At 41.3% G+C, this 288,358-nt stretch overlaps 1 protein-coding gene across 2 annotated transcripts; it reads left to right on the top strand.

The window, feature by feature from the left end:
* Positions 1-103,785: 103,785 nt before the first annotated feature.
* On the top strand, positions 103,786-239,721 carry CDH11 (cadherin 11). Of its 2 annotated transcripts, XM_069497878.1 has the most exons (13): positions 103,786-103,969; positions 158,244-158,367; positions 193,976-194,375; positions 197,571-197,865; positions 200,757-200,876; positions 202,245-202,412; positions 205,856-206,043; positions 212,384-212,637; positions 219,719-219,855; positions 220,740-220,873; positions 221,111-221,228; positions 233,242-233,493; positions 235,739-239,721. In XM_069497878.1, the coding sequence occupies exons 3-13, from the start codon at positions 194,148-194,150 to the stop codon at positions 236,233-236,235; spliced, it is 2,391 nt and encodes a 796-aa protein (XP_069353979.1). In that variant the 5' UTR covers positions 103,786-103,969; positions 158,244-158,367; positions 193,976-194,147; the 3' UTR covers positions 236,236-239,721. The 2 variants fall into 2 exon arrangements, with proteins under 2 accessions (XP_069353979.1, XP_069353980.1); XM_069497879.1 differs by lacking the exon at positions 193,976-194,375.
* The last annotated feature ends 48,637 nt before the right edge of the window (positions 239,722-288,358 follow it).

The raw sequence follows: 288,358 nt of genomic DNA, 5'->3' as shown, positions 1-288,358 counted from the left end.
TAAACTTTATCATAAAGCAATGAAAAGGAAGGGGATATTTTGCAAATCTTGTCAGTACAGTGTCTACGCCAGCAAGAACTTCTAAACAGAAGTGTTGTGATTTCAAGGCAAAAGATTCATGATGTTGGTGTAACGGGAGATGGGAGAGATTCTTCTGGTAATCCCAAGTCAAACAACATGGACTATAATTGGCATCTGAAGTTTTTAGTTCTGTTTTTTTTTTTTCCCTTGGAGCTCTCTGCTCTGGCTTGATGCTGTCATTTTCCCCAAGAGAGAATGCAGCTGTCACTGCGTGTCTGGGGGGTAGATATCCATCATCCGGAACGTATCACAAACTATTAATAATGCATCACTGCAAATCTACCTTGTCTCAATAAACACCCCATCTCAGAGCGCAGATAAAAGGCCCAACAGGCAGATGTTGAAATTTATTATCCCCACGTTTCCCATTTCCCATTCCTCCAAGGACGGTGCCCAGTATCTGAGTTCTCCTGTGGGTAGCGGAGGAAGAGGAAACTAACATTTACTGAGCAGCTTCTCTGTGTCAGTTGCTTATGTGTAATCATATCAATAGCCCTGAGAAACAGGTTTTATCAACCCCATTTTTCAGATGAGAAAACTGAGGCTTAGAGAGGAGAAGTGACTTGCCTAAGAATACTCAGTACCAGAGACAAGATAAACCCTTCCCAGGGCATCTTCCTCCAGAGATCTTTCTCTCTCCTCTGTAGCACGTAACCATCAAATGATTAGAGACTTGGCATTATCTTTCCTACTGTACCTACCATGGCCCTGTATACAGTGGGTGCTCAAGCAAGCTCAGCCAAATTGAATTTTTGAAAGGTGAACATGCAAAGAAAAGTCCTGCAGGGCTGTTCTCTGGAAATAGATTTGTACCCGTGAGCAGGAATATAAGCCCATGGAGCACAGAGCAATGTCTCCAAGAGCTGGTTGATTCCTAAGGCTGTTTCACTATTTTTTTTCTTGATTCTTTGTCTTATGCATAGTGTCTGTGATCAAGTTGATAAAAAGCCCTTTTCTAGCCCCGATTACACAATGTAGCCAGCTGTATGCAAAACAAGTGTCTGTTTTGATCTATACGTCTCCCCCGCTTGGCCGAGGATGGGGTCTTACATACATGCAGGCCCTTGCCTTGTATTTCAGCCTTGCATGTAAGTGATGGGAAGAGCAAACAAGCAGACCAACAGCTTTATCCCTCTGTGACCCTGCTCTTCCCCACCTACCACGTTATTATCTTCTCTTCAAGAGCAGAGAGTAGAGAGCTGTTTGACATGCAATGTGTCAAGATTCCTCAGCGGACGGGTCACACTATGCTAAAGAGTAATGAGCATCTATCTATTAGTGCTCTCTTTAGAATGAAGGACCAGCCCAGCCTGCCACACCCGTGCAGCTGATGTAGGAGGAGGACTCAGCATCCACCCTGAAAGCCCAACAATTAGAGATTCAGAGAAGAGAGATTAGGAACACAACCATAGCTCCAATGACGTTTCCTAAGAAGTTCTAAACTGGAAGTTATGGAGTAAGGCCTGAGCTAAAAATACAATGGATACTATATTTTCTCCCTAATTGCTGCTTCAATGTGTGTACTGCTCCTTAGATCCACAAATCCAGAATGGAAGAGGTGATTTGGGCACCAAAATCCCACCCAAATTCTCTAGCTTCTCTGACTAGAGAAGTATTATCTTCTCAATCTCACTAGATTGTATTCCCCGTGAAGGCAAGGAAATGCCAACCTTGGTATCAGAGCCGTGTTGATGATTCAAATAGAGTGTGCTGGTAATTTCCATTCTCAGATCATCCTGATGAGGTCACCTTTTAATGCCCATTATACAAATGAGGACAGCAAGGCCTGCAAAGAATTCAGGTAACTTCCCTGAATTAAACAGCCGGTCAAGGGCAAAGTTGGGATTTAACAATGGCCTAGAGAAAAATGCATTTCTTGGCATTGAGCTTTAGCTGTGGCTGTTGAGGAGAAAGCAGCATATATCCTTAGCCCTCAAGGAAATAAAAACTGAAACTCAAATTCCCCAGGTACGGAGGTGCCCTTGAAGGAAATCACTCATCTATTTCCCTTTGAAGCAGCTTTCAGAGATAGCCCAAATGTTGTGCAAGGGAGTTCTCATAAAAATAGGCATTGCTCACCAGGGTCCATTTCTACAGCGGCAGGAGGATGAAAAATCCCAAGTAGTCATAAGAAAAACGAACAATTTTACTGACAAATTAAAGGTTTGGGAGGCAGCAGGAGAAACTGGTCAGCTGCAACTTCAGAGAAAGCCGCACTGAACATTTCAAAGCCTCCACTTCAATTATGAAGGGAGAAGCTGAGGTCTGGGAAGTGGTCCCCGATGCCTGTGCGCCTGGCATTAAATACGCCCTCTTGTACTCAGCAGGGCTTGAGGCCTTTTAAGAGAGACTGAATAGCAGGAGATGAAGGCGTGAAAAAGAGAGAGCAAGAGAGTGAAGGAGAGAGGGAGTGGAGGGTGGGGAGGAGAGAGAGAGAGAGAGAGAGAGGGAGAGAGAAAGTCTGAAAGTCTGATCTGCCAGAGAGAAGTCAGGCCCTGTTCACCAAATTGCAGAGCATAATAACGGGGTTTTAGAGATTGCAACGTGGGCCGGGCGTGTGGCTCACGCCTGTAATCCTAGCACTCTGGGAGGCTGAGGCAGGCGGATTGTTTGAGCTCAGGAGTTCGAGACCAGCCTGAGCAAGAGCGAGACCTCACCTCGAATAAAAATAGAAATTATATGGACAGCTAAAAATATATGTAGAAAAATTAGCCAGGATCGCTTGAGCCCAGGAGTTTGAGGTTGCTGTGAGCTAGGCTGACGCCATGGCACTCTAGCCTGGGCAACAGAGCGAGACACTGACTCAAAAAATTAAAAAATTAAAAATTAGAGATTGCAAAGTGTAAACTAGAGTTGGGGACTAACTGGCCCCAGCTCCTCTGTTTGGCAGTAAAGGCTGGCTTTGTCTGAATACATAAATGAGTAATAAAGTTTGATGAAGCACCTTTATATACTAAAAGTATAATATATATTATAACATATATAATCATCCCAGTTCACATTCTATTGTCCACATTTTATAGAAAAAAAATAGAAGCTCAGAAGGCGTCAGCAAGGTGCTCCGAAGTTTATCAGCGGTAGAGCTGTTGCCGTCTTCTCCTATGTCCTATGAACTCTTCAGGAGCCCTCGAGATGTATTTTCCTCCAGGAAGTCCTCCTATTGCCTCAGGTCAGGGGTAAGTGTCACCATCTCTGCGTTTCTTCCCCATCCTAGGCCTTGCCACTTGTATCGTAAGGTACCATTTACATCCCTCTCTTTCTCACTAGACCTCGAGCTCCCTAAGCCAGGCACCTTGCCAGTTCTGTTTGTGGTTTCGCCCAAGCCCCCAGCATAGTTCAATGCCAGCATGCAAGTGAGGTCTCAAACATGCTTGAATTTTCTTTTCCGTCCTTCAGGACAGTGAACGCCAATCAGATTTCCTTTCTCACACAGATTCCAAGCTCTAGATCTTTATCTCCTTCCTATCCCTCCACACCATCCTTCCTTTCTGATTCCCCATAAAACTCTGCTGTCAGCTCCCGGTCGAGAGGAAAATTACTCAACACATGACATCACTCCAAGGCATAAGTAATAGAAAAGAGTACCATTCATTTTTCATCCCAGAGATGTCTGTAGTTTCAATAACAGAATGTCATCTATTGAGATGCAAATGATAACAGCAGTGATGATAATAATAGCTGATATTCACTAAGAATTTATGATGCCCCCTCCTTGTGCAAGGGTTTCCTCATTTAATTCTCACAACAATCATGAAATGCATGAAATATCATCATGCCTGTTTTACAAATGAGGGAACTAAGGCTCATAGATGCCAAGTCCTCACCCAAGAACATATAGTGATAATTTGAACGTAGTTCTGTCTAATTTCAAAAGCAATAAAGTTTTTTCACATTGGCTGCCTTTCCAAAAAAAAAAGAGTAAATATAAGGAACAATGAACAATACAAATGGTCATATATTGAGCATCTACTATGTGCAGCTACTATTATCCTATACTCCATGTATGTTAAGTCATTTTTTGAGTTAATGCATCCAGGAATAAGGTTAGTACTGTTTTGTGGATTGATATAAAAGGTCTTATGGAGATAAATTGATTTAGAGAGGTTGCAACGAGCAGCTGGACCAAATGACCTCTTGAGTTTCATTCCACGATTCACAGACACCATTCCAAAGATATATGAGGGCCCATGACGAACCCACAAGGAAAATATACAGGTCTTTAAGCACCATTTTATCACACAGTGAAGGCAGAGACTCCTCCATCTTTGCCTAAGGGTCGTCCCCATAGAACTCCGTGGTGTGACAAATCAGGCATGTGGCCCCTCCCATAGGAAGGTCCTGTCCCCAGTGGCGGATGGGCCACGGTCTCAACACAATCTCTTCGGCTTCAGGGTTGAATGGCAATTATTTAAAATTGGCTCAGGTCTGCATACTCCACTGGATTCGTTTTTATCCCACTTTAAGTCTTTCCCTTGGGACAGCTTAAACAGCTCCATCTTTTTAATGACAAACTATCCATCGATAAGACTGGAAATGAAATCAAGCTTTTGCTTAGCAACCAGTCTTTTTATTTATTTTCCAAGTTCACGAGTTTATATGCATGCTGCTCTTAATGGACAGTGCATAAAAATGCCTCTTTTTATTTTCTTTTCACTTACATTGTTGCTGATAATGGCTATTATCAAGCCATTAGAAGGAAGAAAGTACCGCTTTTGCCTTCCAAGATGCGCTGCTCTTGTATATGTGTGCTCTGTGCAGATTGGCCAATATCAATATGTTAAACTTTCTTTTCTCCTTCTTCCTCTGATACAGATGGCTTTATGTCAGCCACATAATTTTCTCACTGATGCATGAAATTATGTATATATTTATGTATATATGCACACACACATATATACCTACAAACACATATATAAATACTGACACCATATATGCATATACATAGACACACACCCATACATATACACACACAGAAATCTCCTTTTTCAATCAGAATGGAAAGTCTATGGCAAGAATATGAACTGAGTTCTTCTCTACATCAAATTCTGGAGCATCACCATGTAAATCTATAACACCATGGTCTGTATTAAACAAAAGAATTGATGGACTCAGTCCACCATAGCCCGTTTAAGTTTCATAGACAACTGAAATCATTTTTAGATTGTGTCTGAGAGGCACAAGCCATATGGATAAAAACTAAGGAACGTCATTCTTTTTTTTTTTTTTTTTTTTTGTTGAGACAGAGTCTCACTTTGTTGCCCAGGCTAGAGTGAGTGCCGTGGCGTCAGCTTAGCTCACAGCAACCTCAAACTCCTGGGCTTAAGCGATCCTACTGCCTCAGCCTCCCGAGTAGCTGAGACCACAGGCATGCGCCACTATGCCCGGCTAATTTTTTCTGTATAGATTTTTAGTTGTCCATATAATGTCTTTCTATTTTTAGTAGAGACGGGGTCTCGCTCTTGCTCAGGCTGGTCTCGAACTCCTGACCTCGAGCGATCCACCCGCCTCGGCCTCCCAGAGTGCTAGGATTACAGGCGTGAGCCACCGCGCCCGGCCGAACGTCATTCTTTATTCCGATGTTCCCAAATGTCTATTTAATATACACAGGCAAAATTGTCGAATTTGGGAACTGACTTAAAAAAAAAATCTGTTGATTTTTGAGAGTGGTGTTTGTAGAGTGTCAGGATGATCAGACTCTTGCATGGGAGGGAGAGAAGTGGGGGTTCAGTTTTGTTTACCTGAGCATTTAAGGTGCGATGAGCAAAGTGAAGGTAACCAGCATGTGCTGAGTATCACCACGTTCTTGGTCTTTCAATAAATACTATTTGACATTGTCATCTAGGAGGAAGGTCATGCTTTAAAATCCACATTACTTCTACAACGTATTATCTTCATTTTATTGTTGATCAGGCTGGAACAAAGAGTGATTGTCAACAACCAGGAAAGGTCAGGTTGACAAAAACACAGTGAAGGAAGGCCCAGATACTCAATACTTACAGAAATGTTAAGCTCAGTTCTATGACTGATATCAAGGCCTGGAGTGACAGGATGTATTAAAGCAATAGTTCTCTGCTCGGGTGATTTTGCTCCCCACCCCAGAGGACATTAGTAATTTCTGGAGGCATTTTTAGTTAGCATGTGTTTTGGAATGAAACATAAAGTAGAGGAACTAGCTGCAAACCCTGACCCTATGACCTATAACTTGTGCATCTTGGGGGAGTGACTCAGTTTCTTCACACACGGTTTAAGAAAATGCTAGCACAAACCTCATCAGGTTGTTGTGAGGGTTAGATGAGATAATGCATATAAAGAGTTAATGAGACACAGGATACAGAGTAAATGTTCAACCACTTAGTTGTTATTTTTATTTTAATTGCTGGTTGGCAAAACCACCGGGCAGGCCTGGTCCATAGACTCCTTTGTCAGTTGGGAGATTACACTTCATCCTTTGGGGCCTCATGCATGATTGGACAATTCCTTGGGCAAATTGTCATTCTAATCAGTGTACATCAGTTCCTGAAAGGAAGAATTAAGTGATTATAGAAGCCTGAAGAATGTTTGAAGGTTATTGATGATAGTCATGGAAGTGATACAGTTATTCTTCATCATTGTCATTAACAGCACCATGACCAGCACAATCATTATTCTTATAGTTCATCACCACCAACACCACTATGACCATCATCCGCCACCATTATCACCACCATCAACATCACCACCATCACCATTATCACCACTACCACCACCATCATCACCATCACCATTATCACCAACACCACCATCATCAGCATCACCATCATCAGTATCACCACCACCACCATCATCACCACCACCACCACCACCACCACTGTCATTATCGCTATGCACTAGGGACTGATTTTATATTAAATATTTCATTTAGTTCTCACTGAATGAAGCAGGTAGTTGTTATTAATTGATGTTCTTTCCTTCATGGTTCAGTAAATTCAGGCTCAAATGGGATCACACTTGGCAGGACATTGTGCAATACACAACCCTTGTTGACATTTTGGCCAATCTTTCAGGCCTGATGCAGATGTTCTATTTTTCACTAAGCCACGCTAAATCCTTATTATTGGTGCATCTCTTGTGACAGCATATTATAAGTTGCCTTGTGCCTGTTGGTATAAGTTAATTGTATATCACATCTAGCCAAGAAATGAGAAGGTAACAGAGACTCTATTATTTTTCAGCACCCAGTCAGCACTTAATATATTAAATAGTTGCAGTATTGGTAGCATTGGGATAAGTTTTACAATATTGTCTATCTTTTCCTGGATCCAAATTAAAGCAGTAAAATATACATTTATCTATCTAATAAGGTTGTAATTGAAACACTCCCAGCTTGAAAAACACAAGATAAGGAGAAAAAATTGTGTTTAACTCCAAGGCTGACCAAATTAGATGTTTTCTCTAAAAAAAAAAAAAAAAAAAAAAACTTTTCAGTAGAGATAGAACTTTTGATTTAGCCTTTGTAAGAGCCTTGGGACCAGGGCCAGGCCACTCTGGCCTATACCTCAATATGAGCTATAAATTCCTTGCAAGGTTAGAGCTCTCACAAGGTTATTGTTAATTCACTTGTTTACCAGGCAGTCAGTGAGCTCTCCAACATCAAAGACTTCTACTCATTTGTATCTCTGATTCCCTGTCCTAGCACAAAGCCTAGCATATGATGGTTGCTTTATAAAATTTTTGTATGAATGAATACATTTGTTTTCTTTGTTTATCAATTTTCTCAGTTTTAAAATATGAGGAGTTATGCCAAGTAAGTCCCAGGGAACACTAGTTCTCACATGGTAACAGGTTATGGGAATCTACTGATACTAGGTCTGGTTCAAAGTAGTGATGGCTGAGGTGGTTTTTGTTCCTTTGAAGTTTTACAGAAGATAAAGTCTTAATCAGGTTGACAGAGCCATTAATTTGGCATTATCTCTGCAAGTGGAATGCAAGCCTACTGGTTAGGAAAGAATTCAGAGGATGCTCCACTTCGCTTTTCTCTTTTCTTCAATTCCAAGGTTACGGATCTAGATTAACTGCACTAATCGTCACTTCAGTGACCCCACCTACATTGCATGACTCAGCAGAAGAGGAGGATAGGAAGGAGGAGGAAGAGAAGGAGATAAGCTTCTGTGAGCATCAGCTCTGAGTGTGAAAGAGGGCAAGACAAAGCAGGGGGCGACTGGAATGTGAGACATCCTCGCCCTCTACCCAAGACACAGAAGACAAGGAGGAGAATTATGTCTCCACCAAGCTCCAGAGAGTACCTAATTCAATTGGCCACTCAAGCTACTCCCGGATGTGGGCCTCTCAACATTAGGTCATCACTGGGTCCATGGAGGAAAGGCTCAGGCACAGACAACTGGATGTAAGACTGGTGGAGAAAGAAATCTTGCAGCATCCAAAAGGCCATAGATCTGAACAGAGATCTGAACTACCAGCACATCTTTTCTCCACACTAGGTGCATTCAAAGGACACTCAGGAGAATTGTGTAGAACAAAATTAGGGCAATACTCTTTGGAGGGAATTTCTCTACTGCTTTATAAGCAAAACCAGAGGACTGAATTTTCTTTTTTTTTTTTTTGTTTATGCAGAGAGGCCAAGGTAGATGGTCTTGGAGATTTATAGAATATTCAGATATGTTCCTTGATTACTTCAATGCCTCATAACTGGCCTTCCACCATTCTTATCTCCTTCCAACCCATTCTCCTCACATCTAGCAAAGGGGGCTACAGAAATTCAAGATTGATTATATTGCTCTTCAGCTAAAATATTTCAGTGCCTTTACAATGCTTTTAAAGTAAGTAACAAAATAGCAATTCTTTTAACAAGGCCCTGAGCAACCTGGCCACTGCCCATGTCTACGTGCCCCCATGTAGCTCTCTCTCCATCTCTGTGTACCACTACATCAGCCTCTCTTTAGTTTCTTGGAAATTCTATGAAACCCTTTCCCTTCCTCTACCTACTCTTGACATAAATCTCATCTGTCCTTTAGGTATCAGATATGCCTTCACATCCCCAGGAACGCTTGCTCTGAAGAAGCAGCTTAAGTCAAGGCTCTATCATATATTCTCAAAGCACCCTGCACTTTTCCTTCATATCACTGAAATTTAAATTAGTGAATATATATACATATATATAGATAGATAGCTTTTAACATATATTTGTGTCAAAAACTTGCAACTATCACATTGCCTGCAACATGGTAAGTACTCTATAAACATTTGAATGAATGTTGTGAAATGTTATTTCAAAAATAAATTGGGAATTAGGGTAAACAGTAAGGCTAGCTCAAGAATTACCATGTTAATGGCCCAAATTAGTCAACTAGGAAAAATATCTTGATCTATATTTTTATATGTGTGTACATGTGTGTACATGCATACATATACCCTTCTGATTCTGTCTTGGTGGTCTAGTATGATATAGCCAAAGCCATCATGAAAATGGTATCAATTCCAACCTGAATATATGAGAAAGAGCCTGATATTCGAAGGTAAGAGACAGGGATTTAGATTCTGCTCCAAAGTGACCAGTCGTGTTGTGTAAGTTTATTATCTCATCTTGCTAAGTTCACCTTTTTTCATTTATAATTGATGATGCATCCATTCACTCAACAGCTTTAAGAAGCCCTACTGTGTACAAAGCTTACCTAGATATTTAGTAAAAATAAAAGGCAAGAGCTCCATTTCAGCAATTGGAAGCCTTCCAGTTTAACGGGAGACAAGCATATAAATAAATCTTTACAGTAATAAGGTAAATGCCATTTTCAAGGCTTGGACAAAGACTACAGGAGCATAAGAAGGAAAGAACTTTAGGATGCTGCTTAGAGGTGTCAAGGATAGCTCTCCTGAGAAGATTGCTTTGAGAATTGAGTTAAGCAATGAACTCACCTACCCCATAACAGTAATGGGCACCAGCCCTGGGGCCCAAAAGTACTTAGTAGAAATCCTATTCCACCAGCTCACTCACTGAGAGCCAGATTTCTGCCTAACCCTTCTAGGATCATTTTCCTCATCCACAAAATAGAAGTAATAACCTCTCCTTTGCCATTTCAGGGTGAAATTTAGAGATAACATATGCAAAGAGGTTCTTACCAGAAAAGTCAACTCATAGCAGTGCTTAGAAAATGGTAGCTGAACATATAATTCTTGCTAAAATTCTTACTATTTCTGAGTGATCTCATGGGGTGTGAATTTGGGCTTACAGATGTTTCTAGGTTAAAAACCTCAACAACCTACCAATTTTGACTCATTGTTTGAGGTTCATCTCAGATATCTGCCTCTTTAAGATGTGTTCTCTGAGCGCTCGGGTCAGATTTGGCCCTGTCAATGCACTGATGATTTGTAGCCATGACATCAAATGAGGAAGACTCACAAGGGCACATGCATCTCTGTCTCTTGTGGTCTGTCCAAATCTGTCCCCACAGGGAAGGTTCTTTCCCTGCCAATGGATAAATATGGCAAGTACCAGAAACTTCCTTGTCTGTCTTAGCCCCTGAGAACAGTCTTCAGGTCAATTCACAAGAAACAATCTCTCTCTTCAGCAAGTATGATATCCAGTCCCATGGAGTAGTCAGACTTCAGTTGCCTTTTTTGTTGATTGAGATTTCTCTTCCTCCCCCCAGGTGAGCCCCAGTACAAACACAAAAACTGCGGTTTCAGGAGGAGAGCCTGTGGCCAGGTTCCTCTCTTTCTTCTCCCTTAGTGGCTTAGCCGGTGGCTTAGGCAGTGGCTTAGGCAGTGGCTCTGCCTCCTTTTCCCTTAATCTGCTAACTGAGGTTTCTCAGCCTATCAGAGTGGGCTTATGAGAAGGGGCACTGGGAAGTTGCTATGTGACGAGTGGTCTTGAAGTGGCATAGGTGATGTCCTACTTAAAATTGACTTCCTCCAGGAGCATTTTTTTTCTTTTTTGGTTCTCCAAAGACCCCCCAGCCTCCTTTGCTGGGGCTCTCTCAGCACTCTTCTCTTGCCAGGAGGAAAGCATCTCTATTTTTGTTGGACAACTTGCTCTTCAGGCCCAAGGTACCCGGATTCTCTGCTGGGATCTAATCAACTCTCCAGGTAGCTCCACTGGGAAACAATCTAAGTATATTCCATGTTAGCTCTTTCTTGCTCTTGGCGGTAGCGGTGGAGGGTGGGGGAGTAGGACAGCTTTTCTAAACCATGGTAAGCACTCACGCAGCATTTACAAGGTCAACTTTATTTGTATAGGCCACCTGACACACAGTTCTCAACTTTGCTCCACTAGTAAAGCTTCTAGCAAGCATTTCTGTTGTTGTTGTTGTTGTTGAGGCAGGTGTCAGACACTGGACTGCTATGCCACTGCAATTTCAAGTAACATACATTAAATTTTCAGAGTAGTCCTCCCCTTGTGGAGGTTTGAGGAAGGAAATACCCTCCGCCCCTTCTTGTGGTGGAGAGTTGGGGAGGCTCAGAGTATAATAACAGCTCTCTCTAAAATCCATCTCTTTTAATTTCCCATTGCTTTTGATATGATGAAGTCACTTAATAACTCTCACCTTATTTTCCAACTCTAGAAAGTCTCTTGCATTGAAGCCTCAGCTAAAGCTTCCATTCACCATTGCATTGTACCATGATTCTTGGTTATTAGGAATTGCTACACGGAAAAAGGGATCTATTACAAAGAATCATGGCATATGAATTTGTTCTTGGTAAACAGCTTCCTTATTTCTCAAATTGGACAGTACACAGTGATTTAACTTCTTTGGAGGAAAATAATATTGAAAGATAAAGAAATAAACCCACAAGATTGGATTTGAAATGAATAAGACTATGCAAAGCAGTTTGAAAAATACTCCTAGAAATTTGTTAAATATACTTTGCAAAGTGTCGTAATTATTCTGTAACTCTTAGACCCTAATCGGCCAAGGGTATGATAGTCAATCATGTTCTGCACAATCAAAGTGATATAGATATCTGGCTGATGGACCAGACACACTCTTTAATCCTCTTAATAAGTAAGGCATCAACACCAAAGCAACATAAATTTAAAAGCATCTCAATAACGTTGTATGGAAGGGATTGTAATTGGAAGATAAATGTCTAGTTAAATTCTTAAAATGGTAATATAGCATTGATACCACTTCTCTTTAGCTCTCTATCTTAAATATGGGCTTTCACACATGCAACTCTACTGATTAGTGCATTAGCATATTCCTCAAGCATGAACAATGAGGGTTTCAGGGCCGTGGCATTCATTCTTGGGAACAGAATTCTAGTCGTCTTCGTTTTTTTCTCTCTAAACTGGCCACTATTATTTCTGTATCCCTGGTGCCTGTAACAAAGTATATACATAATAAAAAGTTATTGAATAATGAATAAATTAAAGAATGAATGAGTGAATCGATCTCTGTGCTGGGCACAGAGTGATGTTTGTCTTCATCAGTTGAGGCTGCTGTAGTAGAATACAATAAACTTGGTAGCTTAAACAACAAGTGTTTCTCTCTCACAGTTCTGGAGGTTGGACGCTGAGATCAGGGTACCAGCATGGTCAGGGTCTTGGTGAGGATCATCCCCTTGGTTTGCAGACAGCTGGCTTCTCCTTATGTCTTCACATGCTGGGTAGAGAGCTCTGGTCTAGTTGTCCCCTGATATGGGCACTGATCCCATTAGGGGGTCTCCACCTTTGTGACCTCATCTAAACCTAATTACCTCCCAAAGTCCCCACCTCCAAATCCCATCACATTGGGAAGGGACACAAACATTCAATCCAGAGCACCTACAGACACTACGTAGTATTGATACGTAGTATGGATATGTACACCATAATTTATTCATAATTCATACCGATAAACTCTGGGTACATGTTGGGGTTATTGCTCTTACTGTTTTAGTCATCTTAGAACTAAAAATGATGCTGCAATAAGTATCTTTTTTATTAACAGCATAGAACACTTACCAAGTCCAAGAATAAGGCTATGTTAAGAGTTCTTGAGGTAGCTTACAAGCAGGGGTTGATTCCTCTTTTAATAAGAACCACATCTTAGCAGTCGTTCCCTCAAGTGAGGAAAATAATAGTACTTAACTCACATGCTTTATAACTGCTGGAAGGCCAATGTGCTTGTGTGTGTGCACATATGTGTATTTGAGTGTGTGTGTGCACTCACACACAGTGAAAATGCACAGCGTTAGCAGCCGTGACGATGATGTTGACCGTGACTCAAGTCACAAGTCACACAGCAGGGCTCCCACCTCTCCACGGCTCTTCACCTCGTACTTGATAGGAAAGATAGACATTCGCAGTGAGTAAGCGCCTGTTCTGCACAGACTCTCACACGTCACCAGCGTGACTCCTCACTTGTACCTTGCAAGGGAGAGCTCTGGAAGGAAATGGAGCTCAAGATGAAGTGACTACTCCAAGAGTATACATCCAGGACCTATTGAGCATCCTGAGAATTCAGACACGGATTTCCAAAGCACTCCCCTCCTTTGACCATGGCATACCCCCATTTTGAGAGACCCCCCTAATAATAAACGTTTAATGTCCAAGTTGCATGTATGAACCTGAAGTATATGCAATATAAATACATTTTCTACTCTTTTGGTGACAAGTCTGACATAATTCGTTCTGCATGGTGGTTCCCAAACCTCCTCTTCCTGTGTCAGAGATGTTTCTTCTTAGCGCCTTGCATTTTTGGCTTGCAGAGACGTCAGTGGCTTCATCCTCACTTTTTGCACTTCATGTTTCCCTTGTAGAGAGGCAGGGAGGGGGCCCGCGGCCTGCTGTGCTTGGCCATGGTTTATGGGGAGAGAATTTAAGCCGAGAGGCGCCAGGCACTGCTTCAATTACACTTTGCTTGTTCCAAAGGGTTTAATCATGACCTCTCCCTCAATAGATTCTTTCAGAAAGGCCAGGGGGAGAATAGGCAATTGGAAACCCTGGTAGTAATCAGGGTCCCAGACCTCCAACTCCACTGAGCAACATGGCTGGGACGTAAGACTCATTAAGGGGAAAAAGAAAACTAAAAGCGAGTAGCCCTTCCTGAAGGAATTCCTGTGTGTTGAGGGAGGGGTAGGGATGCACAGAAATCATAAACAATGAGTGGAAAGAGTAGGTGAAAATAATTAGTTTGTGGTTTTAATTAAGAGGTCTTTGAGGCCAGATGTTCATTGAAAAAGAATGAAGACCCCTCCTGAGAGGTGTAATGAAACGTAGACCCCCCACAGCTGGGGAAGGGACGCAGTATAGCCTTATGGGCCTTTAGCCTGAAGCTTCCTGTGGTGGGGAAAAGGAAGCGGAGGGAGGATGTGTGTTTTTGGTGGCGCCCATCCCCTGCCCCCCAGGCCCAGGCATTTGCATTTTCTCCTGAGCAGCCTGTGCAGCAGAGCGAGCCTGCTTCTGATTAACATAAGGACAGCCACGGGAACCCACTCCCTGCCTGGGCTGAGCTGTCTCAGGAACCTGGGCCTCTGAGCACTGTCTGGGACTCATTGTCCTGCGGAAAGAGTGGGTAGAGGGATCCCATGAGTCTCCCCTGGCACCTCTAGCCAGCAGGCGCCTGTGCCCATTCCTGCCCCAAGTAGGGTGTAACTCCTGGCTGGCTGCCACCGTGAAAACAGCAGGTGGTCCACAAGTTTAGTTTTGCCAACCTCCTCACTCCCCAGACATCTCCCTGGCCTATAATTTGTTGACTACAGACCAGATCACTCACTGACCATGAGCTACCAGCTATTAAGTGCCAAACTCCCGAATGATAAAACACGAGGATGGACATTTGCCCAGAGGAATGAATGAAGAAAATAATAGCTATCGCCATAGTCGCCAGTATCCATGGGCGCTTTCTAAGCAGTTTCCATGGAAAATCCCACTGAAGTCCCAGGAGAACACTATGTGGTAGGTCTATCCAATCTCATTTTCCAGAGAAGAAAACTGAAGCTCAGATAGTTTATGGAACTTGCCCAAACTCACACGACTGATGAATGGCAGAGCCAGGATTTGATCCCAGGGAGAACGTGTGCAGGGATGACGGCCATGTTGGAATCACAACCCATGCACACTTACGAGCAAAACGTAAATGTGAAAGCTACCCTGTGCAAACACTGAATCCATCTAGAGAGCTCCCTGGCAGCCTTACTGACAGGTACCCTCTCAGGTCATGCTTGAGTAACCCCAAAGGAAAAGAGATCATGCCCAGCATGGTGTCTGGCTCCATTGTCACATGTTTGTGACTGTGTGGACCCTCTTATTTGCAATGTGCTCAACATGTGGACCTTCTTATTTGTAATGTGTTCTGCATGGCCTCCTTGCAGTTTTCGTCTCTGGTCCTCAGATTGAGTTTTGGAGCCTCAGAGAAGGAAGTACTGGAAGTACTAAGAAGGTAATATGCAAAATACAAAAATGGGCCATATGTCGGAATGATGGAACCACGAACAATTGAGTGTTATCTATTTTCAGAGGTTCTCAAACTCAGTCAAAGTTTCCTTTATAATTTTTAACAAAAGAGATACCTTCAGGTTTTAGCATCTGAAAAGAGGGGGTTTTGCACCTCATCTTTCTTCAGCTATTTATTTCCCAGTCAAAACATTTTTAAGTTCTGCCATGGCCTCTTCTGAGATATCATGTCCTTCTCTGGATTTCATTCCACTTATCAACTTCTTTTGAAGATGTGGAACTCAGAATAAAAACAATAACCAACCCATGAGCTCACAAGGGTTATCGCTTTTATTTATTTTTCTACCTGCTTTGCACTAACCCCAGAGCACATGGGGGAATGTATTTCCCCCACCCAACGCCTTCATCGTGTGATTCCAGTGGGTCCTATCTGTAGATAAATAATAACTTGTGGAAACAGTCAGCAGCCTTTGTTTTAACAATCACCCCAGGAAGCCTGTGCTGCCGCCATATCTGGCTTTCTTGGGGTTACACCCACTGGGCCCCATGGACCTCATGACATATTTCCCTTAAATCATCTTCCTACTTCTAAGTCTCTCCATGGATTCTGTGACTTCTATTTCCTCCCAGGATTTGGTATTGGCCGTTGCTTCTATACCAGCTACTATCCCAGGACTGCCTGAGATACTTTTTACTCAAATTTCCAGGTTCCTCATTCAATAAGTTTTTTTACAACACTCTGGAAGTAATTTTAACATTTCTAAGATCAAATTTGCCACGTTTGGTTATAAAAAGTGCCAGCTGACACGTTCTAGAGTTGGTATTTTAATGGTGGCCTAAAACACCTATAAGAAAATAAATTACCAATCTGAACAGGACTTGTTGGCCAAAGTAGGGCCCGTGATGGTGACAGGAATGACCTAGGCCACTGATAGATTAGCGTTTGTTGATTGACTGTGGTCCAGGAGGGAGAACATGCATTTGGATGGTGAAAGATGATCAGATGGTTTATTTCTTTAAGACCCAAGCCCTAGGAGGATTTGCCACGGTGCCTGCTAAGAAGCCAGCATGTAAATTGTACTCAGTGGGTCAGCAACTCAGGAAGTCAACACAGGATTTTGATTGCCTCAAAGCACCTTGCGATGTTCCACACCTTTTCCTCTTTGCATCTGATCACCTGTAGCCACCGAAGCAGAGGGAGCCAGGCTGAGACACGGGCAAAATTATTTCACTGGGATTTGTTTTCACTGAAGACAGCCAAATCTCACAATGCCTTGCCCAGAAGACTCTTGAAGGGCTGTTTCTCTGTTCCTGAAAACTAAAGCTGGAAGAGACTAGAAAACTTCTAGAGACTAGCATCAGGAGCTCATTCAAGGGCAGTAGCACAGTGTAAGGTCATGGATCCTAAACGTCAGTGTGCATCCAGACCAGCTGCAGGGCTTCTTAAAGCACAGATCTCTGGGTACTTAGTAAGTCTATGGCAAGCCCTGGGAATTTGCATTTGTAACAAATTCCCAGGTGAGGCTGCTACAGCCAATCCAAGGACCATACTGAGAATTGCTGATGTAAAGGGAGGAAAAGGTTCAGAGTCACAGTCTCACAGGCCCAGGTATCCCTTTGACACTTGTAATCGTGTGGCCTTGGCCAAGTCACTTCACCCCTTTGTGCTATATAGGGTATTATTGTTGTTGTTGCTGCTGTTTATAAAATGTTGTAATAGCCCCTAGGTCAAAATGTTGTTCCAAAGAATATGTAAAATGATATATGTCAAAGTATAGTTGTACATGTAGTGGAGCTTCAACCAGCATCAGATCCCTTCACTGTCTTTGTATCCTTCTGCACCTGCACAGGTGGGGCTCAAGGAAATGATGCTATCATTTGCTTGTGCAACTTCCCTCGACTTTTTAACTTAGCAGAGCTTCTCAACACAACCTTCATCTTGGGCAGGAAAAAAGCCCACATTGTCCACCACAGCAAAGAACACCCAAAGCCACTAGCCAGGCCAGTTGGAGACAGGATGTCCCTGTTGTCTCGACATCTGGCCTCTCCAGTGCAAGCCTGTAATTTTCTGTGGTTCTCTCTTGGCCTCCTTCGATGTGGGAGGGTGGCGTGGATAACGAGCCCCATCTGCAAGGCAGCTGGGTTCTGGAGGCTCCCTTCCTCCGTGCCTTTGAAGAGTCCATCTATGGTCTGCCTTGAGGTCTCCCATCGTGGCCGGCAACTCTGTTTCCTATTAGCAGAGGGGACAGCATCAAAATGTTAAAAGAAGGAAGCAAATTAATATCCTATTCTGGGATGTGCTGAAATATACCAGTATGGAGGATGTTGCAACAGAAGAGAGTGTCTTAGACTCAGATATTGCCGAGGTTACATCGAAAATGGTACTCGTGTCTCTCCCATCACTGCAAAGCAGGTTGGTGTGGTGGGTGAAAAACCAGTGATCTAGAGTCAACAGGGTGGGGTTTGAATTCAAGCTCTTCCATGCGTAGGTCACAGTGCCCCTGGGCATACAGCAGAGAGAGAAGTTACAGAAAGGTCTACGGAGGAGCTTCAGCAATAACTCTGCCCTAAATTACCTTGACATTATTTTTAAAAGCAGAAAGTTATAATTAAGAAAATTTTAGCTTACTTTAAGACGTTAAAACCAACTGACCATTCTAGAAATATGGGCTTGAACATTTCAATAATGAAGCACACAAGTTAGTTTCCTTTTCTAATCTTCATATTCATCGGTAAAGTGACTGTCTCAAAAATCCCAAATGGGGCTCACCTGAAATACTTTCTGAATCTGCATCTATTCCAGCATCTATTTCCATCTGAATGGTTCTGGGTGAATTTTGTGTGAACTCAGTGACATTTGGCTTCATTCTACACCTTCGACATTCACTGAATGGGACAGAAACATAAAGGATGTTGACCTTTTGGATTGTTATTGAGCAGTGTGTCCTGCCACTTACCAGTTCTGTGCATCTGGCCATGTTTTTCACCTTTTTGAGCCTCAGTTTCCTTATATGTAAAATGGGGGTAAAAGTTACCTTTTAAAGCTGTGGTGAGGATTGCTTAGGGAAACATATTTCTGGAGCGGAGAAGATGTTCAACACTTGCTATCTGCCAATGCTTTTCCTGGTTAAACCAACCTCTTCCTTGAATATAATTTTCCCCTACAAGTACTAAATATAAGTGAGCTCTTTCAAAGAACTAGAGTCTAATCTTGTGGGGTTTTTAAAAATTTATTTTGCTCATGATTATTTTAACTTAGAGAAGGTTATTATGCCACTGCTCTATTGAAGAAGTGGTCACAGCAGTGCTGTGCTGTAAAAATGGTTGACAACTGGCTTTGGGAGTTGGAGAGGCTGTGATCGGTCACCTTTGCAGAATTCCATAGTGGAAATGCTCACACCATGGATGATTTCACGCTACCAAGGAGACATCAGTGATCACAGAGTTGGGAAGAAATGAACACACTTGGATTTCCCAAGCTGGTAAGAGCTGACTTCAGTACCCTAAGGATGGTCACAGGATGGGAAATTGACCATTTCAAGATAGTTACTGGGGAACAAAAGAAAAAGGGAAAGGCAGAAAGAGAGCACAAATTAACAGACAAAAAAAGACATAAAAGAAAGAATGAAGGGAAAATGAAAAGGAAAAGAAGAGAAACAAACAAAGACCTTAGATATCAACCCTTCCAAGTCTTCCATTTTGCAGACAGGGAAACTGAGGATCAAAGAGGAGAAATAAGCTTTCTATGCTCACCCCTCAAATCAATGGTGGACTTGGAACACCAACCCAAGGGCTTAATATGTGTGATTAGAGATCAAGCATTCTAGAGGGAACCTAGAATTAGCGAGTGAAACTGAGCAAATAACACAACAGTTTAAACCGAATAAAACAATGCCCCACAGTTAAATCTACAATGCAGTAATGACTTCTCTGGGCAAATCCCATCACTCAGCCACTTCAAACTCAACTAGGCAAAAAGATTTGAAGACTGGCCTTGAAAAACAGCCTGTGTGGGTGGAGAATGGGCAAAATAATCTGGCCTCAGAAGCATCCCAGCCCCCAATGTCTGTAATTCTGTGATTGAAGGGCCTGCCATTTGGCACTTAGCTGACAGACAGGAGCTAGCAGTACTAACCTGCAGCTACAAGCAATTAACATGCACAATCTTGCGAGAATTACTGAGAAATTTGGCGGAATTGCTCTGTGATTTCTCCCTCTAGCATTTGTTTTGCAAAGGGAATAATTTCTGTTGTGTTTCAGGTTTTATTCCTTGTGATGTCAACATGCATTTAGAGCAGATGGTCCAACCATCTTAGGAAATTCAGAGCTGCAGATCCTTCTTGTCCAAATTGAAAAGCTCAGCATCCCAGTTAATGACACCAGACTCCTGTCTGTCACAATGGAGTGTCATTACTTTGCAAGTGAGAGAAGAAGGTAGTTTTAGGGCTCTCCCAGAGTCAGACTCCCCAGTTAGGCTCAACCTTCCCAGAATTCACACCTCCGTCACTTACCAGCTTACTAATCTTTTACACCTCTTCTAACTTCTCCATTCCACTTCCCCATTTGTGAAATAATGACATTGAATGAATCACATCAGAGTTTAAAATATGGGTTCCAGAGCAAGAGCAAGAACATGAAAGTTTGACTCCTGGCTCTGCCACGGGATTGCACAGTAACCTTATGTAACGGACTTAGCATCTTGAATTCTCAGCTTCTCATCTGGGGAAAAACACAGGGTAAAGACACTATGAAAGAGGTTTTTGTGAAGATTAAGCACCGTGGTATGTGTTGAGTAGTTAGCATGGTGCCTGGCCCAGAGTGAACACTTAATAAATGTTGGATTTAAAGTCTGATCAATATTTTTAATGCCAAAGCTAATAATTTCTGACTGCATTATGTACATGAGAACACTGATTCTCTGAAAGCAGTGGCTTGTCCACAGACACATCGCTAGGATTCAAACTCAGTCTCTGTATGACTCCGAAAGCTGTATTCTTTGTGATAACATATGTTTTGCAAGAGGTCTCTCATAAGAAATGGGGAGTATGTATTCTTAATAATTATTAAAATTGCTGTTTTTTTCCCCATATCTTTATGACTGGGAATCTTTGAACCAGATGGCAAGTCGAGTAGCTGAGCAAAAAGAACCTTGCAAGTTCTGGGACAAGTTGCTTAAACATTCTTTAGGCGGTAGAATCAGAGGGAGCTGGGGACCAGTTTTATTACTATTATTTCTGTCTTTCTCAAAGGGAAAAGGCAATGGACACGGATTGGGAGAACAATCAACCTTTCAGTCTTTACGTGACCAGGATCATGCTATGGACAACTGCAGAGAATGGCAGCAAGCATGTTGTGAAATCACACCATACTAGGTCTTCCACGGTCCGTGTTCACTCGAGAACGGGTCTAAGCCATTGCTTGACAGGAGAGAAAAAAATTTTCTGGTGAGGATCATTTCCTAGTTTGACAATTTTTTTTTTTTTTTTTTAGTGTTACTTGATCCACTTTGAAGCCTCCTGGGAAATCTATGCTACATTTGACTTCTCTCCACGTCGGCCTGTTAGCTATTAGATGGCTAATTCGCTTCACAAGATATGGTGATAGGAGAGGCACTCGGCTCGTATTAGGAGTAGAATTTCACCACTCAGTGGTCAGATCTTTTATGATTAAGACAGAAGAGCAATCTAAACACAGCAGCCAATGAAAATGCTCTCCAATCACCTGTGATCACTGCTCTTGGGTTTCTAATGCATGTGGTCTCACTTAGACCGGATCAAGCTGCTTGAATTTATCCTAAAAATAATAAGGTGCTTTACTTTGGAAGTTGAGAATATAGGAAGTCTCTCTCTCTCCCCATCTCTCTCCCCCCGACCCCTCTCTGTATGTGTTTCCCTTTTCTCCCCCATTTTTCCTACATATTCTTTATGGAGCCAGATAAAGAAATAAAATTAAGGCAGACCATGAAAATAGGCATATTTGAAGACTAAAACACTGTTTCCTAAGGAAGTTCAGTGAAACACCCCAGCTTTGGGGTCAGAAATCCCGGATTCTAAATTCCTCATTTGCTATTTATTGGCCACACAACTTTCAACTAGTTAATAAAACGTCCGAAGCTGTTGAGTCCTTATGTGTCAAATGAAGATATTTAAAAGAGAGTTTTTGCAAGAAACAACTAGAAAAATGAATGAATCTCAGCACAGACATGATGGGAAATGTCAGAGAATTACTGAGGAAATATTAGGAAATAGATTGCCTTCTCTATTCTTCAGTTAAATAGAATGAAATGGCACCAGGACAAGGTGAAACTTAACTAAAAAAAGTGCATTTTCTGATAATGAGATCTCTGGGCACTGAACGACGTGCATTTTAGGACATTTCATGCCTTTGTTTAAGAATCAGAATTAGGAAGGGTGGGGGTAAACCTAAGCTCTGTGGTAATAAAATATTCCTGCAGAGTCTGAAAGAGGAGAGGACTTCCATGTATGTGTCTCTGTGTGTGTGTGTGTGTGTGAGTATAGGGGTGTGTGTGTGTGTGTGTGAGTATAGGTATGTGTGTGTGCACTTGAGTCTCCAAAGGAGAAAGTACTTAGAAAGATGACACTGTACTCCACTCTTGCCCGAAAACAGAGACTGCCTGTGAAGAGAGAAAAAGGAAATCACACACACAAAAGAAATAAATCCTACTGTTTTGAAATTACACAATTCTTATGAGACCTTAGATGAATTATCTAACTTGAGTTGTCCTTGGGTACCCATTTCATAAAGTAAGAATCTTTCTGTGTCTTTCCCAAGTGTCCAACCATCGACCTCAGCTGTCCAGAAGTAAGGTGAGAAAACATGTACAGAAACCATCATGTGTCTTGACTAATTTTCAAAGCAAAGTTCACAAAGTCCCTGTTGGAGAATCCAAGGAGGCAAAATAGAATGTTATCTACCTCTCACTCTTGTCTTTATCCGACTCCTCCGAGCTTTGTGTGCAGATCATCTGTGGCGAGGAAGAATAAAGTGGCTGAGACTTTGTTAGGATAAACAATGAGAATTAATTGCAAGGAGCCATGTCCCTTAGAAAGAGAAAGGTGAGTTTGTCTTGTAGCTACTCTCGTCTGACATTTCTGAAAGACTTACACCGTAAGGATGAGTCACAGTCCCGGGATACAGGCAGGGGTGTAGAATAAGACCCTGAGTTATAATGACAAGAGAGAAGAGGGAGAAAAAACACAGGAAAAGAGGAGTTTGGGATATTTATCTGAGGTGGGTGATCTCGAACCCATATGCACATTGGAAGAGAGGAGCTTTTAAAAAATATCCATTCCCAGGCCACACTTCAGACCAGTGAAATCCGAATTGTGGGAGAAGGGTCACAACTGGGTAGCTTGAAAGAGTACACACACACCCCTTACCATGGCTCGAATTTGCAGCTAGTTTGGAACCCACTGCTCTGTGGGTTCCCAGTTTTGGCAGCCCTAAAGCCACAGACAGGCCTAAAGAAAAAAAAAATCCCTAAGATAAATGAAATAGGCAATGGCCATTGTTTGCCTGCCCCTCTCTCCACAGGGCCTTTGCACATTCTGTTCCTTTCACTTGGATCATCAGTCCTCATGTCCAACCACCTTCCACATTTAATTAACCCCTCCCCATGCTACGTCTCATCTCAGTGTCTCTTTCCCCATGGAGGCCACCAAATCAGGTCCCCACTTGTTTCCTTATTTCATAGCCCTCTCTTCAGCCTGCAATTTATGATCAGGAGAGCATAAATTTGACTAAAGTTTGTCTTGCCCAATAGACTGGAAACGTCCCGAAACAGAGACCATAAAAACTGTGATTTTCTCTGTCCATAACCAGGACAAACTCAGGGACTGGCACAGAGGGAACATGCAACAGACATTGATTGGATGAATGAATGGACAAATGAACCAATGAGTGGAGGCAAGGATCCACCTGTACTCCAGGCCAAAACACAAAACCTAAGCAAATCCAGTGTTGTTCTTTCTCTCTAGCCTTCAGGCTTTTGTGTTTGCTGCTTTGCTTAGTATTTCAACTTTAAATGATCATTCCTGTAGGTCTGCATTTAAAAATCCTTCTCATCCCCCAAAGCCTCATTCTGAAACCTCATCCTGCATCATGCACTCTCAAATCCTCCTTCAGGAAGTGAATTTCCCTTCTATAAACAACTTGGAATCTTAATTGGAATGTGCTACTCTGTGTTGCCTTGGGAACTTATTATCAGTTTCAAGAGATTATTGGCAACTCGAAGGTGGTACCCACCTAATTCATTTCTACCCTTTTTCCTACAGTGCCCAGTAAAGTGCCTGCCAGATAGAAGGTATCCTGTAATTATTTGTTGTAAAGCCTGTCTGAATAAATGAGTATATATCACGGGCAAGTAAGCAACTGACTTCTAGATTCATTTTTCAAATATAAGCAAAGGGATAGTCACATAGATTTTTAAACTCATACGTATTCCAAGGATTTAGTCTAGGGAAAAATTACTAATCAGCCGCCTTTTCTCTTTCACTTTGTAAACCACACTCTAATATTTTCTTTTTACTGGGAGAGAAAAGGAAGATATAACAGTGGCTCTGCATGAGTTTAGGTAATTATATTTTTCACATTGTTTGGCAGTGAAGATTGACAACTACTGATTATCTAAGGTCCTGGGTGTTTTTCAAAGTCATTCACGACACAAACATAATAATTAGATATAATTGCAAAACCGGCTGATACGGTCCCAGCACACCCTTGAGTTTGTGGGTCTCAGTTTCCCCATGGATAAAATAAACGGGGTGGAATAGATTAGTATTTCTCAGTGTTTATTCCTCCAATATACACATCATAGCTCATAGAGGGTTCATGTATTCATATGATAAATATTTAATGAGCACCTACTATAGTAAGTCAAATGCATCTTCTTCTATACAGGAGATAGGCATTTGTCAATAATCTTATAAATGCATCGACTATTTCTATGCCTGGGTGATAAAGGTATTTTTGACAAAGTATAGTATGACAATGTGAGCTAGTCAGGAATAACTATAACAGTGGAAAAGTCTCTTCCTTGAATATGGGTAAGTATTAATCACGGTTCTCCAGAGAAGCAGAACTGATAGGATATGTGAGAGAGAGATTTATTTTAAGGAATTGCCTCACGCAATTGTAGAGGCTGGTGAGTCTGGAGGCTGGAGACCCAGGGAAGTGCTGATGTTGCAGCTCAAGTCCAAAGGTAGTCTAGGGACAGAATTCCCTCTTCCTCGGGAAACCTCAATCTTTTCTCTAAGGGCTTCTACTTATTGGATGAGGCCCAGCCACATTAGGGTAATGTGCTTTGCTCAAAGGTCTGCCGATTTAAATGTTAATCTCTATAAAATATTTTGCAGCGACACCAAGACCGGTATTTAACCAATTATCTGGGTACCATGGCCTCGCCAAGTTGACACATAAAATTAATGATCACAGGGCACATAGGGAGGACAAAAGGAGGCCAGGGATGTGCAGGGAGCTCATGTGCTCATCTGGATAGTTTATGGGATTTAGAACCTATGTGCCTTGATGAAGGGCTGTCAGATGGGTGGGAGACCCTGGGCTCTGAGGACATCATCTTTGGTCCCGAACCAGCCTTGCCTGAATCTACATTCTGTAGATCTGCACCTGGGCTCCCAGCTCACTGAGCCAATGGGTTTATGTTTCAGTTTGGATGGTTTGGTTTGGGATTTCTGTCACTCACCATCAAAAAAACCCTAAGTAGTCTAGGATACATGAAAGCAATAAAGTTAAGACACATTGAATGTCAGCATTTTAATTTTATGTCTGGGGTTACACAGGCCCAGAGAGGGACATTGGCTTGGCCAAAGCTAACTTAGAGAAGGAACCAAGAAACAGTCTCTTCTTTCCAGTATTATCAAATGCCTGATTCCCCTTGCATTGCAAAAGAAGGCCGATAGTTGCACAAGAAGTATTTTCTAATTATTTCTGTGTTACCTAATGCAAAGTGATCACTGTGGAAGACTCTCTACATCCAGAAAATATATCATATGATTACAATGATTGGAGATGCCATAGTTTAAATTTTTCCAGTATCCCTTTTGTACTCGGAAAGTTTTCCTAAAAAAATAAAATAAATAAATAAAATGTCTTTCAACGGCTCAGAGCCCAATTCAGAGTGGCTACTTTTGTGCCCTGTATTTTGAATTGAAGAAAAAATTTTTAAAGGAAAATCTAATAGTTTCCTTATGCCTTTGGCAAGGGCCAGTCATTTTTAGGTAGTCGGCTTGGTTATAAACAGAGTCAGTCCCCGGGGAACTCCAGTTCTATCTTGAGGACACCCTTCAACATGGTTCTTTTGGAACAGCTTCCAGCACATAATTCAAGCCTCACGAATTTCTCAGTTTCTGGCACCATGACTTAGTGCTGACTGTGAGAACTTTAATTTTCAGCGTAATCTGAAAAACCTCATTAGTTACATAACTCAGAACGACTTATGGGAAGATGTTCCAAGGTCAGGGAACTTGACTGCACTTATCAACCAAGTGCAGCCTGTGTTGTCACAAGCTGATAGAATTTCAGTCGGAAGGGCTGAGAGATCTCGATAATACAGCCTCCTCGTTTTTCAGAGGTGGAAGCTGGGGCTCTAAAATAATAAAGTAAGTTCCTTAAGGACACACGGTGAGTCACTGGTGGAGCCCGAGTGATGTTGTCTTTCTAACCGTCTTTTCGGGGAACTAGCTGGCTCCCGTTTCTCACTCCTCCTTTGTGAATCTGGTAAAGAGACAATCTCCTTCGGGTTCTGAAGACACACAGTTCAGGGTCACAACCTCTTGGGTTAGTGGTTTAAGAGTATGATGACCTCTTACCACCGCCCTTTCAAATAAGATTTAGCTGTTAACGACTATAACCGTTTTTCAATTTTTTTTGTTCCTAAGTCGGTGTGAGCACTATTTGAGAGAGCCCCGGCAACCTACCAAGATTCTCATTACCCAGTCCCTAGGGGCAGACGTTTGCCACCTACACAGCTGGTCTGCTGTGATTCATCAGACTGGTGTACAGTAGAACCAGGGCTTGGAGCCAGTGCTCACCTACACGAAAGAGGCTTTTTTGGGGACATTCTCTGCTGTTGCTCCTGGCTAAAATTCTCCGTTCCTGCTTGCTGTTGCCTTAAACTCCAGGGCTGCAAATTCTACTCATATGTCTCGAATGCTGTAGCCGAGGTTCTTCCTTTATTTGCCTAGTTATGTCTGAGATTTGTTAAAAACATACATACCATGAGAGGAGTTGCAGGTGATAATTTGAACGTGCAAATTCTATTTATTTAACACTAAAGTAACTTTGCCTGGAGATGTCATGGGGTGGGGGGAGGAACTGATTCCCAAACCACTGGGGCTCCAGTCACCCTGAGTTTGAGGTGAATGGATACCGGGGTGTCTGGACCTGATAAAAGATAAAAACGTTAGCCTCTCTGAATTTTCATTTCTCCATCTACAAAGAAGATTTTAGGTAGGTTTTCATTCAGGTTCAAATAATTGATTTCTAGAGCTAGAAAGAACATTAAACTCTACTAATCCTAAAAGTGTCAGTTTCATCAGTCTAACTCCAGAGTAGCTGGGAGAGACTATGTTCTGAGAGCTGGGAGTGGAAGTTATTCAGCAAATAGGTGATGACTAATTCACTCCTGGGGGCCCATAGCAGAGACAAGGCACTGGGGATCAGGGTCACATCTCAGCTGAGGAAGGCTCAGAGACGGTGAGGGTGTCAATCAAGGGAGGGAGGCTTCCTGGTCTAATCACCACCCTCTCAACATTGGCCTCCAGCCTCCTCAGCAAAAGTCAGCCTTTTCCCAGATCTTATCGCTGGGGTTGGGCTCATTTCTCCCACATCTCTTCAGATATAGCGATGTTGAGTGGTTCTACACAAGGCTTGTCCTGGCAGAGGAAGTCTCTCCCCTACAATTGTGGAAGAGAAAGGGGATATAAGGGATATAGATTCAAAGAACTAGGATGTCCCAGGTGAGAAGATTGCGCACATCAATTCCATACCAGGAGGGAGCAGCCTTCAGCGTGTCCACGTGGGCTGTGGATGTTGTTTCTGTGGTAGCCACAGCGTAACAGGTGTAGACGAGTCTCTAAGTTCCCAACACCTACAGCATCCTACAGACAGATGCCAGAAAATCAAAAACTGGAAGCTGCATAACTCCTCAAGAGATGTGATCAAGCAGAACCAGAGAAAAGAAAATCAGCATCACTGACTTGAAGGGAACCATTTGAGAGGGCAGGAGGGATGGCGTGGGCGTTAGCATGCTGTTGGTGAGCTACGGCTGTCGGGGGGCAAGTTTGTCTCATTCTCCAAAACTTGCCATTTGCTCAACTCCAAGCCACATTCATGGCCACTTGGCCACTGTCTGATTCACTCTCACTCCCGAGGAAACTTCAGCCCTCCTCCTCTGCATGCCTGCCGCTGCCCTCCTGCCCAGCCAGCACTCCCAGGTCTTGAGGGTTTGATTGCTCTGTGATTAAGGAGGTTTGTTGGGGCAGACACACTGAGTAAAGGGTGGGGAGGAAGCAATAAATATTTAATGAGAATTTTGCTGCTGGCCTTCCTCTTAGAGGGGAAAATGGAAATCAAAAGTCTTCATTGGAACCCCTGTTGTTGGAGGACAAAGAAATGTTCTCTCACTGCTGTGAAAATGAGCCGCTGGCACCTCAGCAAGAGGCAGCTGGGAGAGGGGGAGTCTTTAATGAATCACAGAGCAAAAAGCCCTTTCCTGGAAGGAACTATCCCAGCGCTTTCTCTAATAACACTCCCAGGCCTCCGCCTGATGGATGTGGAGTTATGGGCTCGGCGTGGAGGCTCTTGGGTTATAAGGTTGAGATTTATGTGGCATCCCCTACCCATGCCCTCCACCCTGCTCTGCATGCAGAACCGTCAAGCTGGGTCCTATAGCTCCCTGGGCCACGGGAAGAGGCTGGTTGGGACTTCAAATAATAGCACAGTGATGGACTGGAGAACAAATCTTTCTCAGAAGCAGCTTCAGAAATTTTAGGGAGCTGGATCTGTGGCTTTGAAAAGTTAATATACCTCTCCGTAATTTTGATTTCCAAACCTTGCAAAATAGAGTTCATAATAATAGTACCTACGACATGGGATTGTTTTTGAGAATGCTCTCCTGTTTGAAACCTGATTTGCCTCCATCAAGGTTTTGTCTGGCTTCCTTTTCCCTGTTTCAAAAGGTCTCCTTGGGTTCCATGTCCACGTTCTCGCACCCATCCTGATTCTTCAAGATTCCCCCACCCAGGGAATCCCTTGTTATTGCCTTGTCACTCACATCAGGGGAAATAACCGACTGCTCTGGGCAGACATAGCCTTCTGGGCCCCTACTCAGTTCCTCTGTGCTGTGTCTCCACTGATTCCCAACATCTCCTCTCTGAAGGGACCTCCTTTGCTCTCCCGCCATGTCCAAAAGTTGATGGGATAGGAGAAGGTGGATTATATTGATGTGTGTTGAGTGTCTTCACGGGTCCCATCTCTTCCTCCTCCTTATAGACATCTCTGTGCACATATTGTAGTAGCAGGTTTTGGACTGCGAACTATTTGAGGACGGGGGCATTGACAGATTCATCATTGTGTCTCCAGCACCAAGGACAGTGCCAGTCACATATAAGGGTCCTGGTTCCCTATTATTCCCTGGGCCCACCAGTGTCATGGGGAGAGGCGGCTGACCTGATGGCCTATTAAGAGAGCCTGAGATGATTAAAAATCCCGACCTCCTCTTTTGTTGTCTGACTATTCACAGGTGCCCTTCAACATTCAGAGCTCCAGTGAGAGGTTCTCCACTGGTGATGTCCCTTCCCTGATAAGGACAACACCCTGCAGGATTAGAACTTTGCTGTAAATAAATAAATTAATGAGCAAGTGAATCAACCTCAAATGTCATGCACACATCCAATGCTAAAATAGCCCTCTCAGCTTCAGGGGTACTCCTGAGGTCATCATTTGGTGGGGACTAACAGATTGAGGGTCTCATGAACAGACGGGAGATTTTGGGGGAACAGATGCAAGGCCAGGAAGGTCAGAATTAAGAGGTTCATAATCTCTTGTCTGCTGGTGGCATTCCGGGGTGGCTGCAATTACACTCCCTTGCCAGAGATGGTGCGAGGCAATAGGGTGCACATGTGAGTTTCCCTCTCCTTTCCCCTAACTCTCCTTTCTGCTTCTCTAAAGGGACAGCTGGACCTTGTCCAGGTGAGCCAGGAGCATGTATTGCACTTACTTGTCTTTCCACTACAACAGCTGGCTGATTGCTCTGGTTTAAAGGGGGTTTTGATGACCCTGTTAATTGATGCACAAAACAACCCTTCAAAAGGTAAACTGATCCCACCGTCCCCCGAGGCAGCAGGAAACCTTAGTCTTTGCAGCCTGCCTTCTGTTGCTTTTTCTATACCTGAGGTAATAATGCTTCCCCAGTAAACACCAGCAGGGAAACAGTTAAGCGTTGTGTGGCGTATTTCACTCCAGGAGGGCAGTTCAGAGTGTGATTGAACATTCCATCATCATTTGCCATCTTCAAATTGCCCATAAGAAACCCCAACATCTAGATGCAGTGTTAGCAACAAAGAGGCCTGGTTACTTTGCATTGTAGGCAGTGGGCAGAAATATTTGAGCAAAGACATTAGGATAAATGCGATGATCAGAGAGATGAGCGAAAGAGATATTTTTCCACAGATTGCTTTTGTTGGTGATTTTTCTTTTTAATGTAGAAAGGCCATATTTTGTGGAAGGGCAGGGTAGGGAGAGCAAAAAGTCAAGAAATGTGGTTTTGAATCCCAATTTCCTTCGATGAGTATAGCATTCACCCTAGCACCTTCCTGTATGTATGTGACAATATGCAATACATACAGATACTTGAGAAGTGATTTTTTCCCTACCTGGGAAGCTGGACTCAAATCTTACTTTTAGGGGAGGAAAACATTTCCAATGTTTTTGTTTGTTAGTTTTTTAGACACATGCATGTTTCAGTGCTATTGGTTTTATAGCCTTTAGCTCATTTTGTCTTAGCAAATAATCCCCCAAATAAATATTATAGTGCTCACTTTATAAATAGAGACAATGAGGCTCAGAAACTGAAATTGCTCACATTGGGTCATAGGGCCAGTGCTTTTCAGCGGTGGGCTTTTCTGGACCCAGCTGATTTAAGTCAAGGGCTTGGTGAGGCAGAATAAGAGAGTGGCCAAAGGTTTAGAATGTCTGACCAGGTTGAATCTTGCTGCTACCACATACCAGCTCATTGATGTTAGGCAATTTACACAACCTCTCTCTCATCTGTAAAAGCAAGGTGATGAAAGTACCTTCCCCACAGAGTTTTGCAATTATAAAATGAGGTAATACATGCAGTGCTCCAAGCAAATGGCCTAGCACAGAGTAAATGCTTCATAGCTGGTAGGGACTGTTGTTCCTGTCTTGCTATCATGCTATCATGACGTCTGGAGCCTCAGTTCCTGGAAGAACCCCCTTCTCTGCGGGTCTTGTATTGGAAACTTTAATGCAAGAGATGCCCACACTTAGGTGGAACATGGTAAATACTCATGGCCTTCTGCACTGGGCAATGTGTGAGAGAGGGACGGGACAAGGACACCTCCCAGGTTGCTGGCTGGATCAAGCTGTCAGCTGGTTTGTCATAACCAACGTGGCATAAACAGCTGGAAGAGGGAGCAATAATGACATGTCTACAGGGACCTCTTCTCTAGAAAGGCATATAGGCATAGAGCCAAGAACCATCATTTTGTCAAGATATTAATCAATAACTCTCTCCCTAACAGAACTTATATTTTATTATAAATGGAGAACAATTAGAATCTGGCATCCAGCAACAGCAGAAATTGCTCTCAGAATTAGACACCCATGGCTCGAGGAGTTTGCTTCTTGACACTCTGTTCCTGGAGCCTATAGACTCATGGTTCTTATTTAATATGAACCAAAATTCACCCTAAAATTCTTAGGTGCCAGTTTGCAAAAGCCCCCATGCAATTAAATTAGATTTGCTTTTGCCCTGCAAATTAAAGTCAGAACAAGGTCAGGGTGTGAATCAGGCCCAATCAGGGCAGTCTTCTAATGAAAGCAGCAGCTAACGGTGTCCCTGCCTCCTTTGTGTAGTGGGGAACATGAATCAAGGTCTCTCTTTTTTTTTTTTTTTTGCAGTTTGAAACTTAAAAGTGATGCTGAAGTCTGAGCAGACCAAAGGAATAAAGAGGGAAGCAAGGGGCCATGTTTTCATTCATGAGTTTCTCAAGTGAGAGTTTGAATATAAGCCCCTCTTTCGGCCATTGTTCTAGAAAGGCACATGATTTGCATCCTTAGGGCAACGTGCTGGACTTTGAAATTCTTTGTTTTCCTTGAGCAGCAAAAAATATTACAAAAATCAGCACGCCGAGGACCCCCGAGCTTACAAAGCAACGTGATTGTGCTGAAGGATGGCAGGCTACCAGGCAAGGGGCATGGGCTGCATGCCAAGCATGACAACAGGTACTGGGCTCAGAGATGCATTTATTAATATTCAGCATCTATTTATGGAGCCTCTACCAAATGCCACACATTGTTACCAGTACTGGGGACACAGGTCCCTGCTGTTGTGGAACTTACATTCTTTGGGGGGCGGGGAACACACTATTGACTGACTAAAATGCAGCTCTTCTCTTCCTTGAGCTCAAAGCTTAAGAGATGTTTGTGATCTCAGGCAAGAGCAACAAGAGACAGCAATCATCTTAACCGAGGACTCAGGCTTTGGAATTACATAGCCATGGTTTCAGTGTTTGAATTTTTGACGTGCTACTTATGTGCTAAGTGGGCAATTTACTTCAATTCTCTGCATCTCAGAGCATTTATCTGTGAAATGGGTGCGCTAACAGTCATCACAAAAGACCATCAGGAGATGCACGTGAGAAGACCTAGGGAACAAGGTAACACACTATATGTGCTACATATTATGTATTGCATAAATTAGAGATGTCATTGTTATTAATACCATGGCCTCTAGCAAGCTACTTAACCTTTCTTAACCTCAGTCTCCTTATCTGTGAAATGGGGACAATAATACTTCCTACAGAAATGTAGGAAATATTAAATTTGACACTTTCTGTAAAGCACCTAGCACAGGACTAGAATCCAATAAATGATAAATATTATTGTGAACAAAACTCAAAATGCTATGAGCTAAATGTTCCAAAGTCAGTGTGTTATTTGCCCCTCTAGGGACTGTACAAAGTTTAGGAGGGGATTTTTTAAAGTCTTTACACTGGCAAGTTCTTTTGAAAATCATCTCCTAGAGTGTTGTTCAAGACATATTTTGATGAGGACATAAACAATTCACAGACCAAAAAACTGCATTTCCCCTTGCGGTAAGTGTTATCCCAAAAGTCTAATGGGAAAAGCATTGCTACAGACATTCGGAACACGTCCACTCAGAGAGTAGAGAGTTATAATAAAAAAAAACACCATCTGAGGTAGAAAATGACTGGGGTTTTCTTTTAGAGGCTAGAAAGGGCTATTTTTTGACATATATACCTGTTTCTCAGAAAAGCAATATCAAGTAACTCCCACTTTCATTTCCAAGAAAGCAAAAGAGGCCCTTTTAGCAGATAACATTTATGAGTTGGAGATTTTTCATTAAAGGAATCTTGTTACTGCAAACCCATACGGACCACTCCCAGGCAGCCAGAACCAGCTGGGGGTCCCGGCGGCCGCCCACCAGGAGGACATGTCAGCACTGGTTTCTCCAGTTGCTGCGGGGTAATCCTAATCGGAGTCTCTCTTGGTGTGTAGCTCTCTCTCTCTGTGTCTGCCTGTATCTCCCTGGGTCTGCCTGCTTCTCTTTGTCTTTTATATTTTTCTCTCTTTCAATCATTGTCCATTTCTTCCTTCTCTCTCTCTCACCCCTCTTTGCTTCTTTGTTTCTGCCCAGTCTTTTGTCTCAGTCTCTGCATTTCTGACTGTAATTTTGTTTCTCTGTTGCTGACTCTGCGTCTCTGTCTGTCTGTCTCTCTCTCTCTCTTTCTCTGGGATGTTGTCTTTTTTTTTCCTCCTGTTATCTTTCCCCCACTCTTTTTTCTGCCTCTGTCTTTTTCTCTACATTTTTCTCTCTGACTCTCAGTCTTTCTTTTTCTCTTTAACTGAATGTTGCAGGGATTTTTCGCCCCCGTGATCTGTTTTCTTTCTCTCCGGCTCTGCCTCTCTTGTCTATCTGTCTGTCTCTCAATGTCTGGCTCACTCTCTCTGCCTTCCTCTTTCTGTCTTGCTATTTTTGTCTCTGTTTCAGATTCTTTTTTTTTTTTTTCCCCAGTTTTCAATCTTTTTCTCTTTCCTCCTCTTTCCCTTGCTCACTGTATTTTTTATCGTTTCTTTCTCCCTCTCTCTCTTTCCTTCCCTTCCTACATCCTGACCTGGTGGCCCTCTCCGCAGGGAGCAGGCTGTAAATTTGAAAGGACTCCACAACAGCATTGGGTGTTTGGTTTGTGGTGCCTTCGTGAAATCACGGACCCATAATTCATTCTAGCAGCAACTTTCTTATTGAGTCAGCGATGCACTCAGCACCCGGATGTCTGGAACACAGCCACCACCCCCTCCCCGCCACCACCCCCTTCCAAAGTGCCCAGCCCAGCAGCCTGGGGGGTGGGGGGTGGGGCAGTGGTTCTGCCACTCTGCCTTTGTCCACCTGTGTGACATTTTCCCAGGCAATGGACACTGGTGGCAAAGATGATGGGATTTGACTTTAGAAGGACTGGCTTGGAACCCTTTCTCCTTCCCCTCGGAGTCCCAGCTTGATTGGCTGGAAAATAAGTTCCAGTTTTAAGCCCTCATTTATTGAGCAGACCCTACACGTGAGGAGAGGTGCTAGGGAGCCTTATATTTCCCACGTGGGTCCATCCTCTGCCCGGGCCTGCCCACCAGCTAGCCTCCTCCAGCACTTTCCTTGGCAGGCTCTGCTTTCTTCTTCAGTGCTCAGTTTTAGTATTGCCTCTCATGCAGGGAGATCTTAACAGAATTGATTGCTTTCCCCTTTAATCTCAATCACAACAATCTGTTTATTATTGCTTTAGTGCTTTGCCAATTTATAATTATATATTTATGCATCTGTTTACTTACTTAGGGCTCAACTGCCTGGCTAGACTTTAGGCCTCATGTAGGAAGAAACCATGTCTGTTTCATTTTCCATCATATACCCAGTGCCTGGGGTAGTGATGTGGAAACTGAGGCACAGAGAGATCAACTGATCCACTTGGAAAACGGTAGCACTGGAATTTGGACACACATCAATCTGTCCCAAATATTCAAACTGTCTTCTCACCTTCTTGCCTGATATTTGCCACCTAGGATCTGTATCAGGAACAAAGGAGACATGTATGCCAAAGGCTTGGCAACTTTGAAGCTTTAGGAAAATGTTATTCTCTGTAAATCCAGTAGGTTAGGCCAGTCTACCTTTCAACATCTATCATTCTTTGAAATAGGCAAGAGTTTCTTTGAATCTCCAGCAAAAGTTTACAGAGAGGGCTGATTCTTATCTCTATGGAGGTTGAAGAAGTCCAATTAAATATGTTTGACCCTAGAGACTGATGAGTGTTAAGACCCTGCCATGGCGTTATGGAGCTATAGATGCTCACCATGCTCTGTCCCCTTTGGTGAGCTCAGAGAGGGCTTGAAGTCTCTGAAACTGCTGAAGGATTTCCTGTGGCCCAGGTGAGCTTGTTACATGCCAGGCCCTACTGTAGCCAGGTGACAGGGGACTCCAGGCCCCTTGGAATGCAGCATCCACACCCCCATTTCCATGATGTGGTGCTGGACATTATCCCAGAAAATTCCTTCTGCTTCCATCCTCAACAGATTATAACTATTTGATTCTGGAAGTTTAAGCCACATACTAACTGCCCTCCATGTTTTAACCCAATTCTCTCTGACATCTGATAAGCCACCAGTGCCTGTCTGACTTTATTTCATTTTCTGAATGCCTCAAGAGATTACCCCACCTCTGCATTTCAGTTACTGGGGCTAGGAGTTTCTGATCAAGTGTATTGTCTGGTTAATGAAAGAAAACTTCAAGGCCTCTCATTTTAAACTTTGTCATAAACAAAACTAATAACTACTGTATCCCTAATGCATGATACATTATAATATTAATAGTAATGTATTACATGTATTTATATTAGATATATTAGGTATAATATGGTATTTAGGTATAAATAGGATATATATAAATACTATGGCACTTTATATATCTGGAAATCGAGGCTTAGATAAAAGTGAATTGTTCAAGGTCACGTAGGTTGGGGCAAATGGAACCTGATTCAAACCTGGACAGCCTGACTTCTGAGATGATCCTTTCCGAGGCCTTCTATGAGGCTTCTTTCCCTCCTGTCCCTGCTGCCTTGTAGGAATAATGTACAAATAGACTTGGAGGAACTCTAACAGGGCTTTCAGTCTCTGATTCAGGTAAGAAGAACTCTGAAGATTTGGATTCAAGTCTGGGCCTGGCTACTATTGGAATGTGAGATTTTGAAGAAGGTTGGTTTCCCTACGTTTACCTTTGAACATATAATTTCACAGCTATCATATATTAGAAAAGTCCCTATTTAATCCTTACAATAGTCCTGTGAAATAGGGCTTATTATTCTTATTTTATAATTCAAATTAAATAAAAATAATCAGGTGACAGTTATCAGAGTAAGGACACCTCCCTCTCAGCACTGCTATTTCCACTAATGAGACAGTTTATGGGGGTGTGTTTTACACGTGGAATGGGCAGTGCAGATGTTGCTGTTATTCAAACCCTGTAATCAAAAGAGTGGATGTCTGTGACCTTGATGTGGCCTTTTGGTGCGTGAATTAGAATTTAACCACCATGGCATTCTTTGAGGCATCACGATGCTGAGACTTGCAGTCCCTATACGTGAAAAGTAAAAAAGAAAAAAAAGAAGAAAAACGATGCTGAGACACAAGTTGGACCAGTGTGTTCCAGCCCCGGGCATGTGGATATGCATAGGCATAGGCTGTAGAAAATTCATGCTAAGGGACAGGGCGTAGGCTCTCCTCACCTGGTCTATGAGCCAGTTGTCATCTTCAACAATGAGGCAGAGACAGTGGTGGGTCTGAGCTGGGACCCCTGTCCCCACCTACCTAGCTCCAGCTTGGGCAGGGATCAGAGCGGCAGCCTCTGAAGCTCTCCAGAAACCTCCAGGCTCTCACTTATGCACGAGAAACCCATCAGCCTTCCCAGTGTGTTTTTTCCTAGCAGATTTTCCAGCCTGGCTATTGGTTTTCTGTCACTTCTTTCAAGCCTGATTAACACCGTATAAAATTGAAGAGTTTTCAGCTGTTCTTCAAAGAGGAGGAATCAGTTTTCTTTGCTCTCATTCTGAAATAAGCAATTGCATTACCTTCATATGAATGGAGGTTGGGGCTGCAAGGAAGTAAGATCAATACACAGAGGGAAGGCAGGAGCTGAAACAGCGATAAATGCGGCACACGGCTCAGGCTAAGTCCTAGAATCAAGGGAAGGGCAGAGGGGCCAATGATTGGTTTCTCTGCCTGCTTGTAGGAGGCAAAGTGGGAACACATGTCCTAGTGCATGGGGAGTGTAATAATGTAATAGCTATCACCTGTTGAGCATTTGCCACGTGCTGTGCTGTGTCTGACATGATTACCTCTTTCAAGCCTCACAAAAACCTAATGTGATGGGCACCATCATTGTCCCACTTCACAGATGGTGGAAACTGAGGCTCAGAGAGGTCCACAAGTTGCCTGAGGCAGCACGACTGGTGAGTGATGGAGCTGTATTAAATCCCAGACAAGCTGCAGCCAGAGCTCTGCCCCTCATCAACACACTCTAATGCATCCAGGTTCAAAGCCAGAAGAGCTTCCTAATTGGGCCTATTAGCTCAGCCTATCATTCTGAGAGATGGATGGAGGGAATCTCAGAGACTCAATAAAAGTGGCTTCCTTTGGGGCCAAGAGGCAGTCTCTCTCGCTGATGGAAGTCTAAATTCAGAAGTTCCCGCAGGGGTTAGCATGGAGTAAGGGAAGCAGTGTAGAAAGACAGAGGACTCAATTTGAATCCCAGCTCCATTCACTGCCTTGGGACTGCGAGCCAGTAACTTGATCTCTCAGAGACCAAATTTCCTGACCCGTGAAATGAGGATGGTGATGCCTATCTTTCAGCAAATGCCTGGCCCATGATAAGTGATTAATATCTGTTGGCTCCTTTCTCTCTTTCTGGGGGTGGGGGGGGGGGGCGGATAGGTCTCCTGGGGTCTCTGAACACGTGTATGAGTCTATCCTTCACTTTGCACTTTTTGAAAAGTTTGGCAGAAGTCGTCACTCATGCAAATACCTGTGAGAGAACACACTCAAAGTCGAGGTTCTTTGCTTTGGATTGGAATTGTGTATCCATGGTTATGTCCTACTGAAAAGCAACTCTACCCGACAGACAGAAAAACTTATGATTAAATATTTTGGTGGGAAAATGCATTCCTTTTGCAAGAAAAATTTTCCAACATCAAATTTGTAGGGCACATTCTAGAAAAAAAAAATCCTGGTGAAAAGTTTTGTGAACTACGGCGTGGGCTTGCCACCTTCTCATTCGTGCAGGATTAATTCCCTTTGGCTCTTCCCAATTCTCCCAGGGTTCCCATCTCCTCCTGCCACGCTACCCTTCTGCAGAGCACCCAGGTTAGACATGTGGTAGCTGCATTACCTCCTGCTTAAACCGGTTTAGCCATCCTGCCCCCTTGGAGCAAATGATTAAGAAAACCAACCTGTGAAGTAAATGATGGGCAACCTTAAAATTTCTGTGATTTCAACATTGATAAATTGACCAGTTTGTCTAAAATGATCAAAATGGTGGAATGAGAACACATTAAATAAGATCTATCTGGATTCCTCTTTTGTGAAGGTTGGCAAGGTGGTGTTGACACTCAGTCCTAAAACACTCGAGCTTTACCCTACACCTGAGTTGTTCATCACTCTACATCTACAGAGGCGATTCTCGCCGTGGATGGCACAGTAGAATCACCTGGGTAGCTCTGAAAACTCCTAAGCCCCCCACCAGATCGTATAAATCACACTTTCTAAGGGAGGGACTCAGGAATCAGATTTTTTGTTTGTTTGTTGACTCCCCAGGTGATACCAGTGTGCAGCCAAAGTTGAGAAATTCTGCGTGATGGAGAAAAGACTAGAATAATTCAGAGGAGGATTGTGTGTCCTAAACCGTAAACCCTACCCCTCATTTGTTCCCATGGTTCTGATAACACCAGTTCCCCTAAGAACCTAATCGAATGTTCTTGTGGCTTCATCTCTGAGGTTCTGGGTGTTTCAGGCTATAAGCTGGCTGACCAGTGATGCATGTGCTCACTCACAGCACTTCAACAGCTTCTCTTGGCATATTTGAGCTTAAAAGCTGAAAGATAAAGACCTCACATTAAGCTGAGGGGTCTTGCTCTCTCTCCTCCAATCTCCCCGGGCTGATAAATAATGGATAATGAAGAACAGTGCTATTACGTGCATAAAGCACTTGGCACTTGCCTCCAACACAGCACTTTCCATCCAACCTGAGGTCCAGTTAGCATAAAATCTGTTTGGTGGTAAGGCCAGATCCTTTTGGAGAGCTCATCAATGCTGCCAAGTTATTCAATAAAAAAAGGAAAAAAAAAATTCAACTCTAGAATCAATCTCAGTGTTAGTTTCCAAAAGGCTAAAGGGCTGAGTTAGCATGGGTGGAGTTTCTGTCTCTTCCTTTGCGCATGACATCCCTACATCTGCCTATTTCTGATGGGCACAGCAACAAAGCTCCTCAGAGGACCCCTTCTAATACCGAGCTTTAGAAATCTTTTATTGTGTTTTTCTCTTTATAACATTTATCACAGTCATCAAAACCCGTGTTGTATTTATTTAGTGTATTGAATTGTTCTCTGTATCCTCTGCTAGAGTTTAAACTTCACAAAGGAGACACCTTGTCCGTTCTGCATCCTTTGTGCCCAAAATAGTACTTGGCACCTAGAAGGTGCTCCGTAAATATTGGTCCGATGGATGCTGAAGGTGCACCTGTTTTACCAGACTTTCAAGGCATATTTTTGCTGTATTAGGTGTACACTCTTTATAGCTTTGGGGGAAATCCAGGTCTTTTCAAAGGGGAAAAGGTGGCATGGAGGCTGGAGGCAGTGTTTCCTCTTCATTGGAAATGCAAATTGAGGACCAGTCTGACTCTCACTGAGTACATGTCAGTAGCCTTGGAGAAGTTGCATCCTCAGCTGTGTGGACAAAAGGGGGACTCCATTGTGACCCTTCTGAGCATATCGACGTCTCAGTGAGACAATGTGTCAGAGGAGACAGACCCACCAGTGGGCATTCTCTATGTGGTGGCATAGACTAATGTAGGAGAGCTGGGAGCTCAAAATCAAAAAAGCTTCAAGTGCAGTGTAGACTTTTAGATCAATTGCTTAACCTCTGCAGGTCCAAGTTTCCTGATTTTTAAAAAATCCATGTAAGTAGACACTTTATTAGGATCCTTATAAACACAGTGTTTTACGAAGTATGTTTCACAGAAAACTAATATCTCCAAATGCCTTGTGGATGAAAGATTTTATTCTGAAATAAATTGAGAAACACTGCATACCCTATGTTCCTTGATGTAGTCAAGATTCAACAACAAATATTTATTGGGCACCTATTATGTGCCATATACTGGATATACCAGTAAACAGAATAAGCATAAATACCTTCCCTCATGAAGCTTACTACTACTGGGGCAAGACAGACAATAAACAAATAAAATCATATTCAGTGTTCAGGATGATGGTAAACGCTATGGAGAAAAACATAGCAAGGATAGGGATTGGAGAGGATGGGAGTGCAGAAAAGGGGACGTCTCTTTCTCTCATCATTTCTATAGAATCTTAAGGCTCTGATTAACTTGCATGATTAATATGTCCACCCATTGGACCAATCGCTGTTAAAGAAATTATACAGACTCTGTGATTGTCCAGGCATGGTCAAGTGCTCACTCTGAGGATCAGGAGACAGGATTGGCTTCTCGAAGGAGAAGAAAGACAAAATGTACAATGAAGATAACGTCACCTGCTACCACAGGGCACTGGATCCTTCCTGGAAGGCCAATCTTTTTGTTTTGCTTTGTTTTGTTTTGTTTTGATAAATTAAGAATTCTAAGAAATCCTATAGTGAATAAATGTATATACCTTTGCTTGTACCAGTAGTTCCCTAATGCATTTGACTACAAATTTTTGTTTGTGAGCAGGGCACACTTCGGTAAACACCTTGCTATAAACTTATATTATTCCATTAATGCTCCACCTATAGTTAATTGAGTCTCATTGTTAATAAATCTAGAGTCTGGGTGAATTCTTAAATTTTTAAAGGACTTTCTGAACTTGAAGAAATTCATCTTTCTCCCCCTTTTCCCCTTTAATTAAAAGTATGTCTTGGCACAAGTGTCTCTCCTCAAATGTAATGAGAAGTTGGAAGAAATTAGCTTCTTAAGCAGAGTGGCTTCCATGGTTTACCAAAGGATCTTCAAAGGATAAAGGCATGAATCAGACGCTGGAGGACATAGTTCCGATGCAAGAAGAAACCTTCCAAACCACCAGTTGTCCCAGTCAAATTAGTCTAGCTTAATGAGAAACTTTCATGATGTTTTATAGAAATGTTTGCAAAATCACAACCCTGTAAAATGTCATGTCGTATTCCTTGTGACTTTGGAAAATGTCATGGAATAAAGCTATACTGGCAGGGTTCTTAATGCTTCCAATAAAAACTTCTCCTGGAGAGGGAAGCAGATATTCACAATGGCTGTGGAGCCACAGGTCACAAAACATAAAACAGCTGGTTGAATGACAGAAGCAGAGAACCCCAAACTATTCACAGCAGCTGTCAGTGTTCCTGGGTAGAGTCCAGAGCTGACCTCATTACTAAGACACTGTTTTACCTTAGCAAGTTATTTCACCCTCTGGGGAATCTGGATTCCCTCTCTGTGGATGCTGGGATAATAGTCATGAACTCCTGAGGTTTGGGATAAAAGGTCAGTGATTTTGACAACTAAGAGACTTCACAGCATTTTTTCTTTTCCAGATAAGTTTTTTTTTTTTTTTTAAAGACTCTGGTATTCTTTTATTTTAAAATTCAATGCATAACCATTTAAAAATGGTCAAACATTATGAAGAAAATAATACTCATAATTCCTCAGCTTGGAAATAATCACTACTAAACTTTTGGTGAAGTGTTGTTAACTTATATGTGGTTCTTTTATTGTTTCTGTTTATGTAAATATGAACATGATTGGGCAGTGTGTATTGGGTGTTGGTAAATATGCAGTTCTCTATACTGATTTATCTTAGCTTTATATAACATTGCAAACATTTCCCCATATCATCAGAAATCTTCATATGTAAAATTGTAATGACTACATAATATTCCATCCATCAAATGCACTATAATTTATTAATCATTCTACTATATTTTGAGATATATGTTACACCCGCATTCCCATGTCTTTGTTGCTATAAATACAACCGATGAAAAAATTTGCACACAGGGTGTTGAAAAAGGCAACTGGTAGTACTCATCTATTAATAGTTTCAAAGCCCTTTCAGAAAGGATGATAGTCTAATGAAAGAGGGGGCAGGAGTAATCAATCCCAAAACAATGGGCTCCTTCACACCTTTGATATGTTTTTCCAACAATGCTAAGAATACAGTATACACTGAATGCTAATGGAGATATTATGTTATTTATCACTACGTAATCATTCCTGTGTGTATAGATGTGTGTATACTCCCACACACGTATTCTCTTTTAAATCTTATTTCTCCTCAATAAACTTCTAATAAGACTTCAGTAATAGCCCAAGTGCAGTTCATTTATCTACCACACAAGTCCTGCCAGTGACCTGTGCTTGCTTCAAAGATCAAGGCAAGCCACGTTGACATCCCTAAACAAGTGTACCAGGGGATCTCCTAGGAAAGGTGCCCTGTGACAAAACTTGCACACAGGAAATCACTGGGTTGGTTTTTCAAGCAGGCAGAACCTGTTCAGTTAGCTATTTGGTTCTCTGGCATGTCCCATATCTTTCCCAGAAGCAATGGCCTTTCCAGCCTCTGCATTTTTCAGTCAGTAACACATAGCTCCTCACGCTATTCCACATCATTCACCTGGTGCTTTCAAAGATTGTCATTGCAGAAAAGGTGGCCCCAACCTTAGAAGAAATGGATCAGGATCACTTACCCACCGTCCATTTTCCAATTTTAGCTAGAGCAAAATCTGTTCATTATCTTGGAAGAACAATTTCCAGATTTTTTTTTTAAGCAAGGATCCTTTTATCTCCCCCAACCCCCAGTGGGGGTGCTTTTGATGGGTGGCTGAACATTTTAGTGTGCACTAAAATCTAATTGTATTCTCTGCTCTTGGGGTAACATAAGCTCCATTTCCTTGCGCTGAGGCTGGAAGGCGTCAGAGTGGCGACCTGGCCCATTTCCCATTGATCCTGTCCTCTTCGATGGGATGGCGTGGGGATGGAGAATTGACCTGTGCAAACCTCTGGCTCTGTGCCCTCAGAAGTCAGGGTGTCGGTTTTCAGACTCTGACAGACACTGTGGCCAAGGCCAAGGGTGCTCCGTCAAATCTATCCATTTCAATTAAAGGCTAGAGAGTTGGGATGTGAAATAATCAATTTTGCAGGCTAAACTCAATCATCCTGTCGACACTTTATCTTTGCTCCGGATATACTTGTGCAGGATATGTTTAATACAACTCTCGTGGCATTATTCACCGATGACACTTCTGGTTAGAGACTGATCAAAGCTACTTTGTAAAAGTTATCAAGCTAAGGGAAAGTGGCAAAAGTCATACATAAATACGAGGCGCTGGCTTGTGCTGCCCACTGGACCAGCAGCCCAGCCCCTCCGTCCCTCGAGCTCTGCAGGAGAGCTAAAGCAATGGCTAAAAAAGGAAATAAAAAGTGGCATTGCCAATAAGCAAACAAAGGAGATCATTTGAATCTTTGAAAAAATACTCAGATAACACACTGTGTTCTCCTTGTTCCTGTGCGTATTACTATATGTTGTCTCTGACTATTTCTACTCCAGAATATCTGGCAAACTCCTACTCATCTTTCCAGCATCAGCTCAGCTAAGGCCTTCTCTGGGGAGCCTCCTATGATGCTCACAGTCATGCATATTTTTAGGGAAATAATTATGCTATGTTCCTCTTATTGTTTTCCTGGCTGACTCCTCACTAGACTTTAAGTTCTTGAGAACAGAGGCAATACATTTTTATCTGTCTTCAGCAAATAGTATAACCCTGTCCCATAGTTGGCCCTCAGTGAACATTTATTGAATGAATGAAAAGTCTATATTCAATGATTTTATTAAGTCTAATTTCCCTTTGGGTTTTGTCATCCAAAACATATTGACTTAGCTAGCACCTGGTGACCTCCTTGATTCTAAAATAATCATTGGGAGACTAATAACCCAGGTTAAATAATAACTGAGGTTATTACTCCTGAGATCATGAGGTCCAAATATTTCAATAGTAAAATAATAAGTTTAACTCTAAGAAGAATTCAAGGTATTATCTTGTTTCAGGAAAAACCCAGGATATCTTTGAGAATGTCTACTGTTAGTGTGATCTCTGAAATTCCTTTCTGTCAAAATTCTTCAAGTTTCTACTCAAATGTCCTTTCTGAGAAAGTTTTTTTCTAGTATTCCCAAATAGAAATAACATTTTACCTCTTTTGAACTCCTCTGACCCTTTGCATATCCAACTGGACATTAGGTACATTGTTTTTGGATATGAACTAATTATTTGTGCTTCTAATTTGTCTTCCTAGACTATAAGCTGCTCTAATTTTACTTACCTATTCATCCCTGTTCATATTGTGAAATTTAATATAAGTTCACTCACTCTCTTAGAAAATGAATAAAAAATTTAGAATACAATATGTACAGTTTTTAAAAATTTTGTCACAGCTATATGGAACATTTGGGAGCTACTGAGCTAAGATTTCTCAAAGGGAGAAACTGAGGCTTAGACAACAGCAACACAATGTCTTCGCAAAATATTTTGTAATGAAACATCTATAATTCCATATCTATATTATGAAGTTCTATAAGGATATTTTTTAACTGACACTTTTCAATAAGAGGCCAAAATTCTGTTTTTACTTTTTGCTTTGTTTTCTTCTTGAGACATATATTTTTTTAAAAAATCTTATAGAAAGCCATACCTTTTTCAATCCACAAATCGTTCTGTTAATTCATTTACTCATTCATTTTTTTCAATATGTATTTATTGCAGGCTACTATGTATTAATACAAGGTGTGTTGTATTAATACATAGGATGAAGATACAATACAAAGGATGAAGACACAAAGATGAATAAAAATCACAATTCCTTCTCTAAATGAACTCCCAGTGATAGAAAAGACAGATATAAACAAAAGATTAAGTAGCACATAACAACTAAAATACAGAGGCATGCAAAGAAAAGGGACACCTACCCAGAAAAACTGTTGCAGGGGAAGAAAGAGCATATCCTGGATGACATGCTACCTACAATGAAACCTGCTGTAGGAGACCAAGACCAAGATACGCATAGGCAGGAAACAGAGCATAGAGTGTATGGTGGCTATTAGCACAATAGGAGAGGATCAAGAGATGGATCTGTCAAGGCAGGTAGATGACTAATGAAGAACCTTTTGTGCATATTAACAAAATTCAGCTTTATTCTGAAGACAGTAGAGAATCACTGAAGTGTTTTAAGTGAATGACATACGTGTATTTGCGTTAAAGAAAATCAGAGGGTTGTATAGAGGATGTGTTGGAGAAAGTGAGATTCCAATGAGAAAGCCAATCAACTTGTACTGGGATTCATTCTCTTTACCTAGAGAACGAGAGCAGAGGAATAGATGGTTCTCAATGCTAATAATCCATGATTTTCTAAATAAGATTTTTTTTCTTTGACGCCATCCGAGGGATCTCAGGTACAGTACTTTTCATCTCAGAGCCTCTAAATGTCATCGTCTCTAAAATGAGGAATTTGGGCAAGGCGGTCTCTGAGGTCTCCTTTCACGTAAACTATCCATGGTCCTAACACTGTTTTATTTCTCTCAGGTAATAAGAAAAATGTCAGAGTGTGGAAAACAACATTCAATAATTTCACAATTAAAAAAAAAATACAGGAATATTGCACTCAGATGTCTACTCATTTCCAGCAATTAGAAAAGTAATTATATGACAAGGTTTTAAAAAGTCTTTCCAAACTCAATGGCTCAGCAAAAATTATTAATTGAAACTAAAAATAAACGTGTAACCCTCTTTGTGTTCCCCTTTCTCTCTTACACTGGTGTGATGTCCCCAGTGAGCCCCTCTCCATTTTAGCAAGTGAGAAAATATGCAATGGTCCTTCTGTTATTGATTCTTTATTAGAATCATGAGTCTCGTTGGAACAGCCGACTCTGTGGGTGCCTGAGGGCTCCCGCTGCCCACTGGGTAATTAAGCCGGGGATTATGAAAGTTAGAATTGCTTACTCCTGCCCTGGAGCTCCTGGAAAGACCCCCACAGCTGATCCAGTGTTGTGGTTACCATGTTTTCCTAAATGCAAATGATATATACATCACTCACCAATAGGACAGAATACATACATTGACATTTTCAGAAGTCTAGGCTCTGGAGCAAGGTTACTTCTGTTTGAATCCAACTCCACCTCTTAAGAGGGGCATGATGTTGGTATAACCTGCAGACATATAAAATTCAGTCCATTATTTTGAAAAATAGAAATAATAATAATAATGATAATGCCTACAAAATTTGGTGACTAGAAAATAAGATACTTAACCTTCCTATTAATGCTGCGACCCATGCCATCTGCAATTTGGTCCCTTTCACTTTGCTCAACTGTTTCTTTTTACTATGGTACTTATCACATTCTAACATACTGTGCAATGCACTTATTTATTATTTTTATTTATTTTTCCACACCCCCACAAAGAATATGAGATTCACAAGGGTTTGTTTGCTTTGTCCAACAATTAATCCCAAATACCCAGAACATTCCCCAGTATTTATTTACTCAAATAGTTACTCAATAAATCAATTCACTGTGAATTTGAAATTGGCTATTAGCATCCAATGAATGTTAGATTAAATCATTGTCATTGACATCAACATGATCATGAAATTTCATGTAATTTGGTGGTTTTGTCGTTATCAATATAATTGTCTTATGGACTTTCCCCTCCCAAGATTGATAGCATTCAAGGTTACATTTGTAAGAGTTGATGAAATCAGATTTTGGTTTAACTTCTACTGGACACAGCCTGGTTGATTGCCTGCCGTGCCAGGCACTCTGCCACATGCTGTGGAAACAAAGAAATGGAAATCTACGTCCCAGTCTTAGAAGTTCACACAAAGTAGTGATTACTATCTTGCAATTAATGAGCCGAATCTGAAGCCCCTAATGAATTTATTTCTTATCTAATTATATCACCTGTGTTTCTCGCATACACAGATAAATGGTGGTTTCTTCTCTTTGTTCCCCCACCCCCAACTCAAGAACTTCCAGGAGACCATGACCTGGGACCACAGGGGACTCTTTCAGCAGGGAAGGGCCTTGCCCAAGAAATTCTGACTCAATAGATCCAAGGTGAAGCCCAGAGATGTGCATTTTAACAAGCATCCCGGGTGATTCTGTCTCAGGGGATTGCAGCTTACACGTGGAGAAACACTGATTTACAAGGTGCATTTCACCTGTGGAAGAGATACGTGAGCATGTGTTGGCTCTCACAACAGGGATTCTGTCTACAGTACTAGAAATCATGAGCGGTGTTTGCCAAGGGACAGCAAGGCTGAAAGACCGGCCATTGCTGTCAACAGAATGGAAGGAAAGGACTGAGAAAAAAAAAAATAGAGGAGAACACAGGAGGATGTGGCTCAAGAAAGGTAAAAAAAAAAAAATCCAAACGGACACTACAGTGGTCTAGATGCCAGAGTGGAAATACTTGTGTTTATTCACTTGGGTCTTTTCCTTCTGACTCCAGCCCTGGCATTTTCTACCATCCTTCAAGTGTAAGGAAATCTAGAGTTCTGCCCTTCACCTCCCCACCTCCTGCACCACCTCATTCATTCCAACAGTTTCAATACCCACCTTAAAATTCCTCCTGGGTCTCTCTGCTCCCCTTATTTTTCCTGTTGTATATGCCCATCCGTCTGGTAGAGAGAGGGATTCTCAGCACACAGAACCATCATCCTAAACCAACTAGACTGCTGCGAACACCAGCTTTGGATGAGGCCACCTCTCTGCAGAGAACCCTGACAACTCCACTCACCAGCACCTCCCTGCCCTCCCTCTGTCCAGCCCACCACAGGCCATCACAGGTTTCTTGCCATTCCTTCCCTTGTGCACAAACTTAAAACTTCAGCTGGCAAGTGCCATTCAGAACCATGGGGCCTTTCCTCGAGAGAGAAAGTGAAAGGAGGGATGTTTCCACCCGTAATGATAAGTCTTGAGCCAGATGTGAATGTGGCAGCCGTGCAACAAATCAATCACTTTCCAGAATTTTCTGTGACGTCACTGCAGTTGGCAATTCTCATTTGCTGCTCACCATGATTCTGCGACATAGGTGATTTCTATGGAGGCAGGCTTGTCAACGGGGACCTTTTAGGGAAATTGGTACAAACTACACTGGGCTTTTACCTTTGTGAGGCAAGGTCACAGGTTAATCAAAGTCAAGATTCGTGTGTGCTCACTGGTACGTCCCACCACTGACAAAGTATCCGGCAGCCTCTTCCTAAATGTACGATAACACCGTAACACAGCACTCGCCAGGAGACAAGCGACAGCAAGTACAGACTTTTAGGGAGGAGAGGAAGAATAAGAAAAAATAAATCTATTGTGTTTCCCTGTAATCTTTACAGGGGAAAATAAAATCACTATTACTCCATATTATTTCTCAAGTCATAGGACCTACGTCGTCAAGTAGTAACTATGTCAAGTCATAAGTACATACCTACGTCACGTCGTAACTACATCATCAAAATAGCTTTCTCATCCCCTCTCCTCCACCACTCCATTGCCCTACACTCTGTTCACACTTCACCTTCTGCTCATTCCACAACCATTGCCTTTGAGCTTGGTTTTCTGCCCCAGCCACTGAGGCTCCACCGCCGCCACCGTGATTCAGACTGCACTAGGACAATGTTGCGCTCATGCTTTTGAAAAGAGCACCCGGTACCTACGGCATTTAAAGACAAGTCCTATAATATGCAAACATTTGAAAAAAGATTTCCTTTGCAGCCTTGGCAGATGAGGAAGGGTGACTTGGTGCCTTGCTTTACTGAAGAAGACAAAGAGGAGAGGGTCTGCCATTGCAAAGTGCTGAGGTTGGCTACAAAGACTCTATCAGTGGACCTTTTGTAGCTGACAAACAATGTTATCTGGAGCCATTTTTGCTACTGTAATCCTGCCCCAGGCTCTGCAGGAGGCTGCAGTAGAAGCCCCACGCTAGAGCTCCAGCTAACAGCACTATTTGGCCTGAGGAAAAGCTTCCCAGCCAAGTTTAAACCCCTGGAGACTACGGGTGTATAATTTAAGCACTAATATAAGCTAAGAGGGAAAGCAACAATACTAGTGCTCCCATAATGGAAAGATCATTATTTTTAGTTTGTATAGAAAGCAGAGCTGGCGTCCTTTGAAAAGAACTCACCATTGTTATATTTAAGCTGTTGGGATACAGCCTTTGACTCAGAGGCAATTGTCGTATGCTCAGAATTACCCCATGACAAGTCACAGGCTTAATGATTTTGAAAGTAGCGATATACAAACAAAGAAAGGTGAGGGGCCAGAGCTGAGAAGTGTTCTATGACCCATTATTGCTTTTGCCTGCTAAAGAATTTGTAACCATACTCAGAGCTAATGGGAGAATGACACTACCATTTTTTCCCCTCTTTTTATCTTTCTTTCTTTCTTTATGTTTATAAATATTTACCTGTCTTTTCTTAGGCAGGATAACAGACAGGTTAACTATTTGGTCACATAGACTTCATTTAAAATACTAGGTCTCCTACTTACTGACTGTGGCCATGGTTAAGTTACTAAACACTTTCGGTTTCTAGTTATTTATCTAATAGATGTAAAATGGAGATAATGACAGCATCTGTCTCCAAGGGACAATACATAATGTTTCATTCATTCTACGCATATTTCTTGGCAGCTACTCTGTGTCTGGCAACATGTTGGGGGCCAGGGACACAGCAGAGAGTAACAGAGACATGAGATCCTTGCCCTGTTAGCACCATGCGGTCTAGGGAACCAGATGAGATAATGCATGTGTGCAGCTGAGTATGGTGCCAGACAGAATTGTAGATACTTAATAAACGTTAGCTTTTATCCAATGGTAACATCCTACTGTCAAGACCACTGGGCTTGGGGATTAGGTCAGCCAGGGTTCAGCCCACTTCTACCACATGTGAATGATCTGGCTGGGGTAAGATATGGTATGCGACTTCTTTGAGTCTGGTTCCTCGCCTGTAAATTGGAGCCAGTAATACCGCCTACTTCCTAGGGTTGGGGTAAGGATAAAATGAAATAATGCATAGTTCCTGGCATTCGGGAGAAGCTTGTGAATCAGAAACCCCTCAGATTGAAATGTTGACAAATTGGTGAGAGCAGGAGAACTTAAAAAACTGTCTGAGTCTGAAAGCCAATGAAAACAGCTGGCCAATCTGGCCTCAGTCCCATTTGATTATCCTTAATTAGCATCTGCTCTATTCCAGGTATTGCACGGGGCTGGGCAGGGGGCCTGTGAGGGAGGCAGAAGTGGAAAGCACAGTTCCCAACTTGGGGGGCAGGCAGTCTCCTAAGGAAGACAGAATGGTACGGCCCGGGAGAGCCCAGTGAGTGCAATAGGCAGATCAAAGGGAAGAGCCCTGGAGCCGAACAGGGGAGGGGATGGCATCCACAGGGAATCTACCAGAAGCCAGGCGCTGGGCCAGGGTGCATTAAACATCATCTCATTTGATCCTCCCAACAATCCTGGGAAGGAGATGCCATTATGCTCCATTTTATAGGTGAGGAAACTACAATTTAGAGGTTCTAATTCACTTGAGCAAGATCATATAATCAGCAAAAGACAAGGCAATATTTGTATCACCAGGTCTTATTGATTCTAATGTTCTTTTTCTTACTATGCTGTAATACTTCTCACTAGTCATGTATAGATCACAGTTTTCCTCAGGGGGCAAAAAAGTAAGTCAAGGAAGGTGTATATAAGTCAATAAATTGATTCACAGTGTCATCCAAGTGCAATGCACTAATATTGTCAAAGGTCCAAAGGAAACACTGGATTTATCCAGACCGAGTCATTTGTCAAGGAAAATGAGATCTGTTTCAGGTCTAGCGTTTAAGTTATTTTTATCTGTTGATTTTTGCCTGAGCCCTTTATAGGACATAATTTACTGTGACCATATGCAGTAGAATTCTAAAGGGCAGGAGCACACACCTGGACTTAGAGTAGGAACCCAGGGCATGATCTTGAAATCACGATGGTGGATAGCGAACACAGTAAATGGTCACATCATCTAGAACTGCCCATGAATTGCTACATAATTGAGTCAGTTGGTAGATATTAAAAAGAAAATGGATTCAGAGAGAGATGCAAGGTAACTAAGTAAGGTGTGGTCAAAGGTCAAGGTCCTGAAATTGGAAGCATGGCTGTTCTTTGAGAGGCCAACTCCAAAATTCATGAGATTAGTCATCTGGAGCAGTTTTCTTGATAGACCAGATTTATCCCTTTTCGGAGGCATTGTGTTAGTCCGTTTTGCATTGCTATGACAAAATACCTGAGATTGGGTAATTTATTTATATATTTTTTCAATTTTTTAAAAAATATATGTATTTTCTCTTGTTATTCAAAATGACTGAAGTCATCACAATGACAGTAAATAGTATGTATGAAGGGACCATAATTTACTCACCACATTTAAAATCTTTCTAAAGCTTCTCTAATTATAAAACAAATTCCTCATAGGAGAGTATTTCTTAAGAACTCAATGTAGGGTATTTTTTTTTACACTTATATATTTTCAAAGATGAGTATCAGTGATGTGATTGTTTGAAGGTCAGAGAGTAAGAAACAGTAGTATATGTTAAACACAACGCTTCTCACATTTTCACATAGGTAAAACCGACCTGTGGGTTTTTTTAGCTAAAATATCAGCTTCAGTTTGGTGGGTCTGGGGTGGCACTTGAGACTGCATTTCCAACACACTCTCAGGTGATGCTGATTCTACAGGCACCAGGGACCCTACTTTGCATAGCCAGGCTGTAAGGAGCTGGGTGCAGGGAATCAGGTGAGCTGGACTAATTGTCTGCTTTACCATTTCTATCTCTTGTGTGACTTTCAAAAATCGCATGCCAGCCGAGAAACACACGCCCTACTTGTTCTACTTTCAACCTTTGGCTGTTGTGAATTAACTCATGAATACAGAAGTTTTCTGCGAACTATGAAACATTTAGTCTAAGTACCTCTGCTCGCTCTGTCTCCCTTTTTCTCCCTTTCTCTCCCTGGAAAGTTCACTGCGGTAAAGCCTCCCACATTGCACGTTGCACCTTTTTCAAAAATGTCTCCATCACAAAAATGGCAACATTAGCCACTAAGACACGCAAGAAATGGCTGCAAGACCATTAAGGTTCTTACAGTCCTTGTTGCCAGGAGTCAGACCGTTTAATCCTCATTAGGACCCGTATCATTAACGGAAGGAGTTAGGAGACCTACTGGCAATAAAACCTGAGCCTTGTTTTCAAGGAAATTGACATTCTCAGCAGAGCTGGGCAGGGGATAGGTCGTTAGGAATGGTGGGATCATCATTAAGCAAGAGCAAGTCAATCACACTGAAGACGGCAGGCGAAACTTGTGTTTTCCCAGAAACCAGCAGCTCGCTCCCATCAGGGGTGCACGACAGTGTTCTCACCAAAATAAACAGGCATGTTGGCGTTTGCATTTCTGTCCCTGGGATGTGATCATCAAGTTGTCAAGTAATATGAGGCCCAAGAGTCACAGAATCTGCTCAGAGAGATCCAGCATAACCTCGCAGTAAGAAAAATACACTTTATTTCATTTATTTAATTGACAGGAAATTCATCAAGTAAAACTATATTATCTTGTTATAAAGGTTTTTCCAGCCCTGGTAAGTGGATGGATAGATGGACATATGGATGGATGAATGGGTTAAGAAGTGAAATACAACTATTATGTATCAATAAAAAAAAGAAGTGTAATAAGTAAATGAATTAAGGTATGGATGAATAAGGATCTGATAGATCCAATCACTTGGGATTTGGTGAATAATGTGACTACATTTTTAACATGCTAGAAACTCTATTAAACCTGAGCTTTTAACTAGTACATGGAGAATGATAAAGTTAAAGAAAAATAGGCAGATCAAATTTATCCACATATGGATTTTGAAATTGGAAAAGGAGGGAGAAAAATGGCAAAGACTAAATTGAAAAATCGATATTGGACATCAGCACCGTGTTTAAGATTTTGGCTTCAAAGCAGATCAGGAATGTTCTGTGAAAGCGTGAAACCGTGTGCTTTACAGCTAGCCTGGACTAGACACCTGAACCTCAGACAAGCTGCCCAGGGCCTCGTGTATTAGCCAGGGTTACATCTATGACCATTTTAATATTCAATTCTGGTCTCCTTGATCTCTAAGCTTAAATCTTTTCGCCTCCAAATTTGTGACCGAAAGCCCCAGTGGAGGCACAAAGATAAACCTAGCAGGAAGAACATGGGCTGAGCGCAGATCACTGTAACCTGGGTTTACATTCCGTCTCTGTAGACCTTGAGCATATTATGTAAACTAGCCAGCTACACACTCTTGAGCAAATTATGTAAAACCTCTGACCACCATTTCCTCAACTGGAAATGTTACACGTGTTTTTAAAAAATTAGGGATAAATAAAATACTGTATGTAAAGTACCCAGCTCATGGAGCGTAATAAATGCTACATTTCTGTTGTCTTTCATCACTCAAGATTTTAATCAGCTATTCTTTGAAGAAACCAAAGCTCGACATACTGCTACAAGGTGATGTAACAGGAATTTTTATTTGTGAAGCAAAGTAGATTTGAGGCCAGGCCAATCCTGGCTACTGGCCTTTGTTCTTGTTCCCTCGTATGCCTTGGGAAAGACCCAGTGGATGCTTTTGGAAAAACTAAAATAGGAAAAAAATAAATAAATAAAAATAAAAGAAAAGAAATACAGTAGTTCCCCAGAGTCTGGTGGATGACGGAGTCTAAAAGAGCCAGGCTGCCTAATGCTCCCCGCTGGGGGGCGGCGGGGCAGGCACCTGGGGCACACCTCAGAAGCCTTTGTTCACAGGCAGCTGAGTCCTGCACCTGAGGGCGCTCGAGATCACCTTGTAATTCAGGTATTAACCTGGCTTGCTGAGCTGCCAGAGCCTGTCTCCAGTGGTTTGTGCAAAGAGTTTTAAGTTTGCCAGCTCATTTTTCACTTGCAGTATCTAACTCTGGAAATGGCAACTGGTCTTGGGCTGCCCCCAACTCTGATGAGCACACAGAACATTTTTTTAAAACAGAATCTTCCATTTTTTAATATTGCTCAGAGCACCATAGTCCAACAGCAGTCGCTGGGCATCGGGAGACCTAGTTTTGACCTGACTCTGCCCCTCAAAGGGCACTTGAGAGAGAACAGTGTGTGCAAAGGTACAGAGGCAACCAGAGATCTGGGGTGTGGAGGAAGCACTCAGAAACTCTGCCCAGCTAGAGCATCTGGAGGATAAGGGGAGGGGCTGGGGAATGAGGTCAGGAAAGGATGTTGGGAACAACAAGGAAGGGCCCTTGTTGTTCCAGAGTTGTTCTTTTTTTCCCCTAAGGCACAAGAAATCAGCACATGAGTGGTGGACATGGAGTTGCTGGCACAATCAGATTGTGTTTGTGACATCACTTCACTCTAGCAGGCTTTGGGAAGGATGGAGAGAAGATACTGTAGACAGGAGTAAACAAAACACCGGGGAGGAATCTGTTATGGTAATCCAGATTTTTAAATTTTACATATATATATATATATATATATATATTTCCTTATGTGAACATCTAAATCACCCTAACCATGCATGTGCATACACATGTGTGTGCACACACAACATACACGTAGTTTAAACAGAAATCAGAACAAGGATGGAGATTAGTCATTTAACTGAGAAGTCGGTCCTACGGAAAAATTGACTGGCTGGGAGAAGAAATGGGAGCAGAGCGGGTCTTTAAGTTGCTGACTTACATGTCTAGGTGACTGAGGAAATGATCATAACAGGTGCTTTAAACAAATGCCTTTCCCTCCAGGATCCTGCTTTTACCATTTGTAAGATTAGAATAATGGAAGACAACTTTACTGGGGTAGAGGGAGAATGTTTAATTTCTGGCACAACCACAATCATGGCCAAGGTGGCCTTCTGGTCACCAAGGAATGGCTACGTTTTTGGAAGAAAGGTGATGATTTGAGTCTGCAGCATGGAGCTTTCTGTACAAATATTTTAAAACCAAGGTTAATGCTTCAGGGCACGTTGCATCTTTGAATACTAGAATGAGGACTTATTCTAAATGAAATAATTCCATAGCCTGGCTTCTCAGTGTGCCTGGCCTATTTAATGGAAAATTTAACCAAAGACACCATTTCCAAAAATGTTGAGTTCTCTGCAGCATGCATCCATGAGCCAGTCCCATGTCCTTAGGCAATTTACATAAATTTTCTCAGTCTTCAGTTCCTTAGATCTAAAATGGGGTTATTAATGCTGATCTATTCAGACTTTAGAGAGGATAGAGTGAAAGAGACTGAGTAAAATTACAATCGACAGAGCATAGAGCGTGACATATAGAAGGACTCACTTGAAGTTATTTCTTCCATTCTTCTGTTTAGAGGATGGGTTCTCACGTGATGGACTGTCTGATGATTTGGTGTCAAATAGGCCTGGGGTCTGTCTTGTGAATCTTGGTAATTTCTGTTCCCTAAGCCTCAATTTTCTCATCTGTAAAATGGAGCTAGGGGTAGCTACTTTACATGATTGATGAAGTAGAGGCAATAATCTGTTTTCATTTGCCCTTGTTCAATATATAGTCACAAATTCTACCAGCTTTTACGCAATGAGCTTTCATATAAAGCAAGGCATGATTATGAGAGATTTGCTCAGACAACCCTAATCAACCCAGGAAAGGAAGAACTGGGATAGTCTCTTTTTAACTAAGATAACTGGTGATGAATACCTGGGAGAGATGGCATCTTTATCTCTAAAGAATTGGGAAGAAACCAAGTCTGTTTTCTTTTTTGCATAATTTATAATAGAATAAGATCACATCAATTTGATTAACAGCAAATGATATATTTGAGCATTGATTAAATACTATGCTGCAGACACAGTACTAGGTTTTGAAAGAAATAGAGGAAGAAAGAAGAAGAAAATACAATCTCTCACCTGATGCTTTCCAGGGTAAGCAACACCCAGGTAAATAAGAGTAGGACGTTAAATCGGTCATTCAAGTAATAGTAAGCATATTGGTGCCAGTGCTCGAGAACCTACGTCTTGGCTTTCTTCCTTTTCCTTAGGTAGCCAATACCTGCCTTTGCAAGGAGTGAATTCCTCAGTTAGGAATATACCCAACAACTTTGGCTGTTTGAATGAGAACAAAATCACAAAGCTAACAGAAGACTGTTCTCCAAGAGAGGCTCACACAGGGACACAAAAAGACCTTGAACATCTATAAAACATGGGCCCCCATTGAGGGAGGCAGAATGCATTTTCTATTTCTAAACAAACTTTAATATTTTTCATCTGGAGTTATTTCTATACTGTCAGCAGAAAAAAAAATCTTTGCATGTGGTTGTGTATTTATGAGTGAGTTTTATCTCTAAACAGATTTGTAACTAAAAACAGAAATATCTTTTTATGGGAGACAGCTGGTTGGGAGATTAAAGATACACATGGAAAGAGAGGGGCTCAAATTAACAAACATTCCTAGACATAGAATGTCTGCGCGTATTAGGAATTTTCTGACTTGTGACCTACAAAACATCTAATTCCCACCAGTTTCCCAGCATAGGTTTCAGCCTATTTGGCATGTAGAAGAAAATATATCTTGGAAAGCCTACTGCAGAGCTATAACTCTTTCAAATTTCAAAGAATCATAGATAACTATAAATACTATATGAGCAAAAAATTCCTAAATATGTAGTTCCATTTATGGGATTCAGAAAAAAAAAATTAACTAGTCAAATTAGGCCAATTGTAGGCTCACTTTCTCCCTCTTGGAATACAAAAAGACGTGTGCCTGAAACTTGGATGTGATCTCCAAATTTCAAGCATCTGCCACATGTTTGTGCTGAGAGCGTGCTGTAGTTGCAGTAAAACTATTTTTGGGTTTATTTTCCAAAGGGCACTAGCAAACATGAGTTTATAAACCTTTTTATTGAGGCTGGGTGTAACCCTTTGAATCTGGTAAACCAATTCCCAAATTGGATTTAAGACACCAACCATCAAAACATCTTCAGTTATATTCTTTCTACTTTAGGAATAGATTTTTAAATAAATGGCCAGAGCTTAGGTTGACTTCATCTGAGGCTGTGGTCACTGCCATGGGAACCTTGATGGGAAAGGGTTTGAGGGTTTGAGGGCAAACACTGTCATGTGGTGAGCTCCATGTCCCAACCCAAGTCATGTGTGCTTTAAGTTGATTTAATTCCTGGAATAATCTGGACAAGACCAAGGCATAGAGTTGGGTGTACTCAATGATTTTGGTGGTAAAACCAAAGTTGCAATCATCAGGATCAGCTGATCCTGAAGATATTTGGCAAAGGTCATTTCACACACTTTTCCTCCTAGTCTAGCTGGGTATTTCTCAAAATTCCATTATTAAAATTGACTTATATTTTAAAAACTTTTTGTAAAAGAAATTTATGCCTTTCTTATAAATGGAAAACCATATCAGTTGCCACAAGTAAAAGGTTGTGTAAACATAAATGCATCCAATGAAAAAACAATGCAAGAAAGTGTTGCTTCCTGAAGACTCTAAGAATCATGTCTACTCTTTTGTGGTTATTGTTTAAAGGGAGGTTAGAAGGTTTTAGATAGGTGTTAAACACAAATTATCAATAAATTGAGTGGACTCATTACTGAAAAGTTTCACTTTTATATCATCTAATATTTAATATTATGTGTTCATACAATCGTGAGCATTCATCTTTAATACCGTCAGTGGTTTCCATTCTATGCTTTGAGAAATCCTTGTCTAGTGGACAGCTGCTGTTATTACACTGAAGCTGTAGCACTTGAAAAGTCCTAGCTCTTTAAGAGCTTATCAGTCATTAGCACCTAGGAGTGGATGCAGCCTGGCTTCCTTTCTGATGTTATTATTGTCCCTCAACTCTGCCTGTTTCATCATTCTCATTCTAGGACTCAGGCACAGGGTGAAGCCTCCACTCTCTTACATCTCCACACTCTTCCATACATTGCTTCTACAATCTAGAAAATTCTCCTCCTCTAACCAGTCCTCCTTCCCACAAACACATCTTGGTCCACTTAGACAACTCCCATTCACCCACCCAGTCTCAAAGACTATTTAGAGGACAACTTGATGATAGGCATTGAACATGCTACTCTTTGAAGAAATTATTGATCAAAAATATTTTCTTAAAGGTATAAAGATTCAAGTACAAGGGTGGTTATTTTACCCTTGTTTGAAACAGTAAATATGGAAATAGTAATATTAAACCTAAATATGGGATTGACTAAATAACTATGCTTTACCCATAAAACATAATATAGTAAAGTGGTTAAGAGCAACGACATCATCTATATACTTATATGGGAAAATAGCCACCTTGTCTATATAATATATTGTGTGTTCTTTACTTGGATTGATTAATCCATTTATTGAATCTTCACAAGATCACTAAGGAGTAGTGGTATTACCCCATATTACAGGTGAGGAATTTAGGACATAGGGAAGTAAGGTTAATGGACCAGAGTCACCCCCTTAGTGATAGGGTCAAGATTGAAATCTAGGAATTCTGATGCTTTAGATAGTTCTTTTAAATTGTAGACTGTATTGTAGGTCTTGAAAAACATACTTCAAATTGTTGACGCTGTTTACCTTGGAAGGAAGTAGCGAGTCCTATAAACTTCTGTGTCCCTAATAGGGTGCATGGTGCTTGATTCCCTGATGACTTCTCCACATTTCCTAGTTGTTGCCATTATGTACTAATTAGGGAGTGGAGACATGAAACAGACATTTCTATTTACAATCTGGGTCTCATACCAGGATCCTAGCATTGCTCTGTGAACATCAAGGTCAGAGCTAATGACTTCTCAAAAGGACTCACCCCTGCAGGACTGGATTTTCACAGCCTCATCCCTCCTGATCTCTTTCTGGGTTACTGTCTCCCAGCCATGACTCCTCACCATTTGCCACCTTCTTGAATTGTACAGTCCGGCAGTTCTCATACCTAGCTCATCTCAGTTCAGTTTGACTTTTGGCTCTTCTAAGATTTAGGAGTCCCTCCTAAGGTTTACTGAATATTAAAGCTCAACTTACCCTTCCTTTTGTGGTGGGGGGATTTTTAATTCCAGGGCAATGCTAAACCTGTGCTATTGCCCCCACGTTAGGATGGTTAGGACTGAAAGTGATTATATCCTGTGGCTTTAATCTTTGGATCTCATCTGTCTTTTCAAGGTGAAGCACAGAATATATTCTGGGGAGCTGTTGATGAAATCACCAAGGCAGTGGTTGGCTTATTTTTAAGTACAGAATAATAACTATTGGCAATTATTCCAATAATCTCTTTTTGAAAATGAAAGCTCTGGGCGACATGACAAGTATCTTGAAGTACCACCTTCCTACTGACAACGACATAATTATTGTTATCATTGTTATTATTCCACAGAGGTTTATTTGCAAACTTTAAATAGCAAGTATTTTTTTCATCTGGTTTGCTGCCAGAATACCAGGTGTCCCTCCCTATGTCTTGGTTAACAATGACTATAAACATCGGCTGGAAATTAAGTCTGCCTTGCTGTGACCATTTCTGTGATACAAAGTGGCAAAAGATGACTGAACATCACGGGGCTGAACTGTGTCACAGGGTGGGCATTGCTGCTGTTGCGGTAGCAGCTGTCGTTTATTATTCCCATTTATGGAGGGTCTGATAGGGGCCAGGTGCTATTAAGCTCTTCACATTCAGAACCTCTCATCTTCTCAAGAAAACACCAGGGTAAACATTATGACCCCATTTCAGAGATGAGGGTAGTGGGGACCTGAGAGGTCATGTGTTTGACCAAGGTCATCAGTAAATGGTGGAACTATAGTTAAGATATGTACTTCACTGACTTAAAACCCCAACACATTGTTTAATCCAGGACTAACCACTGACCCGTTCTTGGTGACTTCCCACCTTTGGAAGGAATTCTTTCAGACCCGAAATGGTAAGGACATTCAGCATTGCACAAACTCGAAGGCTGAGGAATGCTCCCGCTCATTTCTGGGCTGGGGCTGCCATGCTGAGGTGGGGACATACGGCTATGTCCTAACCACAGCTATGCATTTTGGAAGCTCTGAAACCTCTGCAACTCTGCTGTCTCAGCACACAGCTGTGGGATGACTTCCAGAGAACCAGAGAAGATGTTTATTTTCGCTGACCTTTTCTCTCCCACGCTTTAGTTTTATTTTTTTTTTATGGGTCTAAGTGTGAACAATCATCATCCACATGAAATCTTCCAGCTGCTTCTGGAGCTCTCTGGACACCAAGAGAAATGGAAGCCATTGTCCACCCTGCCCTGCTGGAAGTGCTCACTGAGGGAAGCGCCCTGGGGACAGGGGCAGGGCTGAGAGGGAGCAGAGGGCAGGGAACATCCAAGCCAAAGATGTCTCTTGAACCTCAGTGGCTGAGGGAGCTGGCTGTCAGGATGACCGGCAAACATGCAAAGTCCTCCTGGCCTTACCCCTGTTTGTAACTTCCTGTGAGTCTATGATTGTTTCATAATAAAAAGTAAAAAAATAAAAATTCTCTTGAGCATAATGCCCCTACAAACGATTCCCATTTTCTTTCTTCCATGAAGGAGAGCCTACCCTTGCCTCCCATGCTTCCCTCAGTTATTAATTCTATCACTTATAATCTCATTTTCCTCCTACCCAATTCATTCCAATTATTTTCCTGGTCTCTGATGCTTTGGCCTCTTCTCAGTCTTCTAAACGGATTTCATTATGTGGTTAATATTTACCAAACTCTGTCCTGAAGAACTCTAATTTGATAAAAAATGTCTGAGTAAGAAAATGGGTAGCAATTTCTAAAACATTGATTTAAGCAACTTGCTTAACTGCTGAATTTCTGAGAGCCTTTAATAACGTGATTTACTCTGTGAATCTCTAAGAATCTGCTGGAGCTTGAAGCAATTCCCAAAATTTCTTTCCACCTAAGCCTTTCCTTTAAGGAGCTAATTCGTGGGACTGGTATTTTATAAAAGACCAAAATTTTGGAAATTTTTCTATGGCACATATAGTCCCCCACACCCCTAATACACCCCTACACACTTACACATCATTCTATTAGTGCATTCTTTCTCTGAACTCTGTGTTTCTTCAGGATTCATGTTATCTGTTCTATTAATATCTCCCTAGAGGCTCATTGTATCTCTTCCTTGCAACCTCCCATTCCATTTCCCAAACTATAATCCTTATTGTTTCACAAGATTCAGACTTCAGGACTCACATCTTTTTATTCTGCCAGCTCCCTCTTAGGGTCCATTTTCACTGATCTCTATGAGGCATCTCCCAAATCTGTCTCATCAGGCAGACGTTGCCCCTCTAATTCACACTCATGTATCCAATCAATAATTGGACATCTCCAGTTGGGTATTTTACAAGTAACTCAAAACTAGCTTGTCTAACGTTGAATTGTAACTTCCTCAATTCTTTTTCCCAGTTTCCTCATTCTAGGAAAACCAACCTGCATCAACCCATTCATCTAAGTAAGATTATCAAGGGGTCACTACGAACCCCTACCTCCCCTGTCTCCAAATCATAATATTAGAAGTAGCATTTATGGAGTATCAGTACCTTCCACATGAGTTAAATCTTATATGCCCATACTGTTAAGGAAAATAATGGCAGAATATATTTTCTACCTCATCAGTGGTTTCCTATGGACCTTAGTTTCTTTGTCAGTAAATTAAAGCAATGGATGAATTTATAGGGTTTGACCACCCTTGTTTCAATAAACTGATTCTTTGAGCCTCCTGCACATGGATCAGTTCAGAGTGAAGCTTTTTTGCTGCCAGTGTTGGTTTCACCAGACTGGCCTCAGAGAACTACAGATCACTTCCCACATGGGCAGGATGTGACTATGGCGTCTTAGTAGATCACTGCATCTCTCTGAGCTTCCCTTGGATAGCTTCCCTATTTGTCCATTTTTCTTGTATATTTGGTTTTGTGAGATGGGGATTAATGCTGCAGAAATGTTCTTACAGAGTACTCTTGGAATCATCCAAATTCCACCTATCCTTCATGATCCAAAATAACTCCCTTAGACTACTCTGTCTTCAATAATCTCCCTTGTTCTCTGAACTAATTTAATGCTCACTGTTTGAATAATAGAGATCAATGTAAGAAAAATTTACTGATCACATATTCATATTTTGTACCAGGGACTGTGTTATGTCTTCAAGATTACAAAATTAAATAAAAGGTCAAAGCTCAGTTTCTCCCTCAAGAAGTTTGTTTTTCATACTTACATAGTTCGTAGCAGTATAATATGATAATCATTACCATAGAAGTTGCAAGACATGTTGATAGAAGAAGGCATACAGTGAATGCTCAATAAATACTTTCTGAAGAAATGAATAAATGAATAATCCAATGCAAACCACTCAGAAAAGATAGATGAAGTTATGATGCAGGAAGACCAGGTAGATAATGTCGCCCAAAATGAGATCCTGTACCAGGAGCAGCAGTAGCAGAGAAGTCAAAGAGTTAACTGCATAGTCAGGAGAATAATGTCCTACTTAGGGACACACAGCCCCTTTTACAAATCTGTCATCAGAGCATGTTGGTTCAATCAATGATGACAAGGTTTATACCATGTCATGTCCATAATAATAAATCCACAAATTTAAAGACAGTATTATTTTTTGCTTTTTATTTATTTGTCTATTTGCTTGTTTGTTTTACCATTTTAAGGCTTTATCTTGAATACTAACATTTCTCCTTTTTTTCCAGTTTATGGCAAAGATATTTATAGTTTGATTTAAATAATGACATATTTTTCATAGTAATCTTTTCACATTTTAGAATACTCAGTTGTTTTCTCCAAACATTTTTATCCCAACATTTGGGAATAAATTTGTAGTCAATTTTCAAACATTTCAAACAGTCAGATGTCGAACGTATATTAAAGCAGAATTTTAGCAGTCTATCAGTGAAATAAAACAGGCTTAAATCTGAGTTGTCAGTTTGTCAGTTTTGGTTCAGGATTGAACAACTGAGGAAGTGCAGGCTTTCTCCTAATCTCAGTGCTATATATTAAGTGTCTAGTTTTTTGCCAATTTGTTTAATACATGTAGTTTTGAACTTGAAATTTAAAATATTATGTCTCTTACCCACCTCCCCTTCTACACATGCATACTCTCTTTAGGCTTGAGCTATAAAAGATAATTCCTTTTGCTCCAAACACATCTTTTTTTTCTTTCTTTTTGCTTTTGTTCATGGGCTCCTCCAGTGACAAATGCTTTTTGTAACATTTCTCTCACTATTGCTTAATTCCCGACTTCTACCATAAGAATTAGCCACTGCCTTCTCGGTCTAGCATACATCATATTAATATTTGTCATTATTATGTTTAGCACAAGGGATTATTTGATAAACATCTATTGAATTAAAGAAATGCATAGATTACAAGAGAAAATACAAAATATGAAAAGAAATGCTTTTGTAAAAACTCAATGAATGGACAATTTGGATTTTTGCATTTCATTATACACACATTTCTGCATGAAAGAAAAATATTGTAAATAAATAATCAACTCTAGTTAGGAATGTGCATACTGAAGTAGTTATGGTATGTGTACAGGTAGCTGCAATTGACTTTGAAATGTGTTAAAAAATGGATTGATGGATGGATAGAGGGATAGATAAATGGATAAATAGGTGATTTTAGAAATGAGCGTAGTAAAATATTCATGGTAGAAGGTAGGTGGGAAGTATGTGGGTGTTCACTGTAAAATGCTTTTGACTTTGCTGTATATTTGAAAAATTTTATAATAAAATCTTTGGGAGAAAAAATTTAGGGGAAAATAAAGACGAAACACAGAATGTATAAATGTAAACAAAGGAATCAGTATGATTTCTACTGACTCTGATATTCAGCATTAACTCAATTTTTTATTAACTTATTTTTAGGCACCTCCTACAGTTCATATAACAATGTGGTGAACTCTTCATATGCACCCTTACCCGAATATCTATGCATCAGCCTGAGATATTAGCACTACTCATAAGTTGAGAGATTAATGATGGTTTATGTGTGTTTTTTGGGTACAGGCAGGGATTTTTTATGCAAACACTAACCCAAGATTTGTAGCAGGATCACAGGGAGCTCTGGCCTGAAGCCATTACATCATTCATACACAATATTTTATTTATTTGGATTTCAAGGAAATAAATTAAGGGTACATGTGAGGGGTGATCAAGAAAGTTTAGAAATCACATCTGCCCCTTCTTCGGACTGTAGAGTTTAGAGCAGACTCATAAATATAGGGCTGGAACTTAGATGGTTAGATCTAAGGGAGGTAGAGAATGCACGGCAGTAATGGGGACCCGGAATTAAGGCCAGAGTCAGCTGTCCCCTTGGGAACAGCACCTACTCCACAAAGCCATTCATTTGACTTTTGACTTGCTACAAACTCTCCGTACCTTAATTGCCTCATCTGTGAAAGGGGACAATAATCCCTGCCTGGAATAGTCGTTAGGGACTTCCAGCTAAAAATGAATGATGGAACACAAGAGTTTGTCTCACATCCCTCCCAATAATTCATTAAAATGACAGTAAGAGACTAAAAGAGCAAAAAGCCTAAAAAGGCAAGGAGAACGAGGGAGGAAATCAAAGTAGCAAAGTGATGGAAACACATACTTGGAAGACAAGAAACAGATGAAAGAGTGAAAACCGACTTCCTAGAATAGAGCTAGATGGGGGGACCAGAAAAAGTGGGCCACTTTATGTCTGAGAATTTGAGAAAGGCCCAAAAATTGGGCACTTCAGTTTTCTCAGAAGGCAGAATGAAATGCAAGATTGAACTCAAGAGAGTTTTTAAAATGACTTATAAGGTTGCTCTAATCTTTGGATCACCTCTCCCACTCGGTGGGATCAGGTAACCACAACTTGCCAACTTAGGTAGAAGATTTCAGTGAGCTTAATACCCAGAAAGTGAACCAGAAACTCCAGCCTCTGGCCACCAGGCACAGCTGAGAGCGTAAATGGGGCATGATGCTAGAAAGAGAGAGATGAAGTGAACCTCTACAGACTTAAGGGGGAGACTCTGCCTCAGACCCCCTTTCCTTGCTTGGCTTCTATAATTCTGGTGAGCAGTCTTAGAATTCTAGGCGATGTGAGAGTTTTTTACTAGGGAGTCTGATCTGATCAAGAGAAAGGGGAAAGGTAAATATATTAAATAGACAAATAGATGGGTGAGTGGATGGGTGGATAGAATAAGATAGGATAAGATAGGATAGGATACAATACAACAGAGAGAGACATTTGGCATCTTTTCAACAAAACAGCTATATTTTTACCTTATTACTTTTAAGATGAATCCCATAAATTGAGCTCCCCCTAATGTACATAACCTTTAATCAGCTTTCCAGTTCTCATTTCTAAGTGTGAATGACTGTCAATGAACATTAACATTGTAGGAACATCACTAACAAAAATGACAGAAGCCAAATAAATAAACACACAGAGAAAAAGTGCACTTGAAGGAAATGGGAAAAAGTCAGTGAAGAGTTTGGGTTTTTTAAAATATCATATCCTCAGGGAGACAAGAAAAGATATTGAATTAATGAAATAAGAATTAGATGGTACAAAAAAAGAACATGCATAGATGTGAAAAATAGCTTGTATTGAAAATATCATATCAGAAGTAAAATTGGAAGGATTGGGAAAGTTAAGGATTCTTCAGAGAAAAGGGAAGAAAAGATACAATTAAGAGTTTCTTATCCAGGGTTTAATATTTAATGCATAGCAGTTTCAGAAAAAAAAAGATAACAGTAAAAATGAAGTGGAAAAATTATTAAAGAAATTATTAAGAAAATTTTCCATTACTAACTGACTTGTTTCAGATCAAAAGGTACATTGAGTGTCCAGCATACTTAATGGGAAAAAATATATAAGGAACATCATCATGAAATTTTACAACATAAGAATAAAGAAATAATCCCAAAAGCTTACAGAGGGAAAAAAAGGAGGACATAAAGACTTTGGAATAATAACTCAGCACCAGTTAAGGCTTTAAGACAAGAAGGAATGCCTTCAAAGTTCTAAGGTAAAGTTACCTCCAACATAATATTCTGTATCCAGACAAACCAGCAATCAAGCGTGAGGGAGTTTTAAGAAGATGCTCTTAAACATGCAATATTAAAATATTACCTGCTATTCACTCTGCCTCAGGAAGCTTCTGGAAGTTGTACACCACCAACATGAGCAAGCAAGTCAAGAAAGATGAAGACTGGAGGTCCAGGAAATGACAGACCCCTAAGAGGAGAGAGGCAAAGGGAATATCCACAGTAACAGTGAAGAGATGTCTCAAATAGCCGTGCAGCAGACTTTGAAAGCAGCCAGTTTTTGTTGGAAAGGGTGATGGAGAAAAGTGGAAAAAATGGTCCAGACCACACTGAGAGATTTTCAGTTCCTTCAGAGATTTGGGGGATGTGTCATTAATAAAGTGGCAGGAAAGTAAACTACAAATGCCTCCCAATTATACCAGGGAACTACCACTGCCAGGTGTGGGATACTTTTCAATTAAGGAAGTATAATTTTTGTACATTGTAATAGTTATGAACACTATACACATACTTTCATCAGTAAACATAATATTAATAAATACTGACTGTTGATGTACACATAATATCATATCATTTTGTAGGAATGCGGAGAAAGAGAGAAGAGAGAGGGAGAGAGACAGTAAAGGGAAGGAGGAGAGAGAATGTGTGACAAGAGGAAGTGAATGTAAAAGAACTGAAACTTTGGTTTTAAAATGCAAATGAGCTTTGGAAGATAAATTTGTCTGTCACAGGGAGAAATGATGTGAAGATTAAATGAGAAATGGTAACATCTGGCACCCTGGGACAAGATTTTGGCTTTGTCCAAAGGTTAACATTCTGAAAGCAAGGTGGCTTAACTAGTTTTGTCCCATCTACGTGCTGGTTGGCTGCTAGGGTCCTCACATTATATATACTCACCTACAACAATATCTGGAGAGATTGCTTTATTCAGATACATGCAACCACAATAAAATGTTTAGTTAAAAATGAAAACCCATTAGTCATAAGCACTGCTATACACCAGTGTTTACCAGGTAGTAAACGATTTTAATATATTTGTTGATTCAATAAAGACTACTGAGATAGGAACTACATACAGCTTACTGTATCATTGTCTCAAGTGTAATTACGTAAAACAATGCATAAGAGACTCTGACTGTATTCCTGATGTAAACTTTTAACTCTCTATTCATCGGGGAAATATTCAACCCGACAGACAACCACTGCCATGGGGCAATTGTAGCCATTGACGTTGCTTCTGAACTTACCTTTACTTGTGCTGCACAAGCTCTGTTGATTTGCTGGTTTGTTCCTTTCTGTCCTTTCCATATTGACCTGCATTCAACTGGTGAGTCTTGCATCAGAGCCCTTGTTACTCTAGGTATAGAATCCCTCAATTGTGCTGATACCGTCATCCATGTTCACTTTATGTAACTTAGCATTGAAAAGGAAATTCATTTTCCTCCAAAATGGATGCCAGATGTTTTTATTCATTCACTCATTTTGTCAACAAGTGGGTATTGAGGACCTACTAAGTTCCCGATGTTCTCTAGTGAGCAAGACGTAGTTCCTGACCTCAGGAAGCTTGAAGTCTAGGAGAGGCAGCAGGCACTTCAACCCCCAGCCACAGGGGAGCAGACAGACGCATGCCTGCATAGAGAGAGATGCAGGGTTCTAGTGGACAGCGTAGAGAAGCCCCTCACCCAGACAGGTGGAATTTTGGGGAAGGATCCTATATTTACAGCATTTCAGGGGGCTTTTGCTTAACTTTTTGTCATCCAATCACTCTAAGGAAAATCTGATTTCCCTGAGTGCTTAAGAACAAATCTGTCTTGTTTAATGTTTTAACACACATAAGTTGAGCACCCCGTCTCACACAGATGACTGATGTTCCATGAATATTGGTTGAATAAATAAATAAATAAATGGACTGTAGAACAGCCTCACTGAATTTTTTTTTTTTTTTTTTGGTTCTTTCAAATGAGAGTGTTTGATGAGATGGTCACCACGTCCTGTTTCAGCTCAGATGCTTTCGTTATGTCACATGGATATTTTCATAAGAATGTTGTCTTCTCTGGGCTTTTCTTCAACTTGCCTTTAATTGCTTCAAAAAAAAAAAAATCAAACAATATGTCAAGTAAGGGCCTTAGAATCAAATGCGTATGGACCAAAGGTATGGCAGTGTAGACATGGGCCCTGGAGTCAGACACACATGGGTTCTAATTCTGCTGCCGGTTACTAACTACGAAGCCCAGGGGTAACTGAGACCCAGTCTCTGAGCTTCAGATTTTCTCATCTGCTAAAGAGAAACAGCAATGTGTGCCTGCCATGAAGAGGGCACTCAGTACATAGGTGTTGGATGAATGAACTCAGTAGATGACTAAATGAAATAACCTATCTATGCAGCCAGACATAGTGTGCAGGTACTCACTTCCTCCTTCACACATGTGACAATCGAACAATCATGATTCCTCCGATTTTGCAAGAAAGTGTGTGTCGTGTCAAAGTTTTAAAGAAATGAAACTGCGTTACTTTCCCTCTTTCCCACAGAATTTAAATAGGAAAGAACACGTGAAATGAGACAAGCAATTTATTAATCCACAATGGACCCATATTACATTATCTTTAAGGTCCTTTAACAAACAAAAATTAATTTCTAGACTCATAACTTGTTGGCACATTGATAGACTCCTTAATTACAGGGTCTTTGGTTTAGAAAATAATGATTGATTATTTCAGGCTGCATTTCACTTAGTTATGGATGAGACCCTGAATATTCGCACAGAGAAATTATTCCAAAGTGATTATGATGAATAAGTGTTATAGACAGAGTGTCTGAGTTATTGCAAAATCTGAGACAATGAAAATAATTTTTTAGAGTGTCTGAAAGGGTTGTTCTGGGGTAGATGACAGGCAATGGGAGAAAATGAATTGTGTTTCTGTTTGTTTATTCCACAAGTATTTATCTGATACTTTCTACATACCAGACCCTATGCTGGATGCTGGAGATACAAAGTTAGATGAGACATGATTTCGAGAAGACCACGGTATAATGGGGGAGACCAAATCTCGTACAAATAAATTCGATGTGGTGATAGAAATGACACGACAGAGTTCATGAAGGGGTCACTGATGTGCCATTTTATCTGATGTGCTATAAAAACAAACAAAAACCAACTCACAGAGGAGATGATGTGAGCTGAAGCTGGAGAGATGACAAAGGGCTTCCTGAGTGGACAAGGCGGGGAAGACGTGCTAACCGAGAGGGGCCTGACCTGGAAGGTATTGCAGAAGCAGCCCCATGCCGAGAGGCAACTTCCAGGGCCTCAGTCACGGACAAGAGGTGTCAATGAGTGAATGGCAAGGACAAGCCTAGAGGGATGGACTGTCCCCTCCAGGTTTCTAAACAAGCATGGAAAATGATCACAGTGTCTTTTTTTAATATTTTTATTGATACATAATAATTGCACATTATTATTGGGTGCACGTGATTTTTTTTTTTTTTTTTTTTTTTTTTTTTTTTTGAGGCAGAGTCTTGCTCTGTTGCCCAAGCTAGCTAGAGTGCCATGGCATCAGCCTAGCTCACAGCAACCTCCAACTCCTAGGCTCAAGCAATCCTCCTGCCTCAGCCTTCTCAGTAGCTGGGACTACAGGCATGCGCCGTCATGCCTGGCTAATTTTTTTTTCTATTTTTTTTGGTAGAGATGGGGGTCTTGCTCTTGCTCAGGCTGGTCTCGAACTCCCAGCAATCCTCTGACCTCGGCCTCCCAGAGTGCTAGGATTACGGGCGTGAGCCACCGTGCCCGGCCTACATGTGATATTATGATACCTGCATACCATGTGTAATGATCAAATCGGGGTGTTTAGCATATCCATCACCTCGAACACTTATCATTTCTTTGTGTTGGGAACATTTCAGATCTTCTCCTCTAGCTATTTTACAATACGTATGTAATACACTGCTGTTAACTATAGTCACCTTACTGTGCTATTAAACACTAGAACTTATGCCTTCTGTCTAACTATATGTTTGTATCCATTAACTAACCTCTCTTATTCCTCCCCATGTCCCCCTTCCCAGCTTCTGGTAACTGTCACTCTATGGCACAATTTAAGGAGACTATTCTGGGAACAATAAGAACATGGTTAAGACAATATGTCACGTCATTGCTTGAGAATCAAAGGCATGGCTCCATAAGGCTGTCTGGGAAACAGAAAGGACAGCTGGCAGGGAGGAGGATGCTGGGGTCCACAGTGTCAGTAGATGCAGCAGAGGCAAGAGGACCTTCAGGATTCCAACCAAGGGCGCTGCATGTGGGGTGAAGGGTGAGGTCATTCTCAGAGGTATGGAACTCAGCGGGAGAAATAAGTGTGTTGTGCTGGATAGAATGCCAATTAAATGTGATCACAGGGGCCTGAACTACAGGTGTTTTGTTTTATTTTCTTCGTTCATTAGGGATGTATTCTTAAGTAGATGTAATAAAGCATTTGACATAGAAAAGTCTTGTTTTCAGTCTTCCTCTACCCTCTTGTTATTATAACTCGAAGTGAAATCACCCAGCCTTGCCAAGGGAGCATGAGAAGAAACAGGGATCACAGTAATTTCTGTGGTCCTTGTTCCTGCTTTCGGATTCATTGCATGCTGTGAAAGGAAAGAGAGACTCCTATTTCATTCACAAGGACATTAGGAGAAGGTTTGGCCAGAGGTGAGGAAAAATATAGAAACTCAAGGCTTCTCTTAAGCTTCTCACCTATCTTCGTGTGTTTACGTACATAGGAATAAAAATTATAGGACAGTCAAATGTAACTCCAGGGTGACCTGAAGTGACTTCCATCTTCTTCCCATGGGCAATCCTTGAGAGGTGGTTCTGTTTGTATTTTGTCTGTCACTTTTGTGTTCCATCTGGATCAAATCCTTGGCAGGAAAGTTCAAGGAGGCTGCAGTGATAACAGATACGGTGTTGGTGTCACTGGATAGTCAGCTAAGGGTGTGCTATGTCAAATAAAAAGAAAACGAGGTGAAAAGAAGTGAAACTTCTATGTGTATAGATGGTGCAAATTAAGGATTGTTCCAGGTATTATAAAAAAACAAAAAATCAGAGAATGGAGTTTCATGTCTTGGACAGGCAGAAGTCTAACTCTTTTCAATTCCGACTTTCTGGTGCAACATCTCTTAGACCACATCCCTGGAGAGATGGCTTTAGGTACAGGGACCCCCAAAATTGGTTGGAACTTTGGCTCAGCCACTTGCTATCTGGATGACCTGGGAACAAATTGCTAAATTTCTCTGATTTCTATTCACTTGTATATTCATTCACTGATGAAGGCAGGGTAGCACAACTGTCATTTATTTGGCAGGGATCAAATGAGGAAGTGAAGTCGCATTTTATAGGTGAGGAAATGAAGGTACAAAAAGATGTTACAGGGGCTTCACAGCAGGACCTAGACTTGATCCCAAGTTTCCTAGGAGATGGTAAAGGGGCACTTTATTCCACTTCAGAAGGGAATGGGACTATGAACTTGATTTGGGTCCTGTGCAATCATATCAGCATTTTTCCTCTGTCCTCAGATCTATTTAGGGTTGTGGGGCTTCCAGGATAACTTGGGCAAAAATATTTGAGTAATTTATCAACCCTCCACTTTGCTTAGGCTGTTCAGCTCTGGCCTCGGGGAGTCAGACCAGGAGCCTCCCTCACCAATGAAGCGCATCAATCATTCAATCCAGCCTTGTCCGCAACCCACAGAGAAGAGCCGGTGTAGATAAAGGGGAGTTTGCTATCGTTTAGGGAACAGCCAGCACATAAATATGGTCATTCAAGATGCGTGTCTTTCAAGAAAGAAATTGTTTTGCAATAAAGAGAAGTAATGATTATCAGGGCAAGAACCATGAAATAGCAGATTGGAAATAAAATATGCTTTTATTAAGTCTCCATTTCTATGTGGCAGAAAGGGAAATAAATAACAGAATGCAGAGCTAGGAGCTCAGGAAATATTGCCAAAGGTGGAATCTAACGGCTTGACTGTGAAACAAAGACCCAGCTTTGGAGGGAGTTAAATATGTTGGTGAAATCAGAACGAATTTTCAAGTTCTCCACTGACCTGACATGCAATGCTTCTTTATTTGCTGACTTTTAAGCTCAAGATAGACTCTTTAATATTTTTTCTCTTTTTTTCCCTAATCTCTCTTGATTTTATTTTAAGAAGTACTTAGCCATTGTTAGGCTCAAATAAACCCTCGGATTCATTAGGATTCATTGAGCTTTTATAATATAGTCTTTTAAATAATACCACAATTAACATTCTTTGTGCTCTGTGTTTTTATTCTTTGGTAATCTCTCTTTTGTCTCACCTCCATGTGGTGCCATGAAGCTATCCTAGTCAATTTTATAGAATATGTATACATATATGTATATAATTTTATGGGTAGGTTGTCTAGGCTAGATTCTGTTTTTATTTTGTAGGTCACTGCAATGTCATATTCATATTGATGTCTTTAGTACATTGTGTTGTGTCCTAGAAGAAAAGTAGAAACATGTTAATTGTCCTTCTCTCCTGTCCTTAAAAGGACCCCTTTTTTAGATCTTGACAAATGTATAAATCAAGTTTTAAAGTTTTATTCAGTTTTGAGTAATAGTAAATTAAAACCTCATTCAGAGATGCTTCACTAATTTCATTGTTATCAATAAATGCAGCTACATTTCTTGGTACATTTGCATACATCTGACAAATATATATATTAATAATAAATTCCCAGCAAAAGAAATAACACGTTGTTGTGTAAAGTGGTATAATGACAAGTATATTTAAAGGATGTGTTTAATACATAATTCAAATTATCAAAATGTGGGTGTATAAATCATAGCAGAGTTTAGAAATGAACTTTTCATATTTGTCTATGCAAATTTCTAGTGAGAATCTATTTTTCTTTTGAATGTGTGGGTTTGAATAATTACTTGATAGGCACACACAGATATTAATGGTTTCTAAGCATATCATAATTAATCTGCCCTCCTAAAGGTAGTGCAAAGATATTTTTTCTTTAAATCATTTTAATTGCAGTGGTAAAGGTGCCATAGCTCATGTTTATCTAACGGAACGTCCTAACGCTGGTTTTCCTCCTGATTCAATGATTAGTTCAAGTACTGGATAGATTGGACCATTATTTTTGCTTTTGTGTGATTCAGGTGGGAGAGCTGAAGAACCTGGAAATTTTGGCTTGAGAATTAAAGATCCAGGAACATCCAAGCTGTCTTTCTTTTTCTCTGGATGCTGTAGCTTCAAATATTTATCCTGAGGGTGTCAGCATAAGGATCATCAGTGGAGAAGGAAACTGACATTGGCTCTAAGTAGATGGTATTAGCTCAGTCTAGTCACAGAGGGTTAAATCTGAATCTCTGGGTGAAAGCAATGGCCCAGCGTCAGAAAGAATGCCTGCCCAGCCCAAGTGCCCTAACACGAAGTAGACAGCCTTAGAGGTAATGAGTTTCCGGCTACTGGAAGCATTTATACAAAGACAAGGAAGCCACTTGACAGGAAAAGCAGTTTCCTCTACGACCATGAAAACTTCCTTCAATTCGGTCATTTTATGATTCTCTCCCCAGGTCAAAGGCTGCTGAGGGAGAACAAGAATTCTTGTGGATTCTAAAATCAGCAGGTCAAAATTTTTTTTTTGTCCCTTTGGTTGATTTTATTCTTCTATAAAATTAATTTAGGTTTTCAAGGTCTTAGGATCTGGAAGCTGAGGGTGCTTCTCAACATTTCCCGGCAAGAAGATGTCAACTTAATGAATCTGGTGTTGGAGGACAGAGAGTAAAAACAATTCAATTAAAATCCCACAGTAAATTGTTAGGCCTTGTTATGGGTTGAATTGGATCCCCAGAAATCCATGTGCTGCTGTCTTAAGCCCCCCTTACCTGAGAATCTGGCCTCATTTGGAAATAGAGTTGTTGCAGATAGAACTAGTTGAGATGAAGTTGTTAGGGTGGGCCTTTATCCGCTACTGCTGGTGTCCTTATAAAAATGGGGACAGAGACAGAAATGCACACAGGGGGAATACCACATTGGAGACTAGAGTTATGCTGCTACAAGCCAAGAATCTACCAGACACTAGGAAGGAGAGAGGCTTGGAAAATCTTCTTCCCTAATGTCTTCCCAGGAGCATGGCCTGGCCTGTTGAGGTTGGACTTCCCTCCTCCAAAACTGTAAGATGATACATTTCTCTTAGTCTAAGCCTCATAGTTTATGGTACTTTGTTACCACATAGGTTTTGGCAGTTTGTCTGCAAACTAAAACAAGCCTCAAATGCAGGGGTCCTGACTCCGGGTCTTTGTTCTTTGCATCTCATCCAAAAAGAGAGCAGGGAAAATGCTTATATTTAAAGGGACAGTTCTCCTTCACTGGAATATATAGAAATTAAGTTCTGAAGACAGATAGCAACTCTGTTTTGTTGTTAAAAGAAGAATTACTTGTGCCACGTACAGAGTACAAAAGCCCTAATGGTCAGACAGACAGAACTTTTAGAATATGCCCAATTCACACCAAAGTCTGCAGACTAGTCAAGAAAGTGCAGACTTCCTTTTCATCTAAAAGAGTATCCCTTTTCCACAGTTGGACATCTCTTTGAAAGCAATACAATAAATCAGAACTCTTTCAAGACACAAATAATGAAGCAAATCTTTACATGTTTTTTTTGCTCCATTATTGCAGATATTGCCAGATCCTGGCATAGTGAGTCTTCCTGTCTAGACCAATCCCTGGTCTGTGGGGTGAATAAATAAGGTGGCATCTGATACTTAGATCCCACTGGACTTTCGTTTATTTAGGTTTTGTTTGATTTGCAAAACACTTTGATGTTGTCATCAGCTAATGTCTTCTTCTCACCAATTCCAGAAAGTAGGCAAGGAAGCTAGTAGTATTTCTACTTCAAACAAAAATGGCCTCATGCATTTGAGATTAAGGGATTAAGTAAACTGCTTAAAATCACACTGGCAAGTTAATGACGGAGCTTACTCAGACCAGGATATTGGCATTTGGTGCCAAATGATTTTCATCTAGTGGATGTCTGCACATGTTTTAGTTCTCTCCTCTAATACTTCAAGATGTCTTATTTCTTTGACATGGGACTGTCAAATATTTATGGTGTCTGCTGGGGAAGAGTTAAATATTTTGGCCTCATTGCCTTCTTGGTTGAGCATGTGACCTGCATGGTGAATGAAATATGAGCTGAAATGACATGAGCACATTAAAGGGAGACTCTGTCCTTGTGTGGTCCCAAGATGCATGGCCCTTCCGGCATAAGAATGGCAACATTCCCAACAGAAGCTTCTCTCTCAGCTTGAGTTCTGGCACAAAAATAGCATAGTACAGGCCACCTCCAGTGTGTGCTGGTCATAGAAACTGGTTGAGAATAATCCTTGTTTGCTGTAAACTATTGACATTTGAGGTCTTTTCTTAGCACGACATAATGTAACCTACCTAATATAGACTTCAGAGAAGTTACCTTCTCCATCCTGCCTCTGGAGGGAAGAAAAATTTTTTATTGTTATTTAAAAATCAATATAGCAAAAATGGATATTTAATGTATTCTGTTTTGACTTTATGTAGACATTTAATTTGTGGCATGCTCTAATACATTAATACAAATAGATTAAATGCTTGCATGTGATAAAAACTAAAATTTATTGAACATCTATTATGTTTTTAAGCACTTTATACTTTGTTACCCTTAACTCTCCCATCAACCTTGAGACGTGGTGTGGAGAATTATAAAAATGTCGACAAATTCTTCCCCATCTTGCACCATGCCTTGGCAATGTAACATAGTAGGACTTTCATATGATTTAAAAAGTGAGAAATACTTTTAAAAAACACACGTTTCCTTCTTCTAAAAACGTGAAAATTAAATTTCAATGAAGAGAAGAGACTAGTTTAAGATTATTTAAGGTTTGTGAGAGAGCCCGTGCCGGAACCCAGCTACTCTCTATATTAGTGTTACCATAGTTGACTACCTCAGAAGAAAGGATTTTCTAGAGAAGTGTTGGGTTTGTGTTATTTCCTGCTCACCTCTAACAACATTTCCCTGAGGTCTCTCTGGGTTTAGAATGTTGAATTGCTTGCAGTTTTACCAAAAAAATATTAATTTTGAACCATTTTTATAATTGGTATTAGCAGGGCTTACATTGCAGACTGATTTTCTAACAGGCAGACAAGGAGCAGTTCTGCATCTTCAGGAAAATGTAGAGTGGGAATGTTAGGCAGAGTATTCGAGGGAATCCTCAGTCATCGGGTTTTGAAGACGGGTATCTGCCTTTGGAGATATTAGTATGGAAACCCACTAATGCTGGAAACCAGACCAGAGACCAAAGGGGGAAGGTAAAATCTAGTGGAGTTCTGTGAGGGCCAAGAGGGTCAGCACAGTACATTGCTGTGAAGTTCCTTCTCTGTGGGTGTGGGTCCAGAGGAGCTGTTCCAGGTGCCGACCTGGCCTGGCCACCCTGAGGTGGGCGATGCGACCTGCAGCTCTGCAGGGCGGAGGGGAGTGCCGGAGGCGGGGGTTTTATAGCAGCGTCAATGAAGAGGTCACTAAAGAAGATGGTCTCGTGAGATGGAAATGCCTCCCACAGGCTGCAAAATGAACCAGGGAGTGAGTATAAGACATGCCAGCTGTCGTCGCCATAGATCTGAGGGTGGAGAACAAGCTGCAGGCAGGGAGGGCACCCATCCTCATGTTTGGCAGAGGGAAAACAGTGCTCGTGAAAAACGTGAGGGAAGTGCAAAGAGAGCCTGAGATCAACTATCTACTCTTATATTTCTTTTTGGCATCATAGTATTGTCATGGAAATATTATAAACACCACAGAAATATGGAACAATCAGGAGAGACAAAGGTAGAGGTTTAGGAAAGAAATATAGATGGGTCTTAGGTCTAAGAATGACATGGCATGCATGTATGTTGGCATACAGGTGACCAAGAATGCTCGTGAGGGTGGGGTTGGCCAGAGGTTGGGGGAGGATGTGTACAGCTGGGTCTATGCCCCCTTAATTATTACCACTTACTTCTGTACCCCTCTCTGCTAAAATCACAGTTCTTTCTCAACAAGCCACTAGGGAAGATCTATGATGTGCTACAATAAAGAAAAAGGCATTTGCAAGAATCCTTTCTGCCCCCTATGGTCCTGGACTCTAATGAAGCTCACCCAATTCCTCAAGTAGAATCCTAATGACTGAGGCCTTTTGACTCTCTCTTTGAACATATTAAAGCTTTGCTGAAGTGTTTGAAAATTCATTATACTTTATTTGACTTCCCTTTATTGTACAAAAATAAAGAATCCCTGATGGAATACTGGAATTAGCATGTTTCGCATGTTTCGGGAATTGCACCCAGCAAGTGGAAGAGAAACCTCTTAAAGGGGGAAAAAAAAAAAAGATGCTCTCTGGAAGGCAGTTAAACATATATGCACACATTCACGTCCACATGCATGTGCAATCGTGTGTACATGTGTATTTCATTCATGACATGATTACACATTTTCAGTGAAGCCAACTCATCATCCCTTGAAAATGAGGTCTACTCATCTTTAAAATAAAGTACGAATGTGGCAAATTACATGGGGAAAAGAAAAAAACAAAAAAAAAAAACAAAAAGAAAGCAATTCAGAAGGGCAACAGAACAGAAAGTTGTAGTTAATTATGATTTATAAACTTATTAACTTGCTAAGCATTGTAACGAACCAAAGAACAAATTTAATTTTAAATCACATTAAAGTAGCAAAGTTGCCTAGATGAAAACACGAGCCAAGGAAATGTATTTAAAGCCTGAGAAATCACATTTTTTTAAGGAAATAGCCCAAATGTCACCTTTTAATTCAGCTTTATTCATTTAGCATGAATGCGAGTAGAACTAATATAGAATTATAACGACTCAACATTTCCTAGATAATTGTTATTAAGTGAAATAATGTGTGTATTTTCTTCTTCCTTTGACACAAGTTGTATATTTTTTTGCAAACACAAATGACCATGGCAGTTTATAGTTTTGAGATCTAATGTTTTTTGGTGCACCTACTATGCACAAATCATAGTCTAATAGTCTGTATTATCCTGCATGTACAATTAAGCAAAATAAACCATCATATTCTCTACTTTGAAAACAAAAAAGAAACATTAAAATTATATAAAATTTTGAATAATTTGGAAATCACCCACGTGATACAGGATGACAACATTAACTTAGATTTATTTAATTATATAATATTAGATGTAAGTTCAATTATAACTCTGAACATCCCTGGTTTTGCTCACCAACATGAAGTAAGAGGGCAATTGTAGCAGGAAATAAATCAAAATGTATTTCACCAAGTACTTCCTGCTTGCTAGTGCTTTAGCACTCATGTAGTTGTTTTGTTCCTACACCAGTCGTTCCAATTTTAACATGGATTGATGATCAGAGACAAGGGAGAATAACGGTGTGTCTCTCTATACATAAACATTTTAAAGGACTAAAACATTTACATACCCCACCCTTTTTTCAATGATGAGCACCTGGGTTATAGCCTCATCTTCTCCCTGTTGTCCTGAATTCCCCAGGCAGAGCTCATCTGTGTCCTCATCAAATCTCACTCTTTTTATATATAAAAAAATTATACATGTACTGTTGACCCTCAGACAGTGCAGGGGTTAGGGATGCCGACTCCCACACGGTTGAAAATTCATATATAATGTTTGAATCCCACAAAACTTCACTACTAATAGCTTACTGTTGCCAGAAGCCTTATTCATAACATAAAAAGTCAATTAACACAGGCCAGGCACAGTCCTAGCAGTTTGGGAGGCTGAGGTGGGAGGATTTGCTTGAGGCCAGGAGTTCAAGACCAGCCTGAGCAAGAGCAAGACCCATCTCTACAAAAAATAGAAAAAAGAGCTGAATGTGGTGGTGCAGACCTGTAGTCTCAGCTACTTGAGAGGCTGAAGCAGGGTAATCACTTGAGCCCAGGAGTTTGAGGTTGCAGTGAGCTATGATGACACCACTGCACCTGACAGAGAGGAAAACCTGTCTCAAAAAAAAAAAAAAAAAAAAAGCCAATTAACACATATTTTGTGTGTTTAATGTATTATATTGTATGCTATAATCACACAATAAAGTGAGCCAGAGTAAAGAAAATGTTATTAAGAAAACCATAAGGAAGAGAAAATATATTTGCTATTCATTAGGTGGAAGTGGATCATCTTAAAGGTGTTCACGCTCATTGTCTGCATGTTGAGTAGGCTGGGGAGGAGGAGGAGGAGGGGGTGGTCTTGCTGTCTCAGGGATGGCAGAGGCAGAAGAAAATCCACATATAAAATGGACCCTCAGAGTTCAAACCGTGTTGTTGAGGGGTCAACTGAGCACCTTGTATGTCCTGCCCCATGTAGAGTATTTTGCTATCAATCAACTGAGATAGTATTAAGCGCACTTCACTGATGGGGGAACTGAGGATTAGAGAGTTTAACAAGACTTCCTAAGCTTGTCAGGCAGAATGGGTGGAGATGGGAATGGATCTCAGGTTGTCCCACTCTGTTGGGTGCTGCTAATTCTCATGCTGTTAGTTCAATGGAACCCATTTGGTGGGTGGTCCGATGTCTGCTGTGTGGGTTGGCGGTTGATTGGTTTGTTGGTTGGTAGGTTTGCATTATTTTCCCAATAGACTAGGAGCCTCTTAAATGCAGGGATTACAATTCACTCATTTATCCTGGAAGCATGGATTGCCTACTACATATTAGGCACTGTTTAGGGTAATTGGAGTATAATAGGAAACAAAATAGAAGCTTACTTTCCGGTAGGAGGAGAAACATAGATACAAATTTACAAATAAATATATAGTGTGCCAGTGCTGTAAAATGCTACAGGTGTGGGGAGGGGAGTAACCCAGGAACAGTGAGTCTTAGTGGTTAGGAGGCAGGGTAGCGAGTTCATAAATGGTGGGGCAGAGGATGCTTCAAAAAAAAGGTGACACTAATCCCAGGAAAAGGAGCAGGAATTCCAAAGGCCACAAAGCATGAGTATATGCACTGAGTTAAAGGGGCACCAACAGGAGCCGGGTGTCTGGAGCTGGGTGAGAGCGTGCACAGTGGTAGCAGGTAAGGTCAGAAAGTAACAGAAGAAGGGAGGTTCCCATCAGACACAGCCTGAAGGTTAAGGTTTAGGTATACAGTACCTGGTATGGTTCCCACTCAATAGATTTGTATGTTTAAAAAAGAGGCTTCACCTTGACCTTAAATAGGTCACTCCTCATCTCATTGAGGTAGAATCATCAGCAGATAATGATAGTGCTGGTGATGGATTCCTTAATCTCTGCAAATTGATTTTAAGTTCCATAAGTAAATTCATAGTAGTATAAAAATATATGCTTTAATGACTTGATAAAATCATTAATTTTCAACCCAATCGATAAAATCCTAAGAAAGAGGTAACCCCAGATGAATCCTAGATGAACTGCACTCAGGACCGTGATTTTTAAAAATACCCAGCTTTTTAGGGGATAATTTAAGCTGTTATATGAGGAATTAAGCTTTACCTAATTGACATTGGCTGCTAAGGCATTCAGGGAAAAGTATATCTCGAGAGAGAGAGAGAGAGGGAGAGAGAGAGAGAAAGAAAAGAGAGAGAGAGAGAGAGAGAGAGTGAGAACGGACACAGTATGAGATGATAGATACAAAATCTAGCTGAGTCTATAGTCACGATCTGGGAGAGCTTCTGGGAAAGTTTTCTTTGATCTTCCCGAGACACAAAACAGAAATATTCCCTTAGTTCAGCCTCTAGAGAGTGCCAGCTGCATGTGCCAGGCTGTCTTATTCAAACAAGCTACCAGTTAAGGGTGGCAAAATGTGCAGCTGGTGAAACCTAGCCCATTGGGATGGTGGTGAGCCATTGAATTAACCTGCTTTGCACTTGAAATAGCAGTAGTATAGTTCAAAGCATTTCCGATGGCTTTTCTATTTCTTGTAACTGAAAGCCGACTAGGTAATACAATGTCCTAAGATAGGTGATTTCCTTTCATCCACCAAATACTTAGTCAGCCCCCTGAACCATGCTAGGGTGGTGGAGGGTACGATGGTGATTAAGTTTCTTAATCCTGCTGAGCCTTAATTTACTTATTTGTAAAATGATGCTACTAATACTGACCTCATAATCTTGCTATAGATATTAAGTTCTTATTAATTTTGGGCTTTGGAAACTTTGGGAAATCAGCTCAGGGATTACTATGGTAGATGTGGAAAAGTTCAGTGGATGCCTCTGTCCAATAAACATGGTTCCAATATAAGCTTTGATAAATGGAAGGCGAGATCTCTTTTCAGAATATTAACACTAAATGAGGATATCTAAAATGTAAATGAGTTTTAGGTTTTTACCCTGATGCAGGCTGAGCAAGACCACTGTGCTGTCATGGAAAGAACATACTTTGGAATCTGCAGTCCGGAGGGCTCTGTGATTTATTGCTGTGCGACTTGGAAAGAGAACATAATTTCTCTTAATTTGCTGAGAAAATAGAAGCTGTATCAGAAGAGAAGTTCCACCTGCGTCCATCGCCAAATACAACAAAGTCTCTGCATCTGTTTCCACAAGCACTGTCATTTTTCTGTTATGATGAGCAAGTTTACTTTGCTTCAAAGGCCAACTTTTCTGGTGTGTCCGGGGCCCTCTTTTAACCAGGTAAACATGCTACTTTGTTTCTCATATGCCCTCCCCCGCATTATAATATAAGGAGCATGAGATAGCTTGATTTTATTCACTGCCATGCCTAGAACTGTGTCTACCACCTTGTAGCTTCCCCATAAGTATCTACTGGATAAATAAACAATGAATGTCATAAGCATCTAGGGTCATACGGACTATATACAAAACTACTAACACCATGTATGAGTAGATTTCATATTCATATATATTTTCTTATTATCTTTTCCTACATACACATATACTTTTGCTCACTTTCCTGGTCCTTTGTCCTACAGAGTGGAGACCTTGGAGCATATTCCATTTTATGTTCTAATAGTTTCACTTAACATGCAAGCCAAGCCATCTTCACACGTTATTGTAAGCTATTTGTAAATGAATCTATTAACAGTGGGGTAGCCTTTCTTCAAACAGATGATTCAGACTTTCCTTACTCATTTTCCTATTATTAGCCATTTAGGCTCTTTTCGTTTTTAATTCACTTTTCTCATTAACAGCCTGATAAGTATTTATACCAAATAATTTCTTACTATTTCAAAAAATATGGGTAGGATAGGATAGAAATAAAATGGGGTCAAAGGGGGGTGGTGAGTTCTCCGAGTGAGATTTTAAAGATGGCTTATTTATTGTTTCAGAAGGGTTGAACTTACGTGTACTTCAACACTGGGTTTCTTTGGCCAGCCTTTGGCTTTGGTATGCATGCATTGCCTTGGTAAAGTCTTTGCTTGTATTATTCATGAATTTATTTTTATTAATTCTTTATGCCTAGCCATTTCTAGAAATACGTGTTTTTGACCTGTTTGTGATGTTCCAGAAATATTAATATTTTTTAAAAAAAATATTTTTCTTGATGGAGTTTTATAACCTGTGTTTTGAGGGTCAGGGAGTCTCCCCTGCCTTTTCATGCGGAAAATACATGAGATAGGGTGAGTAACATTGTCTTTCCAGCACCATTCTGCTTCTAGAAGAACATACATAACCATTGCTATCAATCTTTACATGCTGTGCTTTTTTCTGCCTAGTGAGTTAACATGGACGTCCATACTGGGCTGCACCACCGACAAAAACGGTTTGCATCACAGGTGATTTAGGTCTTGCTTTGTCCACACCTGAGTGTGGGGATCACAATGTTGTCTTGGGAAGACTGTGCATTTTGAGTTGTTAGGCATGGATTCAAACACCAGCTGCTGAGTCATCTTGAACTTAGCTTCTTCACCTATTAAAAAAAATAGAATAATATGTGTCTCACAGGGTTGTGGTCAAAACTGAATGACAACTGACAGAGGGCACTGTATAAAGTCCCTGGAAAATTGTAGCGATAGTGGTTTTCCTTCCCTTTCTTCAACCGCCAGTAGATTATAGTGCTCTTTCCTAGCTATTCCAGTTTGCTATTGCTGTGGGCCTTTCTGGAGGAAGATTATACACACCTGCCTTGTTGAACCTGAGGGGCCACGTGAGTTGTTACGGCCAATGCGATGTGGACAGAGGGGTGTGTCACTTATGAGCTGAAGATGCTTGGTTCATCAGATCTTTCTGTACTCCTGCTTATGGCAATAGAGGAAGCATGTTCCGTCAGCATGAGTCCCAGAGTGACCACGACAGAAGGCAAGATAACCTTATAGACAACCTGCAGTAGACACGTAGCACGAGAGAGCAATACACCTCCATTTTTTCCATCACTAGGACTTGGGGATTGTTTATTATCCCAGCTTAATCTAGCTTATCCTGACTGATACTGACTATCCATCCTCGCTCCCGCTGACCAGAAAGGGGCATCTCTTGTGTCCCAGTGAAAGAAAACACCTTTAAGAAATGCTTACTTAGAACCTATTATGGCCAAAGCTCTTTGTCAGTTATTAAAATTATTTATGAATGCTATCTGCCCTCAAAGAGATCAGTCATTCTGGCACATGTTGATATAAATTATCTCTGTTCCACTCACACAAGAGAAGATGTTCTGTGACTCAGAAACATGAAGGAGACATCACAAAATGTCCTTCTCCCAAAAGGGTGTGGAATGAAGACAGAAGTTTTTCATCGCATCCATATCATATTCTACATATTTCCCAAAGTGACTGGCTCGCTGCAGCCTCTGTTATTGTAGAAGGACAAAAAGCAATTCCACAGGCTATTTTAGTTTTCCTAATGGAAAAACTAGATGCTGCAGACGAAAGAGTTATTAGAAAAATAATCTTAGCTTTTCTATAAAAGCATCCAAAATGTGTTGCACATCTTGGCCAGTCCATCAGCACTGTGAAGGCATACTTTAACAGACAGCAGCTCTAATCAAAATACATCTTATATTTAAAGACCTTTTTTTCCCCCCAAGAAAGTAGCCAAAGAAGAAGAAGAACCAGAAAAAATACTTGAAGTTGAATCAAAGGGTTTCAACCTCATTTATTGAAAATGACAGCCTGTTCCAATGACAAGTAGAAGCCCTGAGGCTGGAATTCACCCAGGGTACTCCCCCAACCCACTATGCTCCCTGTTTCCTTTCCTGGCACTCTACTTCCTTGCCTCCACCCTCAGGTTCTGCTTTTGACGATATGCACCTCTGTCCCTGACCTTTGTCATTTCTCCTTTTTTTTTTTGAATTTGAATTTTAAAAAATTTTTAATTGTGCTAAAATACACATAACATAAAATTTACTATCTTAAACATTTTTATCTGTGCATACCAGTAGTATTAAGCATATTTGTATCGTTGCAAAATGGAAACTCTATACCCTTTAAACTATAACTCCCCATTTCCCATCCTCTGGTCCCTGGCACCTTATACCCTATAATCTATTAAAATTTTTAAACAAGAAATCAAGACATGATATTTCAATGCACTATTTGGGTTGCTCTCACCTTTTAGCTCTTGTGAATAAGACCGCTGTGGACATGGGTGTGATGTTCCTTTTTAATCCTCCTCTGACTTGGTGCAGAAACTCTGCCCAAGACAAAACGTGTTTACTGTTTCATCTCCAGTCACATTGGTGCAGGAAAGCGAGCAAAGCAGGAAAGCTGCAGCAAAGCGAGAACCCGAGTGAGGTGAGGAAGGGGCTCCAAAATACTCAGAAATCAAGGTGAATTAAAAAAATATATGAAAAAAAAATGCTTAATATCACCAGTCATCAAAGAAATGCAGATTAAAGCCACAATGAGATACCATTTTACCCCAATTAGAATGGCCACTACTAACAAGTAAAAAAACAATAGATGTTTGGCATGGATGTGCTGAAAAGGAAACACTTATACACTGTTGGTAGGAATGTAAATTAATGCAACTTCTATGGAAGTCAGTGTGGAGATTTCTCAAAGAACTAAAAGTAGATCTACCATTTGATCCAGAAATCTCACTACTGGGTGTCTACCCAGAGGAAAACAAAACATTATATCAAAAAGATACCAGTGCCTGTATGTTTATTGCAGCACAGTTCATAATCCGAAAGATAAGGAATCAATCTAAGTGCCTATCAACTGATGAGTGGACTAAAATGTGTGTGTGTGTGTGTGTGTGTGTGTTTATACACCATGGAATAATACTCAGCGATAAGAAAGAATGAAATAATGTCTTTTGCAGCAACTTGTATGGAACTAGAGGCCATTATCCTAAATGGAGTAATTCCGGAATGGAAAACTAAATACCACGTGTTCTCATTTATAAGTGGGAGCTAAACTATGGCTACACAAGGGAACACAGAGTGGTATAATGGACATTAGAGGGGGCAGGTGGGAGGAGGTGAGGGATGAAAAAGTACCTATGGGATGCAATGTACACTACCACTCAGGTGATGGGTACACCAAAAGCCCAGACGCCACCACTATGTAATATACATACATACACACACACACACATATATATATATATAATAGAATTCACCTTGTACCCCGTAAATCTATTAACATTTTTAAAAAAGAAATCAAGACATATTTCAATGCACTATTTTAAAGTATCAAAAATGAGTGCAAAAATCCATGACGAGCAAAATACCAAGGTTTTAAATAAAGAGAGGAACAGGGACAGTACTGTATACAGCCATATGAAAGATGAAGGCAAAAGGAAAAAAAAAAATTAGAAATACTGATCCTGTCTTCATCTAAAATTTGCTATCTTGTTCATCATGCAATTTTGCTTTTTCAAAAATTGTTTAAATATTTTTATTTATTTAAAAATATGGCATTGAAATATTATTTACACATTTTGGTGTCTCCTTAAATGGTGTGACACCTGCAACAAGTGTCCCCTCCCCTCTCCTCTCAGTCCCAGCCCCGTTAAACAAATTGGAATTTTGTGCTTATAGTTCCCATTGGCTTTATAAAATCAGATTAGACAAGAAACAGCCCCTTTATTATTATGTTTCTAAACCTAAAAATCAAGCAAACTTCCATAGCTTAAGTTCTCTCATCAATCCTGCCCACAGTTCTACCAAATCTATCATTTTTTGGAACACCCTTTTTTGTGAAAATAAATTTTTCATGGCCAAATGGGTTTTCTAGGTGATCAGCGGAACAGAGCTAAACAGATGTTACTTAAGGATGTCTAGAAATTTATGCCGGAGGTACTAATCTATACAATGACGTGCCAGTATATAGTAGGAATATCTGAGGTAGGTAGAGCCTGCAGTATTTTCATATTTGAGTAAGAAAGCACATTTTGAAGGACAATGCATCTCATCTAATTATGCCAGACCAGCATTTCATGCAAGACATTCAGGAAAATGCCTACACACTGTTGGGGAAGAGATCTCCAGAAACGCTCTTGGAGAAGATGCACACAGTTCGCAAAGAGGTAAATTGGTAATAGGCATGCTGACACAACCTAAAAAATCGTGTCACAACAGAAAGTTGAAAATAGCTCACTTGCCACTCTGGGGGAAGAAAGTTTATGTTGCAGGATTTAACATCCTCCTGTTGTTAGATAACACACAGCCTCATGGAGTACAGAGTAGGAGAGATGTGAGTTATTGTTCCCCACACTTTTATAGCTGCTTTACTTTCATTGACAGAAAAATACCATTTTGCTAATTTCATTTTAACTTTCATAAGATCATCGTTTAGAGTTGAAAGATGGGGTCAAAGCTGGCTTTACAAGAAGGTGGGGAAATGAATTGAAATTGATTGATTTGAAGGCACAGAAAAAGGCTTCTCTCTCAGCATATAATGGTGAAAGCCATTACTCTGGGTAAGGCAAGGCAGAGAGAGGAGTTTCTTTTTATTAGGTATTGGCAGATCAGCAGTCTCAAAGACATCCCATTATAAAAAGCAGGCAAAGTATATTGGTTGCTCTCCATATGCGAGACCCTGCGCTAAGCACTTATGTGGATTATCATTTTTAATACTTATGACAGCCCCATGAGGTAGAAACTATAATTACCTCCATTTTGCTCAACAGGAAATTAGGTTCAGAGAGGTTAAGTCACTTACCAAGCTCATATACCTAGTAAATGATGGAGCTTGGATCTGAAGCCAGACAATCTGACTCCAGAATGGGCTCATAACCACTGCAGCTAGAACCTTAAAACTTCTGCCTTCTAGCACACCAGCAGGCATGAGGTTGGCATCCAGCTGGCAGCAAGTTCAGGTGAGCATTCAAAGCATTCTGGCTGGGACCAACTTACGGGATGCTAACTCAAAGGAACTGAAGAGCAACTAAGAGAAGTGATGGTAGAACCATCGGATCAGCCTCAATATAATATAATAATGTTTTCATGCAAACATTACACCATGCTGGTCAAAGAGAAAACAAGGAAATGCATTACATGGTGGGGCAGAGTTGTCACAGTGGATTACTTCCTATAAAAACAGAAGGTTAAATCTCTCTGTACCATGTTGGATCCACAAACTTCTAGGAAAGGAAAGAAACATAAAGGTAAACAATTTTCCAAAACTGACTACAGCAAAGACCTTCGCTCTTCCCCAAATGCCTATGTTCTCCTTCACATTTCTCAGCCCCTTCCAAGAGGCAGGGTCACATGGTGAATTCTGTCTGACCAATGGATTTGGCAAAGATGTCAGAGCCAGTGTACAAGCCTCCAGACTTTCTCTCTTTGCCTACTACATGGACATCAATGTTTCAACGGCACAGCTGAAGCCAGAGCATCGTGGGTTGTTACTGCAATGAAAATATCTTCTCTGGAGAGTCTTCCAAGCAGTGGATTTGTGAGTAAGAATACATTTTAACCTGTTAAGTTTCTGATATTTCATGGTTAATTTGTGACTACAGCATTACATAGCCTGTCCTGATAAAAACACGGTGACTCTCAGGATCACTAGGGAACATACGAAAAAGAAATCAGATCATAGATCTACACTCCAGTTTACTAAATTAAAATTCTAGGGATAAAGCAAGAATCTCTATTCTTACAAAGATAGGATATGATTAGCAGTTCTGAAAAACACTGTTAGATGTCAGCTAGTCTCACTCAGACTTCCAATCTGCTTTCTTTCTAAACTCTACCTTTATATATATATATATATATATATATATATATATATGAAGAAGAAGAAAGTCCATAGATATTGAAGCTAAGGCTTGGGAGTCCTGATACAGTTACAAGAATTGTGGGTTTGTCTGCCAGCTTTGCTATTTACTACCGGTGTGCCTTTGGGCCAATTATTTAACTCTTCTAAATCCATTTGTTTCTTATCAAGAAATTATAGCTAAAAATAGCATCTACTTCTGAGTGACAGAAATGTTCTCTGTCTTGATGTATACATTTGCCAAAACTTATGAAATCACACAGGTAAAATATGTGTATCTCACTGAATGTAAGTTTAACTCAATAATAAAAACTAATAAAAAATAATAATAAAATAGTATCTAATTTGCAAAAGTGTTGTAAGGATTAAATCAGAAAGCTATCAGCCCCTTCCAAGAGGGTTTATTTTTATGTCTGACACAAAGGAAGTCCTTAGAAAATAGTAGATATTATTTTATATTATGTGATAAGTATTATTTATTATGTATAATTATAAGAATCTCTTCCAGAGTACACATAGTAAATTTGGGAGGCTGGGAGGAAAATTCAGAATACTTTAGATAGTGAATTGTGTTCTCAAGATGTGTTTGTTCATGTTTAAGTGCATAAATTCTCTTTTACCAAAAGTACTTCAAAAAACAAATTTCATACTTACTCTGTGATTTTCTGACAGAATGTTGTGGATTCGTATCTCAGCTTATCTGTGATTTATAATTTTACAAATGTTGCATGTGCTAACACACAATATATATTTTGTTATGCCTTTGCTGTAATTAATCAAGCAAAAAATGAGTATTAGGTTTCCTAATGACAAATTTGTGCCTGCAAAGTAAAACCTTGCCAAAAATGTTAATGTATCTATATGGTCGCCTGCATCGCAATGCACAATCCTTAATTCTAATTTCAAGCTTTAATTGCTATAGGCCATAATAATAAAGGATTTTTAAAATATATACTTTCTGTAGGTTTTCTCTTTAAGAAATGCAACACGGTATCATGATATATGATACACAGAGCATAACAGGATAAAGAAGACCAAGCATTACAAATGTGTTCAGAAGGAGAAAGATTAAGTCTCTACAAATTTCAATTCACTGGAACCAAGAAAGTGCACTTAACGATAATAGACTTTAAAAATAAGGCAAAAGATTTTGTTGCAAAAAAAAAAAATGTGTGAAATATAATACAGATTCTTCCATTGAAAGGGCCCCAGGAAATATTCTGAATGTTTATTGAGCTTCTATTTTGTGTCTTGTTCTGATATAGAAATTTTGGGGATGCAGACAATGAGAAAAGCAAGATTTCTTTCCTAAGAAATTTACATTTCATGTTGGCTATATTGTCTATAGTTGAGGTTTTAATAAGTTGCTGATCTATTGTTTCCAGAACTCAGAGCAACAACAAGAAGCTCTGAGATTAAAAACCATAAAATAAAGTAAGTGATAAATGTACAAAATCACCTAAAAGAGATAAATGACTTCTTGGCAACAGGAAGAGTTGTCTGGAGCAAAACTGCTAGTGTTAATATAAAGAAAAGTGTGGCTATCAAAAGAGAGGAGCAGGTGATGAGAGAGACAGATTTGCAATGTGTCCTAGCAAGGTCTGGGGGAAAAGAGAGGCCAGACATGCCCATGTGGACCTCTCTCCCCTTTTTCAGTCCTCATCCAATTGTGGGGATGGTACAAGGGCTATCAGACCACCTGCACCATCTGCAAGCTCTTCTGCATTTGTGAGGTTTCTCACAATCCATCATTACAACAGTTCTTTTCATGCAATCCCCAACAAACACATACACACACGCTCACACACATACTCTCAGGCTTCTCATTGTTACCAACATCACCACCTTGTTTAGTTTCTTATGAGTAGTCACTATATAAGTGGGCTTTCCCAGAACAAAAGAGTATACACATGTTGAGCATCACCCATCTCCGTTTCACCTTTGGCAACTCAAGATCCATAACTCAGCCCCTTTTTAATATCCCAGCCCCCAAACAATCCAGTGTCACAAAAGCATTTTCAACCATGACAAAAGTTACTAAAGGTGCTTAGCAGAAAAATAGAGAAGGGGTCTTACATCACATCTATAAGAAAAAAAAAATCACCATTAGACCTTCCTCCTCCTTTCCATCCAGCTACATCCTAGCCACATCTCAGCTTAGATGCCAGTGGCGCCGCCTCAAATTGTGCAATGTAACAGCCCATTTAGCTCTACCTTGACTTCAGCTCCCAATTTTTCATCCTTCAGTCCAGCAAGACACTCAGTCAAAGGAAAAAAAAATTCTCCTGGAGCTATGGTTTCCTTGAGAAGGAAATTTGGGCATCATCTTTTTCCATTGGAGTATTTTTTCAATGATCCCTATCCCTTCGGTATAGTATTTATTTCTTCAGAACACACCCAGGTCTCCTGTTAGGAGAAATTCTGGAAAGTGTTTGCCCTCATTGCCTTAGAAGTAGCTGGGACAGCGTGCATCTGTTTTGTTCAGTTTGCCTCCACTTAACATGGAGAGAACTCAAGTGTTAGGAAAATATAATCAATGGTCCAGTCAATCATCCCTTCTGGGACTCAAGACAGAATTCTTGGACTTGCAAAGCTGAAGATGTGATACTGAACTTCACCATGTTCTTCAAAGTGAAGTTACTCTATAATGGCCCTGGAGGACCTTCAGCTGGCATTTCCCTAGATACTGCCACCTGCCATGTGCATTTTTGTCTACCTACATGGGAATGGAAAGAAGGCACAGAAAAGAAAAATCCAGTATTACAAGACAGCACATGGTGCAGAATGTAATTATGTGGTGGAGGGGCTATCTTTCAAAGAAGCTTAAGACAAAACCCCAGGAACTGGAGAAGTGAGTAAAGGCTTCATAACAGTGTTAGGTCTCGAAGAAAGAAAAATGGAGATCATACACCATGTAAAGAAAAACGTCTTCCATGGAAAAATAGACACAAGCATGTTTTATATGTTTTTCACAGTTTTTTTTTTTTCCCCTGAGGCTGGCATGTTTGTCTGAATCAGCTCATCCAACTTGGATTTGTTAAATCCCTTGGGGGAAGAAACTATCTCTACCAAAATTGCTTAGAATCATTTGCTTTCAGATACATGTTTAATTTCATTATTCTTCAAGTGCTGACAACATCCCAAAATCTTCTCACCATTTTTGAGCTTCCAATTCCTTTTCAAGTTCTTCAATTTACCCTCCCTAAGTCCCTCTTGAGTTCTCTTGTTGAGAAGATGTGTATGAGTCATGCATATAAATCGACCCGTTCTCATGGGATTGTGAAGTAGTAGCTCCTACTGTGAAGAGTGCGGTGGCCTCAGGATGAAATGGGTTTGTCAGAGAAAGAATCAAACAAATGAATCTGTCGGCAATAATTGCAATCTATACAATCAATCTATAGCTAGATATACAAGAAATTGGAAATTTTTAGGAACAGAGTATCATCTTTTACCAAAATAAATCTGGCTTAAGCCTAGGATTATTTATCATTTGTATGTTGTTCCTCAGCTCTCCTCTTCCACTCCCCCTCTGTAAAACAGAGGACAGATTTCGTGGTCAGACACACATGGGTTTGAGTATCACTATCTGGCTAACCATGAGCAGGTGGCTTCGCCTCCCAGAGCCTCAGCTTCCTTGCAACTGCAGAATGAAACCGGTAAGATCAACCTCGCAGGACTGCCATGCAGGTTATATGCCATGATATAAGCAAAATGTAAAATGTCTGGCAGAGAGAATGTGACCATTCATAGTAACCGTAGTAGCAGAAGTGCTGGTAGTCATAGTAGTTTTAACATTAGTAGAAACTTTTGTCCAAGACATATGTCACTTTAACTAGACTTGTTACAATTTCCATTAAAATGTATACTTAGAAGAGATCATGGTGGTCTTGCAATATCCTCTCCTACGCAAAGCAGAAGTAACCTGTGAATTATGACAATAACTGTTAAATGTACATATGGTCTGAGTTCCCATGCCGAAAGTGAAGCAAAGGTACCCATTCTCAGGAGTGCAAGATCTAATGGCAGACACCTTTCTTGCCAGAAATCTTTCCTTAGACTGAGCAACATTCTCCCTCCCTGAAGCTCCCATCCATTAGTGTCAGTTTTGCACCCCTGGGACCAAGCCAAATGAATCTAATCACTCTTTTCCTTGTGGCAGCCCTTTGGCTCTTTGAACAAAGGGATCATCCCTACTAAATGTAAACTGTTTTGAACGATGCCTGGCATCATGTAAGCAATAAACGAATGCTAGGAATTATTGTTATTTTATCTTCACATGCATTAACACAATCAATTTGCAAAGGGCCGTGATAGGTTCTGGGGATTTATATAAAATATGGCCCCAACCTTTCAAGAAATATGAGCCTTGTGAGAAACAAATTTTGAAAATGATGGGTCAATACTATATCAGAATTAGGCACAGAGTACACAGGACATAAGGAAGGATACTAAGTCCATATTGGCAATGAAGAGAGGGAGGGGTAAGGAGTACTAGGAATATATTTCTGGAGGATAGGACCAAATGAGCATGGAATTTTTAAAGAATAAATTGGAAATAGCCAGAACAGAAGGGGAAAGCTTGTTCTAGGCTGGGGGAACAGCATATGCAAAGAGCATAATATTCCAGTACTTGGACACTTGGAGACAGGCAGAATTTGATAGATTTCCATGCTGTTGGGTTCCGGAAATAGATACATTATGAGATGTTAAATGTCTAGTTTACAGGAAGTTATCACCCCATCAAACTGGATGTTTGCCAGTTTACATTTGGGAAATACCAGGGCATACTGGAATGAAAGAGCTATGTGTAGACACCTGAACTCCACAATGTCCAAGCTGTGTGAACTTGGACATGGAGTTTCTCACCTAGCATTGTAGTTTCTCCATCAGCAAAAAGGATGCAATGATAATTATTAATACAATAATATGTGGGAAGTCACTTCCCTTAGAGTTATTAGGGTGCTCCTGCTACTATTGCTGCTGCTGTTTTTTATTTATGGCATGATATTTAAGACAGTCATTGGCCAAAGAAAGCATATATGTATTCTAGATGTTACATTGTTAACAGAAGGAAAGTCGAAGATGTTTACCATGAAAAATCAATCACTAGGTGTTCAGCATGTGGATGAGGAACAGGGTTAGGGGCTAAGGCACGGAGAGGATTGACTGCTTTGAAATCATACCTCCTTTTAAGCCATGGTCTGGCTAAATTTCTCTATTTATTCTACCAGAATCTCTTGTAACTATGCAAACTTTTAGCTTAAAAAATAGTCTCACTTCATTTTATATATCTTCCACATCCAAAACAGTTTCATCTGATGATTGATTATTTTGTAGCACATCTTCCAATGTTTGCTTCTGTGACTCATCTGACTTAAAGAAATTAGACTGTCTGGGTGCATTTTCCCCCTTCCATTGATGTAAGCAAAGCTATAGGAGCAGAGCATCTCAGACTGTAAATGCACATGGTATATTTTGCTTCTTTTGCTAAACATTTCTTAGTCAATCAAGGATTGCTTGTACTAAAGACTAAATGATGACTGTATATCCCATAGTGGAGAACTGCTAATGCAATTTGGGCCAGTTAATTGATTCTATTTTTCCTTTATAGTCTATAAAGGAAATCTCATTTGAGGAGCTGGCATGACAAATGTGATTTTTCTTCCTCTTGCTCTTCTGTCTTTTTTCCCTTCTTCCAACGCCCCCTTTGGCAATGAAGGTTAGCTGACATTTATTGAATACCTACTGTATGTGTACGCTTGAGAGGCAGCAATGAAGTATCAATAGTTATTGGCTTGTAGATGTGTCTTGCAGAATGATGGGGTGAGATTGACAGCATAGGGAATGATACACAGAGGCAAGATCAAATTATAGACAAGACTCTCTGTTGGAAGTGACAAGAATAGGGGATATTTTTCTGAAATATATCATCCCTTAGCTCAGTTCTGAGAGATGAAAGAATGGGTGGTAGGAAAGAGAACAGGAGGAAGAGAAGGAGAAAAACAATCACTGAGTATTTACTATATTTTAGGCACTGAAAATTATCACCTTTCTAACTCACAACAGGTACAGATGTTATGACCATCAACAGATGTGGAAACTAGAGGCTCCCAGGGGGAAATGATTTGCTCATAGCAGCAAGTAAGGGACATAACCAGTACTCAAACTTGGGCAGCTCAGTTTCCATGCTCTGTGCCATGGAATTCTGTTGCCTTTCCTGACAGGATCAGAAAAGAAGATGGGGACGAGTGATGGTGCACCCATGTTAGGGAAAGAGGGCAGGTGAAAATCCTCAGATGCTGTAAACAGCAACAAGTCATTGACTGATGGCCCTGAGCGGTGACATTAGGAGACCCAGCTGACCTCTGCACTGAGCTCTGTAGTAACCTGAATGCCTCTGTGTGTCTTCTGTCTGCTTCACTTGTATCTCAGGACAGGACTCTACCTGACACAGAATCAATATAAATATATCCTTTGGACATAGTTTTGAAAACCTGTCCCTGGAGTGGTCATAATCAGCAATCAGGGGCTTTCAGAGGGAAACTGACACAGAGAAGTCTTTTGGGCAAATGCCTCCTAAAACAAGAAGAAACACGAAGAAATGGCTCAGAGAAACAGAAAGGAAGTTCAAAGTTGGGGTCTAGAACCCAACTTTCCCACCTCAGGCATGAGTGCTTTCTATTTTTAACTAATTAAACATTGGGTGACACAGTCTTCCTGACCCAGGTGGCTATCTGTGGACTCAGGAAAGGAGAGCACCCTCATACCTAAAATGGTTTCATAAAGCTGCAGGATTGGGAAGCTTACCTCCCACACCCTCCCTTACTCAACCTCCAGACATTTCCAAGTCAATAAGAAGCACCTGTATCTACTAAAGTGCTTGCGTCAGGTACGTCAGAGTGATCCTTAACCTCTTTCCCTCTCTCCCCTGCCACAATCAATTCAACATAAAGTCCTGATTCCATTTCCAAAACACAACCTAGACTTGTCCCCATCTTTGCTGGGGGAAAGATGCAGCTGCAGCCCGTCACCTGGTTAAGGCCACGGTGTCCACACGTCGATTCCAGCTCTCATCCACATGCAGCCACATGGGGCCATATGCTCCTGGTGAACAAATACACTCAGATCATTCCTGCTTCGAACAACAATAACAATAAAACAATAAAACTCTATTCAATAACTGTCCATTTCATTTGGGGTACAATTTAGGATTCTTTTCTTGTTCTGTAAAGTTCTGGATCATGTCTCTGTGTACTTCCCCAAAGCTGATTAAACATCAACCCTACGGATTCTTTTTTAGGTTGTAAAACACTGTAAATCCCATCTTGCCTCAAAGTCCTTACACAATCTATTCCTTGTATATGAAATGTCCTATCCCTACACTTATCCTAACTAATGCCTCTGCATATTTTAATTCTCAGTTTTAGAAGAATAACTTTAGAGAGACCTTCACTCACTTCTCCTTACCACCTCCTCCATATAAATTAGGTTTCCAGTTATATTTCCTTATAAACTTTGAACAATGATATGTTACTAGCAAACTGCTTGTTTGACTTGGAGCAAGATGTTCAATTCTTTGAGCTTTCCCGTACTCACCTATGAAATGGATACAATAATATTCTGCAGGGTAGTTGTAAGGATTTGAATTAAAGCACTAAGTAGGCATTCAGTGAATAGCTATTGAAAATGTTATTCTTTAATTTTACCCATAGCCCAGAATAATACTCTGTATAGTGGGGAACCAATAATGGATTAAGACTCCGAACTAAGGTGACTGTCAACCACAACCCAGAGACTTGGAATATTGTTTCCAAGAAGAAAGCTCTTGGGCCACAGATGTATAGAAGACATTGGTTTTGACCTACCTTGTGTGGTAGGGAAACACTTCTATTAGTTCTCAGCCACCCAAGAGGCAAGCGAACAAGAAGAGAGAAACATATACAACCAGATAAAGCACAGAAATATTGACAGCCTATGCTAGGCAAGTTCAACTATTTTAAGCTGGGGACGCTGAGGAAGGGAAAAATTTAACATTGAGTGGCGATGATTTCTGCCTTCTCCTTCCCAGTACTGATACGTAACGGTCATGAAAATCGAAACACAGAGCTATCTTAAATCCTGTTGTCCAAATTGCAGACTATTTGCAAAGCAAGCCAGTACTGATCTTGAATACATTTCCAATGGTCTTCCTGGAGAGCAAACACATTTAAATGCGCCTATTCACAAGTTTAAAAAAGAATGTAAATGTCTGCACATATGAACATTGAAATAGCCTTCTGTGAGGTGTTTTTAATAAGCCAATCTCTTAGTCCACACAGCAAACAAACTGAAATTGGAAATCAGAAGCAGAATAGTCATTATGCATACCTGTGTATTTCATTTTAGGAAATTCATACGTCCTAGAAAAGTTGTCTGTGTACCATCATTTTGTAAATTGGATTATATTTCTAAAAGCACTAAAGGAGGTAGCTATTTTAACTGGCTTCCAAATGAAACCTTTGGTAAATCAAAGAGGCATTTTTGTAATGTGAATAATTGGCATCATTAAATTCACTTTGTAATCAAGGGACACTTGCACCATGTTTAGATTCAAGCAGATGATTCATCTGCTTTTGGTTTTGTGATTCATTCATTCAGTAGCATTATTCGTGCATTTGCTATTCATGTATTCACTCTCCAAATATTTACTGAGTGCCTACCATATGCCTGGCACTGTGTTAGTGTTCAAGATACAGGAGGGAACAAGAGATATTATGTACTTTGCCCTCCTAAAGCTTGTATCCTGGTAAGGGGGAGATGCCCAGTAAAAATAAGTAAATACAAATATGCAATACAATTTCAAGTACCTATATATATATATTTACATGTGTGTGTTATGAATAAGAATAAAGCAGTCTATGGGGACAGAAAGTGATGGTCTGAAGGGGACTGGAGTGTTAAGTGGGTGCTTCTGCTGATGCAAGAGCCAGGGACATCCTCATAACATAGGCAAAGTGAAAGAACAAGCCATGGGAAAGAATAGGGAAAGGGTGTTCTGGGCATATAGAACAGCACATGCAAAGGTCTTGAATCCAGAATACAACTGCAATTGAACAACAGCTAAAAGGTAACGAGGTTTGAGTGAGCAAGGGAGAGACTGGAAGATCAGCAAGGTAGGCAAGGGCCAGCTCCTGTTGTACCTTCTAGGCTATGGAATGAAGGTGTGCATGAGGGCCAGGAAATGCACAGCCCTCAGAATCCAGAGATTTCTGCCTGACATGGAAAGGAATGGCTTCCAAATACATCCACATGCTTATATCTTCTTCCTTATCCCCTTCGTTTCCTCTCTTACCTTCCCTGCTCCTAGTGCCCTTTCCTCCCTCTCTCCCTTCCTTCCTTTCACCTGTTGTCTTCCACTCGTCAGTGAAATTTATTGTGCACCTATTGTGTGCCATGCACTGTGCCCAGGGGTCTTACGAATGCCCTCCTCCTTGGGTGTAGAGTAAAGCTCATCTTTTTTCCTGACACACACTCCTCTAATTATATCAAGACTGAAATCTTTTGCACTAGCTTCTCCACTGAAAGGCAGGCTACTGGGACACTTTGGGATCAAACACCCACAGGTTGGAATCCCAGCTCTACTACTTATCAGCTGTATTAGACTGGGCAGTGCATATAATTTCCTTGTCCTAATTCTCTCATCTGTAAAATAAGGACAATAATACACACTTTGAGGGAATGTTTTGAGCATTGTTAGTTTTATATGTAAATGTTTCTGGAATATAAAACAGGCTGAACAAAAGGTAGTAATTATTATGTTATTATTTCTGCTTGCTTTCTTCCTTTTCAACTTGAACCTCAATGTAGAGGAAGGGTATAGTTACAATGATTTGGTCTAAGGCTGAAATCGGCTTCTGATTCTCTGTCCCCTCCAATGCTCTAGAGTACTGTATTCATGACTCTACGATATAACTTATGGGACCTGAAAACCCAACATGGCCCAGAATGGAGGGATGATGGAAATCTATTTCCATGGGAGACTGCATGAGTGCCCTCAACACTTCACCCTTGCCTGTATCCTCACTCTTGGTCATGCAACTCAGAAGTTTGTCCCGCTGAAAAATGCAGATTATATTGTCCACCCTTTAATTTTCCATATGACCTGCTTTGTCCGGTAGAACAAGGGGTAAAGGAGACAGGTTTCAGTTCTGAGCCTAGGCCTCAAGGGATTGTGTCTGCTTCTGCTTCACCTCTTATGCAGTCTCCATCATCGGGAGAACAGGTCCAAGACAATCCTAAGAGGAGAGAGAGACATTCAGGAAGCCAAGCGGAGTTGCCCCAACCTAACCCATTCTAGACCAGGCAACCCTAGCCAACTCTCAGATCTATGAGAGTACGTAAGCGCTGTCTTGAGCCATGGGGTGCTAGGATCACTCATAACGCAGTAGTATTAGGGTGATATTTGACCAGTATACTGGTTTAGTTCATTCAAAAATATTAACCGTACTTCTATGTTTGATGTGTCAGGTGCCATGCTAGGTACGGGGGTTGCATACGTAAACCAGAAGGGTATCATCCTTGCTTTTGGGGAACTTACAGTCTAGGGAAGGGTGAAAGACAAAGAAATGTTACTGATAGAGTTTAAAAGGGTATGTTTCAGAGATAGGGGCCTCCTGGAGTCAAGGCTTAGCCTGAGATGATTGGCTTGTTTGCTCCTAGTGGAAAGCGGAATGGCATTTCTGAGATGCTTTTCTTTATGGACACAGTAGTTGTATATATTTATGGGGTGCAAGGTGATTTTGCATACATGTAATGAAGGGTAGGACTTAAAAACTCCAGAATCTCAACTCTGGAAGGATCATTCCCAAAGCTCATTTTAGGTAAGCTTTCATTTACAGCTGGGGGAACTGAGGCTCAGAGAAGGGAAATGACTTTCCCAAGGTGACTCAATGAATCGGTGGCAATCTCAGTCATGGACCCAGGGCCTCTGCCCCCAAGGCTGGTATGGTTAATTCTTTACAATCCCAAACAAGCCTTACAGTGTCAGTAAATTTTGAACTGCCATAAATAATATTCTTGGCCAGAAGTTGTATAACTCATCTCATTTAAGATAAGATTAATCTCTATAATTATTGTACTTCATAATTGTAACATGACTCTTTTCTAGCTCAGGTCATTTAACATGTACTAATAATCAGATCTCCTAATTAATAATCATAATTAATAACTCTCACTTATTGAGCCTATGCTTGAAGTTTAGTGCTTTTTGCTCTAGACATGTGGGCACGTTGACCTAGGCACAGGTAATAGCCCCCATTCTACAGATTTGGAAACTGCATCTCAAGGAGATAAAGTTTTTACCCCAACATCACAGAACTAGCAAGTGGCAGAGCCAGAAATCAGACACAGATCAAAGGCCTGTGGCCCTCTCACTTTTCTCCAGGGATTCGGCTGTGGGAGTGTCCACCTGAAGTGACTGATTCAGAAACGGCAACATTTCCCCTCTGTCTGGGGAAGGCGTGGCGGGAGCCCACTGCAGTGTGATGAAGCTCACTCCCTGCTTGGATCTTGCCTCATTCTTTACACCACTTACCAAAGGATGCCTCTAGAGCAGGAAGCTTTGAGAAGTCCTGGGGAGTCTGGAGCTTCTAAGCAAAAACAAGGAACTGACTCAGCAGGGCCTGGCTACCTTTACAGTCTGAGGAGTGGTGCATCAAAGCCAGGAGAGCTTGATATCTTTGATGAGAGAACGGACAGGAAATTATCAGCCTTGTGCCTACAAGGACAAAGACAAGAAAAGGCCCATTTGTGCCTCATCTCTGTCTGGATTGGAACCGGCAGGAAGCAGAAGGGGCTGTTTAATCCTGGCTCCAGAGCTACCCTGAACCTTGGCTTCCTCCCTTGAAGAAGAAGAACAAGGTGAAGGAAAGGTGAGACAAGTTAAGATAAACACCCAGATTTCGGGCTGTCTGGCTGAACCGAATCTTTCAATTTCAGCTGTCAGTGGGTTCTTTTTATTTTTCTATTCTTTTCTCTTCCTTTTTTAATCTAAACTGTAATCACACAATACACCACCCAAGTACTTGATATGGATTTCTAAGACAGATCCTAACATAGTCATAAGAAAAAAATCCCCTCCAAAATGTGCACTTTGTACTCTTATGTGTAGGTGTGTTTAAAATGTCACGAACTGGAATGCCTAACTCTAGTTCCCAGGAATTAATCACTTAGAAGAGTGAAAGGGGGAATTAACTTGCTTTAACACTTATAAGATTCTCCAAAGCAGTCGCCAAAATAGAATTTGCTGAATAGAAGTATGGTTATCTTTCCATGAGAACTAGAACTCTTTTCTTACATCTTTTAATCTAAAAATGCTTTGCAAAGTTTCCCCTTGGGGCTTAGCTGCAGGTCACAGATACTCTGGGAAAAAGGGTGTGAAAGGAATTGTTTTTTTGTCTTTCTTGGTTATAAGTCAATAATTTTTGGTAAATTTATAGATTTGTGCAAGCACTACTGCTATCCAGTTTTAGAACATTTCCATCACCCACAAAAATTCCCTCATGGGCCATTTGTAGTCAATTCCTGTTCATACTCTTACTTAGCCCCACACATCCACTGATCTACTTTCTGTTTCTGTAAATTTGCCTTTTCTGGACATACTGTATAAATTTGCATGTGGCTTTTAGCATATGTTTTTGTAGTTCATTCATGATGTAACAAACATCAGTATTTCTCTCTTCTTTATTGCCAAACAATATTCTTTTGTATGGGTACACCAAATATTGTTTATCTTTTCACCAGTCGATGGGTATTTGGCTTGTTTCCAGGTTTTGAATATTGTGAATAATGCTGCTGTGAACATTCAGGTACATGTCTTTCTGTGGACATATGTTTTCTGTCCTCTTGAGTAGAATCCTAAGGCGTAGAATTGCTGGGTCGTGCAAAGGAATATTGACTGTTGCTAAACATTAGGTTCCATCTGATTCAGGTGTGCAATGTCAGTGGCAACCTACCAAGCGATTTTTAACTTTTTAAAAATCCGCTGATCTTGCCATTCATTAAAGGGATGGTCTATAAAAACAACTGCTGTCATCTGATATATTCTGAACAGAAAGCAGAGGCCAAATTCCATCTAATGTCAGATCACATGTGACTAGGCTCCTCTTTGGACATGCCTCCAAAAGGGAGTTAATGAAACTTTCCTGGTGGATCAAGAGATCCCGGGGCATCTTTGTATATGTGTAATTAGATTGACCCTGGCTTCGCATTCCCTTTTATGCCCACGTGGAAAGATTGAGAAAATCCAAGCAACTGTTTGTAGCCAAACAAGAGCAAAACTCCACTATTTCTGAGGGAGTGTCGGCCCCTCTTCCCTCTTCTCCTACTGAACTTCATTTGTAAGTGGAAATGGCCAGGTGAGAGCGTCCAGTCACCATCGCTATAGTGCCCCCTTGGAGTGGGGACTTTGCGGTGGCTTGGAATGTACCCAAAGTTTCAGGGCTTAGAGCAGAACGCGGTGGCAGATGAAAAGACAGGGCCAAAGAGGTGGAAAGAGGAAGAAAGGCGAAGTTCTCAAGGGACTAGGGCCTGGGACCAACAGGAGGAGGCAGGAGTGGCAGGCACGGCGACCCGCGCAGCGGTGCTCTCCATAAAAGCACTTGACATCTACGGCCTTACACCAGGCGCGTGTGTTGCGGGGGTGGGGAGTATTGGGGGCCCACAGGGCTGTGACCTTGGACACCGACAAACAGGGGGAAGCTGAGGAGTAAGAGAAAGGAGCAGCTGGTAACTTAGAGCCTTCCTTCCCCAGAGGAAGAATGAGCAGTTGAAAGGCCACCTCCACACGGAGGGTGACCCACGCGTCCTCTCTGCGCAGGACGCGGACTGGGGACAGGCACCCTGTGCCACAGGGATCCCGGAGTCGCCGAGAAGACCGAGGGCGAAAGCGCCGAGGCGGGGGGTAGGTGGCGGGGCAGCCTCTCTCGCCTCCGCCCCGCGCACGTCTTCCGGCGCAGGGTGGAAACCCGGGCAGCTGTGCGCGATCGGGGACCCGCAGGCGGGTGGCCAGGAGCGGGAGGGCGGGGTTCCGTCGCCCCCTCGCCTTTCCCGGCAGTCCAGTCCCTTCCCTGGCACTCTTGGTCCCAGGCTTTCTCTTCCGTTTTCGGCCTCTTTTTCGGTTAACTCCCGGGCCTCCGTCCTCCCCTGACGCCCTTTCCGACTCCTCTCCAGTACCCGGCTTTGCCCGCGCATCCCCCTTACCCTTCTTTTTCGCGGGCCCATCACTCCTCCTCCTCCTCCTTTTCCAGCCTCAGCCCGGTGCCCTCACCCCCGCAGGCGGTTCCTTTTTACCTTTTACGCATTTGCGCCCCCCACCTTCCCTCCGCCTTTCTTTCCGCCACCTCCCACCCGGGAAACTTGTTCTAGCCTGGGGTCCCCAAGCAGGCCCCGTCATGGCCCGCTGAGTGTGCGGGGAGCGCCCCGCCCAGTCCCTGGCGTGATTCCGAAGCCCCAGTCCCGCCGGCCCTTTCTCACTGCGACTCCGCGAGCCAGGGCAGGAAGCGGGCCCGGGGCTCCCTCCCGGTAGCGGGTCCTCGGTGAGGGCTAGAGGGGAGGACGGAGGAAGGACGCGGGCACTGCACCCCATTAGGCCCTCCCTCCCGCCGATCTGCACTCTCTATGGGGCCGTGGCGGGTCTGCAGAGAGGGGGTAGGCAACAAGTGACATTACCTGCGGGGCCACTGATACCTGGCTGGGGCAGGGCTGTGGCACCTTGTGGGGGGTGCGCTTCCAGGCCGACCCTGGAGAAGCGCTCCCCGAGCCCCGCTCTCGGAGGCATTGCGGGGCGGGGGCAGAAGAGCTGGGAGAGATCAGAGACCGGGCTCTTCCCAAGTCCGAAGTCTCCCTTCTCGCTGCTTCACACCTGGCCATAAGCAGAGTTTGCAAGGGATGAGGGGTTGGGGGGTTGGGGGACCTGGGGGCTGGGCAGGAGCCGCCAACGTGGGGAGATTTTGGGAAGGTGTAGGGGAAGAGTGAATGAGAAAGAATAGAATGGGCTCCCTAATTCTCGACTGCTTTCCCCACTTGGGCGATGCCTTCCCCCACTCACCATCCGGGCTGGCCAGGCGAGGGCCCAGCACGACTAGCTGGAGCGGATTTGGAGGAAGGAGGAAAATGGGGGCTCCCAGACCCTCTCCAGCTTTCCCCCGCCGCCCTCCCTGATTGGCTGTGCGTCCCCGGAGCCCAACTTCAGTCGCTCCAGACTCCGTCTGAGCCCCGAGGGAGTCGGAACGCCGCGACCCGGGGCGGGAGGGGCGGCGGCGAATCCAGCGGTTGGCATCTCCCGGGCCCCTGGGGGGAGGGGCGCGGACGGGGTCGGCCCCCGCAGCCTCTGCAAGGCCCTGCTCGCCGCGTCTCGCAGCCTCGGCTCCTCTCCGCCCCCCGCCCTCTCCTTCCCTCCCAGTGGCGGCCTCCCTCCTCCCCCCGCACCCGCCCGCCCGCCCGCCACCTCCCCCCGGTTTCTCATTCCTGCCACTAGCGCGCTCGGCGGCTCATTCCGCGGCCGCCGCCAGCTGAGGGGAGCGTCGCGGGCCGAGGAGCAGATGCCGCGGGGGCCGCTCGCAGCCGCCGCCGACTTGTGAATGGGATCCGGACTGGGGCCGGGGCTGACACTGCTGCGCTCGCCCTGCGCCAGGGACCGACGGCCCGGAGGTCGCGTCCTCCCGCGAGGGCCCCAGGTGAGGCGCGCCATCAGTCCCTTCCTCGCGCCGGGTCCGGGCTTCTTGGAGTGTGGGGGAAGGATTTTCTCTGGAAGAGAATGGCGGGGGGGCTTCTGTCAGACTCCAGAAGGCTTCACTAATGCAAAGCAGAAAGGGAGGGGGGAGAGGTTTGTTTAAAAATCAGGAAGGGAGAAGGGGGCCGGCTGCGGGCGCGGGCAGCGCAGGGGCAGAGGCGCCAGATGTGCGCTCCTCCGCTCTCCTCAGCTCCGGCCTCCGCTGGGGTCTGCGCCGTGGCCGCGGAGGAGGGGCTGGTACCCAGCTGGGGCAAGAGGCTGCAAAGCTGAGCTCGGGAAACGCCGGATGCCCCCGGTCATGTCTCCGGGGAAAGTCGCCCCCGGCGCGGCGCCCGCCCGCCCGCGCTGCGCCTCTTCCCGAGAGCCGCGACACGGTAGCGCTCTGTGGGTTCCTACCCCTGCCTTCCGGATCGCTCCCGGGGGCTTATCCCTTCCAGTGGGGGCTGCCCGGGAAGCTCCGGAAAACAGAAGGAAGCAAGCCCGGGGAGGCTTTTCCCCGCACTTTAATCGCGTGGGTTTGCGGCCGCCGACTGCGGTGCGCGCTCCCGCCCTCCAGTCAGAGTCTCCTCGGGAGCTCCGGCGGCCGCTCGTGAGCTGCCCCCGAGAGCGCTGGGGCAGGTCCGCGAGCGCCTCAGACTCGGGCTCGGCCCTGGCGAAGGCTGCCAGGGTCGACGTTAACTTTGCGAACCGAACCTTCCCCGAAACCCGCGCAGCCTTTCGGAGCGCGCCAAGCCTCTCCGGCTCCCGGCGCGCTCGGCCTCGCTCCCTGCGCTTTGCCCCGGAACGCGAGCCGGGCGGTGGAACGCGCGGAGAAGCCGGCCGGGTGGGCAGGGCGGCCGGAGAGGTTCCTTTGCCCCCAGTCCCCTCGCCCCAACCCGGCGGAGCTGCCGGAGGGCCCGCCTCGCGCCAGGAAGCGGAGTCCCCAGAGAAAGTGGGGTCGGGGAGGCCTGCGGGTCCGGCTTCCCGGTCCCTTTCTTGCCAAGGCCCTGCTTTCGCCGGGGGCTCCACGCGCCTCCCTCTCCCGGGTGAAAGGTTTTGTAGATGCTAGAAGAAGCCCTGTTGCTTTTGCTGGTAATGCAGCAAGAATTTCATGGGCCATCACGCTGCTATTAAGAAATCGCATCTTTTAATTATTTAATACCATCCCTGCATGACGGCGGGTCGTCCCTAAGGGTGGGAGTCGGGGGGTGGGTGGTTCCTGAAACCCTGCTGCAGGAGGGTATGGATTTGCCGAAAGTCTTCCCCTTCGTTTCCCCCTAAGGAAATCTTGTTCAGATGGCTGTGAAATCTTTCCGTGTTTGCTTCTTCTAATCGTTCCTGTCTGTTTAATAAGAGGCAGTAAGTTTTCGGTTTAATCACAGGGAAGCCACGATAATTAATCTGGCGAGAGGATGGATCGATTGCCTTATCACTTGGGCTTGCAGCAGACATGGATGGTTTTGCGGGGTGTCTGGATTTCCTGGGGATGGGGATGCAGATGTGTTCTCAGGAGCGAGGATCCTTTAGCATCGCATCAGCACGTTTGCCAGGCTGGGCTCCTCCGAGCGCTAGAGCCTAATAACGGTGGGAGGAGAGGAGAAGAGAAGGGGCTGACTTTCATTTCATTAATCCTGGAGTTATTTTTCCTACAAATATGGAGGTGCAGACATCAGAGCACAGAGGTACTTACTGCCCAACCCCAGATGCGGAGAGCCTGGTCTTCTTCCAGTAGGACAAAGGAATAAAAGTTACAAAACAAAGGGACCGAGTTGTGGCCAATACCAGGGGCACTCCGAGGCTCCAGTCACTAAAGTGCATAAAATGTAAGCACTATTTCAAGTTTTACAGTTGGCCAGTGGGCCCTGGAATTCGAACCTCTGTGCAAAACTGAAATCCTGCCTAGTACAAAGGAACGTGAGTACTTCCCAGTAGAGACCAGAGAAAGGCATTTGAGAGGCCAGGAAACTTTGCTTGAGTGGGAATTATCTTTACATCTTGCTTTTGAGACTTTGCAAATTATTCCATTAAAATGTCTTGGAGCCATGCTTTATTATTCATAATAATTATGGCTATCATTTTAGTTATTTCAGAGTCTGCATAAACTGGTCGTTTTGTTACATTGTTTGGAAAAAAGAAACCACTCTTTCCACCCCTGGGGGAGGGGAAATGAAGAAATACATTGAAAGGATTGAGATGGGATAATCTGGTGAGGCCCAGGCATGTAGGTTTATTCAAACTGCTGTTTATTGCTTACTAGAAAAATAGGCTTTTAAAATAGTTCTCATGGAAGTGGTGGACCATCTTGATAGCACTTCAGAACTTTCATTATATTCCCCATTCTTATCAGAACACCAGACAGTAAAATTACTAGAAACCTAAATTCTATTTTCAATTAAGATGCAATCTTTTGTTAATTTGAAAATTAAGAAAAAACGTTATGGCTCTATTTTTTTATGACCCAGAACTCAGTTTTCCTCTTTGCAGTGGTGGCTGTGATTGTGTATGTCTGATTGTTTATTTGGGGGTGGGGTGGGAGGGGGCAGACTTGGAGAGGCACGCCATGATTTGGGGAAATGCGGATCAATTTCATGCTCTTTTAATGCACTTGTCTTCATAATTCATGGTTTTTTCTTCTGCTTTGAATGGAATTACATGGCTATGCTTTGTAAAGATTCTGGTTTGGGGACCCTCATAGGGGAAACGCCATGACTTTGACCTCATGGCCCGATTTACAATGCCAAAGCTACACTCTCATGAGCATGGTGTGTCTTGGAACCTTGCCTGTGAATGCCGGTGACTTATGAAGTTGATAAACTTTGATCTGTTACATTCAAATCTATTTTTCCGAACTCTCTACACAAGATCTGCAAATCTGATTTTGGTCTTCCTTCATTCTCAATACATTTATGTAGGTAAATGTTCAAGGAGAATAATAATTTCATTTGAGCTTATTTTCCATACTGATTTTTTTTCACTTTGATCATAGGCATACTTAATCATTCAATAATAGTAATGAAACAGTGGTCTATACAGTTTGAAGGTAGGTAGCAAACTGGCCAATCTTTTTTCTTGAACTATGGAATTTGCAGAATGTCTATGAATTTCCAAGTTTTTTTTTTCTTAGAAAATGTGAGCACTGTGTAAATTCAATAGCCAATGATTTAAAGGATTGAAGTGTGTTTGGGATGATTTTCCTCCTTGGCAATTGGTTGCTATTTCATAAAAAGTTACCTAATTTGTCAAGAATCCACATTCTACATTTACCAAGAATGTTGGGTTGGCAACATTTCCAGTTCAGAGCTAACAGCTCTGAGTATGTTAAGATCTTTGGGCTGTAGAAATTTGTTATTTAATTGATTAAGGGAAAAACATCAACAGGTCTGTTAAAGAGAAAAAATTATAAACCTGGAGAAAGTTGGACACCTCCCTGTACATCACCTGGAGTAGAAATGAGTTATTCCATCAGGATTGCCGTGATAGCCATCCACAGCATCCTCTATAAGCAGGAAGGGCTAAAAGGAAAAAAAAAAAACACTTGAGGAGCATAATTAGACATCTTTCTGGTATAATTTTACCCTGACATTGAGAGCCTTGTGCATCTCTGGAAATGGACTCCTTCGCGGAAGATTGCACTTCTGGCCACTAGAGGGCAATGGCGGCCTTCTCCAACTTTCTGCATGGGCCCATCTGCTTTTGAGGGCGTCATGAAAAGGGGTTTTGTTAACTACCAGCCTTGTCTGCCCCTCGCGGGAGAGACCGAATTCAGTCTAGCTGTGGTTCAGGCTACTGCTCGAGCAGTTTGTCAGGATTAACATCTTTCTAGTGGGTGGATCCCGTTACCTGCAGACTTACTCTTCCCACCTTGCAGTTGACTGGGAAGTTGGGATATCTTGTGACTTGAGATTGAGCAGGAGCCTGGGTGGGGGCGGGGCTGCAAAATAAATGAGGTCAGTTCTCACTGAGACGGTGATCTGCTCTGCGAGGATTTTCTGGATTTTCTTCTGGCAGAAAGAGCATCATTTCTGATTCCGAGGGGAAGGGAATAGAACGGAGAAAACAGAGAAATATTAGTGAGACGACGGTGGTATCATGGCCTGTTCTTCCAAAGAGGTTTTGAAGATGCAAGACATTTCTAATTTGCAAAAAAGAAGAGTTTGATCTTCAGTCAACACTTTGGGCCATCGAGTTTTAATCTAACAGTAACTGTTTTTACTATTACCTTTGAACATTCTTGACATTGCTGTATAAAAAAGCTAACTTGAGCAGAGAGTAAAATTTAATTCAAGGTTGGTCCTGGAGTTTAATCATTTGATTTTTTTTTCTTTCTCAGTGATATGGAAATTACAGCTTATGATTAAATTGCATATTTCAGGCTGCACAAATTTATATTTGTTACTGTTTGATAGTGTCATTATGAAAGTTCAGAAGGAGAATGAAAAAAAAAAAAACCCTAATGCCATATTATAATTAAGAGGAAAGCTCTATTAAAAAATAAGCACTGTTTTAAGTGGATACTTTTTTTTTTTTTTTTTTTTTCACTGAGTACAACTGCCTCCCTGGTGAATCAGCAATGGAATTCTCTGCAGCTCTGAGCTGTGTTGGAATTCGGAGACAGTTGATGAAGAAGGAATCAATGCAAATGGATTGTGGGAGGGACTATTAAGTAACTCAGTGGAAAGTAAGACAAAGTGTTTTGTAAACTGATGCTCACTTACCACTGGACAGTTTATTAACTCAAAAAAAAAAAAAGACAATTTTAAATTCTAAGTGCTTGTGAATGATGCCCATTTGTTAGAACCGGAGGCAAAGGGAAAATTTCATTAGTCATCAGACAGTTGGAGAGTTCTGGGATTCTTACTGATCTCACAGTTTGGATAGCCAAAGTTTGTGCTCAGGGAGAGAATCTGATACATCAGGGTATTAAGTGAGATGGGAATGTGAAAGAGAAGAGAGGAAAAAGGGGAAGAAACCAAAGAGAGTATGAGAGAAACTAAGGACGCTATTTTTCATGAAAGCTAAATACTTGTCTCTCTGTCTGTCTCTCTCCTTTCTCTCTCCCTCCTTGTCTTTCTCTCATTCTTCATTTAGGCCATTTGTTGAATCCAGGAAGTTGGTATAAACGGCTTTCCAGGCACTAGGAAACACTGATCAAGCTCTTGTTCTATGCCTTCTGGCACCAAGTATTCCTCAAACAGTATTTGTGAATGAGCAGGGCTTTATTCTTAAATTTTCCTAGTTGCTGCAAGTGAAGAAAAGCCTTTACCTCTTCCACCACCAAGCCCCGTTATTTGCCGGAAATTCCCCTGACATGGTTCCCTGCACTGTGATGATTTTCACAAATTAAAGTTACCTCTCCACATTGAGTTTTCTTGAAGGAAACGGCTTCAGGCCCGGCTTTGGGCCTGCAAGAATAGTAGGGGAGGCTCCTCCCTGTTCTTAGTTTAAGACACACAGAGATCTCATTTCAGCCTTCATTAGGCTCCATCCATGAGAGCAAAAAGTAAGAATTCAGGGTAGCGTCCCTGCTTTCAATACTATCTTATCCTTCTCAGCAAGAGCAAGAGTGGAGGAAGCAAGGTAGGATAGCAGATCAGATTACTGCGTACCCACCCCTGCCGTGGCTCCCTGGACATGTGTTGCCCATGAACACATCCTGGAATGTTCAGGCTTCTTTCCATCACCCCTGAGGCTTGGACCCGTTATTCAAACTCGGGGGCAGCATCACTCAGCAGCAGGGCCAAGGATGAGGGTGACGGACGTGAGGCCAAGGCATGCAAGTGTAGAGGTGGATCTTCATTGAAAATTTTGATTTTTGCTCATCGTAGATTTTTTTCCCCCCACTAATCTGAAATTTTAAAATATTGCATTAAATTATTTTTCTCTCTGTTACTGAGTTTTGGGGCATCACCTTATATTTTGCACCCAAGGAGGGCGCCTCACTTGTCTCACCCTGGTGTCTGCTCAGCCAGCAGTTTCAGCTGTGACCAAGAATGAGCTATATGACCTAAGACTCAGACCTAATAGTAATGTCTGTGTCCTAGGATGTTATGAAGATAACATGAGAATTTAGTGCAAGGTCTATCTCATAATGAGCCCCTGATATATGCTGCGGGCTCTTGCCCTCTCTGAAATAGGCCTGGGATTCAGTTTTATAGACTAACGGTGACAGGTAGCAGAACCTCCTTGTAATTCTTAGGCCGGAAATCCTGCACTGAACGTTTGCTTTCGACTGAGACCTCTCCCAGTTAGTGATGGATTGTTTATTAGTTACCTGCCTTGCCCTTTTTTCAATGATTCCATGAGTTTAAGTGATCCATCCCTCCTTCCATTTCAAATATTCAAGAGGCAGTCGAGATTTTAGATTTTAGAGATAATTACTGCTTTTGAAAAGGGCCTGCCTGCTTCCTACCTTTGCATTTTTTCCCCTGTGCTCATTCCACATATGGGTTGCTGTGATAAGTTCCCCTGAAGTAATGTCTTACTGGGAAAGTTTGCTAAGCTTGCCGTGTTGAGATATTCATCACGGGTTTGCTTTCGTTCAAAAGAGACTCATTGCTATTCCAGACGAGCTCAGAAGATAATTAGTCTCTTGATAAATCGTCTTCAGTTTCAAGACCATTCCTGTTTGTTTTTCAGGTAACTGTAGTTTGGGATTTTCAGGGGTTTGAGCAGTGACGATTTTAACTCATGCTAGGACTGCAGCTGAAGAAGCCCTCGCCCTGCCTTGCCTGGGCTTCTGTCTTGCACAGGCTCAGGCAAAAGCACAGTGATTTGGTGTCCTGTTAAGAATAACAGGAGCCCTCACCCTCTCATGGCGCTTAATGGTTTTCCAACTGGTTTCACGCCCAATATCACAGCCAGTCTGGGCTTTCCAAGGCTCTGGGACCTTCCAGGTTGTCCTGCTGTTTCCCATCTGCGACCCTCTGTGTCATCTGTTCCTGCCCTGGCCTGGTGTTCCCTCCTGCCCGCACCTTGAGATGAAAGGGGAGACCTGCCTGGGTTCCCCTGGGAAAGGGAAGGAAGGGGAGAGCACGAACCTTCTGATGTCCTACTGTGTGCCGGGGGCTCCACCTGATACCTCATTTATTCTATACTTCCACCCAGGAGGAGGCCATTATGATCTCCATTTTACAAATGGGCTAATGACTCCCAAGGAGAATTCGAGATGCTTGTCTAAGCTCATGAGGCTGGGGGGAAGGAAATCTGGGTTTCCAAACCCGCTCTGACTCCAGATGCTCAGAAATTTGCCACTGCTGGATGCAGGTCTCCTGCCTGGGTCTCCTTCGCTCTGGGCACAGAGGAGCTGGTCTGACGGCCCCACCCTGTGTCCCTACCACGTCCCAGATCTCTCCATAAAAGGGGCTCCCGAGATCCTCTGATCTAACTCCCTTCTCAGCAGGCTTTTGTTTTGCCAGTAATCCTACAGCTTCTCACGTGTCCTGATGACAGCCTGCTAACTACCTCTCGGGGAACCCATGAGGCGAACAGGTGATTCATTAACTCTATTCATTAAAATGCTCCATTTTAATGAAGGAGGAACTAAAGTACCCTTTTTTGATAACTTTCTCCCATCACTTTTTCCTTTTCCTGAAAGCCCTGCAAGTATTGGAAAACTGGCATTTGATGATAAACTGCAGCATTTATTGAGCACTTAGCTGGTTTCAGGCACTGTGCTGAGAACATTCTGTATAATGGGACTTATCCACAGTGACCCTAGGAGCCAGTAGGATGATTGCTGGCATCTTACGGGGGAAAAGCAGACATTCCCAGGGCTCCACAGGTGGTAACTGGCAACACTGGGATTCAGACCCGGGTGTCAGACACCAATGCTTAGCCCCTGTGTCAGCTGCTTCTTCCACGCAGGGCTTCAGCTGGTCTGTCTGATGAGATAGCACTTTCTAGACCACTCACCATCCCCATCCCTCCATCTGTTTCCATTCCGTTTTGTCGCTGCCCCCTTTAACACGTGGCATCTTAAATCTGGTTCCTTGTTGCAGAGAGTCCAACCACATCGCTCAGTTGGATCCACTGTTTCCTTTAAGGAGGATTCAGCGTTCCATTTTACCAACTAGAAATGTCAAGAATCAGATGTATGAAGCCATTAACTGAATCTTGGGCTAGTGCAGCCATCCTTCATATAGAGGTGAGGGCCCAGGGACCCAAAGAGGAACCACGACTTGCCCGAGATCACAGATCTTAAGGGCAGTTGGAATAGAATTGAGCTTTTTTGATTCTTAACCCAATCTCTTTTGTCTACAAAGAAAAGTGATTTTTTAAAAATAAATTAATTTTTCTAGTAGACCTATGTGAGTCTGATTCCTTTTTAATTTAATTAATTTTTTTTTTTTTAATTTTCATTTTGTCACCCAGGCTAAAGTGCAGTGGTGCTGTCATAGCTCAACTGTAACTTTGACTTTAGGCTCAAATGATCCTCCTGCCTCAGCCTCCCAAGTAGCTAGGAGTACAGGTGTGTGTCACCACAGCTGGCTAATTTTTTATTTTTATATTTTTAGACATGGGGGGGGTCTCACTATGTTGCCCAGGCTGGTCTCAAATTCCTGATCTCAAGCGATGCTCCTGCCTCAGCCTCCCAAAGTACTGGAATTACAGGGTTGAGCCACCATACCCAGCCCTAATTTCTTTTTAAACATACCATTAATTTGGGTATTTATATAAGCTACACTGTGTTATGTTCTTGGGCAGTTAAATTGTGAGACCTAAATATGAGGCTTTACATGAATCTCTATTTTGGAAGTTCATGGTCAGCCCAGTGTTATTTGATATGCCGTCTGAAAATATTTTGCAAAAGATACCATTTGACCTTGATCTTCAGCTCTGTCTTATTTCAGAGTCACCTCCTGTTAACATCTCCATTCCAAGGTCCCATGGAGAACAGGGTTAAGAATGGTGTCCTTCTCTTCCTATCGTTGAGCCTTCACAAGGCCCTCTGGCAAGTTTAGGCTTGAAATTCATTTCAAACCCATTTCTTTGTCGTTTAAGTAAGGAGGTCCTGGGTTGGGGACACAGAAATGGTCAAATCCCAAGAGCCTTCCTTCAGAGAGCTGACAATGTTAACAGTACAGAAAATACTAGGTCTGTCGATGAAAAACTGGAGCTGTGTACAGTAATTGCTACAAAGGAAGTATTGAATTGGGCCACAGGAAGGACAAATCGCATCCAGTTTAGGGATCAAGGATGGTTTGGGGAAGAAATAACAGAATTCCACTCCTGCATGGTACAGAGAGACCCCAGAGGCCACCGAGACCAACAAACTCTGCCACCAGGTGCTTGAATCATTGCCACCACATCCTTGTAGTGTCACTGGTGATATGGACTTCATGCTTCCTTATGCAAATCACTGAGACATTGGGAACCTTCAAAATGCTTCCTTAGGTTGACACAAACTATCTCCCCAAAGCTTATATTCTTTGATGTAGTCTTCGATGCCATGCAGAATAGATGTCATTCTTCTTCTACATGGCAATTATTCAACACTTAAATTGTTTTCCAAGATGCCGTCCCTCTAGTCTTAACATGTCCAGATTAAACGCCCCATTCATTTTTTTTTTTCTGCAGCAGTCCTTAGAGGAAAGGACTGAAGACAGAAATCTAGGCAGCTAGACTCTAGATTATCAACTCCCTTCTACACACTTCTTTTATTGCAGCCTGAGGCTACATTACATTAGCTTTTATTGCCAGCCACATCACCCAGAGGACTTATGCTCCACAGTTTATTTGTTTATTTGTTTTTCCTTACGTGCGGCTGTTAAGTCACATTTCCCCACCTGTCCCTGTGCACACAGACGTGATAAGTCACCTTCGGTGGTGTGAGCACAGGCTCCGGAGTCCAGGCTGCCTGGCTGCAGAGCTGGGCCCTGCCACTGACCAGCTGTGGAAGTCTCTGTATCTATTTCCCCATCGCACTGAGGTTAATATCAGTAGCTGCCTTATAGGGAAGCTCTGATATTATATGACACAAACATATAAAACTGCTTTAAAAAGTGCATGAAATGGGTTTGCTGTTTTTATTATCGCTGTTACATTTCATTTTGTTAGGTTCAGTCCATTGGTCCAGTCTGTTGAAACATGTTAAAATTTAAATCTTTACTCTGTTATTCAGCATATCCATCCTCCCTCCTGGTCTCACACTATGGGTTGGTTTACTCAGTCTCCAACCTTGCTTGGTAAAATAGAACAAAGATAGAACAGATGAAGCAGGGACAGGTTTCTTGGTAAACCACACAAGATGCTTCTATGTGAGTGATTCAATACCCAGGAAGACAGCATTCTACTTGTAGCTCATTCTGAGTAGTGAATGATTGTGAGTTTGCCTGTTTGTTTGGCCGCCTGGCTTCAGAACCACCTTCCTGTGTTAAGGGAATGATCCCAACAAGATTCTCTATAGAAATAAGAGCTTTCCTTTACTCCAGAGCTAGCTAGAGAGCTGCTTCCCCGACTTTCCTGGAAGCTAGAATACCAACTCAGCACCCAGTCCCTGGTGTTTTCCATTTGGATTATCTTACGTGTGTGCGCACACGCATCCATGACCATTGACCTGGAGAATTCATTCTGGTTATTGTAGCAGTGGCTGTACGACATCAGATTTCCTGGGGTCACAGAGGTGGCAAAGTAACTTTGTAGCCACTCATGTCCAGCAGGGACAACTGTAGTGCCTTCATCACCCTCCTGGTTCCAAGGCAAGATCTGGTGTGTGGTTCTGACTGCTTGCTGAGGTTTCTAGGTTCCTGGCAGTTTTCTGAGCCTGCTTCTCTAGTCTTCCTGCAACAACTGGGCTACCCAGAGTCTGTTTCTGTTGTCAACTAAGAAACCCCAAATGGTTCATTTCCCAACATATCTTTGCAAGGCTATTATGAGGAACTATATCTACTGTGTTTCGTGTTACTCTTTAAGTTGAGTAGAATGTTGATTGTCAGATGGGTTGTGAGGCTGGAGCAGAAGGAGCTTTTATTAAACATTGATTAGTTTAATTTGGGTTGAGCAAGAATTGGGCAGGTGTCAGGACCTTGGCAGAAGCCTCGTGACATAGCTCAGTGAATGCTGTGGCACTTCCAGGGGCAGCTATGGCAGGCAGCGTAACACAGCTAGGCCTGGGGATGGCAAAGGGTCTCTTGCAAGGGACACAGCAGGTTGTGTGGGAAAGTTGTCCATGGACTTCTAGCCATGGAGCCAATGCAAATATCCCCAAAGCTAGAATACAGAGGAACTCTCAGCATTGAGGAGTGCATGAAAGAGGCCCTGTATAGGAATCGACAAGTGGCCCCAAGTCACATCTCAGCTTCTGGAAGGGACAGTCTGCACACCCTCTTGGCAGTAGGGTCTCTGTGTTGGCTCATGTATTAGGCAAACAGATGAAAGTTGTCAGTGCGTTCAGATGGGTGAGTTTGGGCAGCAGGGACACACACAGTTTTACGCAGGTGAAAACTTTCTCTGGAGTTGGTCTCATACCATCATACCATTCCAGGACAGTTTTCCTGACCCTCCTTTGAAAGGAATCTGCATCACCCTTCCTGGGAGTAAAGGGTGCAGGGGAAACACAGGGTCTCAGAGCTTCTGAGACTGGTAGCCTGTCCAGTGGGCCAGGTAGATGAACCAATATAAAAGCTTTGATTTTGTGGCTGATAGAGCTCCTTGTCCAAACTTGACCCAGTTGTCACTGAACTACACAGGACTCTTGGAGCCATGCATTTCAATTTCTATGTGAAACTCCTTGCTTGGTCACCAGGGACACAGAGCCAGACCACCAAGCAAGGATGACTAACTAAACATAGGTGAGACAGTCTGGGCATCTTAAGATGATTACCAGTAGTTGTCAACTTTCCATTGTCTACTTATTAAAGCCGCATAGTTAAAGTTTTAAAAAAAAATATTTGTTGGACAATAGCAGAAAAGCTATATTTAAGTTCCAAAGCCAAATTGAAAATCATGTTCATTTATGCAAACAGTTCCAATTCACAACGCTTTGCCATGAAATATCCCAATAGTAAAGGGAGATTGTTCTCCAGTGACCTTACTCCGTTCTATGCTTCATATACACAGATGTAGGATAAGATACAGTTTTCATTTTTATTATGATTTTTGGAACCCAAAAAGTATGTAAATGAAGCATCACTATTAGCAGTATCATCTCAGAGTAAAAATTGCAATTTAGCAGTCAGAGCTGGGCACACTCGCCTTCTGAGTAATGCATCGGTGATTCTTGTGTTTTATTCATCACCGTTCCTAGTGCAAACATCACAGAGAATCTTCAACTTCAGCAAATCTCAGGAGTGCATTTGGGAGCATTAGTCGGGAGGCTAATGCAGCCTGAGAAGCCACGTCTTTGAAGTGAAGGATGGATTGGATCATGCGGTTATCATTTCAGCTGCCCCCACCCCGTCACCCCCACTCCCGTGTGCCCTGTATCGCAAGCCAGAGAGGCAACCCGTTTTCACTTACAGAGAGGCACAGCTTGTGTCCTTTTCTTATTGGGCACGTAGCTTCTGTCTCATTTCTCACCAGTGGAGAAAGATCACCTGTCAGCAAGTTTGTGGCCAATTGCTGACAAATTTTCCCTAATAGGCTGCCCCGTGGTTCCCTCCCTCTAGGCAGATCAGCTGGTGCAGCACTGGCGTTGCTGATAAATAGCTGTGTGGCCTCGGGAAAGCCAATTAACCTCAGTTTCCTCATCTGTAAAGTGGCCTTTTGGGTCCTTTCCAGCTCTGAAATGGTCTGGCTCACAAATCTTCTTCTACAAATCACTTGGCATGGTTCTCTCTGACCACTGCCTCTCAGCTTTCTGGAGAGGGAGCCACGCAGACAAGCACACCTGGCTGTGAGTGAGCAGATTGGGTTTGCTTGAGCAGAGTACATGCCTGTGGGTGATGTTGGGTCATCATTTCAGAATACTGTGTAAGGAGCACCTTGTGTTCTGAATTTGGTACTTGGACTTTATTCCCTGGGTCCCAGGGAACTTTTGAAGGGTTTGGAGCAGGGGAGTGATGTGTTCAATGCTTTATTCAATGATTTCTGGACAACATGGAGAAGAACTGATAGAAAGAGACAGAAACTCTAAACAGAGAAACCAGCAGGGAGGGAATTACGGTGGAGATGATGAAGCCAGCACTAGGGTGGAAGCATTATTCGAATAGCTGATGTGTACTGAGCATTTCCTATGTACACAAACTGTGCTCAGCACTTTCCATAAATTATCTCAGTCCATCTTCGGTACAACCTCAATGAGGTAGAAGCTATAATTATCTCCATTTATAAAATATAGAAACCAAGACATAGGATAGTTGGGCAATTTTTCCCAGTGTTACGTGGTTAATAAGTGAATGAGCAGGGATTTGCACAAAGAAACCACATGTTCTTCACTTCCTCGTTATAGGAAGACAGACGTAAGGTACTTCCAGGAGTAGGTTCATGACGCTTACTAATTGTCCATGGATACTTGTGAAGTGCTTATTGAGTGCCCAGGACTGGGCCTTCCTTAGGTTACTCATTTCATCTTTCCAACTCCATAAACAGGAGTCTGACATTGCGGGGTATATAATGACAAAGGATTTGAATTCAGGACTTGAAGCATTCAGAAAACTTTTTCTGTGACTTTTCTACTGCATCCAAGATTGATGGATTCTTGGCATTCTCCCCTCCCAGAATTATTTAAAGATGACACAGAGTGTTATGTTTTCTGTGATGTGCTCATGAAACTTAAATATTTAAAAAGCTGTGTTAGGCTGAAAGAAGTTGTGTTTCCAAGATCCATGTTCTCTCCTGAAATTTTGGCTCCTGTCCAGCTCTGACATAGATGAAGAGAAGATGCCACCAAATGTGTCATGTCAGAAATTTATCTTGCGCCCAGGATTTAGAGTGTCTTTCTGGGGGTTGCTCAAAGAAGATGCATACATTCGGTTTTTGTCCATCAATAGGCACTGTCTACTTTCTGTCATGCAGCATCAAGAGCTTGCACATTGCATGCAAATCATGGGAGGAGAGAATCACATTCCAGCTGCTGTGCTGCATGTTAATAACTATCAAGGTTTCTAAGAGATAAAAGAATAATCTTCACTGGATTTTAGAAAGACATATAGAGGTAACGAATTTGGCACCCCAAGCTAGGACTTCAAAACAAATGGCATGGCAAACACTAACATGGCAAAATTTTGTTCTAAGAGACAAAGGCCACCAAGGTGTCTTTGTTTTGCATTTCTTTATCTGCTCTATTGTTCTTGGTGCATTTTCATCTGTAGACCACTGGATCTATCCTATTATCCATTCCTCGTTTTTTAACCCACACGCTGTGGACAAGAAGGAACTCACTTCTCTTGTTTGGACTGGTTTCCATTTTTGTAGAGTAAGAGGATTAGAATGGAAAATTGCTTCCCCACAGGAGGGATCGGGAAGAACAACCCAGCTTTGTTTAAAAAGTCCAAGAAGAGGTTCTGGTCACCCTGCTTGACCAAGAGAATACATGTATTATTCTCCTAACCCAGCTCCTGGGGTTTAAATTTTCATTTGGACAATGAAAATCAAATTGATGGTAGGCTGTTGGAAACTCAGAACTTAGTTCTCAGTTCTGGCAAGGAGCCCCCAGAACCTCTCCTCTAACTCATTTAAATGAATAGTTGTAAAAACAAAGCAAGGGAGAAAAGCTTTATGGGTAAGAATGTGAATTGATTAAATTCATGGAAATAGCATCACTCTTCAAGAATTGCCTGTCTTTGCTTAATGTCAAGAATATTGATATTATCTCTGGTATTGTGTCCCCTGTTTTTACATTTGCATGGGAAACAATTCGATTAAAATGTTTTTCTGAAGATGGTGTGCTTCTGAGAAAGTGACGTTTCTGCCTATCTGTCGGGGGAACTCCAAAGAAGAACTGAGATTGCTTTGCCTGGGTGACCAGCCCATCTCTGAGGGCCATTTGCTATGTTGAGTGACTATTCTAAAGGACCCAATTTGGGTCATCTGTTCATCCGTATGGTTGACAGTGGGCTTGAGACAGAAAAAGAAAACAAAAATCCACTTACCACATAGGTGCTCAGAATTGTTGGATGGCTAAATAAATGGATGGATGAATAAATTAATATTTAGCTTCTCTAGGCCTTCTTTTTTAATTACTGTATGTCTTCACTTGTATTGTTCACTCTCCTTGGGAGAAGGAATTCAGGGCACCCTCCAATGCAGAATTTATCATGCTACAGTTTTCTGTGTACTGTTCCCCAGTAGATCGACACACCATTCACAAGTCACAATGCCCAGTCTTACTGGATAGGTGAATGGAAGAGTAAGTGATTGAAAGTATGAATGAATGAATGAGAAAATAGATGGTTATAAGGCATTTCTGTAATTGCAGGTTCTTTGCACCATATATCAAATAGCAAAATAGCAAAGATCTGAAAATGAGCTTGGATGCCATTTTATCCTAACTTTTTAAAAACAGATTTTGGAGCTGATATTTAGAGAAATTTAAAAGACTATCCCCAAAGTCACATGGGATAATAGTTCTTGTCAGAGCCAAGAACAAGACTTCAGTGGTTTTAATTCCTAGTGAGGTGCATTTTCCATTATACAATTTCTTATCTCAACTAATATGTAACTCAATCGGAGATGCTACGGGGGATACTAAAAATGAAAAGGTAAAGATCCAATTCTCCAGCCGCTCATGGACAAATCAGAGGAATTTGATAAATGCCCACTAGCACAAGTATTATCTACCCAGAGAAGGCGGGTCCCGCTGGCCAGCTGCCTCCTTATTTTCTTGCTGTTTGAGTAGTATTTGAACATATCATGTAACTGGACTGCCAGGATTATTTTATAGCTGCATCTAAAGACGTTAACTCCAGCATGTTGGTCTGTTGTTCCCTAGTGTCCAGGGAACTTAAGGATAACAGGGAAAAGGATGTGATAATAACTGGGGACAGTTTATTTTTTATTAAACACTTCTACTTTGAAGTTCTCTGAAGATACCACATTGGCCATTTGGGTCTTTCAGCCCTGTCTCATGACCTTCCCTTCCACAGTGAATCCCTTTTATAATCTCTTTTCTCCATTGTATTGAACAAGCTGAGCCTTCTGGTAGGAAGGAAAAAAACCAGTAAGAGTTGCCCTGCTTGTGTTACCCGAATAATCCAGGCAATCCGAGGCTGGGTTAGAGTGGCTCACCTCCTCTCTTGAGCTGGTATCTGTTTAGATTGTTATTCTAGCAGCTTTGTTGCCTGAGCAAAATCACAGGGGAAACCAGTTTACAGACTCACATGCTGAATTTCTGCTTATTTTTAAAAATTTATATCTTATTTTTCTGACCAAAATTCCCCAGGAGAGCCTGGGAGGAGGGAATGTTAGAGGCTTCCCATGTGGGGTGGGGGAGAGGGTACTATTCTGTTTTTAGTTAGAGGGCTGATGACATGGGTGTGCTCCCTTAGTAAAAATTTATATAACTGTGCTTTTCTGTATGTGTTATACAGTATGCTTAAAATTTTTAGAAACATAAAAAGCAAATACTACTGCTACTGTTAATTGTACCCCTACAAATGGTGATTTTGCCCCCAGGGGACATTTGACAAAGTCTGGAGACATTAATTTTGTCACAGCTGGGAAGGGGGTGCTGCTGGCATCTAGTGGGAAGAGACCAGGGATGCTGCTGTACTTCCTACAAGGCACAGGACAGCCCTCCACAAAAAACAGCTATCTGGCCCACAGTGTCAGTAGTGCTGAGGTTGAAAAGCCCCACCCCAAAGAATGAGAATCAATCTGAAAGGTTCATTATTTATTTTATTTTATTTTATTTTTTTTGAGACAGAGTCTCACTCTGTTGCCCGGGCTAGAGTGCCGTGGCGTCAGCCTAGCTCACAGCAACCTCAAACTCCAGGGCTCAAGTGATCCTCCTGCCTCAGCCTCCCGAGTAGCTGGGACTACAGGCACATGCCACCATGCCCGGCTAATTTTTCTACATATATTTTTTGTTGTCCATATAATTTCTTTCTATTTTTAGTATAGACGGGGTCTCGCTCTTGCTCAAGCTGGTCTTGAACTCCTGAGCTCAAACGATCCAGCGGCCTTGGCCTCCCAGAATGCTAGGATTACAGGCGTGAGCCACCATGCCCGGCTTGAAAGATTCATTATTAAAGGACCATGACAACTACCATTTATAGAGAATTATAAGGTAGACCATCTCCATTTCCCATTTGAGGAAACTGAGGCTAATAGAAGCTCATTTGCTCAGCATCACCCAGTTAGGAACCCACATCCCCAGGAAGTCTAAGCTCTTATTCTTTACAACAAATACATTATCTTAGCTATTATCACTTCTGCAGCACAAAATTATGTTTTGAAAACTTACAAATATATTTTTCTCAGTAGTTGAATTTGTGTTAGTGTGTGTGTGTGTGTGTGTGTGTGTTTAAAACAACCAGATAAAGATAATAATGAGAGGAGGCTTTAAAATATATCATCCAAGTGGTCTTCTGCAATAATGCCTTTATCAAAACATCATAATAGACTACTGTGAATTACTTTTACCAAGAATTTGTCAAAAAATTTCAAACTGAATGTGTAGCATTCCAGGTATTGAACCAGTTGAAATTTGACCTTTGGATACCATTATAGAAGACAGCTATCATTCAGGAGAGTTAAAATGCATTCCTGGCTGCTGTCAGGAGATTGGATAGACTCTTCCATTTTTTTTTTTTTTTTGAGTCAGAAAACTTTCTGAAGTTTTCATTTGTAAATATTAATATAACAGAACCAGTAGGATGTATTACTATATCCCAAGAGATTTATTGCAAGGGATTTGGCTTAAGCATTTGTGGCATGTGTTATACTGCTATAACAAAATACCTTAGCCTGGGTAATTTATAAGTGGCATAAATTTATTGCTTACAGTTCTGGAGGCTGGGAAGTCCCAGATCAGGGTGCCAGCAGAATCTGTGTCTGGCGAGGGCCCATTCCTCATACACGGCACCTTCTCGCTTCATCCTCGCGTGGTTGAAAGAGAAATAACCTCACCCTGGCCTCTTATAAGGGCACTAATTGTGGTCCTAAGGGCAGAGCTCTCATGGCCTAATCACTTCCCAAAAGTCCCATCTCTTAATACCCCACATGTGGCTTATGTTTCAACATATGAATTTGGTGGTGGGAGGTGGGGAATGCATTCTGACTATAGCATGGAGGATGGCTGGGCAAGTCCAAAATCCACAGGACTTGCATGCAGGGAGGGCAGACTGGAACTCTCAGGTGGGAGCTGAAGCTGTAGTCCACAGGCAGGATTTCATCTTCATCAAGGAAGCCTCATTTCTGCTCTTACGGCCATTCAACTGGTTGAGTCAGCACCACTCAGATTATCTAGGATAATTTTCCTCACTGAAAGTAAACCAGTTGGATGCATGAATTAAATCTACAACATACCTTCACAGTGACACCTAGATTAGTGTTTGTATAATTAAGGACAATAACCTAGCCAAGTTGATGCATAAAACTGACCATCACGGGTGGGAAACTGTATTTTTTCCCCCTAATTCAGAGGTTATTTTAGATGGTTATCAAAAGCCACACAGGTAAAGTGATGTATAGCACAGTGTTTCTCTCAACAGTGTGAGTATATTCTTGGCCATACCCGGCTATCCAGCTCTCACCTGCTCTCCCGGTTTGGAGGCATCTTTGTCTACAACCACTTACTTGTGATTCTGTCTTGGAACTCACTGTGGTGTCACACTGAGAAGCAATGTCGCAGACTGGAAAGAGGTGGGAGTGTGGCAGACATGAGCTCTAACCCTGGCTCTGCTATTTAGGAGCTAAGTGAATTACTTACCTGTGCTGTAGAAAATAACTCACTGTTTCACAGCTTCTGGCAACATTTGCCTGAGAGAGATGTGTGTGGTACACGGCAATATATGTGTGTAGTTATAGTTGGGTCTTAGTGCATTTGTACTGCTATGACAAAACACCACAGACTGGGTAATTTATAAACAGGAGAAACATATTTCTTACAGTTCTGCAGGCTGGGAAGTTCAAGATCAAGGTGCCACAGGTTTGGTGTGTAGGGAGGACCTGTTTCTTATAGATGGTGCCATCTTGGTGTCTTCATATGGCAGAAGGGATGGACGTGGTAAAGAGACAAACTCCCTCTTTGGGGCTCTTTCGTAAGGACGCGAATCCTGTTGTCCTGTGGTCCTCTTTTTGTAGTCAGTGTCATCTTGTCTCCTTCAACCAGGAGGCTAAGAAGGAGTGTGTTAAAGGAACTTGGAGAGGAAGACAGGGGAATGGCTGAGACTGAGACAAAGTCCTATAAATTTCATGGAAATTTCACTGGTTAAGATTGTGGTTACTGAACTGGATTGCTACGGGCCCCTATTTGAATTAAGCTAAAAATGCATCTATATATATACCTGCATAGCTATATGTAAATATATACGTATGGGTGTGTGTGTGCACACACGTGTGTAGTTTTCTGTTTATTCTTGGGTTATTGTTAAAGCTATTGATCTCTTTATAAGACTCTTTGGAAGCAATCCTACTGGCATCAAGTATCAAGAAATGTTTTGTTTCACTTGGACACACATATATTTTGTGGTGGTGTTGTAACTATTGATGTTTCCCCAGTTGCTTTGGCTACTAGGAGACAATGTTCCGTGTCATAAATTATGGTGTGCTTTCCAGCGAAGTCCTTTGCCCCATCTTACAACCTTCCTTTTACTTTCTTCTCATCCTAATTTCTGTAAAACTTCTCTTTGTTGAAATCTTAGTGCCCTGCTGGTATTTATGAAGGCCACTTCAACTCCTCTTAAGAACAGGAAAAGCCATAAATAAATGCACCAGTAAACAGGCCTTACTGTTGGAGCTCTTTCCATGGGCAACCACTGGGAGTCCAATCACCATGCTCCTGGGGGCCTGCCCGAGACTGCAGTTAGACCCTAACAAACAGCAATTTCTTATTAAGGCAAAGTCAGTCCCAGTGTCCATCCAAGGAGCATATATTCAAAAGATACACTTCTTGCCAATTAATTTTACTTTCAGTTATTCCTCATTCAATGAGGCCTTACTATGGTTTTAAATGTGTATATTGTAGCATGTTTCAGGACATACTGAAATTATCAATTGAATTATATCCTCCAAACTATTAGCATTTTGAAGATAGGGATTTTGACAGTTTTAACTCTGTATACCTAGTACCTGGCATAGTGGCTATTACATAGTAGATTTTTTATTGACTAAATGAATGCTTGCTAACATAGCTACTTAATTTCAGTGTGTTCTGTATGTTCTGACGCACACTTTATGTATGGTGGATGAGAATCCAGAATTCCGGACTCCCAGGCCAGTGTTCTCTCCACAGCAGCCCAGTGACGGCCACCTCGGAGCCTGGAGCAAAGGAGACCAAGGACACCTCACTCCGTGCAAGGAGGAGCCTTACCCAGAGTTTGTCATTTCTAGTGAAACCTTGGGAAGTAATTTCCCACTTGGTGCCTCTGTTTACATTTTTGTGAAATAATAGAGCTGAATTTGGCAACTTCAAAGGAACTTTCCAGTTCTGAAAGGCTCCGTTGTACCAATCGCAGTGCTTTGTGGTGGAGGTAAGAACGTATCTTGCCATATATGACTGTTACAATCTATGAGAAGAGGCAGAGTGTCATGATAGGACAATCGCAGACTGAGGTATTTGTCATACAGGAAATGAACAGAGTCCTGTAATAGAATGAGAGGAAAAATGAGTTATTCTTGCTAAGGTGGCCCAGGAAGACTTCTCTGAGGAGGTGACATTATTTGACCTTCTTCTTCCTTCTTGAAAACTAAACAGTTAAAATGACATCTGAACATCCAGCTTTGTCCTTTGCAAATCCATCTCAGCAATGTCAGCAGAAGACAGAATTGATTGAGGGAAAGGTCTCCTGCCCTAAACTCTTTGTGGAATGTGTCAAGGTATCAATAAAGGAAAATAAATAGAGCAGGATCTTTGCAGTCTGAGCAAGGAACACATTTATATCCCTGGGACAAGGATGGGGCTTGATAAATAATGTTCAAGATGTGTTAGGGAATTTAGTGAAAATTTTTGAGCACTTACTATGTGCCTGACCTTAAAGTAGGGAACCGAGGCTAGGTTGTTTAATCGTCTAGAATCTTCCTTATGAAAAACCTAGTGTAGGGACGGGAGAGGCATATAGAAATAAAGAACTCTCTTCCATTGTGACAGTGGTGGTCACAAGAGATACAGGGCACTCAGGGGCAAGGGTGTGCTGAGGTATGATCAAAAGAGTTCACAGAAAACACTACGGATTAGTGTTTCAGTGAAATACAAACCATGAAAATTATTTTGATGTAATGATGTTATTTCTGCTAAGAATTTACAGCAATCATCCCACCCTTTTTGGAGGGAATTAGTACTAAATAAATAGCCAGAAATACTAAAAATGTAAATGCACAAAAATATTCATCATGACAATAAAAGGAAAAAACTGATATATCTAACAAGAAGGTGGTTGAATAAATTATGGTATATTCTTACAATGGACTATAATTAAGTCACTGGAAGTATTCACAAAGAGGCTGTAGCTACGTGGACATATGCTTAGAATAAAATGTTAAGAGGTACAAGGTGAGCCATTGAATTATCTATCCAGTCTGATTTCTACTTACTGCGTACATAGCTATGCAAACACCAGAAGATGGAACAGAACTATGGCAAAATTAGCAGCAATCGTGTAGGGATGGTATGATTAATTTTAAAATTGTATTCTTTTTCAATTTTTATTACTGCACCTTAGTACTTGAGTAGGAAACATATTTAAAATATGTCTAAACGTGGAGTGTTTAGGGGAAAAAATGGAATAGCAGTCCCTTCTAGTTTCAGTCTGTTTCTGATGAATGAGTCATGGCACCTTTGGAACAGAAGCGGAGCCTTGGACTTAAAAATAAACTTTACAGTTTGTTTTTAATCTGAAGCTTTGGGGATATTGCGATTCATTTTTTACCGTCCACATTTTTCTCTCCCAATTTAAACGAGGCAAGAATAGAAAGCATATGTGAGTTTAGAAAACCTTGTTTTATTGTATGTTTCTGTTAACAGACACCTCAGAAAGGGCTGGGGGAAACGACAGCAGAGCTATTGGAAATAGCAGGGACTTGAGCATAGTCATAGTCTAACTGAGCCTCAGAGCTCTCAGTTATAGATGAGATGGGGGTGGTTTGCTCATGGTCCCATGACTGGTTTATAGGAACATGAGGCATCTTTAAGTTACAGATGGGGAGAATAAGGCTAAAAAAGAGTTTGGCCCAAGAGCCCTTATTTTGTTGTTAGCAGTAGTGGTCAATAGTGGTAATAGTGATTAGAGACAGAATGAGGAATTCCACTCATGCTCAGTGGGAAGACACCATATGGTAATTGTAGGAGAGTAGAACCTTCAGTGTGTATTCTTTTAAAAGCAGGAACACAATGTCAGAAAGGGAGTTATAAACCCACTACTAAATCAGGTGGACTTAAGGTCTAGAGTTAAGCTTTGCTATTCAGTGGAAACTTAGAACATGTCAGTTTTCAGAATAGAAATGTTTATCTCCATATCTGAATTTTAAAATTCATTGTGCATATGTTCTGCGATTTAAAAGTAACAGCCTTTTCCATTTTTCTCATTCTATTGCAAATTGCAATCGCACCATGTCATCAAAAAGTTATTTAGTGACAACTTATGGGGAGCCAAAAAGTTTCCTGTAATTTGCATATATTTTCCACATTCAGAATGTTAGTGATTAAGTTTTTTGTGTGTTCACTTAAAATAATATATTATTATTGAAAATAAATATAATAATAAATGCAAAATGTTGGCTCTAACGGCATATGCTAAACATTTTCACAGTGCAACACAGCATATGCTTAGTTCTTCATTAGGAGATTTTAAAATAACTTGTATTTAGCAAGAATACATTATCTTTTATTCAGAATTAATTATATGCTGTTTTGTGTACCATAATTTAAAGTGCTACCCACTTCTAATATGTAATACGCAAAAGAAACTATGGTTACAATTCATTAGAATTGGCTTCTTGCCTTTGCAATTTAGTGGCAGAATGAATACATGGGCCTGCAATGCTGTTTGTTACTTGAATCAAAAGTTACATGAAGTGCTGATAACTAACAGTTACAAATCCTTTCTTTTATTTTTTTTTTAAGCACCGCATGCCTCAGGAGAGTGGGATAAGTTATAAGAGTAATTTGTGCATAATTAGTTATTTCACCATTCTTTGATCGTTCTAAGAACAAGTTTCACAGGGGCTATAGGAGTTAGAGGGTAGAAGAGCATTTAAAAATCATTTTTTATTATTCAAACGCAGGGTGCTATTAAATTTTTTGGTATGCCCAAACACCTTTTTAAAAGCAAACTGTGGCTTTTGTTAAGAGTTTGATTTTAGGCATCTATTAAATAAATGTAACTTACCCTTTTAAAAATGAAACCAGTCATCTCAAACAATGACCTGGGGATATATTAGTTGTCTGGTTAAGTGCCTGGAACTTTATCCTCTTCTATTTCAATTATTTATTTATTTATTTATTTATTAGCAATGAGAAAAACAATGCCCAGAGAAGTTAAATCCTTTCTCAGGGTAACGTAGCTTGTGCCTATGATCCCAGACTTGAAGTCTACATTTCTTGGTTTGAGTAAGGCTCCTGTTTGAGCTGCATGCTCCTGGTCACTTTTAACCTTAAACTGCTAGTGGGTTTAATGAGGGCAATAGATTTGAACCATATGTTACCTGAACCAAGCAGGATGAAAAAGACAAAAGCAGTCAAAGTGCATCAAAAGTGAAAATGAAATTCCTAAATGCAGTTTCCATTTCTTTGAACATATATGTTGACATCTTGACTTTTTCATTAAAAGCAACAGAATCTTAAAAAATAATGGTATTTATCCTGTCCTGGGTGGAATGACGTGAGCTCTCTAATACTCTGCTGGTGAAAGTATAAGTCAGTGCTATTAATAGATGGCATTTGGCAATGTTTGTCTCAAACCCAAGCATATACAGTCCCTTTGTCGTACTTGGTTTATTTCTGGTATTTAACCTTAGGAAACACTCTTGGAACACACAGAGATGGAGTATCATAAAAATATTATCATCCAGGTGATTTCTTTCTTTCTTTCTTTCTTTCTTTTTTTTTTTTTTTTTTGAGATAGTCTCACTCTCTTGCCCTGGGTAGAGTCCAGTGGCCTCATCATAGCTCACTGCAACCTCAAACTCTTGGGCTCAAGTGATCCTCCTGCCTCAGCCTCCCGGATAGCTGGAACTACAGATGTGCACCACCACACCCGGCTAAGTTTTCTATTTTTTGTAGAGATGGGGTCTAACTCTTGCTCAGGCTAGTCTCAAACTCCTGACCTCATGCAGTTCTCCTGCCTTGGCCTCCCATAGTGCTAGGATTACAGGTGTAAGCGACCATACCTGGCACAGGTGATTTCTATGAAATGCAAATTGTCCCTCAATAAAGCTGTTAGAAATCGCTCATCACATTTTAATCTATTGGAGGCAAAAGTGAAAACACATTAAATGACTACCCCTTAGAGGACATCTTTAAATAGTAACAGTTCATTCATGCAACTTAAATTTGAGAAGCCATTGGTTACATTTATGAGGGTATTTTTAATAATATGGAAAAATACTTGTATAATATTTATCACAAGACACATGATAAAAATTGATGTAGACCACAATCTTTATTTTACAAAAAAAAAAAAAGAAAGAAAGAAAGAAAGAAAGGTTAAAATTATCAGAAGATAATAAACCAGCATGGTAACAACAATAGTTATCACTGGGTGACAGGATTATCCATTCATTATTCAGTTGACTCACTTTCTTTGTGCTGCTATAAACAATACCTTAGACTGGGTAACTTAACAACTGAAAATGTATTACTCACAGTTTTGGAGGCTGAGAACTCCAAAATCAAGGCACCAGTAGATTCAGTGCCTGGTGAGGGCCTGTTCCTCACAGATGATGGTGCCTTCTGTATCCTCATGTGAAAGAGGTCAAGGGACCTCCCTGGAGACTCTTTTGTAAGGGTACTAATTCCATTCATGAGGATGGAGCCCTCGTGACTTAATCACTTCCCTAAGGTCCCACCTCTTAATACCATCGAACTAGGTGTTAGGTTCCAACATATGAATTTTGGGGACATACCAACATTCAGACTATAGCACCAGATATTCATTTAGCCAACTTTATTTAATTTATTTTACACCTCTACATTTTCAAACTATTCTTCAATGATGATTAATTACTGTTAAAAAATAAGGAAAAATGCAATAATAAAGGTCAAAGCCAGGAGTCCTGATAGAAGGACATCTTGCCTATGTTAGAGGATGACCCCACGTGGCCCACTTTCTTAGTAGATTCAACTACAGTCCTATAATAGTCCTTACCTGGTCTGGAGGACACAAATAGTATTGACAAAACGTTCACTTTCTCAGTCGGAGTAGTTGTGGATCAGCCTTGAGAATATCATGCAGAACAGGTTGTGTTACAGAAAGTTCACCTAATGCAATCGCTTTTCATCTTTACACTTATCGAGCAGTGGAGTTTTTAATTTCCACTATTGTCCTCAACTCTAATCAAAATGTTAAGAGCCAGGAATTTGCTCCCTACTGCAGCATATGGTGAATGATTTGCATAATAGTTGGGTCTTTGCAGCTTGATACCTTCCCGTGGTCAGACCCTCTGTTCCAGTCCAGGATGTGAACGAATGTGTTTCCTACCGCTTGCTAACTCGATTACGTAGTCCTCTGAATTGCACCAAACATTTCTTATACAAAGCCACTTGCATATTCCCTATGGTAGCTGACAGTTCATAATTCTTAAGGGAAGGCATGAAGAATTATACTAAATTCCCTGGATTCAGAAAGAAAAAGAAAGTGATTAAGATGTTGAAATTCCTGAGGCTCTGCTGCTGTCATTATTGGAGGAAGCAATACCTGTGTCAGTTACAATGTAATAGCTCTGATTACCCGGTACCTATATTCTGGGACATTTCCAATTCACACCTAACGCTGAAGCCTGCTCTATATCTCAAGATGCCAGGGTGTGCTGGTCTAGGGCTTTCTTTCATCTCAAATGATATCATTTTTTTTTTCTCATTTCAGATGCACTTGGAAGGTCCTAAAGTCAAATATTTGACTTAGATGTTTCCATCAAAAATGTTTTAAATGCATTTGCTCTCTTGTACTTTCTGTTGTGGAATATCTAAGAGTATCTGATTCTGTGGGATGCTCCATCTCTAGACCAAAGCCTTGCTTTCACAGTGAGGGTCCTGGGACCTATTTCTTTCCATCCTCGCTCTAGAAGTTGTCTTTGTTTTACAAGGATTGTATAAGTCTACTTCAACATTACCTGTGACCTCATTTCAAAGGAAGTTTCCGGAGCCCTAACCCAGGCTTTCTGTAGCTGGGGGTGGGCTCTGAGAAGCCACATTTGTAACAAACTTCCAGGTGATTGTGAGGCTCCCTAAAGGATGAACAGAGCTGGATTAGCTCCTTTTTGTCTCAGAAAGCTTTCACCTCTCCCATCCCATCCCATCCCACCCATTCTTTGCATCCTAACAGCTTTCTTTCCAGGTGGACACTTTCATATTCACAGAAGGTGCATAAACATTCTAATATCACAAAGCCAACAGAGATAGATGAATCTAGATATGGCTTTTAGAATGTGCTTCCCAGACCAGCCGATTCAGTATCACTGGAGGATATGGGAGGGATGCATTTTCTTGGGCCCACTCTCAGATTTTCTGAATCAGAAATACTTGGGGTGGTTTTAAAAAGCCATCTAGGGGACTCTGATGATTTATAAAGTTTGAGAACCACTGGTCTACTGTATAGTTTTGCAGCCTTCCAGTGTGAGCTGCATGTCATTGCTTATTTAAGTTGCCTACTGTACCAATTTCTATAATGGGTGAGACCGCTCTTTTCTTCAGACCACAATTTCTTTAGGAGAGTATCAGAGATTTAAAGCTCTAGAAAAGATTTTTAGAATCAATATCATAGGTAAATGACACCTTTGAAATAAGTAATGGTTCTACTAGGAAGGTAATGGTTTGGGCTCCTAAGAACAGCATCCAGATAGCACCACAAGACCCCATTGGGTTTTAAATTAGATGACAGACTCCTAAGTTAAAGCTAGATGAGTTGAATCTCGGTTTTGACATTTACCAGCTGTGTGGCTTTTAGGAAAGCTAAAGATTATCTGGGAACATTACTTTTCATACCTGAAAAAGAGTATAATGACAGCACCTTCCTTTCACATGGTGATTTTGAGCATTCTATGAGGCAATGAATGGCAAGTGTTTTGCTGAGGACCTAGTGATCGGAAAATGCCCAGAGAGTGTTGTGAGACACGTAACCACGGATACGCACCCTTTGCTCCCTCCTTTTAAATTTGGAGTAATTGCAGTGCTTAAAAGTGGTGAGTTTTAGCATTAAAACAGAACTGAGTGAATCTCCATAGCGATAAAATCTAAAGTCTTCCCATGAAAAATGAGAGGATGGAGACTGTATCTGTCTGTATCCCTGGCCTTTGGGACTAGTTTTGGCACATGCTATGCATCTGATGCACAGACATGTGGGCAATTAATCAATAGCTAAATTTTACAAAATGAATGATTTTCAGAGTCCAGCTGTATACACTCTTTGGCTAATACTCCCAACAACCCCATGAGAAAGATGCAATTACTTACCTCGTTTTACAGAGGTGGAACCTCTCTTGAACCGATTGTATGCATTGACTAAGATGGAACAGGATGGCAACTGACATCATCTGACTCAGGGATCCTGTGCCCAGTTCTTCTGCTTTTTAACCTCTACGTAGTTTTAACTGATAATCTCTAGCAATAAGCAGTCGGGTGGGGCAAGGTTAGAAATCATCTTTTAAGCACCTGTGGAAAACTCAGAAAAATAAATTGTGCATTTGGATGAATGAGTAAAACTCTTTTTTATTAATTTAGTAGCCATACACTAATTAGTTCCTAGCCATAGTGGGAAGAGAAGGCTTTTTATTCTGCTATTAATATTATTTTAAATTATGTACTTTTTAGATATAATACAGAAAACACATAAACCAATCAAATGCCATTAAATGCCAGTAGCACTCCCTCCTCAGTGGTGACAACTGAAAGTGTCCCCAGACATTCCTAAATGTCTCCTGGGATGCAAAATCTCTCCGGTTGAGAAGCTTTGCTTTAGTTTTCCTTTTGTCCTCTTAATTTTCTGCAAGTTGGATCTAGGATGAGAGTCTTCATCAGATTGAGATTCAGTTTTTGTATTTATTTTATTTACTTACTGCTAAGAATATTTCCTAGGTGTAATGGAGACATCCCTCTGGAGGCACATAATGTTGATAATCTCTTTGGTGATGTTGGCCACCTCTGATGTCTGATGCCTGGAGGCCCACTTTTTCCTGGAAGGCAGTTGAATCTGGACTTTGCATTTCACATTTGGGTTGAGGCAAGAGAGAGAGCAAAGCCTTGACTTCAGTGTGGACTTTGGGGGAAGGTGCAATGTCAGGCGTCCCATCTGGCTTCTGCGACTGGATGGCGGTGTGGTCTGGATACTCCTCACCTGTGCTCAGACACCGCTTGGCACTTGTTTCTAACCACCTGGTCCCCCTCCTATGGTGAGGGGCTCGCTAGGCTACCCAGTCTTGTGGGGAGCCCAGTACTGTGGCCAGGCCTGGGTCCCAGCCTCTTCCTCTCTGCATGGCTGCTACCTGTTAGAACCTGAGCTTCCTGTTTGGCACCCAGGCAGACTGAGCTCAGCTGAGTCCCGAACCTGACCAGATATTAGGGTGCCGCCGGCAAGAACTAAACCTGCCTTAGCCCAGGAAGCCAAACTCCTCAAAAATGTGGGTGAGCAAGGAGCTTTGTGGTTTACTCCAGGGGTTGGGCATCTCCTGTCCATAGCTTCTAGGTGGAATCTCAGGTGAGAAGGTGAGAGCCTGGTAGGTGATCTCTGCCCGAAACAGGAAGCAGCAGCCCTAGGGAAGCACTGATACGGTGCAGGGGCCCGCATCAGGCCTGGGCCCCAGAAATTTCTCCCTCCTTTGCTCCGTCTCCCCCTAGGGCGTGTGTTGTAGACTTCCCAGGACACAGCCTTGAATCCTCTGTGTACGAACTACAAATCACATCTACGTTTGCAACACAAATTGATTCCAGGACACATCAATATACTATATAGGTGTCTGAAATTGCTGAGTTTTATTTTAGAATATATTCTGAGTAAAAGTTTTTGAATGATGTGATATCTTTGTGATTTAGAGAATTAACAAAAAGAATACTCAGGTTCTCCTTGGGGTGTTTGCAGCTTTGATACTGAAAAATAACACGCTACCTTGATTGACAACCAAAGTCAGCCAGCATTTCGATAGGCCCAGTTATGCTGCTGTCCCCACCTCCCTTGTGGGGGTCATGGTTCGGCTACCATTGCACTGAATGGCTCATCTGTGGAATACCATTGAATTTTTGTACTGATACTCAGAACATGGGGTTTAATCAATCAATTTGAGTATTTAAGAGAAATATTGAATATAGAGAGGCACATATATATAGTATTATAGCCAACATATATACATTATAAATATGTGCATTTTGATATATAGAAGCAAATAGTTTGAGAGGTGGCTTTTACCAATACAATACAGTACAATACAGTTTGACAAAGATTTATTGAGTGATGATTATATTTTCATGCTCTACCATTGCATAAAATGCTGAAGATACAATAGATGAATACAGTAAGACACTTGTCTTAGCAGATGCCATGGTACATCAGGAAGCCAGGTATGAATAAATACCATAGAAGAAAAAAAAACAACAGAGAAAAGAAAGACAAAATTAAATCTAACTTTTGTACATCAAAATATCATAAGCAAAATTATGATGAAAGAGCAGATACTGGAATATGTTCAAAAAAATAATCAAAAGAGGTATTTTAATATTTGAATAAAAAGTTCTTGCAAATTGATAAGAGAAATGCTCATAACTCCCATGGAAAAGAGGGGAATGATTTAACCACACAATTCTAAGAATTGTTGGGGTGAACACACACACACACACACACACATACACACATTCCCATCAAGAATTCAACTGTTACTAATCAAAGAAAAAAATTCAAACAATGCATTTATCCCTTTTAAAAAATTGTTATGGTTATTGTGATGGGAGAGGGATTGTAATGGGCGGTTTTGTAATAATGATGGTGGGTCTGTAAATTAAAACATCTTTTCTGGAAAACAATCTGCAATATGGACAGAGGTTTAAAACCTCACCTCTGTTGACCCAGCAATTTCACTTCTAAGTATCCATTCTAGAAAAAAAGGCAGGAATGTAGACAGAGATTAATGTACAATTAAGTTTGTTGCATTGTTACTTATAATAGGAAAATTTAAAAAATTACTGGGTAGCCCAATAGTAGTGGGTTGAATGGTTGTACAGTTCATTGTACATTTTGACAGGCAATTATGCAGCCATTAGAAGCAGGGTTCCCAAAGACTGGTCAGTAGCAGTGCTCGAACATGCTCAGGGTATATATTATGTCAGGTATGCTAGAAGAAGAAAAATCTCAATTGCTTTTAAAAAATAGAAAAAACAGTGGAAGTGTTTATTTTCTCATTTACACATTTTATTTCCTAAAATTTTGACACTAAGTCTGCATTGTCTGATAATTATAAAATATATCAAAACAAAATGGCAAAATCATATTGATAATCATAATGCAATGGGAGGTGAAAATCCTACAAAGGAAAGAGAGGTTTCCGGGAGACTGATCAGTTAATTCCACTTGATGAAACAGGCAGAGAAGGCTGGAGAAAAGAGATGAATTTTAAGGACCGAGGCATAATTTGCCCAGTGGACAAGGAAAGAAGGTCATTTTAGGAGCGTCAAGAGCATGCGTTGTGCAGATGACAGAAGCGTAAACGTACCTGGCATGTTCAAGGAATAAAATTGATCTGGTGTGACCAGGGCACAGACTCTGCAGGGTGGAGAGTTCAGGAAAGGTAGAAAAGCACCAGGCTGTGAAGAACTTTTAAATTCTCGGCCATGCTAAAGAGTTGAAGCATTAAAACCTAATCACAGAGTCTGGGAGACTCACAGAGGAATGCTGATTGGGAAACACGCAAACATGTGTGTGCACAGACATGCACACACACGCACACACACACGCAAGTGCACACACACACAGCATAAGTTTCATGTCAATATTCAAAGTAAAAACATAAATATATGTACAGATATTTTTTTAGACAATGTCTTGAGAAAAAACAGGAATGTTTTCTTCATGATGAAATCCAAAGCAAACCATGGCAGGAAAAAAAAAATTAACACATTTAAAAATACTATTTCCTTTCTCATGGCCAGCTCTTTTTTTGTTCTTCAGGACTTTCTGCTTTCGATAGATCTGCCGTAGAGGCTTTTCCTGACCAACGTTCTGTAGCAGGTGGCCGTCTCCTCGGTCTACTAGTAGTCACTACTTAGATTGCAAACTCCGTGCAGAGAGGAGCCCTACTGTGTATGCTGTGTGTCCCTACTGTATATGTTGTGTTTGGTTTATAGCGTGTGCTTGTTAACAGTTGCTTCCTGAATGGATTTCACAGTGCCCCTGCACGCGAAAGGCTCTGTCACAGTTCATGAAGTTGGCTTCTCCAGCGACTCCCACCACTGCTAGTCTAGGAATCAGCACAGGCGTGTTGAGCTGGGTAATGTCACTTTTCACATCCAAGTTGGTGTTCGTTTAGAAATTGTTGTTAAGCTCGGAGACAAAAACAGCTGGATCATACATTGCCTACGGTGAGGCAGTCGGCAACCCTGGGTGCTGGTTTAGCCTCTGCCAAATTCCCCCGGTGGCATCAGCTGTGCTTCATTCCTTCGGTTTCCTCCCCCGTGAAACGGGGATCTGGAGTCCGTCCGCATCACTGTGAACCTGTCGTAAGAACCTCTGTTACGTACCTGCCTCACAATTTCCAGGGCAAACATCAGCAGAAAACATTGCCCAGTAAATGCTTGATGACTTATTGATCAGAATGTCTGTTAGATTAGAATTCATTATATTTTGAGATGGATGACACCATCCTATAAAGTTTCTGGAAAGTTCTGCAAAAAATATCAGCTTCTCCCAGTGTGGTGGGGATTTTTTCCAACTATAATTTAATGGGGGAGGCCATGGTTCTCTTTGGGGGATCTCTCTTCCTCTGTGGGGGGAATGGTATAATACAAAGTGGTGTCTTCACTGATGCTAAATTAAATGTGCCTGGTGCCACCTGGAACGCTAATGTATTCACACGTCTCAAGCAGAAGGCGGGAGGTTTTGAGCTCGATAAATACATACATGCTTATTCACTAGGAGGGATCTGTGGATGGTTTTTCTACACATGGAAATAGCACAGAGCGAGGGCAAGGAACTGTAAAGTCTTGTAGGCAGATAGTGTCAGATTTAGCTCTCCAAATTTCACTTTCAGTGGCAGGGAGATTTCTTTGACTTGTCTATATTTTCAGAATATATTTAACAAATTTTAATAGCAGAATGAACAGAGGATGCCGTAATTTGCTTTCAGGGATGATATATCTCATGGGCGTGGGGTGGGGGTTGCTAGAGCTCGTGATTATAGTCTGAGAATCGGAAGATCAACCTAACTGCTACCTTCTGCTTCGGAAACACTTACACTAAACATCTCTGTGTTTCCACATCTGTGAATGAAGTCAACGCGGGTGTTAAGCACACAGAGAACGTGCAGATGCATTTCTGGTGAACATGAATTGAAGGGAAAATATTTGAGAAGAGACCTCTTTATCTTTGACATGAAGACGTGAGATGCTGCAGAATCTTGCAGATGAGCAGAGTAGAAAACTACATGATGGTACATCTGTTTCATAGATCCCTTCAAATATTTGTGAAACTTACCATGGCTGAGTTCTGTAGCTGCGTAATAACTGAATATTTAATTTAAAAGGATTTCCTCCATTAAGTGTATTGTGTTGATTATAAAGCCCATAGAATTCTTTATAAGGTGCCTCATAGATTACTTTTTCATTGTCTTGACTACATGGAGCAAGTTAGGATATGATGGGGGCAAGATGTGAAGCAGCATTTGTTAATGTCAGTTCTCTCTTCTTTTCTCAGTTGCCATTGTGTTTTTGCATTCGAGTACCACTTTTATAATTAAACTAAGCAACACACTCGTTTACACTGTTATTCATTATTCTCCTTACATTAAAATTTCACTTTGCTGCTGCATGTACCTTACAATACAATATTTATTTTATATATATATATATATTTTTTTTTTTTTTCTGGCTCTGAAAAAGGAAGCTCCACACATACAGTGAACTTCTACATTGTGCCAGGCTCTGTGCTCTGTTAATTTCATTTTATCCAAGTGTAGGCATCAATAAAGATGCTTATACCTATTTTCTCCTACCAGAAGAAAACTGACAACTGGAGAGATCAAGTGGTTTTCAGGTGTTCAAATGCTGTAATAGCAGAGCCAGAAGTTAGACATGCCGGGATCTTTACTCTCTTGTGACCTTTGCATGGAGTGTTTGCTGAGGACGGAAATCCAAACGGATTTTTCTTTTTCTTCCTTGGAGATAACACAGTGCGGTGGAATGTGTATGGGATTTACATACAGGCACATCTGGGTTCCACTTAAGCTCCTGCTATACCCTAGATGGCTTTTGGGGAGTTCCTTGAGTCTCAGTTGCCCCTCAGAAAAATGGGATTGGCCAGAGCTCCCTTTCCCCGTGTCTGTAGGATTAGAAACACCACGCGCTCCCAGGACGGGCCAGATCAGTGCGAGCTATTCTTGTCTCTGCCTTCTTCCCCACTCCGTCTCTGTTTTTTTCAGGCTGTGAGCCATCTAAGGAGGTTATTGATGGCTGTCCCTGGTGGAGGAGCAGCTCAGGGAGCCCGAGAGAGGGAGGGGCTTCTTTCTGGTTTGACAGCATCACCCTGTGAAAGAGAAGAGCAAGCAACGACAGCCGTGCCTTTCCAGCTGAGATGCAGGAATTGGAAGAGGGGTTTGCAGGAGATAAATCAAAGAAAATTGTCTAGAATTGATACAAACGAAATTTGAGTTTAACAAGTGCTGGGATAGTGAGGCAGGATTTGTGTTCCTTTCGCTAAAACACAATTACTGCACCTCGAGGGGGCTGGCAGCGCCTTGGCAAACTCTTGAGGCACAGGTGCACTAATTTCATTCTGATGGGGCCGCGATTCCCAGCCCCTCCCAAAGGCAGAGTGCTAGGTAATCAGTCAGTGCGGCTTCTCTCTTACCAAACATCCTTTATAAAAAGAAGAGATACTGTGTATCAGATGCTGCCCATAAATCAGGTGTAAAGTACACCAGGCCCTTGATCCCATGCACCGATTTAACCTTCATAATAGCCCCCAAAAGATGACATGATCATTTCTATTTGATAGAAGGGACAAGTTGGTCAGAGAGGTTAAACAACTTCTCCCGGGTTACACAGCTATTGGGAAAGAGTTGGTGTATCCAACACCGTGTTGTCTACACTGGCTATGCAATAGCACCTTGTCTAGGGGCAGCATCCTTGGAGCATCTAGACTGTGCCCGTTTCATCAGAGGACATAAATCGTCGGAGCTGTGTTGCTTGTTTGAGATAGATTCTCCCGAAATACGCTTTTGGCTGTCCTGTGAAAGCCAGTGATTCAAAGATCCGTGCCAAAGTATCACCATAAATCCTGTTTAGACAGAGAAATCCCTAAAGGAAGAAGGGTTCTTTGGAGTGGCCCACGGCCTTGAGCAATAGTATCCAGACGAGGACAATTTGCAACAATGCGTGAGCGAGAGTCTAGAGGCCTGTTGACACGGCAGGGACACAGATGGTCCCATAAGTAGGATTTGATGAGAAGAGCCCCCCCCCCACCCCACATGGAGAGTGGGAAAAGGGCTTTAGGACATTGTTGTCTGAGAGGCCACTGCCACATGTGGCTTCCTCTAATCCTCTGCCTGAGTTTCTGTGTCTCTTTCAGAGACAAGAAAGCTTGTCTGATATTCTGTCCCCTACCATGGGGACAATTAAAGGCATGACTCACAGCCTTTGCTTTCAGGCTGGTTTCCCCCGTTTCTCTATTCTAGTCTGGCTGGCAGACCGGGCTGGCAGTGCACACCCCCAAATGGTGCAGTGAGGAGCAGATTACCAGCCACGCAGGCTTCTCCTTCTGTGGACTCAGCCTGCTAACATTTACCCGGATCTAGCCTGTGTAGGACACAGTGCCACGTGCTAGAGAGTATGAGATTTGAGGGAGGAGGAGAAACTGTGTGTGTGTATGTTTGTCTGTATGTGTGTTTAAGAATGCTGCCTTCCTTCTGAAAGAATATTCCCAAGGACATGCATTTTATTAAAAATATATTAACTATTTTCTTTCACCCAAGGATGGAAGATGATTTAAAGTTGTCCTAATAATGTTGACATTATTCTGTGCAAGAACTTAGAAAGAAAAATACTGTATTGAATGTGGGTCTTTATTAGTACTCAAACCCTTTCAATTTCTTTCTGTTAAATTATTCCTATTTATTTTTCTTCTCTCTCACCTGCCCCCTTCTCTCTGCCCCTATCTGTCTCTCTCCATGTACACACACACATACACACACACTCATTCTGCTTGGACTTGGAATTAGGAAACATCATAAACAAAGGTACACCCATGGGACCTTCTTATAAATGTTCATCTTGTTGGGTGCTTTTCTGGGACTTTGGGAAAAATAATGCTATTGTTCATGTATTGTATACACACATATAAGAATTATCTCACAGCAAAAATCCTATAAGGCGAGCACTATTGGGATCACATTGTATATACAGAAAGTAAGGTTCAGAGAATCTAAGCCACTTGCCTGAGGTCACACAGCCAGCAAGTGGTGGAGCCTTCCAGTTTCTAAATCCAAAACTCTAAAGTCTTGCTCCTTCCTGGATTCTTACTGAAGGGCAGCAGAAGACAGCGAATGAGGTGTACTGAACTGGCACTGTTTTCTGACTCTCCTCTAGGCAACTTGCTCCCTTTGGAGCCTGGGTGTTTTTGCAGTGCTAACTGATGCATGCATAGCTCTCTCCTCTGTGGCATTCCTAGCCATACTTCAACAGCTAGGCAAAGGAACGAGGGAAATAGAAAGTTAAATGAACTCCCCAAAGGGCAGCCACCAGGAGTCAATAGGGATTCGCTTTATTCTGTGTTTGATTTGGAACAAAACAAAACAACAAATGTTCCCCGCCTCTGGGTCCAAGGATTTAGCCAACGATTTTAGCAACTGTGGTTCCCATGAATAATGAAAGAGTTTCCAAGTTGTCTGAAAGCAACCAGGACATCAAAGAGACACACCAAAAGGTAGCTCAGGTGTTGGTCCCTCCAAGGCCTTGCTCCTCCCGGTACTGTCTGTGGACTAGCAGGACCCCAGCCACCACCTGGACACTTGTTAGAAACATAGGACCTCAGCCCTCTTGCCTCAACCTGCTGGAGCAGATTCTGCATTTTAATAAGGTCCCCGGGTGACTTGCACGTCACAGTGGCAGAAGCACCTGTTGAGGAAAGAGGAGGACTGACTTCTCACCCAGGGCCAGGGCTAGGATGGCTTAAATGAGTCACTGGTCCCAGGTCCAACATTTAAGAGGGTGCCAAAAAGTGCAGTAATCAACATAAGCAACATTTAATGAAATACTTAATACAATATTTTTTTTTAAAAAAAATGTCCTGGGACAACTGCAATCTTCTCCCTTCTGGATCTTTGGGGGTGAGGGCAGGAGAGGCTGGTGGAGGTCTGGGAGCTTTGGTTTCTTGTTTTCTCTAAATACTCTGAATTTGGTCTACATAGCTATATATTATTGGATTTTCATTAACTGTGGTTATACATGAGGAATGTAGCATTATAACCTGAGCATTTAAGTGCCAAGGTCAGTTCAATTGGCTAATATAGATCATACTAATGATGATGCTAATGATCAAAGTAGGTAACCTTTATTAAGGGCTTGCTGTGTGCTAAGAGCATTGCATGAGTTAACTTATTTAAATTTTTACAGGAAACCTTTTATGGGAGGTACCACTTAATCTTCATCTTCAGAGATAAGGAGCTGGAGGTATTGCAGAGATTCGGTACTTTGTCTAAAGCTACCCAGCTAGTAACTAGAGGATGTAGGATCAGGCAACTTGCCACAGAGCCTGCTCTCTGTACTACTTTGCAATCTGCAATATAATAGTGAAAAATGAATGTATGTTGTATTCAAAGTTCTAAAACAAATTTACACACCCTTTTCTTCAATGTATGAATATTAAGTTGCCATGTGTCTTTTTATTCTGAAAATCTGGCGCTTTATATTTTTATAACAAAATGCTCCTTAAAACAATAAAATGAGAGTAATAGTTGATGGCAGTTGCTTCTTAAAACATGCCCATGAAATTTGGGCTGCCATTTTGTTGTTATTTGGGCAAGGGAGGGGGGAAGGGGAGAGGATGCTGTTAGTTCAAGGGAAGACAGAGAGTTCAAGGTATTCCTACTGTGTTGGGGCCCCTGCAGCCACTGTGGGCTGGGGGCACCGTGAGCTTAGGTGGGCATGGGGTGGTCCTGCCCCTGCCCCAGTTGGCTTCTGCTCTGCCTGTTTTGCAGTGGCCACTGCGCTCGCCTCGCTCGTTTGTGTGTGTGCGGGACTCATTAGCAGTGGGTGTGTGTCTCACCACAGTGGCTTATTCACAGGGCTGCTGGCAGTGCCAGGGATCAGGGGCCGCCTCTCCGGCTGTCGAGAACAAAGCTGGGCTGAGCCCTCTCACGGTCCTGTGGCCCTTGGCATCCTCAGATGAGGCGTCCTGAGATTGAAGAGAGAAGGTGACTGTTGGAGATGGCATTGCCATGGCTGGATCCTGCCTCTCCAGGAAGACTCCAGGCTGCCACGTGCTGCACCGTGACCTTCACGATGGTGGAGTGAGTAGGCACTGGATTCAACAAGCCTGGCCTCTCCATCTGCCGGCCCGAATGCAGGTGCCAGCTACCCTGCCAGCACGAACGAGGGACGGGGATGAGGGCACAGAGAGCCCGGCTGGCTTTCGTGGACACAAGCTTTAGGTTGGCAGTGCCGTTTTACTTACGTCCTTGCCCCTGCCGTCACAGCTGCAGACTCCGTGCGCGTTCGCTATTTCTGTCCTTTCTGCTCGGGTCGCGATCTTCCTTTGATTCAAGGTTTGTTTTTATTCCAGCCTGGTCGCTGCTGCCAGGGGCACAGCTCAACGGCTTGGCCTGGACTGTGGATCCTCATGTCAGGGGTTTCTGAAAGTTTGTTCAGGTCTCTGTGTGAGAGCGATGGCGTGGACTGGATCCCACTGCCAGATTGTGGTGTCTGGGGACACGCGCTTGGGGCACTATTTCCATCTTCTGTCTTTGTCTGGCCTCCTCCTCATTAAATCTTCCTGGGTCTGTGGACTTGACTACCAATTGGTGGCTGACCTAGTTACAGAGAGCCACTACGTAACCCCTTGCTTGTCATAATAAATAGATCATCGCGGTGCGTTCATTGGGATTCAAAGTGCACTCTGTTATTTTAGAGTCGTTTTGACCTCCTTGGAGTGGGTGCATGTGCGTGTATTTATGCATTCCTGCATGTGTGCATGCATGCGTGTGTTTGCACGTATGTGTGTCTGTGTATATCGTGCAGCTGCCTAAATGAAGCTGGCGCTTTCCGTTGCTGTGCGGAGACTCTGCCTTTGGAAAGCAGTCCTACGGCTTTGTGTGCAGGAGTTAATGGGTTTGCTGGTTTTCCTAACTTGACCTCCTTTCATTTTCCGCTGGGAGCACTTTCTCTCGAGCTCAGGTTCTCACATTTTCTGCTCCTGGTGTCAGCTCTGTTTGCCTGTCTTCTGCCAAAGGGCACTGAGGAGTTACTCAAAGGACCTTTTGAACTGTTTGTTCAATGAATGAAGAGTCCAGTCGGGACAGTTACGAGGACAGCACGGACCTCTGATTGGTCCCTGCCTTGGCGTTGCTAGCTGGTGACTCATGCATTTGGCTTTTGTCTCTGCTGATCTCACAAGCTGTGGAGGAGGTTGGTTTTTTTTTTGAGTGTATCCCAGAGTCTGTGACCTTTTCATCTCCCTTTTACCTTGCATTTCGAAAAATACTCTCTGCACACAAATTGTGTTTATAAAGTAATAACCAATTCCTTTACCCATTTTTAATTAATCAGACCTAATTGCCAATCAGAGCTTCTAATCAGTATGAGTTAATCAGAGTTAACATTTACTTATTTACTGAGCCTTCAATGTATCTGACTTGCAGCAGGTGTTGGGGATAGGAACATGAACAAGATTCAGTCTTAGCAGGGATTTCCAATGCATAATAATATTCTTGCTAACTCATTTTAATTTGGGCAAAATGTATCGAGCACCCACTGTGAGTTTGGAGTGGTGCCAAGTGTCTTCTGTCTGTGCCCTCGTTTAATCTTCAGAGCCACCCTGCCAGTTTGACTTTAGAGATGCCATTTTTTTTAGATGGGGGAACTATAACTTTGAGTTGAGTCACTCGCTCAAAGTCACACATTTAATTACAAGGCAGATGCAGGATTTGAACCTAAGATTGTAAGACTCTGAACGTCCCCCATGGAGATTATAGTCACCAGCTCCCTGCATTTCTTTCTTCTCTTTCCTGCCGGATAGGTGTTGGCTTTTCAGGCCACACGGTGTGTCCTATGTTCTCCCTATGTTCTATGGCTTCTGATTTAGTGAGAGGTCTGCAAAAATCCTGGGTACAAATGAGCTTGTTGCCCCAGAGAACAATGGAGCATCTAGCTTTCTAAGACATTAAGCTTACTCACCACCTGATTGTTCATATGGGGAAACTGAGCCTGTCAGTGGTAAAAAGATTTTCCTGTAGTTACACAGCAGGACTTGGTCTCAGCAACCCTGGTCTATAGGCAGGTTGGGTCCTTGGCTCATTTATTCTGAGCTACATGGCCAATCTCGAGTTCTCCTGGGTAATTCTATCCAGGTTTGGGGTCAGAGCAGCCACTGTTAGATACAATGCAAGCTCATTAGGGGTGAGGGTCTGATCTTGTTCACCCCTGTGTCCCTCCTCCCAAGCACAGTCCCAGCTGCATAGCTGGTGGTCAGCTGGTGTGTGTTGGATGAATAAACCGGATGCAATGAAGGGCATCTCCAGGGAGAACCTTTCACATTCATGCTGTGATAGTTGGCGTGGTAGTTGCTTACCTCCTCTCTTGGATTCTCCTAAGACCAGAGAGTATTTTAGACTCAAATTGATGGTGTCAATATTTAATTTGACACTTCAATGATTCAGTCATTTCATATTGTAAACTATTTTCCTTTTTCTATTTTGGAATAAATTGGCTTGCTCTTTTGTCTCTGGCCAAAGTGATTTTTCGTGGCTGTACAAGAAAGTAGTGGACGGTGCTCAGCTATCACTACTCCGAGTTCATTTTGCATCTAGCCAGCTCAGGTATCTATGCAGCACGAGAGATACTCCATGTTGCATGGTGAGACTTCATAAGATTTACAAATTTCATTCTAGAACCGATGATACTTGGGACAATATATAAGACATGAGGAGGAAGAGAGGAAAAAATTCACTTGTAGTTCATTCATTCTGATGCATAAATTGTCCTTTTTCCTTCCCATTTTTTTCCTTCCTTCCAGTACTCTACTTAATCAGGTATATTTTTACATTATTGTCACTGAGATTTTACTTCATAATGAATCACGTTGAAATAGTCCAAAGTATTTTTCCATGTTTCTTTGCAATCACAGAATTGTAATTTTGGGTAAAGCTAGTTCTTTCATGCAGGGCGTATACTGTGTTTTACTTAAACATTGTCCTGTTACAACAAGACAATTCTGACTTTATGTGAATATAAGGAGGTGATTCTTGTCGGCAGTCTGTGAAATTTAATGGGATTATTAAAAGAATTGCAATACCTACATGGTCATTACTTCAAGTCGGTTACCCCATTTAGAGTCAGTCTGTAAATCTCTAATGCTCTGTTTCCCCAATGAAATTAGAATACTTGAAACCTACGTAGGGGAACCTGAAATTAATTATTCAATATCAGAATTCTTTTTGTTCTTTTTCTATTTTTTTAAATAATTTAAATAATCAAGATGACGTTGAAAGCAAGCGTCTTTCTTAATTGCTCTGAGCATTTTTCTCATTTCTGAAAATGGGTAGCATTTAACTGGAAGACAAAACAACACAAGCAATAAAAATTGAAAACTGACTGCTTAGGAAAGCTACCCTGGTCTTTAACATTTCTTTAGGAAAAACAACTAGAAAGGCAGAAAACTGTTCAAGTCAATCCATCTGCTCACTTTCAGGTCAAACCTGTTAGGTTTAGTCCTTTAATGAGGTTACAGGGTTTTAGGTGATGAATCTGTGGAAATGATTTGGTAATGAGCTGACTTGGAGGAGAAGGTTGAGAGAGGTTCCCTTAACTCCGTTTGCTTCGCAATTTGGCAAGGTCACTGGAGAGAGTCTTCTATAGGCCACTAAAAATAGACAGTCTTATAGATCCAATCATGTCGTCATTTCTCCTTTTTGTTTTTTGTTTTTTTTTTTTCTTTTTCTTTAGTCATGTCTTATTTTGGGAGCTCTCTTCATTCTTCTCACCCACTTGCCTCCTCAGGAATGCTGCATTTGCTCTAGATGAGACACTGCCCCCTTGGGTATTGGGGAAGAGAAGAAAGGCAGGACAATTTTAGGACCCTCACTCACCTGACTACTTTACCTTCCAGTTCCCCTTCCTTCCTTCCTCCCTCCCTCCCTCCCTCCCTTCCTATCTCTCTCTCTCTCTCTCTTTCTCTCATTTCTCTCTCTCTTATTTTCTTCCCTCCTTTTCTCCCTTGAGATCCTTTCCTCCCTCCTTCCTTCCTCTGTCACCTTAGCTTGGCTCCCAATTCTGTGTGTTTATCTCTGCAAAGAGACTAATACATAAAAATGCTTGGTATGTAACTACCCAGGAGGTGAAAAGATGAGTGAACGGATGAGTGAATGATCAGAGCTGGAGAGAAGGCAGCATTCTAGTGAGGGGACGCTGGGTCTGCCTCCCTTGAAAGCGGATTCCACTGCTGTCCCGATACCCCTCCCTTTCCACACCCCTGCACACGCCACTTCCAAATATGTAATGTGTCTACTTCATGTATGTGTTATCTCAGCGCCTCGTCATCTGATGTTGTAGACATCTGCCCACATCTAATCACGGACATCTGTTCAGAATGAGGTTCTATAAAAATTCATAGGAGTCATTTAACTCCTAGATTCATTGTTTCTATTTTTTCCTTCTTGATTCCATGAATTTTGTGCAGATTTTTGTAAATAAAATCTTTGTCCCAAACCCTAAAATGTATAGAATGGGAAAAGTAGAGCCTTTGTGAATTAAAGAGAAGAAATGGAGAAAGTGGTAGGAATCTGAGAAATGTCCCTGCACCTCTCTCCACCCCCCTCAGCCCCTGCAACAGCATTTGGGATACCCCAGGAACACTCAGTCTCTGCCAAGAGCAGTTAGTAAAATCACTGGATTAGATCACTGCTGAGTTTCCATTTGGCTCCTAAATCCTGTGATTTGTCATGTCTCTCAAACTTGAAGTCTGGGTCTCCGAGTTTCTGGTTTGCTGCAAATGTGGATGATTCTGAAGTCGGTGGTGTAGGAGCTATAAACGATGCAGATGTTAGAGTTTCTGCTCTTCACAACCTCATAGGGATGGGGATGGCAGGCCAGCGGTTGGGAAAATGATTCCCTAAAACAACAAAATGTGCGAGGTCCTAAGGCCTGAATGACTGATCATGATTATTGTAAGCAGTAGGTGTTGGCTCTCATTCTATCAAATAGTTATCGAGCATCTGCTATGTGCTGGGCACGGGCATGTTGGTTTAAAGGGGTCTTAAGAAGAAAACATGATCTACTCTGTTTTAGTAACTTTTAAAAATTTTCCATGTGTCATTTATCACTATCTAATCCTTTGATGTTTATTTTTCTGTTCACTTGTTGACTTTTTAACCCTACCACTGGCTGAAAGCTCTTAAGAATAGCCTCCCTATCTCTTTGGTACCCAGGGACTTGACCAGCACATAGTAGATGCTCAAGAAACATTTTTTGAGAGATGAATGGTTGGCGGATATGATGCCACAGTGGAGTATGTGTTTATGTGTGTGTAAAGTTGGGCAGGTGGACTCTGCAGGAGGTAATCTTTGGTGAGAGCCTAAGAAAAGGAAAAGTTTATGAACAAGAGAAGAGGGAGAGGCGTTCTGTTCAAAGGCAAAAGAAGGAATGAAGAGAGTGAAATGATATGGAAAGCTGAAGAAAAGTGATGTTTTCCTGGAAGGGGTTGCCCCAGGTGAAGCCAGAGGAGGCTTGATGATAAAGGGCCTTCCTTGGGGACGGAGTGGGTGGTGGCTAGGAGCAGAAGCTCTGGGGTCAGACTGCCTGGGTTTGAATCCCTGCAAGCTGGGCAACTGGCGTAGATTTCTCACGCTCTCCATCTTAGATTTCTCCACTTTCAAATACGGGCGATCGAAGTGATGCTTCCATTCAATGGCAGTGCATGGAACAAAGTGGGCTCGGTTATTGCTAAAGGCAGAAGAGGCCAACCCAAGCAGACCTGCAGGGCTTTGAAACCAGAGTGAGCACGTAGCGGCCGTGCGGAGGCTGGGCTGGCTGTCAGGTCCTCCTGGCAGAAAGATGCTGCTGAACCTCCTCCCCCATCTCCTTCCCTCTCCTTTGAGAGGCTCTGTGTCCTCCGTGGGCCAGTGCGGCTCTTCTAAGCTGCCCGATTGTTCTACTTCCACCACGTTTACCCTAAGGGTGTCGCTTGTTTACCTTACACAGGGTCGTCTCTGTGAGAGCCAGTGGGATAAATAATGTGCTGGCATCAGTGTCTGGAATGGCCGTGATCCAAATGAGGAACAGGTTTAACTTCCTGGGCACTGAGGTTCTGGGCCCGGTCACATGTCCCTGTTCCTTTGTGTGATGCAGCCTTTGCAACTATGACTTCTTAGCCCATGCTTTGCATATGCACCTTCGTTTCAATTATTTCATGCTGTTATTTCCCCTTATTACATTTTTTATTATATAAAACAGTATGAGATGCTTCAGTACTGTGTGTATCTTTAGAGGTGGCCTTAAATTCCCTTTGCAATAAAGCAGGCTATCGGTAAAATGCATAACATGACTCAGAGGTGCAAGGTGGAGTGTGGGCCAGTGAGTCTTCAACCTAGTTTCTCCTTCGTGAAGACCTAGTTTCCTGGAGAGTGATTAGACTCTGCTCCCTTTTCTGTCACCAGGTTGGGATTGGCATTTGTCTCTCCGTGTAAGTCTTTCTCTGTCCTTGGAAAAGAACTGCGATCCTTCCTGGGAGTCCTCTCACATACCTGCCCTGACGTGTGATATTAATGAAGATGCTGCGCAAAGACGCCGGGAAGCTGGAGGCAGGATCTGTGGCTGCCGAGTCGCTTTCCCCTGGGTGCCTCAGTTTCCCTGTGCATAAAATAACTGTGGGGTGTTGGATCAGTGTCCCCCACCCTTCAGTCATTCAAGTTTTGTCTTCATGATATCTGGGTACCACCCACACTGTTAGTTACTTAATATTTCCTTTTGACACATTCTTTCTGCTTTTCTTAAATATTTTTGAAGAAAATTATATCGCTATCATGGATGGCAAACCAGTACCTCTTGCAATAAATACGAGGCAGCCCAAAAAACAGAGCTGATTAAAGGGAAACAATATAACTGAATCACTCTGAGCCTGAGACTGCCTTCTGTTTGGTAAAAGAGAGATTTGTTAGCAATCACTGCAAAGAGCGACTTTCTCTTTGCTAAGATCAGGACTGAAAGAGGATGGAAAAGGTACTTCACTATTTCCTGATTCATTGTCATTTACTGCCAATAATAATTATAGCAATTTGTTGGGCCTCTGTTTTGTCAGGCGTTGCACTGATTTCTTTATATTGAGTCATTGTAATGCTGATAATTTTTTGACGGTGATGTTGACTAATATTTAGTGAACAGTAGATCTGTGCCAAAAGCAGTAGCCTAATTCACGCACGTTATTTCATTTGTCCTCAACACAGCTCTGTGAGGTGTCAGTATGCCTGTTTTGCAGGTAAAGAAACAGAGTCCCCAGTGACAGAGCTGAGGAGTCATAGAGGACCAGATGGGAAGCAGCCTGCTGGCATCAGAGTTCCTCACCCCAGCAGGGGCCACACCCCCTGCCTAGGTCTGTCTAAGGCCACACAGTGTGGCCTCTGTGCTTTCCCACCACTTGCTGAGTGACATGGCCACTTGGTTTGGCTCCTTGACAGGGTCTTCTGGGCTTTCTCTGAGGCAACCCCCTTGTCAGGGACTCTGAAACCTGGCTGAGCCTACACATCACCCTGAGAGCTAAAGAGTGACCCCTCCCCTGGCTCTCAAGGTCTTCTGCACGTGCCATGTCCCCTTCAAGACGGCCTTCCTCACGGTACCAAGTGGGCCCATGAAATCGCAGACTCCTGCTGAATAGTGGAGCAGCACCAGCTCTTAGCAGAGTGTTTCTCAAAGTGTGGTCAGGACATGGAGGGAGGGAGGAGGGGTGCTTTTAGCCAGGGGAACTGATTATTCCAGTTACAAAATTCTGTAATCTCAGGGTAGGAAAGAACCTCACCGTCCATTAATCTACCCTGGTACCCAATGCAAAATTCATTTACTTACTGGGTAGGGAGTGTGGCTGAAATATTCCCAGAGATGGATGATCAACTTGTGAATAGTGTGTGTGTGTGTGTGTGTGTGTGTGTACTAACACACATGCAGACACTTTCTCTATATATCGTACAGTTGCAAACATCAAAGCCAACGCACAAAGAAAATCTATATCAAAATCCAGCCTGATTTTCTTGGCTGAAGCTGTAAGATAGAGAATTAAAAAGTGAATATTGCAGAAGAAGACCTCTCCGAGCCTCTGAGCCTCTGATTTGCATATGTCTCTCCACGTATAAACCAGGCCATTTGTCTGTTATTCCCACAGTCATGATCCAAGCCCAGGCTGGTGACATGGCCCAACTCCACACAACTGTTGACAAATTTTGTTTTTGTCTTCATTCTCAGTTCTTAACAATGGAATTAGTAAAAGTAACTATTCAAAGAATTTAGAAACTGAAAAGAAAAATAAGAGGTAAATGGATCTTTGAGGATGTGTGTGTGTGTGTGTACATGTGTGTGTGCATGTGTGCATGTGCCTTGGAGGTAAACCATGGGGGAACAGCCTAGGGAAAGCTTCCTATGAGTATATTAAATTCTTGATGTTGACAAGTGACTTTTCCCAAGACCTTCAGGAATGTCAAAATTTGTGCATACCAGCGAAGAATGTTCTTCCACCAATGAAGTACAGCAAACTAAAACTGGAGCAGTTTAATGGGCTGCTTCCCCTGCCGCCCCTGAATGAGTCCAGTGTACTTAATGAGGTGTGATGAGGGTGCTGAGCGCTCGCTAGACTCCCTCCCTGGCTCTCGTCAGCCCCTCTGTGGCCAAATTCAAATTCGTGCCTGAACAAAATTACAGTCCCCGCTCACTGCAGCCCTTCCAAGGCACTTGCACATAGGTAAGACACGCTGTCAGGGACCCGCTTTTGTATTTACTAAGTCATTTGTTCCAAAGCTATTTGGGAGCATTTGGTCTAGGCCTTTGTCGACCTGATAGACGGTGAGCAAGAAAACATATAAGCTTCTTGTCCCTGTGAAGCTTATAGACAATTTTAGTTTGCACAGCTTGTATCTTCAGAATAAATGGCTGGAAAGAGGTAAAGAACAAATGACTTTTTTTTTCTTAACTTGATTTTACATTGCAAAAGGACGTTCCCTCTTAATTTTGAGAAACCTTGTTTTGTTTCTCCTGACCATAAAGGTCCCAGAGAGAGCTCTCTCCTATTCTATCATGAATCAATCATATTGATATGCACAGTGTAGTTTGCCTTCCTTACTATGAGAAGATAGTACTAGGCTGTGACTATTTCTGGCACACAGTAAAAACTCTGCACTGTGTGTGTGTGTGTGTGTGTGTCTGTGCCTATGGATCTGTGCCTCTGTGTCCCTGTGTGTGTGTCTGTGTGTATGTGTTTGCAATACTTCTCTGACTTTGTGAATGTGGGATTTTGCATACTCCAGAAGTTTGCAAATAAGTTGATTCCTTGGTTGTCTAGAAGTTGCCCAGATTTGATAAAATGTTAGAGACACTGTCTCAGGCCTTAAGTGTGTTTAGAAGTCCTTGTTATTCTTCATTACATCTGTGGCATCTTCCTTGTCATCGGTGGCTGCTCTCTCTGGATAGTTTGGTAGCGTGGCAAAGTCATGTAGTCCTTAGTCATGTTTCTTTTAAATCACTGGGCTGCTTCCCTAAAGCAGTGCCCTGTTTTATATCTGAAGAATGCAACTGAGTGTAGCCGTTAGGTAAATTACTATAGATTCAAACTACCTGTGTTCAAATCCTGGTTTTACTAGTGAGTGAGGGAAACTTTACTCAAGCCTTATTTGTACCTCAATTTCCCAGGTAAGAAATAAAGAAAATCATACTAACTGACTTATAAGATTGTTACAAGATTAAATTATACATCATAAGAAAGTACTTAGCCCAGGATCCGGCACATTGCAAACCTTCAATAAATGTTAGTGATATCATTGCCTGTTTGGATTAAGCCATGTCTATGTAACGCTCAACTCCTGGGGCTGTAGAAGTACAAAGAATTAGCATCACCTGTGTATGACTACATTCATGCCTTAAATCCCCAAAGATGATTAGATGCTTCATTTAGCATGTGAAGCGTTTAGAAAATATTGATCACACTTTTTCAAACTTAACACTTGTACAAACACAGGCATTTAATGCCAGTCAGAAAATCAGAAAATACCTGTTGGTGCCCCAGTCTTTTCTTGTTAATAGCTGATTGTTTGCAAAATGATAGCCTACTTTGCTTATTTTAACTATTATAGAAAACAAACCAAACCATGCTGCATTGCATTATCAAGGCTGAATAATTTGGGCCAAGTGAGTATATCATTACAGTTCTTGAAAACAAATTACAAATTTACACCTGTCATTTGACATCAAGTAGATAAAAAGGCAATCAATATTTTCAATCTTTTAAAATTTAAAAAATATATATAGAGAGTTTTGTGGTTGCTCTTTTGTGTGTGTGTGTGTGTGTGTGTGTGTGTGTGGTTGCTCTTTGTTGAACTACCACCATTCATCTATTTCTCCAGTAAGCCAGCCCTGCAAAGTGTTATCAGTGTACTGATGCAGGCCAGACAAAAATGATTATCAGATGTGATTTCTGTCCCTAAGTAGCTCACAGCGTCCTTGGGTGTAAAGTTGGAAGGGGCAAATAGCCATGATAACAAAGCTCTACCTGTGGGAGAAGTCAAAAAGCGATATGGTGCCCTAAGGGGATGCTAAAGCCCTCTGGGTTCACACTAGGGAGTGAGGGGAAGTTCTACCAAAGTTACACTAACTGTGAATGGGAGAGTTCAGATAAGGGAACAGTATGTGCACGGGCACAGAGGTGTACAGCCTGCAGAGCTCAGAGGACAGCAGGACTTACTGAGGCAGGAAGGAGGTAGCCAGGTGAGGCTGGGGGCAGACCAGGGAGAGATGCTCAAGCTGTATTAATGAATGTGGACATCTCCTGGCCGGACTGGAAATCATTTAAAGTTTTCATATTGTCAGATTTTTTTTGTGTAAAAATTGCCATTCTTATAGGTATTGCGTGGAGAAGGGAGTTTCTGTTCTGCCATATGCATTGCTTAGATATAAATATATCTCAGCATATTTCTCCATTCATGACAAGAAGATAAATAGGTAAAATAAAAGAAACTATAGAAGAGGTAAATGTTCTTGAGCATATGGGATTGTGTGCAGACTGGTGGCTTTGTCATTCTTTTAAAACTTTGCTAATTGACTGAATCTTTCCTAAAGCTTGGTTATATTTATTTTTGTTTGCATGCCACCTCTCCCCAGCCCTTAAAAAAGTTAAAAAGTAAAATTGCTAGCATTTTAGCGCAAAAATAAAATATACTGACTTAGAGAAAGGCTTTTCATTCTCCTTCTATACTTACTGTTCTCAGGTTGTATAATAATATAAATAGGCTCAGTGTATACACGCAACTTTTATAGTGGATGTTCTTAGATTTTTTCCCCCCTTATTCTGACTTTTTATTTCTTTTTGATTCAATAGAAAAGTCATCAGGGAAAAGTGGGAAGGGCGGGCCCTTTGGAGCGGGGAAATCTAGATGGGAATTCCCATTCTGCTCCTAATTAGCTTGGTTATCTTGGGGAAGTTCGTTAACTTCTCTGAGGTTTAATTCCCTCCTCTTTTGGGACGTAGGAATGAAATAAAACAAGCCCCCTCCTGGTGCTGTGGGGAAGATTAATTTTTAAAAACATGCAGTAGAAGTATCAAGGCAATGACACCAGTGGAATATAGTAGATGGCAAATAAAACTGGAGCTTCCAGTATTGCAAATGTTAATACGTTCCAGAGAGAAAGTGAAACTACATAGTTTGGGCAAGAAATCGGGATAAAATGTCCTGAGTAAGCAGGAGGTTTGCTCATATGCTAGATGACTGTTTGTTTATTCATTTCCCAAAGATATGACAAAGGCTGTGAATATTTATTTAGTTCTGCTCCCAATAGCCCTTCTAATAGGGAATTATTTGGGTACAACGAAAGACATTTGTAAATGTGGCTGATAAGACCCGCATTGGACAAGGAGTGTTTTGTTGGACACAAGAATTCTATTGTCCCTGGCTTCAGTTGTCAAGTGCCCGGAGAACCCAGAATTTATGGTGGCAGCACAATGGGCCTTTCAGGGCCCAGGGAGAGAGCTGTGAGATCCCGCTCCCCGGCTTTTCAAGGCCCCTAGTCTTTTTATCAGGCCTGGACAATGCCGGATTCAGCTGCTGCCTGAGCCTCCTGACCGTCCATTGGCCGTCAGGTATTGTGCAGTAATTACCATGGTGACAATGGACTCTCTCTACGCCCGTCCATCGGCGCTTTGGAAAATGGCGAAGGTTGTCACTTTGTATTAGGTGCGTCTAAAAGCACGGCTTACTCAGAAAAACTGCTAAAGCGAAATAAAGATAATCGTGGTAAGAGTTTGATTTAAAAGGCCACTGTGTCAAATCCATTTGGAGCCCAGAAACTCTTTATGGATGTTTTCTTGTAATTACAGATAGACGTCGGGCATCGTCCCCTGTACAGGCAGGGAGTTGCCAGCCTTGGGGACTTTGCAGGGAGGCCTCAGCTGCTAGCAGCTGGCAGCCCTTAACCACACAGCAGGAACAGAAGTCTAAGCCGAGCCAGTGAACTCTCAGGGATCTCTGAACTTCTTCGAGACTCAGTTTCCTCATCTGAATAAAGTATGGTGTGGAAAATGCTTATAGATGAATATTAATTATATGTTGTATGATTATATGTTAATATATGCAAACATATCAATATCAGTTCTAGGTAACTGCTTATGCATCTATCATTGGGCTTTGTGAATAGCAAATACATAACAAAAGGTGTAAAACTTTCAATTATGCACAATTGTAAAAGCACAGTGTGTATCTTTTCATAATCACAGTTATTGATTCTTGTTAGTTATAAGTGAGGTATTGTGTTTATTATCACTGTTCTTCACAATAATCCTCCAAAATTGTCATTATCATCACCATTTTGTAGTGAGGAAACTGAGGCTCAGAAAGTTCTTGCTCGTCCAAAGTCAAACTAACTTGGAAGAGGCAAAGCTTGGATTTTAACTCTTGTTCTCTCACACTGATGGCTCACTACTTCCCCCATCTTTTAAAAAGTTCACAGTCTACAAACCTACCTCACAAAATATGCTTCACCATATGGTTTTGGAACTTTGGCAGTAACAGGAAAGAAAAACACCCAGTAGCGATTATTAATTGAGTTTAATCATCCCTTTAACAATGTCAGGAACATGCGACACCCCCCAAGAAGTAGCAGCCCCCATCTGCAGGCACCCAGGGTTTAACTACATATATGTGGCCCCTTCTGCCCACAGAGCATGCACAAAAATCAGAGAGTGACATTAACAACGCGACTCAATATTTCTAGATTGCCAAAAAAGCGTATGGTCATTGCTCAACTTCTCTCCATAAAAGTTTCAAAAACCTAATATTTCACTTGTTTATACAGTGACAAAATATAAACATTTAATGATAGTTTGTTTTAATCAACTCTGTTCCAAACTATCTGAAATTGCTCATTGTGTTATTATACCAAAGAGGAGAAAATATCTGTGGTCACACACCACAGGAATAGGCGTGATTTGTCCTGGGAAGTGGGTCTCCTTGTGGGTTCTTACTGCTGATGGAAAAGGACTGGGCTTGCTAGTGATCCAGCTCAGCTATGCCACTTCCATGGGCATTTAATACCTAGCCTCAGTTTTTCCATCTGTGTTATGGAGCTGTCACTATCTCCTCGGGCCATCCATTTCGGTGGAGATCCTAAGGGAGAGAAAGTAGCAAAGGAAGGGTATGGCCCTGCGTGTATGGAGCCTTTTACACAATCAGAGCTCAGCAGAAGGGAGTTGCAACACTCACACTTGCATCCTTTCCTGACATTTCTCTTTCATCCTTGTTTATAACATTCCAGGTATCTCTTGCTGAGTAACATGCCACCCCAAAATTTAATGGCATATGACAACAATGCATTATTACCACATACAATTCTGTGGGTGGAGTGAATTCATTTAGGTGGTTTTCACTTGGAGTCTCTCCTCTCATGCAGTCAGATGGCTGGTGTCATGGGAAGGTTAGAATGGGTTGGATGTGCAAGGTGATAGGTGTTCACTCACCTGTCTGACACCTTGGCCTGGATGGCTGGAACAGCTGGAGATGGCTGGACATCTCTCCCTCCATCTGCGCATCTTCTCCACCTGTCTAGTTGGAACTTCCTCACCCAGAGTGGCGTGGAATATTTGGATTTCTGACATGGCAGTCGAATTCTCCCACAGAAAGCTTGCAGAGTGCACAAGACAGGCTATAAGATTTCTGTGTTAGTCAGCTTGTGCTGCTATAACAAAGTACCACAGACTGGGTGGCTTAAACTGCAAGCATTTATTTCTCGTGAATCTAGAGACCGGCAGACTCAGTTGTTGGTGAGAGCCTTCTTTCTGGCTTGCGGACTGCCATCTTTTCATCTTCTCACATGGCACACACACAGTCAGAGAGAGAGAGAGAGAAAGAGAGAGAGGTATCTTCTCTTCTCTTCCTCTTATAAGAATGCTAATCCCATGATGGGGACCCCCTGTGACCTCATCTAAACCTAATTACCTCCCAGAAAACCCCACCTCTAAATACTATCACTTTGTGGGGTTAGAGCTTCAACATATGAATTTTGGAGGACACAAACATTCAGCTCATAACATCCTACCCCTGAACCCCAAAATTCATGTCATTCTTACTTGCAAAATACATTGATTCTATCCAAGCATCCCCCAAAATCTTAACTTGTGCCAGCATCAGCTCTAAAGTGTAAACGCTGAAGTCTCATCTAAATACCATGTAAATCAGTATGAGTGAGACTGCAAGTACAATTCATCCTGCAGCAAAAGTCCTCTGCAGCTGTAAACCTGTGGAACCAGATGAATTATGTGCTTCTAAAATACACATGGCGGGACAAGCATAGATTAGACATTCCCATTCTAAAAGGGAGAAATTGGAAGGAAGAAAGGGATGACAGGTCCCAAGCAAGTTCAGATAGCAAAGCAAATACCAGTAGATCTTAAGGCCCAAGGATGATCCTCTTTCATTCAATGCTCTGCCTTTTGGACCCATCTGGGCAGTGGTCCCTCCCCCGTGACTCATATAATGTCACTTTTTCTGTTTCATTGGCTATGCGGGACCAGATTAGATTCACATGGAAGGAGACTACACAAAAGCATGCATATTTGAGGGTTTAGATTATTGGTGGTGCCATTTTGGGGACTGGCCATGTAGCCAGTTGCCAAGTAAGGTCCTTCCCCATCAGTTGCGTATTGTGTGAACTGCTCCATGTGGCTTTTCCTGCACAACTCCATGTGTATCTGGGAAGAACCCCAGTGATAATCTGTCCTGGACGTTTAAGGAACAGCACACAAGAGGGCAGCTTTATTATTCTCCTTCCTACAGTCACCCAAGCCAGGTCTGATACACAAATTTTAGTAGATTTGCCATTCATCTATAGCCCTACCCTGAGAGGGGTTTTCATTTGCTTGCTTGTTGCTTTGGAGAAGATCTTGTGCACTGCTTTTAGATGGAAGCAAGAGGCAAGGGAAAGTGGGTTTGGAAAGAAATGAAATCAAGTTAAGAAAGAAGCTGTTTAAACCCCTAATGCAGACTGAGTGATCCTAGAAGGTAGCAGCTCTAGAGATGAAAGACATTCAAGAACTCCTTTATACTGTTGTGTTCAGAAAGCTGTGCCAGCTGGCACCTTCCTTGGTTCAGCGCCTCAGTTTTCAAAGACAACAGCTGTTTCAACACTCTGTATTCTTCTCTTCCTTCATTCAGCAGATATACATTGAACAGATGCTCTGGGTAGGGAATGTGTTAGACATTTGGGGAGATATGGGGATGAATCAGACTAGAATCCAGGCAGAGCACAGCCCCCACACAGGAAATCTAGAGTGTGGGGTAGTGGAGGGAGGACACAGGCAACGCTCTGGTCTTTTGAAGTGGGCACGGCATCTCCTACCACCACCATCACCATCGTTACTCTTCGTCCTTGAGGCTGTCATTCCACAAGGACCCGGAACACCAGAGCAGTGTTTCTGCCTTTGAGAAGGAAGGCATTGCTTTGGACTCAGAATGTAGGTTCTATCAGAAATTGGTTCTAAAGCTTCATATTACCTCCACCCCCAATTTTGTCATCAGTGCTAGAGCACATGTATGTGGAGGACACAGCATGTTGTAAGAAGTTGGACGTAGGACTGCTTTTTATCTTTGCCATCAAAGTACTAAACTCACATATGGATATTCACACCATCCCGTGGTACCTCTAAATCCATGACAAGGTTTTTCCCCCCACTTTTCACACAATGATAATAATTGACCTTCCTCTTTGCACACTTGTACTGTTATCTTCTAAGAGAAAAGTCTGTCACATGCAACTGGGTATCCCCAGTGTCCAGTAGTGTGTATCACATCATCCATTCATGGTACCTCCAAGTTATTAATTACCTTTTCACTTTTTTTTTTTTTTGCAGAAATCCCTGTGTTTTCAGCTCAGTGGCTCTGTGACATCATTCCTGTTGTCATTTGTTGAGTGACCAATCAGATGGGTGGATTGTGTTATAGAAATTGGCAGCAAGTATCCAATGGGTGAAGAAGGTAAGATGGACAAACATTACTGGGTGATTCACATGTCACTATGGGTGTGGAGATGGGAATTATGCCTGTCAGATCCATCCCTCAAACCTGGCTTGATTTGGACCTTCACCCAAATCCAAAGTAGAGTCTGAAAGGGAAGGAAAGACCTACCTTCTAGGCTTGGGGGAATGTAATTTTTCAATGTGGATGACATTGGGTTCTCAATGTTGATACCATTGGGTTCTCTTTATTGAACACCTGCTATGTGCCAATGCAGGAAGGATAATCTTTTTGACTATAGAAGATCCAGAAGAGAAAGAAGCAACCAGAGGGGACTATAATTGTCTAGCAAGGACTCCGCTGAACAGACTGAGATGATTGCTATGTTGCCTTTTTTCATTTTATTTCTTTTGAAAAGAATTCTTAAAATAGGAACAAGGTAGTTGATATCCCACAAGGAAAAGAGATTGCTAGGAGGCTGAACCTTTTAGACTTACAACGTCAGGGCCCCAGCTCATGAGCCAGGAGGCTGGATTTCAGCTCCCAGACTCAGCTCTACCATCCACTGTGCCCTTAATTAATGAGCTCTGTTCTGGGCCGCAAGGGTGGTCGGACCTAGGGTCTCTAACAGTTCTTAGGTTTTAGGATTCTGTGGATCCATTTACCTTCTCCAATGGCTCAGTGTTAACTAGAGCTCTTTTCATAGGACATCCAAATATCCAGATAGAAACTTAAGAATTAGTTCTACCTACCAGCATGACTTTCCGCACTTTGGGAGTCTGGACCTACTTGTCCGGGTGTTTACGACTCACCTCCATGTGGATGTCCAGCAGGTACCTTAAATGCATCTGCCAAATCCAAGTTGTAATGTTGTCCTCTAAACCTTCACTTTGTCCTGGATCCCACATTTCTGCGATAGTATCAAAATTCACCAAAACCAGAACCACGGGAGGGATCCTTCACACCTTTCAATTTCTCACCTCCAGAAGCAATTTCTTCCTCTTGATTCCTGTTGAATCTACTCTCTGATTATCTCTCCAATAGATTTGTTTCTCTCTATCCCTACTGCCACCATCTAAATGTAAGCCAAACCCTCTGTCTCCAATGTTACTAAAATTGCCACCTTATAGGTCTTACCACCTCTGGGATTATTTCTCCCTTGTTAGATCCAACATGGTCCATCTTCCATATCCATCCTGGACAATGTCCCTAAGTCCATTTTTATGTTACTTTCCCACTTAATCCCCTTCAATTGTAGAGATAGGAATTCTTTAACAAGCTTCTAGGACCCTTTAAAGAGAGGGCCACTGCTTTGCTGTCCAGACGAACCTCTCAGCTACTTCCTTCCCACACCCAGCCCTCTTTACATACATCCACTTGGAGATCTGTTCATGGGGCATGAACATCATTTCCTCAAAGCTCCATAATCTCTCTCTCCTCACAGGTACTCTCATTTTATATCTTAGCTTGAACCTCACAACCTCCAAGGAGTTTTTTCTGATCCCCTAAGACTGAGCTATGGGCTACTCCTGGACAATACTTTAGCAGTCGGGGATGGCGCCATCTGCTGTGATTTCCACATTGGCGTGTAACTGTCTATTTAGTTGTCTGTCTTTCCAACTGACCCTAGAGGTTCTTGAGGGTGAGACTTATGTTGGTACCCCCATGCTCACAGTTGCAAGCACTGTATCTGACCCCACCGATGCACTCAATAAGTATTTATTAAATAAATGAATGGAGGCCTTCAGAGTATTTTTAACAGAGGATGACAAAGGTGGGCTAATGTGACCACACAGACAAAAATCATAATAATGGCAGCCAACAGGTATTGCCTGCTTACCAGGTGTTAGTTAGGCTCATAAAGTCTTTAAACGTGTCACCTCCCTCGATCCTTGCACAAAAGCCTTAAGTGGTAGGTTACTATCAATATATAAAATTTTATAAAGGAGAAATCTCAATCTTAGAGAAGACAAGTCACTTACCTATGGCCAGAGTACCATTCATTATTTTTATCCTCGGAATTTGTATCTGTGGGAAGTCTGACATCAGCTAGAGTTTGTGTCTTTTACCGCTCTCCTTTTCTGCCTTTTTCCTGAATGCATCTGCTACGTTATGACAAAAATCATTTCATGCACATAAGGCTGGAGGCTTTTTCTGCAGCCCCCACAAGCTGTTGTTAAATAGATGGTCATTCCCTTGACTATAAATCTTTGCTGATTTCCCAGGTATTTTACACTTATAGTTTAATGTGGATCTGTTTCAGGAGAAAGTTTCAACTTAGGGAGCCCCCACCTCTTTCTCTCACGCTCTGTTATGGGAATAAACCAATGAATGAAAACGCTTGTTGGGGAAGCAAAGCTGCACTTCTCTGCAGATGCGCCAATGTGACTTGGAAAGTGTATGACCCATTCCTCTAGCATTCGCATACTTTGCACTCATTTGCTCTGAACCTGGCTCAGCAGAGGAAATGCGTCTCTCCTGTGGATATGTCTGTGAATCATGATCATCTCATTTCTGCCAAGTCAAATGAGTCTCTTCATCTCGTTGGCCCTTTGAATGCTTCAATAGGATGTGTGAGTGACATTTCCTATTTTCCTAGATAATAGGGACAATTAGAATGAGGTATCAATGAAACAAAGTCAAAAGTTAAATAGAAAGTACTTGAATTTAATTTCACTTCTAGGAAATCTGTTAGATTTTTTTTTCCACCTAGACATTAGGAGTAGCCCATTTTGAAGAGTTCTGCAAAGCTCTTATCCCAACAAGAGGAAGGTAAAATACTCCAATGCTTGTGGCAACCTTCAAAGAAATAAAAACAGCAGGATACAGATGGAACCACCATTTGATCTGTCAGGATAACTTATTGTTTGACGGGGAGGAATTCTGTGCCTAGAGAAAGGGAAGGAGTTGTTCATGATCAGACTGTAAGCTTTCGGAAGAACTAAACGAAACTAACAACTTTAGCTCAAGACTCATATTCTTGATCCCCAATCAGTTCAAGATGCCGCGTTTCATGAACAGGTACCGGTGACATGCCCCAAACACAGGCAGAAAAGAAAGGGGACTTTCTCTTTCATCAAGGAGCTTACAGGCAAGTAGCTCTGTATATAGCAGTCAAAATCTGAGTGGGAAGGAAAGAAAGAGAGATTTTAACCAGTGTGGAATGCATGGGTTCACAAGACCTGCTCTCTGGCCAACTTCCAGTGAAATCCACTTGAGCTTGAGCTTCCATTCCTAGGCACCTCTCTTACCTTCTCAGAGCAGGGGAGGAATTACCTGAGTAGCCACAAGACAGGGCTTCTCAGCCTTGTGACCTTGCTGGGTTTTTAGTAGGGCACTGGGACCCAGAAATGAATGCCACTGAGAAGTGAAAGAGATTTGCCCTTTGCTTAAGAGAAGTGTACACACACTGATACCCTGCTGAGTAACAATCAGCAGGGGCTGCTGGTCACAGGCCACCCAATTATCCTTCATTTGCATAGAACTCAATCCCAGAAAGCTGCTTGGGGGTTGGGGCGGGGAGGGGGCAGCTCACCTGTGCTGGAGTAGCCACCAGGCTCTGCAACGTCTCTGACAGCCTGAAGTGTTGGCAGCCTGCTTCCTAACCCCCGTGCCTGCTGGGGCTGTCTGTGAATGCACATTTCCTATTTCGGGATGTAGGCCACCGTGGAGAAGGAGGCCAAGTATCTGTCTGTAGCTGGTGTCATTGGAATCATAAGCAGACACTCCGGTCACTTGTTGATGACACACTGCAGCTCTTCAGTGCGTACAATGGGACTGTCACCACCACAATCAATTAACGAGTACATGAAGCCCATATGTGCCAGGCAACGTGAGCATCCTGCCCCTGCCCGAAATCAATACTAAGGGAAAAACCTCAACCAAAGTTGTGGTTCTTTGATCTTGCTTTATTTAACTAGTGATGGACAAAGAACAGCGACCACTCCCGATAACAGCAATGACAGCTGAGCGTGCCCTGTGCCAGGCACCGTGCTACGTGCTTTTTATTCATTATCTTGCTTGATGTCACCAAACTTTGACTGGTCTGTGCAGGAGTCATGATTCTTTTATAGATGAGGACACTCCTAAGCACAGCACTGTAGTGCCTCTTACTAATTACTATGTCTCTTCCAATTCTTTCATACTTTGGCTTCCAGTGTTAACCAAGCTGGGGAGGGAGAGAGTTGGAGGGTGACTATTATTATACTTATTTTGCTATGGCCATGTCCTGAATCTCCACTTGAGCTTTAAAGGAGACTTAGCTGGTTCCTGGTAATGCAGCAGTAGCAGCTACATGTATGCACTAAATGAGGGGTAATAGTGGGGAAAGGGTGAAAGAACTCTGGGTATGTTCACTATCAACCATCTCTTGAGAACCATCTCTTGAGAACCAACCCCATTTAGGTCGTGGGCCAGGGACTGGGGGTACAACAGTGAACCAAATGCACGTGTACCAACACAACAATAAAACCAAAATCATGCATTCCAAGAGTCCCTCTTCTTGCAATGGAGCCAGGCTGGCAAACAAATAACCATGGGACAGAGTTACATCTCGGCAGCTCTGTGGATCTGTAGGAGCACAGAGGTCAGAAGAAATCAGGGGAAGCTTCACCGAGGAGATGACCTTTGGGTTTAGACTTGAGTATGGGTAGGAATTTACCAGGAGCAAAAGATCAGGAAGGATTTATCAGGCAAAGGGAACAGTGCAGAATTTGTTGAGTCAACGTTTGTCAGGACTTGGTGGGATGTCCCATGAAACGTTTATTTATTTTTATTTATCTTTAAGTAGGCAAGATAGTTATCTAGATAGAAATGGTTTAAAACTTCAAAGATGGAAAAAGGTCTATGGAAAATTAGTTCTCCTTCAAATCCTATCCTCCAGTCCCTCAATTTCTTTCCCTGGAAGCACTATTTTCAGTTTCCTATATGACTTCCAGAGAGCGTCTGGGCAGTTACAAACACACATGTCCCTACATGTGTTCCTCCACATTTGTATGTGTGGATGGTACCCAACGCTAAACACTGTACTGCACACTGTTCTACACCTTGATTTAAAAAGAAAATTGTATTAAATCTTCCCCCTTGTTTGTTTTTCTTGCACTCATTTGACTTAAAACTTTTTTTAAATTTTAAGACAATTTATACCTACAGAAAAGTTGCTAAAATAATACAGTGAATTCTTATGAACTCTGTATCCAGAGTCACAGAATATTTTTGTATCATTTTGCCATGTTCTGTGCAATGAGTTTTTGAATGTAATCCCTAATCAGGGTACAGCTTGGATATCAGTTACCTGGAGACCTAACCAGTTTCCTCTCTCCAGCACTGACTTAGTGAGATAACCCAGATGTATACGAAATGAAGAACATTTTTCTCTCAGTGTCAATTTCCCTGAGATGCCACAAGCAGCAAACTCACCCCTAGGTTGGAGATAGCAGAAGGGGCCCCTCTTCAAGCCACTTGATCTTTGGGAAAGGATTTTGCCCTATTTTCTCAAGTGTGTGGCTAGAGCCGCCGTCTCGGACAGGTGAGCATGTTCCCTTCGCTTGCCTCCTGGGCCCAGTGGTCCAGGGTGGTAACAGACAATCCAGCTGGAATCTAATCCCTTCGTTTCCGACAACCAGCCATTTAGATAGCATTATCTCTTCTGTTCTGCTTGTCACAGTCAAAGAGCATCTCAAAGGCTGGTGTAGGATTCCTTCCTTTGAAAGATCAAAGCGCCTGAGCGATGCTCACGTTACCTGTGCATTTCCTCTGTGCATTACATGGCAAGGGATAGTTTGTACTCAAAGTGAGGGGGACTTTGGAATACCATGACAAGCAGGAAGTAACTTAATAAGACAGTGTCGTATGATTTTGCAGCCAAGCGCTCTGGGGCTAAGAGGATTGTTTTCGGGTATTCATTCATTCACTCATCAAATAATTCCTGAAAGCCTCCTTGGTACTCTTCCGTGCTCTGGGCCAAGACACGTGCCTGGTCTTTGCAGGCTGGGTCCTTAGGATCTACGGGATGACAGACACACAGACGTATCTCAGCTGAAGAAAACAATTGGATCTGAGAGTGGTGACATAGCAGCTGCCCTCTCTGGCCCCACAAGCCTCCTAAGCTACAGAGTCACCATTTCCTCCAGAGGCTACTAATCCAAATTGCCCTGTGCCCTGTGGGGGATTCAGAGCTCAAGGTGACTTGAGAGAGCTGGGAAGAAAAGGTAACAAGCCACACTAGAATCTGCCACCAATTAATTGTGTCTGCTGAGGACCTAGAAGGTTGCAGCCAGACATCTGGCAGATGCCTCCATTTGGAAGCTTTAGAAAAATTGTGACGGGGCCAGTGAGTTCATCTTTGCAAGAGGCTCTGAATTTTAGAATCTAAGCACCATTCCAAAAGCAGTGGGGTTGCCATAGCAACAGTTCTTATAACTTTTTTTTTTTTTTTTTTAAGAAAGACGAATTTTTAAAAATTTGGTCACATACTTGCAAGGGCTAGTGAGGAGGTACCTCTCTAAATGAATGTCTAGCAAGTTTTCTGAGCTATCCTATTTCTGTCCTTAACGTACTATTTTAGACCTCTTCACACTTCCAACCACTCTGCAGAATTTTCGCTTGAAAAGTGGGCCCAGGAAGATGGTTATTCATCGCCCCTAAACTGTGTACATCTTTCTTCGGGCAAAGAAAGAAAAGGCGCCTCTGTGTGGTTTCGTCCTGCCAGGATGTGAGCTGGAGCACACGTCCCCACCGCGCCAGCCCCCACAGAATGGCAGCAAGCAGACATGCTCGCCCAGGTCCCAGCCGGGGTGGCCGGTGCTCAGGGTCACCAAGCATGTCCAGCTCCAATCTCCCTCCTCCAGTGCTTCTCCACTGAGCCGCGGCGTGATTCTTCTAAATCCAAATTGTATTAAGTTGCTTCAGTCTAAAACCCCAGCTTCAGAAGTCTGAAGTCCCTTGTGGAATAAATTGCAAAGTCCTTTGCCCGGCTTCTAAGACTGCCATGATCCAGGCCCCACACCCTTAAGCTTCCCATTCCCTCCTGCAATTGGACTCGCCATCCATAACCCACTGCTGATAGTCCCTGAGCGCAGCGTGATGTTTTCACACCTCAATTCCCTGCAACACATTTGCTTTCCTTCTCTGCTCCCGTGTGTCTGGGGAGGCACAGGACACTCTCCTTCAGGTGGGCTTCCCAGACCCCGTGAGATAGTTTGTCACTTCTCCCCTCTGTGTACAGAGCACCTTAGTTTCCTCAGTGTCTCATTATAACTTCCATGGGTCCTGGCAACTTTACTTTCATGAACCCCTTTTTTCATAAAAAAAATTAAAATTATATTTTACAACAAATTTGGGATAAAGATGAATATCATCTTTAAAAGAAATTGAAATATACCTGTGAGTCCCCTAAAAGGAAGGTGTGCCGTAGGCACTGTGCCCACTGTGCCTAATGTGACGTCAGCATGAATGTTCCTCCGTTGCCACATCACCATTTATTTATCTTCAAGTCTATAAGATCCTTGAATACAGAGTTAGGATGTTTAATATCATGCTGTCTATTGCAATGTGTGGAGTCCATATGCGTGTGTGGTGAACAGGCTTTCACGAGAACGAGACGTGGTCTCCATCTACCTGGCCCTCCCACTGCTGAGAGCTTTGGCAGACACTCCCTGTTAGGCTAATGCTTTCTGTTCCAAGTCTGTTTTCAAAAGGGACAACATCCTCCCCTCCTGCTCTCTGCACAGCTCTTTAAAGTTTGCACAGCACTTCCTTGTGCATTATCCACTTTAATCTCTTGAGGTGGGCATTATCCATGCCATTCTATGAAAGAATAAACTGAGGCTCAGAGAAGGGAAGCAGAACCTAGAAATGGAGTTGTCCCTGCCCAGGGTCACACATGGCAGAGCCAGGACTCTACTTTCCCCCCCCAAATCAATGCCAATGTTCTTTATATCAAACTACACAGCAGCCTACCCATATGAAGGCGGAGGTTGCTTTATTTCCCTTTAACTTGTTTTTGAGAGTATCAAGACCTGTAAGAATAGTAGATCCCAACATAGGAGGAATTGCTTCTAAACTGAGCACTGCAACACAATACGCAGTTCCCACTTCGCAGGACTGGGGGTCTCAGCTGCTGGGAGGGCTCTTGGAAGATGGCCTTCAGCTCAGTCCGTTAAAGGTTTGCTTTACTTGCAGCTTTGACCTCAGCCAAGGTCATGTTGTTTCTTGGGGCAGCCCACGTTGGAGGACTGATAAGTAAAGGTTTAGCCGTCTCAGATGTACTCAGAATTGTTTCAAGGGGCCATCCCTAGCCAGAGGACCATGCAGGGTGGTCTGAGGCTGTTGTTGGGCTGCACCACAGCTCACCTTATCTTGATGTCTGCTTCTACTTTCCTTTTCTTTCCTTCCTCAGGTGTTATTACCAAGGGCACCCCCCAATAAACATCCCCATACTGAACCCCATCTCAGAGTCAGCATCCCAGAGAATCTAACTGTGACAAACCCTATTGAATATTTTGCAACAGGCCTGCTTGTGTCTGTGCATGAATATGGTAGATGTGTTCATTCCTTTACTGTTTTCATTGAATGCTTATTCATTGGATGCTCAGCACGGTGCTAGGTACCAAGACGGTGTGGTGAACAAGACAGAAAAGGACCTCTGGTCACAAGGAACTTAAGTTGCTTTTATTCCAAAGGCAGATTTTAATCCTCTTTCTGCACTCCAATTATGCACCTCCCAGAGAATTCTGGGTGCCCCAGCACTTTAGATGGAGGGGCGCGAGAAGCCTCCCATTGCCTGAGCTCTGCTGATGGCTTTGCAGAGTGAACGCTGCTCCTAGAAAATTGGTAGCAGTGTCTGAATGGCCTTCAACTCATGCATCATGGGATTCCTCGAGTCCCCTTGCTAAGCATTTAGAGGAAGGCCATGAGTCAAGTTTGGGCTACAGGGAACTCTGGCTGGAGCAGAAGAACGGGGGCTGGAATGACTGTCCACAATGGGCTTGGGAGGGAGGACTGAGGGGCAGATGAGAAGTCCGGTGGGAGCAGCAAGTGTAAGACGGAGGGAAGGCAGGTCCAGATTCAACTGCAACAGGATGGAGCACGGGGTGGGGAGGAGTGAAATGGGGGTTTCCTAGCACTGCCCGTAGTCCTTATTTAAAACTACTTAATGACATCCCATCTGAATTGGAGTAACACCCAGACCCTAGCTGCACTAGTGCTCTCTTCAGTGTGGTCACTCTCCGCCTCTCCCCCTTGTCTGTCTGCTCAGTACATGGGATTGTCGCTGCCCTGAGCCGACCCAGCTCCTTACAGTCCCAGGGGCTGTGCACTTTCTGTTCTCTCGGTCTTGGAAGTCTCCTCACATGCATGACTGTTCCTCATCATTTAGGGCTTGCTCAGCTTAAATGTCCCCACTCGAGAGGCTGTTGCTGCCCTCATAACCTATAAAACCACACCCTCCAGCCACCCTGCAGTCACTGGACATTTCCTCATTCTGTCTAATCCTTCATGGCAGCTGTCACAGTCTGTGACTATCATGTCTATTGTTGATGTATACTATCTGTTTCCCCCATGTGATTGATCCCAAGGCCCCCTGAGGTTCAAGGAAAATGCCATCCATAGTAGTAGTAGCTCTGTAACTATTTCTTGAATGAGTGACTAAACCAATACATAATTATTAAATGGCTCCCTTATGGGTTGACTGGAGTACACTGGTTAGTGTGTCTGCCTGAGAAAACAGCCTGGGGCAGAGGGCCGGCACCCAGGCTCCTCCACGCTGTAGGATGAGCAGAATCGTCAGACATCTTTCTCTCTCTCTCTCTCTCTCTCTCTGAGTTCCTCCTGGACCACCACTTGGATTTGAGTGGCATCAGTTCCTGGAACACTCCACCCTGGGGAAGCCAACAGCTGCATAATGGTTTTCCTGCGTGTGCGTCTGTGCATTAAACACAGGCCTTTTGGGTCTGCTCCGGCTTGCCTGACCCATCTCCCGACAGGAAAGACCGTGCATCTATAATACTCTGGAAAATGGGGGCTGACACGTAGTTTGGTACCCAAAGTGGTTTCACTCAAGCAAACGCAAAGAATAAAAGCCATGCACTTAAATGCTTGAGTAGGTATCAATCGGAAGAATGTTCCAATAATCCATGTTTATAAAGCCTGCTAGTATGAATTTTTGAAATAGCACTTACTCCACTTTATGCTTGACAAATGGTGTTTGTAGCCATTGAGATATTTTATTTCAATTATGTGCAAGTGTTGTAGGGAAAAAGGTTTCTGACAATAGCAAGGCATGAGCCATTTTTATTGTGCTTTTATCACTATTCCCGTTGCTAAACTCGACTGGACAGTTCATTAAGATGAAAAATTAACAGCACATGCTTTGGGGAGAATAATCATGGAACATGACAGCTTGTGGAGGCATCGGCATTTAGAGACGCAGACAGATGACAAACGCACTGGTCTTTGGAAGAAGTGGCGATTGGCCAATATGTTGGTGCCCATGTGCTCATCGAGCACCTACTGTGTGTGTTGAACCCCAAGTTGAGGTGCTAGGGGAAAAAGAAAATGCAGGAAATGTGGTGATTGTTGCCCTCCAAGAACATGCCATCTATTTGGGAAGGCCAGGGTGGTTTCAGGTGTCAATGCAGGAGCCCCAGAGGGGTATCCAAGTACCCAACATTTTGGTGCTGACTGTATATTCAAGAGAAATTCAGTGCAGACTTCAGAGAAGATTTCTTAGTCCTTGAAGAACAGCAAGATGTGGATTAGTAAAATATGTTGTAAAACTAGTAGGTGCTAATGGCGATGAGGCTGCTTTTGGGGGGTGATGAAAGTGTTCTGGAATTAGTGGCAATCCCTGTACAACTTTACAAACATACTAACAAGCTCTGTACACTTTAAAAGTCTGGTCTTTATGATATGTGAATTATTGAGCTATTATTTTAAAGTACTCTACAAACTCTACACCACTAAATTGTAGTAAATATTATTACATGTTTACAGAATTGGGATCAGTTTGAATAGACACATGGGCGGGGCAGACTAACACTGATTGAGGCCTCCCTGCACGTGGTAGGGACGGAAGTGTATACTCATTCTACAGATGGGGAAACCAAGGGTCAGATCAGTTTATGCTTTGCCCAAGAAGCCACAGAGCTGGTAAATAAAGGGGCTGGGGCTTCACCTCTAGTCTTTCTGGCTCCAAAGTCAAGATTCTTCTCACTCTACCCTGTCGGTGCTCAGGAAAGGCAGATCAGATCGTAGGATGTAGTCATAACATGAATGGCAAGAATCATGACAATGATTTGTCTCTGCAGAGTATTTTAAAGTTTAGGAAGTGCTCTCACCTCTTTTCTCTAATCTGTTCTTAGAGTATCCCTGTGAGATAGGATCAGAGGTGGGGTGTGTTTTAGGAGAAAAGAGGATGGAGAGACAGGACACCAGGTCTGCTTTTCCAGGCTGCGTAAAGAATGCTTCACTCTCTTTTCCAGGACCACGCACGGTGTTTACTCTGTGCTTCCACATCCGTTTTGGGCTCTGTCTCTCCCTAGACTTTCATATGCATCCTATTTCCCCAAGGCAGAAAGAATTTCTAAATGAAACCGTAGAGATGTGGGATCCTTGGATATTTAAAAACAAGGCTTAGAATTAGATGTCCTGTCCTTTAAATGTAGAAGCAAGTGCTGTCTCTTTTGCTCCTTTGTAGAAGGAGTAGATACGCAATTCTATTGTAAATCATATGTTTAGATGAAAGCCACTTAAATCATTATCTCCCCTGCAGAGATAATGAGAGAGCTTTTGATGTCATTCTCAGCTTACTAGTGTAAATAATGGGTCAAATTCTCATCCTGCTGGACAGGATGGAAATCTGTCTCAGGATTTGTAAATACTGCTGCATTTAATTTATTTTCATGGGGACATTTTTTTTTTTTTCCCTAGCAGACAGTGGAATCCCAGTGTCCCGAGAAATAGCCTGTGGAGGAGTCAGGATGCATTAACCTAAGCAGTGAGATCAAAACAAAAGCTCTGCTTGGGATCCCCCTGCCAGAGCCCTGATAGCTGCAGTCTCTGCCGGTTTGGCTGCATTCTGGAAACCTAAAGAAAATTAGATCTTCCCAGAGTAAAAAGGAACCGGAACTTAGGAAATGGAAGTCTTTCTCAAACAGCAGACGTCTGCTTTCTCCATTTCTTTGACAGTTTTGTTAGCTTTAAAGGAATTAAAAAAATTAAATTTAAAAGGGGGAAAAAAAAAAAAGGATGAACACTTCCTGAAATATATCCGTGCTGATTTCAGAGTGCTTGCTCTCTCTGCTTATTGGAGGGCTGGGATGCGCCTGACTGGGGAGTGGGGATGACTGGGTTCTTGTCTTATATCTGCCACTTTCCGGGCAAGTGACCGCTCTGTTTCTCTCTGCTCCTTTGTCACGTGTGGTTTACAGTGGGTGATTATTATAATCATCCAATAATCAATCCCTACACCATGAGGCTTTAGGGAGGACTTAAGGAAGTGTTACTTCTAACGTACTTAGACCAATGCCTGTCACATGGAAAGGCTCTCTAAACAGAGTCAAGGTGACAGTAATGGCAGGAGTCTATACGTTTCCAAATACCCAGGTATTTCCAAATTTGGGGCTGTGTAGACAGAAGTTCACAGTAACTGATGGAATCCAGGTCACAGCTAGCATTGCACAGCAAGACCGACTTCCTACAACTTTGCCCTATGTAGGGGGCGCATTGTGTTTCTATTATTCAAATGAGAAAACAGAGGCTACAAAAGGTTGAATAATTTGCCAGATGCCACATGGCCGGCTGGTAAGTGGCACCAGGTGAAGGAAATGAAACTAACACTTCAAATCAAAATGGAGCTTCTTAGATCCCATTGTGGACCCTTTCTCTGCCTGAACTGTCCGGTTTTCTTTCTCACATGTGGTGCACATGGCAGGCCACTAATAATGTGTCACCGTCAGCCCCCTTGAACTTCTCCACTCTCTCTCTCTAACCAACAGAAAGCCCAGGCTATCATATATTTTGTTTCAGCATTTCCTTCTTTACCCAAACATCTGCCATCTTCTTTCTGCCTTTTGCTTTTCCATCTCCAATTCCTTCTTTTCTGAGTTATTTCATGCAGAGAGTCAAGTGATGGGTGTTTGCAAACAGTTTGGTACTTAAGCATCCAAGAGATCCTTCTTGCCTTCAAAGTTAGTCTCCCTTTGGGGGCCAGGTACTAATTACCTGTGATACTGCCTTGGCTGATAATATTTCTGAAACTCATTCTGGGGTCTGCTTTTTAATTTTAGACATGGCAAGAGGTCTGTCTTGGGAGAATATATGAAGCTCCCAGAGTTATCCAGAGGTTTGTCTTGGGAGAATATATGAAGTTCCCAGAATTATCCAGAGCAAGGAGAACATGTCACTTAACATGGGTTGTGGCGAGCAGTGATTTGTGACCCTAATGGGGTGAGTGGGTCTGCATTTCTTGTGTGATTCCAAAGCTGTCTCCATCAGGGTATTTAGATGCATGGGTTCTGGTGTTGGTGCAAAAACAACCTGTTTAATTGTAAATCACAGTCTCTATGAAAGAGGAACATAGCAGACCCCTTCCTATGGTATTGAATCCATTGCCTCTAAGGTCCTGAGCAGAATGAAGCCAAGTCTTTGAATCAAGCCACAATTCATATTTCTGACCTGGTGCAAGAGCCACAGAGAAATTCAGAAGGCTTGGGGAGGTGGAGAGGGGAGGAGAAAAAAAACCAAATGAACATATTTATTAAAGAGGCTGCATTAATTGTGCAGTCCGGTTTAAAGTTGAATTGTTAAAGGTAAAACCTCTGAGATCAGGTGGTCAGAGTTGCAGGAGTTGTGTGACCTTAAGTGAGTTATTTAACCTCTTGGAGCTTCAACTTCTTCATTTATAAGGTGGGACTACTGTAAGTAAAGACCTACAGGGCTGTGTGCAAGTTAACAAAAGGAAGCATGTACAGTATTCATTGTGGAGTAAAGTACCTGCTATCATCATCAACTACTGTTAATCAGCTGTGACCTTCTGGATGAAAAGCATCCAGCAGACAGAAAGCTGAATCAGGGCTGATTTGGAGGCTGTCCACTCCCACAAGGAAACCATATTTTCCCGGAGAGAAGTGTTTTCCTTCCCGAAGGCAGGATTTCCATCCTCAGCCCTAAGCTCAAATAGCAGCCTTCATCTTCACTAGTATCTCTGAATACTAAAGACTAGGCATGACTTATTTCTTCATTCTCCATCAATAAAACAAGGATAATCATAGCCCTTACCTTTGTCGGCTGATGTGTAAAATTAGCTAATGTTCGTGAAAGCCCTTTGTAAATTTCAAAGTGCTATAAAGTATGAATTATTATTATGATCGCTCTACTCCAGGTATTCCATAAACAATGAGGGAAATTAAGAAAGCGCACTACTGGCATTCAAAAAGCATTTATGCCTTTTTAAGTTTATAGCTATAAACTATCAGAAGAGGGTTTGGATAATGTAGTCCTCAATCTGATTTAAATGTTAGTAAGTGCCCATTAAGAACGACTTTCTAGCAGGAGTGTTGCTGTGGGTACCAGCAGGCAGTGGAGCACAGTGGTAGCTCTGACAGGCTGTGTGGTTCCACTGGGTTTGAATGCCGACCGCTGATGCGCGTTACCTGGTGCAAGGGACTAGGAAGCCTTCTCTTTGTAGCCTCTGGCTGCTCTGTTTGACCCATGTCTCTTTTGCCTTGGGCCTCTCATTGAAACACCAGTTAGGGTTAGATCCCTTATTGAGTTCCCAGAAGCCTTGCAAGGTCGCTGCCACTCCAGCTCCCCCGCCCCAGCTCCTGTACCTCAGGGGCCCCGCTGACTTTCAGGCCTCTGGGGTCAGTTCCAACATAACTAGGTCTCTGCAGATTCCAAGGCCTCCTCTTGGTATCTCCTGGGGCAAGATAGGGGATGCGAGAGGATGAGGAAGTGGAGTGGTGTGGAAGGTTACCTGTTAAAGCCAGTGTGAGCAGCCTGAGTTCCTGGCCATGTCCCTCAGATGGTGAGGGGCCTACCTGGATTCCAAGGACTCTACATGACCAGCCAACTCCATCTGGGCAATCCAGATACAGCCATGTCCACGCTGCTTCGAAGACTAGGCAAAGGAGTGTGCGATGGACCTCAATGTCTTTAAGTTCTAGGGGCCAGGGCTTCAGTGCTGATAATAGCAAGCAGTATTTATTGAGCACTTAACTGTATGCCATACACAGTGTCCAGCACTTCACAGAATGATCTCGTTTAATCCTCATGACAACCCAAGGAGAAATGTGCTATACTATTACCTGCAGTTTTCAAATGAAGCCACATGTTGAGGAAGAGCAGAGGTGGGCTTTGAGCCTGGAGCTCTTGGCTGCTGCAGTACCCTGCAGCTTGCAGGGGACAAATGGCCTAAGGGGAGGAAGACAAAGGAACTGACATCATGATAATGCGCTGTTCTTCAGTCTACATCCGATGTGCACTTTGCCTGTCTGTATTAGTTTCCTGGGGTTGCAATAGTACCAAAGTACCACAAATTGGTGGCTTAAACAAACAAACAAAAATATCGTCTCACAGTTCTGGAGGTCCACAGGTCTAGAAGTCCAAAATCAACATGTTGGCAGAGTAGGCTCCTTCTGAGTGCTGTGAGATAGAATCTGTTCTGTGCCTCTCTTCTAGCTTCTAGTAGCTCAGGCATTCCTTGATTTGAAGGTGGCCTTCTCCTTGTGTTGAAATTTCCTCTTTGTGTAAGGACGTCAGCCATATTGACTTAGGGCACCCCTAGTGACTTCATCTCAACTTGGCCATCTGCAAAGACTCTATTTCCAAATAAGGTCACATTCACAGGTACTCAGGGTTAAGACTTCAGCATCTTTTTGGGAGACACAATTCAACCCGTAATACCATCCATAAACCTATTTCTACGATTACTTTACCTTAGCCATGAATATATCCAAGCGTAAGTCTTTTTCTCCCCTAAGAATTCACTGGATACTTCCCATGTGCTTCCTACCATGCAACCCACTGGAGATAAGATAAGCAAAACACCTGTGATCCCCACTTTCATGGAGCTAATGACACACTCTTGGAGAATTTCGGGTCTCGAGACCCTTATCGAACTGGCGCTGAACCATTTATCATTAATTCCAAAGGGCTCATGTAAGGGGAAAAGTGAATGTAGCTTCATCGTTCTGAATAAATCTAAGGAGAGAACAACCAGCAGACAAGTATTAATATTTGATTAACTTTATTTGCATGTGCACAGCTCTGGTTCGTCCATTGTTTTGCTAAGTGGCTTGCGATTTCACGAAGTCTGAATGTGTCCCTTCCTAGTTTACTGGTGGGTGTCATCACGGGCCTTTCAGACCAAGCCTTCCAAGCCGGGTGATTTTAACCAGGGCGGATTACTTATTAGGCGGAAGAACGATTAGCCTGTGCTCTCTTTAATTAAGCCTCACTTAATAGGCAAACGTTTCCTTTAACAGGCTTGCTGTCACCTCATCAGTTATTTAAGGCAGTTCATTTCACAGCAGGGGGAGAAAAAAAAGAGAGAAAGGAAAAATTTCTCATTTGCTGAAACTTGATTGGTCTGACAAAAAGCGTGGCTGTCTGGAAGATGCCTAATTGCTGCCGTGATCCTGTGCTTATTCTCTATTTTGTCCCAGGCTTCTTATTGAAACGCTAATCAGGATTAGGTCTCACCTCTTGATGAATGATTTTGTAAAAACCTGATATTTCTCATCTCCACGAAGAATGTCTGCATGCAAGTATAATGCCACCGCAACTGAATGGGAAGATAACTAACGCCCTTAATTTTGCAAAGAGGGCTGTGATTTGGTACATACAGTACAAATCAGGGGAAATCAGAAGGAAATCAGAATGCACAGGCACCACCTCTGTTATATCATGAGCTGCCTTTCTTTGGCTGTTATTGCTGGAGTTTTGGAGAATGTTCAGCATGTGTATTTGGGCTTATTTCTTCTAGTGGGGTCAAATTTAGGTTATGCCATTTTATCTGATGTCAGAACTTGGGGGAACTGAAGTTTTCTGATTCTGTTTCATGTGTCAAGTTTGGAACAATTATCCCTACCTCCCAGGACCGTAAGGGTTGCGTATCACTCATGCTTCTAGCTCAAGGTCTCACCCTCAAAGTCTCACTGTAGATATGCAATATAATATTATTTTCCTTCCCTTAATTCCCTATCCCCTCCCCGACCCACCAACTCTCGATGGTGGGACAGAGCTATTTTTCTTTTTCCTACAACGGTCACACACCCGTGTAAATCTGAGTTGTAGTCACTCTGCTCCTTCTGAGTCCCAAGGGCTTAACACGTCCGGATGCAAACTGAATAATTGAAGCAGGCATCCATTTATTTTGACCGAGGGACAGACACCAAAATTATGGACATTTGGCTATTTCTACATGGTTGACTGACTTGTTAACTAACTTTCCATCTTTACATGCTACCGTGCAGGTATGAATCTAAGCATTTTCTTCACCTGCATTGGCCAAAGAGTAAACGTTATTATTATTGTAGTTATCCTTTATTGTTTCATTATTTGTGTGTGTGTGGGGAGCAGGGGGGGGTCCTACCATCTGCCTATGTGTTCTGCATCATCCTTTTCTTCTTCCTTGAGCAGTCTCTGTGTTTTCAGAGTCCCCCAAATCCCGTGGTTCCCTGAACACTGGGTTTAATTTCATGTTTTATATATTTGCTCCTACTGTTCCCTGTGCCTGATTGTTTTCCTTGCTTTGAACATTTGGCTCATTCATATGCTACAAGACTTAATTCAGACTTAACTGTCTTACCCACTTAGTCTTCCCTGACCAATCACCTCCTCACACCCTGGTTTATAAATCCCCCATCAAAGAACCTTTCACATTATGTTTACATTTACCTATTTTCTGGGCTACCTCCCATCCTGCCAACACCACCATTAGGCTGTCAGTGACTTGGGGACCACAAGAGCATCTTCCTCTGCTTAACGCAACACCAGGTTCCTGGCCCACGCTCATGGCATGTTTGGTTAATGCATTTCTGTTGCTTTTTGGTATGTGTGAGCAGACATTGATGAGTGCTGCATTCTGAAAAGACCTTGAAAGTTACCCAGTAATCCAGTGTGGGCACATGCTCCTCATATAAATGATCCTGACTTCAGGACTTGGGTATTAGTTGTTTTCTGAGAACTGGTATCAATGCAGAGGATGAAAGAGAACATTATTCCTAATTCCTCAATCAATTAGCACCACAGATAATCCTTTTATCCTTAGGCCCTTTACATTGTAGGTCACTTGTCAATATTGAAGGTCCTGTTCTGTCTTCTTCAGGGAAAGCAAAACTCCCTCCTTGGGTTTCTCTTAACCTTAGTTACTCTTATGGCAAAAATTCCCTAACTGTCAACATTTCCCACAATGGGATTGTCTTCTGCCCAGCGATGTGGCTTTTCTGTGGGAACTAAAATGTGAATATGATGGTTCACAGAGAAGGTAGTTGGGGGGAAAAAAAATGATTCTAGGATTTAGAATAAAAATAACATGGACTTCAAAGATTGACTTACCTGGTCCACTTCATTGTTTTAACAGATGGGTTTCCAGGAGGGTTGCTAGACAAAATGTAGGTCTTTCAGTTAAATCTGAATTTCAGATAAACAACAAATAGTTGCTTTAGTGTAAGTATATCCCCAAAACTGTATGGGACATACTTATGGTGAAAGCTGTAGCTATTTATCTGAATCTAAATTTAATCAGAGCTCCTGTACTTTTTATTTGCTAAATCTGGCTCCCCTAGTTCCCACACTAGTGAATGACTTGCCGGTTACGATATGGTAGGCTTGGTATCATAGGTATGATCGAGTTTGTAACATTATCCAGGTTTCCTGAGTCCCAAACCAGTATTCACTCCTAGGATAGAAGTTTTTCTACTTTAGTGTTAAGTGCTTTTTGCAAACTCGTGATGATTATTTCTACTCATCTTCCCTATCTTAGCAAAGCCAAGAATTGGTTTAATATAAGACACAACTCAAGAGAAATTAGCCATGTTAAGACAAGCTTTTTCAAGGGTATTTGTGACATAGTTCTTTCAATTCCACATGTGACAAGTCTAATATCAGGTAAGTTCCCACTGAACCAGGTTCTCTCTAAAAACAAACGCTGGAGGTTTTAGTTGTATAGGACATTGAAAAGGTAACAAAAGAAAATCTACTAAGGATAACTGAAGCCACACAATACAATAAAAATAAGCAAATTACTCTAAAACGATAGGTTTAAACCAATATACATTATGTCCATTGGTCTCTTATATAAATGTTCAATTCTCCATGCTTATGAAGGAACTAATTTAAAATTCTTTAGCAAAGTATAAGTAAAAGAATTGCCACTATTCTTCTGTAATCTGAACTTCTCCTCCTCATCATGCTTTTCTTGTTCTAGAATGGCTTTACTGGGGAAAAAAAATAATAAAATAAAATCACACCTTTGCATCAAGATCTTTATTACTCTTGGCAGAAAAAAGAATTTCATCTTTTCTCATCTGTCTCCTCAAAGTTCAATCTAGGTGCCAAGTTTTTGATTTGTGATTACTTGAAAAAGATTTTTCTTCTTTTCTATATGTTCAACAAAATGCCTGCATGTTTTTTTCTTATGGTCCCAGGGAATATTTCCTCTTGCTTTTTGTTTGGATACTGTTGGTGTTTTGCTCTGAGTTATCTCAAAGTGACAACTTCATCCTCTCCTCAAGTCAAAAAACTGGTACTCTGCTCACCGTACGGTAGCATCGCTTTGTGGTTCGCATGCTGTGGGATGCTTAAACTTTTCCTTCTCAGTAGGAAGTGTTTTTTTTTTTAATAATTTTTTTTCTTTTTAAAAAATTTAAAATTATTTTAATTGTGATAAGAATACTTAACATGAGAAGTACTTTAATGTATTTTGAGTGTACAATACAGTATTATTTACTGTAGGTACCATGTGGTACAGCAGATCTCTAGAACATATTCGTCTTGGTTAAGTGAAAGTGCACCTGTTGATTAGTGAATAAGGAACGTTCCACCTCCCCCTACCTCCAGGCCCTGGTAACCACCATTCCACTCTTTTGATTTTATGAATATGATTTTTAGATACCTCATCTGCATGGAATCATGCAGAATTGTCTTTTCACTCAGCATCATGTCCTCCAGGTTTGTCCATGTTGTCGCATGTTCTGCAGGAAGATCTTAGTGAGTACTGAGTACTGAGAGTAGTGCCTGTGCTGAAGGGCGATGTGCAGGCCAGTGGAATACAGACATGGGAGGTTAGGTGGCAGCAGTGCAGGGCACAGTGCATTGTGTGCACTATAGAGTGGGATTCAACAGCGTCGTGCAAAGACTCCGCCATAGGGCTCGCTGGGATATCTCAGCAGAGTAGGGCAGGGGAAGGAAGGTGAAGCATGGATGTTTGCATATGTGTGTGTGTGTGTGTGCGCGTGTGTGCATGGGGGCGTGTATAGCTAGAACAACTCTTAAGGCTGTAGACACTATTAAGATCCCAGAGTTCTTGATCGGAGTTGATCTAAAGAATTTCCATCTGTGGATGGAGCACAGCCTTCTCCAGAGATACATAGGTATAGGCAGAAGGCAGCGTCCTTTACTGTCTGCTCTGCCCAGATTGCAATAGGACTTTAAGCAGTAGGTAAAAATACCAGAGGCAGGAGTAGAGTCCAAGAAGAAAAAACTTCTATGGCTTAGACATGCGGTCCCCAACCTCCAGGCCGCGGACCAGTACTGGGTCCATGGCCTCTTAGGAACCAGGCCGCACAGCAGAAGGTGAGCGGCAGGCAAGTGAGCAAAGCTTTACCTGTATTTACAGCCATTCCCTATCGCTCACATCACCACGTGAGCCCCTCCTCTTGTCAGATCAGCAGGAACATTAGATTCTTGTAGGAGCGCAAACCCTGCTGTAAACTGTGCATGCGAGAGATCTAGATTGTGCGCTCCTTGGAGAATCGAATGCCTGATCCAAGTTGGAGCTAAGGCAGTGGTACCCCCCAGTCCCCCCACCAGTCCGTGGAAAAGTTATCTTCCATGAAACCGGTCCCTGGTGCCAAAAAGGCTGGGGACCTCTGGCTTAGGCAGAACCTCAAAGCCCTAAGCAGTCAAACTGGGCTTCTCAGTAGGCAGCAGTCATGGCGAGGGCCAGAGTACGTTTCCCAGGAAACAAGGCATCAACTTGTGATAGGGACAGCATGACCACAGGGGAGGAGTGAGAGGGAGGTTACAGTGCCTTCCTTCCATTTCTACCTTTTAAAATTCTACCCATATTCCTCTGCATCTAGGCCCTATCTCCTTACTTTGTGAAGTGGCCATGCCATCCTGAAAATATCTTGACCTCCCTCATGCTTGTATTTATCTTTCAGTTTAATGAGCTGACTTGCTCTGGAGCTGCTAGTTACTTTCTCTGTGTGCATATTCGTTCAATAAACTAACTTTGAAATGCTGAATTCCACCCCCTACTGCCTGCGAGTGCTCTGTGGGCTAGATTAGGCTGCTGGGGGTTAAATCCTAAAGACATCTTAAAATCCCTAGGCATGGAAAGCTTAGACCTTGGGGTTGCAGAGAGTCCAAGCCAATGTCATGGTTGGATTCTGAGGCAGGAACAGCCTCCGGAGCAGGAGACCAAGTTATAGCTCTGCAGTCTCGTGGGCAGCCGTCCTTGATGTACAAGGGTGCACATTTCTGCCGTGGACGTCTTACCAGTAAGGCAGCCCTTGTCTGCAGAGTTTGTGGTTTCATCTGCTTTATTGTTCACTCTTCATCTGCTCCTTGGTTGACTGGGGCAGTTGTGGTTATGGAGAACTGCTGGAGAGCATCTTCTGTCCAACCAATGGTGCCATGGATTGCAAATGTAGCCTTCTGGCAAATCCCTTTGGAAGAAAATGTAATCAGTTAATGGTAGGTAAGATCCCTGAGAGCTAAGGCAAACCCCACTCCTGGCTGCATATGCCCGGGGAGACATTACAAATGCCTTGGGGGCTCTGTAAACGGAGTAAAGTTTTATATTACTTGGTTTATGTACTTTTGTAAAAACTGCAAGGTTAGTGTCACCTCCTTTCCATTTGCTATCAAGAATGGGATTGTCCCTCCTTGGCAGTGTGGGTACTGAAGTGCCCAGGGGTGTGAGCAGTGGTCAAGCAACAGCTGCACCTCCTACCGGAAAATGATTCTGGGCCCCACCTTAATGCTCTTGGATGAAACACTGATGCATGTCACTTGCTTCTGCCACCATGGAACTCCTTCTTCCGTGAGCGACACTCCAGTTTCTTTGAGGATTAGCTCCTGAGATCTCACAGAGATCTTCCGTTGGGCTGGCTCCATTTGTTAGAAGATATTTATCATCTGGCTGCCTTCCTACAGCTCCCTGCAAGGCTTGCGTTTTATTATTCATTAGCACCTACTTTGGAGATTTCGGCAGGGAAGGATGTAGAGCAAAATTTTGTTCTAATGTGGAAAATGTTATGGGAGAGAGGTTTGAGATCATGATTCATTTATTCAGGGACTACTTGGAAGAACGGGGCTGGCTGCAGAACATCTGGGGAAGAGTGGGGGGCGGTCGCTCTAAGGAAGCCTTGAAGGAACTGGCGATGCTTAAGGGAGAGAATGTAAGAACCTTAGGGAAATGCCTACTCTTTCAAAATCCCCGTGACCTATAAACTCCTTGAGGGCAGAGAACATGTTTCACTGAATTCTTAGCACTTAGAACTACTGCAGAAATCCTTGTCTCCACAAATATTTCTTAAATGGTTGCTGTGTGGAAAAAGGGCTCGCCGAGTTCTGAGCATCTCCAGAAAGCAAAATTGGGGAGAATTACTGAGAAGTAGATCTTAGCTCCATGTTAGATAACAGGAGGGCAGGTGTTTCCAAATGGGCCATCTATAGTTCCAAATTCCACTGTGAGCACTAGGTGGGCATATAAACTAATCTGAGTACAAACAGAAGTGCTCCAAGCCCTTCTTTTCTTATCTGGACAGGGGAGGCAGTGATACTGACCTCATCAAGATGCTAGAAAAAAATAGTTGAGCAAGAATGGTTGCAAAACAGGTAGCACAATGTCTGTCATGCAGTAGGTACTCAATAAAAAGAAGCTAATTAGTAGATGATAACTCACTAACAGGCCCACCCACCCGTTGGACCTTGAAACTCTATTTCAAGCAGAGTTAAGTTACTGGAGAATGAGTGATTTGATGAGTTGGCCTCCTGGAACTCAACTGGCCAGGAGAGCTCAGGCCATCGGCCTGACAGCTTTGTTCACCCTTTTCATGATTACTCCATTCTCATCCCATATCACGGATAATTGAGAGACCCAGGAGTTTCTGCAGAGGGCTTTCTTCTGACTTCTACCCCCTTTCAACCTGTGCGTCTTGCATATGGCAGCTTTCCTTGCTGGGATCAGACATCCCACCCTCCCCACTACACACACCGTCCCGTAGCCAAAGGGCTACGGCAGAAGTCCACATCCTGGCAAACACTACAGAATCCCTTTGGCTTCTGGGACAAACAAAAATAAAGATGCCCATGCACGTGAAAGGGACCCATTTGCAGTATCTGGCTGATTTTATATCCCTACCCGAGAAAAGGAGAGAAATCCCATCTCCTCTCTGCAGTAGCAGCATAATTTCCATGTATCTACAACCCACACTACTGGAGGTTAAAAGCCAAAACTTTTAAAATCGCCCAAAGAAATTTCAGTTGCCACTGCCGCCAGCATCTCATCCTCCTCCTCCTCAGCTGTGTAGCCCACATTCTGCTTTTGCAAAGAGCTTCCCTATCCATTATCGCATTCGACCCTCAGATTAACTTGGCAGTGAGGGAGGTCAGGCATCGTTCGTTCTTTTTTCCTTAAGAGAAAACAGACTCAGAGAGGGGAAGTAAGTTGTAGGTTGTCAGTTGTCAGCAGAGCAAGCCCTTGTTCAGGCCCCACAGTTTCCTGAGCAGAAGCCTCCTCCCAATTCTGGGAGATTATGGGCATTGAAGCAGGAATTTACTAACCCGCTGCTGGACTGAGACAGGGAGTCTGTTAGTTATCAAGATATCACAAGTGGTTTTTTTTTGTTTTGTTTTGTTTTTGTTGTTTTTAATGCAGCAGAGCTGCTTTTCAGAGAAAAATTTTGTCCAATGTAGCTATCTGTTCTGTTTGCCATGGAGTGTGGAGGCCAGTCAGTTCAGCTGTCCCTACCATTGTAGCCCCTCGTCCCTTGATTTTTCAGGGTATTCTGTGGATCATGTTCATACAGCCACCCATGTGACCTAACCTTTCATTTCACAGATAGGAAAACTGAGATCTAGATTACTGGACATTACCCAACGATTTAGTGGCAGGTCTTTGAATGCCCAGCACAGTGTTCTTTGTATACCTTCATTTATTGAGCAGATAGTTTATGCTTCAGATGAGGATTTTTAGTGCCTAAGATCGACCTTGACTAATAGAACTTTTTGCAGTGATTGAAATGGCCGCTGAGCATTTGAAATGGGGTTAGTACATTGAGGAACTAAATATTTAATTTAAATTTTAAAAGCCACATGTTTCTGGTTGCTATCCTAGTGCAGAGTGTAGCTCTAAAGCAGTGGTTCTCAACTTTGGATGTACATTGGAATCACATAGGGAACTTTAAGAATACCAATTCCTGAGTTTTAATTGGTTTAGAATAAAGCCTGGACAATGGGATTTTTAAGGCTCCAGAGTTGATTCTAATGTATAGTCAAGGTCGAGAGACACTGATCTAGATTTTTAAGCTTCATGAGAGCAAACACTGTGTTGGCTGCATACTCCACTGCCTCCTGTGGGAAGGAATTCAGTGAGCAGTTAGCTATCATCCCAAATCTTAGGGAATTTGACATATCCTGGGGAAGAGAAAGACACCATCAGTGGCAAAGAACTGTTGAAAGAGCTCTTATTAAATCTGATAAAAGGACAGTGTGATCCAAAGGAAAAGAAATGGTCACTTCTACCTGGGAGAGAAAGGAAGGAGCTAGATGATCACTTTGCAGTAATGATTCTGGTAATGACTTATAAAATAAGGTATATATATTTTTTCCAGAAATGCATTTGTAGCAATAGATGTTTCTGTCAGGCAAGACAAAATTCACGTCTGTAATTCACAATAGGATTAACCTGGGATTACAGAAAATCTAATTAAGTGAGCCATATTATCCGGGACCCACAAAAGACACTTAATATTGCCTTTGAAAGTCCTGCCTGTCTGCGTGTTCGGCACGTTTCAGAAAATGCTCTGCATACATGCAAGGCACTTGACTAGTTTGCTGTATCCTGTTACGTTTCTTTTAGCCTTAACTTTAAAAAAAAATCCCATTACTTTTGATAAATGACATTAATGCACCTGAAAAGAAAGAATTAGGTTTCGAAGATTGGCTTATTTGAAACAACGAGATCGTTGTGAGGCTATTGTTGGTGTCTGCTTTCTAAAAATAAAGGGAAGAGGAGACCCTCTGTGGTATCTGTAGATATCCAGAAAAAGCCATTTAAAAATGTGGCAGAGTTTAGTCTGCGCTCAGCGTGATGGAGTGCTTTGGGGAGGTATGTTAGAATGGAGTCCCTTAGTACAGCCCACCCACACTCTGGTTAAAAAAAAAGTCAACCTTTTGATAATTGCAAGCAGCTTGACTTTCTGCATTCTTCACTCCTGTTTGGTGGCATCCGCGCACTCTGATTAAACTGGGTGGATACCGTGGACCCCAGTGGATTGGGGTTGCAAGATGGATTTCTCCGAATTCTAAAGGCTCTTGGCAGTGGTGGTTTTGAGGCATTCTGTCTTTCCTTTTGCTTTAGTAACTATTTCAAAAGCCCACATCAAGCCCTTAAGGCTGCCTTGGGGCCCTCCTCATCTCATTGTTTATACCCCACCACACAGACTGGAAAGTGGTTGTCTGCAGGACAGGACTTCAGATTCCAGGGAGAATATGCAGATTGTTAGCCCTAGTGTCTGGTTCTCCACTGGCAATCTTTAAAGAGCTCTCCCAGCCTTTACTTAGGAATATTTTTTTTTTCCTTTATAGAACCTGGGCTGGTTGTTTCCATAGAAATGGTTTCAAGGGGACAACTGTTTTTAAACCATGTTTGGGGGAGAGAGGGCAGGATAGATGCTATAAAAATGATCTTTCTCCTCTTGTTGCTTCTACCTCCCTCCTGGTTTTCCTTCTGGAAAGTGAGGAGTTTAGGTTTTGTTCACTTTATCTTTTATTGGGAATAAATTATCATCTCTGTATCTCAGTGTCCCGTTGGTCTAGGGAAAGGAAGGACTGATAGCCCAAGGTCTCCAGAGTGTCATTCAGTTCTGAGATTCTAGAATTGAACGTGCAGCAAACTCTCCAAACTTGAAACGGAAACGATAACACCTACTCTTGGAAGAACGTTGGAACCTAACTCGACTCTGAACTTTATACGTGAGCATCTCTCCACTGGCTTCAGAAAGCTTATAACATATATATAATCCTCTACATCTGTGCTGTCCCAGATGGTAACCACTAGCCACATGTGACTAGCGGACTTTTGAAATGTGGCTAGTCCAAACCAAGCTATGCCTTAAGTGTAAAATACACACCAGGTTTTAAAGACGTAGGATTAAAAAAAAAAAAGAATGTTAAAATATCTCGGGAATTTATGTACTGATTATATGTTAAAATGTTACAGTTTGGAGCATACTGGGTTAAATAAAACACATTGTTAAAATTAAGTTCACCCGTTTTTTTTTCGAACTTTTAAAAATGTGGTTTCTAGAAAATATAAAATGACACGTGTGACTCACATTGTGTTCCTACTGGACAACACTGATCTACTTTATCTCTCTCATCTATATCCGTCATTGCAATGCAATATATCTATCATTGCATTGCATTTAGCAGTCCCTATTATAAATATTGGTTTCTTATTTCCCTTTAATAGACAGTGGGGGCCCAGAGCCCTTCATGAAGCTTGTGCCTTTTCATATCAGCGCACGTTATCCCGGGCTTATAGTGTGTTATTCATGTATTCTTGTTGCATGTATGAACTCTAACAAGACCCTGACTTGTCTTCTTAATCACCTGCTGTGCACCAGATTATGTTCGATGTTACAGCAGTGAGCAGCAAAGGCCCCTGCTTTCATAGACTGTACATTTTTTTTTGAATGATCACCACATGACAGGTGCTTTGCAAACTTCTCTGGATGCGTCATCCCTTTTCATCTTGGTGCTCCCCCTGTGAGACTGGTCCTAGTGTTTTTTTCCATTTCCAGCATGGCAGCATGGAGGTTCGCAGAGGCTGAGTCCCCCATCTAATGAGTGGTAACTCTTGAGCTCTAACCGTCCAGCTCCTTCTGACTCCTGAGCCCAAGCTCTTAACCATTTTGTCAGAGCTGCCACTCTTCATCTCTGTTTCTCCTTTACGCCTCTGACAGCTCAGACCCCATGGGTCTCCTGACCAGGAATTTATAATGGATTCTCATGGTCCATCTTGTGCAGTCCTGATTCCTGATGCTGGGATTCGAGATCTGTTACACTGGCAGGGACTATACATTGCCTAGTCCCAGAAGGCACCATTCACATCATATTCTATGTCAGTAGGGCCCCCTGGAGTTACGTATGGAGCAGTCCTGCCAGCTGGGACTCAGACATTCAAAATGAGACGAAAACTTCCAACCCAGGGAGGTTACCTGGTCTCAGCACAGCACAGACTCACAGGCTCCCCCAGAAATGGAAGACCCTAAAGGCTATTTCTAGCCTCCTATTTTATAGAAGAAACTTAGTTAATCCAGAGGAAGAAGTATTTTTTTCTAAGGTTGCACAACTGTTCAATAGCAGAACAAAAGTATCTTGACCTTTGCTCTAGAGATTCTTCCTGTTGCCTCAGTCATCCTTGGAAATTCCAAGAAGACATTTTCTACATCTGAACAAGTGATCTCCACAGCTACAGTATTTCAGCCTTGACCAGAAGAAACACCTAACGTTTTCCTCTTGAGTATCATAGCTTTTACTAGGTTTGTTGTTTTGATAACAAAGGAAATAACTCAAGTTAGGTCATGTGTAGGAGGCTTATTGTCATCCAATGCATAGGGCATTGCGGGAGACCTCTTAGAAATTCAAGAATATCAGATCATGGAGGCAGTAGCTGCAGGGCAGTCCTTGGTTACCAAGATCTTTAGAGAACGGGCCCTACCTTCTGACATGTACATGGCTCAGGGACGGAGGCCATATTTGTCTCTCATTGCTTTCTAACTGGCTTGCTCAAAGCCTTGATTTCATGGAGATGTTGGCCATCAGATGTCACTCTGGGGCTACTCTAGTTTTCAGGTGCTTCATAACCTTCCTGTTTCAATCTCCCCACTAACTACAAAGATTTCTGTTTTCTTTTATTCAAGTTCCCAAAAGAATCTGATTCAGCCTCCTTGTTATTTTAAGCCAGGTTGAAACTATCAATGGTTGGTTTATGGTTTGGTTGTCATTGGACTGGATGTGGTTTAATAAGCCATGGCTCAGGGCCAGAGTGGAAGCTCCATGCATGGGAGGCTGTGGATCTGGGTGTTTCCTTGGAAGAGGCTGAAGTAGCAAGTATCTGGAGACAGGACTGACAGGTGAACAATTTATCTGCAGAGGTGTGGTTGCTGATTTCTCTGTGCTCTTGTACATAGTTCTGTTTGTGCTGAACAGATCATACCATCATTCATCTGCTCAGACAACAGTCTCACCATTGTTTGAGGACAGTGTACATATTGGAGGTACATTGACACCTATGTATCCCCAGGGTCCAACCCAGACCTGGCACTGTGAAAAGTTATTGCCATGTGAAGGAACAGTCAAATAAAGAAAGCTTGATACATATTTTCTGCTCTGAGACAAAGGGAGATTAACGTATGGGCCTTTGATACCAGAAATGACATTACATTATATTAAGCATCTGTTTATCACTGCCACTTTGCTCTAATCTTCCCTCAGGTATTTTAGCTCATGCAAAAGAAAAATGGAAAACAAAATCTCTCTCTCTTTTTACGCATTCATATAGAGCATTTATTCATAGTCAGAGATGACACTGCTGACAGTGTTATTTCCTGTATGTGTTGATGTATTTTATTCATCTTAATGATTAACATTTAAAAATATTACAGTGAGAAAAAGACTGTCTTAAGGATTGAGTAGAGCACAAATAGTAAGTTCTTCATCGTACATGTTCTATTTAATCATCTTATCATTTGAAGATGATTTAATTACTTAAAGAAATAAATAATCACTGAATGACTGCAAAGTTTAAGGTCTGGGGCCTCGAGTTGGATTCCTATAGTACTTTTGGCCATGAGACCCTAAGAATATGAAGCCTGATTGTATATCCTTAAAAAAAAATGGAATTCACATCTAACAAAGATTATTTTCAATACCAAATACAATTTTTGAGCTGAGATGATCCTTGGAGGTAGATCATGCAATCTGAAGATTATGAACAGGGATTCTCAGAGTTTGGGAGCCAGGTAAACTAGTCCAAAGCCAAAGATGGGTTCTCCTGTCACGTAAACTTGAATTTGAATTGCAGTATTGTCAATGATTTAGGGTGCACTTGGGTGAGTTACTAAATGACTCTGAGCCTCAGTTTCCTCTTTGATAAAATCTGAGTGATATTTACATACAGTTGTGGTGAAAATGTAAAAAAATGGCATTTACCAAGCCCTGAGAATACTGCCTGGGACTAGAAAAATCAAGTACCTCGCCAAGAACAGTGCCTAATTTTTTTTTTTTTTTAATTTTATGTAGCCCATGAGTGATGGAACCAGGATTTGGACCCAGGTTTGCCTAACACACAGGTGGTGAATGATTTTTTCAATTCCACAGCTGAACTTCCGTGCCCCTCGATTTCTCCAGAAGCAAAGAATCAGACCTACATTGGAGCAATTATGAAATTTCCACTCACCTTTAGAGAATGCTGTGGTCCTTGATAAGGGCCCTTCTTTGCTGCATACTTTAACATTTGAATTTGGTGTTGGAGAGTGGAAGCAACATATATAATAACCCTTGTGCAGTCTCCACTGTGTATTTTGCACCTGAGAAGAAGTGATTGCCCCAAGCAGATGCCTTGCTCCAAGTGCAGAAATCAGGGAAGAAGAATTGTGATTCAATAATTCTTGTTAATGCTTCCTCTCCCCCGTTCTCTGTGATTTCCACCGACATGGCATAATTCCTGTGATTTGATTTGAAACGAGAGACCAGCTCGATGCAGAGTGATGAGATCTGAACGGGGAATAAAATATCCTTGAATTAATTTGCATAATGGAATCTCATTGGTTACAAAGCTGTGTTTGTTAAAGGGGAAACCAGAGCCCCTGAGCTCACCAACAAGGGAACTTTGCAGATACAGAATGGGGTTTTGAGTTCTGGTGTGGGCCTTGGTAATATTCTTAATGTAATGATAACCTGTCTTCAACTGTAAATTAGCTACCTGGAAATGAAAAGAACAGGTCAGCCTGTCTGAGCCTTCTAGCTCTGTGGGGAGGAGAGAGCTGAAAAACCAAATCTGCCTGCTTTCTGCTAAGCGTTTTCGTCTTCCTTTCTCTACCCGATAACAATTTCCAGCAGGAGTCCAAATATACTTAAACACCCATATATGTCATTTTCTTTTACAGAGACAAAAGCAGGCACAGCAAGAGAGTTTTATACTCAAGGCTCGGTAGCTTATGACAGGCTATCGGCTCTCAAGATAGAGGGGTGAGCCTTCCCCTTAGAGCTGGTGGCTTTGCAAATCCATTTTCCTGTCATGTTATTACTCCTGTGACTTTCAACAACATTTATTTTTCCCTCCAAGCAATATGCTCCCATCATAAAATAAAGTCCTCCTGTATGTTTTAGTGAAACCCCAATGCTTAGGCATCCTGGCATACTCCTAAAAAGTGCTTTAATGGAAGGATTGTTCAAGAACTGCCTTGGGGACTCTTTATTAAAACCAGTTAGAACATTGATATATTTTCCTAATTATTACCAACGACAGAGTCTTCTTAGGAGGGCGGCCTCCTATTAATTTTCGTGTGAGGTTCCTACAAAGTCTCTACCACTGAATATATCAATCAGTTCTCTAGATACTACAAGAAGCATTTCTTTTAAAAAAAAAAATCTCTGAATACATCTTTTTTAACCTACACATTTAGAAATTTTGAAACCGGAGTTTAAAAATAAAAAGGAAAGATTAACTTTTGTGTAATGTGTTGTTTAAGGACCTGGTCGTACTATATGTTATTGATGGTTATTGATGGACTGAAGTAGTTACTTCTTGTTCATCTTCAGTTTGGTCATTACTATAAAATGCTTTTCCTTTCTCTTCTTGGTTTGGTTAATACTTTTTTTTTTTTTTTTTATCACAGTCTACCCTCTCTTACCCTAGTACTGCTAAAATTTAAATTATTATCATTGGAAGGCTATTGTGTGGATATGGAGAAATGTGTGTAACTTTGATCTGCAGCTGTGTCCTCAAGAAGTAGTATCAGAATTGTAGGAGATGGGGAAGCAGATTCTGGAACCAAACATTCAAGTTTCAATCCCAGCTTCTCCACTTGCTGGCTCTATAACCTTGGGCAAACTACTTAATCTGGTGTGCATCCAACTACTTACCTGTAAAATGGAAATAACAATAACACTACTCTGTAGGGTCATTGTGAAGATTTGAATTAGTGAGCTTAAAGACAGGCTATTTGAAAATACACAGAACAGAAAAAAGAAAAATAAATGAAAAAGAATGAAGCATGCCTACAATATCTAGAAAATAGCCTCAGAAGGGCAAATCTAAGAGTTAATGGCCTTAAAGAGGACGTAGAGAGAGAGAGAGAGAGAGAGAGATTGGGGTAGAAAATTTATTCAAATAAATAATAACAGAACTTTCCAAACCTAGAAAAAGATATTGATGTTCAGGTACAAGAAGGCCGTAGAACACCAAGCAGATTTAACCCAAACAAGACTACTTCAAGGCATTGAATAGTCAAGCTCCCAAAGGTCACAGATAAAGAAAAGGTCCTAAGGGAAGCAAGAAGAAAGAAAAAGAAAGTAATAACATACAAAGGAGATCCAATAGGTTTGGCAGCAGACTTCTCAGTGGAAACCTTACAGGCCAGGGGAGAATGGCATGACATATTCAAAGTACTGTAGGAAAAAAGCCTAACCCTAGAATATCCAGCAAAAATACCCTTAAAACATGAAGGAGAAATAAAACCAAGGGATTTCTTCAACACTGAGACCTTTCCTACAAGAAATGCTAAGCGGTGTTCTTCAGTCTGAAAAGAAAAGGACATTAATGAACAAAAAGAAATCATCCGAAGGTATAAAATTCACTGGTAACAGTCAAGTACACAAATACACAATACTCTACTGCTGTGATTGCAGTGTGTAAACCACTTATATCTTGAGTAGGAAGACTTAAAGGCAAAGTTATCAAAAATAATAACTACAACAACTTTTTAAGAGAGAGATAGTATAAAAAGATAAAAACAACCAAAAGTCAAAAAGCAGGGGTGTGGAATGGAGTTAAAGTATAGTTTCTTTCTTTGCTTGTCTGTTCTTTGTAAGTAAAGTTGGCATTTAAAATAATTGGTTGTAAAAATAATGAGTCATTTCTCTTAAAGGCAAGTTTGTTTTGCTATTCTTTCTAACAGAAGAAAATTAATAATCTCATCTTTATAACAAAGAGTGAAGCTTACCATTTATTGATCATGTGGAAACTCTTAAATTCATTAGTATTAAGCTTCAATTTTTTTTATAAAGGCAAAAAAAGTTGTCATCTAGTTTCAACACTTCTAGTGTCAGAAATAATTGTGCTTTACAGCAAAATGGCAGCCAGAAAAAAGAGGTGCAGAAATATCAACTTTAATTAAACTCTTTCTTCCAATACACTTCACAGTTTATATGCAAGAATAATTTATCACCGTGTGAGTAAAGGCTTAATACTTGGCATGGTGCAAGATGGGCAGGGATCTTGCCGCACCATATGCTCTTTCCTTTCTCTTTCGTCTTCTTGAGTTTCTACAGAGGCAGTGTCAAGTTTGTAGGTTGTGGTTCAAATCAGACATTCAAATTTTGTTGATGGTCTGCTTTCAGCTCAGGTGCCAGACATATAATTATGAATAAGATATAATCACTCCCATTAATCAGTTTCCAGTCTAGTTAGGAGACAGTGTATGAATCAGAAGCAATGCCCCTAATCCCTTACCAAAACCTAACCATGAATATAAAGCCAGAAGCCCCTTGTAGACAATTTCACCCAAGGGCTTCATTTTATAGACAGTGAGACAGACCCTCCAAGAAGAGAACCGATGAGGTCCAATGATAAGTTAGTGGTAGATTTCTTGATCAATTCTGGAGTCCAGAAATCTTCCCATTGCTTCATATGGCCTCATTGCAGGATCTAACCCCTCCCAGGGCCCTCTCTGTGCTCTTTCCACATAGTCAGTTTCACTTGCTAGAAGCAGCATTTGATGTATTATTAAAGTGCCCCAGTCTGAGGGTGAAGCTGTTAAATGATGACACTGCCTTTTTAATCTTTTTCTCTCTCTTCCACATAGCCTTTTACATATTCTGAAGTGTCTGTCTGCAACCAGTACTAAAGGTTTAAACTGCCTTTTCCTTGAAAAGAGACTAACATAATACCATCCCAAAGTGTTATTGAGGATAGTGGCGGACACCAGGAATTAACTGCACATCCGTGGCCTCCCCAGATACCATTTTGCCATATTACAAAGGAAACAAAAAGGCTTTGGTTGGCACAGTCAAAGCCCATCAGAAGGGAAGAGATCTGTACCAACAAATTAAGATTCCACCAATTATTTTATTTTCTAGACTGCTAAGGCCAGATGGCTATGGTATCCCAAGTAACTCTTGTTCCTCAATTCCTCTCTTGGAGAAAGCACCTTGTCACCCTCTTCTAGGCATTTCCATTGGAAAGGCAAGAACACCTTCTTTTGCTGAGTGAGACCTGTAGGCGTGGATTGTAGGAGCTCTGGGATAGAGGAAGAAACCCGATGCTCAGGCACTTTCCCACTCTGTGTTCAGCCCTATATGGGTGCAACAGCTGTGGTCATCCTCATTGTTCACATGAGACCACGGAGGCTCAGAGTGACTGATCAAGATGCCCAAGGTCACCCAGATTTTAAGATATGCAAGGGGTATTCCGATCTACGTCTATCTAATCTCCAAGTCTAGGTACCTTCCAAGATGCCACGATCTATGTTCCCTCCTTGCTGCTCCCCTCTTCCCTGCACCACTTTATACAAACCAGGTAGCAATGAATTAGGTGATGACAGGTATGCCTACAATGCTCAGTAAGCTTTCCAGGTTTGTTTAGGCCCTGGTGCTGAAACAAAATGCCATCCTCCATATGGACATGCCATCTTCCTGCAAAACATCTTTCTGAGATCCCATCAGGTTGGTGGTGGGGTGATGCTATGGTGATGGTGAGGTCATCTGGTTCTGGGAGGCAGGACTCCAACTGGGGTCTGGGTGGTGCTCCAGAGGGAGAAGATGGTTCTCCAGAAAATAATGTGGGTTCAAGGTGAGGAGAGCAAGCAAAGGAAGTTTCTTCAAGAAGACTGAAGTTCGCAGTGCCGGAAAGACTAAGTCCAATGAAGAAGAGTAGAATCTGAGGCAGGAGTTAAGGACAGGAGACAAGAACCAGAGTGCTGGAGAGAGGACGGGGGTGCCTGTATGTCGGAAACTTGTTCGGAATGCGGAAAGGCAGGAGGCGGTAGTAGCTCATCCTTATACTTGGGGAGTAGCTGAGTCACAGATGGGTGCTGGAAGAAAGACCTTCGGGCCAGTTGGTAGGGCAGGCTTTTGTATTTTATTTTGCTTCTATGGGTTAGAGAGTGCTCGTAAAGCATCCTTCATGACAGTGCCAGGCTAAAGTAGGATCTTTGGCTTCTTGGGTGGATCTCTGACCAGACAACAAATCTTTCTCCTTGAATTGATGAGCTTAACTGAGTCACCCAGGAGATCTTGACCTGTTATTTCTCCTGTAAATGTTTCCGTGGCCATCAGTAGCTTCTTGGGATCTGCCTGTGTCTCCCTCCTGCAGCAGGGTCCATTACCTGCCTTCCTCCTTCCTTTGTTACAGTCACGTGGAGGTCTTGGGGCACGCTATGCTTCTGACAACCTCTGGGCTTTGGGACACGTGGTTCCTTAGGCATGGAATCCCATCCTCTCCCTTCTTCTTACAGCAAGCTGACTTCAGGATGGAGCCAAGCATCCGTCTTCTCTCTGAACTGCCCTGCCCTCTGTCATCCCCAGTGTGGCTTACGTGTTCCTCTTCTGATCTCCCATAATGACCTAAGTTTTTCTATTACAAAATGTATACAAACATAGTTTTGATCAATTATAATAACAGATAAATATAGAGTGCTTCTTACGTACCAGGCATTGTGCTAAGAGACTTACATGCATTACTCACTTAATCCTTGTGACTACCTTGGATACGTCTCTTACCCCATTTTGTCAATGAGAAAACTGAGCACAAAGATGTCAGTTCCTGTCCCCAAAGCCCCTAGCTGCCAGGTGGTAAAGCGGACACTCAGACCTGAAGCTTTGCTGAACAGAAGGGACGTGAGGTGGGGACGGAGTTCACAGCCAACCTAACCTCTCTCTCTGCTTGCAGAAGCCGACTGGGGAAGTGGGCAGCTCTGACGTGATGAGCTCAGCGAACAGAGACATTCCGTCCCAGGAGAGGTCTGCGTGACGCGTCCGGGAGGCCACCCTCGGGAACACCACCGCAGGGTTGGTGGAAGAGGTGACAGCCGCATTCTCCTGTGCCTACCACGTAACCAAAAATGAAGGAGAACTACTGTTTACAAGCCGCCCTGGTGTGCCTGGGCATGCTGTGCCACAGCCAGGCCTTCACCACGGAGCGGCGGAGCCACCTGCGGCCCTCCTTCCACGGGCACCACGAGAAGGGCAAGGAGGGGCAGGTGCTGCAGCGCTCCAAGCGGGGCTGGGTCTGGAACCAGTTCTTCGTGATAGAGGAGTACACCGGGCCTGACCCCGTGCTCGTGGGCAGGGTAAGGCTGCGTCCGTTCAGGACTGAGTGCTCTGTCCCTACCATTGGAATAGCAGTGTATGGATCCCCCCCCCCAAAAAAAAATAATCTAAGTGAGAAAACTCTAGTGAGCTGACCATCCAGTGAAAACCCAAAATCATTGTATATACATCCTTCCAATTTTTTTTTCCCAATTCATAGACTTACTGATGTTGAGAATGTTTCTTCCATTTTCCACTTAATGCTATAACATGAAAACTCCATTTTTAATGGCTGCTTAATAGCATATTGAATGGACATAGCCATAATTTATTTAGCTATTCCCCAGCTAGAGGTATTTCCCTAAGCACACCCTAACCTCAACTTTGGTGCCTCTCTTTTGTGTTCTCATAACCCCCGGACTCTTTTATTCTATCTTTCCTTTTTGTATTGTATTATCCATGTACCTATTTATTCTTCTGTCTCCCTCATTAGACCCCAAGCTACTGTGCGTCAGGGACAGTGTCAACCTTGTGTCCCCTGGTCCTGGTACTAAGCCTGGCTTAGAAGAGATGGATAAATGCCTGTCATAAGGATGGATGTGGTTCTATCCCCGTTGCCCTGGAGATGGGAAACCGTAGTGCGATGGCTTTAGGTCCCAGGTTCTGCATGCTCTGTGTATCTCCTCCAGAAACGTGCAAGTGTAGAAAGGGAGGACAACATATTTTTGAAAAACTGATCATGCCAAGATAGTTTCCCATAAATAGGGGAATAGAGTAGATGTCTTGTTCCCTAAAAACTTTTGATTGGATGACATTTAAGGTTGAGTGCTTTAAGATGCCCTAAAGAAGTGAAACTTGGCAAACCATGGACTTTCAGATTTCTTTTAGGAAACAGAGTCTATGTCATGCTGTGGGATGCAGAGAAGGAAGCCGTCCATCTTTGGAGTTAGGAATTGGCTGTGCATGCCACAGCAACTAGATCCCTTGATAGCACTGAATCATTTCCGAAACTGTTCTGTGTTTTTTTTTCTTATGTGTGTGTGGAACCTAATAAATATCCTTGTCTGTTGTGTAGATCATCTCTGTTAGAAAAAAAGGAAATTTATATCCAACTTTGAAGCCCAAAAACCCAGTAGAAAAAAATAATGAGGAATATGTTTTGTAAAATTTTCAGTTACTTAGCTGATGATGAAATAGATCTGTTTATCTTCCCAAAAACTTGCCGAATTGACACGTAATCTATGAAGGTCCCCAGAAACTTTCAGTGTCTGGACATTCCCATTAAAATAAGCACTTCACTTATTTATTTATTTATTGGTCCTAATTCACAAGTCTGAGCTGCTAACTTTTGCCGGGTATGGAAGCTGGGAAAACAGACAAACACACACAAGCCTCCCTGGGGATGGGGGTCGGGGCAGGGACCTTGCCTTCTTTGAGGAAATTTGTATGAAGACTGGGGCAATTCTGTTCATCCATTGTAGACCGTCAAATAGCTTCATATTTCACTCAAAAACTGCTTTATTCATAAGAAATGTGTGAGCTGTAATTTCAGGGCAAAATATAGCTCGTCATGAATAACAAATTCTGAAGAAAGATTTGCTTTTCTTCCCCTCCTCAAGAAGCACTGTGGACCAAAAACAAATAGTCTTTGTGATTTGTACCTACAGGTATCCCCTGAGCTGAAATATCTGGTGTTTCATTGAATCACTGCAAATCAATTAGATGTCTTTTGGGAAATCGAAACACTAGAAAATTTTAAAAAGCACTGCCTTTAGTCTTGCTTTGTGACTCTGGGTAAACGCTCTAGGCCTTACTTTCATAGTAATAATGAAAATTAAAATAGTAATATTATTAAAATGGCATTAGTAATAAATAATAGTGCTAACGTTATTGATATTATATGGCATTAATAATAATTATTGTTGCTATTATTTTAAATGCCATTTGAATACAGCTCTTTAGTTTACAGTGTGCTTTCTTATGTAGTGGATAGAACCAAGGGCTTTTTCTCCCCTTGGCTTCTCTTGGAGCCTAAGAGGATGGTGAAAGTAATGCTTACCTTTTCCCACAAAGGACATGGTGAGGACCAGGGAACTCAGATTAAGAGAACATCTGCAGAAACTGAGGTTGAGCAACAAGGGAGGGTGAGGAGTTAGTTTGTTGCTACAGAAGAATCAGATGTGGTCTTTAGGAGTTCCATGTTAGGAAACACAGAGCAGAGCCAGGGTGGCAAAGCAGAGGATTAGTATGGTAGTTAGGAGGCCTGGATCATTTCTTGGGCCTGACAAGTGTGGATTTAGGGGAGTATCATCGTATCTCTAGGCTTTTTCAAAAAGGGGAGAAACTCAAGGATATTAAAGGCTGTTTCTGGGGCCTAAGGAATTGCATATACATCCACCCATCCCACCCACCCCATCCTTTGTGGTTAGAAGAGACGCTTCTTCCAGACAGACCACGTCCCCACATCCTTATACCCTACGTGCCACACAGCAGATCTTCTGGGAAGGTCTGATACATTGGATGATTTGTAGAAAAAAAAAAAAAAAGCCTGGGAACAGCCTAAGTGTCCTTTGAAAGAGAACTACTCAAAGAAATGATGATAACATTCTTACAGTGGATCAGGAAGGGCCACCTGAATGTACTGTTAGAGGAAAATGGTCAGATGAAGAACGATGTTCGCACTATGGTACTTCATTGTGTCAAAATACACAAGGGCATGTAGGTATCCGTACAGACATTCTTGCATGTGCATGGAAGAGAATATCTCTTAGAGGATTCAGAAGCAGCTGGTAACAGCCATAGTCTGAGCAGAGAAAATGAAGGAATGGTTGTCAGAGTATAGAGAGAGACTTCCTTATTGCATAAATCCTTATCTATGTTTTTAGAAAATATGCATACATTTCTTTCAGTCTATTAACAGATATGTATATGTGCATATATTTTGTATGTGTGCACATATATGAAGAGAGGTGGAGGGAGAGCATGCATCTTATAATTAAACAAAATATTTTTGAACTCTGCCTTCACTGTTCCCCAGATGTGTGACCTTGGCCAAGTCAATCACCTTCTCTAAGAGTCCATTTCTTCATTTGTAAAATACGGGTGCAAAGATCTCCCTCTCGGGATGTGTGTATGTGTGTGTGAGCAGTGTGTTGTTGCAGTCAGCTTATAAGTGAGTCTCTGTGTCCCCACGGCATCCCTCGTGGAATCACAAATCTCCATTTCTCTTTTCCTAGCTTCATTCAGATATTGACTCTGGTGATGGGAACATTAAATACATTCTCTCAGGTGAAGGAGCTGGAACCATTTTTGTGATTGATGACAAATCAGGGAACATTCATGCCACCAAGACATTGGATCGAGAGGAAAGAGCCCAGTACACGCTAATGGCTCAGGCAGTGGACAGGGACACCAATCGGCCACTGGAGCCACCGTCGGAATTCATTGTCAAGGTCCAGGACATTAATGACAACCCACCGGAGTTCCTGCACGAGACCTATCATGCCAATGTGCCCGAGAGGTCCAATGTGGGTGAGTACACCGAGGGAGACCTGCTATCTCCCAGGCCTGGCCTTTGTGTGTCGGGTGGGCTAATATTCCCATATTCCCAAATCAGGAAGTAGAGCTTATTCTGTTTCTTCTATGGCGAAATAAAAAAAAAAATTAATTTGTGTAGCTGAAGTTCAAATATTTAAAATGGACTTGAGGTTTTTAAATTTAAGTATATAAAATATGAGGACGAGTGGAAGAATGGGAAGGACATGATTCAATCTGGGTACTCACGGCCTTTATGCTTATCAGCTGTGTGAGTAGGAGCCAGTTACATCTAATCTCTTAGCCTTGGTTTTCTCCTCTGTGAAATGGGAATAACAATTTCTGGTCTTGTAGATTTAGGGATGATGCCTCCAATCACTAGGGCATATTGATGTAAGTAATAACAGCGGTAATATTTCTTGCATATAGACATCATGGTAATGAATGACTTGCATGCACTATTTTATTTAATTTTTGCAATAATTAATCTTTGCAGTGAGGTAGTTCCAATTTGTCATATTTTATAGATGGGAAACCCAAGCCAGAAACAGTTTAACTAATTTACACAGGGTCATCTGAGCTGTTAAGTGGACCCAGAATGCACACTTAACCACAACATTATGTCACCATCTATTAATTCAGAAGGAGGTCTATCTTTTCAACGTGCTTGAAGACACCTTGCATTGCTAAAGGACAGTTTTCTGAAGGATTTCTTCAGCTAACCAGCTTCTCCTCGCAAAAACTTTCATTTGGCTTTATAGAATGCACATAGTTGTGGTCTTTTGAGAAACATTCGTCGTGTTAAGAAAGTTTTGTCTTTCAGACGGTGAGCAGAACTGTTCTGGTCAGGGAATGAGTCAGATTAGAAGAGATTTAGAGCTCACATGAATTTAAAGATTGTCAGAGACAGACCACCTATTTTACAGATGAGAAAACCAAGCACCAAGTCTGGGAATCAATCTACTCAAGAAGGTTAGATGTGACCCTAGAACCCTAAGATCCTTCCGATGTGCTAATATAGAGCCTTTTATGCCAGAAAACAGTGCACTGCTTCTCCTCCAGCTAAAGTCGAGTTCTGTTCATACTTCATGAAAGCCAGGCAGAGGCATTTCCCACTGTTGGCTCTTCCCTCTTCCCTGCCCAGTCCTCAGTTCTCTCGGTACTCACATGTGGATTCTGATGAGAAACAACAGATATCAAATAAATTCATATATAAGAGACAGCAGTGTCAGGAATTGCGGTGGGGGGGGGAATGAGTGGAAAGGCAAGTCATCAAAAAGAATAATCCAGGGGAATTTTCATTGTCCTTACCTTTGGGGGCTCAGGGGTGTTTAGGGGTAACACCCAGCCCTCCTGTTACGGCATAGGAGAGTGTAGTCTTTGCTGTCAGCCAGTGCTGTGAGTCCTGGCTGCACTCCTGACCCGCCGTGGAAACACCCACGACTTCTGACTCCTTTCTAAGTTTTCATTTTTTCATTTATAAAAATAAGGATAATGTATGATTATCCTTATTTAACCCTGTGATGAGGGTTAAATCAAATACATGTAAAATACAAAGAGTTGAAAAGCACTTAGCAGAGTTCTGTAAGTAAATTAAGCATAAAAATTGAATAATTTCCCTAGCCTTGCCACAATGATATTCTCCTCTTAGAATAGTGCCTGACACATGGGAAAAGCTCAAAGAAGCCTATTTCTACGAAATAATGAGTTATAAAAGAGTAACTAGAAAAAAAGTGAGATTTACTTTTACACCGCACAGAAATCACTGACAGTGCTGTAAATTAAGAGGTGACCGGAGGCTGTATAAACTGGCTCCCTTGCTCCCTCCTAGAACCTTACCCTTCTGCTGAAAACGTCACAGAAAGAACTTGAGTTTTCTTGCTTGCTGGATCAGGGTTAGGCTCCTGACTTCAGCAATAACCAACTTTGTGAAATACATTTGCAAAACTCCATATCTCTCACACTGGGTTTCTCACAAGTACAGTGGATATATTATAAAAAAAATACCCTCTAGAAGGATGCTGGCAGAATACATGAAATGTGCCCCAAACCATGTCTGGCATAGACACATTTGATAATTACTGGTTTTCCTCTTCTACCTCCTCGTTCCCCTCTCTGAAGCCCAACACACCATGCTCCAGATACTTGTCACTTGTGACCACCCAGGAACAGAGGTGGCTGTTTTTAGGAAAAACAAAACCCCATCTTTCTTCAACTCCCTGGTTGCCCTTCATTCTGACTCATGAATGCACCCGTTAGGTCTCACCAGATGTCTGCTGGTGGTTTCTGTTGTCTGACTATCAGACCCGTTCGAGGTGGGAAGATGCAATTTTCATGCCAGTAGGGAACAACATTCTGCACAATATTTATAGCCATAAATTAATTAAAATGTAGTATTAGCAGCAATTTTATTACATGCAAAGCAACAATAAAATGATGTATTTATTGCCGTGTTACAGATGGAAGATTGCACTCTGTCCTTTCATGAAAAGCAATTTATCATTAATTATTATTTATTATACTCTTCGGGAAGATTTTTATTTAATTATTTGATATACTGAACACTTCAATTACCTGGATTTTAAAATGTTTTTGCAATAATGTTCACATTATTATTTTAACCTCCAAGCATAGGAGGATGTACTATGAATATAGAAAGTCTATTTTTAAAGTATGGGAATTAAAAAGAAAAGAAGGAAGGAAGGTGGGAAGGAAGGAAAGAAAGGAAGAATGAAGATCGTTTTGCATCTCAACTCCAGGGAAGTGAGAGCATGTTGAATAATTGTGGGGACTTCTTCAGGGCTTAATTTTAAAATGACACTTTGTAAACAAGAACATAATTTGAAAAGCTGAGGGGATGTTGCTAATGAATTCATTCCACTTTTAAGGAACGTCAGTAATCCAGGTGACAGCCTCCGATGCAGATGACCCCACCTATGGCAATAGCGCCAAGTTGGTGTACAGCATCCTCGAAGGACAACCCTACTTCTCGGTGGAAGCTCAGACAGGTACCGTGGAATGTCCTGGTGATTTGTGACACATTGTGAATAAGGAGGCCAAGCCTGCTCACTAAACTCCTTTGATTCCCAGTTTTCTCAAATATAAAAAGGAGTAAAGAGGGCCACGTTCCAGTTAGTGCAAGGATTAGACACTAGGCATGTGCCTGCCCTGTAGTCAGCATTCGATGAAACATTTATTATTGTTTCTGCCCATATTTTACAATGTCACAGTAACAGGTACAATCTTAAAAATTCAACTTTAATGGCAGAAGGTTCTTAGACTGTGGATCAAATTAAGAGACCGTAGAACTTAGGTGCTGGTATAAAAACTGGCAGCTCTCAAAGCATGTTCTGACGACCACTGTGCAGGTGGGATGTCAGGGGCGAGTGTTACTATTCAAGTAAGTTCAGGAGGCAGCTCTTCTCCTGTCTCCTCTGCTGTGCTGGTGGCTCCCCGGGGCACAGTGGCATCTATGAAAGCAGGCTCTGCAGATGTCTTAGAGAAAATAAAGGACAAACCAAAAAAGTGAATAAATATTAATATAATGACCCAAACCCAAACCAGAATGTGTCACTTATTTTATACCAAATTTGACTCTTAACCTTCCAAATTATTGAACAGATAAGGAAAATGAGTTCAAGGGTGTTGCTCAGAAAAACACACATATCGTGGAGGAAGACAGTGATCAGGACTAAGGTTTCCACAGTGCTCTGTTTATATTTCTCTGACACATGATACCATATCCAGAGAGAGAAAAAGCTTCCAAAAGTTCCCTAAAGATTTAAGTGAGCCTACAAATCATGTGCCAGGATCCAGGGACCCTGTAGAATCCAATCACTAATTTATCTTTGTTTTCAGTGGTAGGTGATCGTGGACAGTAAGTGCTTGTGTAAGTGTCATGGATATTTTTAACCCATTTGGTTTACTCTTTTAAAAATTAATATTAACATTTTAATGGATTGGATGAAATAGATGCCTCCTACTTTAATATGGACCATAGAAATATTTCTACAAATTGCACGTGGGAATAGACTTACTGGAAGTTTCTGCTGGGTTTAGTCATGGGTATCCATGCAATTGCCACTCCGATATTTCAATCTTTAGGATCTTTATACCTGAGAAAAATGAGGTTATTACTTGCATATACAGTGAAACATATGAAACAAATAAAAATTAATGCTATACAGTATTTTTTTTATTTCCTTGAAAAGACATAATAATAATGTTTTCCTTTGGTTATAATTATCATGTTGAAATGACTCTTGTTGAGGGCATGAGCTGTTTAGTTCATCTGTGTTTCCCCAGTGCCTAGATCATTTTTGTTGTTATTGTTATTATAAATGAATATCTGTGTTGTTTTCTGCTCATCTGTGCAGGTATCATCAGAACAGCCCTGCCCAACATGGACAGGGAAGCCAAGGAGGAGTACCACGTGGTGATCCAGGCCAAGGACATGGGGGGCCACATGGGTGGACTCTCAGGAACAACCAAAGTGACCATCACACTGACTGATGTCAATGACAACCCACCAAAGTTTCCGCAGAGTAAGTAGGTGGGCTTGGCTTTCACCTTTCAGTGGTGCCACAGATAGCCCTCTCTCTTCTCTAACCCATTCCTACTTTACTCAGCTTCCAGAAAGAAAAATCATGAAGATTAGGGGCTCTTTATACAAAAAATAAAAACAAGACAACTGCAACCAACAAAAAAAAAGTAGGGGAAGTGGAGGTCATGGGAGAACAAGAAGACATAAAAAGTTCTATGACCCTGGAAACAAAAAATCTATTTTGCTAGATGTTTCACTAAGTACTCGTGATAGTATCTAGTAATTAGTTAACCTTACTCTAGCTCAGTGTCCTCATTTCTAACCCAGATAGAACAGTACTTGAATCAGTTATCAATTGCCATGTAACAAACTGCTGGAAACCTTAATGGCTAAAAAAAAATAATCGTGTATTTGTGTCATGAGTCTGCACTTTGGGCGATGCTTGGAGGAGACAGCTTGTCTCTGTTCCCCACAGCATCATCTGGGGACAGCTCCCCTGGGGCTGGAGGATCCACTTCCAGGATGGTTTACTCACATGGCTGCTGAGTTGGTGTTGACTGCTGGTTCCTCCTCAGTGTGGGCCTGCCCATGGCTGGGTTCTGCAAGTGTGACCTCCAAGGACTCCAGACAGAAACTGCATTGCCTTTTGTGAACTAGCTTCAGAAGTCACATCAGAGCATTTCCACGACAGTCATAAGGCTACGCCCAAATTTAAGTGTAGTTCATGTAGACTCCACCTTTCAGTGGAAGGACTGTCAAAGTCATATTGGAGGAAAAGCACGTGGGACGGGAGACATTGTTTTGGCCATTTTTGAAAACTGTAATCTTCCACAGTACCTAAATATAAGATTCCTGATACGACTAAATGAGCTAGTGTAAACTGTTATGATGGCAACTGGCATAAGTTGTCAACAAATGCTAGCCATTGTCATCTGGAGGATTATGGCTGTTCTACAAAATTTATCAAATGGCTGAGGGAATTAAAAGAAAAATTATTTCAAAAGGTTGTTATTAATAATCATCATTATAACAACTACCATCATCTAACGAAGAGTCACTCTGATTATAAATCTGTACAAGAGCCTACGTTTTACAGGTAAAATTGGCTTCCATGAAAAGCACAGTAAGTTGTCTGAGGAATGTGGCACAGTCATAATTTGAACACAGATCTGCTTATGCATGTACAGGTGTATGCAAAGGTCTGGTGCCATCACGAGGAAGCCAGTGCAGTGCTAGTACAAGGAAGGTTCACCATGCAAGCATCTTTTTCATTAGAGCCTGTGAGTTTATTACCAGAGAGATGGCACTTTCTGCAAATGAGAGAGCAAGGAATACAACCAAGTACGTCCTCGGGAGGACACTGTGATTACATAAAGGAACCCAAAGACAACAGTCAACACAAGGGAAAGACTGCTCTGCCTGGTTGGGCACGAGTTCAGCATCCTCAATAAGCTTAAGGCTCAGATAGCCTCCTAGAAGCTGCATGCTCCGTTATCCACGCTGTACGATTGCCTGGTGCGCTGGAAGGAAAAGGTCAAGCGGAATTATTAGCAAGCAGCCATGAGTGCCCTCGGTCACGGACAAGCCCATAGTCAAGTTATGTTGTTACCTTACCAGTTTTACCAGCTTCACAGCCATGAACCTGAATGGGATTTAGGGAAAATCGGCTCAGGACAGGTTTTTCAGACCTTCGTAGAAATTGGTAATTACTTAGAGAGAAAAACTCCTGCCTCCCTTCCGCCCTTTAATATGGAAGGCATGGTAAGATTAAATGGAATTCCCGCCCTTTAATATGGAAGGCATGGTAAGATTAAATGGAATAGAGGTCCAAAGCCACATAACATAGATGCATATGGACGGAGTACCGGAAGTGATAAAATCTACGCAAGGGGAAATTAGAGCATCAGGAGGGGAAGTAACTTGCCCAAGACCACTTAGCTTGGAAGTGACAGCGGCAAGGTTTCCAACCCTTGCTTCTCTATATTTTTTCTCACGCAGGGTGTTTTTTAAATCTGAAAAACAAATAGAATAATGTCAAATCTCACTTCCCTACTGAAAAGCTTCCAGTGGCTTCCCCAAGTTTCCACAAAACTCGAAGTCTTTTCCTTCTCCTGCAATGCCCTTTTTTACACGCTTGCACCTCAACCTACCTACATGCCCTTATCTCTTTCCAGAAGGGTCCAGTCTCATTTGTCCTTTTGCTGTTCTGTATGTATTCAGGATGTTCCCACCTCAGGGGTTTTATATTTTACCATTTGCTGTTCCCTTGGCCTGTAATGTATTCCTGTAGATATTCACACAATTTTCTTGTTTGGTCCCTTTAGAGTCCTTCTTCTAAAGAATGTGTTCTCCTTCCTACCACATTATTCCAAATCAGTTTCTCTCTGTTTCTCCTTCTCACCCACACGTGTTTAACACAAGCATACACATTCACTCATACACATACACAAAGTCACGCAAATATATATATAGCTCACATTCATACACACACTTGCACTCCTGCATAACATATTCATGCACACACAATCACTCACAGCCACTCACACACACATTTATACATACACCGTCACACTCACACACAATCGTACACTTACACATACAACCACACACATACTCTCTCATGGACCCTCTACCTCTTACCCTACTTTATCTTAATTCTTCTTAGCGATGACATCAGAGTGTGGATAACGTTTGTTTTTATTTTTTCTTTTCACTGTGCTTCATTAAGGGAGAAATCTTGACCCTTTTGTTTAGTAGTAAACAAAACAACTCAGTAAAACAGTTTCCTGGGGCCAGGAGAGTGCCTAGCACGCACAGTATTGGGTTCCCACTAAATATTAAATGAATCCGTATGGAAAAGCCACATCGTGGGAAAGCTTCCTGGAGAAGGTAGTGCTTGACCTCGTGGTGAAGGAAGTGAAGAAAGAGGAGCGTCTAACCAGACAGGGCATGACCTTGAAAGACAGAGTTGCATCCGATTTTAACATGAAGATGGAGTTGTTGAAGGTTTTTAAACAAAGAAGTGGTGTTTTGTTTTGTTTTGTTTTGTTTTTTTCCTGGGCACGTAGCGAGCCCTGGAATTAACTCATAGACAATCCTGAAGACATGAAAAGAAGTCTCGGCTCCTTGAATGTATGACATGTGTGGTTTCCATCATTTCCTGTTGGGAGATGTAACAGAGCATTGTGCTTCTCCCTCACCCATGGCAGGTGACCCCACCATCTCACCCTGGACCCCGATATTACTCCCCACTCTTTGTGGAACACGTTCTTTTGACAAGCAGGCCATGTGGGATCTTCCGCCCATCCATTCACTTCTTTCATGTTTTCAATCAGTGGAAAATTCAATCTCAAACCCTTTGAGAAATGTATGGGGATTCAATGAAATCTGTAGTCTTACAACTGCCAAATAAAAGGGAAAATAAAAATAGATGTCGTCTTCTAGGCGTGTACCAGATGTCTGTGTCAGAAGCAGCTGTCCCTGGGGAGGAAGTAGGAAGAGTGAAGGCTAAAGACCCAGACATCGGAGAAAATGGCTTAGTCACCTACAATATTGTGGATGGAGATGGTATGGAATTGTTTGAAATCACAACGGACTATGAAACACAGGAGGGCGTGGTGAAGCTCAAAAAGGTGAGTTGGAGTGAGGAATTGAGTATGTCCGTGGTGTGACCTGCTCTGCCCAGGCAACACTGCAAGGGACAGGGTGTTGGTGGTTCAGAAATAAAAATTTGGGAAACTGGGAGCTGCCCTGACTTTGTAGTGGTGCTCTGAGCTCTGGGGAGATAACAGAACTGTATTCCCTTCTGTTACTGCAGAAGATGCTGACAAAAGGGGCTGGCAACGCCTGTCTCAGGTTGCTGGTTAGTTCTTATATGTTTTGGTACATCTCTCCCAGGAATGGGCAATTAGATAAATCTAAATTCTGGAGAAGCAGCACTGAGCATGCGTCGAATTCCCCCCCTCAGCTCTGCCAAGCTGAGTCTGTTAAATACGTGGTTCTGAACTTTTCCTGTTTCAAACCTCCAAGGTTCATAGCATTGCTGACCCCTCTGTGCAATTTAAACCAATCGTCTGCTATTTTCTCCTCTCACGGTTGAACCAGGAGAACCATGAATAATGGACCTTCCCCTGTAGTCAGATAGACTGTCATTAAAAGCACCAATGTCCCTGGGATTAATTTATTATCAAGGGGAGTTTATTGTTTCCTCTTGTTACATTTAATCAATACTAACTATTGGCCAGACAGAACATGAGCCTCTCACAAACATCCTTTCATTTACTTTTCACAAATAAAATCACATAAAGTAGATAGTATTACCCCCGTGGCCATACCTCAGCTTAATTTGGAGGAGTTTGGGGCTCAGACAGATGAAATAGTTTGATCTGGTCATAGTCTCCCCACCTCACAATTTGCAGACATGGAAATCAGACCTTAGGTGTTCTAGAACAACTTTCCTCTCTGGATATTTTGGAAACAGCTAGACCAGACGGCGTTTATACAGGAGAGACAGATAAGAGTCATTTTCAAATGAAGAAACAGTTACAGTACATTCTAAGATGGTCCCTCCCAGCCCCCTGGTTTGCCACTTGAGAAATCAACACTTCTCTATCATTAAAAGGTGTGGAGTATTAAATCTAAATTGAATGATGGCAGTATCACCTTGGTTTTAATCAAGCATTTATGTTCCACTTGGTTTCATAGCCTGAATATTAAGCTTCTTGGTGTGATGGAAAAGATTGGACTGAAACACTGATTTTAGGAAAAAAATTAATTTGAAGAATCAAGAGGTCAGTCACTGGAGAGGAGACATAGGCCAGGTTGGGAACGCCTGGTTCTGGAAGAAATCTTTCGGTAGGGAAAGCCAGGAATGACCTGCTCCAGGACGCTGACCTTTCAGGACATTTGAATGTAGATTGAGTTTGGGGAAAATATCATGGGGCACAGAGCAAAGAGAAGATGGGGAGGGTGCCTCTGTCATAAAAGAATAGAGAAAATGAAGGATATGGAAGTTGAGGTGAAATTTGGATACTTGGAAAAGTCTGCGTTAGTGACAGTGAATACTATGACCAGGGAAACCTAGTTATCAGCCTCAAAAGGCTGGAGGAGTCATTCCTTCTGGTTTCTGCTCTGGAAAAGTAGCTGTGCGAGTTGTGTGTAGCCTAAAGCTGTCAACTTACTTCGTTAATTAATATTACTATCCCTCCTGCTTGACGCTGATGAATGAACGTTGACATCAGCAATTGCTGCCTCCCGTCTTTTGCTGTTCGAGTAATTAGGTAGTTGCTTATGCTAAGGTTGTCACCTGTTTTCAGCGTATTCAGAGCATAAACACACACTGTGTTTCTAAAATCTTGAAACGTTGAAATCGCCCCCATGGAACTCACACATTGTAAATGAGCTCTCTGCATAAGATTCATTTGCACATTTTTTTCCCCAATTCAGTGTGTTTATCCTAGGCGATGGAATAATCTTCTATAAAGTACTGACGTTTAGGTTCTAAACAGTGTAAGAGGTTATTCCATTTGTAAAAGAACATTTGCTTAAACTTGTAGCATAAAGTTTCAGGGGTCCACGAGGAAAAAAATATATAATCAGAGGTGAATTTTACGGAGTAAAAATATGACTCCTGGTGGAAATCATTGCATACAATTTAATAACATAAAAGGGTACAGAGAGAACATGGAAATATTTTTGCATTTTAGAAGTATTTTAATGTAGTATTTTCATTGATTTCTTAATCCATTCACCCATTTTCCCACCAAGAGTTATTATTGAGTTATTTTTTGTCAGGCAAGCTCTTTGCAAGAGCCTGGAAATCTGAAGTTGAAGAGACAGAGTCCTGGCTTGCAAGGAGATCATAATTTATCGGGATAGTTAAGTGGAAGGGGATTTTCTCAGCCTTGGCAGTGCTAATGTTTCGAGCTGGATAATTCCTTGCTGTAGGGGGCTGTTTTGTGCATTGTGGGATGTTTGATAGCACTCCAGGCTTCTCCTCACTAGAGGTCAGTAAGCACACACTCCACCCCACCCCAGCAGTCCAAAAAGTAGCTCCGGGCATTGCCTAATATCCCTGAGGTGATTGGGAGCAAAATCACTCCCCAGTTGCAAATCAACTATGATAAAGTATGAGAAGACCTATGAATATGAGTCCTGAACAACTTCTTAGGGGGGCAGTTCTTGAGCTAAGTCTAGATAGATGAGTAGGAATTTGCTGCATAGTTAAGGAGAAAAAAAGGCAGAAAAAAATAGCCCACGAAGGACCGGCGTGAACGGAAACAGGACGCATTTAAGAAACTGTGACCCTTCTGTCTGGAGAGTCTTGAGATAGTTACAGTGGGACCAATTGGCAAATTGGTTAAAGGAAGACATTGCAAACCATTGAAGAGGGCAGGAGAGGTAGTGAGACGATAGTGAAGGAGGAGAATTCAAGAAAACATTAGTTAAGTAGAGTCATTCATTTATTGAATGGTTTAGAAAACAAATATTTCTTGAGTTCTCTGTGTCAGAGTTTAATGAGGAACAAGAGAGGAAGAACCTACCCTGGGGGTATTTAGACAATCTATGGAATTAGCTGAGGACGAGCCAGGATGCCATAAAAATGAGCTTCCAGGTGGCTTGATGGTTGTGGGGAGGAAAATCCAATCTGTTCACTGCAACACTCTTGACCAGGTGAGAACCCATCTCTCTCAGAGAAACCCTAGCACAGGTTCTGAGCTATTTATTTTCAACCAAATAAACTCCTTATAAAGCAGTGTGAGAGCAGCATGATAAGACATTTTAAACATTCCTTATTTTAATAAAACTATTTTTATGTCTGATTTTTTTCCCTTTTATTCTTTGTCCACATGTATATAGATGTGGAGACATAACATTTAACACGGCTGCAACAGAGGGTGATCTGATTTGTTAACTTAATGTCACATCGTAAACATTTTACATGCTGTTATATAATATACATAATCATTTTTAATGGCTGCATAACATCCCATCCTATCGATGAACCATTATTTCCTTAATAAAATCTCACAGTTGGATTTGGTGTTTTGTGTGTATGTTTCCCCAGATTAGATGTAGCCTTCTATTATATATCTAACAAATATCATGCATTTTTGAATAGCGTTTGTTTTGGTTTTCTGTTGAATTAATCCCTCGGGGAGGATTTTCAGAGGTGGGATTAGTAAACTAAGGGGTATTAAGATTTTTATGGTTTATGCAATGTGTTGCCTCATTTAGCTTTATTTCAACTACTCATAACGTGGATATAAATGTTCATTATGGGAAACTACCTTGAATCCTTTTTGGAGAGAGGAATGGAATACATTGTAGGCAAATGCCTACATGTTATCCATCCATCGGCCCTGCCCCTTAGTCAATCAAAATGACTGATGCATATGATCACGTGGCACAGTCATTCCTGAGCACTGGGGAGGCAAAGATCGTCAAGACTCAGTAGACTCTTTTTTTTTTTTTTTCTTTTTGAGACCGAGTCTTGTTCTGTTGGACTGGCTAGGGTGTAGTGGTGTCATCATAGCTCACAGCAACTTCAAATTCCTGGGCTCAAATGATCCTCCTGCCTCAGCCTCCAAAAGCAGCTGGGACTACAGGCACACGCCACCATGCCTGACTAATTTTTCTATTTTTTGTGGGGACAGGGGTCTCACTCTTGCTCAGGCTGGTCTCGAGCTCCTGACCTTAAGCTGTCCTCCTGCTTCGGCCTCCCAGAGTGCTAGGATTATAGGCATGAGCCACAGCACCAGGCATGACTCAGCAGACTCCTTTAGATGCACTCCCTCCCGCGAGGGAAATGAGCAACTACAGAAAGGCTGCTAAGGGACCACACCAATCTGCTTGGGGCTGCTGAGGACAGCTTTACGAGGCAGTGAGGCTTGGGCTGCCTATCAGAAGATTTAGAATCTCACCAAACTGGGCAAGGACATTCATTGCAGGCAAATCTTTGCACAGACCTGGAGAGCCTAGCATGGGATCTGAAATGTATCAGTCAGACTACAGCAAGCATGAGGAGACCGTCCTCAACTCCAACAGGGCTTTCCAGTCGGAAAAGGGCTCTGAGGTCCTTAAGCATGTGCCTCAACCAAATTCTAAAAGTTCTACTTTAGGGGCATCAACAGACCATCTGATATGAGAAAATGTCACCTTTTCTGATTACAAATTCCCTGGTCTCAGAATTATAATAATCCAGTTTTTGATTCTGTCTAATAATTGCAGAGATTTTTTGAGAAGTTGCAACAGTCTCGTATCTTCAGCAGAAAAAAAAATATCATTCTTTTCTGCTGTTATGTAACCCAGCCAAGGAGAGAGGAGCTGTGGAGTACCAGGATGACGGAGGGGCTGGGGGAAGATTTAGCTTTAGAAAAAGGGAGTGTTCCCTGATTCCGGAAGATGGAGGTGGGAAGATGATGGAAGAAGTGTCAAGGATGTTGAACATATCGAACCTTCTTGAACTGGGATCGTTGTTAGTTTAGAGCTCTGCAAAATGAAGTAGGGACTAAGCCCCATGACTACATGCCCATTCCAAATAAGTGTTTGCCTGGCAAATGCCAACAGCAGAGCAGGCAGATGCTTTCCTTAAAAAATCAAACTCCTTCCAAACATTTGGTAGTGCAGCATCATCCAGAGTCCTAATTAGAAAGTTGTTTCCTAGGCATTAGGAACCAGCTTGTCTCTCCGCTACAGTTTCACTTTTCACCCTTTGCTGACTGATTCAGTGTAACTCCTCTCGTTCATAATTAGAGCGTGTTTGCCATCAATGTCCCTATTACTGCAGCCATTCAAATGCTACTTCTCAAAGTTTTCCTTATCTATGTAAAATCTGTATCACTTGTTTTTATTTAAATAGACCCTTTTGATGTATATGCATTCTTTTAAAAAGGAAGCATTTTTTTTCTCATAATCCTATCACTTACCAAAAATAGAAGGTAACCGAAAAATGAATATAATGAAATCAAAATGATGTCATTACATTCTAGCTAGAGAGTAGTATCAGGCTCCTAAAAGAGAGATTGGGATGCACAGCAAATATGTTAAAAATGAGCACTCTACTGAGGAGCTCTCCTTGGTGTGTTGGGGATTCAAAGATTTGGAAAAGGAATAATTATATCAGTAAGTGAGTTGATGTCATTTCACAACCCCCCCTCCCACAATTGCCCATAAATCATCAGCTCAAGTCATCCTATGGGGTACTGCTGCTAAGGGTCCCAGACTTTGGGAAACACAACATGGTCAGTCATCAAGCAAAATAAAATTTCTTTGGCTGAAATCTAGTGGATATTTTTATTACCAAGATTCTTAATACAAAATGGGCTACAAAAAAAATATTTTTTTTTTTTTTGAGGCAGAGTCTCACTATGTTGCCCCAACTGCAGTGCAGTGGTGTGACCATAGCTCACTTCAACCTCAAACTCCTGGGCTCAAGTGACCCTCCTGCCTCAGCCTCCCAAGGAGCTGGGACTACAGGTGCTCACCACCACACCTGGCTAATTTTTTCTATTTTTGGTAGACACAGGGTCTTGCTATTGTTCAGATCAGTCTTGAACTCCTGAGCTCAAGTGATCCTCCTGCCTTGGCCTCCCAGAGTGGTAGGATTACAGGCATGACACTATGCCTGGCTTAAAATGTATTTTTGTAATGTTTAAATTCCCTTCTGTAGGTAATTTTTAGTAACTGTTCTGAGCAACCTCAGTGTTGCTGTATAAAATTAGGTTCATTTTAGATGATGTGCTCTCTCTGTGTCTGTCATGCTCCTAGAATGACCCATTAAGCACATTCTAAGTTTCAGCAATTGATTTTTCTGATTTTCTGACCAAATGGCTCAGGTAATTATATATTGAATAGACACTAATTTTTCTCTCTTCGAGGAACTATTCACTCTACCCTATAAAACAATCAGATCTTTCTCTTCCATTATTCTTTCAAGGAATTGGTTGTCAATCTTCTCTCCATTCTTGCCAGCCCGTAGATTTTGAAACCAAAAGAGCATATAGCCTGAAGGTAGAGGCAGCCAATGTGCACATCGACCCAAAGTTCATCAGCAATGGGCCTTTCAAGGACACGGTGACGGTCAAGATCGCAGTGGAGGACGCTGATGAACCCCCGATGTTCTTGGCCCCAAGTTACATCCACGAAGTCCAAGAAAACGCAGCTGCTGGCACCGTGGTTGGGAGAGTTCATGCCAAAGACCCCGATGCAGCCAACAGCCCGATAAGGTACAGACGGATTCATTTTGAGAGCTTCGATGGGGAATTTTAGAATCAAGAGGTTTGGGGAAAGCACTGCAGGAATCCCATCCTTCAATTTCAAAAAGTATCCAAGTTTATCAGGTTTAATGGAATGTAAACAACATGAAGACTTAGAAGACAGGAGTTGCACTTTGCCTCCGCTACTCACTTTTTAGATAGGCTTGTTCACATGATTTCTGGAGTGGATTCCCCAACATATACTAGGGGGTATCACTCTTACCTGGGCCTGTCTGCCACAGGGAACTGTGATGAAGTATAAGTAATGATTGTGAAGGAATTATAGTAATTATAACTTACTGAACACCTTCCCATGCTCCAGATACTCTCTAGGTGTGTTAGGCATGGATCTAATTTATCCCCTCAACTTGATTGTTACATAAATGGTTATCCCTTGAATTGAGAGAAAATGTGGGCTCTGTAAGACAAAGTGACTTGCCCAGAATGGCACGGCCACTGAGCAGGAGGCTAAGGCAGCAAACTCTATCTAACTTCTGCTGAGCACTTTGCAAAGGTAACAATAGGCCCAAACAGATTTCAGATGCTTTTATTATTATTAAGATATTTTTGTGACTTAGAGTGATCCAGAGCTCTGCTTCTCCATTCCTATCCCAGCCTGAGTTAATGACCAGTGAGGCTAATGATGAAGAGAGACAGTAATGAGAACTGGGCTGAGAAGGGGCTTAAATCACAGGTTTAAGACTTTTATAGGGTGGACATTTATGGTTCTCTGAAATCTGCCCTGGATAGGATTCTAGCAGGCATTTCTTCTTCCTGGGTTCCTCCTCTAATTCCTCTCTTGCCTGGATCCTTCATCTGCCTCTTCCGGGTCTCCCTGCTTTCAGTCTTTCACCCACCATTCTGCATCAATCCTGTAGCCAGAGTGATCATTATAAAATGCATATCCAACTACCACATCAGAGCTCAGTTAAAAAACAACAAAAAGATCAATGATCAAATTGTTCCCCATGGCCTCCCCCTTCCAAAATAATCTAAACTCTTTTACTTAGTTTAAAGATCTTCTTCCAACTCCTCCAACTCAGTCCCTTCCTTTGAAGCACCCCTATTCTCTCTTAACCCTGCCCTTCCCATGTTCTTCCTTCTAGTTGGAACTCTCTGTCTTTCCAACTTGCTACATTGTATGCATTTTCTCCATCTCCGCTTAGGTGTTGCTTCTTCTAGGAATTCTGCCAGGGCTCCCCAGAGCTGGATGAGATGTCCTTACGCTGGCTCTTACCTACATCACCCACCACGCTCCATCACAGCGACACTTAGTTTATATATTGTCCTCACCACACTTTCAAAGAGGGCTGGGGACATATCTGTCTAGGTCAGGGATCAACAAACTACAGCCCACAGTCCAAATTTGGCTGCCATTTACCTTTTTTCCATCTTCTTTTCTTCTTCTACTGAGAAAAAAATTTTCATATCATAAAGCATAAAATTCAGCCCTTCAAACTGTATAATTCGCTGGTTTTTAGTGTATTTCACATGGTTGTTCTGCTATCCCTCCCATCTAATTCCACAATATTTTTATCACCCCTAAAAGAAACACATACCTGTTAGCAGTCACTCCTCATTTCCTTTTTCTTCTCGGCCCCCAGGAGCAAATAATCTACTTGTCTCTATAGGTTTGCCTCTTCTGGATATTTCATATAAATAGAATAATACAGCATATGATCTTATGTAACTGGATTTTTTTTTTAATTTGGAATACTGTTTTTAAAGTTCATGAATGCTATAGAATGTATCCGTATTTCATTTCTTTTTATTGCTGCATAATATTTTATTGTATGAATATATCACATTTTGTTTATCCATTCATCAGTTGGATGGGCATTTGGGTTATTTCTACTCTTGGCTGTTACAGATAATGCTGCCATGAACATTCCTGTGCAAATTTTTGCATAAACACATGTTTTCTTTTTTCTTGGGTATATATTCTACCTAGGAGTGGAATTGATGGATTATAGAGTAACTCTATGTTTAACTTTTGGAGGAACAACCACTGCTTTCCACAGTGGCTACGCCAGTTTACATTCCCGTCAGCAATGCGTAAGGGTTTGGGTTTTTCACATTCTCACAACACTTTTTGTTTGCCTCCTTTGATTATAGCCATCCTAAGTGGGTGTGAAGTGATATGTCATTATGATTTTGATTTGTATTTTCCTAATGACTAGTGATGCTGAGCATCTTTTTATGTGCTTGTTGGCCATTTGTGTATCTTCTTGGGAGAAATGTCTATTCAAATCTCCTGCCTATTTTGTAATTGGGTTGTTTATCTCTTCATTGTTGAGTTGTAAGAGTTATTTATATATCCTGGATACCAGAGCCTTATCACATATATGATTCGCAAATATTTTCTGTCTTTCCACGGGTTGTCTTTTCACTTTCTTGATAGCGTCCTTTGAGGCACAAAAGGTTTTGCTTTTGATGAATTTCACTTTATATATTTTTTCCCCTTTGGTTGCTTTACATGTCCTATCTATGAAATAATTGTCTAAGTTCATGAAGATTTATACCTATGTTTTTTTTAAAGAAGTTCATGGTTTTAGCTCTTACATTTATGTCTTTCATGCATTTTGAGTTAATTTTTATATAGGTTGTGAGGGAGGGGCCCAACTTTATTATTTTACATGTGGATATCCAATTGTCTCAGTACCATTTGTTGAAAAAGACTATCTTTTTCCCAAGTGAATAGTCTTGGCACCCATGGTGAAAATGGACCATAGAAGCACAGGTTTATTTCTGGACTATTGCTTACATTCCTTTGACTGATACATCTATCCATATTCCAGTACCATGTAGTCTTAATTACAGTAGCTTTGTAGTATGTTTTGAAATTAGAAGCTATGAGTTCTCCATCTTTGTTCTCACTGGCTATTTTTTAAATACAGTTCTACTGGAAGACAGTCACACCGTTCTTTTGCACATATTATCTATGGCTTTCATGCTATTACTACAAGGGCAGAGTTGGGTAGTTGAGACAAAGACCTCACTCCTTATACAGCCTAAAATATTTACTGACTGGCCCTTTAGAGAACACGCTTACTAACCTCTGTTCTAGTTCACCACTCATCCTTCCAGTACACAGAGTACACAGCCCATAGTGATGTCTAATCAATATTTACCAAATGAATAACTGAAATAACACTCAATTTGGCTTGGAAATTCAAGCACACAGTTTTTGAATGTAAACATGAAGCATGATAAAAGTAATGATATCTCATGCACATATTTATTCAACAAATCTTCATTGAGCACACACTGGGGGTTCCCAGTCTACTTTGGGAGGCAGATACCTATAAAAAGTAAGTGCATGAAAGTGTAAAAAGTAAGTGTATAAAAAGAAATTACCTTGGGTAATGGAGTTTATCCATTTATATCAAAGAAAATAGTGGCAGGGCAGAAGGAATTTGCAACTGTAAGCATTGTTCAGTTGCCTTTGGATCTTTGAATATTGCTCCTTCTGGGATAAAAAGAGAATTAACATTTATTGAGAATATTCTTAACCTCATGCAACATGTTTCACAATGTTATTTAAGTTAATCTTCACTAACATTCGTTGAGGCTATGACCTCTCTAGAATCGGATAGATGGGGATACTGAGGCTCAGAGCAATGACGTGCCTTCTTTAAAGTCACATGACCAGTGGGTGTTGAAGACTGGATGTTAGCCTAGATCTACTTTGAATACATTTTGAGCTTTTTACTCTAACCTAGCGGCCACTAATGCAAAGATTTCCCAAGAAGGTTTGATGACCGTGTTCTCTCTGTGCAGGAAGATACATTATATAATGACTGGCGATCCTTGTAACACCTTTAAAATACTTAAAAATGTTCATGATGTGAATTTTAAATGAGTTATCTTTGGCCTCGAATATCGAGGTGCATTAGCAATTTTTCAGAAGAGCAGTGACTTAGAAACACAGGGAGCAACCACTCATTTCCTCTGCACCTCATTGTCTCCCAAGATTCACATCTGCAATTGGTTATTTGGGTCATGTTTTCGGTGGTAGCTGTTCTGTGCATGTAGGCAATTTCCATGTCTATAATTATCCAAGGATGCTCAATACTGCACATGAACCAGCCTCCCTATTCCCACCCACTTTGATCCCTGTTCTTAGACTTACCAGACAAATTATGAAAGCACATTCAAAGCTTTTTATTCAATGGGCCTCTTATCCTCATTTTCTAATTTCGTGATTGTTTCTCTTCACCTTTAAGGAAATTTGTCTCCTTGGACACATAAGTGAGGCCTCATAGTGTCACCGAAACTCTTAGCTGCTTGCATATTTTGCAAATCTTTTTTTCTCAGACTCTGTAGCTTTAGACACCTTTTTTGTTTACCATTTGCTTTCTGAAATATTCTCTTACCTGAGCATCCTTGGCACTAACCTCTTCATGTTTCAGGTAAAATCATACCTGGTATCTTCACCAGTCTTTGGTCCCTGTCCAGGTGCCAGGGGCTGCCGAAGTTTCGGTTATTTGACTTTGACCTTTCTCTGTATCCATTCACCTCTAGGGTTTTCACCTGTGTCATGACTGAATTGAGCTGGTGCTTCAGATTCTCTGCCTCTAGGCTGCTCTTTCTCCCCAATTCTAATTTAGTATTTATGATACCATCTGCTGTGCATTTTCACCCGTTTTCTTTTTCTTTCTCTAATCATTCATTCATTCAAGACATACTTTTGAGCTCATATTTATTGACATACTTAAAAAAATGGAAAAGCTGACTTCACCCCTGATTCTGTGAGATCTAGAAGAGAGCTGAGTTTTTGCTCTCTTAGCCCTTCAGCATATCCTTGTTTGAATTTCAACCTCTCCTTGCTTTCTTTCTTTCTGTGGTTTCCAGTATCTTCCCCTCTGGAACACTTCACCTCCCACGGATATCCACATACCCACCGATTCCTAGAGGTGCTTTGTTAATCACCTAGTTTTCCATTCCCTCCATCACCCCTATCCTTAACTCTCTTACCCTCCATATTTTAAAAACTACATCAGATTTTAAGTTTCCTCTGCTCCTCGTCCCTGCACTCTCTCTTGCCTGGACCATCTTGTTCATCCTACTTTATTAACTCCCTGATAGCTTGAGGCTATTTACTTGCTCCTCTGTTCAGAAGCCTTCCATACTTTCTCACTGGCTACAGGGTGAAGGTGACATTTGAGAGTTTGAGAGCTTCTGTGATCCGATCTGTCCTCAGTGTGTAAAAGCAGCAGCAGCAACAAGAACAATGGAAACTATTGTTCATCGAGCCGCTTCCTGTGTGTGAGGCACTAGGTTATGCCTCTTAAACATCCATTATTTCATTTAATCCTCACAGATAACATAAAAGTTAGGTACTATTAATATTCCAGGCTAAAAGATAAATACGCTGAGCTTCACAGATCTTAAGTGGCTTTTCCAATGTCGTTAAGCTCATATGTAGTGGAGCATGAAGTTCTACTTACCCTAGGACTTTCCAAAACCAAAAGTCAGGACCTCATGTCTATAGAATAATGCCCTGAATTATTAAATATGTTTCTTCCTGTGTTTTGTGTTGACATGATTTCATGTCAACTGAATAGTAAGCTCCCTCATGGCAGAAAAAAAGTCTTCCATGATTTTTTTGTCTCCTTTCTACATATCACTGTCAGCTGAAGCCTCAGTGCCTGAGCCCTCCTGACCTTTATGAGCTGTGTGACTGTTTACCTTCACTTTTATCCCTGGGGAAAGAGACTTATCATTCCCTTCCCACGGGGAGCTGTGAAGTCAAGTGTCATCATGGATGAGCTCATGTTTTGTATGCTGTGAAGTGCTGCTCTGGCTGGTCCCTCTTTCCTGGAAAGAACATAAACTGGGATTGGAAGACCTGGGCTCCAGTATTGGCTCCCCTAGAAACTAGACATAGACCATCTGCAAAACCCATCTCTTGTGAATTTAGAAGATTAAACCCTCTGATATTCATCATCTTTGCTACCTCTAATATTATATTCGATTTTTGACCATCAGTGAAAGTTTTCTGACATATTTGTTCTGCAAATTTTAGGAAAAAATAGCTTAGACTTTTAAGAGCAGGAAACCACCCAATTAGGAAGCTCAGCATGCTACTTGAATTAACATAACTCATTTTTGTTCTTTTTCATTTTGAAGTGAATATAGTGGAGTAAAAAGAGAAAGGACTTTGGAGTTCAACAGACACATTAAAACCAAAGCCCCAATATTACCAACACTGTGGGTATCCTGGGCAAGTTATTTTTACCTAACTGTACCTTAGTATAGGCCATTCTTCCCCCCATCTCCTACCTAACCTTGCCATAAATACACCCCAATAATATTCTGTAAATTCTTTTGTCTTTTGTTAGAAAAAGTTTACCTTCTTAGTGGGTAGATAAAATCTTTAAGGTATGTTGTTATGCACAGCCTGGAGTCACTAAGGTATGGGAAGAAAGCCCTACAAATGAATAGGCAAGCTTGATTCACATATTGCACCCTGAAATTCAGAACCAAGCCAACTGAGAACCCCTAAAACTAAATATGATAAATGAATGAATTAAAATACAGTTAGCATTATTCTATAAATAAGGAGAAAACTGATTTTTAGGGCTACAAATGATCTTTGATGACACATTTAGATAAACTTGAAACTATTTAAACTTGGAGCTATTTAATATTTCATATGCAAAAATCTGGCAAAGGTTTGATACATTTGTGACTTTCTGAGTAGTTCGGGAGTAAGGCAAACTCACTTCCCAAATGCAGTTTCATAAATATTCAGATGGTGGGTGATTGTAGTAAATATGAATAAATATGCAACATGTTATTATACTTCTCAATCAGATATGCTAAACAGCTCTTTCATTCATTGTACTGAATAAAGAATTCCAATGTGGCAAAATGATTTCTATAAAAAATTCATGCACAAAGTTTGAAAAGTAAATTTGATTAAAAAGAAAACCTAGCTCAAGCGATTCATTGAAAAAGTTGCTTTAAATATAGCATGGAGAAAGTATTCAAATATTAAGCCACTCTGAATGTCTAGGTCTAATTGCCTCATTTGCATTCTGCTTAGGTATTCAATCGATCGTCATACTGACCTCGACAGGTTTTTCACTATTAATCCAGAGGATGGTTTTATTAAAACTACGAAACCTCTGGATAGAGAGGAAACTGCCTGGCTCAACATCTCTGTCTTTGCGGCAGAAATCCGTAAGTATTCTCCTAAGGGTTTTGATTCTGCTTTACAAAATATTATTTCTTCAGACTCTATATTCTGGAAAATGAAATAGCTGAGATGGACTAAATTTTTTTAGTCTTGAACATATTTTTGAGTCTTTAAATTTTATTTTTGGTTATTTGTCTATGGAGACAGATAGGCAAATAGAGATGTTTTTATTTTCCCTGGGTATAGAACTGAGTATAGACTTGGTAAGACAGCTGATAGCCCTGGGCAATTTGAAACTAGTAATCATCACTGAAGGGTTTCCCACTCTTTCCTGTCACTGGTCTGTATTAAATCCAATGAAGAGGAGTCATTAGAGCCAAGATTTGTGGGTTCTTGTTTACCTATAGACCAGCGGTTTTCAAACTTGACCATACATCAAGTTGATCATGCATCCAGCCCTGCCTGCATCGCATGGACGGCTTGTTTTAACAAATTTCTGGAGCCCACCCCCAGAACCTCTGATACAGTAGATCTGGGGTGGGGGCCCAAGAACTTATATTTCCAACAAGTTTCTAGATGGTTTTGATGCTGCTCTGGGGGCTTTCCCTTGAAGAACCACTTTGATAGATTACTCTCCAGGGATCGGGCTGCATTATAAACCTTTCAAATTAAAGCTCAGCATCAGAGTCAGCAGAAGTGGAAAAGTGGTTTCGTGCTTACTGGTCTTAATATTGACATTTATTCCACGACATCCAACTCCCACTGGAATGCGCACACTTTTCAGCTCTTAGATGGCTGTTATGCGAACACCTTTCCCTCCACTGCCCAAACAGGTGGCTGGAGCTTAATATTCTTTCCCAAGGGTAAACTTGGACCATTGTGCATTTCTTCCTGGCTTTTCTTTACTGTCTGCATTCTCTCTTTCTAGACAACCGGCATCAGGAAGCCAAAGTCCCAGTGGCCATTAGGGTTCTTGATGTCAACGATAACGCTCCCAAGTTTGCCGCCCCTTATGAAGGCTTCATCTGTGAGAGTGATCAGACCAAGCCACTTTCCAACCAGGTATAATGCAGCTTTCCCCTTTCCTGGCTGGGAGCAATGCATTTGGAACTAGAGTTTTGTTTTTGAAAGCATCACCTGGACTTACCTCCCACTGCCCAGAAAGGTTTCAGAGCCCTAGTTTTGCTCTGAAGCTATGTTCTCTAATTAAAACCAGGCTTTTTAGCCAGCTAGGAATTTTTGAATAAACGATGTGCCAATGTCAGCATGATTTATTTATGGGCCACCTTTCTCTTTCAGCCAATTGTTACAATTAGTGCAGATGACAAGGATGACACAGCCAATGGACCAAGATTTATCTTCAGCCTACCCCCTGAAATCATTCACAATCCAAATTTCACAGTCAGAGACAACAGAGGTTCGTACTAAGGTTCCTACGCATTCAGAGAAATAGAAACGGAAAACAAATGGCGTTTATATTGCGCAACACAAGAATTTTCACTAATCTGAATGATGCCTTCCTGTTGAAGAACAAACAGGAAATAATAATGCCACCTTTATTTTGAAACATGGGCTCATTTGATGCGTGTGAATAAGTGAGTCTAATTTTATTTTACTTTTTTTTTTTATTGGCTTTGATATTCATGAAGCAGTGGGAAAACCAAGTGGGGAAGCTTACAGGGTCAATATGCAAACAACTCCATTTATCTTTTTTTTTTTTAAGAGGTTGATAAACCCTTGGGGAGAAGCATGGCTTTATGAATATTGATATCAAGTAAAGCATTAAAAGAGATTAGTTCAATGTTGAGAGACAGTTTATTCTTTCATCTGGACTTCCCTTCCAAACACAGTTTTAATGCAATTTCGCTGGGGCACCGAGCTTGATACCTAAAGGTGGTTGCAGATTTGTTGCCTGAGGGGCATGAAACAAAGCCCTGTTTGTCCATTGCAAAAATGGCAACATTTAATATGATTTCTGCTTCTCCCTTCCTCAGCCAAGGAGATTCTAGACTTAAAGATTGTTAGATGTTTTTATTGCATAGGCCCAGACTGATGCAGTCCCTGGACAAAATTGGTGGCAGAGCCAGGGACAAAGAAGAAATTTTTTTTTGACTGTCAGCTACAGTATTTTGCTTTGTGTATTACTTAGTGGAAATTATCCATAAAACCTGTGACAGTGCAGGTCTGTGATTGCAGGGAGACCAATACCATCATTTAACATGGGAACAAAAGGTGGTCCTTCGGAACACGGATATTTCCATTAGCACCATACTAGGCAGATACCAAGTTATAGGTTGATTGCTTCCCCAGTGACTGAGAACACGCTTATAGGACCTTAAAACTTTCTAATTACTTTCCCCATCACTAGTTGCTATGTTCCAAGAACCACGCCGAGATCTTTCCCATACTCTGTCCTCTTAATTTTCTTTACAATGCCATAGGGAGGCATTGGTATCATCCCCATTTTACAGATGAGGAAAAATGAGGCACAGAACCATTAAGTAACTTGCCCAAAATCAATTAGCCAGACAGAAGTTAGAGCTGGGTTTTAAACACAGGTGCTCAGAGGCTAGATGCTGCAGCCTTCACTACTTACCTTCCTGTGGCACTGATTAAAGCAGAGAAGGGCTCCCCATGCTGCTTGGATTTTGAGGGAATATGATTCGACATACTTTATTATTTCTTGAACTTATCTGAGAATTTAATGATGAGCCTTATAATCAAGCACTCACCAAATGAGATGAGGATGTAAAATGCCCCAGGTGTTACAACAGAGACTTCTCTCTCCTGATCCTTTGCTTTCTACAGTGAACTTGTTTTTAAGATCTGAGGTGTGAAGGACTTTGCATGTAGAGACATATGTTTTAAAGGCACTCTACAAAGTAACCTGTGATTCACTTTATCAATGATTTCTATCATTTTAAAATAGAAATGTTGCTTAGCATTCTTTAATTTTGAATGTTAGCTAGGATTTTTTTTAACTTGTTGGCTTTAATGTACACATATAAGATCCTTAAAGAAGTAATTCTGCAAAGCGCTAAGTTAGATGGGTAGTTTTCAGTAATGTAGGAATTTCCTTTTGTAATGATAGTTTTAACCAAAACAGGGAGACTGGCAGGCAGTGAGCATTGCAAAAATGCATGCTGAGCTGAATCGAACAAGGTAGCACAAGGAGTGTTTTCATAATGCTTTCTAAGATATGTGTACATCTGTATTTGAGTTCCGGAGAATCCCTGCCTCTGCTCTTGGAATTTTCTGCATTCCCAAATTAGTTCCAATTCTATCGTGGGTTGATTGACAGCTATAGGGTTCCAGCCCAGGCTGGAACAGTTTCTAATGTCAGTTTTCTAATGAAGAAATACTTATAACGATATATTGCAACATGAATTTGGTTTTATCAGCAGTGAAGTGATACACTCGGTTGTCCAAAAATCTCTGATGGTCTCACGTGCCTCTTACATCCCAATCTCTTTTATTAGCTATTTCCTCAAATATTTGTGGTCAAACTTTTATCTGTGTGTTGATACAATCCCCAAGTTACATTTGAGGTCTGATTCCTGGCTGTATTCCCAGCAATATCCCTGTTTACCGTGGAATAAGCCACTTATCACAGGCAAACAGCTGGCTTTTCCAGGGTTTGCCCTGTGCTAACTTCACCTCCATCTCCTGCCTAGTCTTCTTTCTTCCTATATGTGCAATCATATTTAGTTGCTATTAACCTATGAAAACATTATACTAAGATGTATTTTTCTCTAGGGGGTTACTTTGTCACAGTACTTCTCAGATGCCATCTATATTTTCAGGGAGATTGTGTTACTGTGGGTCAACCAGCCCACAGCCCAATTCATCTCCCCAGCCCTCTCCTATAGGAGACTAATACCACTGTTGGGCTACCTCTTTTGCAGGGAATTGCTACTTTTTAAGAAAAATTACTTTATTAACTATGGCAAACAGTTAATGAAAACTCCCATGTTTAGAGCTATTACAGAACATTAAAGCAAATACAGTCCTATAATTATCATTTAATAGAGTTTCTTTCTACCAGCTCCTAAAAGTAATTACATATTGAAGTAATCCAAAAGGAGTAATCACATTCCACATCCTATTAATAGCCTACTGAGTTACCAAATTTCTGGGCTGAGACTGCTTTCCATAGACAACATGAGATAATGGTTTATATCATGCTGAGTAAAAGCATCAAGTTTCTTTCTCCTTGAGTGTTTACTTCCATTATGCCATGTAAATAATCAGTATTGTGTTTGCCTAAACTCTGGCATTAGCATTTCAATGTCTTTAGAAATATAAGAGGAAAAGCCATCTTAATACACAGGCAAGCTTTTTACTTCATTTTATCTTACTCCATTCTACAGCCCAAGCTTCAAAGTCGAACTTAGCAGGCAGCAGGAAAGTAGAACACTGAATGATTCTTCAACATTTAAGTCCATCTTGGGCTATAAATATCAGGAATGGTGCTGTTTGGGCAGATGAAGAGCTGGTCTGCCCAGGTTTTGAGATGCATTTCCTTTGAAAATATCAGACATGTGGCATCTCTTAAAACACAAGAAATGTGTAATGGATAAGGAAAGTGCAAAGAAAAAAAACAAGACTGAGAATAATCCCTCTTCTCTAAGTAGCTCTTAACTGATTTATAAAACCTTTTCACGCCATTGTTTCACCTAATTCTTCAAATAGCCCCATAAGGTGGGGGTGCTGTATATTTTTATTCCATTTGCAAATGAGGCCTGAATATGACCTCCCAGAAGGGTCAGTGATTTGCCCAAGGTTACAGTGTCATAAGTGAAAAATCTGAGTTTCAGTCTTTGGACGGTCTTGTCTTATCCGGTGCACATAACACCGTATAAGGTGGATGTAATACTCGTGTCTTTTTGAGTTAGTTTTTTTTAAAGCCTTTAGTTACCCTAATAAAATAATAACAACCCTCAGAAGAGGAAAGTTCTGAAATCTAAGTCATCCATTTAGAATTCCAGGGAAAGCGTGAACAGAGAAGGACAACCTACTTCAATTTCCATTTTAACCACAGCCATAATAATGGTAGTGAAATATATTTGCAAAACATTTTTATAATTTGCTTCTATTGCATAATTAATATATATTGCTCATAGGAAAATTAGAAAATACAAATGAGCAGAAATAAGATTAAAACGTAATAGAATAACTCGATCATATACTACTCAGAAATAGTCACTGCTATTTTGTATATCCTTCCAGATTTTTTCTTTGCATATATTTTTCTTTTAAAAAATGCTATTGTAAAATACATGTTCACTTTTTTCCCACTTAATAATATGTGATGCACGTTTTTCTAAATCATTACATTTACGTCAACATTTTCTAATATATATTTATTGGTTTGCTATTGATTTGTAACATCTCTTCATCTATTGTCATTAACCTTTGACCTATTTATTGCATAGGTTTTCCCAATGTTCTTTCAATTCTGATTATGCTGTGTTCTTAAGTATAGATGTCATACTTTTTGTATCAATTTTTCTCTATTTAATATTATCCTTAGCAAGGTTTTTCTTACTCACAATTGGTATCAATATTGACCTATCTTTTCTTCTTTATTATGTATCTTCTTTTCCCATTTCAACCTTTTAACCATGTAAAATAAATATACATCCCCCATTTTCAGCCATTTCCTAAGTATTATTTATGAGATAATTGGTCATTTCCAACTACTTGCAACACCATCTTTATTATCTTCTATATTATGTACGATTAGATTATTTTTTACTTTTTACTCTTCCCATTTTGTCAATTTACTCTAGTGCTGGTATCATATTTTTCTCTAATAGTTTTATACATATATATTAAAACCTGACAGATGCTTTCTCCACACTATTTTCATTTTATTACTGTTTTATAAAGCTTGCTTTCTTTATTCCTCCAGATATAATTTAGACTTATTTTTCAGGTGCCTGATAAGAACTTTTGTGAATTTTGTTGAGTTTTCCTTAAATTTATGGATTAATTTAAAAAGAGCTAAAATTTTTAAAATATTCTTCCCATACAGAAGCATGATCTGAGTTTCCACTGAACCCAGTCATAGGATGCTCCACCCCACCCCAGCCCACTCCATGCACTTTTGTGAATTTTACTTCCAGGAGCTCTACCTGGTTCTCACAGTGAAAATCAAAGGAAAACTCCCTCCTGCTATCAGCAGGAGGAGGGGAAAAGGAACCATTTTGAAATACACAACTGTTCTGTTCTTAACAAAGTCTGCCCCTCAGGAGAAACTTTTAAACAAAGCCTAATCTACTGGGGTTTTAACTGAGCCTAACTATCTTTGGAAAAGGAAATACTCAACTTCAGCCCACTCTAGCCATCCTGTCCCATAGAAGAGGGGAGAAAAAAGCTGGGAAACACTTGTGAAGTTCAGAGTCCAGAGAAACAGGCTTACTAAGAGGCTGAGACTTGGTTATAGGACCATAGAATGCTTATCCTCCCTCCACTACTTACTGCCACATTACTGAAGTCCTATTTACGGCAGGTCCATTTATGTAGTGAGATGACCTTCAAATGTTTTTATTTTGCAAGTATAATATTATCCAAGATGGGCCAACTCGCAGATCAAATGAACTCTAATACATTCAGAGTTAAGTTTGCACTGCTTAAAAAACAAAAACAAACAAACAAACAAAAAATGTTTGTATGGAAAGCAGAGTCTACCGAGTAAGGGCAGCCAGGACAGATTCACCCTGATTAGACTAATTGGCAAAAGTCTTTTTTACTTTCTATATATTTTTTTTCTAAACTAAAGACATTTCTGTCTTTTTTTATGAGCAGCAGCAAACAGAATCCAAATTTGTTTCTGATTTTTCACTTTTATAATTTAAAGGTAGCCTAACAGATTTTTGTGGGACGTATTTTTTCCCCTTAATTGCTCCAATATGGAAGATGCTCTGTTGGCAGATTCAAATGGCAGATGTCTTTTAATGCACTGCCATTTTCACTTGTGTAAATAATTATGGCTTTTTTTTTTTTTCTGCCTGAAATTCGTTGCTACAGTTTGTCACACACAGAACAGTTTATCTGGGAACTCACTCCCTCCCCAACCCAATAAAAAAAGAAATGTTTTCTTGGTGGATCAAACACATGATTCCTTCAAGGTTCTCTGTGGTCACTGACTTAACAAACTCATTTAAAGACCCTAAATGTCTATATCTCACTGAATTCCTTTGTAGTTTTCTTTGTTTTAAACTAAGAAATACTTAGTAGTATGTTCTTTTCTCTATATATACCCTACCAACTAGGAGAAAATTATTATCAAACAAAAATGGAGGGAGAGTTGATTGTAAGAAACATGATAAAATATAACAATGAAAAATCTATTAATGTCAACAAACTGCACATTTAGATAGCTCATACACGCATGCGCACAAGCATGTACTCCCACCACGTTATTTTTTTATTGTGCTTCTTACTTTGTGGATTCTTCACTATGAAAGGCATTAATTGAAAGAACATGATCACCCCCTTCCCTAGTAGTGTGTTGCTCCGTGATTCAGCTGGCAGACATCAGAGTCTTGGGTCAATCTTTTTCATTAGTATTTAAAGGCTCATCTTTTATAGAATTTACCTCATTGTAGCATTTTCTTCATTCCAAAATATTGGGAACAGAAAATATTTCTTTTTGCCTCTAGCACATTGGCTTGTTTTTGCAGGGAGTGTGTGCTCATGTGTGCCTGTGTGTGTTTCTGGAAGTGCTGGGGGAACAGAGCTGTTAAATGAGCACCTTGATTCTTTGTGGGTCTCTCCGGCACAGAATTCTTAGGTTTCTAAGAGCTGTTCTTTTATCCAGAACCTGAGTCTATTTGGCTCTAGCTATAGGCTATGATGGAATTCATCTAATTAACCAACCATGTTGGGGAAATTTGATAAAAAGAAACTAGCTTAATTGGCATGCAGTGATACCAGTGTTTCAGGGTCAGCTGTGTGCTAATGAAATACAGTGAAACCTAGAGGAGTTTGAGTTAAAATAATTGTGTACCATCTATACTTCTGAAATTATTAAAGCTTAAAACTCCACTAAGACCTTTGAGAAGCACACTATATAAATTTCACATATTGCTTATATATATACATACACACACATGCACACACATGTATATTTTCCGTTATTCTGATAGAGCTATTGCCATATTTCCAGGGAAAGTGGTGGCATAAGATCAGAGGAAAATAATCAAATAGTGATTATACTGCTAATGAGTGTATAATACCTATTTTCAAGTGTGTGTAGCTTGTTACATGGTCGGTAGATCTACTTTGTCTCTGAGGTTTGAGCTGAGATGGTAGACTAGGTAGATTTGGACAGAAGCATCTCTGTAAGTGTAAGTCTTGTCCTAGATTCCCCAAGTCTTCTAGCAGCCTCTAGAGAGGAGCCCAGACTGAAGCACCCTGTGGCCTTTCTTCGTGGGCTAGAATGTCTCTGATCAGGTCAAGCAGTGAGGACTCTTTAGCTGCAGAGGAGAGAGGGACAGAGGGAAAGGACTGACAAGGAAGAGCATCTGAAGAGCTTGGGGAAAGCTGCCAGGTGACAGAGGCCTGGCTCCTGGCATGATGGTGAGAGCAACGTGCACTGGTCCTTTGCCGTCGTGCTTCCTATTTTTAAGTTTCCAATGTGCAGGAGCTATACTCATGCATGTATTGTCCATTTTGATCTGCTTCAATTTTTTATTTTTATTTATTTTTTATTTTTTGCTAATGCAAGTTTGGTACCTAGCACAATCTATCATCAAGGGCTGTTCATCCATCACAATTTTCCTTTTTAATGTCAGTTTTATGTATCCCTCCATTGGGCTACATCATCATCCTAATCCTTATAATTTGCATCCCCAAACTGGTGCCATGGAGACCATCATTATCAGGAACCTTTATATTTTGTTAGCGTAATGACACAGCGTACAGGTAAAAACAGCATACGATTATGAGTTCAAGTTGAAGACATAAAAAAATTGAAACTTTAATTCCTTTTTCCATTAATAGAAACCCTACAATTTGTGCATGACATGTACTAGTAATCAGTGGCCTCATTTGCAAGTTTCAGCCTAAGTGGGGGAAAAAATGGAACTGGTTGTGTGTCTGTGGCCAGGGATGAGAACATTGATGTCAAGATGAAAAACGGAGGTGCTTGGAAAAAAAAATTTTTTTTTTATGATGGGAAATATGTTGCCCAGGACTGAAGAACATGAACTTCTTATTACCTCTGAATGCCAGGCTTTCTGTGTAGACAATTGCCTTCAAAGCTGCAATGACATTTCCAAGAATTCACTTTCCTCTCTTTGCCAATAAATTTCTCTTCCTCATTAGTCGACTGTTCAAAGATGAGAGCTTCCAGAAAAAAGAATTAATATTTACTGAGCATCTCCAACAGGCTGGCACTGTGCTAAATAGCTTTATGAATGGAATCAAATTTAAGCTAAAAATTATTAGTTTCATAGAGAAGAATATGGAAACTCAAGACATTTACTTAATATGTTTAAAGTCGGGCAATAAATATATAGAAGATTCCAGATTCAAACCCAGGTCTGTTTGACCCCAAAGACTGAGTGGTTTGCTTTCCAGAATCTGTATGTAGGAAAAAGATCTAAGAAATCTCTTGATGGAAATTTTAAAATTGATGGAATATTTGTTTTTTCTGGCTCATCTTATTAACCATGAAGCAAATCTGACACTTCCCTGGAAATGTGTTCTCACCGAACCTCTTTTGTTCTTTCGTCCTTCATAAACCTCAGTAATGGGTATATTCCAAGTATGGGGACCCTCTCAAAGTTACATAGGGAGGAGCTGGCTACTTAATTTGGATGAAAGAGAAGCTATAGTCTAACTTAGGATGCAAAATTGGTTCCTAGTAGAAGAGTTTTATTATTGTTGTTAGTTTTGTTTTTATTTTCTCATTTGTGTGTCCAGATTTGTTTTTCGTGGAGTGCCTAACCGTAGCAGCTGTTTTTGATCAGTGATCAGAGTGGATTACAAGAAAGATAAGTCACAATACTGAATCCTCAGAAATGCCCCTCCTGAAAGAAAGATCACACTCCCATTGGTACTAGGGCAACGTGGGTCTAGAGAGGCGATATTTTACTGATTCAAGCAACATTGACCACCTAAGTGTCAAGCCAGGCTGTTAGATGTGTCTTCCATCTACCACATTCACCTTTCTTAGCTCATTAGCTTTGAAGGGTCTCAATACTGGTGATAAGTTTTCTGGTAGAAGGATTCCCTGAGCCCTCTGCAAGCAGAACACAGAGGATAATCACTGGCTTTTATTGCATTATTTAGTTCCAATAACAATAACAACCCCTTGAGGCATGCTCGATATCCACCAGTCTCCTCGTTTTGGAGATGAACAAATGAGGCTCTAGATGGGGAAAATGACCCATTCTAAAGCATATAAGGAGTGAATGCCCCAAAAGACATACTTAGTCCATTTCTTTCCCACTACTTGAACTTATCTTAAAACCTTTTATGTCAAACATGCTTTCCTAGAAGAGATTTAAGAAGATCTTGAGCTCCTCCTCATCCATCACTCAGCAATAGTAAATGGTTGGGTCAGCTGGGTACTTTGATGAGCTTTTATGCAGTAGTTTCAGTGTATTTGAGAGGACTCAGCTATGCATAAGATGAAACCTCCTGATTGTTCATGCTGGTGTCCTGCTCAGATCCATGTTTTCCATTAGTGCTTGAGTTTCAATTACCTTCATATGTTAGGCAGCCTGCTGTGATCTGGAGGTACAGTTGTACATGGATAGCACACTGAAGAATAGATTTTAAATTATGCCTGCCACAAGTTTCTAAAAACAGAAAAACTCTGTTCACATTCTCTCCAACCACGATACTAGTGGAGAAGCTGATAGATAAATCAAGTACATGGTCCACCAGAGATGTCCCCTATATTAGAGAGTTCTATTTGACCAAGAAATTTAATTAATTTGCTTTTCTTAGATTTTTAACATTCATTTTTATTCATGATGGTATTAAGTATGTTTCAGATCATTAAAATGAGGTAGATTTTGTAATTTTTAATTTGTGAGAGTCTAATTGGAATAGATGACAATATATAAGAAGAAAAAATTGCCAGAAATAACCTGTTTTGAAATAACTTATTATAGATATGTAATTTTTTTCATAATTGCTAAGTATAGAACAATGATATAACCTACAACTAGAAAGAACAGTCAAATGACTGAGTTTTCACTTACTATTTTGACTAGTTTGCTTTTATTTTTTCACTATTTTTTCACAGTATATATAATTTTTCTCCCTCCAGTGATAAGAACTAAATATGCCAGTCATACAAAATTCAGAAAATACAAAATCGAGGGCTAACTGTTCTGTCTTGTTTTGATTGAGATGTCGGCAGTGAAGGGCCGAAAATGTGTCATTATAAAGCCTACCAGAGAGGCAGTGAAGATATACACGTTACCGTCTGCAATACTCAGAATATCCGTTTATTCCTACGTGAGACTGAATCTGCCACCTCACAGAGAATAAATTATAGTAGGCTCTCTGTATCCAGGAGTTCCACACCAGGTGATTCAACTAACAGCAGGTCAAAAATATTAGGAAAAGCATAATACAAAATAGTGATACAACAATAAAAATAACACAAATAATAAAAATATAGTATAACAACTATTTACATAGCATTTGCATTGCATTAGCTATTATAAGTAATCTAGAGATGATTTAAAGTATACAAAAGGATGTGTATAGAGGTTATATCAGGGACTTGGGCATCTGTGGATTTGGGTATTTGCAGAGGGAGGGTGTCCTGGAACCAGTCTCCCAGGAATACCAAGGAACAGCTGTACATTTCCTTTAATCTAAAATATATCAATTTAATTTTGAGAGCCTAAGATATTTTTTCCCACTACAGGAGCTAATTCATGGCACTGTCAGCCTTTTTAAAGCCTACCTGCTATTGGGCCATGATGTTGGTCATATCATTCATATTATTACAAATTATTAATTCTTAACCCACAAATGGAGGCAAGCCATACCAGTGGGCCATTGTGGGTGTGTATAATTTTATGGAGCATATTAAAAATTTCTACCATTTTATAATAGCAATCTTTTCCCACCAGAAAATACGTCCTGGGAAAAATATTTGGGGCTGGTAGAGAAAACATGATGAGGAAGAATTTGGGGGGCAGAGGTTACAAAAGATTGAGAAATACATGAAAGCCAACATCTGGACTTTTGGTTAAACCCTTCCCAGAACAGAGTTACGCCATTTGTTCAACAAGTATTTACCGAATATCTCCTTTGTGTCTGGCCCTGGAGGACTGAGATGAATCAGATAAAATCCCCTATTCTCAAGAAGTTCACAGTCTCATAGAGGTCAAAGTGGTTATGTCAACAAAGCATAACAGAAGAGTGGGATACCTATTTCTGTAGGAATGTACAGTGTGATGGGTCGCACAGGAGATGATTGGTGAGGTCTAGGGAAGCTTCCCAGAAGAGATGACTTTTGAATTTGATGTTGAAGCTTGAGAAGTTCAACTGTTGTAATAAAAGGAACCGCTTTTTGGAGCAGGAGAGCAATGAGTAAAAAGGCCAGGCATGTGGGAGAGCTTGGTGTGCTTGGGGAAAAGAAGTGAGTTCTTCATGTCATGCTGAACTGGTCCATTTTGGAAGGGGCAGGGTGTGAGCCTGGAAGACAAGGTGATGTCTAGGTTAGGGAAATATCTGGCATTCCACTGTGCAGAGGTGGGTTATGTTGTGTAGGCAACAGAGAAAACTTAGAATCGTTTTCAGCAGAATCATTTTAAGCAGGAGGAGGTGTCACATTTAACTGGGTCGACGATGATATTTGAGTTTCGAAGAAACCATAAATCTGCTGCAAGGTTTATAAAATATTTCCTCTTTAAAGATGCTGTTTCCCTTCAGGAGTCATGAGTGGGTCCGTAGTTTGGGCAAGATTGGAGGGTGGACTTGGAATTTCTTTTTTAAAAAAGCACACAAACAAAAATTGTCCAGATGGTTGTCATGAAGTAGAAAAGGACAAATATGAAAAATAAGCTTTTTTGGGTTTTTTTTCCTCACACTCACTTGAATATTTAATTATTTCCTATACCAACAAAAAGTATATAGCTGGAGCTCATGCTTTCTTGTGGCATTTAATGAAGGGGCAGTACCCACCCAAAAACAGTGTGGTTCACCTGCCAGTTAAGGCTTTCAGGATCTACCAAATACAAAAGAGCCAGTGTCTGAGTTTTGTTCCCAAGCGCAGAGAGATTATTGTATGATCCTAACATGCCAAATGACGGTGGCTTCTCTAGATGCTTAGAATAAAGAGCAAGTAAGAAAGATTTTGTTTGCTAACCTTCATGATGAGGAGAGGGCCCTCACATCTGCCGAGCTGAAAGCCACTGTGCACCGAAGGCTCTTGTCTCCTCTCCCGACAGATAACACCGCCGGGGTGTACGCCCGGCGCGGAGGGTTCAGTCGGCAGAAGCAGGATTTATACCTTCTGCCCATCGTGATCAGCGACGGGGGATTCCCGCCCATGAGCAGCACCAACACCCTCACCATCAAGGTGTGCGGGTGCGACGTGAACGGCGCGCTGCTGTCCTGCAACGCAGAGGCCTACATCCTCAACGCCGGCCTGAGCACGGGCGCGCTGATCGCCATCCTGGCCTGCATTGTCATTCTGCTGGGTAAGGGGTCTCCTTGGTCACCTGCAGGAAGGGCCCTAGGCCTAGATGCCCGTCCTTGAAGCACGGGCTGGTTACCAGGGACATGCTCTGCTGTGCACTGTGGGCACCGTTTAAGACAAGAGAAAGGGGGTGTCTGCTCTCCTGCAGTTGATGGCGTAGCGGGGGAGAGCAGGAATTTGAACAAGCAGTTACAGCCTGGTTGACAGAAGGCTACGTAGAGCAGAAGCCATCTGGGGGCTGGAGGGACATCAGAGAAGTTTTGGCAGAAGAGGAATTTGGGCAGAGTCCTGGTGTATGGGCAGCAAGGGTTTTGCCTCCCAAGAGGAAGGAGATAAGTTAGAAGGAACAGAAAAAGAGTAATCATGAGACAAAAGACAGCTTGTAAAGGACTCTAGGAACTGGAGGAAGGAAGAAGCAGGACCTTTAGCCCTCCCACTGATTAGCATATGCAATATCTATGTGCTGGCCTCGGCTCATGGGGAGCGCTGGGAAGCTGTTCCTGCACCCGCCGGCTGAGTTAGGGGCCGCCCTGTTCAGCATGCTACCCCAGTGGTGGTTTACACTGTAGTAACGCCAGTGTGTTGATGCCAATGACACCTACCATCGCTGAGCCCGAGGAAGATGAGATTTGTCCCAACATGCCAGAACTAGTGAACGACAAAATTAGGACTCAAACTCATATATGCATGACAACAAACCTATGCTTTCCCCATGATGTTTAATGCTACATTGAATGAGTTAATGGAGTCCGACTCCATAGTGAAGAGCCAGTGAGTCCAGTTCAACAAATAGTTACTGAATATTATCTGGGTGCCAGGCCCCAGGTTAGGTCCTGAGGACTAAAGAAGTCCCCAAGATCTCTGTGCTCAGCACGTTCACAGGGTACCAAGGAAAGTGTGCACGGACAGGTAAGCAAAGGCCCACGGTGAGTGCTTCAGGAGGAACATGAACAAAAGGTGGTCAGGGCACAACGTAGAAAGTGCCTGGCGTTGCCTGGGAAGGTCCGATACAGCTTCCCAGAGGACATGGCTGCTGGGAGAGTTTTCCTCCTGGTGAAGGGGGCTGGGATGGATGGATGGATGGATATTCCAAACAGAGGGAACAAAATATGAAATGCCCTGAAGAATTAACAGTGAGAGAAAAGGCAGATATGTAAACCACGTCATAAATGTTGATGGTGATGGTCAGAACAGGGCCAGGTGTGTGCAGGGACCAGGTGCTCATGGCCCTGTCTGCTGTCAGGATGGGACGGCAGGACACATTTCCATGATGAAAGATGAAATAGGGTCAGCCCAGCAAAGAAAGTGAAAAGGAGTGGTCTGGTGGCCTGGGCTGGTGCAAGGGCTGCCAAGGGCAAGGCACGGAGCTCTGGGCACCTCATGAAGTCGAGGGCAAGTGCAGCCCCTCACCCCTGCATCCCAGAGTGGGGGTGGGCTCGAAGGGGCGCTCAGTCTCCTTGCCTACATCAGCTGCATTTTCTTCAGTCTTGCTGAGTGTGTGGGAGAGTCTTCTAATGGAACATTGTGGAAGCCTCTTGGGGGAGCAGAGAGAATCGATAAAGAATTCAACAGTGTCTGAGCTTTCCTTATAAATGACTCTGCTCACTCTTCCCAGATCGCCCACGCTTAATGGAATCCCCTCTCTCAGGGAAGAGATGAGATTGCTTCATCCTAGGTTTCAGCTGACACTGTTTTCCTACATTCAAATAAATAGAAGACTTTGTCTCCTGGGGATCTTTATAAACTTCCCCTCTGCTGCACGGTAGTCTAAAGAGAGTCTTACGAGTAGGGTCAGTGCTGTTTCTCAGACCTTGGTAGGAACTAGCCATCACATCCCAGAAAAAGGTGGGTCCTGAGGTCTCTGAATGTCCTCATTTTTAAACTTTGTAAAGGCAAAGAGAATATGGCATTAGCCACTTTTAAGAGACTGCAGACCAACAGATTTAGAATCTTCCTCGTACTTAAGAATATGGTATCTGGATTCATTTGTTAAAATTTCAAAATAGTCCCAAACCTGCCGAGTTGTTGGATGTCATGTTTTCATGGCAGCATTTGCAGAGGACCAGACAGGTGCGGGTCAACTTTACACATCTTGGGGGATTCCAGGCAAAACTCTGGTTTCGTATGTGAGTTCCAGTTCTGAAGCATTTGTACACCGTGGTTTACGGTAAGCAGAGTTTCTCCGGGAGAAGAATCCAGGAACGCTGGGCTTTACCAAGGCTTCCTTTCTTTCTCTTTCTCTGTAGTCATCGTAGTATTGTTCGTGACCCTGAGGAGGCAAAAGAAAGAACCGCTCATTGTCTTTGAGGAAGAAGATGTCCGTGAGAACATCATTACCTATGACGATGAAGGGGGCGGGGAGGAAGACACAGAAGCCTTCGATATCGCCACCCTCCAAAATCCTGATGGGATTAATGGATTTATCCCTCGCAAAGACATAAAACCTGAGTATCAGTATATGCCTAGACCTGGGCTCCGGCCAGCGCCCAACAGCGTGGACGTCGATGACTTCATCAACACGAGAATACAGGAGGCAGATAACGACCCCACCGCACCCCCTTATGACTCCATCCAAATCTATGGTTACGAAGGCAGGGGCTCCGTGGCTGGGTCCCTGAGCTCCTTAGAGTCTGCCACCACAGATTCAGACTTGGACTATGACTATCTACAGAACTGGGGACCTCGTTTTAAGAAACTAGCAGACTTGTATGGTTCCAAAGACACTTTTGATGACGACTCTTAACAATAACGATTCAAATTTGGCCTTAAGAACTGTGTCTGGCGTTCTCAAGAATTTAGAAGATGTGTAAACAGGTATTTTTTTACATCCAGGAAAGGCTCATTTAAAACAAGCAGAGTTTTACAGAGAGGATACATTTAATAAAACTGCAAGGACATCAAAGTGGTAAATACTGTGAAGTACCTTTTCTCGCAAAAAAGGCAAAGAGTGAAGTTGTTTGTCAACTTCGCTGGAGAAAAACCACTTGGCGTACAAAATATTTAAGGGAAGGAGAAGTCCCGCCGCGAACTGACAATGAAGGAAATCATGTATGTGTTATGAACATCTAAGTCTTTCTTCTTTTTTAATTTGTCAAAGAAGCTTCCACAAAATTAGAAAGGACAACAGTTCTGAGCTGTAATTTCGCCTTAAACTATGGACACTCTATATGTAGTGCATTTTTAAACTTGAAATATATAATATTCAGCCAGCTTAAACCCATACGATGTATGTACAATACAATGTACAATTATGTCTCCTGAGCATCAGTCTTGTTACTGCTGATTCTTGTAAATCTTTTTGCTTCTACTTTCATCTTAAACTAATATGTGCCAGATATAACTGTCTTGTTTCAGTGAGAGACGCCCTATTTCTATGTCATTTTTAATGTATCTATTTGTACAATTTTAAAGTTCTTATTTTAGTATACATGCAAATATCAGTATTCTGACATGTAAGAAAATGTTACGGCATCACACTTATATTTTATGAACATTGTACTGTTGCTTTAATATAAGCTTCAATATAAGAAGCAACCTTTGAAATAAAAAAAAGATTCTTTTTTAATTCTGGGTTTGATTCTTAACATGGAGAAAATTTTTTAAGTATTTCTAATGATCCATTTCTATTTCTAATTTAATTGTGACCTTTTAGTAACCCTATTTATGATCTATTGTAGTCTATCTGCTGCTTTTATTGTTTATTTAAAATCAAATATGTTTTACAAATGTTTTTTCAGATAAGATTCTGTAACATCCTGTAAAGCTTATTTTTTTTTTTTTTTTTTTGTGCATTCTCGGTGTTAAGCTCCTGGCTTCTCTTCGCACACATCTTCTGAAAAAGAAGGATGCTAAAGAACTAGGTCAGTCTATGACTTTGCAATACGTGTTATATAATATGCATTTATCTTGTATATCAGTAGTCTGATGGCCATGAGAGACGAATCCATGAGGGAACAGAACTGTCAGAACTCTAATGTTCCAGGTGTGGATTCTGTGCCCCACCCTGAGCATTTGGGGGTTGGAGGAAGTGAAGAGTCAAAACTATAAATTTGCTCCAGACTCCAATATTACTCTATTTTTCCTGATGTTGAACTTGCCGGGTTATCATAAGACGCTGACAGTTTGAAACTGCTCATTTTTCCTCCTGTAATTTTAACTTCTCTTAAAATAACATGGCATTTTAAGTTTTGATAAGAGAAAGAGCAATTCATTTCAAAAACTTTTATTTAGAATATGCTTAGGGCCATAAGCTCAGAATGAGGGCAGGGACCGTGTTGGATTCTGAGGGTCAATATCATTTGATCCATGAGTTTATCTACAGTCCTCTGCAGTCCCAGCTAGTTTTTTAGGGGTTGGGATTTACCTGAAGGACATTTCATCTGTTCGGTTGGGCCAAAGGTCAAAACGTAGCAATACTTGGGGAAAGACCACACAAAGTCATGCTGCAAACGCTTTCCCTCTTTCCCCCTAAACACAGGGCACATGCTTTTTCTTGGATTGCAGACACTTTTCAGATTATCTTTTTCTTTCTTACTTTATTGTGAAAGTTTGTTTCAAGCATTTCTTGATATCCTCTTACATACTATCTTTTGTGACTCAAGTCAACATGCATACAAAGAGAAATGTTTTTATGAAGTGCTTGCTTCCATTTTACTTTGTATTTAAATCCAATTGGGCTCAACACTTCAATGGAATAAATTCTGTGGACAATGTCTCTTTAGAATCTTTCATCTCGGTGAAGGATTGCACATTCTCAATACTTCCATAATTGCAGGTTGTGTTCACTTTTTATATAGTTTTTGTAATCCAAAGAATATTTTGCTAGATTTGCACAGATCTCCAATTGAATTTGAAATGAAGAAATAACTCAAAAGGAATATGAATAGCATTTAAATAAGTATACAGCTGTAAGTAACCCTCTCACCGTGGATGATCCTTTTTCCTAGGAATGTATTTGGATTAGAGCTGACAACTACATTTTCACATTTTTGTGTTTAAGTTTTTTTTCAAAAAAGGCTGTCTACTTTTCAATAGTTAAATACTTGTTTTTCTCTTTTCTTTTGTCTTATTTTTTTATTTTAAGCCTCTATTGTTTGTAGAACCCTCTTAGAAGCTTGGAAATAAAATGTCTTTCCCGACTAGTGGAGTCCTTTTTCATTTGGAACATACTGCCTTAAAAGCAATCTTAGTTTAAGTGATCCTTCCTTATGTGATAATCGCTGCTTTATCACATCAATGGAGCTAAAGAAGGAACAAGGGCTCTGTTCTTCTTGTCCTGGAGTAGTGGGTATTATATCTATTCATCATTCATTCACTTGTTCATTCAACAACATCTTATTGTGTAGATTCTGTGCTAGTTACTTGGGGAAGCAGAATGAGTCTTGCTACCTGCCTTGGTATCTTTCAGTCAATCCTCTCCACCTTGTACCAAAATAACTATCCAGTTGTTTTGGAATCACCTATTTACCTATATGCCCACCCACCTCCCTAGACGATACAACAGGATATTTCCTCTCCTTCAGGGTTGAGGGAAGACAATGAATTAAATTAAAGGTGTAATAGGAGGAAGACAGACGTTGAACGTGAATGGAGGGTAGGCCACTTGTGGCCCTTCTGGACAGATACTGAGTTTAGCTAAGTTCTCTCTTAGAGGCCAGGGTTCCTGGAATGATGGGGAAGATGAGAGAGCAGCTTATCACGTCGCTTGAAGAATGACATAAAAATCCACATTCGTGGTTCCCAGAGAGTATGGCTCTGGGTGTCAGGTGGGACAAGGTCAGGAGCATTTGAAATTGCTCCTGGGTCATAGTGCCACATCTTTGACCTCTTTTTGAGAACTTTTATAAGACAGTGGGGCTGGGAGGTGGGGGGGCAGGAAGTTGAGGTCTCTGAGCAGAAGAGTGGCAAATTCTGTCTGGCAGGTGCTGTGAAGGACAAATTGGTAGCATATAAACCTAGAGACATGCAAGGACGGTTTTTGTGAAGGTCAAAATGAGATAAAATGAGGGCCTGAGATAAATTCAGTCTATTAGGGGTGGGGAAGAGGAAATACCTCCCTGCTTCCTCACTGCTCTCAGCCTGCTCGGGACCATCCTCATCTCCGGCTCCAAGGACTGGCTGCTCTCCACCTCGCAACCTCTTCTCCACAAAGAAGCCAGAGGGATGTTTCTAACACACAGCTGTGGATCACGTGACTGCACAATGTAAACCTCTTCACTGGCCAATTCCCTTACTTTATTGCTTGAGGTGGCCAGGGCCCTGCAAACCTCTCCCGTGTCACCCCATTCCATTTTCCTTGCAGCGCCCTGGGCTTCCGCCTCACTGATTGTCTTTTAGTCCCTCGTACAAACAAAATGTGTCCCCTTTTCCTTCGAAAGTAGATCACCTGTTGCTGATTTTCTTTGTATCAGTGACAGCTCTTGAAACATTCTGCTTTCTGGTTGTGTGTATGTGTGTTTGTGAGTCTGACGGCCTGACCAGAATGGAAGCTCCCAGAGGGCAGGGATCTTGTTTTCTCACTCACCGTTTTACACCCAGCTGTTTACGCTGAGCCTGAGACATAACAGGTGCATGATAACTATCTATGGAATGAAAGCAAACAGACCAATGAGGCAGCTATATCAGGATTTGATGAGTGATTAGAGATTGGCAGTATGTTTTTAAGCTTCCTTGCCTGAGAAATTGTGTCAGCTGTGAAGGTGAATTAAATTCGGGTTGGCATGGTAAACGGGAGGTGTTTGTGTGACAGCTGGATGGAACCGTCAGGTAGGCAATCTAAAGTAGGATTTGCAGCTCGCTCGCTGCAGAAGGAGGGGCTGGCCGTGGAAATTAGGAGTCGTCGAATGGGAGCTAAAGCCTCAGGAGTGACTGTGTTTCTTCTAATTGGGTTTTCACTGTTCTCTCCCAATGTTAAAAGAGTATTTTAACAGTGAAATCCCTTTGGTGTTGAAGAGTAATGCTGATTTTAGTTTTATTAATAAGGATAATTAGTAAGCATAAACCTTATGCTTGTATGTCAAATGCTTTGAAAAATAGGAAAGGAATATTGATTAATTCACTAATTATTCCCTTCAATTAATGAACCTTTTCTTTTAGCTCATACTGTATTGGTGTCATGTACGAGACACGTGACACACATTCTGTTCCTATGAGAAGACGAAGTACTAAAATCCCCACTTTACGCTGAAGGAAATTGTACACCAGAGAGGTTAAGCATCTCTCCAAATCATACACAGGAAGTGATGTCAACGCTGGATGGAAAAGAATCCTATTTCTCCCACCTTGTCTGGAGGACTTACTTAAACTTAAAGAAGCCAACAGCAATGACTATTCCTCACAATTCAGTGACTTAGCTAGGCATGGGTGGTGAGAACTTGGAAGGGAATGAAAGCTTCCCAGCCTCCATTCATTTGGTTTATTACTTTGAGCAACTATTCACCATGTAGTTTGACAATGGGATTTAGTCACAAGGCTGAAAGCTCAGCCTGCCTTCCAAGTCCAAAGTGATACACGGAACAGAATTGTGGATTGTTCTGCTGGGCTCTGCATCTTTCTACAATATGAATTTTAAAAGTCAAATGTAAAAAAAAAATTAGGCATTCTATAGCTGTTTGTATTATGTTTCTTAGAGAACAACGATAGTTCATCCTCTTCATGGGGTTAAAAATGTTTTGTTTTTTAACAAAAGTCAATGTCTGGAGCCATAGTCAAATCTCAACAGCCTGTGAGTAAGAATTGAATTTACATTGTGGAAATTAGCTCATGGGATCATGTTTCAGGATCAGAGGATACTGTCTTCTTAAAAGGACTCTCTTCATTCCTGATGACTTAAATATGATCTTATTGCTCTGCCACTTTAAGAAACTACTAGGCAATACTTGGTCATCTCTCACAGGTTCACAGAGACAACACTGGCCTAAGACTCAGCTTGCAGAGAGCTCAGATCTTCAGCTCAAGAGTAAAAAAAAAATACCCTATATTGGGCATGACATTTAATACTTCAGGCTATGTCTCCTTTCTGCAGGGCACATATGCTTGAGGCAAGAAACACCAAACAGCCTGGCATCCATTTGAAAATGGAAGAGAGTAGGACAGAAAATACAAAGAGAATCAGCTCCAAGCAGTATTTAACAAAAGTATTCTGCTGTATTATTATAGTGGGGGAGCAGTAGACATTAAACCCCCTTTTCATGACAAACCACTAAAAAAAAATCTATCTACACCCACATGGTTATAGGTATAGTAAAGTTAGATATAGTCATATAGTGTTAAGTAATGAGGAGGAAAAAAAGTGGAAAGGGATTGTCAGGTTGGGGAGAAGGTGCTTGTATTTTATATAGTCTGGCCAGTGAAGGCTGCAGCAAGAAGGTGATATTTGAGTAAAGCCCTGAAGAGAGTGAGCAGCTAACCACACAGACATCTGGTATAATATTTTTTCAAGCAGTGGGAATAATCAGAGCAAAGGCAGCTGAACTAGAAAGGCAAAAGAGAGAGAGGAGAAAATATTTGTGTGAAATATGGCAAGAAATGGGATCATATTGTTAACATCCAAATGGCTCATATAAATCACTAAGGCATTAGTAGATGAATGACTAAAGATTAGTAACAAACTACAAAAGAGAAAATGCAACAGGCTAGCAACAACGCAGAAAAAATCATTCACTTATCTCCACTAACTTGTATTCAAATAAATATATACTAAGCTAAGGTAATGTTTCAACTGCTATATTTCAATGAAACCAAGATAAAAATTTAAAAAATAACACAGTTATAATTATAATAGTAGTACCGGCAAGAAGTCAGAGAAACAAATGCTTTAATGTTTTGATGATAAGAAGTGTAAAATGGTATACTTCTCCGGAAAGTCAGTTTGGCAGCATGGATCACAAGCCAATGTCATGGGAGTGATCATCCTATCTCTGAGAATCTATCTACATAAGGATGCAATTTAAATATGCAAAAAAATCCCTGCATATGTATATTCACAAGAGTGATCTGTGATATCAGAAGAATTAAGTGTCGGGCAACATGATCTGAGTTAAATAAATGTGGCAATTTACTCCGTCAATGAATACATAGCTATTAAACATGATGACTCAAAAATGATTTAGTAACATGGTGACATAGAAAATGTTTACAGTGTGGCTTTAAATGGGAGTGGATGAAGTCATAATAGTGTACGATATATGTATCTTGATTACAGTTTAGGTTTATAAACAGCTTTTGTGTATGTACGTGTGCATATTCCTGTGTTTGTGTATGTGTTCGTTCCTCCTTCTGGAGTACATAATGGCCTCTGCATTATGCAGGGTTCTTCAGAGAAACAGAACCATCTAAGTGATAAAGGGTTTTAAAACTATTTCCCAAGGGTAGAAGACAAAGGTCAAGATCTTGTTAGACTATAAAATAGATCTGTCTGGATATATTTAGTACCAGCAATAATCCCAAAGATTATCCCGTGGGATGAGGTTCAGCTGTCTTCAAGGTTGGGAATAATCATAAAAAAAAAAAAATATATTCTCAGTGTAAGGAAAGACTATGGAATTTATGCCTTTGGAAGATCATAAGCTCCCCATAACTGGAGATAATCAAGATGATGCTGCAGAATCACCGATTAAGGATATTGTTTACACGTATTATGGAGGATTTGACTAGAATCTAAGGGTCCATCAATTTTTTCTTTCCAGTTCTAAATACTTTTACCAAACCCAATAATGTTAGGGTTAGGTGGGGTATTGAAAGCCTAAGTACCTATATTTCTCAATGTAACAATAAATATGTCAATGAAGACCCATTTTAGGAAAATTCAGCTTTTTAAATTCTCTGCTAAAAAAGGAACCATACCTAACAGGTACAGCGTACACTATCTGGGTGATGGGCAGGCTTACAACTTTGACTCAAGCAGTACAAAAGCAATTCATGTAACCAAAATATTTGTATGCCCATCATATTCTGAAATTTCAAAAAAAAAGAGGAATTAAATTTAAAAGGAAAAAAATATTAAGTCACAAAACTTTTTGGCCTTGATAAACAAAAGCATCGCCATCCTGTGCCATCCTCTCAGTGGTCTTCCTGGTCTAGATCCGAAATCCCAGAAGGTGGGGACTTAGCAGCTTGGCATACCTATGTGTACTTAACATAGGGTGGGCCTACTGCCAGTGCCAGGCAGCTTCTCAAGCTGCCAGGATGTATTCCTCAACTCCCATTAATCCCATTAAGAACAAGCCAATGACTTTAATTTGGATTCCTGATTGAACTATAAATTGCACTCCATCTGCTTTGCAGTCTAAGCAACAGATAAGCCAACACTTCCTGGAGAGGAATTTGCTTAAATGCTCAAATTGGGGAAATGGGCAGCTGAAGATATTAGTGCCAAAACTGTGGTCATTAGGGGTGCCTCCTTCAGTCCGAATGTGGGAAGGGAACATTTCCTTGATGTATCCATTCATCACTCCTAGGCCCATCTGGCGTTTGGGGAGGAACAGAAAAGTGTGCTGATACAACTGATAAAAGTATACAGTATTCCCCCTTTATCCTGATGGGGTATGTTCCAAGATCCCTAGTGGATGCCTGAAACTACAGATAGTAGCAAACTCTATATATATTATGTTTTTTCCTATCCATAATAGCTATGATAAAGTTTAATTTATAAACTAGGCACAGTAAGAGATTAACAATGATAACTAATCATAAAATAGGACAATTATATAACAATATATTATAATACAAGTTATGTGAATGGAGTCTCTCTCTCTCTCTCTCTCAAAATACCTTGTTGTGCTGTACTCACCTATTTTTGGACCACGGTTGACCATGGAACTGAAACATGGCAAACCAAACTGCGGATAAGGGGCCGGGCACAGTGGCTCATGCCTGTAATCCTAGCATCCTGGGAGGCCAAGGCAGGTGGATTGAGCTCAGGAGTTCGAGACCAGCCTGAGCAAGAGCGAGACCCTGTCTCTACTAAAAAAATAGAAAGAAATTATCTGGCCAACTAAAATATATACATAGAAAAAATTAGCCGGGCATGGTGGCGCGTGCCTGTAGTCCCAGCTACTCGAGAGGCTGAGACAGGAGGATCGTTTGAGCCCAGGAGTTTGAGGTTGCTGTGAGCTAGGCTGATGCCACGGCACTCACTCTAGCCCGGGTAACAAAGTGAGACTCTGTCTCAAAAAAAAAAAAAAAAAAAAAAAAAAAAAGCACCTGCAGATAAGGAGGGCTCCTGTATTTTCATTATCTGTTTGTGCAGTTCCACTCCAGGTTGGTAGACTTGACTCAAGTGGTTCTTGCTCAAGGAGAGTTTCTGGTGTGGGCTTCTAAGGTGTCATTTTCAAAACTGATGCCTGTGCTCTTACATCTTAGTTGCTACTTTTCTTAAATTTAAGCAAATGCATTGTTCCAGCAGGGCTGGAGACTGCTTTGTGATCAGAACAGGAAGACTTTTAGAGCTTTATCAGTACTGAATAGTTCCAGGGCAGAGGAGATGCCTGAAGTCTGAAGTCTAGAAACACCTGTGTGGTGAAACAGATTGTCAAAGTGACAGCCCCTAACTAGACTGTCTTTGTCTGCCCAGTTACTTGACCTCCTTTGCTCTCCACAAAAAGCCTGAATAGCTAATCTGATTCTTAGGAGCTCTTGGGGTCCAAAATAAAGAGAATGGGAGGCTGAAAAGAAATGAAGCTCTTGGGATGGAACAAGGGGAGAAAATTTTCAGAGTGTTGGAGTAGTTGGGCTGTGTAAAGAAAACGAATGGAAGAGAAAGTAATATTTTATACTGCATTGCTGTGATCTGCATTCAAGACATGTCAGAAAGAACCTGACTTAGTTTTCAATTAACTTGGGTTACTCAACTTTTCTGACTTCTACTTCTTTTTCTTGTTCTGCTCTGCATTTTACCAGCTATCTGAGCCTGGGTCATGACTATGATGAATTTTTGCCTTAGACCTGGGAATTACCTTGCCTTTCTCCTATTTCTCACTCCTATATAAAATTTCTCACTAAAATATTGGTTCTACCTTAGAAATGTCTCTTGATTATTCTCCATAGCAACTGCCAATCGTTTTCTTTTGTGAAGAGACTTTTAAGACACCCTCTTCAACTCTCTCTCTACCTCTAGTTTATCCTCGCTAATTCTTTTTTCACAATATTGCAAGAAAAGTCTTTCTAGAATACAAATTTGATTCTGGATACTCCTTGCTTAATGGTCTCAATAATTCTACCCAGCTTATGGGATGAGATCCGAACACTGAGCTAGGTGTCTGAGACCTTTCAGGAATTTCAATGCAACCTCTTCCAACCTCTTACCCAAATGGGCACCAAGAAACACCAGTCTACTATAAGTACTCAGAAAAGACCAGCTTCTTTCTATTGCATCTCAATTTCTTTGAGCACACAGATCCCTTTGTTTGGAATGTTCTCCCTAAGTGTCTAGTCCTCAAATTTCCATTCTTCCTTTAGTTCTTATTTCAAGGCATCCTCTCATTTCAGGAATCTTCTCCTTTGTACTTTCTCAGCATCCCATGTTTCTGATCCCATTCTCTCCCCCCACATATGTATGACAGAACCCTGAGATAAACTAATATTCAAAAAATATTTACCCTAAGATGAATACCATTAATTACATGGAATACATTAGCCTCTCTTTGTCTCAACTCCCTGATTCCAGAATAAGATCTTAGTCTTAACAAAAGGTCATTAAATGGTTGTATGTGATTTTATTTTTACTTATCTCTCCCCCAAATTTTCTTGAATAAATTTGTATTTAATTATGTCCTTGGAATGCTTTCCAGACATTTCAAATGATTGCTTCGTTTTGTTTTATTTGTAATTTTCACCAGTTACATTATTCTTTTGCTAGGGAAAGGATGCACTGAGTTCCTTACTCCTCCATTTCTGAAGTCCTGGAATTGTTTACTTCCCACAACAAATACATAATATATCGAATCTCGGACCAAATGAATGGCGTCTTCCATCCGTGACCTCCATTTGCTTACCTTATCACTTCTATTTTATCTGTATAAACTTCTATCACCTAAGCTTAGGTTTTTGAAACCGTGCTCCAAATCCACCCCTCTCCCTACACAGTTTTCATTTATCTTTCTGAGCTTTCTATGAAAATAATATAGTTGAGAGCATTTATCGCATTCTTTTAAATCTTTGGCTTTATTTCTCTGTAGCAGATTTTTATGTGCTTAGCATAAGGTAGGTGCTTAATAAATGTTAGCTCCTTTTCTTCCTTCCTTCCTTCCTTCCTTTGCATTGTTTAACATCCTATGCCTTTGGTTTAGGTGCTAATCAAACCTATCTTCTCTCTCTTGCCAGACTGTTCAATCTGAGAATAAGGACACCCATTTTTCTTCCTCTGAATTCCCCATAGAGCTAGCACTATACTTTTCATGTGGCAGGTACTCAATACATGTCTGCTAATTGATTAATTGTATAAAGTGAAATTGCCCATGCTACAGTTCTTCCAGAGGGAGGACAGGTAGAGAGGAAGGGGCATGAAAGAGACCAGTATCAGATTGTGTATGTGCTGGTGGCCTCCTGAAATACAGAACAGACTTCTAGGCAATCTCTCTTAACAACCTGGACTGAATCTCATGCTGAATGGGCAGTGGAAGACCTGGGGAAGCAGTCATCATAAAACATGAGAATAAGGCCATCCTTGGTGGGCAGAATGCATTGGCATTGCTACATATGGACTGTAGGAGTTTATGGAAATCTTACAGCAAAACTTTGCTGGGATAGCAGGAGGCTTACAGTGTAAGATGCAGAGACCTTCCAAAAAGAGCTGATATTGAACCCTTGTGCAGCACCAAACCATGGGCCACGCCAAAAGAGAAAGGCAGATGGGATGAGTGATAGGAGTGACTGCTGGATTAAGAACAAAGTATTTATTGAGCAAACCAGAAGTTTTCTTTTTAGTGCAATGCAGATCAGGAGCACAGGACAAGTTACAGAAATGTGTATGTTTATTGTATATCATAGTTACCAGGCTCTCTGTTCTCTGTGGGTGGGCTGAGTGGGAATGACCCTGAAGAGGGAGGGAGGCAGGGAGTCAGTCTCTGTGTCTGATGCTGCATGTGTGGGCTGAGAAGTCTCCAACCTGAAATTTATGGGGACCTGAGTTCGATAATAAAGGGAAGCAAATGGAGACATCTGAGCTGTGTGCCTTTGCACCAAACATTACCCTGGTGAGGAGGAAGATAAGCTTTTTGACTAAAAGGTGCTTTTAAAAATTTACTGCAAATATTATATATTTATAAAAAATACCGGTCTGTTCAAGAGTACCTAGATTATTCATTAAAGTAGAAACAAAGAGTGAAAATAACCCACACAGAATCTGCAGTGAACATTTTTTCCTTTCCTCCCTGTCTAATTCTTTTTGCTGCTAGCCCACTTTATATGCAAGTTCTACGTGGCCATGATTATATTCCGTGCACAATTCTGCACCTTGCATCTTTCTCCTAACAACCTATCATATGTATTTTTTATGTTACCAATTTTCCATAAGCACCATTTTAATGGCTGCATTAACAGTCCATCATATGGAGGTGTTATCATTTAATAATTTCTTTTATTATCTAGTTTTTTATCATATCAACAAAATCAGACGCTATGGTATGATAAACATATTTCTGCAAAAAAAAATTTTTTACATATTTATTTCCCCCTCTGTCTCAGGTTTATTTCATTTGGATAGATTTCTGGGAGTGGAATTGCTGGCTCTTAATAATCCTACGTGAACATTTTTAAGACTCTTGATCCATTAATGACAAATTGCTGGGCGAGACTTCCACATCAATTCACATCTCCATGCAGTATAAGGGAGTTCTTAGAAAGATAAATATTAAGACAGAGAGAAAGGGAGTATGCCAGAGTCTCTAGGTAAGAATTAATGGAATGAGCTTCAGGGTATCACCTAAGAGATGAAAAGAAGTAAAATCTTATCAATGGTGTACAAATAGAGAATATTCTTGGTGTATACCTGAGTAATGAGTGTGTGCTTATTCTCAGGGGATCAACTTCATCTGAGACCCAACTTCCCTGATCCTGCTTCCATGACACCTCCCCACGTCACCCCAGTCAAAGTGGTTTACTCTTTTCCTTTTGAATATTCCTTCAGAACCCTTCCTCTGACTTTTCCTTTTAAAGTTATTTCTGCCCATAGTGACTTCTCATGTTCAAGTTCATCACAGGTGCTCAGCCAATATTTGCTGAATTTAATTTGCATGTCCCAAGACCATGAGGATAGGAAAAGAAGAGAATCAGGAAGAAAGATGAGCTGGGATCATCTGTGGGAGGAGAGGATGAGGTTAGTGGATCAGTTTACTGTGCAAGCTTTGCTTTCTCTTCTGTCACGATGAAGGCACAATTGACTAGAGACTTTCTGAAGCCATTCGTGAGGAGAGGCTCGAGGGAAATGGTGCAGCCTACTTGGAGAAATGTGCTGATGTCTGTGTGCTGGAGTAGGGTCTGAGGGGGCATAGCCAGATCACAGTCTTGTAAGTGGGGCTGGGATGCAGGGAATGGGTACTCAGCTGTCAATCATCCTGGAAAGCCATTGTCTTGGGTAGGAATGACACACGGCTCTGCCCAGGCAATTGGTGATTTCTTAAGGCTCAGTGCTACAGAGTGAGCAAAGGTTAGAATGAGAAGGTGCAAGGCAGGGCATAGGATCTGCTCCTGAGCACGTCGGAAGCACCACCTTGGGGACTTTTCAGGAATAGCTCGTCATTGCATTAGACTTGGTCAGTTTCCAAACATAAAGGATAGAAGGAGCATTTGCCACTGAAACTCTTGCTCCATAACATTACAATAGGGACAAGATGAATTACTCTATTTGGGTTTTTCTCCTCTTCCTGCTGCAGGATTTTCACATAAGTAGACTTCGTAATCACTCATAGTTGCCTAATGGATTCACCCTATATTCATATGTTTTTCATGGGCAGAGATGAATTATATATAATTTATATAAACATAAGTATTAAATCCTGGGTCAGGAAAGTCAGAACTTGGCCATCTAGAAAGACAAGTTCAAAGAAAATAAGAAAACTTAAAAGAGGGAGGCATTGGCCCCTCGTCCCCTGCCAAAAGAAAAATAAAACATAAAACTTATGAAATTAATTAACAGAGATGCTGGAGATGTAGAGATGCTAGAGATCTGAACACATTTACAAAGTGAAGTGACAGCATTTTATTAAAAGTTTTATAAACAGCCTTTGGGTGTGGGTTGTATGGTTAGAGGTGATGGAATTGGTTTATTTAATGTTGACTTGATACATTCACTGCTAATTAAACTGTTTACAATTAAAGCAAACTGTCTTGAAATGGAAAGACAAAGGCAAAAGTGGAGAACAAAGACTTTGCAAAACATCAGAAAGGTTGACATGTATCAAACATGTGTCGGGGGAGAAGGTGTGCTCCATTCAGGGGGCAAAACACACCTTTTGGAGAGAAGAATACTTGAAGGAAAAACAAAATTCATAAAAATGAATAAATAACATCTGTATCATAGCTTATGTCATCAAGGGAAGAAACTTAAATTTATAATATAAAAATAAGTTTTTTTTAATAAAAACATTATCAGGGTGCAATCCAATGCCATAAAAATACACAAAAACTATGACATTCATCTGAGAAGTTGCTATCATTAATAACACATGGACTGCCACACTAGAAAAAAAAATTATTTTCCCTGGGACCAAGGTGTTTCATGAAAACAAAGCAATCCTCTGTAATTTGTTATTTTTTGTTTTCTGTTCATGAATTATATGCAACACAATCCACGTTTTTAGAATTAAATTGAATTAAATTTTCACTATTAATTGGAACAATAAGAACATCAACTAGTAAGATTATTAATGAACCCATTGTAGGATTTTGCTTCATGAGGCCCCTGGCTCGAAACTAACATGAGTTAAATACAACTCATATGGCAGTCAATGTGTTAATATGATTTAGGTAAACTTACTAGCAGATGGACTGTTCCTTCTATTGGGAGGGTATACTCCCTCTCTTCATGTCCAAATGCCACCAATCTCTGTTATGTTCCAAATCAAAGACTCTCTCTTCCCCGATCAACAGTGCTTTCTATTTCTATGTCACTTGGCGCTTAATTACAACAGTTTCTTTTATAGAGTCAGTATCTCCTCTAGAGGCCTTACTTTATATTTTTATGTTTAGTGAGTGTTTGTTTGGTAAACACAGGACAAATGAATGCAAGAGAAAACCCTGTCATTTCAAAGCGTTCCTCATGAATTTCAGTTTCAGTAATGTATCAGTTATGAAAGTCTCACTTGCAAATTTGTGCTAAAGTAGAATTACCGTGGTCCCCTTCAACTTCAGTATTTGATAGCCCTGTGAATCAAACTGAAAATAAATAGCCCCACTGGTGAGCTTTGATTGACACAGCCCATCTATTCTGGGCGAAGTTCTGTGCTCAGCATGGGGATGGCTGAATCAATAGAACACTAAAGCCTCAAACCCATCTTGGAGATGTTTGAATGCCCAAATGGAAATGTTGACCTTTTCTTGTTGGAAACTCAGTCCTCCATTTAATGAAGTTGCAGCTGCAAAGAAAAATGCATGGTCAGCTAGACTCAGAAAATAATTTTGTACTGATTGGATGTTGATAGTTCCTGATACAAAATCCCCTACCCTGATCCTGTTATTTCAGACCATCATTAGAGAGTATAACCTTGAATGGCCTAGTCTCTAGCTCCTATTTCAGGCAGAGCTGAGAGAAATGACATTTTAGGAAAACCAGCTAGGAAACAACTCACCCATCCATTCTCCAAGGGACTCAAAGGTGGATCAAACAAGACATTAAAAAGCTGTAATCTGAGAGGTTGTACTTCTCACTACTTTCCAGGAAACTAAAAAGTGACCTGTTCCTGGAACACACTAATGTCGGAAATGGATGTTGAGGGTACTACTTTCCCTGAACTATGGGTGGATCCAGGGGTTTTTCATGAAAGCCTTGATATTTGGAGGAAAACCAGATTCCCTCTGGTCATGAAGAACATGGCGCCTTGAAAAAGGTTCATACCAGAGGCATCCAATAATGGACTGATGGGTTTTTGGAGGGAGACTCATGAGCACCTCATCGTCCAAGGCTTTCAGATGTATATGCTCAGAAAGATTTCTCTGTAACTTTATCAAGATGTTAAAGATGCCAGTGGGCAAGGAATGGTGAAGGAAGTGGCTCGAGTGTCCTCTATGGCCCACTTCAGTCCCCAGAGGCTAAAACTTAATTTCATCATCTGTGAAGTGGGGATTTGGAAACGTCCCTCCCTCGCAGTGTTCATGAGGATTGAACGTGGCACTATCCGTGCAGTGCCTGGCACAGGTCCACGCTTAGAATACGACCAGTTAAAGTCAGTTCTCTTCCTACAAACAATTCAGCTCTAATAGAAGCATCGCTGTGCCTGGAGTTCTGATTAAAATTTAAATATATATCATGCTCCGAGGTGTCCACCTGAAATGTCTCAGGAAAGAGAAGTTTTAATAAATACACATGCTTACAATGGTGATATGATGACATTTAAAAGCAATAATATTTGAACTGAGCAAGAAGAAAGGTTGGCGCTGCAACGTGACTGCCCTGCATAATTACTTTGGCACTTTCCTTGTTCAGGAGGCAAGATGATGCACCCAAGCTCAGCATGGTGCTGCTTGCTTCATCTGTAGGTAAAATCTAAATCCAATGCCAGTCACTGATTTGTTATTGCTCTGTTTGTTTAATGTCACTGTCAGAAAGTAGAAATAAACATCTCAGGATTTTCTCCATAACTCTCAATCTTAGATCCCTGGTAGGCAAGAAACTCAATCCTAAGAGGACTGTATCAAACTCAAGTTCTGAGCAGAGAAACAAGGTAATCACCCTTTGCTTTGATCCCGAAGGGTGGCTGTGAGTATTATGAAATTGCAATGTGTCCAAAAAAAGCCATATGCTTAACATATCTTTGTCCACATATTAATGCATATATTTCATCTAATCCTAAATAAAACATAAAAAGGAAAATACCCTGCAACAAATTAAATTTTTTATAAGATATATTTGAATATATACAAGTCAAGTAATATTTCAAAAAATTAGGGGATGCCAGCTCTTTCAGATAGAAAAAGGTACTATGTAGCAGCAAAAATTAACAGTGTGGTACTTGCACACAATTAAAAAGTTGAGTCAATGAGAGAAGGGAACACGTATATGTGCCCTTACTCAGATTACTTCAAATTATCATTGTGTAATTGAATGGAAGGGGCCATTTTATAAATGGCATTTGTAAAATCAGCTAATCTTTGAGGGAATGAACATTTTAATAAATCCTTTGCATTTATACACCAATATAAATCCTTGATGGATAAAGGGCTTATTACGTATAATAATCTAAGCACAGAAAGTTAAAATAGAATTAACACTTTATGAGATCTTAGGAAGAGGAAGTACTAGTAAATTTTGAACTGATAAAAAAATCATAAAGAAAATAATCCAACACTTTTATCTCCCATCATATGAAAAATTTCTCTAAGGTAAAATAAAGCAAAACAAAATGAAACAGACAGATTCAGAATAAAATGCTTATAATCATCAGTGAGGGTGATTATATTTAAGATACCTGTAGAAATTACATAAATTTTTGATAAAATTATGTCAGATTATAAAAACTACAGTAGTAAAAAAAAAAAAATTCTCAAGTAAGGAAGAATAAAATAATAATCAGAAAGGAAGAAATAAATTCAATGTTTTCATCTGCTACAGTAACCCAAACCAGAAAAATGGTGTAGTTTGATATATTAAATTTATGATACACTGGTAAATTGTTATATATTGAAGACAAGGAAATCAGTAGAAACATTTCAGAAAGTAATATATAAGCCAGCAGGAGTCATAAGAATTTTCTAGCCATTTGAAGCACTAACCAAAGAATTAATATTAAGCAAGTTATTTAATGGGTTAAAATTCTAAAATCTCCAGTTGTCCTTTGGAACATTGTCTCAAACTGGAAAGGCAAAATAATGGGGAAAGAGGAAGCAACTTTACTATACTGTCCATAGTAGGCTCAGCTCAAACCATTAAAACATTGAGTGCATGTGTGTTGGGCAGGTTTTGAAAGGAAGCGATTCTAACACCGACACTCTGAGATGTTTGCCCCAGTTTTTGGAGATAGCCTTTGGAATTTCAATGATATAACCTAATGATTTTCAGCTCTGGATACACATCAGTACCAACTAGGAAGCTTTTTAAAAAAATACTGATGCCTGGGTTCCACCCTTAAGTCATTAAATTGGAATTTCTTGGGAGTGAAGCCCAGGTTTCTCTAACTTTTAAAAGTCTTCCAAGTGAATTTAATATGCGGCCATGTTTGAGATCCTACGTCAACAAAAAAGCACTTAAAACATCAGCAGGTTTCTTCCTGTAGAGGCCCAAGCATATAGGGCTCCTCTTCTTTCTCTTGTGAACAAGAATAGAGACAAAACCAGACTACTTTGGGCCTCAGTAAAATTGAATAAAATAAATTATTTGCTTTTGTTTATTTACATACTCATATGTTTCTTCTCCTAAAATTAATATTGTATCTGATTATCACAGCTTATGATTATAAAATTCTCTGTTTATAAAGTTAATTTGTGCTCATATTGAAGTTTTAAAAGAATATAAGATTATAAAACTCAAAATCACCTGAAAATTCACAGCTGGAAGAAACAACTATATATTTTTTGGCAGATTGTTTTCTTCCCCAATCTCTTTTTGTGTGTAAGTTTGTACGCATTTTTTTAAACAATTCAGATTATGCTATGTATAGAGTTTTAATAGTATGTTTTTCTTGTCAGATCCTATATTTTTGATTTTCCTCAAATTAATAAGAAATCCCAATAAATCATTTTAATTGTCTTTAATTGGTTGCTAGATATTTTTTATTTTAACTTTTTAACTGTGAGAGGAAGGAAAATGAAATTGCTTGGCTTGTATATGGTTACATATAAATAAGAATAATAATTTTTAATCATTCCTGCCTTCAGGGAAACTGTGAAGCTCAGGTATGATTAAATATTGTTATCCACTTGTGTTTATTAATATAGAAAGATATTAATAATGTATCATTCACCAGGAAAGCAGAGTATAAAACATGTTTAATCTGTCCCATTCACAGAAAATATGCATAATATATTCAAATAACTGCACAGGAAAATCCTGAAAAGATATACAACAAAAATGTACATCATACTTTATTCTGAGTGATGTAGAATCATGAGTGATTCTTTCTAATGCTTTTCAGTATGTCTTAGAATTTGCAATAAATATGTATTAGTTATATAATATAAATAAAAGCATGACTATTAAAACAAGAAGAAAAAAATAACAACTTATTGTGAAAAGAAGGTTAAGGAAAGACAAGCATTTATTTACTTGCTCCTAATTGCCAGAGATATATTAATAAATACAGATGGGTCTTCAATGTCATTATAAAGGCTGCATAATATTCCATTTTAGGAACCTACCATAATTAAGCTAATTTTTCTTTTAATTTAAAGTTTCTTTTTCAACATTTTCAGTATTTGAAAAAATCCTGAGATTTTATATATATATATATTCCTGAGATTATATATATGTGTGTGTGTGTGTGTATATATATATATATATATGCATACGTATCCAGAGACTTATTTAGCATAAATCGCTAGAGGCGATAAGCACTATGAACATTTTAAAAGTTTGAAGCATGTCATTAACATGCTTAGGTGGTAAAATTTTTGCACATGAGAGTTTCCTCCCAGTCTTACCAGCACTGGGTATCATATTTTTTATTCATGCGTTCATTCATTCATTTATTCATGCATATTTGCCAAACTGAGAGGATTGCCATTTATCAAAAATCCCTGTGATTGGAAGTGCTCCTGTGTTGAACAGGCGACCCCTCCCCAGTTGGGCAGACTCAAAGGCTGGTGACACAAAACAGTCCTTTCCCTGATAAATGAAATCGTGCATTTTGGGATAAACCTCCAGGCACCTTTTGCCTTATCTGTGGATTCTTCCTCTGGTCTCCAGTGTCCCTTTGACACCATCTGTCCTGTCTCTCGTTTGTCTTGCTCTATGACAGAATGGTCTTTTGCTCTCTTCTTGGGCTTTGCAGACCAACACACAGCCCCCAGAGGAAACTCCGTGCCTTGTGTCCCTTGGTGGATTTCCCCTAAGCTCCTCACCTTGACCTCATTCCTCCAAAGCAGGATTTTCTGGCGGCTTCGGCCAGGCTCTTATCTCTCCCCTCCATGGAAGAGTGTCAGAATGTCCCAGGGAATCATTAATCAAGGGCCTCCCATGCTGACATCAGCCCTGTAGAGGCTCTCTGGGTGCCTTGAGTGCATCTGGAGGTCTGGGCAGATCGCACTGGGCGGCTTTTATCCACAGACCCTTCCCAGAGCAGCGAGCTGATTGATGGCGAAATGGAGAATTAAACATTTATGTATGGAAGACCAGGAAGATGCCAGAAGAAGGGAGTTTAAGTGCATGTGCTTGCAGGACGAACACCATCCTTATCAGCACGGCAGTTCCTCTGAACCCCGTTAGTCTCATCACTACGGGTCTGTAAGGAAAATCACCTCCATCTAACAATGGTCTCAGGGTCAACGGATCTTTTGAGATAAGTGAGCTGCTTCTCCATCCAAACAGCTGCAAAGTACTTGTGATCACTGTCTCTTCCTTTAAGATGTGTTGAAATAATATTCTCCCCAGTTTATCACCTGATGCCTTCCCTCCTTCAACTCCCCAGTGAATTGCTTCGCCCAGAAATAGTTGAGAACCTACCACCTCACTTCAGAGAAGACTCAGGGTCAGGGGAGGGAGGGCGATGCCCACCTTGTCTTACTGAATGGGTGTCATGACCAAGAGGGGTCATGCACATTCTAGGTAACATTGGAACTGGGAGAGGCAAAATTCACCTCAATAGAGGCAAGAACTTTCTAATAACACTGCTGCCAAACAAACAAAATGCACTGTCTTGGGAAGTAATAGGGTCCCCGGTATCTTAGATATTTTGAAGAAAATACCAGAAAACGGTCTTAGAGACAATGCAGGAGCTGGGAGTTCCTGTAGCCACACACTATGCGTTAGGTACTATGCTCGCATCTTATACATGTTTCCTTGCTTATTCACAACTCTCAGAAGTAAGTGCTATTTTTATGAAGCTTTTTCTATTTTCAGGAAGGATCATATTTTAGAGGAAAGAATTTTCTCAAAATTACTAGCTGTTTGGTGACACATGCCTTCTTTTTATCTGCCCTAAAATACTTCCATTGAGTTCCTTCGTCTTGATGTATTGAGGCGGGGTTCCTTGTAGCCCAAACTTCAATGACTCTGTGGTCTGTGATCTTATCTCCTTTTATCCTTTGCTTTTTAAGATAAAGTTTGCCATTCTTATCAGATACGTGCACACACCCCCATATACAAACAGACCCTCGTAGAACTCACCACATCACATCATAGCTGTCAACTTATGTCTTTCCACTCCTTTGAGCACATGAGTAAGACCTTAATCATCTTTGTATACCCAGCTCTTAGTGTAGTTGTTACATAGAGGACATATTCAAATTGCTGAATGAATGAATAAATAAATAAAAGAATTCTAAATTCTCTCTTTGGATCTTCGTGACGATGGTAATGTCAGGCCATAGGCAATCCTGGGTGAGAAATAACAGGATGACAAACTCTACCATTCTATACCAGAGAAAGATGATCTGTTTCATCTTTTTTAGACTCTTCTTTTAAAAAAGCAATTCCAGATTAATGGGATGCTTTTCTGCCAGCTTATGTACGTTGTGAAGGAAATCAGAATACTTTATAAAAGTTTCATCCCAGTGCTAACCAGTCATCTTAAAATGCAATCAAACATGAAGGCATTTCTTGATAATAATGAGGGTGGGGGAAGTGGGAAAACTGCATTTCTGTAACTCAGACCGCCTCCAGGATAAAGTAGTATCACCCTTCTCGGAAACTACATCAACAGCATTCTCATGGGGTCCCTTTGAGTCATTTACCCGACTCATGCACACGCATTATGAAGGGTCTAGTCCATTCCGCTGTCAGATGGGCTGGTGGTTACCATTTCAGTCTTAGTGGAAATAACTCTTTGGTGTGTGATCTCATATACAAATAGCTATTTATGTAGGGCTTTCCTCTACCTCATCCCATCAAACCACACTCCTTAGAGATTTCTCCCTGGGTTTTAATGTATTATCGAAGCAGAAGTTATCATGTGGCAAAGGAATTTTCCACGTTATGCTGCAATCTGTCATGATATATGGTCTTTCCCTCACTACCTATCAAGCTATTCAGATACATATGCCTGCATTATATCAGCATTTGTCTTTCTTCCAGAATTCTGAGACAAATGATACATTTGAAAGTGATTTTTTTTTTTTTTTAAGGTCCATGAATTCGAAGACAGGGATGTGGATAACAGGAATGACCAGGCATTTGGCTTCTTCCGTACTCTTCTGGGAATTTCCAATCAAGGAGGCCACAGTTCACATTTCTGTTTCAGAATCACAAATGTGGTTCGTTCGTATAGGACTAATTCAGGAAGTAGTGAGCTTTGCAGTCCTGGTATTCAATCTTAACTCTATCTCCAACTCGAACAGTGCCTGGTATATATATTCAGTAAATAATAAGTGACATTGTCACCATTGTCAGGTCACTTCAAGGCTTGGTGACATGGCCATGAGTCACAGGCATCCCATACTTCATGAGTATTGGTGGCTTACTGTAGGTCAGGTACAGAACTAAACATTTTGCCTGAACTGAAATCTTGGGTATATAGGAGAACCTTGAGATGTAGGTATCCCCATCTTGAAAATGAGAAGACTATGTTTCAGAGAGATGAAACAAGGCAGAGAGTCCCTTTTGATTGGTAGAGCCAGAATTTGATCAAGATTTATGTGAAACAAAAGTATCAATCTATTTTTGAAGCAGAAAGGAAACAGAAAAATAGTAGTTCGCATTGTGTTTGTAGCTTACAAAATGTTCTCAAACATTTTGTTTAATTTGCTTTCAAATCACCCATTAAAATCACAAAGAACCATATTTAAAGTCTTATATAAATAAAGATATTATGATTTAAAGAGATAAAATACTTAACACCAGGTAAAATGGTTCATTCATACAATGAAGTACCGTGCAGCCATTCAAAAAAAAAAAAAAAATGATAACAAAGAGCCTATTTTGACACTGAAGAGCATGCTCCGCATGTTGTTGAATGATATGAGCAGGTTAGAGAGAGGTGTAGCTGGCATGATCAAATATTTATAAATGAGCATGCATCACTTGCATAATCACAAAAAAAATAATTATGTCATTTGAATTTTGAAAATCGAAATGAACTCTTTCCTCCATACTAGCCAAAACAAAAGCAAAACATCCTGTTGTATTTGCTATCTAACCTGTAAACGTCATGAGGGGCAGTGCCTTTGTATTAAATTATCTCTCTTGGCTGAACCCACACTTTCTATTACTTTGTCCCCAGCACTTAGCACAGGGACTGGCACAAAATAATGCACAGGGACTGTGCATTCTCAAAATAACAAGTTTCGTTTGTTTCTGTGTGTATATAATGTCACGTGTATTAGAAGGCTCATCGTTTAGATTCATCTGTCCTCAGGTTGCCCAGCTGTAAAGTGCCAGATAAGAGTTTATTATTCTCTCATCTGCAGTTTGTGGGAAATTTTTGTTCATCTGATAATTTTGAAGGTTCTTCTTAAAACAAATAAATGAGAGAAATTATCCATAGCCTTGAGATCTCATCTACCCCCAACGGCAGAGAATAAGCTTTGGTGCTACTCTACTAATGCAGGTGATTGAGCTGAATGTCCCACCACTCTGGGGCTAAGGGGGCCACGCTCTCCCTTTGCTTCCGAATCGTGATGAGAGGGTCCCTGGAGCCACTCGTCATCAGCTTCCAGAGCCTACAACTGTCCTGCTCAACTGAACTGCGTCCTAGGTGTTTGCTAAGCATATTCTCCTTACTCATCCATTCGACCCATCTTCCCTCCACTTCCAAAGTGTGTGAAAACGAACTTTGTCTTAACTATCCTTGTACTATTTCATTAACAAACTGAAAAAGTCCATTCAAAGAGACGTGCAAAGATAGGGGCAAAACATGGGCGGGGCTTTTTACCTAGGGCAGCTAAAGGCAGTGGAATTGAAATAAGAATATGACTCTTAGTCCAGAAGTAAAGCAAAAGATTGTATCTTACAAAACAAATTTTTAATAAGACCACATAGACACTCTTTCTCTCTCTGTCTCTCTCTCTCAAATGATCAGAAGAATGAGAAAGCCTTGGAAATACAGTGTGGGTTTATCCAAGAGAAATAATTTAATACAAAGGCTGTGCAAAATATACAGCAAGCATCAGCGGAGGTCTTTTATTTGATGTTATCAGGAACAGACCGATAATTCAAAGGATCATAATTTAAAAAGTTAAGAGCAGGCAAAGCCTTTTTTGGCAAATGTATTGTGGCAGACACACTCTTCAGCCCAGATCTACTTCGGGTAGGTCAATCTTCCGAATGCAGAGACTTAAATATTCTGCTTTCACATCCCACATCTTCCTTCTTCAGATTGCAGAGGCAAAAACAATAATCTGGGAGGGGGGTTAGGCAGGAATATTCTGGACTAGAGCGCTTCTAAGATAATTTTCACTCCCTTTTATCTTTTCGGTACACCATCTCTGAGACCCACATCATTTTTGCTCTGGAGTTCAAAATGTTACAGGAAGAGTACGCACCCTAGTTATTCTGAGTTTGCCTTGACTACTTTGGTTTTCAACTTTGCTCAGCTTGCAGATGCCAGTTTGGGGACATTTAGCAAGAACGCAAACAACCACTGGGATTGTTATTGATGAAAAGGAACTTGTTTAAACAATCCTCAATAGATTCACAAATTAGAGAACCCCCAAGTTAGAATTCCACTTTCCTTTTCTTTAATTGTCTGCTTGCTCCTTCATAACGTTGATATTCTCCTTCAATGTGTAAATCCAGCAGCTGTTTTTGCCCCGTTTTTTTTTTTTTTGTCTCTTTCAGAGTAAACCATTAACTTACCATTTCAATCTTCTAAAATATGCTTATGATTGACAAAATTTTATGAAATAGTGGCAAATTGGAAGAAAATTAGTGCCATGAACAAGGAACAGCTAAGCCGTATTTGGAGAGAAATTTGTCATTGTGGGCTAACAGTGTAATTGGCTGGTTAAATATATTGTAAACAGGTTGGCTTTCTACTCCCACTCCTCTCCTTTTCTTTTCTTTTTTTTCAAAATTCCTGCAAGACTCATAGTTGTACAATTTCAGGTCATTCGTTTTTGAAAAGATTTCCATTTGAGATATTTGTTTGGTTCATTGTAAAGTGAATGACATGAATGTAGATGCATATAGAACGTGCTATATGACAATGATCTTTTTAAATATAAAGTAGCAGAAAACCTTTAACTTTCTGTTTTTTCACTAGCGAGTAGTGGCTCCCTTAATCAATATTCCTTTCTCTTTGTGTCATAAGACATATTAAAATAGCCAAGGAATACATGCGTCTAAGTACACTAGACTTCTTTCTCCGTAATCCTCAGTTATTTTTAATAAAGGCATAATTTACATATAATAAATACACATCTCTTAATCTGGAGTTGAATGACTTCTGACAAGTGTGCATATTGCTGTAATAGTCATTCCAATTCAGAGAAATCAGATCTTTAAAAGTAGACTCGGAAGCATTATTTTTATAGGTTTTCATATCCCATGTCCCCCAAAATGATGTAGAAAACTTCCTTATGAAGCATGCTTCTTTAATTTTTTGTAAAGAACCCATGATTTAAAATCTAAAATAAGCTTTGTCCAAAGACCTTATTTTTGAAACACCAGCTGGGTAAATGAATGAAGGAAATTCAATGGGGTATGATAACTAGGGCAAAAAATCAGCTACTTTTTCCTGGACTGAAATTTGTCATATGAGAGGTGCCGTTTTTAGTCTTTCTCTAACTACCCCTTGAGCTTCAGATCCCAACTCTGTGTTCTGAAATAGAACGCTGCCATCAGACTGAGCTTGCCAATAATTTATATACTTATTTATTCATTCATTTATTTATTTTCATTGTGTCTGCCGCAGCTCAGCTGCTAAATGCTTGTATAAATGGCTAATTAAAGTAGCTTTTAGACATTATATTTTTCAATTAAGATGCAATTCACTAAACCAATCAATTATAGGTTATTATAGAATTTCAAAGGTGACTTAAAATGCAGTAGCATGGAATTAAGGAATCATAATTTGCTTAAAAAGGCCACCTTCATTTTGAAGTGTCAGCCAGCAAACTGCATGATCTCCAAAATGTGTGACAATTTTGCCCACTCCTTTCCCATGTCTGACTAATGCATTAAAATAAATTAAAAGGGCAATTGAGAACTATGCCTCTGAAGTTGCCCCCACACTATTAAATCAGGGACAAAAAATCAGAATCATGTCCTTCATGCCAAGTATCCAGTGATTTACTCTGCCCTTGAGAAGAACACAAATTGGAAACAGCTAACATCCCTTTTTGTAAAAGAAGCACATGGCATTATGAAAGTTTGTCCTTCTTTCAGCATTGCTAATACACCCCTGTGTGTACCCAGATGTGGACAAGTGTGTTATTCCTGACAGAAGCTCATAATGGGAAAATTCTCATTAGGCACGAGCTGTGGTTGTCACTAAACAGGAACAAGGTCAGTGTTGACTGTGGGAAGCAAAGGTCAGCGAGGAGCCTGGCTTTCCCGTTGCTGCTCCTTTTCCTCCTAATCATTTCGGGTCCCCATGAGTCCTTTGTGTGCGGGATTTCCTGCTTTAAATGTTGTAATACATCAAGCCAATGTTCTTCTCAAGAAATGTGCTTCGAAGGCTATTCCAATTTTGCTGCGGTAAATTTATTATTTAAAGAAAATGCTGTGACATACAATATTTTAGTATCTTAAAATTGCAGGAGGGTTAACACAGTGGGCAAAGGCGGGAAGGCAGGGTGAGCAGTAACTTTCAGCAGTTGTTCTTAGAGGTGGACTTTCCCCGCTGTGGCCAGAGAGGTCAGAAGTGTCGGAGGGTCTAGAAGTAACAGAGTAGCGCAGAGGAGAAGGTCTTTTTGTCTGTGTGTTTGCTCGCCTTGCTCTCAGGGTGATGCTTCAGCTCTGGGAGGCACTAGCGCCTCTAACTGCACCACCTCCTCCCCAGCTCTCTGCCGGAAGTGCACACCCAACGGCCTCAGGCTACATCCTACGCCCACCCCACGCCACCTCCCATCTCATCAGCCAAACAGAGTGTGGCTGGTTACTGTCTCCAGCCGCTTCCCAGATCCCCAAGGAATTAGAAAGGAATGCTGTCTGCTGGGGCCAGGGCAGGAAGTGTTAAGACATCCCAGCTGTGAGCAGAGATCTGCAGCCCTAAGGGGCGTACTGGTGACAGCCTGGGCTCCTCCCATATTCCCAGTCACGCACCCTTTCTGTGCTTCAGTGATGGTATTGCCATCAACTGCATCTCTACTATTACCAAGGAAAAAGCAAGTTCCTCAATTCCTTTGGTCAGTGACAGCTAAAGGGGGGGAAGATGTACCCTTTACAACAAAGAAAAGAGTGTTAGAGACCCAGGTGAAGAACAATATTGCAAGAAGACTGGAATAATTTGCAATGCAAATTCCTTATTTATATGACTCTTCTCCACACCTCCATCATCCTCCATTGCTTACTAAAATGTCCCAGTGCCCAAGAAAGCACACCACAGAAAATCTCCCTACCTCCCAGAGGGTGTGTACCGGCTGCATAAATTATTCTTCTGATCTGCTGTTTGGTTAGTGGTTAATTTAGATAAAGTCAGTGACTGTAAGGAATTCAAAATTCCAGATGGCCCCCAAAGATGCATCCCCCCCAAGTGTTTTCCCCACATACCCTCAGAGACACACCCAAGAGCCAGTGTGAACCCTGTAAGAACTACCTTTTGTGTGATTGTTGACGGTACTGCAGTGGGAATTGTACTGACGTCATCCCTTTTAATAATTAGAATGAAACTGTGAATTTGGTAATGACCCCATTTTATAGGTAAAGGGACTTAGCCTCATAAAGGTAAATTAACATGATGATTTTAGTTTATGGGGCTTTTTTTAAACTTCAAAAAAATTTTAGGGGGTACGAGTGTTTTTTATTACCTGGGTGGATTGTATGGTGCTGAAGTCAGTGTTTTCAGTGTATCTGTCACCAGAATAGGGGTCCCTGATAGGGGCTTTTATAGGAGGATTTGGGATTTGATTGTAGCTCTCTTTGAATCTAATCCATCGTCTGCTCTTCTTCCTGTAGGACAGCTCAGAGATTTAGGGAGGAACCATCTGTTGGATGCCTATCCATTTCATAGTGAGTGGATGCGTGGCTTTTGGGGGGACCGAGAATTCAAAAATTAATTCCGCTGTTTTCATGCGATAGAGGAGAAGTTACAGTCCCAATTCCCAGCGCTAGTGTTAAAGTTAATGGACTGGATCATCAATGAATTAGATAGATGAATAACAAAATAAAAAATAAAAGAGCCCTCTCTCTAGTAGGTGGCATTATCCTTATCTTTACAGTAAAAAAATATTCCTCTGTATCTGAAAGTGTGAGTAAAATTCTCTGACATTTGAAAGAGTGATGCGTAGAAGCTTCAAGAACCTTCCAGTGTTTAAACACCTCTCTAACACACCTTATTATTCCCACTTTATACATGAGGGAACTGAGGCCGAGAGAATGCGTTGCCCGAGTGTCAGCCGGAAGGAAACTGGGAGACGCAGCTGGGGTCAAGGTGATCTTCCTGGGGCTCAGCCTACGTCTCTCCAGGCGGCTCCGTGAGTGGCAAGACGACATGGGCTTCAGAACCTGTCAGATACCGGTTCCGACTCCAGTTTCCTCTTTCATCTACAGGACCTTGCTAAGCCCCGTCACCCCTCAGGACTTCAGTTTTCCCACCTCGAAAACAGAAATGACACCATTTGCCTCATGAGGCTATTGTGATTATTAGATTCAGTGGTAGCATTCGGGAGAGTGGGTCTTGCCAGGGCTGCCACGTGCTTTATACATGCTTTATGCGTTTAACAAATGAAACTTTCACTTGTTTCCCTTTGGACGGTCCTTTTGACAAATAAAATAAAGCTTACTCCATTTCTCAGGTTAGGATGCCCAGACCCCAGCTGCTGACAGCTTGAGTGGCTTTATGTTCAATAAAGAGGCACGCAGAAGATGTATCACTTAGATGTGACAAATGGGCCCTTTTCCTTTTCATTAACTGGTGGCAGGCCATATATATTGAAATTATAACCTGTTATCTCCCTTGGTGACCTTTGAGCTATCAATCCTTATAATTTTCTTAAATGAATATTCCATCTATAGGACATGTACCTGCCAATTTCAAAGATCAATACCATCTTTTATGGTGGTCATTACAGGGACTTGTTATGTTACCACTGAAGTAGTTGCTTGAGTCACAGGGAAGCAATTCATTCTATCCAGGACAAACAGATCTCAGCATTTTTGTTGGGAAATGCAACAATCTCACTTTCCCTAATGAGCGTTTCTTACTGGGAAGGATACTATGCTCTAGGGGAAGTTGAGTAGTCATTTATATCGTCAACATTTTTTTTATTTTTTAAACAACTAAAATGTGTCAAACTCAGTACTAAGCACAGTGTCTACAATAGGTACAAACACACCCATTATGTACATTAGATGCATATATACATACACACACCTGTGTGTGCACGTATGCATATATGTACATGATAGAACCACCGATTTGCAGAGATGACACGAATATGAATAAACTACTAAATGACTAAATGTATTATATGTCAAAAGAGAGATATAGCTAATATATTATGAGAATTTAGAAGAGAAAAGAAAACACCAGTTCCACATTGGATATATCAGAAATGACTTTATAGATTGTAAAGTCTGAAAACTATCTGGACAAATACACATAAGAAAACAGAGGGTTTTTGAAGACAGAAGAAAAAGTATAAAGGCAAAAGTGTGACTATGAAATAGTGGTCAGACTATGTGCTCTGTAAGTTAAGGGTAGGGACAATTTCTCACTTCCCTTGTTTCCCTGGCACTGTGCGTCAGCACATAGTAGGTGATAAAGGTTTGTTGAATGAGAGTTACTGAGAGTAGATTAAACAAGGCTCAGGGACAATTAATTTTCTGCAATAACATAAGTATTATAAATCTGTTCCGTGGAAAGTTTAGAACAAGATGGAGAGACAGATAGACATACATGTAGATATCAATATAGATATCAATTATATACACATTTCTACCCTGTGTTTAAAATATGTACTTGTCAAATTTCATAAATATTATACTAATGATTGACCATTTTAGAAATGGGGAAAAGACTCTTGTACGCAGTTCACTACAGTAAGCAGTGAAGTGAAAACAACTTTTCCAGAGTCTTCCTTAATTGGCAGACACAGAGGAAAGAAAGTAAAGCTCGGGGCATATGTACAATATTCCAGCCTGTGGTAGAATACCCTAATTCTGTAATTAAGTAAAATTGAGACCTTTTGAAATGTTTCAGCCCATCCTCAATATCAACCTTTTTTTTTTTTTTGCTTTATGAAGTCAAACTTGATAGGTACAGCTTTTGCTGCAGGCTTAGTCTTGTAGTCATTGCATAAATAATATTATAATAATGATGGCGAGGATATTCCTAGATCAAAAATATGCCATGAGTCAGACGGGCTCAGTGGTAGGCCTGTGGATTCTCAAATTATTACATATATAATGGCTCAGGGAAGAAGGCAAGACAGTTGGGCCTGGGAGGATCAGGGTGGAGAGAACTGGCTTGACTCTTAGCAGTCATGCTCAAAATATAATTCTGAGTATCAACCCTATGCCAAACCTTGTCCAGTTGCTTTATTTTACTCTCTCATTCAATCCTTCAACAGCTTCCACTAGGGAGAGGCAATTATTATTTCTCTGTGTATCAGAGAAGACTGAAACACAAAGGAGGTTTTCTTGTACAAAGTCAGTGTCAAGGTGAGAATCTGTTTTGGCTCCCATGCCACAAACAAACCAACAAAACTCAGCAGCAGCAACACACTATTTCAAGATGCTTCCTTGCAATGCAGTTAGTATTATTAGACTAGGAAGACAAAGGGCTTTAGGCACAGAAAAGAGTGAGCAAGAAATGAAGCCAGTCTTGAGGGCTATACAAGTGTTATCCAGAACGAGGAGGGGAAAAAGGAAGCCACAGATTGGGACTGACATTGCAAAGGACTGAGGCTTTGAAAGACGAAATATTTCCATTATGAGCACTTGACCCAAAAATCGGTACCCAGAAAACACACATTAAAGGAGTAAATAAATGATAAATGAATGAATGGATGAATATTCATTCATTCAGCATTTTTAACTTACAAACTTTCATTATTAATTCACATGACATATTATGTCTGCTTGAGTCTTTGAGGAATTGAACAAATCAATATGTTCTCCATCTCATTTTCACAAAGCTTTCCGCAAGAATGAAGGCGAGAGGAGATGTCTATTCCCTGTTCTCTTCCTACTCATCCCTGGCCCCAAATATCCCTTCTTAAATGGTTTGTAACTCTCTGCCTCTACATCAAATTGCATCAGCATCTGAGGAAGAACAACCTTCACCTGAATTATAATTTTTGTTTTTTGTTTTTTTTTTAAATATAGGACAGTCAAAATGAAGCTTTGTAGTGGCTGCTTAATTTGGAGGGCATTATTTTTAGCCCTGCAAAGGACCAGTGGCATGAAAACAATTAGGATCTTTTGTCAAGTTAATTAAATTTTACTAAGTGTGGTAATCTCAGTGGGCTTCGTACACCAGAGGTAAAACTAATTAAAACACAAATTCTTCCTAGTCTAATAAGGAGTTCTAACTCGGGTAGCTGAGGAGTGTCGTGCATACTGAGAGATATTCAAAACTAATTTATAACGAGATGAGGGCAAACCCTTAAATGGCTCAGTTCTGTTGAAGGCTCACTTGAGAACGCCAATAAGTATGTTAAATTGGAGGCTGCCACTTAAAGAAAGGAGAGCCAACCGGCGATCCTTGCTGAGTGCGGGAGAAAAATGGGTCCCGTTTAGACAAGTTAGGATGGTGGAGCCATTGGAAATGAGGTATCCAGGTTTTATCTGAAACATGCTGTTTCCTCCCTATTCTTTCTCTTCATTAAATTCTCCCAGGGCAGGCTGAGCTAATGGCAATTGCTTTTCTCGTAGTGCTGTTTTCTTAGAAAGCTACATGGAGCAAGAATATTTAGTGCACACGGATTCAAATCAGTAGTTAATCCACACCATGTGTCCTGTGGCACTGACGGCCTCATTTTAAAGATAAGGGCGTTGAAAGACTTAAAAAAAAAGAAATCACTCTGTTCTAGAAATTAAAAGAGTATTAAAATGGCAAATCCAAAATGGCTCTGTCTTAGCCCTTTCCTGAGAACCCACAGACACCAATTTCTACCTCCTGTCAAATGTGTATGAATATTTGCAGTTGAGAAATTTGAAATGATTGTTGAATCACAATGGGCAACTTTCATATAAACTTGGGCACACTTCAATTGACATGCTATTACTCTCCCATGGATTGAAAGTGGCATGTACCTGCTGACATTTTCCTTGCTTCTCTCTCTCATTTCACACCCTGTGGTCTGGCTCCGGATCCCGATATCCCACTGACTTTGGCCAGTGCTGCCAATCCTTTCTAATCGCCAAGTCGAATGGTTTTCCTTTGTTGCTACTCTCTGCAACCAGATTGGATCATTTGTCACATTGGCTGCTCCGTCCCTCCTGACAGGCTCTGTTTTATTTCATCTGTGATGATGTTATAAATGCAGTAGAACTTGCTGGGAAAAAGCAATATTAAAGATCTTTTCTGAGAGGGGAGCTTCTTGCCAAGTTTTGCTCAGTAGGTGGATGTGGAAAGGTAGATGCCTTCCTATTGGGATATCTATAATAAAACTAAAATATTCCTTTTTCGTATGTTATTTCAATATATGTATTATGTAAGTAATGCATGCTTATTGTAGAACATTTAGGAAGGATAGAAAAATAAAAAGAAAAGAAAAAGATGCATACAATCAAATCACAACTTGGCTTTCTTCCTCTCCTCCTCCTCCTCCTCCTCTTCTTCCTTCTCCTTCCTCCTCCTCCTCCTCCTCTTCTGCTCCTCCTCCTCCTTCTTCTTTCTTATTCTTCTTCCTCTTCCTCCTTCTTCTTTCTTATTCTTCCCTTCAAGATCTTAGTATAATAAATGTATCTATGATCATCTTTGTCATGCAATACTCTAGCCTCAGCATTTTCTTATGTCACTAAAAGTATTTTCATAAGCAATTCAATATAGTGGAAAGGACATGGACTTCTTCATTTGGTACATCTGGTTTTAAATCCAAGCTTCACCTCTTACTAGCTATGTCGCTAAACAAGACTTAACATGATTTTTTTCTTTTTGGGGGGTCTAGATTTCTTTTAGACTAAATTATTCCTTCTAGATTATTCATGATGGTAATAATCATATCACAAACTTTATAAAGGGATGAACCTGGTTAATGTTTAAAACTATTCTAGCTTTGGTTTTTGTTTTTGGTATTATTATAAGTATAATTTTGAATTAATAAATACAGTAATTAATGGTTTTGCAATATTTCATCATGTAGATGTTCCATAACTTACTTAAACTTATCCCTGTTGTTATATATATTGAGTTTGTTCATTAGTTTCTTAATTTTGATAATTCTATTATGAATATCTTCCTGTCTTATTAATAAAATTTTCTACACACAAACACAAGTTACTTTCTGTAAAGTTTGCACCATGTCCTTCCCTTGCAATCTGTGAGCTGTGCATGAGAGAGCTAGTCTCTTTTTGTTTTTTTATTTTTTTTTAAATTTCAGAATATTACAGGGGTACAAATGCTGTGGTTACATATATTGTCTTTGCACTGCCTGAGTCAGAGCTACAAGCATGCCCATCTCCCAAACAGCGGGCACCGCACCCATTACATGTGAATTTACCCATCCCTCCCCCACCTGATGACAGGGAGTACTACTCAGCCAATCTCTTCTTACCTGCCCCAGCTGCTTTTTGGAAAGTTCAGCAGGAAGAGGGAGCTTCATAGCTGTCAGTAAAGTACCAATGGTTTCCCCGGAAAGCTTCCATTCCAGGCTTCTGCTCGGGAATGTCTTTGAGGGTTGAGTCTTGGGCATCAGGGTTGACTTGCCAGCTGATACCTTTTGAGGAAATTCGGCTTTCACCTGAAAACCATTTCTACAAGATTCTATGAGCAGCTCTGATTAATTACTCCACGTGCTTCTGCATCAATTCTCACCCCTCACACTAAGTTCTGCATTTGAGAAAGAGAGAGAAAGAGAGAAAGATGAAGATTCATCAATGCGAAACCATGCCTGGAATTACATACAGGTAAGTAGGGAGATTTCCACTCATTTGTGGTGTATTTGAAAAGACATGGGCTCTTGGCTCTGGAAGGATGAGAAAACTCAACATAAAAGGAAGTAACCAAAAAAAGAAAATTGAAAATATAAGGAGATCAAATGCTCTATACTCTGTACTCATCAGTTTTTGTTGTTGTTGTTGTTGTTGTTTAGTAAACATTACTAAGCTGCAGTGTCCCAAGAGCTATCCTGGTCTCTGGAAATACAAGATAAATACTAAAAGTATGTTTTCTTTAGAGAACCCCACCTGATTGGGTGGGGATCCCCAGAAACAGGCTCATTAATAATGACACTCTAAGGGGACAAGTCCTATGGTGGGGAAATGTTGGAACACGAAGGGGAGAGCTAAGAGATGATGAAATGGGCATGCTTGCCACTGAGCTTGGTGTTCAGTCAATATTGATTGTTAATGACCAAGTAGAGTAGAAAAACTAAACATCAGAAATAGTTTGGCTGACAGGATGAGCTGGGGAATGGATAGTTTGTAGTTTGAGTGGCTGGATTAGACGTGGTTTGGAAGAGACAGGATGGGAGATGAAGCTGAACAAGTGGGGAAATCATATCACAGGGAGAAGCTCAAATGCCATTCTAAGGCGTCTGAATTTTACCATCTATGTGTTGGAGGATCATTGCAAATTTTGATGGAATTAGCTTTAAGTTACCAAGATATCTCTCTGAGCCATGGTAACTGTGATGAAGCTAAGTGACTCAGTTTACACATCTAAAACTATGAAAGGGGTGCTTTGGGAAAGTCATGTGATTTACCATAAAATAAATGAGAGTGAAGCTAGGTATAAGGTAATATTTCCTTCCAAGAGCGTTACACAAAGGGGATATTTATTTCTATGGGGGCTGCCATCATAACGTTTTAATAAGCTCATAGCCTTTTAATAAGCTAATTACTATGTTTTATCTTCTTCCTTTATAGAACTTTACACTGAATATGGTCAACTTGAAACATTCATTTAGGGCCATGAACAAACAAAACTACCATCCTCTAGAAGGAAACCAAGAGAAGAGACATGTCAGGGTGCTCAGACTTTGCATGTAAATGCTGATTCCCTCCCCAAACCCAAAGCCCTCTCTGTTTGTGCTCATGGTTTAGATGATGTTCCTGTGAAAGTCAGTGTGGGGAAACGCTGCCCAAAGTCAAGGTTCTAATACAGTAAACATTTCTACAATACGGTCTAACTGTAAAATTCTGACTCTGTGACCTTGCAAGTTCCTTGTCCTGTCTTAGACTCAGTTTCCCCTTCTGGCTGTGGATGGCTTGGATTCACTTCCAATGGTCCAATATTTGACCCCTTAACCACATGTAGCCTCCCAAGTGCTGGCAGCACTGCGGAGTGTAGTTGTTTTGAATTCTATTGATCCAATGCCTCCTTTTATAACAAATATTTTACAAACATTCCCTTTATTACCCTGAAATGAAGCCCATAGATAATACAAATGATATGCATACATAATTTTAAAAATCAATGCAATGCCCTAATTGTAATATAGGAGAGAAATTAAAGAAAGTAGATTATAATAAAATTATAACTGCTTCTCATAAGTTAAGAATTCTGTCATGACATTGTAAGAAGATACAATAAAGTATCAAGACACCTATATCCATATACAAAATCATCATGAATGGGAACACTAAAAATGCAGACAAACAGATGTGCTGTAATGCAAGCATAAATACAGAAAGAGGTGTTTCTGTAACTATGGTTTTTCCAGAAGATAAACAATTTTTGGCATAATTTAAAAAACATCTTTCTTGATTTACTCCAAAGCTGTAGTTCCTGAAAATTTCAAGGCATTTTCAAGCCATGAAATAAATTCTACATGTTCATATGTAAAATAAATGTGAATCTAGTCACATATAATTTTAAAAAGTTTTTAAAATATTTGAATACCTGATGGACTTTCAACAGTAATATGGAATGCAGGATAATTTTTCATTATCCAGGACTGTTCTTGCATGGAATCCCTGACATATGTTCATTAAAATACTGGTATCCTCTCTTCCCTGCCATCCTTAAATCACACAGTTTCCTCATCTGCAAAATGATAGTCTCTGTTTGACATGGTTGTTTTGTGGATTATGTGAGTGTGTGAATTCACAGTATAAATTACCTAGTACTAGTAGGGACTTTATATATACCATCTCATTAGTCCTAACAGCATTGGAGAGCATTTTAGCCTCTCTGACATTCGCATCAAAGATCAGAGAAGTTTTGTAATTTTCTTGAGGTCACATAGCTAGTAAATGGAAGATCTATTGACTCCTAAGTCCAAGCTTGATCTTTTCAAAACACTCCATTCCTTTTCTCATGTATTTCCAAATTTCTTCTACACATGAAAAAAGAAATGACACTCTCTCTCCTCCCAGCCCACACATAATCTCTATTCTTTCTGCCAAATAATATACCTTTTTCATGGCAAGATGGGACACAATACCTAGACCAGAGATTGCACGGCGTATGGTTATTTTCCATTTTACTAGAGAATAGAGCTTATGGGATGGTTCATTCATTTAAACCAGAAATAGATCCCTATAGCAGACCATTTGCTATACCCCATAAAAATATATAGATGTGAAAGAAAAATGCAGTCTATCACCTGGATTTTTCCTTTGCTATTTGGTGTCAAATACTTGAAGCTATTGAGACTTGTATATGCCCGGCAAGGAGAACATCTCCGGGAAAAAACACCATATTTTTCACCTTCTATTCGGATTCTCTAGTCTTATGTGGATATAACCATGGTCCTTAAAGAAGTGTAAGCCTTTTATCTTAATCTGAAGGGCATATGACAGACAGACGTGGCTGTGTCCCCACCAGAGCAGGGGCTCTCACTGTGTTTTGGTCGTATCAAGGAATTATCTCCGTTCCCTTCTCCCCACCAAGAAGCGTAGGAATGTATTTGCCACCAGATTAAAACCAGCATCAATTTGACTCTCTGCGCCGCTGCACTCTAAGTTCTGTGCATATTAATGGAAATTTCTTTGTTGGATGGTTGGCTGCTTAAATTCATCTGCCGTTCTTCGGTTGGAATCGTTCAGGCAATTAATGTTGAGCATGTGCCCACTCAAATAGGGGCCAGGTGTAGGTCAAAGGCATGCAGGCAGTGCATGTGTCTAAAGGTCAGGCTTGTAAAATCCAGCACAGGAGAGGGGGTAAAACAGCACCCAAGCTGACAGTTTTTAATGTATTTTAGGTGCAAAGTGATACAGCGGCAGCTGATTTTTCATTCGTATTTGATAACCTTCAAGTCTCAGTTCTCACAACCACCTTCCTGTGGGTTTCACCTACCGCCCCTGGGCTACCCGTGCAGTCCAGGGGCCCCTTGTGGGTTCCATCATTTCCTCTGCGATGGCAGGTGATGTTACCAGGAACATCACTGCAGTGGGGTACAGTTATGAAGATCTGGGTGAGAGACTCCAGTATTCCACGCAGTCACTGTGCAGTCATAAGCTAACTTCTTAACCGCTTGGGAGCTCTGCTTCCCCATTTGTAAGATGGGGATAATAATGATACCTCCTTTGTAAGGCTGTGTGAGGTTTAAATGACTCCATCGAAAGAAGTAAAGCTCTTGGAAATGTGCCTGGAACAGTATACATGCTGAGTTATCAATTATTATTTTCAAAGGGAGTTGGACAAATTAAGCCACTTCAGAGAGAACATCAAAGATAAAAAAAAAAAAAAAAAAAAAAAGATTTCATCCAGAGAGTGAGACCACTATAAAAGAAATAAGAAACTAAAGAAAAAAAAAGAAGAAGAAAGAAAGAAAGAAGTGATTTCAAAACAGTGTCAAGATCAGAAGGATTAAAAATATCTGTTTGCTAAGTCCAATATCCAAATTCGTTTGCCTGGAACCAAAGATACTTTAGGAGATAGGAGAATGTTGCACAAAGAGGACAATTATTGGGACAGGCCTGGATCAGAATCTCAGCTTGACTGTGCACTGTTTCCTTGTTCTTGGGAGAATCACTTAACTTCTCTAAATCTATCTTACCATCTAATTTGGGAATCATAACACTTGCCCATGTTATATGATTTCAGTAAGAATTAAGGGAGTAAAATATATGTGATTAATAGATGGTAACTTAAATAAAGGACCCAAATCAACCTTTTCAACAATTTTCTCATCACTCCCAGAGATGCAGAATATGCTGTTTCCATATCTAACTAATTCCTGGGAAGTTCTTGCCCCTCTGTCCAGCTGTACTTTCTCAAACAAGATCAGCCTTCTATAATGCCTTTCCCCTAGCTTTGTGCCCAGCACAGCCCACTCACTCTTAAAGATCATAAGAGTTTGCTTTGGAGAGAAGAAAATAAGCAAAGAAGTCCCCACTCCTCAGCCAGACCCTGGGATATTATAGCCCCAAGCACGGAACACAAGGTAGAGCTACCAATGAGAGGGAAACATGCTGCTAGCAGAAGAGCCATCACAGACAAGAGAAGGTTTGCACTTGGCTAAATAGCTCAAGGTCGAGTCTGTGGTCTCAATGGCCTACCATTGTAGAGTGCAATTAGCCTCCCGTGACAGGCACACTGTCTCACCCAGCTGTGGATAACCTAAACTGTACAACTTCCCCAGAAAGTCATTCAGCAATTTGCATAAGAAGCTTTAAAGATGTTCATATTTGATGCATCATTCAATTTATAAACATTAACACATAAACATGTGGACTGATAAACAGGGAAAAGATATTCATCAAAGTATTATGTGTTCCAGACCCACATTCAAAACCCAACAATATAAAGTTCATTAGTTACATTACATCTAGGAAATGGCCTACTTTTCAGCCATTAAAAATGATGATTTAGGAATATTTCATGACATAGAATAATAGTCATGACATGATCTTAAGGAATTAAAAAAAGAACGCTTTATATAGAAAGTAATCCATATTATGTGAGGTTGTATATAATAAAGGATAAAAACTACTTCAGAAATTAACAGTGACTCTCTGTTGTGGGATGTTGGTTTGTTTTTGATTGTTATTTAATATTTTTTCTAAAATTAACTCACGTGAGCAGGAAAAGAATTTCAAATGTTATTTTGGAATTCCCTTGCTTTCATTTGGGCTGCTCCCTGTGGAGTGTGGGTGGACTGGTTTACCAGGATTGCCCCAAAAGCCTACATGCTGCTGTTTCACTGGGGTCTCAGCATCCTTGCCTGGCCAAGGGGAGTTGCTGATGGATCCCTGGGTGGTCATGGATACCTACCCCACCCAGCATGGAAGGGTAGTTCTGGCTGCACCAGGCTCTTGTGTTAGTGAAAGTTGCTGGTCAAAGACATCCCCGCATAGGTGTCTGTGCTGTGTAGGGCAATAGCTGCTTAAAAGTCTTGGTTCTTAAGATTCTGAAGCCCAGAGACAGAGCCAGCGTGAGAGTGAGGCAAGGAAGACACTTAGGGCACCAAAGTTAAGAACATAGTCAGGGTCCTGCTTGTCCTCTTAAATTTCATGCTTCCTTTACACCACCTTAGCTCTGGTTCTGAGAGGGGAGACGACTTGCTTAAAGAAGTAGAGCTGGCAAGAAGAGGTTGTGTTTAACATCATCCCAAATCTGACTGATTCTGAATCCTATGTATTCTCTATTGTACCAGTCTGTAGATTTTACAAAGTCCATTATATTATAAAGTACATAGGGCACCTACCTATACATGTGTGTGTGTTTGTGTGTGTGTGCGTGTACCATGATGCAGTAGAATTCTTCATTTTCAAAAGCACAAAGAGATTCTATTGCTCAATCAGCAAGCACAGTAGTTAAACATGAGCCTCTCCCCCATGTCAAGGGCTCCCACCGGAAACCAACCCACGTGGCAAGCGCCATACGGTCAATGAGATATGACACACACATGGTTCTCCCAGCAGCTCACGGATTCTGCCGTGCTGCCATTGGCAGTCGAGACTAATGTAATTAGACATCGCTTCTTCCCCAGCTGAGCTCAGTTCTGGGTTCACAGAACAGTCCCAGGCCACTGGGCAGCTAGTTAGCAATTCACTGATGGGCCAAACCACATGCAGCAGGAACAGAGAAAGAAAGCCAATTTCATTTTGTGGTGAAAATGGAATCGATCTAGCAGAATCTCCCAGCACCCTAGAAAGTAGTGTTGTTATTATTGTCTCCTCTCTGCTTGGGATGGTGTTCTAGCACCTGGCACAACAGAGTCGAACCTTTCAGGTCCAATTCCTAGCCCACAAGGTCATTTAATAGCAATAGAATCATTTTGTTGCACCCAAGGAATAGATGCATTCTGATTTGTACAGATTCACAAGTAGAGAAATAACCGAAGTATCTGTTAAGAACCAGAGAGAATCACTAAAAGGACAAAAAAAGAAAAAAAAAACAAAACAAAAAACAAAAACCCGAGTGTTTTTTCAGTTACTCATGCATTAAGAAACATTTATTAAGCACTTACGTGCCAGGCACCGGGCATTGCATGACTTCATTTACTCTTTCCCATACACAGGTCATTATGATGTATTATTGTCCTTTTTACTGATGAGGAAACTACAGCTTAGGAGGGGTTACATATTTCGCCAACATCACAGCCAGAAAGTTTTGAAACCATGATTCAAAATTGCATCTGGTGTTCTTTTCTCTTGCTGGCTTCCAAATACTTGTAAAAGTGAATTGAATTTAATTGAATTATGGTGCAATGCACACAAGTGATTAATGCAAGCCGGCTGAATGAATGGTTAGTGACTATATTTATATCTTGTACCCATAAATTTAATATATGTTGTGCTGAGGGAGATGCCTCAGTGGGAAGAGATGACAGTTAACCAGGTCATTTTCTGATATGGAAAACACATAAATGCGTGGGTGCCTCCTACATTTAATTTTCCCACTGCTTCCGAAATGGATATTTGCCAGTCATCTGAGAGCTGCTGCTCTTTGTTATCCGAAGGTACCATGTCATCCTGGTTGCACAGAGTGCAGAATGAGGAGGGGAGATTGGCCCCCTGGAAATTTGCTCACATCTCCCTAGAAATGAAAAATGCAAAGTCAGCCAAAGAAATCGCCCCCTTCTGGCTCCCACTTGGGCTGTGAATTCTGACAACGCACCTCCTGACCCTCGGTTTCCTCTCCTGTAAGGTGAAGTGCGAGGACTCAAGCTTTGCTCCAATTATCTCCACTCTTGAAATTCTGTCCCATCTCTTATCCCCCTAATTTTAGGGGCTGATAATAATTACTGTGGCCTCACCCTTGCCTTTTGTACCAGGAGACTAGGTTCTTGTTAAAAAAAAAAAAAAAAAAAGGGGGGGGGAGGAGAATTGATCTTTGATCCAGTAATGTTTAATTTTACGGTGCAAATTTTAGTTGAGAATATGATGGAGATATCATTAGCTACGTTCAGGGGAGCTCAAGGTGGTAGCGTTTTCTTGAGATCGCCAGTCTACCGTGAAGTCGCATCACCCTTTCTCTGCCTGAGCTGGTAACATCTTTCGGTTTCCTGCCACTGAGTTTAGAGGCGTGCTACATCTCAATGTGATTGTCTCAGCTCTACCTGCTTCTCCTTCCTTGCTCATATTACCTGTACGACAGGGCGTTTGCAGCTGCACACCTCTGCCCTAGCTCACGCCGATCCATACAGACACTATAGTTCATTCCTGTTTATTCTTCGGTTCTACGCTAAGTTGTTCTTTCTTCTTTGTTCCTTAGAAACGTCTTCCATGAACATTTGATCAGCTTCTTACCTGACCATCTTTCCATTATCAGGTCATTTCTACACATATATTTTTTAGGGTTGTGTTGTTTAATACCCTCAAGGTTGTCTAATAACCTTGAGACTGTGACGGTTTTTGCTCAATGTAGCACTCCCAGCACCCAGCGCTCTTATAGACGTACAGTGGGCACTAACTCATTTGCTTAGTAAGTGAGTAAGCAATACACAGAACTGCAGTCCAGCAATAAGTCAAGAATTTAAACTGTTGGGGCTATTTGTGGGCAGTTTGGTATGAAGTTGCAGCATTAGACTTGGTGTCAGAGGAGGTTGTGAGTCAAAATTCTGCCACTGACTGTCAGAGTCAAACTAGACAGTCATTGCAAGTCCCTGGGCCTCTGTTTTATTCTCTGCAGAAGGACAATTATTACTCTTCCTAGGGTTTTCACAGGACTGATGAAACAGTAGACTCTTAAAAATATGAAAGCACTATAGGAATCCCAGGCATTGCTGCTCTGTTTCCTAAGGATGAGTGTGATCCCTTTGGTTTATAAAAGCAAATCACACGGAGGTCCCTGTTGGAGTAGGGACAATGAAGACCCTATTAATATATTAAGTGTTTACCGGGTGACCGAGTGCTCCAAAACCGCTGAAATCGCATGATAATTATGCACCCCTTTTTCGTAAGTTCCATAAGTATTTTACTTTCTTTTGGAGTTTCATTTATATGTTTCTACAGTAGTATGCAGTTCTGCCCCAGAGAAAAAACAATTTTCCTTATAAATGGATGGTTGGTTGCCACATACGTAGAAAGTTAAACATGGCATCCACAGTAATCTGAAGTTTCTCTGCATTTTGAAAGAATAAATGAGATTTAATTGTATTTATATTGCAAATCAAAATATAATTTATTAGTGTTGGCTTGTTAATGAATAATACCAGTATTGGCATTAAAAGAAAGACTGAATGAATGCATGAATTTATCACTATATAATCTTTTTTCTCCATACCTAATTTGAATGGGCATTTAAGGGGAGTGTCAGGCTCTCTTGTTTTAGAAACAAACATTGTATATTCCTATATGTATACATGCTCAAAAATAATAAATTTACTAAGAAAAGGGTACCTATCAAATATCAGTAAAATAAGAATTATATTAATCCAGTGCATTATAGTTTCCTACTTAGAGGGGCAAGGATGATTATAATATTTCATAGGAAATCATTTAAGTAATTAAATTAATTACTAACAGATTCCGGGTGAACCTATTTGTATTGTGCTTTTCCTAAGTTTCCTTTACTGAGAAACATTGTGCCTGAGAAAGTGGGCACCGAATTCCTAAATCTGGGCTTTAACTCCTAGGCCTTCTCCTTTCGAGGTCTTTACATTACTTAATACAACCCAAATTTAGATCCCTTGCCTGGAAAATCAGATAAAACTAGGATCTACCTCATGGGGGTTTTCAAATTATAACAAATGATTAAATATATTAAACACTTGACACAGTATTTGGGACACAGTAGGCACTCAAGAAATGTTGACATCTTTCAACTAAATACTGCATCACTCTCTAAAAGTATTGTAGGAAATTAGAGAAGAGTTTCAACATTTCCTATCCTCATTCTCTTGGCTCCACTTAAAATCACGATTTTTGTGGGTGACCTTTCCCTAAACTATATTATTGCTGGCAAGAAGAGATTTAATTAAAAATTAAAGTCAGGAAAGTTTCCCCTGGGATTCAAAGTGCTCCCGCCCTCCTCAGCATAACGCGTTGGTTTTTAGACAGGAGTATTGATGAAAAGAATTTGTTCTTACTGCTAGAACAACCCAGTCAGGGCAATTCTTCAAGAGCTGAGCTATAGCCTTTTATTCATGATTAGATATTTCAGTTTTAAAGCTCCTACTTTGAAATGTACAGCTCTGGACTTAAAAAAAAAAAAAAGAAAGAGATCGTTTGGGGATTTAAGGACATTTCCATTTCCTTGGAAGATGTTATTTGAATGCATTTGAAGAAGCCTACTGATTTCTAGAATTGCTCCTGTGACCCCCCAAATCTCAAAGGATCGCTGGCTAATGAAGGCTCCTCCTCTTCCAGACATCTTTGCACAGACCCTGCCAGCACGTGACCCACAATGTGACCCACATTATCTAGCTCTCCCTGGCAGACCGCTTCCTTCCACCTTTTTGGAGAGACACACTCTGCCTTTGCATAAGTTATTCCTCTCAACCAGGTAACGATCGAGATCAAGTCCTACTGCCCAGAGAGCCCGAGGACCCGAGGACGAAATCACCCTGAGTCCTTCAGAGAGCCACGGTTAGCTTCCTTCTCAGAAGATCAGCTCATTTACTTTGTTTGCTACTTGGAAGGCACCTCTGCGGCCCCCAAGAGCTAGCAACAGATAGCACAGCCACTTAATGAATCCTTATTTACCTACCTTCTGTTTCCAGGTTCTTTGATGCCCCAGGCCACCTCGTCTGAGCTCAGAGACCAAATGAGGGTGTGATCCTTCTTGCCTTGGCTTTAGGGCCTATGTGAGAAACAGCAGGCCCAGATGTGCCAGGTGGTGGATCCTGAGGTCTGTCTGTTGACCCATTAACACGCTCAAACACTGGCTTCCTTTTTCATCTAACACCTACTGCCTGGGTAACAGTTATTATTAATTCCCCCGATACTAAAAATAGTTCTTCAGCGTCTGAATGAGATTTTCTCAGCAGAGAATTTTCTCAGGTCTTTATCTTCTAACAGAGTCAGGACAAAGGGTGTTGAAGGAGTTACATCTAGAGAGAGAATTGCAGAAATTACTCATTTTTTTCTGAGCACTGCTTCGTGGCTTGCTACAGCTGGTCATCTTTAGAACTTTGCAGAAACATTTAAAGTTTCACATATACATGAGTGATATTCCTTTATGGAAAGGTGTTTGTTTCTTTTTCAATAGGATAGACATTGTACCACTTGGATAGACTATAAGTTTCATCTTATGTTGCAACTCTAGTCTGTTAGTAATGGCTACTAAAGCTGTGTGTTGAGAAGGATTCTGAGGCTCAATTTTGTTTCAGCCAGAGAGGGTGTTATACATCATCAACATAGTGTGAAATGGATGTAGACGTGAGAAGTTTCACAAATGACCAGCCTGGACTGGGAAAATATAGTTCCATTAAACCACAGAATCTTAAAAATTAAAAAAAAAAAAAAACTTTTAAAGAGTATTTTGCAGAAATTTTTATTTCTTGCATCAGAAACCCAAGATCCCAAATTGTGGAGTCATTATCTTCATGTAATACTGGAAGTTTGAAATAGAATAAAATTAACACTTGCATTTCCTCGCTTTCTGTTCCTTTTATCTGCATGTTTTCTGAGGTTAACAGTATCATTTTCAGTCATACCCTAAGTCTGAGTTCACAATGATAAATTGTTCCTTGACAAGCAGTTTTTGGAGGCAAGATTTTTTTTATGTGAAATTAGTTGGTTTTATCCACAATAATAATGCTAATAATAGTGCCTACCTCATAGAATTGTTGCAAGGATTAAATATGTTAATGCGTATAAAGTAACATAACAGTTCTGCCACAAAGAATTTGGCTATAATGATCATTACTATTGCTGAATATTAAATTCTTGTTTTTTTGACTACAAGTGTAATATGTAAGTAACTTCCACACCCCCAAATTTGAATTGGTAGCTCTATTTGGGCTGATAATAAATTATTTCTTGCACAGTAAGGCAGAATCTTCCCTACTCTTTTTTTTTTAAAAAAAAATCCCTATGGGCAGGTCTCTTTTGCTCTCCATAAGAAAGAGGGCAGTCTTCATTCTCATGTGCACTCTGGTTTCCGTGGGCTTCTCTTTATTGCTACATAAATATGCTCTCTCACAGATAATACCACCTTTCAGAATTCCTGACAAGGGCTGAGATAACGAAACAATGCAGGAAAGCTCCAGGTATCGTTATCAACCAGGTATATTGATAAGATTGTTTTTTCAGCATACCCACTTGTTCAGTAAGTCCAACACTGTTTACTTCCCAGATAAATTTTAAATCCCTTGTCTTCTCCGTCTATATTCCAGTCTGTGATTTTGAAAAACGTCTCTTTACTGATCTTCCTGCATTCATTTTTTCTTCCCCTCTGTCTAATCCGTGCTGTTCACTGGCTGATTGTCAGAGTGCTGTTTCTGAGACACACAGGGGACCACATCGATGCGTAGATCCTCGACAGCTGACCCTCCACTAACATTCTGCAACGATGTGTGAAGCTCCTGACACCGGCTGCTGTCTGCCATTGTCGTTCTTGCCTCGGGTAGTTCCAGACACATCTTGCATGACCCGACATAGGGAACTACGTAAGGCTTTTCAAACACTCCAAATACTTCAAATGCATGGGATATAGGGAGGGGAAGACCAGATCTGGTTTCAGATCTTCCACTTACTAGCATCTGAGAAAGTTTAATTACCAGAAACATGAGGCCAATAATACATGCCACAAGCGTGTTACTCTGGGAATTGCAATAAGTGAAACAGAATAGTACATCACACGTCTATGATTAGTGAAAAAAAAAAAAGAATAGGTGGTAGTAGCTAACACTTGATAAAGGTGTGAAAGAGCTCTCCATTTTTCCGTGTTTCTCTGGCCGTTTGTAATTTCTAGTACTTGTGGTTTTTCAGAATGTCAGTTACATACCTGTTAAAAAAATAAGAAAATAGAAGCTGACTACTTGTCTGTGCAAGTTAGCACCGAAGTACAATGAAACATTAGGTATTTATGGTTGAGGAATTTAATGGATTGATTATCTAACACATTGCATCAGAATTTGTTGTTCTCACCAAGTGATTAAGTTCAGAATGGAACATTATCTGATTTGAATGAATGTTTGTTAGTGTGTCTCAAGAAACATGATTTCTGTGTGTTGTAAGAATGTGAGCTTTTGTAAAATCCGAACTCACACATACACAAAACATGGAAAAATTTTTCATAATCTGCTTTGTATTTAACTTTCAAAAATCTCTCCTTCCCCACAAACCAGGAGCTCTCGCCATTTCATCTCTGCAGAACCCATGTTATCTGACACCTTTATTTGTTCACTGGGGCACTGTGCAAATGCTTGGTGAATGGATTTGTTCACTGTGTGTGTGTGTGTGTGTGTGTGATTTAACTTTCTTCTTGTATATCTACTCTTTCCCCATGGGAAGAGCAGACACTACAGAGATTCTGTTACTGCAGCCTGGCTGTTGGACTCAGAGACTCAGGGAGAAAACTGGCACCTAAGCACAGCCCACCTAGATTTATTAATAAATATTTGTCATGGTAAGTCACTGGTATTTTGGGGGTGTTATTTGTTACATGGAATTTTTTTAAGCAAAAGCTGAGCAATACCAGCCTGAAATAAATCACAGTTGGCTTCATTCAAAGCATGTTTGTGTGCACTTACTTTGAGCTGATGCTATTCTAGCCATGAAGAATTAGATCAGCGAACAAAAAAGGTCTGTATCCTCATGCTCGTGGAGTTTACATTTACTGAGGGAAACTATATATACATACAGTATATATATAATCTCATGTATATATTCTTATGCATCAGAGTTATTATTTTCTGTGAGATTGTAAAGAAATGCATCTTTTAAGGTGACATCTGAGGAGAGACCTCAAGGACGTGAGAAAGTCAATTGTGCTGACCCACAGGGAAGTTTTCTAGGCAGAAGAGCAGAAATCAGTCCTGAGGAAGTCCTCAAACCCACTGAGAGGGGAGTGTGTTCAGGAAGTGGGGGCCCAGAGCTTTGTGCAACCAATTTTCTATGAGTTTTCCTTCCCTCACCAACTCAGCAGATGGACGTGTTGAGGCCTACAGTATATATACCGAACGTTGTTCACAACTAAATGTGTGTAATTATGAATGTGGCTATAGCTATAGGCCAGTCATCTTTAGCAAATACTTTTGTTATCTTCATTGAACCCTGAATTTTTTTTAAGTCCTTGATGTAGGGGAACATAGGTTAGATTAGCGTGGTGGTTGATGGCTAGAGGAATGGAAGGATGGACTGATTTGATCATTATTGACTCTTTCTACCATGATTATTTGTTAGAGTGAGAAAAACCAAATAATCAACCTCCAAAAGAATGTTGCTTAAATATGTGTTTCTGTCTCATCATTCTATGATTTACACTTTCATATCTGCTAGCTCATTGCAACTTATGAGACACACTCACTTGAATTCTCATTTTATAACCAAATAACCCAGGCTCAGTGGGACCCACAGTCTAAACCAAGATGGCGCAGTCATTGACAGCTCAAGCATGTCAACCCTGGTTTTCACAAAGAATGCACTCCTCACACTTGTGCTCTGAAATACAATATCTCCTTCACTAATCCTGGCGACAGAATTCTCAGGTATGGTGCTTTATTCTCATCCTTTTTCTCCTTTGCACTCCTCATTGTCTTTTTTTCTCTAATTTTCTCCATAAGATTCTTCTTGTAATCCCTCCTTCTTGATTTTATTGCAGATGAATCCCTTCTTTCTAGACTACCTCATGGTAACCGTTCAAGGACTACAGAAAAGACAGAGAAGAGAAAACTTTTGAGAAGTTGCTTTGGAAATTTTAAAAAACAAATTTTGGGTCTTGTTTTTTTTTTTTTTTCCTTGTTATTGTTTTAAATAAAATATCTAGTAACCAGGGAATATCTCCAAGGGACTTGACTGGGTCTAATTCCACCCTGTTTATATTATTTGTTGAAGATATTCACTAGTCCCCTCTACCAGCCTTATCTTTATAGGACCCTTTCTTAGGACCCCTCCTGTGCAGTGAGTATAACCTGCACCTAAGTGAGGACAGGCTTGATAGTACATACGACTTGCTTTGGCTAATAAAACCTGAGCCCAAGTGACATATGCCACATTTGGGTAGAAGGTCCAAAAACCATCATGAGGTTTAACTATTGCTTTTTCTCTCTACTACCAGGAAACTGTATCCCAGATAGAGGGTTACCCTGAATCCTGGAATGAAGAAGACGACACGGTGCAGAGTGGCACGCAACCAATAGACAGCACGTAGCATGAGTGAGAGACAAAATAGTGATTGTGAGCCATTGAGACTTGAGGGTACTTCGTTATACCAGCAAAACTAAGCTTATTAATACAAATAGTCAGGGCACTTTTCAGGGCCTTGTGAGCTTTCTCACGCATTCTGTCACATGGGTCCCGTATCAATGTTCTATGCAAGTCAGATTTGTTAGCATTGCTATTTTAGATATACAGAAGTTCAGGCTTACATAGGTTGCTAAAAAGAAAAAAAAAAAAAATCTTCATCCAGGAAATGGAAAAGATAATCTTTGTGAAGTTCTCTGGATTCTCCTTTTAGCTCTCTGTCCTTAATCATATCCTACTACATCAATGAGCTAAGTCCAGGCAGTTCATGGGCTATTTAGAAGCTACATTAAACCATTCAGGATACTAAGTGCACTTACTATGATAAGGACATGAATTATTAAACATTATCCTACTGACCTGGAAAATTCATGCAAAGGGCCTTCCTTATACCACGCTGCTTTTTATTCACCCAAGAGGCCTCATCTCAAAGAAGTGTTGGGCCTGGTGCATCTCAAGTTGCAGAAGTGGGTAAGGTCCCTTTTCAGCTGTCAGCCCAGTGACAAATGGGACCAGCTGTGTCAGATGCTGGGGAGAGGAGGGCAGGTCAGCAAAGCCCTATTTATAGAGAAACAGCAGAGTCAGAGAGATGATTGGGGAGGGCCCTGAACTGAGCCAGGCAAGGACAGACCCAAATCTGGGCAGAGGAAAATGTAACAATAGAGCACTGGGAAATAGCAAAGAACTGAGCTGGGAGTGGGAGAGGAAGATACACTCACCATGAAATTAAGAGGTATCTACTCCAAATCTAGAGGAAAGGGGCCAGAGAGTATAATCACTAATCCCATAGACATTATTATGACTCTTCGAGCTTCAAATTATGGGTAAGAAAATTGGACTGAGTATTTACATTTGAGATGTTTCAGTTAAGCTATGATTCTGCTTTTTGCTTCATATAAAATCTAATTTTTTTCCATTCTTAATGTTACCTCAGAACAGCCACTTCTCTTTCTCTCTCTCAGATGAGATACTATATGAATTCTTGCCAGAAATATCAAGTGAATGCCCAAGCCAGCTCTATGTTCGGATTTATCTTCCACGTTGACTCAGAGTAACAGAGCCATACATTAAGGAACAAAGCTCTCTGCTGGGGTATTTATAACCTTGTCTTTTAAAACATTTGGCAGACGTTCAGACCCTCCATATGTTCACAGTATTAAACTTTACCATAAAAGGAACTGACGAGTTACATTTGAAGAAAGCTGGTATTGTATGGTCTGAAAGTCTGGCGGTTTTTAAAAAAAAAAATAATCAAGTCCAACTTGAAATAACAGACGTTCTGTGATCCCGCTGAAAGTTGAAATCCCACACAACAAAGTCCTGCTCTCCCTGACACTGCAGATGCCATATTTCAGGAGCATTTTCGGTGACTCAGAGCAGACACGTTGAGCTTCTGAGCCTGGTTTAATAAGGACACATTCCTGAGTGGTGAGGACTAAAAAGGCAGGCTGTGGAATAGGGACACCGCGGGCCAGCCCCGTGTGCACTAGTACTTCCTCCCAGCACTGTGAAAACCTTGCAGAAGTAGGGAAGTCCTCTAGGTGGTCAAGGTCCCTTCAGTAGGTACACAGTCACATTTATGGGGATATAGGAAGGACATACTAGAATCTGCATTTATATTCATGTATACAAATGGAATTTACATCCATTTATCTAAAAATGTTTATAAAATAATTTTTTCGGATATTTAATCATTAATTGAAGCTGGTACCATCAGTCTAACCATCTTTCAGAAGGTCCTAGATCTTAAACCATCTTTGATGGGTCCTGGGAAAAGGTGAGAGTTCTCTAACTTCACAAGTTTGGCAATTACTTTACTGCTTGTGTTGTGACATCCCGTCATTTGGAGCTGCTCAGTTAAGTGGATTTATGGCTTCCTTAGGGTGGGCTCGATTCAAGTAGCGAATTTTAAAAGAAGTGGATTTTGCAAAATAGCTGAAAAGAGAATATGGATTGAAAATAACACAATAAGACAAGCAAAAGGGAACCACAAGACAAGAGAAGAAATTGCTACTCTGAAGGTGAGCCTTAGGCAGCCACATTTCAAATTAACATAACAACAACCGAGGCAGATCTGTGATGAAATAGTTAAGCCAAAAACAGTGGTCTATCTGCAATGCAGTATTCTGAATTGGATTCTGGAACAGAAAAAGGGCATTAGTGGAAACACGGGACATCCAAACAAAAATCTGTAATTTAGTTAGTAGCGTTGTATGGATGTCAATTTCTTAGTTTCAACAAATTGTTATGTAAGTACTTAACATTAGGAGAAACCCAGTGAGGATATACAGGAACAGTCTGTACTGCCTTTACCAATTTTCTGTAAATTTAATAAAAGTCTTATTAAAAGAATTTAAAGTGAACTGAAGATGAAAAATTAGAAAACTAAAAATCTTGGCAATGAGAAAAAATGCCAATGAAGTACAAAAATTTTGAAATTCTAACCAGAGAAAACTATTTTAAAGACAGATTTTCATTCTCTACATCTATGATAAACATAATTTTAAGTATATGATTTCTAACGCATGAAGAAATAGAAATAACTTCTCTTTGGAAAAAACTTATGCTATGGAGAGAACATTTTGAGAGTGTTTCCATTGCTGTGTAATTTTCTTGCTAAATATGATTTACCTTCCTTACCAATCTATCAAATAGTCACAGTTAGATATTATCAATAGGTAGGATAATTTAAAATAAATAGGGAATCCCCATGGAAGAAAGAAAGGGTTTAGCTATCACTGACTTACAGCCATCTATGAAAACCTTTGAAGGCTTTGTGAAGCCTTCCTACAAACCTCCAGGAAGAGAGGGCCATTTGCACGCTGCTTCCCAGCTTTTTGCATGTGCTTCCATTTTCACACTTGGCATGTTGTGCTGCAATTGTTTTCTTACTGTTTCTTCCCCAGTAGACTGTACGTTCCTCAAGGGAGGGCCAGTCAGCACCTTCCTCTTCTTGTATGTCTTCACACTGAATGCAGAGTGACCTCTTTAGGAAGGATATAAAAGAAGATGCAAACTGAGAGAGAGGGTAGGAACTGTCCAAGAGGCAAGATGTCCAGGGATGCTCTGTCTCCCTTATGAGACTGAGGCCATAAAACGGCTGCCCACTATCTCCCTCCACCCCCTTAATGGCATAGTAAAGAATGTACTGGCCATGACTCAGACAAATCTGATAAATGTCATTTATCATTTCAGAGCCTTCAGTTCAGCATATGTAAAACAGAGATTGCAACATCCATAAAAAGAGCAATTTAAAAAATAAAATTAAAAGGTATGTTTGAAAGGAAACAGAGGCAGGGCTTCGGTCTGTGTTAGAATTACTCCCCTTCTATACAACTTTCTTACTTTATTGCTCCTTATTTAGTGACATCTTTCCCTTGAAAGCCCTCTTTGAATAGGCGGCCAACGACTAGGCTAACTTAGTAACTTATTTTCTAAGCCAGGCTCTCATTTCATGATACTATTTTGCCCGAATTCTCTATTTTGACTTTCTGATCACCCTTGAGATTTGCTTCTTATGTGGTAACAGCATTGTTTTGTTTGTTCAACCTGTAAATGT

This window comes from Eulemur rufifrons, chromosome 23, assembly GCF_041146395.1.
Source record: "Eulemur rufifrons isolate Redbay chromosome 23, OSU_ERuf_1, whole genome shotgun sequence".
NCBI lineage: Eukaryota > Metazoa > Chordata > Mammalia > Primates > Lemuridae > Eulemur > Eulemur rufifrons.
This window is presented reverse-complemented; position numbering and strand designations above follow the sequence as displayed.

What these genes read in the sequence shown, in the direction of transcription:
- CDH11 (XM_069497878.1), top strand. Translation starts at nt 194,148, where the DNA reads ATGAAGGAGAACTACTGTTTACAAGCCGCCCTGGTGTGCCTGGGCATG. An exon ending in GCCCGAGAGGTCCAATGTGG is followed by an intron (nt 197,866 to 200,756) that starts GTGAGTACACCG and finishes TCCACTTTTAAG; the next exon opens with GAACGTCAGTAATCCAGGTG. An exon ending in TGTCTTTGCGGCAGAAATCC is followed by an intron (nt 219,856 to 220,739) that starts GTAAGTATTCTC and finishes CTCTCTTTCTAG; the next exon opens with ACAACCGGCATCAGGAAGCC.